The sequence below is a fragment of the Dromaius novaehollandiae genome, chromosome W (assembly GCF_036370855.1).
Source record: "Dromaius novaehollandiae isolate bDroNov1 chromosome W, bDroNov1.hap1, whole genome shotgun sequence".
NCBI lineage: Eukaryota > Metazoa > Chordata > Aves > Casuariiformes > Dromaiidae > Dromaius > Dromaius novaehollandiae.
The window spans coordinates 4,506,195-4,794,552 of NC_088130.1; the positions used below are offsets into that span (position 1 = coordinate 4,506,195).

Consider the following 288,358-nt stretch of genomic DNA (forward strand, 5'->3'; position numbering starts at 1 on the left):
AAGTCTAATTTTCTTGCTTATATTGTTAGTCACTAATAACAGATTACACACAGATTTGTGCATAATTTTCACAAAAAGTGAAATATTTTTCCAAAATGATTCTAAACCTTTTTTCCTACCCAGAATCCAAAATCTCTCTAGCTACTGCTGTGATCTATCCTAATCTTTTTGAAGGACTGTAGCACTGATATAAAGGAAGGAATCATCATTTCACCATAGTAAAAGAATCATTTAGGTTGGCAACATGATAAGGTGTGTATTAACATGCTGGAAGATTTGATTGCTGCAGGTCAGGAGCTGCCAGCTTCAGACTTTGAGATGAAGAAGGAAGGATGGCTTCTGCAGCAGTAAGAGAAGCATTGGTTAGGGGGAAGAATCAAATTTATCCTCTCCCTTCCTTGCAGCCAGCCCCTGGACACTATGCTTCAGGGCCCTGAGTGCCTCAACAGGCTCTGCAACCTCCCCCCCCAGGGGTTTCACTGCCTATGCTTAAGGGCAGCTTTGATATGGCACAGCTATGTAACCTGGGATCAGACTGCTGGGAAAAGAGCTAAGGTGGGAGAAAGAACTGGGAGAAACCTTGGCAGGGGCTTCCCCTCTTCACTCAGGGGCTGCATTTAAGCTCAGGCCTTCGCCTTTGGGCCTTGCCTGAGCTACGCTGTAGGTATGCTGACCCAAACCCACTGACTTGGCTTCCTGGCTTGACCTTGGCCCTGCCTTGTCACTACAGACTTGCCTGGCCATCACTGGACTGTGGCTGACCCTGGTTACTGTCACTGGACCTGCTCTGCTCTTCTTGCTTGGGTGCTGTGGGACTGCGCCCTGTCAGTGAGGGCACTGCCCCTGCCTGCCTCGCTGTCACCCTCAGCTCCTGGCTCCCCTGCCCTTGAGGAGCAGCTGCTCTTGCTGCTCCCTGACACTACGAACCCTGAAATAACATTACCTGTTTTCTTCTGTAAAAGAACCAAAGAAAGTATGTCTTTCTTTGAACTTTTGGATTGTTCCATATATCAGAAAATACTGCTCTTCATGTAGCACGCATCTACTCCATGCATCATTCTCCTCTCTTGTAATGGCAAAGCCATAAATAGTGTCTGATTAGCTTGCTATTATCTACTTTTTTTAGTTCATGTATTAAATCCAGAGGTCCCAGTTTCATTTTTTTCCTGCTACTGATGACACCATTTCCCCCCCCCACACACACACACCCACAGTGACATACATGAGTAGCCTGCACCAAGCTCTCCCTAGTGCCCCTCTGTGAGGTGAATGCATTAGGGCTACAAGCAGAAACAGTTAAACTGTGTGCCCAACTTACTGCATATTTCTTTGGCTGATACAAATTAACAGGAAAACAAAAACACAACCAACCCCCTCCCCAAATCCTATCACAGCTCTCTTATTTTTGTAGTCTGCCATAGAGTTTCTTTTTTATCCACCACACAAAAGTTCTTAGGGAATGGGGCCTCTGGCATGTGCAGAAAAGAGTTGGTCTTTGAAATGTTCTGGATTAGTTCTGCTGATCTTTTCATCCTCTCCCACAACCTTCCACCATCATTTAGATCATACCCCAGTTAGGGAGACAGTACTACTTTATATTTTATTGCTAATGCTACCCTCATTGCCAGTTAGTTATGTAAGCTGACAAAAAACAGAGAAAGCATCCTTGAGTTCTACTATTTAGAGACATTTTCCTTTGAGTTCACCAAGCTCTAAGCTGTTTTGGACCCTAAGTTCTACAGTAAATAGCTCTGCAATTCTTAAAATAAATCTTTCTCAACAGCTTAAATATTAACTTAAAACCCTAGGTATAAGAAGTAAAATTCTTGCAATTTATTATAATGGATCAAAAAATTAGGAATAAGTATTTAGTTTACATTATGTCAAAAGGTTATCAATGTTATGACTTAAAATTCTGTTTAAGGTCTCCTTTCATATCTAAGGAAGTAGAAGGTACAGACTCCTTCCCCCCCCCCCCCCCCCCCGCCCTTCCTTCTCCTCTTAATTCCAGATCACCTTTAAGGTCTCCTGCATGACCTAGCTACTACTGACTAGACTGTTAAACCAGGCTCTTCCTGAATACTGTTATAATAGTAGTTGGCATCTTCCTTGTTCTGTTCTAATTGCTGAGCTGAAACTGATGTTTTTCATTATTCTGATTGTGGGGGGATGCTCCCAGCTTCCCCCCCACCCCCCCAATCTGGTGCCAGTTACAAGCAGTCTGCATTCCTGTGCTTCACACTCCCAAAGGGAGGATGTCAAGGCTTTGAGATAAGGCCTGCTTGGGCACCAGGACCCTGGGAAACAAAGCCTCCTCTCACTGCTGGGGCAGTGTTAATTAGGGGGGGTCTGGACTATCTCCTCCTCATCAGGACCTTGGGAGATAACACCTGCTTTCACTGCTGGGGCAGTGTTAATCTTTGGGGACTGGAATTAACTCCTTCTTACCTGAGCTATGGGATCTCTCCTTGGGACCACCCCTGCAAGAGTAAAGCAGTCATTCACAGTCACTCAAACTCCTTTCTCCAGTGCTGAAGAGTGCGCAAGGCAGCTAGCCTGCCATTGGGGGTGTTCAGCCACCCCTCCCACCCCATGACTGTGGGGGTGATCCTCATAACAAGGACAGAGGAGAGTTGAACCCTGCAGCAGCCAAGAGCTAGGGACTGCGACTGTGCAAAGAGAACTGCAACTGGCCTCGTGACTCCACCTCCACCTTCCCCTGAAGGGTATAAATAGGTTGGCCCCGGAGGCTGTCTTTGGCTCTTTGTGGGTGACAGTGGGTCTGCCAACTTGTGGATCCCCTCGGGACGGGGATGCCCTCCTGCAGTTACTTCCCTGGGATCGAGTGTACGTTGGCCGCTCAGGCAACGCGTGGGTAAGATCAATTAGCATTGGAAAATAAGTATTCTAGTTGAACTAAGTTTCTGTGGATAAGAATTGTTGCTTTGTACTGTTGCAACTTGTGTAGTAAATTTAGATCTTGAAAATAAGTTGTGGAGTCAGGCAGTACATCTCCTTCCTCCCCTCCTCCCCTCCCTCACGCCACACGAAACCCTCACGGTCTGGGACTGTAAAGATAGTCGGTCGTCCCGTGACACTGATATTACAGGAAACTAATGGACATGACAGATAATAGAGGGAGAAGCTGACAGAAGTTACAGGCAATGCCATGGGGGATAGATGGATTGCACAGGTGGTTAGAGGGAGTGATGTGAGAAGCAGCCAGACTTCACAGACACCTGATATATCAGTACAGTACAAGGCCAGGAGTACCTAGGGAATGGTAGCAGAAATACCAAATTTGGGTATGGCCATAGCAAAACTGGGACCAACAGGGAAAATGTAATTAGAGCTGGGTGTTTTATTTGGGAGGGGACTGGGGCAGAGAAAGGGAGGGACAAAGGTAGCAAAAGAGAGGGTCAAGAAATGGGAAAAGGGATAATAAAGTATGCAAGTCATGTGACCCAGGGCTGTCTGGGGTTACCTGGGAGCAGCCCTATGCTTAATCACTACAGCCTAGATCAGGACAATAAACCAAGCCTGTTGTTCTGAACATACCACGTGTCAAACCTTCTTCTGCAGCCAGGAGGATGGGATTCCCTGGCTAACAGGGGAATACCCAGACGGATGGATTGATTATCCTGCTATCACAATGTCAGTGTCCGTTCCAGGCCTAATGGCATGGACATCATCCCATCACTTCCTAACAGAGGCAATGTTACAAAGATAACAATTGACAGATGCAGAAATAAAGAAGATACAGGTAGAGGACATTCAAGCTCAAATGCATCTCCAAGGGACTATTGTATACTAATATACAATACAGAGCTCTTATTTCTTAGATGCTGACTTTTGACATGGTCTTCCACCTGCTAGGACTGAAGTGAATTCTGAGCTTAAAATGTTTTAGTCATCATGACTTTCTCATTTGTTCAATTTATTGCCCAATCAATTCCCATATAATCATATACCATAAAGGCCATATCCTACAACAATGAGAGGATGTCACTTACAGGCCAGGAATAAAACCATGCAGTCATGCAAGATATGACTGTTTGCCTCAGAAGAGAACCCTTCCCAACACATTCACAAAATTAGCAATTGCACAGTATGTATCATTTCTGATTGTGCCTGTCTTAGGGCTGCTGACACATAGAAGAAGCCCTTACAGTGACCAATGGGTACAAAACCTACACACTGAACACATGCATAAGATGTTACAGTCCCTACAGTACTGTTTCAAACAATAGTTTTAATGGTGTCCAAATTGGGAAATACTTGTAAGGTGTGAATTTAATGCATGATCCCTGTTCCTGAATAACTTAAAATATTGACACTTGTTCTGGAGTGTTTCCACATAAGTTATAGGAACCCACCTGCTGAATTTGGTTAAAAATTAACCAGTGGATTCAAAAGTTATTCAAGCAGTGTTAAAGAATAGCGAACTGAAACTGTCTAGAGGTAGCCGCTTAGCACAACCTATATAAAACTTGCTTAGCATGAGTAGCTAAATTTGCTGAAGCCTTAGGCCGCACTCAGATAAAATAATGAACTTTTACCTAGTTCAGTAAGAAAAGGGCCTCAGAGCTGGTTCAAGCTGGGAAGATAAGGAAGCTACAAGCAGTCTGCGTTCCTGCGTCTCACACTCCGAAAGGGAGGATGTCAAGGCTTTGAAATAAGACCAGTGCAGGGCATCAGGACCTTGAGGGACAAAGCCTCCTCTCACTGCTGGGGCAGTGTTAATTGTTGTGGTCTGGAATCACCTCCTCCTCCTCCTCCTCCGGACCTTGAGAGACAATGGTAGGACCCAACAAGAAACGAAGGTACAACCGTCAGCAGAAACCGCAATGGTAAAGATAAGGGAGAAAAACAGCCTGCCTAGGAAAAACGATGAGACCCAATAAGGAGCAGGAGATCCCAGACCTAAAAATTACTATTGGTCTGAACTACTGTGTGAGGGGTGGAGAACTTAGATTGAAAGGTTATAATTGTCCAGGGATTTCTTTGTTCGGAGTCCCTCTTTGGAGGCACCCAGCTTGAGCTGTAATTACTGCATGCGCGCCATTAAAATTTAATTATTTAATTTGCTTGATTTGGCTCTGAACTTTTCTGTGGGAACCTAGGGTCGGACCCTGTTATGGTGGCTGGCGAGCCTAATTTCCATAACAGTTTGGCACCCCAGATGGGACTCTAGGCAACCACTGTCGGGGCCTCTCGTCTCCAAACAATCATCTGGCGTCATCGGGTGAGTTCACCTGGGATCTTTGGCAATGAGAGGCCCCGAAAAGGTGAGTCTTAAATTCCCGCCGAAATTCTAAATTCTGGTCTGGTAACAGTGCACTGTAAGGGGTACGCGGGCTGGCCACCGTAAGACGTACCAGGGGATGGGTGTGAGTCCCATCCCCAGGGTTTGAGTGGCTTGTAAGTCCCATCTCGGTCCATCCGGAAAGGGGAATGCGCAGCCTGATCAGCATAAGGCGCACTGCAAGACTATAAGACAGAAATCTAGAGTCACTGTGACTGGTGTGAGCGTGAACAGTGCTGTGTGTGTGAGTGCGTATAGCCTGGGAACCAGCCGGGGCGCCCGTCGGCTGAGGAGGCCGTCCGCTGCGAAGGGACAGCAGTCCTAGCAGTCAAAGACTCGGGTGGTGTGAGTGCGGTTCCCAGAGAGTGAGAGAAAGAGAGTGTGTGATCACACCAGCCACAGGGGCTGGTGTTACTGGTAAGGAAGTGCGCTGCCTGATCTGCATAAGACGCGCTTTTCAGAAACTCAATATGGGGAATAATTTCGGCATAGAAAAGGGGACGCCCTTAGCCAAAATTCTGCAAAACTGGAGTAAGGTTGATGGTACCAAGAACTTAAGGAAAAAAAGGTTGGTCCAACTATGTCAGGAGGATTGGTCGTTCCTGACAAAGGAGGGAAACCCGGTGGAACGGTGGCCACCGCAAGGGACTTTTGATCAGCAGGAAATAACTCTCTTGTGAAATCATCTAGAAGACAGGTTTCCAAGTCGAATGGATTACTGGTATGTTTGGGATAATTGGGCATGGGCGCGGGAGCATTCCAGCCAGGAGGGAGGGAGGAAAGGAACCCGCCGAAGGTAACACTTGTGCTAACAGATACTAGTACCCCGGACTGTGCTCCAAAAGTTTCTGCTCCCCCTTATATGCCTGATGATCTATCTGTCATTACTTCTCCTTCTCGTCCTCCTTCTCCCTCTACTCTACCGGCTGCCGGACTCTATCCTGTGATCTCCAATGTGCTGACTAACCCTGCCGCTTTACAGCCAGGGGAAAGGGAGGGGCCAGTCCCCCCCTCCTGTGCTGCAGGTATTTACTAATCAACCCTGGGACCCTGGCGATCTTGCCTTATGGGGGGGTAAAATGCCGAGATTAAGAAAAGATGCCAAGTGATGTGTCCAGTTATTTTTTTTTAATATATGCACTGGGCACAACCCAAACTGGAGTGATACCCAAATTCTTTTGAGGGAATCATTTCGACCAAATGAATGGGATAAGATAATTAACAAAGATGCGGAAGTAGCTCAGCAAGCCAGGAGAAATAGAAACCCCTGGCTAGCAAATGATCCAAATTGGGATTGTAATAATGCAGGAGATAGAGCTATGTGTCAAACAGGACTTTGAAATTTAGTAGAAGCAATTAGAGCATGCAGAGAGCTAGGAGTAAATTGGACTAAAGTGCAAGAATGCAGACAGTGATTAGATGAACACCCCCATGACTTTTGGGGACTTTTGCGGTAAGCCCTGCTAAAATATGGAGGAATGACCCCACAAAACTTCAATGATGTTCTCGCAATTAGTGTTTTTATAGATCAAGCAGCTCCTGATACACGAAAGTATTTTAAAGAGCATATGCCAGGCTGGCAAGGGGAGGGGGAGCGGAAGAACCAGGGGAGATAGATGGAATCAAAGTGAACGTGGTGTACAATTAAGAGTTAATGATGTTTGTCATTACTGTGGGGAACAAGGACACTGGAAGCAGGAATGCCCAGTGAGGCCCCGTGTATTTAGGAATAGAGGGACCAGCATGAGGCAATCAAACACTAAGAAGGAGACCAGGCAATTCCCAGTCAATCCACAATGACGGGAGATAGGAGATTCAGAAAATACTGTGGAAATTGAGGTAAATTTATGGGATATAAATTTGGATTTTGAGGGGCAGGTAATGGCAAATATAGAAGGTTTAGAAGTTCCCTTTCTAGTGGATACTGGAGCCACCCTTTCCCTTTTAAATTTTGAGCCTGAAGGATGCAAGTCGTCAGATAAAATAATGATGCAAGGAGTAACAGGAAAAGGCGAACGAATGTTATCTAAGCCCTTATTGCTCACTATTGGAGGTAAAAGAGTGTGGGGACGTTTTATAATTTCCACAGACTCGCCCTCTTGCCTCTTAGGGAGAGATCTCCTGCAAGCCTTGGATACTCAGATCTGTTTACAGCCAGAAGGGATAAAATTAATAATTATGGGCTCATGTGTTCTGGCTAAGACACCAGAACCAGAGTCGACTAATCCGCAAATTCCAACAGGTTTAGAATCAGTTCCTAGAAAGTTATGGAGCTCTTCAGGAATGGATGTTGGACTACTGAAATCAGCTAGTCCAGTCTCGATAAAAACAAAGGGGGGATTGCCTCCCGCAGTTAAGCAATACCCTATCCCAAAGGAAGCAGAGAAGAATATCCAAAAACAAATCAATCATTATTTGAAACTGGGTATCCTTAGAGTCTGTGAATCCCCGTACAACACTCCGATTCTGCCAGTTAGAAAGAATAGGTGTGGAGGACTGGCTTGAGGGCAGAGGTCATGTGAAGATTGAACAACTAAAGGAAGCAGAACTAAGTGCATATCGCACACAGTTGATGTGAGCCAAGTCCCGTATGAGAGTAAAAACAGTTAGAGCCAAGGACACATTGTCCTTGGCTCCAAGGTGTTATCAATGATTAGTCCTGGGAACTTGCGGGTGATGTAATGCAGAAGTTGCTGGGTAAACCAAATTGCTGTTACCAATAAGGAGCTCAGCTTTTGCAATATGTATGAGCCTGATTAGTCCTATACTATATAAAGAAAGACCACACCTAATAAAGTTGAAGTACACTGATCACTCATATTGAGCGTCTGGGTCTTCCCTCCGTCGGCTCCTCCCGTGCAAGTTTCCAACAAATGGCGCCCGAACAGGGACCCTGCCGGTCAGGGACTCGGTGATCAAGAACTCAGGAGTCGACAGAGTGCTAGAGACAGCTGGTCCTGCTGTGCTAAAGGCGACGAGACACAAAAGGGGGTCTACGTGCCAGAGTTACAGAGGAGGTGGAGAGGACACAAACAAAGGGGGTCCGTGCCCAGGACGAGACGGGGTCCTGCCAGAAAGTCTCGCCGCAGGTCTTGCAAAGGTTGCAACGGTAAGTGAGTAACCACGGCGCGACAAGCAGCTTATTATTTATTAAGATGCTTTTTAGAAAAGCGAGGTACTCAAGGAATAGAATGTCATAAGGAACTCCCAGGGCTATTAGCTTACGGAGTGGCTAAGGGGTGTTTTGTTAACCCAGATACCATGTTCGAACAAACTGAATGGAAAAAATTTGGGGACAAGTTGTTTGATGAAGTAATAAGTGACAACAAGACAGTAAAAAAGCTGATGAAGCCGTGGAGGGCAGTTACTAATGCTCTCGCACCTCAAAGAAAAAAAAAAAAAAAAAAAAAGAAAAAAAAAGTAAAAAAAAGAAAAAAAAGAAAAAAAAGTAAAAAAAAAAAAAAAGAAAAAGAAAAAAAAAAGAAAAAGAAAAAAAAAAAAAAGAAAGTAGCTGCCGCCGCCGCGGAGCGTTTGGGAAGCCCCGATGGGTTCAAGGAACCCCCGCATGCAGAGGTGTCCCCTGTGTCCCCATACCCATCGCCCCCCTCGATCCGAACCTTTAATATTGCCCAGGGAGGGTCTGGGAACACAGGCCTGCCAAAAGGAGCAACATTGACCATGCGGCAGATCCCCCCTCCTCCCTCAGCGCCTCCCCCCTCTCTCCCTCCCCCCCCTCCCTCTCTCTCTCCCCCCTCTCTCCTCCCCCCTCTCTCTCCCCCCCCCCTCCCCCCCCTCCCCCCCTCTCTCTCCCCCCCTCTCCCCCCCCCCTTTTTCTCCTCTCCTCCTTCTCCTCTTCCTTTGGCCACAGTTATCTGAGGACACCCATCTCAGGCTATCAATGTGAAATAAGTTTTTCTCTATGATATTAATGGTCAGAAACCACTAATAAAAGCAGTTTGGAAAAAAAAAAAAAAAAAAAAAGAAAAAGAAAAAAAAAAGAAAAAAAAAAAAAAAGAAAAGAAAAATAAAGGGGGTATCCCATCTTATATGGGAATAAAGCAGGGCCGGGAAGAGCCTTTCGGCTTATTTATTGACAGAGTAGCCAATGCTATACAAGCAGCAGGGGTACCAGATTACCTGAAAGGGACTATCTTGAAACAATGTGCAATACAGAATAGTAACCCTTCAACGCGTAGTATTTTAGCCACACTCCCGGGAACATGGACTATTGAGGAGGGGCTAGAAAGAATGGCGCAGGTACTTGTAGGACCGCAAGCTATGCTAGTAGAGGCGGTGAAACAATTAGGAGAGAGCATGAGAGAGCAAGCACAGGCGTTGCGGGATAATATGCAACAGAATCAAAGTCAGGTATTCGCTGCCCTTGCTCCTTTGCAAAATCCCGGCGGAAATATCCCCCCTAATCGACGATCGGCACGCTGCTACCGATGCAGCATTGTTGGTCATCTTCGCAGAGAATGCCAAGCTAGTAGAGTATGGTGTCCCAACTGCAAAAGCAACAAACATGATGGAGCGGCTTGTTGGAAGGCTGGCTCGGGAAACGCCCGGAGAAGCGGGACGAGCCGCCCCGCGACGACACAAAAGGCGGCCTTCACCACAACAACTCAGCAACCCCCGCAGTCAACACAACCACCTCAGCCGGCGCCCAGCTCCACTCCGAACGCCATGAACCCCTTTGTCTTCGACCAGCCACCAGAGGGAGTCTCGGACTGGACTTGGCAACAGCAGTAGACGCCACCTTATTGGATACAAAGCCAACAAGAATCCGGACGAATGTCTATGGACCAGTAACTATTAATCATGAGCCGATAGGTGCCTTACTGATTGGAAGATCGTCCGCTACAATGAAAGGATTACAAGTTTTGACAGGATTGATCGACAAGGACTATTTCGGGGAAATACAAATTGTGGTTTCAGCAATGTTTCCACCTATGCACATACCACAAGGATTGAGAATAGCTCAACTTATTCCGCTTCCCCACCTGACTGAAGGGGTGGCACCAGCGAAAGAGCAACCACGAGGCTATGGTGCTTTTGGTTCCACTGGAAGTGTAGTATTACTGACTGTCGGAATGCATCAAAGGCCCCGACAAACCGTGACTGTAAAGTATAAAGAAGAATCTATACGCACTAATGCCTTATTGGACACTGGAGCGGATGTATCAATAATTAGCACTAAGATTTGGCCCCAGCATTGGCCAACCCGAGAGACCAGCTCCACGGTAGCTGGAGTAGGCGGGGTCACCCTCGCCCGAAAATCATCGACGCTACAATGGACTATAGGGAACAAGGTGGTTAATTGCTCCGTTTCCATTTTACCCCTACCTGAAGGAGTGCAAGCCTTAATAGGGCGCGATATCCTTGCCCAGATGGGTATGGTGCTTACCTCGGAACACCCTTTATAGCACCAGCCATTGCCTGGACTTTCCCAATCCCACTCAGCTGGAGGACTGATCAGCCTGTGTGGGTAGAGCAATGGCCGCTTAAACGGGAAAGTCTCATTCAAGCACATGAATTAGTAAAGGAACAGTACAAACAAGGTCATCTAAGATTATCTACCAGCCCTTGGAATACCCCAATATTTGTGATCAAGAAAAAATCCGGCAAATACAGACTTTTACACGATCTACGTGCTGTAAACAGACAGATGCATGACATGGGTGCTTTACAACTGGGGTTACCCAACCCAGCAATGATCCCAGAAGGCTGGCACCTGCTAATCGTAGATTTAAAGGACTGTTTCTTTACCATAGCCCTCCATGAAGATGATAAACAGCGATTTGCATTTACACTCCCTGCTATCAATAGAGAGGGGCCAGACCAAAGATTTGAATGGACAGTACTACCGCAGGGTATGCGAAACTCACCAACCCTCTGTCAACTCTATGTCGATGCGGCACTTCAACCGTTACGTCAACAGTGGCCAGAGACCATGATATATCACTACATGGACGACATATTGTTGGCACAAAAAAAAACCCTTTTTCTCCTGAACAAAAATTTGATCTAATCACACAATTAAAGAAAAAGGAACTTGTGATGGCCCCGGAAAAGGTACAAGAATCCAGCCCCTGGCAGTATCTAGGTTGGCATATTTCGAATGCCACCATCAGACCACAGAAATTGACAATCAGGACTGACATAAGAACACTCAATGATGCTCAAAAACTATTAGGAGACCTCCAATGGATCCGTCCGGTTGTCGGCATTCCTAATGAACTTTTAAATCTACTACGCCCCCTGCTGAAGGGAACAGACCCAGCGGCTGCCGTCACGCTCACAGAGGAACAGCAACGGGTACTCCAGGAAATTGCATCGCTAATTACTACGCGTGCTACGCACCGATGCCTGGAAAATCAGCCACTTGATCTTACTATTTTATGTGGCCCACAATACCTAATGGGAGCCATTACACAACACAAAATAAAAACGGGGGAAAAAAGAGGGTTGGCGGAACCCATTGTACTAGAATGGATAGCACCACTGTTACAACCAAAACGAACTATTCAAGAAAAAATTTCAACGCTGGCCGAACTCATTAGGACACTCTTCGCCCCTGACTTACATGATCAGCGTTGGTCAAATCTGACTGCAGCAATCAAACATAGAAGAAGTGAGAATCGTCGAGGCAAGCGTGAATTGAAAAAACTAGGTTCAGATTGTGCTGATGATGTAGAATTATGGGGGCCTGCGGAAAGGTTTTTCGCCGCAGCTTTAGCTCCTAACGTTGCAGTTGCGCATGCCATGTCTAATCTAAATAAACTTGCTTGTTGGGCTGTTAAGCAATCAAATGTTACTACACAAATTCTCTCTGAAATGTCACAGGATATGGATAGCCTGAGACATGCAGTGTTGCAAAATAGAGCAGCTATAGACTTTCTGCTTTTAGCACAGGGACGCGGGTGTGAGGATTTTGAAGGAATGTGTTGTTTTAATCTTTCTGATCATGGACAGTCAATCCATGAGCAATTGAAATGGCTAAAGGACCACACCCAGAGAATCACCGTACAGTATAATTGGTTTGATGATCTGTTTAGAAAGATGTTTGGTAATGTGAGTACCTGGATTTTGAGCTTGATCAAAGAAGGGCTACGTATTCTATTCATAATTGTATTAGTTTTAATTGCTGTAAGAGTGATTTTTGGCTGCTTAACACAAAAGCTTGAACAATTAACTAAAAAGGTCTTTCTCGCACAAAATAAAAACGGGGGAATTGTGGAGGACTGGCTTGAGGGCAGAGGTCATGTGAAGATTGAACAACTAAAGGAAGCAGAACTAAGTGCATATCGCACACAGTTGATGTGAGCCAAGTCCCGTATGAGAGTAAAAACAGTTAGAGCCAAGGACACATTGTCCTTGGCTCCAAGGTGTTATCAATGATTAGTCCTGGGAACTTGCGGGTGATGTAATGCAGAAGTTGCTGGGTAAACCAAATTGCTGTTACCAATAAGGAGCTCAGCTTTTGCAATATGTATGAGCCTGATTAGTCCTATACTATATAAAGAAAGACCACACCTAATAAAGTTGAAGTACACTGATCACTCATATTGAGCGTCTGGGTCTTCCCTCCGTCGGCTCCTCCCGTGCAAGTTTCCAACAAATAGGCAAGATTCTGATGGTGATCCGGAGTATCGCTTTGTACAAGACTTAAGGGCTACAAACCAACATGTAGTTGCTCCACACCCAGTAGTTCCCGACCCATCAACCGTATTATTACAGATACCTCATTGAGCAACTTATTTTACTGTGATTGATCTAATGGCAGCCTTTTTAGTATACCGATAGCTGAGAACAGCCAAGATCTCTTTGCTTTCACTTGGAAGGGACAACAATTAACTTGGACGAGGCTGCCACAGGGATTTACTGGGTCTCCGACTATTTTTTCGCGTATACTCAAAAATGATCCCTCAGATATCGAACTTCCAGGACATTCAGTGTTAATACAATATGTGGATGATTTGTTATTGGCAAGTAAAGATTATGAGACATGTTTAAAAACCACTATTTCTCTATGTAATGCTCTTGCAGAAAAAGGGCATCGAGCATCTCTGTCTAAACTTCAGCTGTGTCAACGAGAGGTAAAATATTTGGGTTTTATTTTAAAGGAAGGACACAGGTTAATTGATCCAGAATGAGTAAAGACAATTCTTAATATGCCTCATCCTGTAACAAAAAAGCAATTTAGGGGATTTTTAGGAGCTGTAGGATTTTGCTGACCATGGATTCCTGGGTTAGGAGAACTTACTAAGCCTTTAGTGCAGACAACAAAAAAAAGAGGAGATAGAGCCTTTGGCCTGGGGTCCAGAAAGGAAAAAAGCTTTTACATCTGTAAAAAAGGTGTTGGGTTCAGCCCCTGCTCTAGGGTTACCAGATTATAGCAAACTATTTGAATTATTTGTCCATGAACGACAGGGAGTAGCAAGTGGGGTACTCACCCAAAAACTAGGTCCTCCCCGTAGACCAGTGGCCTATTTACTCCACACAGCTAGATGTGATAGCTAAAGGCAATCCTGGATGCATCAGAGCAATAGCAGCTACTGCAGCTCTTATTGAAAAAACACGACCTGTAGTTTTGGGTCACTCATTAACTGTGTATGTGCCACATGAAGTAGAACTGTTAATGAAACAATACACAACTCAAACACTGTCCCCACAGAGAGCTCACTGCTATGAACTGATAATATTGCATGCAGATAATGTGACTTTAAAAAGATGCAATATCTTAAATCCAGCAAAGCTATTGCCTCTACCTGAGGATGGAGAGCCGCATCATTCCTGTGAGCAGGTGATCGTCAGCTCAAGCAAGCCCCGGGAAGATCTTAAAGATGAACCTTTGGGAAACCCGGACTTAGTTCTGTTTACAGATGGATCATCCTATTATTTGGACGGAAGGCGCCACTCGGGTTATCCTGTCACTAACATCTTTGAGGTACTTGAGGCTAATCTTTTGTCTCCGTCTGTAAGTGCTCAAGGAGCAGAATTAATAGCATTGACCCAAGCAGCAAAAATAGGTAAGAACCTGCAGGTAAGTATCTATACTGATTCTAAATATGCATTTGGAGTGTGTCATGCAACAGGGATGTTATGGAAAGAACAAGGATTTTTTACATCATCAGGAAAGAAAATAGCTAATGTAGAAGAAATACGTAACTTCCTGGAATCAGTCCAACTGCCCAAAAGAAATTGCTGTAATACACTGTCCAGCCCATACTAAAGACACTACAGAAATTAGCAGAGGAAATGCTTTAGCCGACGCCGCTGCGAAGGCTGCAGCCCGACAACCTCTGAGAGAATGTATGGGGGCAGTTCCAAGGATGAACCAAAGTGAGTGGCCAAATTTAATAGACCCCAAAACCATGTATGAAAAGGACTGCTCAGTGGAAAAGAAAAAACAATGGGAATAGTGGGAAGCAAAACAAAATGATGGTGAAATATGCACAGTTGGAGGAAAACCAATTCTACCCCCCCCCAAAAAAATTAATTACTATAGCCAGGTGGTTTCACGATAAAGCTCATGGGGGAGCCGAGGCAATAGCTAACCAGGTACAGAAAGTATGGGCTGCTCCAGGAATTTACGCGGCTGCTAAAAGAATAACGAATAGCTGCCCGACCTGCCAAAAGTTTTCAAGTAGCAAACCAAGCTCAGAGTTAGGGGGATGACCATGGGCCTACTTCCCTTTTCAAAGGCTACAAATAGATTATGCGGATATGCCATCCGCCAATGGGTACAAACACTTGTTAGTGAGAGTAGCTCAGTTATCAGGCTGGGTAGAAGCTTTCCCAACAAGAAAGGCCGACGCAGGGGGAGTAGTAAAAGCCTTACTGAAAGAAATCATACCTAGGTATGGGGTCCCAGAAGCCATTGATTCAGACAGGGGTGCCCATTTTACGGCAAGCATAATCACTCAATTATATAAATCATTAGGAATAAAAAGAAACCTACGTACCCCTTATCACCCACAATCTTCAGGACAAGTAGAAAGAATGAATAGAACATTAAAAGAAAAAATAGCAAGAATATGCACACATGTTAGCCTAAAATGGCCAGAAGCATTAAACTTAGCTCTATGGGATGTTTGAAATGCGCCATGACAACCCGCAGGACTAACACCAGCAGAAATTCTCTTTGGGAGACATTTAGCTATACTAGGGACTTATATTCCAGCTAAGACCAGCCTGTTAGACGGAGATGAACAACTAACCCAGTATGTTCTAAGTATGCAAAAAAAGGTTTGAAAATCTTAAAAAAATAAATGCTCAATGATATCAATCCACACCACCTGAAATACAAGTGCCTGATATACAGCCTGGGGATGAAGTTTTAGTTAAAGTATTTTCACAAAAATCCAAGTTAGAACCTAAATGGGACAGGCCATATACTGTCATACTATGTTCTTATTTTGCTGTTAGAGTTGAACTGTACTTGTATATATTGAAAAAGGATGTGTATGTGTAAGAACACTTTGTAATCTTATATTCATAGATAACATTGTTGTAGATACAAGTAATTAATTACTCAAATATTTGTATTTGTAACTTTACCCAAAATTATGGGATGCGACTTTAATTATTCAGCTCCTATTAGATCTTATCAATTGTTACAATCTAATTATACATTGAGCCAAAATTTACTACCTACTCCCATTGGAATGAATCTCATACTAGTAAAGAAACTACTACAACGTGATGATTTGCGTCGACTGCTAGAACGCACCCGAAACAATGGACAAAAAACTCTAATCACTGTTCATCACGATGCGGAAGAGATACACCACGTCTTGGAAAGGGTAAAGAGGGACAGAGAACATCATGGCTGGCAAATTCTTCTAGGATGGTCACCAACTGCAACAGGGATTTATAATCATGTGTTGTACCCAGTAGTAGTTGTGTTAACTGTGTTATGCCTATTACTTATGATTATATTATACATAAGATTATGGAAAGTGATAGTACGCCTCGAAAAACTTTCAGAACTCTGCTTAAAGTATTAGCAGGGATGCTTCATAAAAACAAAGGGGGGGACTGTTAAAGAATAGCGAACTGAAACTGTCTAGAGGTAGCCGCTTAGCACGACTTCTATAAAACTTGCTTAGCATGAGTAGCTAAATTTGCTGAAGCCTTAGGCCGCACTCAGATAAAATAATGAACTTTTACCTAGTTCAGTAAGAAAAGGGCCTCAGAGCTGGTTCCAGCTGGGAAGATAAGGAAGCTACAAGCAGTCTGCGTTCCTGCGTCTCACACTCCGAAAGGGAGGATGTCAAGGCTTTGAAATAAGACCAGTGCAGGGCATCAGGACCTTGAGGGACAAAGCCTCCTCTCACTGCTGGGGCAGTGTTAATTGTTGTGGTCTGGAATCACCTCCTCCTCCTCCTCCGGACCTTGAGAGACAACAGTAAGACCCAACAAGAAACGAAGGTACAGCCGTCAGCAGAAACCGCAATGGTAAAGATAAGGGAGAAAAACAGCCTGCCTAGGAACAACGATGAGACCCAAAAAGGAGCAGGAGACCCCAGACCTAAAAATTACTATTGGTCTGAACTACCACGTGAGGAGTGGGAAACTTAATTTGAAAAAGTTATAATTGTCCAGGGATTTCTTTGTTCGGGGTCCCTCTTTGGAGGCACTCAGCATGAGCTGTAATTACTGCATGCGCGCCATTAAAATTTAATTATTTAATTTGCTTGATTTGGCTCTGAACTTTTCTGCAGTAACCTAGGGTCGGACCCTGTTATGGTGGCCCGCGAGCCCACTTTCTGTAACAGAGAGGAAGGATGACGTACAATAAACAGATAGATGCAGACACACAATGCAAATACCTAAGCCAGTTCCTTATGAATCTTAAGTCTCATCTGTAAGAGTGAGGCGGGGCACTGCCTGGACTCCCGGCAGGGACGGATACACAAACACAAGGCATACGATGGTCAATATGGAGCATTTATTACCTCTGCGTCTGAACGGGGGTTCCCCGGCGTTTTCCCAATCGAGGCAATAATGGAGCGGGAGATCCCTGGCACCGCTGAGCATTGGTCCAGGGCGAGGAACACCGGGGTAGGGGAGGGGCACTAGATGAAGTTTTTATGTACTATACACATGCACAGTAGGCATGTTGAGCTCATTGTTATTCTCGATTCCAAGCCCAGGTGCAGCGCCACCCTGGCACAGGCTCAACTACGTGACTATGGGTCAACATGCCCTGTTGATGCTCCTTTTCCCACGGAACGGTCTGGCTAGCTTCCATCCTCTATCTCCTCGACATTCTTCCGCACTTTCCCTAACCCTCCACCCCTGCGATGGAAAGCTAGTTACAGGCCGTCCCAGTCTTCAGAAGGGCATGGGGTATGAGGGCAAGGGAGTTTACAAAGTAATGCCATCAAAACATAACATAACACAAAGCAAAAGATAAACACGAGTTCTCCTTGTATGGGGTGGCCCAGCCATCCCATTAGGGAGCCAAACCAATTAGCCAGCCAGGCATCTCCGTGGTTCTGCAGAATATGTTGGATAACGTCTTGTAAGTGGCTGATATCATTATCGATAGATGCCAATTCATCAGTGATGTTGAAACAGCACATCCCGGTGAAGTAATGATGTCCGTGGTTATATCGCAGTAGGAGGCAGTCGATCCCTAGATGGTTTTGCAGTGTTCCTTGCTGCACTGCTCCCAACTCCCTATTTGAAGAGGCAATGGCTCTAGATGTCCAGTTTAAGCTTTGAGCCAAAGCACAGGGAACATGCGCTAACTGTTTACAGTTATGTGCCACCACCCCCGGGATCCCAGCTAGGCTCAACAATAGGCCTAGAGCTTCTACATGAGAAAATAAACCTATATGGCGGTTACAAGTGGCATCTTAGGATAGGCCGTGCGGTCCTTCGCCGCTCCGTCATAAAGGGAGGGATGCTTAAAGTAACACGACCTACAGTGCATGGGCTACCTGTGGCGCTGGCCGGCACATATATATATGCTGTAGTGCCACACAGAAGGAACCATCCTAATGGTAGTATGAGGTGAGCAGATGCATAGGTAATATCCATAGTGTCATTACAAATGAACTGCATATGGGTTACATTCTGCAGAACAGAGGCAGCATTTACAAAGCGAAAGCAAATATCTGCTATAGATATGTTAGCTATATGGAAAGATTAAGCCCAAGGTGTCAGCTTTTGGGAAACAATACCCAAATTGTAGAAATTCATGGAGGTAACAGAAATGTCAACATTTTTTTTAGGAAAGTGTAATTCTGCAATACCACGAGTGGAGCTGGTACACTTATGTAACACTTGGTAAAGGAGTCATGCACTGATCGTCCTCCTGCAATACAGAAAGCAGAGAGGTTAGCTGATCTTGGTGCGAGCCAAATCCATGTATTTACATGGGAAGCTGGATGGTGTTGTAGATCAATGGCATCTGTTGTGGTCAGCAAGAGGCAACATTCCAACAGCAACTTCCAGATGCCGGCGTGATAACCTGTTGATGGGAAGATAGAAAGGCATGGTATCGCCATCAGGAAGGACTAGAGCAGTGGCTCCTGGACCATCTGCTAAAACAGTGCCAGGCTGTTTTTTCTTTTGAGGAGTTAGTACCCACACGCTGGCTAAAGAGCGCACTGAGGGTGTTTGCAGAACTTGAGGCACTCCGGCACTGTGGGTCAGAATTCCTCGCAGTATTGGTGCTCCCTGTGAGACATTCACTGGCGTGGATATGGATACCTGGAAAGATCAATCTTGAGAAGAGCTCAATAGGAGTGGGGCTATTTTAACAGGTATCAAAGGTGTAATCAGCCATACACACTGTGAAGGGCAGTCCAGTCTTAAGTGTAAGATCATAACTCTTTGTTCAGCAATCATAAGTTGCTCAGATGTATAGAATTTTACCTCCCCAGAGGTGAGTACGCGGGGGCAATCCCCCCCCCCTTCCATTACAGATATCCGAGCAGGGATTGCTAAGGTCGGTTTGGCTTGTACTTGCTCAGGAGATAACCTCCCAAAAGGAGGGGCCTCTTGGACAGGCAATGGCTCTATTGGGGGAGCAAAGGCCGGGGGGGGGGGGGGAGCAGCCCCTCTGGCTCAGACAATGGAGGCATGTGCTCAAAAGGTACTTCCCCTAACAAGGTTGCATGCAGGGTAGTCATATTCTTTCTCCCCTCCTTAAACCGGGCTTGTAGATGGTGTTTCCATTTCCACTGAGTTGCAGCTTGGGCCACCCCCCACCTTGGCCCTGACTGTATCATCCATCACCCATGCCTGAATGGGGATGGGGGTGTGTACAGTCACCAATCCCATCCTGTAACTCCTTCGGTATCCTGCAAAGCCCACACCACAGCCAAAAGCTGTTTCTCCAGAGGTGTGTAATTTGCTGGGGTCCCTTGCAGGGAACGGGACCAGAAACCTATAGGTTCCCACCTTGCGTGGGCACATTGCTGCCACAACCCCCAAGACATCGTATCCCCCATAAACGTTACCTCCAGCTCGAAACGTTGTCCCTCGTATGGAGTGACTAGTTCGGAATGTTGGACCATCACCTCCTTGCACAGGTCAAAGGCTTGCGGCTGTTCTTTATTCCATTGTTAGTGGCTACTTTTTTTGGTCAAACACTGTAGTGGCTGCATTAAATATGCTAAGTGGGGTATAAAGGTCCGCCAGAACCCCAAAAGGCCCCCAAAAGCTTGTAGTTGTTTTACAGCAGTGGCAACAGGGTTTTGCTGAATAATACTGTGCACTTTCTCAGGGATAGCTTTTGTCTGCCGCCTCCAGACTATCCCTAAGAATTGCACACTGATGTTCGGCCCCTGTACCTTCTCAGGGTTTACAGCCCACCCCCTTAATAAGTGGGTTTTCATCTGCCGCGTTTTTTCCACAACATCTGGTCCGTCTCCATCTGCTAATCCAGTTGCTACCCCTAGCTGCTGCAACATGTTGATCCCTTCCTCAGAAGTATGCCATGCTCCCACTGTAGTGGCTAATTCACCAGTGGACGGGGAAGCACGTACCACAGCGGTGCACAACCATTGATATAATGTTGGAGCTACAATAGCATTTCCTGCTCCATCCCGTGCAGAAGTTACTTGGGTAAGGTAATACTGTATTTGAGCATCACTTGATAAGGGGCTCATTAAATTCAGCTCCTCTCTTAAAAGAGTACGCGATCCGGCACCTGCATCCCATGCTTTCACTAACCAGGCTAACAAAGACTCCCTGGGCTGCTGCTGGAAAGTAGTTACAAATTCACGCAGTTCCTTTGGGGTATATGTCCTGGATTGCTCCACTGTATTCCCATCTACTTGCCTCTCCTCCTTCAATTGCACAAGAGGTCAGACCTGGGGAGTAGACAGTTCTCCTTCTAATGCAAATTCAACCTCCGAGTCAGAGGAAGTACTCCAAATATTGCCATCCCACTCCTCTGGGTCCCAGGAGGGTCGAGTTATAATTGCCTGCGCCTGAGAAATAGCAGCGGGCACCTTCCTATAACCTCCGCGGCGCTTATTAGCCATCCGCAAAGCTAATCGCTCTACCCTATGGGTTAATCCCTGACTTGTGGCGGTCTGATTCATGGACCGAATTGAGTGGCCATTAGCAGTATTTGCGTGAGGGTTTTACAGTCTTGCAGTGCGCCTTACGCTGATCAGGCTGCGCACTCCCCATTCCGGCCGGACCGAGCTGGGACTTAAAGCCCACTCAAACCCTGGGGATGGGACTCGCACCCATCCCCTGGTACCCCTTACAGTGGCCAGCCCGTGTACCCCTTACAGTGCACTGTTACCAGACCAGAATTTAGAATTTAGGCGGGAATTTAAGACTCACCTTTTCGGTGCCTCTTGTTGCCAAAGATCCCAGGTGAACTCACCCGATGGCGCCAGATGATCGTTTGGAGACGAGAGGCCCCGACAGTGGTCGCCTAGGGTCCCATCAATCTTACGCCAGTTTTCCAAAATTTCAGCTAAGGGCATCCCCTTTTCTATGCCGAAATTATTCCCCATATTGAGTTTCTGAAAAGTGCGTCTTAAGCAAGTCAGGCAGCGCACTTCCTTACCAGTAACACCAGCCCCTGTGGCTGGTGTGATCACACACTCTCTTTCTCTCACTCTCTGGGAACCGCACTCACACCACCCAAGTCTTTGACTGCTAGGACTGCTGCCCCTTCACAGCGGGCGGCTTCCTCAGCCGATGGGCGCTCCGGCTGGTTCCCAGGCTATACGCACTCACACACACAGTACTGTTCACACTCACATCAGTCACAGTGACTCTAGACATGGCCCTGGGTCAAATGGATTGTCTGGGTCGTTTCCTGGGGAGTCCCGTCCACCCACCACCCCCACCACCGTGTCGCTTGACGGAGGTGCTGTGGGGGCTGTGGGTGCCTCCGGTCCCTGTGTTTTCTTCTTGCTATGCTCTTTCAGGGTCTCAAGCATGGTACGCCACGGGGCTAAAAGTCCTGCCGCCGTCTTATCGTTTCTTGTTGCCATGTCCCAGAGCTTAACTCCGATTGAGTCCCACGTACCGAGGCTATAAATCGTGCTGGAATTCATCTCGGGACAGTTCGAACGTGCCCACACTAATAACATTTTGAGATCTTGGGAGGGCATCTCTCTGCCATGCTGTTTCAAAGTCTTTTGCATTATGTTTAGCACGGACCTATCTTGCGGGGAGATTCCGTTTCCATGGCTCCCACGCGTTCCCGGCCGCTTACCTCCGTCCAGCGGTAGGTAACCTGTTGCGCGCGATGCCGCTTCCTTTCAGCGGCTTCTTTGTTCAGCCGGGCTCTGCCACCGGTTTCAGCTACCTGCTGCCTCTACAGCCCTGTTCGAAGTCAGTCTTCGGTCCCTGTTCGGGCGCCATTTGTGGCGGTCTGATTCACGGACTCCGATGTGCTGGATCAGAATCAACTTTATTCAAGCAAGCAAGCCCTATATATAAGCTCTAGCCCGGATAGGTACTTTCCCACAGTGATTTATGGTACTTTCTATTCTCCTTGCAAGCGCCACGTTATACCTTCCCAAAGGTCATGTTCCCATCATCACTCCCTCATTCCGTGCGGTTACTCCCTTATGTTCCCATACTGCTATCTATTCAGCCCATGGCCTTCGGCTCCTTAACTCTATCTTGTCCGATCCCTCGCTGTCTGCCCCTACACTGACTCTTTTCAGTTTGGGTCATAATCAACTCCTGTGCTAACGCCTTCACATCATGCAAATCTCCAGTCTCCTTCTCCAGATCCTTTACTCGCTGCAAAGATGATACCTCATTATATAAGGCTCGAATGCCTGTCAACAGTGCCCACCCTAATCCTCTGGCTAGCTTCCGAGCTGCTCCCAACGCACCGCGGAAGGGCATGACCTGTAAAGCGGATTCAACTGCCTTTGGGGTAACACTTTCCCCCTGTGCCAACTCTGGCCAGTCCTCGGGGACTGCCAGCATGGCAAGCAATGCAGCTGCTGGCCCCCACCACTCAGTCTGGGGCCATCCTGGCAGCCGCAGGTGAGCAGTCCCTTCTTGACTCTCGCCTTCCCCCTTCGCCCTCCTCGGCCACGGCATTGTCGTTTGTGTATCCTGCCGACTACGCCAAGTGTAAGGGTCAGGCGGGGGCACGGCCTGGACTCCCAGCAGGGACGGATACACAAACGCAAGGCATACGATGGTCGATATGGAGCATTCATTACCTCGGTGTAATACCGGGGATAGGGGGGGGCACCAGATGAAGTTTTTATGTACCATACACATGCGTAGTAAGCATGTTGAGCTCATTGTTATTCTCAATTCAAAGCCCAGCTGCAGCGCCACCCTGGCACAGGCTCAACTACGTGACTATGGGTCAACATGCCCTGTTGATGCTCCTTTTCCCACAGAATGGTCTGGCTAGCTTCCATCGCCTATCTCCTCGACATTCTTCCGCCCTTTCCCATACATCATCCAACTGCATTTCTTCTGAACATCTGTTTTAACTCCATACATGCAGAAAACAAACAATTGCTTCCAAATAGGATATTCAGAAGAGCAGGAATAGAGTTATGCAGCATAAATGACTTGTAGTTTGGGAGAATATTTACTTTAGTTCTTTTGATTTCAATGAGGAAAACGTAAGAGAAGAACTGGTCTCTATTTGAAAGACAGAATATAGCCTCACTTTATGTCATTTTTAATATGAAGGTGTGAACTTCTGGAATGTTCCTTCATACTGTGTCACTCCCCTCCTTTTTTAAACCAACTCTAGCTTTTTTATTCCAAAAGGGAGTGTGGGGGGATGCTCCCAGCTTCCCCCTCATCTGGTGCCAGTTACAAGCAGTCTGCATTCCTGTGCTTCACACTCCCAAAGGAGTGCTTGGGCACCAGGACCCTGGGAAACAAAGCCTCCTCTCACTGCTGGGGCAGTGTTAATTAGGGTGGTCTGGACTATCTCCTCAGGACTTTGGGAGATAACACCTGCTTTCACTGCTGGGGCAGTGTTAATCATTGGGGACTGGAATTAACTCCTTCTTACCTGAGCTATGGGATCTCTCCTTGGGACCACCCCTGCAAGACTAAAGCAGTCATTTGCAGTCACTCAAACTCCTTTCTGCAGTGCTGAAGAGTGCGCAAGGCAGCTAGCCTGGCATTGGGGGTGTTCGGCCACCCCTCACCCCCACCCCACGACTGTGGGGGCGATCCTCATAATAAGGACAGAGGAGAGTTGAACCCTGCAGCAGCCAAGAGCTAGGGACTGCGACTGTGCGAAGAGACCTGCAACTGGCCTTGCGACTCCACCTCCACCTTCCCCTGAAGGGGATAAATAGGTTGGCCCCGGAGGCCATCTTTGGCTCTTCATGGCTGACAGCGGGTCTGCCAACTTGCAGATCCCCTCGGGACGGGGACGCTGTGGCGGACAGATGAGTGAAGTTTTGCCTTAAACATTTCTTGGTACATAAGGTGCAAGCAAACCATAACCCCAAACAAGCCATCTGTTCCCGGCGGGAACAGGACTGAGCTGCTGCAACCCCCGAAATGGTCTCCCTGCGACCACCCAGGACACACTGAGCCTGCACTGAACCAGACCACGATCGGGCAGAGACTTTGGGACCTGGACTGTAAATTATTGCCGTTTTTAGCACAACTTCTATAAAACTTGCTTAGCATGAGTAGCTAAATTTGCTGAAGCCTTAGGCCGCACTCCCTAGTTCACTGAGAAAGGGCCCCAGAGCTGGTGCAGGCGGGAATGATAAGGGAGTTACCAGCAATTTACATTCCTGTGCACTGCTGAAACAGTGCTAATTGCTGGAGTTACCACCTCTTTGTCAGGACCTTGAGAGCTAATGGCTGGACCTAAGAATGGAGACACACCTGTCAGCAGAAACGGCAACAGTAAACGGCCTACCTAGGGACAGTGATGAGACCCAATAAGGAGCAGGAGACCCCAGACCCAAATATTATTATTGGTCTGAACTACCACGTGAGGGGTGGGAAACTTAACTTGAAAAAATCTATAATTGCCAAGGGATTTCTTTGTTTGCCCCCCCTCGTCGGAGGCACCCAGCTTGAGCTGTGATTCGAACGGAGTCAGCAGAACATCATCGGCCTCGGAGTGGTGGTACCTAGTTTCTTTTCTCCTTTTCCAACTTTCTCTATCTTTTCCCCTTACCCTTGTTCCCCTCTTCCCTTCGCCTCCCCCCCCCACCTTTTCTCCCCACTCCATTGAAAATAAAGTTAAAAGGTTGTACGATATTTGACCAGTTTTAGCATCTTAATCTCGTCCTTGGGATCGTAACGAAACCTTCCCGATATTGGATCGGGACAGACGCTCTCCCGCAGTTACTTCCCTGGGACTGAGTGTATGTTGGCTGCTCAGTCAATGCGTGGGTAACATCAATTAGCATTGGACAATAAGTATTCTAGTTGAACTAAGTTTCTGTGGATAAGAATTGTTGCTTTGTACTGTTGTAACTTGTGTAGTAAATTTAGATCTTGAAAATAAGTTGTGGTGTCACGCAGTACATCTCCTTCTCCCTCTCCTCCCCTCCCTTGTGCCACACGAAACCCTCATGGTCCGGGACTGTAAAGATAGTCGGTCGTCCTGCGACATTACTGGTACCAGGAGTGGGGTGTGGTTTGACGAGATGGGGACTTTGGAAGGATATTTACCGAGGCATGGCATCCCTAAGAACCCAGAGTTCGACCAGCAGTGGGTCGAGAGTAATTGGGATCAAGAAGAGATCGTGCGTCATTTATAGGCTGCGCGAGGTAAGATGAAAGATGGAAAGGGTAAAGGCATTGTGTGTGAGATGCTTACCTCTTGTTTGCTAGCGGGAGGTGCTGAGAAGAGGTGTTTGCTGAATCATAGATGAGAAAGAAAAGTGCATCAAGGATTTAAAGGCACACCTCACCATGTTGGAGACTCAGTTGCAGTCTCAGAAAAAGACTGCCCAGAATGATGCAGTTAGAATTCAGCAGTTGGAGACTCGGGTCGAGAGTATGTTGACTCGACAGCTAGCGTCTGGGGGAAGAACCCCAGATCCTTTGAAGGTTAGGGCCCTAGTCCGAGCTGGTCCTGAGGATTGGGACGGAGATATTTGGTTTGACTCTGATCCTGATCCGTCCAAACCCTCGGACGATGAGAACTCTGTGAGTGAGACCATTCCAGTGAGACCTGTGCTGAAGTGGGAAACCATGGGTGGGCGAGGGGCTCCACCTCGCACAGTCATGAAGACTACTACTAGCTATGATCCAGAGGCATTGGTTAGGATAGCTGATCGGTATAGCCGTAAGCCTGGGGGAACCCCTCTAGAATACGTGACTTGCGTGTTGGAGGATGGGGGTGATCACATTCTTCTCTTAGGTTCAGAGGCCTCAGGGAACTGGGGGCCAGGGGTGTTTCTGTCTGGCGCCCAGCGGGATCCCGCGTCCATCACCCACCACGAAGCAGTTTGGTGTAGTGGTATGCTTCATTTAGAGAGAGGGGAGGCAGCCCGTCTGCCAGCAGGAACAATAGGAGAATTAACCCCAGGATTTCTAAGAGCTGCTGTGGAGCAGTTGTGTGAGCTTAGAGGATTTGGCTGGGGCCCTTTGGGGAACATTCCCCTGGATTCCCCTATGGAAGCCCATGCTGATCTGGTCCGAACGGGACCCTTAATGAGGGGTGCTACACCTGCTGTAAAGCTTGCACTGATTAGTTTTAAGCATGAGCTTCAGAATGTGCCCTTGAGGTGGGGAGAGGTGAGTCATCAGGCTCTGACCTTAGTTTGGGAAATGGGGGCAGAGAGTGAAGCTCCCCGTGGACCAAAGCCAGTCTGGGCAGTGACTGCCCGCACTGTTAAATCAAAAGAAAAGAATAGAGAAACGCCTCAGTCCCGGAATGCAGAGGCAGTTAAACACAAGAATGATTTGTGGAGGCAGGCCCTTAAGGCAGGTATTCCTAGGCTGGTTATACATGGAATGCCTATTCCACAGCTGCAGGCACTGGTGGAGGCCTTTCTGAAGACAGACTGGGGTCGCCCTGACCCAGGCAGGTTCCTGTCTGCTCCCCCAATAGGGGTGGGCCAGGAGAATCCTTTTTTTCCAGTAGTCCACATAATGAAGTTCATGAGGAATTGCATTAGATAACTGGGGCGGATCTGGGAAACTAGGTCTGCCTGAGCCCTGGACAGTGGTCCCCATCTGGAGGCTGCAGGCATTTCAATGGAATAATAAAGGGGGACCTCATGTAGTACTGCCCACCGGAGTGGTATGTGCTCCAGTGGGATTTTTAATAGATCCAGGGGCTCAAATTTCTCAAGCAGCCCGGGGGTGGAAATATATCTTGGTAGGAGTGGAAGTCTGCTCAGGCCTAATATGTGTACATCCCTGTTCCCATGCCACTGGACGAGAAACCAGTCAAGGCCTAACCCGATGGTTTGCTAGTCTGCCTACACCAGAGACCATACAAAGCGATAATGGCACTCACTTCCGTAATGAGCTAGTCAAAGAATGGGCCAAAATGAACGGAGTGCAATGGGTCTTCCATGCTCCGGGGTACCCTCAGGCCAATGGAATGGTAGAGCGAGCAAATGGATTGCTAAAGCGGCAGCTTCGTTTGCAGAATGCCCGATGGGGCGATAGGCTCTGGACAGCTGTTAGAATCCTGAACCAGTAACTTGGGCCTGCTGGTAGCCCCTTGTCACGGGCTTTTCCACCTGTGACAGAACAGCTCTTTCCCCAAAGAAACTCGTTAGAACTTGCCACCTGCTTAGCACCTGATGCCAAAGTACAAGTCCGACTCCTGACTGTGGGGACTGTTGAAGGTCTTTTAAAGAGACCTAAGGGTCCTCGATCCTGGATGATAGCCCTCGAAGGAGGGAAGGAAATTCATGTTCCACAGGCTTGGGTGCGCCTCCTCAAGGCCTAGTTTCTTTTGTTTTTTTTTCAGGTCTCATGTTCGAGCTGAAGAAGAAAGGTCGCTGGCACCATCTCCTTCACAAATGTGATTAAGACTCCGAATGCTGATGCCAGGATGGGAATGGGTACTACTGGTTGCTCTGGTAATTCCAGCAATGTGTGTGCTGGGCCTCGAATGTTGCTTCTCAAAATGAACGCAGCAATGTGTCTGGCGGCTGTGTTGTCAAACGGAACCAGCCGAGCCAGTGAACCTACCACCCAACATCTTGAAAATAATTTAATCCTACAACAAATTCATAAATTTGGCCAGCTAATTAATGAACCCGCCATAACAGCCTGCCTGCATACACCTGGGTCAGTGGATGAGGCGGCACTGAAAATCCATGCATACCCGCCTTCTGACTGGGGAGAATGCCGCCTCAGCCTCTGGAAGAAGGCTCGCTCATTTATCTTTACTACTTACACAGCTAACAGTAACTATTCCTGGCCTGCACACCGCTGGAATGGCACTGCCATTTGTACTGATGATGATCTTAGTAGCGAGGTTCCTAGACCTTTTTTATCTCTCCCTTGGGGGTTAGCAGCTGACACTAGTGACTGGGACCGAGGAAATCATTCTGTCCTGTGGTCAACAATGCCAGATAGCATACCTGGGTGTATAGAGCGACCTTCCAAGTTCGGCTCGAATTGTGAAAGTGCATGCCATTACCAGTGTAATAATGATACCTACCCTGGAGACCCTCGAACAGTCAACTTCAACAAAAACTGTGGTACTGATTGAACCTGGGGAAATGGGTTTGGATGTGCATTTCGTTCCTGTGCATGGTTCGTCTCTAACAATCCCAGAGGATCTCCGTGGAAACCCCTGACCTCGTGGATATTCCCAGAGGAAACTCGTACCTGGAACTGTTTGGTTAATTTTGACACCCCTTCACCCCAAGACCATTACCTTCTACGTTATCCTCCAGTTCCACGGGCTGTATTCCAAGGTCGATTGTGTTTTAACTATTCAACACTGCATACTCCGTGTCTGTATCACATTGGCAATTACCCTGATTTAGGTAAAACAGATGGTCTCTGGCCCACTACCAATACCCAATTGTAATGTTGCTGATGTCCCTGCCCCGAAAGGCATGGCCTGGGCTTGTAACAATCAACATCTTTATAGCATTCTCCCTGCCTCGTTAGGAGGAGTCCAATGTACCCTAGTAGTACCGCTTTTGTGTCCTGAAAGCTACTATCCAGGGCTACCATCTGCTCCTTTAGTCATGGGAGCTCATTCCAAACGGGCACGTACCCCTCTTTGGCACGACCTCTCTCGGGGACAACAAGTGAAAAAGAAAATAGCATGGGTATTTGAGGGACTTTTTGCTTGGTATTATGGTATTACTAGAAACCGTGTATCGATAGCGGACCTGTCAGACCAACTCGAGCTATTAGCGAATGCTTCCACTCAGGCAGATGAGCTCCTCAACGAACAATTACAAGCCACCACTAAAATGACTATTGCAAATAGATTAGCCTTAGATTCAATGTTATTGCGACATGGTGGATTATGTATGTATACAAACATGTCAGCAGAACAATGCTGCATCTATCTATCCCAAATGTAACTGAACCACTTTCTAACCAAATCAAAATCATGCGTAAGGTTGCAACTGATTCAGCCCGTTCCCCAGGGAAGCCTATATGATTCCTGGTTTGGACGCTTAATGGAATGGATAGGACTAAATTTTCAAGGATGGTTGAATAGCTTACTGCAATTTATATTATCTGTGTCACTATTATCTATTGTAATTTGCATTGCTTTTGGATGTATTCATCGTATTATTGAACGTTCAGTATCACAGATTAAGTATGTCCGCCTAAAATCAACAGGCCACGTACCTGAAACCCTAGAAAGTGACACTGTTACAACTATCTATACCCCTGTGTAAGTGAGAGGTGTTCTCACCACCACTACACAGTATGGAAGGTGTCAATGGAGTCGAGGGGTGGGAATGTGGGGGGATGCTCCCAGCTTCCCCCCCACCCCCCCAATCTGGTGCCAGTTACAAGCAGTCTGCATTCCTGTGCTTCACACTCCCAAAGGGAGGATGTCAAGGCTTTGAGATAAGGCCTGCTTGGGCACCAGGACCCTGGGAAACAAAGCCTCCTCTCACTGCTGGGGCAGTGTTAATTAGGGGGGGTCTGGACTATCTCCTCCTCCTCAGGACCTTGGGAGATAACACCTGCTTTCACTGCTGGGGCAGTGTTAATCATTGGGGACTGGAATTAACTCCTCCTTACCCCAGCTATGGGATCTCTCCTTGGGACCACCCCTGCAAGAGTAAAGCAGTCATTCACAGTCACTCAAACTCCTTTCTCCAGTGCTGAAGAGTGCTCAAAGCATCTAGCCTGCCCTTGGGGGTGTTCGGCCACCCCCACCTCCACCCCATGACTGTGGGTGCAATCCTCATAACAAGGACAGAGGAGAGCTGAACCCTGCAACAGCCAGGAGCTAGGGACTGGGACTGCGCGAAGAGAACTGCAACTGGCCTTGCGACTCCACCTCCACCTTCCCCTGAAGGGTATAAATAGGTTGGCCCTGGAGGCTGTCTTTGGCTCTTTGTGGGTAGATCTTTAAGATAAGTTGTGGAGTCATGCAGTAAATCTTCTCCCTCTCCTCCCCTTCCTCGCACCACATGAAACCCACATGGTCTGGGACTGTAAGGTAGTTGTTTGTCCTGTGACAGGGAGTAAAGCCCAACTTAAAGGCACAATTGAGTCATGTTAAGACAAAGAAGCTATTCTCTTCCAAGGAGGCATCCTTACTGCCTCCATGTTTAGTGTGTGTGAATGAAGAGGACTGATGGGTGAGTAGAGGGATAGGAATGGGTGTAGGTAGATAGATAAATCCAATTCAACATGGAAATGCAATGAGAGTTATGCAATCCAGGTTGGGTTTTTTTGGGGGGAGGGGGGGCATGCACATATGAGGGCCACGAGATGGGGCACATCTGCTTTAAACAAGTTAGCTCACAGTCTAGCTACTGCAGTGTGAAAGGGCTTTGCAGCCTGTTCTGGGCTCCAAATAGCTGGATAAATGTTTGAACAGTTGTACTTCACGCAACCAAAAACTACAACCCTAGTTTAAATATGTCTATATTAAACTAACCACAGCATAAGTCATTAAGTCATCTTTGGAAAGAATAATAACAAGAATAAGCTTTAATGTGTTACATATTTAGGACCAACTTCAACATAAATTGACTTAACATACTGCATTTAAAGGTCAGAACTAGTAGAGGACTCTTGCCTGACTGCTTCACTAGGTGCATAAAATCCAAAAAAGCTGATCCTCAGAACCAGTTTTCAGGTGCTGTCAAACTAGAATTGTACTTATGTCCTCATCAGAAGTGTTTTGTAGGGGTTTAAATGTCTGTTTCTGGGCATCTCGAGATCTAAGTTAGCCTTAATGCTTCATTCAGGCTGAGCAGCTAGGCACAAAACTGCCAAGATCCACAAAGTAGTATTACCTATCTACATTCCCTACAGAACCTGGTCCAGTAGATGTTTTCAGAGATGGCCTCCCATATTAGACTTGTTGCTCAGTTTTCTATCAAGAGACTACAAAGTGATATTTCCTTTTAGAATCACAAGAATTCAGGTTGGAAGGGACCTCAGGAGGTCTCTAGTCCAACCTCCTGCTCAGCACAGGGTCAACACTGAATTCAGACCAGGCTGCTGAGACAAGACAAGAGTGTGCTCCTTCACCTCCTCCAGGTCATTAATAAAGATGTTCAACAGGACAGGTCCCAGGATAGACCCCTACAGTATTCCACTTGTCACAAGTGTCCAGATAGAATGACCTATTAACTACTACCCTCCGAGCCCAATCACCTAACCATTTTTTTAACCTGTCTAGTTATCCACCCATCCAGACTGTAACATCATAACTTGGATACAATGCTGTGGAAGACAGCATTGAAAGCATAATTAAGTTGAGGTAAGTGACATCACTGCTCTCCCCTCATCCACAAGTCCAGTTATTATCACAGAAAGCATGATTTACCCTTGATAAATCCATGATGACTGCTCCCAACCACCTTATTCTCCCTCATATTCCCAGAAACATGTTCTAAAATAACTCACTGCCAGGGAGCATCAAGAATAGGGCTGCTCCACAAGGGAGGATAAGCCAGGAGCTGAGGGTAACCACTGCACAACCAGGGGTAGTGCCCTCACTGACCAAGGTACAGTCCCACAGGATCTGAACAGGGGTGCTAAGGACAGATCCTAGAGAAGCCAAGGTAACAAATCAGGTCCCAGGCCCATCCAGGGATCCCAGTCAGAAGTAACATCAGATGGTGCTAGAGATGAACTATCTACAACATGGGTCCAAAGTCTAGCCAAGAGACAGGTATAGAGACATAGGCCTGAGCTTAAATAGAGCTCCTGGGCCCATGGGTAGAGGGTGTGGGTGGAGGCCCTAGGTGAGGCTGGTCAGGGCTATTAGGGCCCATTAGTGTATTAAGGGCCCTGACATCCCAGCTGATCAGGATTAAAGTTTGCTAGTGGAACATACACACACCCTTACCCCTGATTCACAGACACACTCTCCTTTGCAAGTCCCTTGAACATGGGCATAGACTTTAGGTCCATTCAATATCCATGCCCAGACCCTGGGCCCTTTACCCAGTCACCGGTCATAGGTCTTCCCAGACGTTGGGCTCCTCCTACTCGCCAGCTAGTCTAACTTGAAGTTCACTAGCAGAACATATACATACACTTACACACACAGAGAATAGAGAACATGCTCATACAGAAAAGAGTTAGGAATAGAGTTTAATAAGAAGATAGGACACACTGCAGTGATCGGACGCAGGACTTGCCCGGACAAGCATACTGACCAGCAGCTTGCTTATGTGTGACTAGCTCCTTTTTCCTGACCTTCTCTCCATTTTCCCATGCTTGTTCTTCCTCCATCCACCTTGATCCCTCCCTTTCTCTGCCCCAGTCTCCTCCCAAATAAACAACCTGCCTCTAATTACTTTTTCCCCAGTGGTCCCAGTTTTGCTACATCTGTACCCAAATTTGGTATTTCTGATGCCATTCCCTAGGCACTCTCAGCCTTATGTGCTATTAGGTTCCACTCCCCCAAAGGGCCCCGACGCTCCCTGTCAGGTGTCTGTGAAGTCTGGCCATTTCTCACATCACTCTGCCTTAACCACCTGTGCCACCAGCCACCCCCCACAGTGTTGCCTGTAACTTATGTCAGCTTCTCATACTGTTATCTGTCATGTCCAGCAATTTCTCATGTCACATCCAGTAGTTTTCCATGTCCTGTTCAGTTTGCTGAACCTCAGGCTGGGGCCTAGTCATCTGCCTGCATACCTTAACACTGTTCACTTTATGTACAGTTTCTGCTCATCCCAAACAGAAAGTATGGAAAGAAAGTTTCCCCAAAACAACTCTATCTTCAAAATGCATGCTAAAACCCAGACATTTCAGAGGAACTGCATCAATGTAAAACTGGAGTAAAGAAGTGGTTGATCAGGCCCAATGTTCTCAGAACGTTGTGTCACTGCTGTCTCTGTACTGTCTTGCATACTGTATCGCTGATACTTCAGGCTAAAAAAACACCACCATAAGCTCTGCCATGTTCTGTTGTACTCACCTTCCTTTGAATTGCTTTTGCTCAATTCCAAGTTTTCTTTTTATCCTGTCTCCTGACCTAATGTTTCTTATAGTTCAAATTCCTTTTTTGACAGCATTTACCTAAGAAGATTTGGTTTCTCTATGAGAAATGACTGGTGTCCAAAATAAGTGCTGGTATTGTAGGTAGCCATATGCACCCTAAAATCCTTCCCTATAGGCAGATCTAATTTTTAAAGTGCAAAATTGGGAAATATGCAAGTACTTAGCTATGAAATAGAGGAAACTAGTCTGGAAACAGTAAGACACAGAGGTAATTTTTTTATCCTATTTCCCCTCTTCCCTCTTTCAGAATGAAAACCTGGAACTTTTCTCTCAAGCTCCTTTGGTCTTCTGTCCAAGTACAAGTTTCTCTGTGCAATCCAGCTCTTATTCTATCTCCACATGATGGTGTCTCCCCCACTATATGGGCTTCATCTGTCTGCCCATTCACCAACTAACTCCGCTAGTTCAGGCCTACTCTCTGTGGCTCAATCCCCCAGCCCCATCAGTTTCTTCCAACACAGCCATCTGTAAGTTCTTCAGAATCCCCCTTCATACTCTTTTCCCTCAGACTTAACACCCCTCTTGAGTTGGAAGCCACTTTCTCAAGCTGTGAGCTTTCACATACCTTAACTCTCCAAGGCTCTGCATATATTTCTTCTCTTTATTGACATAATCGTTCAAGCACAGAACTCTTCTTTTTTGACACCACCACCAAATCCCAAACCACAGCTGCCTAAGCCCACTGTTTATTTTTCATTCCAATGTTGCCTGTATTGTTCTAAGGCGCATTTAGTTTTGGTGAAGTATACAGAGATTATCGGGCAAAGGTTGCTATAAGAATACACTTGATTTATTATTATGGAATTTTATATTTTTTCCTGTTACTAGTGAAACTAACTAAAACTCATTTACAATTAACTTTTAGTCTGTAAGCAACAATGAAATTTTACATACTGACAGAAGACTCAAAACCAGTGCATTTTGACTTAGATGAAGGTGGCCATTATGAAATATCAACCAAGGATTCACAATCCCATGAAGGTATGGTTTACTTTTTATATCAAAACCACATCTACTATATAAGTAGCAATATTATAGAAAACTTGTTGAATGTACTCTCCTATGCTGTTTATCAGTCACTAGAGATAACATTTTATTGCACCTTTATGAAATGTTGACAGTGATATAAAAATTATTTTCAGCTTACAGTAGGTATGTTTTATACTTGAAAAGGAGATAAGATATAAGATAAGACTTTATTCCCATTTGAGTTAATGGCATGTCTACATTCTTTGCCTGTAAAGAGAGGGAAAACGAAGTTAAGAAGTAAGAAGAAAGAAATAAAAAGAGAAAGAATTAAGGAATTTGTGGGAGTATTTTATTTATTATGGAGCTCTTCCTCTACCTCAGATGGGCTACTCTAATCTCCACAAAAAATGATACCACAACTAGAATCCCAGAAATAGTTGTTAGAGGGTATATGTTAGACAGAGAAAATGCAAATAATGATGAATGAGCTTAGTCTAGCTATACCTTTTCCAGAAATGTGGAAGTAGGGGGAAAAAGAAAACAAATATTTTTTCTTTAAAATGGAAATGTGGGGAAAAGCGAAAATCTCTAAGATTGTTACTTGCTTATTAAAACTTTATTTTCATATATAAACTATTTTTTTTAGGAATGAGAAAAACATTATATATCCTTTAGATAATACATTAAGGTTTTTTATATATGAACTAAATGAATGTTATTCAAAATTTAATAGAATAAGAATTATGGCAAGTATACTGGACACTAAGGTATTGAAGTATGTTTTTTGCCCTTTGAAGTATTTCTAACATAAGTGAAGAAATAAAATGCAAAAAATAGAAATCATCAGTACTGCTAATTTATCAACAGAAATGAAAGTTGTATTTGTATATAACAGGAGCAGTTTGTGAATAGAAATCTGGTATTATAATACAGACACAGAAGATACTGTTGTTTCTAAAGATTGAAAATGATGTGATATATGCAAACACACAGCCACACATACATATATTAATTATAATATAGTTAAGACAATATCATATTAGGAACCAACAATAAAACTGGACAGCACCTAAGTGGGAAATGTAAGCTGAAGTGGGTAATGCCTTTCTCACATGCTGCCTGACATAATTCAGGCCCTTGTTGTAAGAGCCAGATAACTCAAGCCATTCGCTGTTAGTTTCCAGTCATGTTCACTTTGTATTAGGCTCCCCATATTCGTTGCTTAAAACTCCAGGCTTGTCTTCATAGCACTTAAGGCCTCACATTTCATTACTGACCTCTATGGGTATGCTCTTTTATAAGAGTTTATTAATAAATACATTTATTAGACTCTGAATTCAGATACTAGAGTGTACAGTTAGAGTTGTATATGTCCCCTAATCAAAATTATATTTATTGAGAGACATGCAAGAAATGAAGTCTGACTCCTATTGCTATTACACGGTCTTTCAGAATATGCTTTAAAACAATTTTTTGTCAGGGCCCTGAGTGTACCAATAGGCCTTTATTGTCCTAACTAGCCTCACCTCAGACCTCCACCCACGGGTCCAGGAGCTTCGTTTAAGCTCAGGCCTAGGCTTTCAGTAGGTGTACCTCTGGACGGACCTTGGACATATGCTGTAGTCTCATCTCTAGTCCTGTCTCTGGCCCTGAATCCTTACTGGGCTCCCCAGATGGACCCTGGCCCTGATTCATCATTTCACTTTGTCAGGGACTGTCAATGGAACCTGTTATCAGCACCTTGCTCTGCCCACCCTGCTCAGATGCTGTGGGACTGCATCCTGGTGGATGAGGGCACTGCCTGGGCAGGGCTCGCCCTTGGTTCCTGGCTTGTCCTCCCTCATGGAGCAGCCCTGCTCTTGCTGCTCCCTGACAGTTACTTCAGGTCTTCTTGAGCCCTGAGCTGAGCACTGTGGAGTGTGGCCCTCAGAATGTGCAGGACCTTGCCCCCATGGCTCCTCCTAAGTGGAATGCCATGGACCTTGCCCCATCACCATTCACCCATATCCTATCTGCCAGTGACTCTAGGGCTCCTCAATAGCAGCATGACGCACACCCCCATCCCTCGCCTGGCCTTGGGGGCTCTTTAGTGGTGGTGTGACCCCCACCTGGCCTCCAGGGCCTCATCTTGACTCCATGTCTCTGACCCATCTCCAAGTCACCCATGCCATGTCACTGTCCTGGTTCTATGTCCCTGCCATGGTCATGACCCAGCCCTGGCTCTGTGTCCCCCTAGAATAGCCCTATAACAACCCAGAGCAACCAAATCACCACATAGCAAGTCCCCCTCTGAACCCAGGTCTTTGTAAGGTGTGAAGACACACCTGGATGGGAGGGGCACTACTGTCAGGGCCCTGAGTGCAACAATAGGCCTTAATTGCAGCTAATTACAGCACAGCTAACAGAAGCAGCCAACAGTTGCAGCAGTTTCTGAGCTCTGCTTCTAGATCTCCTGGGAACTTCTTCTGGGATCATCAGAGGATTTCTGGGAACTTTTCTAGGAACTTCAGGGTGCCTGCTGCTGCCAGGAAAGGATAGCTACAGGAGACTTTGACTTCTATCCAACTCTAGCAGCTTCTAAGAAGCTCCATCAGCTATTCCTGATCAAAGGGTGCTTTGACCTTTTGTTTCAGGGAGGGTCAAGCACCCTTTTAGCTACTGCTAGGGGGAAGCCTATATAACTTTCAGGCCCAGACTGCAACCAACAGAAGTAGTTAACATATACAGCTGTTTGTGCAGAAGGGGGTTGGAAATAGTTAAAGGCTCTGTATGGCTGATCAACAATGGTGTTGATGCACCACAGGGCATGGTACCCAGCATCACCTGGAGCAATTACCCCTAGCATTATCAAAGGTCTCTACTTAGTTCAAGGAGGGAGGATGTATCTGTTCAGGTCTTGAGCTACAAGAGGTGCCTGGGGCCTCTTGCTAAGGGAGATAGCGTCCTTGACTGTAGGAGATCTGTGCTGGTTGAACTGTGTTGCTGGGTTGAGGAGCTGTAGGAGAAGGTCAACAGATTGTACAGCATTAGGAATGACAAAAAAATGAAGAACAGGATCTTCTCCAAGACCCTGCAGAAATGAGAGCCTGAACCCCTAACTGCAAGAAAGGAGGAGTAGCCAGAGTCTATGCTCATTGGGGTAGCAAAGGGAGACCCCTAAGATGGGGAAGGCTGGAGGCTTGTGACTACTGGCAATAGGAGGCAGGTTCCTTATCAATGTACAGATTTAGATCTACAGAATAGCTTTGGTGTTCTGGTAGCAGAGCTAGAAGCTCTGTCTGAAAAAATATCAGAGCCAGCTAAGCCTGAGCCATACAGCAGCAGCACCAGGAAGAAGCAGTAACTGATAGTAGTGGGAGACTCCCTCCTGCAGGGGATAGAGGCCTCTGACTGTTGACCTGACTTGCTGTCTAGGGAGCTTTGCTGCTTTCTGGGGGCTTGGATCTGGGATGTTGCGGAGAGACTGCAGAGGCTTGTCCAGCCCTTGGACTATTGCACCCTGCTGCTCATCCACATGGGCACCAATGACACTGCCAGGGGGACCTTGAGCATATCAAGAGTGACTACGTGGCTCTGGGAGCAAGGGTGAAGGGCACGGGGGCCAGGTGGTTTTCTCCTTGATCCTGCTGATGAGGGGGAAAGGCTGGAGGAGGAGTGGATGGATCCTGCAGGTCAACACCTGGTTGCACAGCTGGTGTTGATGATAGGGATTTGGCTTTTACAACCACAGGACCCTCTTTGAGGATCAAAGACTGCTAGGGAAAGACAGGATGCACTTGACCAAGTGGGGCAAAAGCATCTTTGCCAACAGGCTGGCCAACCTGGTGAGGAGAGCTTTAAACTAGGAATGATGGTGGAGGAAGATGATGACCCACGGTCAAGTGAACAAGTGGTGGACATGGGTGGAAAGCATAGGGTGTCAGGTGATGGGTACAAGAGAGACATCAAGAACCATAAAACAGGGTGCAAGGGGGCTGTCCCGATCCAATATCGGGAGGGTTTCGTTACGATCCCAAGGACGAGATTAAGACGCTAAAACCGGTCAAATATCGTACAACCTTTTACCTTTATTTTCCACGAAGTGGGGAGAAAAGGTGTGTGTGGAGGGAAGGCGAAGGGGAGGCGAAGGGAAAAAGGGAACAGAACAAGGGTAAGGGGAAAAGATAGAGAAAAGTTGGAAAAGGAGAGAGGAAGCTAGCTACCACCACTCCGAGGCCGATGATGTTCCGCTGACTCCGCTCGAATCACAGCTCAAGCTGGGTGCCTCCGACGAGGAGCGAGGGCCGAGAGAGGGCGCGGGGGGGGGGGGCAAACAAAGAAATCCCTCGGCAATTATAGCTTTTTCAAATTAAGTTTTCCCACCCCTCACGTGGTAGTTTAGACCAATAGTAATATTTGGGTCTGGGGTCTCCTGCTCCTTATTGGGTCTCATCACTGTCCCTAGGTAGGCCGTTTACTGTTGCCGTTTCTGCTGACAGGTGTGTCTCCATTCTTAGGTCCAGCCATTAGCTCTCAAGGTCCTGACAAAGAAGGTGATAACTCCAGCAATTAGCACTGTTTCAGCAGTGCACAGGAATGCAAATTGCTGGTAACGCCCTTATCGTTCCTGCCTGCAGCAGCTCTGGGCCCTTTCTCAGTGAACTAGGGAGTGCGGCCTAAGGCTTCAGCAAATTTAGCCACTCATGCCAAGCAGGTTTTATAGAAGTTGTGCTAAAAACGGACAATAATTTACAGTCCAGATCCCAAAGTCTCTGCCCGATTGTGGTCTCGTTCAGTGCAGGCTCGGTGTGTCCCGGGTGGTCGTAGGGAGACCATCTCAGGGGTCGCAGCAGCCCAGTCCTGTTTCTGCCAGGGACAGATGGCTTGTTCGGGGTTGTGGCCTGCCTGCACCCCATGCACCAAGAAATGTTTAAGGCAAAAAATTCATTCATCAGTCCGCCACAGGGGCCCACCTCAAGTGTATGTACACAAAAGCATTCAGCCTGGGAAACCAGCAGAATGAACTAGAGCTCTGCATCCAATCACAAATCTACATCATCATTGGAATAACGGAGACATGATGGGACAGCTTGCAAAACTAGAATGCTGCAATGGACATATAAAAGCTCTTCAGGAAAGACCGACAGGGAAGATGAGGAGGGAGGGGTTGCCCACTATGTGAAGGAGCAGCTCAGATGTATGGAGCTCTTCTATGCACCAGATGACAGTCTGGTTGAGAGCTTGGGGGTCAGGATGAGAGGAGAGGCCAGTAAGGGTGACATGGCAGTGCAAGTTCACTACAGACCACCTGAAAGTCTCTGAATCACAGACCCTGGTTCTTGGGGGAGATTTTTAACTTCCCTGACATCTGCTGGAAAGGCAACACAGTGGGACGCAAGGAGTTGAGCAGATTTCTGGAGGGTGCCGGGGATAACTTCTTGAAACAGGGACTAGATGGGCCAACCAGGGCTGATGCACAGCTGGATCTGCTGTTCACTAACAAGGAAGAACTGGTTGGGGATGTGATCATCGATGGTAGCTTTGGCTGTAGTGACCATGAAATAGTAGAGCTCAAGATTTTGAGGGGAGTGAGCAAAGAGTAGCACAGTATAGACCTGGGACTTCAGGAGAGCAGGTTTCAGCTTATTCAGGGAACTGCTTGGTTGGATCCTGTGGGGAGCAGCACTGAAGGGCAAAGGAGCTCAGGAAAGCTAGCGGGTCTTTAAGGACAGCATTTTCCGAGTGCAAAAATGATCCATCCTGGTACTCAGGAAGAGAAGTAGATCCATCCATCAGTTGTTTACACACATTGATAAGACTTCCCCCCTGAGCCTTGTAATGCACCGGTGCAAGTGTTTGTTATGGATCCCAGTAAAAAAGGCACTAAGACTCTGTAAGGTATTGATTAAAATACCATTTATTGGAGCTAACATGACAAGGGAAAGGGGGATAGCATAGATAATCTTACATCCCTTCAGGTGCTGGGAACCCCCAGTTGTACAGCATCGGATGGACCTCTAATCAGCACGTGGCATGCTGCGCACATGCCGCCCATGGTGAGGTTCGCCAGCATTGTAGTCTTCAAAGATTTTATAGAATGTTCTTAGAAGTAAACAACTCTATTCATCATTTTTACTGTCAAGCAAAAGGATGTTATATGAAAACATGCTACTTCACTTCAAGACAAAATATGCAGGTAGCATAATCACCAGATACCAAATGGGAGCTGTGTACAGGCTTCTCTGTTACAATCAGTCAGCTAAGTTCATCTAGCAGTCAAGTGATACGTACAGCACAGGCCTGCACCTATTCAAGTCAACTGTTATGCGGATCACTAACTCCTCAATGTACAATAGTCTTCTGGTTAGGACCACTACAGCCTTCTCTTTTCCACGCTAAACAATCTCAGTTCTCGCAGCCTCTCCTCCTATGTCAGATGCTCCAGTCCCTTAATCATCTTTGTGGCCTTTTGTTGGATTCACTCCAGTATGTCCATGTCTCTCTTGTACTGGGGAGCCCAGAATTGGACACAGTACTCCAGATGGGGTCTCACCAGGGCTGAACAGTGGGGAAGGATCAGCTCCCTCCACCTGCTGGCGACGCCCTTCCTAATGCAGCCCAGGATGCTGTTGGCCACCTGTGCCACAAGGGCGCATTGCTGGCTCATTGTCCACTGGGACCCCCAGGTACTTTTCTGCAGAGCTGCTTTCCAGCAGGTTGGCCCCCAGCCTGTACTGGTGCATAGGGTTATTCCTCCCCAGGTGCAGAACTCTGCACTTCCCTTTATTGAGCTTCATGAGGTTCCTCTCTGCCCATCTCTCCAGCCTGCTGGGGATAAGGGACAGACTAACGTGGGTTATACTGTTGTGGGTGTTTGCTACAGGCCACCTGATCAGGAAGAGGAAGTAGACGAGGCCTTCTACAGACAGCTGGAAGTAGCCTCACATTTACAGGCCCTCGTTCTCATGGGGGACTTGAACCACCCTGATATCTGCTGGAAGAACAACACAGCAAGGCACAAGCAATCCAGGAGGTTCCTGGAGAGCATTGATGATAACTTCCTGACACAGGTGATAGAGGAGCCAACGAGGAGAGGTGCGCTGCTGGACCTTGTACTGACAAACAAGGAAGGGCTGGTTGGAAATGTGAAGGTTGAGGGCAGCCTTGGCTGCAGTGACCATGAGATGGTGGAGTTCAGGATCCTGAGAGGAGGAAGCAGGGCAATAAGTAGGATCGCAACCCTGGACTTGAGGAGAGCAAATTTGGCCTCTTCAGGGACCTGCTTGGAAGAATCCCATGGGATAGGGCCCTAGAAGGAAGAGGGGTCCAAGAGAGCTGGTTGATATTCAAGGATCACCTCCTCCAAGCTCAAGATTGGTGCATCCCAAGGAGCAGGAAGTCGAGCAAAGGGGACAGGAGACCTGCATGGATGAACAAGGAGCTCCTGGCAAAACTCAAACAGAAGAAGAAAGTGTACAGAAGGTGGAAGCAGGGACAGGCCACTTGGGAGGAATATAGGGATGTCATCTGAGTATGCAGGGATGGGGCTAGGAAGGTCAAGGCCCATCTGGAGTTTAATCTGGCAAGGGATGTCAAGAATGCAAGAAGGGCTTCTTTAAATACATCAGTAACAAAAGGAAGACTAGGGAGAATGTGGGCCCGCTGCTGAATGGGGCAGGGGCCCTGGCGACAAAGGATACAGAGAAGGCAGAGATGCTGAATGCCTTCTTTGCTTCAGTCTTTACTGCTAAGGCCAGCCCTCAGGAATCCCAGACCCTGGAGACCAGGGAGAAAGTCTGGAGAAAGGAAGACTTCCCCTTGGTTGAGGAGGATTGGGTTAGAGATTATTTAAGAAAACTTGACATCCACAAGTCCATGAGCCCTGATGGGATGCACCCACGAGTGCTGAGGGAGCTGGCGGACGTCATTGCTAGGCCACTCTCGATCATCTTTGAAAGGACATGGAGAACAGGAGAGGTGCCTGAGGACTCAAAGAAGGCTAATGTCACTCCACTCTTCAAAAAGGGCAGGAAGGAGGACCCAGGGAACTGCAGGCCAGTCAGCCTCACCTCCATCCCTGGAAAGGTGATGGAGCAGCTCATCCTGGACACCATTTCCATGCATGTGAAGGATAAGAAGGTGATCAGTAGTCAGCATGGATTCACCAAAGGGAAATCATGCTTAACCAACCTGATAGCCTTCTACAAGGTAGATGAGGGGTAGATGAGGGGAGAGCAGTGGATGTTGTCTACCTTGACTTCAGGAAGTCTTTTGACACTGTCTCCCATAACATCCTCATGGACAAGCTCAGGAAGTGCGGGCTAGATGAGTGGACAGTGAGGAGGACTGAGAACTGGCTGAATGGCAGAGCTCAGAGGGTTGTGCTCAGTGGCGCAAAGTCTAGCTGGAGGCCTGTAGCTAGCGGTGTCCCCCAGGGGTCAATCCTGGGTCCAGTATTGTTCAACTTATTCATCAGTGGCCTGGCTGAAGGGACAGAGTGCACCCTCAGCAAGTTTGCTGATGATGCAAAACTGGGAGGAGTGGCTGATCCACCAGAGGGCTGTGCTGCCATTCAGAAGGACCTTGACAGGCTGGAGAGATGGGCGGAGAGGAACCTCATGGAGTTCAACAAAGGCAAGTGCAGGGTCCTGCACCTAGGGAGGAATAACCCCATGCACCAGTCCAGGCTGGGGGCTGACCTGCTGGAAAGCAGCTCTGCAGAGAAGGACCTGGGGGTCCTGGTGGACAACAAGTCGAAAATGGACCAGCAATGTGCCCTTGTGGCCAAGGAGGTCAATGGTATCCTGGGGTGCATTAGCCAGAGCATTGCCAGCAGGTGGAGGGAGGTGATCCTCCCCCTCTACTCAGCCCTGGTGAGGCCGCATCTGGAGTGCTGTGTCCAGTTCTAGGCTGCCCAGTACAAGAGAGACATGGAGCTACTGGAGAGAGTCCAGCGAAGGGCTACTAAGATGATTAGGGGACTGGAGCATCTCTCACATGAGGAAAGGCTGAGAGAGCTGGGCCTGTTTAGCCTGGAGAAGAGAAGACTGAGGGGGGATCTTATCAATGTGTATAAGTATCTGAAGGGAGGGTATAGAGAGGATGGGGCCAGACTTTTTTCAGTGGTGCCCAGTGACAGGACAAGAGGCAACAGGCACAAACTGAAACACAGGAAGTTCCATCTGAATATGGGGAAAAACTTCTTTACTGTGAGGGTGACAGAGCACTGGAACAGGTTGCCCAGAGAGGTTGTGGAGTCTCCTTCTCTGGAGATATTCAAAAGCCATCTGGACATGATCCTGGACAGCCTGCTCTAGGTGACCCTGCTTGAACAGAGGGGTTGGACTAGATGATCTCCAGAGGTCCCTTCCAACCTCAACCATTCTGTGATTCTGTGATTTCCCAGGCAAAGGGTGGAGAGCTTTCCCCATAGTGCTGTCCTCTTGGCCCTTTCTTATTTTTGTGCATATATTTGGGGCGGTACCCCTTCAGCCCTGTTTTGTTGACTTTGAGGTCTCTCTTGTCCATATCACTCTGCACCCTTTGCTCGCCAACCCAGTCCACCACTTGTTCACTTGACCGTGGGTCATCATCTTCCTCCACCATCATTCCTAGTTTAAAGCTCTCCTCACCAGGTTGGCCAGCCTGTTGGCAAAGATGCTTTTGCCCCACTTGGTCAAGTGCATCCTGTCTTTCCCTAGCAGTCTTTGATCCTCAAAGAGGGTCCTGTGGTTGTAAAAGCCAAATCCCTATCATCAACACCAGCTGTGCAACCAGGTGTTGACCTGCAGGATCCATCCACTCCTCCTCCAGCCTTTCCCCCTCATCAGCAGGATCAAGGAGAAAACCACCTGGCCCCCGTGCCCTTCACCCTTGCTCCCAGAGCCACGTAGTCACTCTTGATATGCTCAAGGTCCCCCTGGCAGTGTCATTGGTGCCCATGTGGATGAGCAGCAGGGTGCAATAGTCCAAGGGCTGGACAAGCCTCTGCAGTCTCTCCGCAACATCCCAGATCCAAGCCCCCAGAAAGCAGCAAAGCTCCCTAGACAGCAAGTCAGGTCAACAGTCAGAGGCCTCTATCCCCACTACTATCAGTTACTGCTTCCTCTTGTTGATGTGTGGTTCAGGCTTGGCTAGCTTTGATGCTTCCCCAAACATGTCTTTCTCCCCCTCATCTGCTACCAGGGCACTGAACCTATTCATCAGTTATAGATCTGTAGGTGGAGAAGGAGCCCGCTTCCTGTTTCCAGAAGTCACAAGCCTGCAGCCTTCCCCATTTTGGGTGTCCCGTTTGCCACTCAATCAATCACATTCTCTGGCTACTCCTCCTTTCTTGCAGTTAGGGGTTCAGGCTCTTATCTCTGCAGAATCTCAGAGAAGATCCTGTCAATCTCTTTTTCATCATCTCTGGTGCTGTGTAGTCTGCTGACCTCCTCCTGCAGCTCCTTAACTTGGCAACACAGCTCCTCAACCTCAGGGAGAGGTACCAGGTACACCCTGGAGCCAGAGACTTGGAGAGCTGTATCCTCTCTCTGGAGTTTATTTTAAATAACCAATAGAGCATTCCTACTGAATGTTCACTAGCAGGAAATCTCTAGGTCATCTCCTTTCATTTCAACAGTTAGACTCCTGAGATATAAAAGAACCTTACAGCTAGATCTATTACATGAGACATGTATCATGACTATTTTTTGAGCCTTAGTTTTCCAATTGTTTTAAAAGATTACTACAAATCTCCAATTTAGATTAAAGAATGACAGCCTGCAAAACTGAATGGAGCTGATTACTCCAAAAGCTTTTGTACTCTCATTTCTGTTTTTGAAATCTCTTTGGATTCCATTCAATTCTCGTTATAGTCGGTGGAAAAAACTCACCTCACTTTCAACAGCTCTATGCTGAACTGTATTTTAGTCAGGTAGTTGATTAGTTGAAATATGGAAATTTACATCTGCCTTGAGAGTAGATAAAAATAATTTCAATGAGAATTTATTGCAAAATAATAAACCAGGTTAATAATATAAACAGTAAGTTATATGTAACTATCTGGGTATACTGATATCCAACACCAGTCTTATTTCTTAAAAAAGTTTACAAATTTATTTGGTGTGATCTACATTGGATTTTTATGCACAATCACTTTTTTTTTTGACTTAACAGGGGACTCCTGCATTCATAAGGCTTTTTTTTGCACTCCCAATAAAGCAAAGAAAGGTGTACTTTATTTATGAGTTTTGCTGGAATCTTTTAAAGAAGTTGGAAAGAAATCCTTTCAATGGCCATAGTAAACAAAACTGAAGCATGGCAGCACTGTCACTCCTACCCCTCAGGAAGATCATGCTCCCAAAGCTTGAGAGGGAGGTATAGTTATGGCACATAAATCTTTCTTTTTTAATAGAACTATTTTTACACACATTAGGGACTCCATTTATACAAAGCTCTTATGAAATTTGATCTAGAACACTGTTTACCACAGTCAGGAAAGTTTATTTCAACCAGGAACAGGTATAGAAAACAGCTTCTTGTCAGGGAGCAGCAAGAGCAGCTGCTCTGCAAGGGCAGGGGAGCCAGGAGCTGAGGGTGACAGTGAGGCAGGCAGGGGCAGTGCCCTCACTGACAGGGCACAGTCCCACAGCACCCAAGCAAGAAGAGCAGAGCAGGTCCAGTGACAGTAACCAGGGTCAGCCACAGTCCAGTGATGGCCAGGCAAGTCTGTAGTGACAAGGCAGGGCTGAGGTCAAGCCAGGAAGCCAAGTCAGTGGGTTGGGGTCAGTGAGGGACAGGGCCGAGTACAGCATACCTACAGCGTAGCTCAGGTAAGGCCCAAAGGCGAGGGCCTGAGCTTAAATGCAGTCCCTTAGAGAAGGGGGAGCCCCCACCAAAGCTTCTCCCAGTTCTTTCTCTCACCTTAGCTCTTTTCCCAGCAGTCTGATCCCAGATTACATGTCTGCGCCATATCAGAGCTGCCCTTGAGCACAGGTAGCCAAACCTTGCGGGGGGGGGAGAGGAGAGAGGGAGGTTGCCAAGTCTGTTGATGCCCTCAGGGCCTTGACAGATGGAGAATTTTTTTTTACCTTCTACTCTTCTTGTTCTTTGGAAGAGAGATGGGCACATCTGAGTAAAACATGAAGGAAACAACCCTGCAATACACTACGACATCTGCAAATCATCTAGAGGCTCTCAATCCTACAGTATATTTGAAAAATAATCCCTTACAAAGATTTCCTGTTTTTTCCCTCCTGGTTCTCCGCTTCTCTTCTGCAGCTCCTCCTTCAATCTCAGTGACATACATTTCTTTCTTCCACAGCTTCTTTTTGCTTCCTTTGTTTCATATTATGCTTCTAACCCTCCTTTCACATGCCCCATATGTTCTTCTCTTTGTCCTCCAAGCTCACCTCTGGCTTCTTCTTTGTCCCCATGATTTTACCCATGTTGATGATATTCAATAAAAATAAATGGTCTCCTGTTGACAAACTGTAAAATATTTAGGTCTATCTCCTTAATTTTTAAGATTTCAGAAAGAATTTGAAATGCAAAAATAAACAAACCTCCAAATAACTAATTATCTTTATTTATATCCTAGAGCAATCTACCTATGGAAAATTATTCAAATGCCAACAAGTGCAAAAGCCCTGTCTTCCAATAGCTCCCATGCTCCACTCTATATTTTCGAACTACTGACAATTATTATGTAAATCGCCTCAAAGCCAGATGACCTCAAAGCCATATATGAAAATAAAGCAAAAGCACTGGGTCCACTCTCATCAAGACTAATGTTTTACAAAGACACTGCATTCACATACCAAAAATGGCATGCATCATGATTTGCTTTTTGAACATTTAATCTTCAAACTTTTTCTTAAATACCAAATTTCATGTTTATGGTTATGTTATTTTTTCATTCTTCCTCCTTCTGAATTTCTTCTAGTTTTGTCCTAGAAAAACTAGCATAGTCTGCTCCTCAATCTCATTTTAAATTTTGCTTTTATATATGTCTTTATACTTCTTTGTCATTAATTTTTCTTCTCAGACCCAATTAGATCTTATTCTATGCTTTTTCCTCACTACTATTATGTTTTATTATCACTTCTTCCTGGCTCCTTTTCTCTGTTCTGTTCATTCTGTGTTCATTCCGTGTTCATTCCTATTAATTCTCTCATGTTCTGCTAGCCTATCCTTAGTCCCTTTCAATAGTTCTTATTCAATGCTTTTAAAATACTTTCCCCCTTCTTCCAGCAACTCCCAGAATACCAAGAACTGACTGTCTTTCTTATTTCACATTCCATTCATTCTTATACATACCCACAAATCCACTCATTTTTTGCCTCCTCCTAGATCCTCTGGCCTTTCCATCTCATCTGTTCTCTGTTTCAAATCTTATCTTTGCTGCCACCTAACTGCATTATTGCTCAATACATCAAATGGCTCAGCCATCTAATCTGCCCATTCAGTAATTTCTCTGCTAAGAAATTCATCTCTGCTACCCTCATTCCAGTCCATAATGCATACTATGCTGCTCAATTTCTTAGTACATAATTTTTTCAATAGCATTGTGGGGAGATACTCCCAGCTCTCCTCCCCCCCCCTTTGGTGCCAGCATTCTGCATTCCTGTGTTCCACACTCCCAAAGGGAGGATGTTAAGACTTTGAAATGAGGCCTGCTTGGGCACCAGGACCCTGGGAAACAAAGCCTCCTCTCACTGCTGGGGCAGTGTTAATTAGGGGGGGTCTGGACTATCTCCTCCTCCTCAGGACCTTGGGAGATAACACCTGCTTTCACTGCTGGGGCAGTGTTAATCATTGGGGACTGGAATTAACTCCTTCTTACCTGAGCTATGGGATCTCTCCTTGGGACCATCCCTGCAAGAGTAAAGCAGTCATTTGCAGTCACTCAAACTCCTTTCTCCAGTGCTGAAGAGTGCTCAAGGCAGCTAGCCTGCCCTTGGGGGTGTTCAGCCACCTCCCCCACCCCAAGACTGTGGGTGCAATCCTCATAACAACGATGGAGGAGAGTTGTACCCTGCAGCAGCCCAGAGCTAGGGACTGGGACTGCGGGAAGAGAACTGCAACTGGCCTCATGACTCCCCCTCCACCTTCCCCTGAAGGGGATAAATAGGTTGGCCCCGGAGGCTGTCTTTGGCTCTTTGTGGGTGACAGTGGGTCTGCCAACTTGTGGATCCCCTTGGGATGGGGATGCCGTTACTTCCCTGGGATTGAGTGTACCTTGGCTGCTCAGGCAATGCGTGGGTGAGATCAATTGGAATTGGTTTGCCTAGTTCATCCATTTGGGTCATTACAGTTAGTCTAAGTTAGCTAGCTTTGTTTACTAAGTAGTTACTTTTAGCATAGCTTTTAGTGTAATTAGGAAATAAGTATTCTAGTTGAGCTAAGTTTCTGTTAATAACAATTGTTGCTTTGTACTGTTGCAACTTGTGCAGTAAACTTTGATCTTTGAGACAAGTTGTGGAGTTGTGCAGTAAATCTCCTTCTTCCCTCCCCCCCTTCCTTGTGCCATATGAAACCCCCATGGTCTGGGACTGTAGAGCTAGTCAGTCACCCTGTGACAAGCATGACCAATCAGGACATTATTAACTTCTAAGTAACTAGCTCACTTTTCCTCTGACCTCCTCAATAATTGCCCCTTTTCACATCCTCTCACAGACTAGCAATCAAATACCTTTTACATTCTTTTTTTTCCCTTTATATTCTAATTTCTAATTCCATTTTGCATGTTACAAAACAGGCCACCTACAATCACTCCATAACCATGTGATCTTTCTAATCAGTAACCCCTGTGCCAGCAACCTGATATCTGTTTCTTTACAACCCTAACTAGATAATGGATTTCCAGATATGATCTTGTAGCAAGTTGATCCTCTTTCAGTCTGTCTCGCTAGCAAAGTGTTTCCTGTTCCAGAAAGCTGATCTTGTGCTTTCTACATAGGCTCCCACAAAATATTCATCCTATTTCTTCTAACCCAGTAAAACTGATCCCCTTTCAAAGTCCCCTCAGAACTTTTTTCTCCCTACCCTAGAAAAGGGACACATTCTATTGTTAGCAGTAGTGTCAAAAGAGACTGATCTGCAAAACAGAAGACACTGTAAAGGGATTATAATGGGACTGTTCCCTTTACTGTGGTGGTGGAGTAGAACTAGGACAATGCTGAAGACAGCTTGATTTATCTCTTTTTAGTTGACTATTAACCCACATTCCTACTGTATTCCTCTGCATTAATTATCTTTGAATGTTTCAGGGAACCTGAGAAGGCTGGCACCCAAAGATTCAACTAGATCACATGCACTTGAAACTGAGCTTGTAACACCACCAACAAGCTATAAACCAAACTCTGAATTTGTGCATCTCTGACACTCTGGTGTTGTGCTGTAGTAGGTATAGTTACAGGAACGTGTGTGTTATCTCAAGAACAGAGATGGAGATAAAAAGGCAAGGAGCAGATTTCCAGGAGGACTATGCAACTCATTTATTTCAAATGCCTTTGCAAGTGCTTAATACTCATAAATCAGGCCTTAAGTAACTCAGCCAAGGCCACAACAAGAATTATGTCAGACCTGAAATTAAAATACAGGGATCTTTGCTACCATCCTGATACAAAAGTCACAAAATCACGTATCTTATCACCTGGAATTTGTCAGTCTGTCAGTTTGTTAGCTCAATCTCCAAAGTTCTATTACTCAGGCAATGAAACTGCTACAAATTATGCCCAAAAAATGTAGGCTTCAATGTTCCCATGTGTAATAGCATCACAGAAACCTATTTCCATAAGCTGGATCTGACTGGGCACAGCATCACATACATTTTTACAGTACCGTTTTACTGGTATACATGAGAAGTCCAGACTTTTTTGGTGTTGTGGACTAAAATTACTCTACTTGGAGTTTTGAGCAAAAATGTGGCAAGTAAGAACCACGCATCTGATTTGTGGTAAAAAGGAGGCTTGACATTTTAGTCCTGGCCCACATCTGCACTTTTTTGATATGATAGGAACAGACAAATCTATTCTGTATTTATTAGGCAGACCTAAATCTGGCTGAATTGAGGTTTTGACAGCGCTTTTGTACTGGGAAACATTGGGGCTTAGATTTCATCAGTGGATGCGAAGCAGTTTTATTTGCTTTTTATTTATGCCGTAGCAGATCCATGCTTTTGTGTCACTGTGACACCTGACATGCTGGGTCCTGATTCTGTGTCTGAAAGGGAAAGGTGGAAGCCCAGAGTAATTTCCTATGTCGTTGGTATAATTTGGGACCTCCTTCAAGAGATCCAGCAGGACCCCCCTGCCCCCCCAAGAGTACCTTAGGAGGAAATCCAGCTGGCTCCTGACATCACCAGGTCTCATGGTCAGGATAGGCTGCAGGCTCTGCAGGCCTGAGACTAGAGACGCTTTGCCCTGCGAGGGAACAAGTAAAAGACAGTCCTGCTTGGCCCCCATAGAGACAATAACGGCCGCTTCTCTACGTGTGCGCTAACCCATCCCCCCCTCAAGTCCTTGATACAATGACAGAGCAAGAAGCAAAAGCCTCTGGCCAGAGAATACTCAAAGGGCGGGGTTGGGGCGTGACTTTGTATAAAACCGAATACGGAATGAGAGGTGATGATGTTATCTATCCCCTCCCCCTCTCCGCTTTCCGGTGTTGTTGTCTCTTTACGGCTGAGGGCTCTCGCGAGATCAGCGTTGGCGCCGTGACCTCCGTATGAGAGCGGCAGCGACTAGTAAACACTGAGGTTCGGTGATGGCTCCTGATGGTGTTCGTTAAACCTGGCTGTAGTGATTCCTCCCAGACTTTGTCTCCTGTGCTGACTTGGAGATCTCTTGGTCCCGTTTGTGTGATACGGTGGGTACGCTGGGGGAGTGGAGGAAGATCGGATCAGGTCTCCTTTCCTCTCCACGCCCCTCTAAGCGAGGCCTGCGGGCGGGGAGGCTCGCGTCTGTTCCGCGGGATTTAAAAATCCATTGAGCCGAACAAAGAAGCGGGAGAAACGCCTGTCCCCCTTCCCTCCTCGCACACCCGGAGAGTGAGACACTCTTCCCCCCCCCCCCCCCCCCCCCCCCGTGGGTGGCTGAGCTAGTGGAAGGTGCGCACAATGTGGATCCAAGTCCGTACCATAGATGGCACTGAGACTCATACTATTGATGACCTGAGCCGTCTCACCAAGATCGAGTGCCTGCGGGAGAAGATCCAGGAGACCTTTCGTGTGACCCCTGACCGCCAGCGCCTCTTCTACCGGGGCAAGCAGGTGAGGTGGAGATGTCCCTACCTGGTGGATAAGGGTAGGGATGAAGGGGAGCTTCTCTCTTCTATCTCATGCTCCCCTTAAGTTCTGCTCTTTATGTGGCTGGATGTAGAGCTCCTCATCCCCTCCCATATAGGAATCTCTGGCTTTTGTTTTCTTTTCTCTTGCTAAGCCTAGGAGGTGGTGAGGGGCAAGGAGGGGAGCCAAGCTGCCTGGTGTGATGAGAGGCCCTGGGCCTAGCTCCGGTTTCTTTCTCTTCTTTCTTCCCCACTCCCCAATGGTAAGTGGGTACTAGTGAGGCCTCTTTTTGTTTTCTCACCTGTACCGAGGGAGGCACCTCCATCTTATTGCACCTAAGTGACAGAGCAGGCAGTGGGGCATGAGGAGGAGGAAATCCCCTGCATTCTTCTTATGACCAGACAAGAAAATGCAGTTGTTCTCCCTGGATTCCTCCCCTCTGCCTGTCCTCCCGGAGGTGTGTGCGTGTGTGTGTGTTAATACCCACCTGGGTATAAAGAAAACGTTTCCCGCGTGTATACTGCAAGTGGTTTCCAAGGCCTAGGCGCCGCACCACAGATTAACGGTTTTCGGAAACTGTGGACTCTGAACTCCTCCCATCCCCCCGAAGGGGAGGGAGTGAGAGAGACTTATTAGAATCCTTCCTGAAGGTGTGCACGTGACTACGTGGGCGGAAGAAAGGGGTGTGGGGCCTACTGCGGCGGCGGTTTCTTGTCTGCCCTGGCTCTCTTGTGTTGAAGCCGTGTGAGTTTAGCTTGTGCAGGCATGACTTCTGCGTTCTAGTCCTTTTCGGCGTTGTGAATAACCTTTTACAGAGAAGGATGTTAGTTGTATCCGATATCTCAAGAAGTGCTTCATCTAGACCCGGTTCCAACAGTATTGGAGACTACTGATTAAGAGCTTTCTGTGAGTTGATACTTTCTCTCCTCACTAGTGCAGGGTATGTCCTCATTTAAAAAAAGATTGCCTCAGGATGTATTTTTGCTGTTGAAAGGTGTAACATTTTAAACTGTTACATAAATGAGGTATGTACAATGCTTGAGTAGTAGAGTGAGGCATAAATGTTACATGAGGGGAAAAAAGGAGTATCAGATGTGCTGTATTTTAGGGAGCTTGGTTCTTAAGATGGGACTTGTTAGTACAAATAAGCATGGCAATGTTAGCTTAAGCTGAGTGATGTAAGATAGGGCAAGACTTTTGTCCTATGACAGATGAAGCATATACCCGTACAAACAGAAACAACCATGAGAAATAACTTACTATGGCTAAGAGGTGGTCATTAGTGACTAGATTGTGAAGTTGCAATCTGAAATGTACCTCAGACTAAATGTAAACTAATAGATTTCATGTCATGCTAGCTCTGTTCTGAGCAGTCTTGTCACTGCTCCACAAGGAAGATGGGAGCCAGGTTTTGTGAGTGCATATCTAAGCAGGTGGCTGCAGACAAACCCATGCTGCTCTGATATGGCCAAACATGAACACCAGTATTCAAGTTGAATAGTTTGCTTGCTTTTTTTGTTATGTCTGAGTCAACGTACCTCTTCCCTTCAGTACAGATCTTGGTGCATGTTGCAATTTAATATGTGCATGTATGTGTATTAAGGGTATCATCACAGATCACTGATAGGAGTGTTTAGAAGACTGATAAATCAGGTCAGTTTAAAACAAAACTTGACTAGATTGTCTTGTTAATGAAAGTCACTTTCTGCTAATAGCTAGGTTTTACTTACTATTATCACTACATATTCAAAGCAGTTCTTAACAATCAAGTGGGTGACTTACTCCCCAGGTTTTAGTTCTTGTACTTTTGAGATGTTTGAGGTTTCTAGATGACAGTTCTTAGCCTTTGGCCTCCACACCTGGGCTATATGCTGCCCAATGCTTGAGGTGGGGGGAGGGGTGGCTTGGCTGTATGTGTTGTGTTTTTGTGTGGGGGCCTTTGCTTGTATTTTCAAGGCCTTTGTTATGCCATGCTTAAACTGTACATCAGAACAGGAGACACCTGGTACCAAGCTCTGGTTCACACAGCTAGTTATCGTACCAAGCTGATAATATGCCTAACAGGTCAGGCCTGGGGCCTTGCACAATTAGCATAAGGCCCGTGGCCTGTTACTACTGACGGCAATGTTCTCACTGGGCACAAAAATACTATTATGTTGTTTACTGGTTATGTTATATTGTTGTGCTTATGTTTGAGCTTAAAACAAGCTGACTTTGATTTAATCCTGCTTAGTGTGCTTGTGCTTCTACTTCTGTGGGTGTAACAGGCTTCTGCTTTGGCTATTTGTGGAAAACAAAATTTACCTGAGAAGCAGAGAAAATAAGCCTGTTGTGATTCTTTAAGTAGTCTATCAGTGGCCAAACTAATTAGAGCATCTGTATTTTGGCTGTTATATTAGTATGGCTTGTCTTAACTTAAAAAGTAGAATAACAAGATCTTATAGCTGAAGTTGTCTATATGGGTGGTATCTAAAAGGGTTTAGGGCACAGTTGGGATGATCAGTAAAGCTAGAGTTGTAGGATCTTCATTAAAAGTTTCAAAGTTTCACTCATTATGTAACTACTTAAGTACTTCCCCCCCCCCCCCAAAAAAAAAAAAAAATTGTAGTGAGTTCTAAAGCTTCCTTGATTGTTATGGATTGGCTGATCCAGTAGCTGATCTCATAGTACTAGTAACTAGGGAGGAGGATGTCAGAAGGCTTACTCCCATACAAATAAAATCAGATGTAGAGAAATATTAGCAGAGCAATATGTAAACAACTGTCTCAGGGATGTGATAGAGATGCATAGGCCTTCTAATTAAATGGGAGGTGAACAGGAAGTAATATATTGTGCTAAAGGAACAAAGGAAAAACTGAGGGGTTAGTCATGTGATGGACTTAACCTCTCTGTGACAACACAGGTTGGGAAGCACCTGTCTGGGGAGCAGCCTCTACTGAAAAGGCCCTGGGGGGTCCTGGTAGACAGCAAGCTGAATGTGAGCCAGCAGTGTGTCCTGGCAGCAAAGGAGGCCAACAGCATCCTGGGCTGTGTCAATAGAAGTGTAGACAGTAGATTGAGGGAAGTGATTGTTTCCCTTTACTCAGCACTTATTAGATCACATCTGGAATATTATGTCTGGTTTAGGTCCCCCAATGCAAGAAAGATGCTGATAAACTGGAGTTAGCACAGTGGAGGGCCACCAAGATGGCCATCAACTGGGAGGTGATTAGATGCATATACCCATGCTCTATAACTACCAGATGGCAGAGAAATACTGTACTTGGTTACATGTTAGGAGAAGCTGTGCATGTTATTTGTCTCTTCCAACTTCCCTTGGACACAACTTCTTCACTGACTTTAAATTGAACTCTTTTTTCCATATAGCCTGGCTTCTCTTGGTGGGAGTATTAACAGTAATGGAAAGCCTGACTATAAATATGCCAATAGGGCGGCCCTTGGTTTACCTATAAACTTTCTTAGACAAGACCTCTTCAGCTTCTGCTGAAATAGGCTGGTGCATGCATGGCATCAGGAAGCAGCAAGAGCAGGGCTGCTGCTCTACAAGGGAAGAGGAGCTGGGAGTTGAGGATGAATGCAGCACAGGCAGGGACAGTGATCTTGCCAACAGGGCACAGTCTCTCAGCACCCAAGCAAGATAAAAGAGCAGGGTTGATGACAGTTGCAGGTCCTATTGACAGGCCAATGATCACCAGACAAACGTGAGGTGACAAGCTGGATCCAGGGTCAATGCAGGAAGCCCAGTTAGCAAGTTGGGAGCAGTAGGAGACAAGGCCAGGCCCAGGCGTGCCTACAACATGGCTCAGGTAAGCTCCAGACCAGGGAACCCAACCCTTAAATGGAGCTCCCAGGCCCCTGGGCAGAGACTGTGGCTGAGGGTCCCAGGTGAGGCTGATCAGGGATATATGATGTGATTTGGGATTTGTTATACTGAAATGAGCTGCTTGTTATAAAAATAACAATATATATAAAAAATAGTTGTTAATATCAAGTATTAAGGATTATTAGGTTGTGTTAACTTTGTTACTCAAAACACCTGAATGAGCTGAAGGAAAATGCTCAATACACTTGATAGCAATATATGCTTCATGTTGATTTGTAGGTATGGCTTCAATATTAAGAAATTGGAAGACTTGGTAAATATTATTTGTAAGAAATGATGGTGTTCTTTAAGGCTGTATGCTGTGGCCTGTAAGTTTATTTATAAACCCCAATTTAGCACTTATGTAATTTCATTTTTGAAGCTCTTGCAAACTGAATGCTTCTTCTAACAACTTAATTGCAGAACGTACCTAGGGAAACTGCATATCTTATACTAATAACTGGATGATGAGTTTTGCTTGCAGGCAATGAAATATGGTCAAATGTTGGTATCTTCTATATTGATGGACGTTGTATTGAGATGGTTCCCTTTAAAAAAAAAAAAAAATAGATTTACCTTAATTGTCTAACTATGAAATTATACTAAAGCAACTTTGATTAACTTGACTCTTCCCTGTATACCTTAAATTTGTCACTCATTACAGAAGATCAGTTAATAACCAGTTCTTCATTACAGGCATCCTTAAAAGTTGCAGGTAGTCATTTACTCTCCTCAGTGCTGTTGTTGCTGAACTTCAGTTACCTGTCCTATAGAAGTCCAATCTAATAGGCAAAAAGATGGGTGAGACCCTTTTATGCTTTTAAGGGTTCCCATGTGACTTCATGGCATACGCTTTTTGTTGCAGGAGTGTCAGGTAAGCCTCAACATGAGACAGAAAGCAACTTGAATTCCTGTCTTCTAATGGGAAAACTTGCTGGAATAGAAGAAAAGGAACTTTCTACTTTTTCCTTTAGGTTAGGAGTTACTCAGCAAATGTTCCTCTTTGCGCCCCCCCCCCCCCATTTATTTTTTTTCCTCTTATGTTTCTGGGAAAAAGATGTTTTTAAAAAATTCTTAACCACCTTCTTCCCTTATTACTGGATAAGGGTGTTTGAACATTGGAGCAGGTTGCACAGGGAGGTCGTGGAGTCTCCATCCTTGGAGATATTCAGAAACCCAATTTGACATGGTCCTAGGCAACCTGCTCTAGCTGACCCTGCTTGAGCAGGGGGGTTGGACTAGATGATCTCCAGAGGTCCCTTCCAACACCAATGATTGTGAAGAAATAATCTTCAAAACAAACAGTCCTTACTGAAGAATTTAACTCTGAGAAGCTGCAGGCTTAAACCTTGTTGAGCATCTGTCATTGCTGGAGGCTAAGAAATGGCTGCCTTAGCCTTGGTATTCTGATTAAGTCAAGAATTCCTTTCTTGCAGCTCTCGATCACCAGCCCTAAGGACTTGTAGTTAGTCTGAACCAGCACTTATGCATTCTATGAAAACTTCTGCAGCAATAGGGTGTGTGTAGTGTTTTATATAAAAATAAAAAATATAAACAAAGCACTGATAGAACACTGGTTTATTGAGGAGAATTGTTTCAAACTGTAGGTTTCTATATTTTTATGTAGTTATAGAACTTCAGGAAAAGTGTGAGGCTTGGGGGAGGGGGGGGGGGGTGTCTTGGTGTCAAGATTGCTAATGTATTGTCTATCACAGCGTTTGTCCTGAAGTAGGTCTGTAACTTCAGCCAGTGTCAGGATATTGTAATTTCTTAGGCTATGTGGCTTTGTATAGTTTGATAATATTGCATGCCAAACTGTCTTGTGTACAGAGTTGAACAAAGACATTGGATGCACATGATTTGCACTATGACCATAGTGACTGGATGTCACCAATTCAAGAAAAGCTGTTCTTAAGTGTTAGAAGGATCCAGACCCTTCCTTTGTAGGAACAGAGCAAGAGGAGCTCCTTCCAACAAGTATTGAGAGTCACCTAGAAGACTAAGGTACCTACCTAGATCACCACTAGTCAAAGTAAGTGGGCTTAAAGTGGTATTTGTTATCATTGAGCCTTTTGAGTCAAGGATAAATAACTGTTTTATGTGTTGCATAAGTGGTCAAAAGGAGCATGGTCTTCGATCATAAACTGAGTTGTGTACTTGGTATGATTTGGGTGGTATAACTGTCACATCTTCAAGCATATTGGCAGACCACTTCAGAATGTGAGCCTCTTGGCAAGAAGAAAGGCAGAACTGAGACTGATTTAGACTATGTTCTAAAACATTAATTTTCAAAGTTCAAGTGTTGCAATCTATCTTCTGTTTTGGAGGGAATATGGATCCAGAGTCTCTGACAAGTTCCTTGTCAGGATGTCTCAACCCGCTCATGTATTCCATTCTGATTTTGTCACTCTGAAGAGTATTAAGGGAGAGCAAACAAGACAAAGCAGTGTGTGTGTGTGGTTGTGTGGGGTGTGTGGTTTTTTTTGTGTGTGTAATCTTCCTGTGTTGATGAGAAAATTATCCCTTATTTTAAGGGAGTGATCTGTCATCCTGATCTATCCACTATTCTCAACAGCAACCAAAGTCTAAGCTCTTAAGAAATAAAGTTAACTCTCAATCTTTGAGAACATGTAATTGATGGCAGAACTTCAATTTAGAGTTTTGTTAGAAGCATTTCTAGTGCCAAGCAATATAAATGCATGGTTTTAAAGTTTCAGTCCCTTTCTATTTGAACTCTGCTTTCATTGAGGACTCTGTAAATGGTGAAAAGCACTCATGACAGAATGAGAAATACTTCACATTGCTTGTAAGATCAAGGTGGTTTTACCTTGGGAAGGCAAACCTTTGCTATAATTAATTATTTGTAACATCTGTCAGTTTCTTAAAGACATTATTAGAATCTGGTGTGTGGTGGGGGGGTGTGGTTTTTTTTGTGTTTTTTGCTAGAAATCCCAGCCACAGGGAGAACTAGGTGAAAGCAGTCATGAGTGCCAAGTAGAAAACAGTAGGACAAGAGTCTCTTTTGATTGCACAATGGATATATTTATAAACTTGACTTAAGCATTGAGCTAGTCAAGTCCTAATGCAATTTAAAAGACATGTCTTCTGTAGACAAGTGATTAAGATCCCCTAAACTTCCTGGATATGCAGTATATGCTTAAAGATGTTTGGGAACATGTCTGTGGTGATGTTCTGTTATGATGAACTGAGTGGAGTTCCCTTGTGCGAGCCTGAGAATACCTTTATGGCCTCTTGATCACTGATACATCACTTCTGCATGTGCTATAGGCAAGTGAGAAAGCAGGTGGGATGTTATAGAATGATCGAGAGAGTGTGCTTTTTTGATAGAGCAGTCTGTATTGGAATTAGAACATCTGTCATAACTAGCGTTGCTTGAGGATATAGTGGGTCTCCTGGAACTGTGAACACATTAAGACAGCACATCTTAACCACTACAATTCATAGAAAGATGATAATTTCCCTTGTATAGTCAGCCCCTGATTGCCTTTTACTTATCTCAATTCTCACCAAAATAAGAGTTAAGTGTACTTCAGGAAATGTTTCCAGTACAAAGGTGTTTTAAAGACAAACATTGCATGTAGTACTCCAGATATGGTTAGTACTTAGGATTCTAGGAGCTTTAACTATAAAACACTACCTTCATATACTGTATCCTAAGCCTTGATTCCTCCAGTTTTGTCTTATGTGATGTAAAATGCTTTTCAGGTTCCCTTTCAGTGTTCAAAGCACAAGCAAGAACTGCTTAGCTACTTAGCTTGTGGACACTTGTCATGGGCCAATATACAATACAGCCTACCCAAAGGCTTTTGAAGTTTCCTATATCTGTGTGGGCTAGGGGGTTGCTGAATCTGGTAGCCTAAGGGAGACAAGGCTGCTGCAGCTCCATATGCCCAGGTCAAAGCAGTAGTGAGGCTGAGCATGTATTTCCCAGGAGGTGCACACATACAACACTTGTACATACACATGTGGTTGGCTATGCCCATCAGCATGGACAGAAGCACTTGCCATTCACACAAACAGCACTAAGGGACTTATCCTGTTCCCCTCTCTGGCTGAACAGGATGAAAGTCCATCAGTAGAAAATATGTAAAATGTGGATCCTTCCAGTAGCTGGACTTAGACACTTAAGTCTAGCTGGCCCTGGATCCTCAGTCTCCCTCGTTGCTGGCAACTGGACATGTGAGCCCCTGAGGCTGGCAGCACCATTCCAGCTTCTGGTATGCCCGCACGCCCCCCCCTCCCCCCCCCCCCCCCCCCCCCCCCAAACATACACTGACACATATGCTGTGGATCCTTCCAGTAGCTGGGCTTAGACACAGAGTCCATCTAATAGCTGGCCATGGATTCTTGTTCTTCTCTGTTGCCTCACATGCATATAAAAGGGTTTTTCAATCACCCTGACCCTATGGTCTCTAGGGCATTTGGCCTAGACCCCCTGGTCCCTCCAATAGTCGACTCTTCCACATGTCTCAGTCCCAGAGATGTACCTGTATACCTGGCTCCCAGGCCACTTACCCCACTTGCCAGCTAGTCTGGCTTGATGTTTGCTAGTGGTCACACACTGATGTGTACCCTTGTTTACCTGCAGATACAGGCCCCTATGACCTGTAGTCCCACTGTAGTTGCTGGCATTTAGATCACTATACATGCATGTGCACACAGGGTAGAGAGAGACTTCACCCAGGAAAATAGTTAGAAATTGAGTTTATTGAGAAGACAAGACAGACTGCACTGATCAGGTGCAGGGCGTGGCTGGACAAGTATACTGACCAGCCACCTGTTTGCATGCAACTGGCCCCTTTTATTCCTTTATTCCTCTATTTTCCCCATGCTTGTTCCTTCCTAAACCACCTTGATTCCCTCCCTTTGGTTCCTCCCCTAAACATCCCATAATAAATCTTGTGCAGTCCCAAAATGCTCTTTCCATGTATCCACTAATGCATCCCATACCCCCTAGGCAGTAACCCCCACCCCCATAGTCTGTGAGGTGATCCTGTTGACTCATTGTGATGGGTGTCTCCCCCCCCCCCCAAAAAAAAAAAAATGATAACAACAGGGCTGATGCTCTCCTGCGATAGCCCTGGAAAGAGCTGGGGCAGGGGCTCTGTTTTAACTTTCTAAATTGTAAAAACTGCTTAGAGGTATGTTCAAATACATAGCATGGGTGACTAGACCTGTGGTGTTTAAAATGATGTTGGGATCTAGATATTAAGTCTGATTTCTATGCCTGCCCCCCCCCCCTTTTATTGAAGGAGTAAATCTTAGTCCTGTCAAACACTTGCAGTTCTATAGAGCTGGCTGCTCTGCCTCATTTGGAGTGCTCTGTTTATATACTATAGGTGGATACTGACCACCTTTTGATTTTTATTTTCTGGTGGTATTCTTTATTGCAGCTCTGTTACTCTAGGGTTCCTCTGAAGCATCCTTGAAAGGAACAGAAATATAGCTCTTGGCCAGGTAAATGCATTGGCTAAGTGTTATACTTATGTACGAGATAGTTACTTTATGCAACTTTTGACTAGAGCAAAGCCTTCATTGAGGCTTGTTCAACAAGGAACTCTCCTGCTGCGTGCTCAAGGAATCAAAAATCCTGAACTCCTTAACTTCTGGAAAAGGTTAGATGGAAGTGACAATCCCAGCAACCTTCTTGCATTGCAGGAAGAGCAAGTTCTGTATATTAAATCATGAGATTGATTATAATAGAAAGTCTAAAAGCTCCACTGAACTTCATTTATGTGTGCACCCAATGGGGAATTACAGGTTCTGTTAATTTATTTAAAGTAACATTCTTTATGGGTTTAGTGTGGCTAACTTCTGTAAAGGACCCTGAGCCAAAGTTTTCTTATTCAACTTGAAGCTATTTACCCCTATGTTTCTTCTGTTCAAGAGCTCTATTTTAGGGAGCATGTAAAACCTGGACAGATTAAGATTTGCCATCACTTACTCTTCTCAACTTCAAAAACAAACACATGGAAGAGCAGGAGGGGGTAATAGTCTGAGGGCTGGACAAGCCTTGGCAGTCCCTTTGCAACATCCTGGATCCTGGCCCCTGGCAAGCAACAGACCTCCTGAGAGGTCAGATCAGGTCTGCAAATAGGTGCTTCTGTTCCCTGAAGGAGGGAGTCTCCAATGATTATCACTTGCCTCTTTCCCTTTGTGCAGACAAATGTTTGGGCTCAGCTGGCTCTGATGCATATCCTGAAGGGTCTTGTTTGCCCTCACCAGCACCCAGGGCAGTTGCAGGTTTGCAGGAGGAGCCTGTCTTCTATTGTCAGAAGTCATAAGCTTCTAACCTTCTCCATATTGACAGCCACCCTCTGTTTGACCATGGTTTCCAGCTGTCCCTCCTCCCTTGCTTTGTGTGGCTCAGGCTCTTGTCTCTGCAGAGTTTCTGCAAAGATTATGTCAATCTCTTCTTCATTTTCCCTGATGGTGTGCAGCCTGCTCACCTCTTTCTGCAGCTCCTTCACCAGGTGACTCAGTGCCATGACCAGAACACATCTCTCACAGGAGATGTCACCACTGTCTCCAGTCCCAGCAGGAGTCCCCAGGCACTCTGTAGCCCCAGACCTGAGAAGCAGCATCCCCCCCCCCCCCCGAGCTCTCTTTGGGTCAAAGCCTCTGATGGTGTTGTACCAAGGACATTAGCACCAGTTGGTGCTGGAGAATGTGCCCTGTTGCATGTTGAGACCATCCCATGCAGTCTTCAGAAGAAGTGCCTGGCCCCTTCACACTACAGCTGTGCTAACTGCTGTGACAACTATCATGTCTCTATCTGCTGCTGTGAGTCTGATGCTCCCTAATCAGGAGTCAGCCTTTCCCAGCAGTAGCCCAGATCGAAAAATGACAGAAGCAGCTCCCAGCAGAACTGGTAGCAGAGCCTAGAAACTGCTGTGCAAACTGATGCAGCATACCAGGCACTCTGTGCCATGAACTGCCCCTGCTAACAGCTGTGCCCGTTTGCAGCGCTCTTGGTTGCTGTGCTCCCTAGGGAGCAACTAAATAACAGAATCATCTCATGCTTTGTAGAAGCTGGGGAATCTTGATGTGTTTGGAGGATGTAATCTTTTTCTTCTACTTGTAGGTAGATGCTCTGTATACTGAAATAGTGATGATAGATGCACCAGGTGCAACTGTTTATTGGTGGTGCATCAATCAAAAGATGTTAAGGCTCTAAATTTGAGAAGCATGCTAATCATTAACAGGAGGAAAAAATGGAAGTGAAATTAACTACTAAGGTTACTTGACTGTTTTCTGAATTACTGGAGTTAGAAGAGCTAATGAAACAAACAAATCTGTTTAGTTACTCTTGCTTTAGTGCATATTCTAATATCCCTTTAGAGAGTCATTACTGACTTGTATGAAATACAGCTTGACTATCTGATTATTTGCCTGTTGACTTCATAAATATAAATTATGAACTGGTGACAAGTTCTTAAAAATATTATTTAAGATTATTTACCACATGTGTATCTTTTAGTTTAATACATCATCTAGGCACCCTGATTTTGGAGGAGTTGTCTTTGAGAAGTTCAACCCAATCTGCTATATAAACTGTTGTTAGATTGAATATTCAATCAAGCTGATAGGGGGACGTGCTGTTCAACACCCATTCCTCAAAGCTTTGTTTCAGAGATGAATTGCAGTACTTATTTTGATGAGAATCACCATTTTTTTAATGTTGGATACTTAATTTGTCTGAGGGGTTATTTGTGACTCAGTTCAGTAATGCTTTCATGATTTCTGGTGACATAGGAGCTGACTACTGGGAATAAGAATTTTTTTTATAAGTAATACTGTGTTCAGTAAGGATTTAAAGCCTCAGTTGTATTGGTTTCCTTTGGATGTGCACAAATTCTTTTCCTTGTTTGTTCATATTTAGACCTGGGGCTAGATTCTGAATTTTCTGCATCTGACATTGCTTTAGTACATCTTGGAAAGTTGTTCTACTGTGTCTGGCCACTTAGAACAGACCAGGAGGTGTTATTTTAATTGTGGAGGGAAGGGTACGCTGGAGAAAGTGGTGCTATGTGGGTATTGCCGCTTCCTTGCAGTAACTGGCTATGAGAATGTAGCCTTACTGGTTATGAGCTCCTTGTAATGTTAACTTTAATGTAGTATATGTACTTCAAGAAATCACACTTTCTTGTAGCTTTTCTCTCCTTCTATAACAGAGTACCTCAAGTACTGATTGTTTTCCGATTCTTGTTCTTTCAAATCTTAGTGAAGCAACAATGTTGGGTATGGATATACGAATAAGTTACTGTTAAGTCAGGTAGCGTAAGAACTTGAGCATGTCAGTTATTTTCTGGTAAATCTCCTTTATTGTCTGCAAAGATGGGCACTGTTGTAGATTAATTGACTTGCTCTAAGTTTGCACCTTTGCTGATATGCTAGGAACTTGTTTTTGCTCATACCAGAAACAGATATTTTTGCCCTGAGTATCATATTGCTGAATGCTGCATCCTGCTTTATATTTTTTAAGTCTTTAGAGAAGTGTGCTTGCAGCAGTCTTCTCTCTGGTGTTCTAGTTGCAGACTTAAATGTGGCATTAATATTCATAGAATATTCCTGTAAAGAACTGATTTCAAAAAAATTACTTGGACAGAGAATAGAATATTAATTCGTTGTAAACTAATATAGTAAAATAACTGTGATAATCAGCTTAAGAATCTGCTAATCATTGAGTTACTGTTAGTCAAAGGTGAATGTGCCATGTGAAGGAATGGATGACTTGTGTATGGTGGTGGGTGTGTGGGTGATTGGAGAAAGTGTCTTCCTAGTTGAGGCACAGCCTAGATAAGCATGTCTGGCTTTCTGAAAGCATTAAACACAACTATTCCTGGACAGGTGACACCACAACTTGTTAACTTTTCCATGTCATCTTCTTCCTTTGCCTCTTTCCTTTCACTCCCTTAGTAAAGGGGATTCAATTGTGGATTGAGGATATAACTTATTCTACACCGATAGCTGATGTACAGACCACGCTGACTAGTGTTACGGAAGTTAGGCCTGTCGGCCACCATAACAGGGCTCGACCCTAGGTTCCCGCAGAAAAGTTCAGAGTCAAATCAAAACAAATTAGATAATTTTAATCACGCGCGTGCCGTAATTACAGCTCGAGCTGGGTGCCTCCGAAGAGGGACCCTAACATAAACAAATTCTGGGTAATTATAGTCTTTTCGACTTACATTTCCCACCCCTCACGCGATAGTTAGACCAATAATAATTTTTTGGTCTGGGGTCTCCTGCTCCTCATTGGGTCTCATCGTCATTCTGAGGCAAGCTGTTTTTCTCCTTATTCTTGTTTTTTGCAGTCTCTGATGACGGTTGTACCTCTGTTTTTGTTGGGTCTGGTGGTTGTCTCCCAAGGTCTTATTTTTCCCCATTGTTTTGGCATCTTCCCTCTCGGAGTCGGTGACACAGGTGCACAGACTGCGTGTGGCTCCCCTATGTTCCCAGCCTGAACGAGCTCTGAGGCACTATTTTTTATTAAACTAAGTAAAGATTCGTTACTTTTCCCACACTTGGCCTAAGGCTTCAGCAAATCTAGCCACTCATGCTAAGCAAGTTTTATATAAGTTGTGCTAAGCAGCCATTTCTAGACAGTTTCAATTCACTATTCTTTAACACTAGACACAGGACCTTTTTAGCTGAATGATTGTTGATACTGGGCAGTTTGTAAGGAGACTTATAAGCTAGTCATAGCTGGGGACCAGAAGTCTAACCGTTATCCTCAGTAATAGAGGCATTTTGGAATAATTAAATACCTCCTTCCAAATAAGTGTTGTATTGATGGAATCAAGATTATGTCAATTAGATGGTGTTTTTCTGAACAGGTGTATTTACAAACAAAGCTAAGATAATGCTCATGCCCTATAAAGTCATACTATTGTTTTTAAATACATACCTGCTGTTCTTCTAACAACCGAAGACTGAAGATTTAATTTTCTAATGGATTTAATGTTTATTGAATTTTAAGAGGTGACTAGCTTTTACGTAGGTTGAATGGGCATTTCCAAGAACAGGTGATGCAGTGATAAACCACTTGAGTGAGTATGCGCTTTTTTGGTGAACTGCAGTTGAACTGCATTTTAATAACATTATAGTTAAATAACATTTGTGTTCTTCCTTTTATCAATGTAACAGGACTATCTGAGTTATAATTTCACTATTTAGGTATGAAAAAAACTAAAGATATGAAAAGTTCCAAGAGAATTGTTAGTTTATGATAGTCAATATAAGTCACTTTTCTATTGCAATTTGTATTTTAATCTTAAATCTGTATAACTGTTTACCAGGAAAAGTGCTCTAAGAAACATCATGGGTTGGGATTTTATAGATAGGAAAGAAATACCAAGTATTCCTCAGTCCTTGACACCTTTCCACATGAAAAATGCAACTCCTAAATAGACTATAGGAAAATGACTCCATCAGAATGTCAGGTAGCTCACTTCTGGTTATTCCTGTTTGATCATGAGTTAATTTCTTGTTTTCCCCAGTACCAGGACTACTGCTTATTGAGTTCTCCTGATAGCCCAGTTCTATGTATATACTGTAAGAGCTGGTTGCTTCTGGAATATAGTGGGGCCGTGACTTCTAAAGTTATTTGAAGCAATACTGTGCAGTGCCTGCTTCTATGGTTAATTGGCCAGTTAAAGACTACTATTTAAAAGGTTTGCTTGCTAAATAAATCCATATGTTTGATCCTTCTTTAAGTTATTCCAGATTTATCCAACAATGTTTTTGAGTGCTCTAAATTCATGAGAATTCTCTGCAGAAACTTGAAGGTCCAGTACATATTTCTGCTGTAGCACTTCTCTAAATGTAATTGCTCTTGCACAGTACTTTCAGATCTTGTTGTTCTAAAAGTAAATGGTATTATTTGTGTGTGGGTGAGCTTTTTATGTCTAGATATTTTATTTAGGAAATAGTATGTAAAATACTAAGGAAGTATCAAATAGAGTTGCTTCTTAGAGAAGATCAGGAAAGAGCAAGTTACAAAATTACTTAACAATCATTGTGTTGTGTACATTATGTTAATTAAAAAAAAATTCATGTTTACCCATGATTATTCCATAATGGTGTAAGAGGCAATGTAGTTCCTACCTGTGGTCTGAATAGAAAATACCTGCAGTATCTTAAATATCAGTCCATGATTAAAACATCTAGAGTCTGTAAAGATGCGTGTATTTAAGCCTATGAGAGATCTCATTGGGTGGAAATCATGCTCCAGTTAGCTTGATAGGAGTTGCTGTTGAGTTCACTCAAGATACAGGATTTCATAGATTTACCTGAAATACATGGCTTGTATATGACTTCAACTTTGAAGCAAATTTCTGGTCTATGAAATTATCCTCTCTAAGAGGGAGAGCTACATACTTGTATCAAGGTGGAACTTTACCAGTATACTACTTTTTTTTTTTTTTTTTTTTTCTTGACAGCTGGAAGATGGACACACTTTATTTGACTATGATGTTGGACTAAATGACATAGTTCAGCTTTTGATACGTTCTGAATCTGAAACTCCCACTGCTTCTGTGACAAATCAGGGTGGAGAGGTCAATCCCTGTGCTGTTTCCAACTGTAAAAACAAAGTCAAAAGAGCAGCAAGTAGCAGATCACCGAATCAGCCGTCTACATCAGCTCACTCATTTCTTATAGATCCTGGCATTGGATTGTACAAGGTATGTGTAAGTTTTGAAAGCAGGATCCTTATCTTGCACCTATCAGTTTAATTTTATTGCTTATACAGGCACATATCCTCAAGCAGTTTTCTTTTATGATCAACTTCAAATTTAAGTCAGTGGGATTGAGCACAGATTTAAAGGTAGGTATCTCTACAGTTCTTAAAAGCTTCGCTGTCAAATGCACTGCGCAGGTTAAACAAATCTCAAACTGAGTTAACAAATCATTTAGAAGCTACAACTATGGTATATCTAAATGACAAAAAAAAAAATGTTTCGTGTCCTCAAACTACAGCAGGTAAATTTGCTGTGATAGAATTCAGGATTTGTTCATGTCGTCTAAGACCCAGCTCTGTCAAAAAATAAAAGCTTGCTTAAAGCTAGCTATAGTATCATTTTTCAGTTACACATGTTGGATAATCTGATTTTGTAGGAGTAGCTTGGGGGCAGTATCAAAGCAGAACAACTTAACTGGGCTCTATCCAAGTTATCTCCTATAGAATCGCAAAAGTGTCTCTGTACTAGGATCTCCAGTGTTGTGGATTTCAGGATGGGTTCATATACTCGGATACAATGCCAGCAACATTTTGTGTGTTCTCTAAGTTTACTACCAAAACAGAAATGGCTTTCTGTAGAAAAAGATAAAGCCAATTGGAATCTGAAGCTACAGGAAAGTTCTCTAGTTTCACCTTATTTATTTGTTTGCAAGTATGCTGTGTTGTCCATTAGAACAAAATGGAGGAGCAATTATAAAAGTTTCTATTTGCATTCAGTAGGGTAGGTTTCTTAACTCAACATGAGGAAAAGAGAATGTAAAGAAGGTTCCTTAAGTGATATCACAGGGATCATAAATTGTACATTTGAGAACTCTTGGGGGGGGGGGGGGGGGATTAATAGTTACTGATGTGGGTTTTTTGGAGCTAAACAGTCTAAGGAAAATTAGAATACTTTTAATTCTAATGTTTTTCAGTATTGTATTACAACAAGATAAATTGTGGGAATATGTACTTTCTTAAGATTATATGTGATACAAGGATTATAGATTATTTAAGAATTATGTACATCATATTTTCTGCTAGTTTTGTACCTTGCTAGTTTTGTACCTCACTTCTTTTCAATGTTATCACTTAGGTCTGCACCAGAGGATCAAAAATTCAATTTAAATAGAAAATGGGTGTTTTCCAGATTGCTAGCTAATTGACCTCTTAGCAGGATATGCATGTAAGAAATGGTAGCATTTTTCTGCTTTTTCAACTCTTTCTCTGGTAAGAAATCTTCATGATAGTGCTTATTTTGCTGGAAAATGCTTGAAATTATAGAAAAAGAAGAGGCTATGACCACCGTACCTGTACAACTGTTTCAGTTAGAGGAATGTTCTTATTTAGACCTATCCTCCTCTTGACATGAAACTATCTTAGTATGTCATGTAAACTGTTGTTTGAAGTTTTTTTTTAAGGATTAGTAGTATACTTTTTTTGTTATAAATCACTTGCCCTCTCTTCCAGTAGCGTTCTGTACCATTAGCCTTATAGTTCCATCTCTGAGGAAGCAAGGAATCAAAAAGTCAGCAAACTTAATCAAAATGCACCAGCTTGCCTGCTTCCTTTCATACAATAGGGATAAAAGATTGAGTAGGAAAGAAAAAAAAAAAACCCTTCAGTTCTTATACTTTTTTACATATTGATATATGAAACATAAGAGAGGAGGAGGGAGATCACCAAGACGATGGATTGATCAGAGGAGAAGAGCATTAAACTATATATTTTAACAATATTAATAGTGGTATCAGCTTATCTCTTGGCCGCCTTAGGCTTTAAAAAAAGGGGTGGGGGTTTGCAATATTGTCTCATGTACCCTTGAACCCTTTTCATGGAGTCATCTGGAAATTTTGCTCTCTCTAATCAAATTACAGAGAGGGAAGGAGAAGATGCAAAGTCCCTAACATTATTTTCAGCCAGCTGGTGTTTTCAATATGTAGAAAAATATTTTCTGTAGGGGTAGAGGCATTCTGTTCTTTACTGTTTGTAGATGATAATGGGAACACTTTGTTAAAAAGCGATCTCTCCTTATAGAGTCAGGAAGCTTTAAGTATGTATTTCAGCCAAGAAAGTAAGTCAAAAGCAGCGAATTTGTTTAATGTAAACCACTTAAAGTATGAATTAAGCCATGCTAGGTGCCTAAAATTTTATATAAATTTTTGCATTTTGGTCTTTCTCAAACAATAAGAAATTATTTAGGTTCAGGAAATCAGAGTTGCTTGCTTACAGTTTGGGTGTGTTTTTTAAATAGCTGATCCTTGTTTGAGAACATTAGTAAAATTCTGTGCCTCAATGTATCTGGGTCTAGATTCAGCACACTCCTCCCCCCCCCCCCCCCACTTGCTGCTTTGTTTTTGGACCTCAATTATATAAATAATTTTGTTTATTTATATGTGTGTGTGTATGTATATTAAAAAAAAAAACAAACAAAAAAACCCAAACCTGCTGATGGAAATTTTTCTGTCCTTAAAGCAAGCTGTCTCTAAAAGGGCAGTCAGTGTTGAACCTATTTTAAAGAAGTGATAGAGATATTGAAAATTGTAGATCAGTAATGAAATAATCAGTTTTAGTTACCTTGTAATAATTTTAAACAAATTACCTCCTTACGGTCTCTGTATATGTTAAACACTTGTACCCCAGGTTTGGAAATCAGGATGCCTTAGCTAATAATATATTATGATTACATCTGTTGCTTGATGTTCTTATGGGTTGGGTCTGCCCTTCCCCCAAAGGACTGTTAGTGGGTGGAAATCCTAGTCAACTCCAGTTGAGTCTCACTGTCATAGGTAGGAGACTGACCTTGCTAGTGGTATCTGGTTGGAGAACTGCATCATTATAAGCTCTTTATAAATGTTGTTAAAAAATTATGGGTTTTAGTCTCAGATTTGGGGTTTTTATTCCAAGCCAATTAAAAGTCCTAGGCTAAAGTGTTTGGACTACAGCATGAGATTATCTTTTCCAGGAAAAACTATGAAGCCTGCCTCAGAATCTGAAGGGAAAACATGCACGCTTCTTAAAAATAAACTGCTGCACAGAGACTGCTGTTCTTGCAACTGGTTTATTCCCATTCCAGGGCTCTTGGTTCTGTTTTCTTCAGCTCTAGCATATTCAGTGTTAATTCCAACTGCCGTGTCTGTCTACCTATCTTTGATAGTGTCTCCAACACCAGGATCTCTTATGCCATAATTGGAAGCCATTAGTTTGTTCTCGACTCTAGCACCGATGGACTTTGAGTTCACTTTTCATTCAGTTCCAACTGAAATTGTACTGGTGGACTTCACGTACACTGCCTGATGTTTTCAGGTATTTGTACTCCTATGGTGGAGAAGCCAACCTTGTCATAGGTAAAGCAGCTAATTATTACTGCTTCATACCATGGCATCTGCCAAGCCTGTATGGACTAATTTGGCTTCTGTAGAAATTGTTTTAACTAAAACTCCTTCAGCTATGGGGGGGGGGGGGAAATCTACTTGGAACTCTGACTGTTACTGGAATTTATTCCTTGAGAAGAAAACTTTCTTCCACTGCTGGTGTTGGTGCCTAAATGATAGATAAAGCACATAATGAAATTGCAATAGGTCTCAGGGTGGCGAACAGGCTGATTTTTATAATCATAGATATAGGTTCCTCAATCAAGTTAGTCAAACTTTAGAACGGGACCTGGAGAGATTGTGGTATCGCCATCCTTGAAAATATTCAAACCACAACTGCACAAGCAACCTTCTTTAACTTGATTGTGAACATTTTTTTTCCTAAAATCTAATTGGAATATCTTTTATTGCAAATTGTGTTCCTTGCCTCTCATCCTTTCACTGTGCATCTCTAGGAGTCTGGTTCTATTTTTCTCTGTACCCTCCTGTGAGATGGTTGAAGAAAGCAAAAAGATTTTCCACTTAACCTTCTCTTCTGAAGGCTGAACAAACCCTCTTATCTCACCTCTTTTGTCATGTGCTCCAGCCTCCGAATTATCTTGGTGGCCCTCTACTGGGCTCTTTTCAGTATTTTAATATCTTTCTTGTATTGGGGAGCCCAAGATTCAACACAATACTCCAGTTGTGGTCTCACAAGTGCCAAACAGAGGAGAAGGATCACTTTTCTGGAAATGCTGGCTGTACTCTTACTAATACAGCCCAGGATGTGGTTGACCTTTTTTGCTGCAAGGGCACACTGCTGCCTTGCATTCAACTTGATGTCCACTCAGGTCCATTTCTGCAAAGCTGCTTCCTAGACAGTCATCAGCTTGTATTGCTGCATGGGGTTATTCCAGCTGAGGTGCAAGACTTGGCACTTCCCTTTCTTGTACTTAGAGTAGCAGTGGACTCATTCAGTGGGTCAAGACCTGGCTGTGTGGCTGGTGTCACGTGTTGCAAAGGGGCTGCCAAGGCTTGTCCAGCCCTCAGACTATTACCCCTTCCTGCTCTTCCATGTGGGCACCAACAATACTGCTGGGGTAACCTTGAGTGTATCAAGAGTTTCTACAGAGCTCTAGGGGCAAGGGTGAAGGGCATGGGGCCAAGGTAGTGTTCTCAATCCTGCCAGGGAGGGGGAAAGGCTCAGGTAGAAGTAGACTTGTCCAGCAGGTCAACACCTTGCTGTGTGGCTGTCATCACAGGCGGGGCTTTGGCTTCTATGGCCATGGAATGTTCTTTTGAGGAGTGAGAGGTACTGAGGGAGGATGGGGTATATTTGACAAAGTGGGGCAACAGTGTCTTTGGAAACAGGCTTGCTAACTGAGTGAGGAAGGCTTTAAAGTAGGTATCCCAAGGGAGGGTTACCATAACCTGAAGAGAAGTTGAGAGTACAAGGGACAGAGCAGATGTCTGGGGCACAGCATTACAGAGGAGGCTCTAACACTTCCCCTGTGAAAGCAGCACAATTTGGGGCCCAATCTCGAATGCCTGTACAGCATGGGGAACAAGCAGGAGGCATTAGAAGTCCATGCACAGTTGCAGAGCTATGACCTCATGAGGATTACAGAGACATGGTGGGATAGCTCACATAACTGGAGTGCTGCCATGGATGGATACAGGCTCTTCAGGAAAGACAGGTTGGGAGGGTGAGGAGGGGTTGTGCTCTATGCAAAGGAGTGACTTGAATGTATGGAGCTTTACCTTGGGACAGGTGATGAGTCAGTCAAGAGCTTATGTGTAAGGATCAGAGGACAGACCAGCACAGGTGGTGGTGTAGTAGGTGTCTGCTACAGACCTCCTGATCAAGTGGAGGAGGTAGATGAAGCCTTCTTTGGACAGCTGGAGAAAGCCTCACAGTCGCAGGCCCTGATGCTCATGGGGGACTTGAACCACCCCAGTATCTGCTGGAAGGGCAATGGGGCTGGGCACAAGCAATCCACGAAATTTCTGGAGTGTGTTGAAGACACGTTCTCGAGGCAGGTGATCAATGAGCTGACTAGGGGAGATGTTCTGTTGGACCTGTTACTCACAAACAAGGAAGACCTGGTTGGGGATGTGAAGGTCAATGGCAGCCTTGGCTGCAGTGACCATGAGAAGGTGGAGTTTAAGATCCTGAGAGAAGTGAGCAAGAGAAATAGTAGAGTCACAACCCTGGACTTCAGGAGAGCAGGTTTCGGTTTGTTCAAGGATCTGCTTGGCAGGCTCTCATGGGAGACTGCCCTGGAGGGCAAAGGGGCTGAAGAGAGTTGGTTGACCTTCAAGGACAACCTCCTCAAAGCGCAAGAACAGTCTGCTCTGGCACGGAGGAAGTCGAGCAAGTGTGGCAGAAGGCCAGCATGGATGAAGAGGGAACTTCTGACTCAAACCCAAAAAGGAAGTGCAGAGAAAGTGGAAGCAGGGCTACTTGGGAGGGATCCAAAGACATTGCATGCGCAAGTAGGAATGGACTTAGGAAAGCCAAAGCTCAGCTGGAGTTGAAACTGGCAAGAGAGGTGAAGGGCAACAAGAAAGGTTTCTCCAAGTACATTGGTAGCAAAAGGAAGGCCAAGGAGAGTGTGGGCCGATTGCTCATTGGGGCAAGGGACCTAGTAGAAAGCTTTGGGGAAAAGGCTGAGGTACTCTGTGCTGCCTTTGCCTCATTTTTTCACTGGTAAGGTCTGCCTTCAGGCCTCCCAGGTCCCTGAGCCTCCTAGCAGAGTCTGTGGGAGTGAAGCAGTACCCACAGTAGAGGAAGAAAGAGTTAGGGATCACTTAACCCCCTTGGACATACACAAGTCCATGGGACCAGATAGGAGCTGGCTGATGTCATTGTGAGGCCACTGTCTATCTTTGAAAGGTCATGGCAGTTAGGGGAGGTTCCTGATGACTGGAAAAAGGTGTCACACCCATCTTCAAGGAGGGCAAGAAGGAGGATCCAGGGAACTGTAGGCTGGTCAGCCTCACCTCAGTCCCTGGGAAGGTTATGGAGCAAATAGTCTTAGAAGCCATTTCTAAACACATGAAGGTGATTGGGAGCAGCCAAAATGGATTTACCAAGAACAAATCATGCCTGACCAACCTCATTGCCTTTCCATGATGAGGTGACCTGGGACTGTGGACAAGGGGAGGGCAATGCATGTCGTATACCTTGACTGAAGAAAGGCCTTTGATGCACTCTCTTACAGTCTCCTAATCACCGAATTGGTGTGATATGGGCTCGATAAGTGGGTGATAATGTGGGCAGAAAATTGGTAGGCCTGCTGGGCTCAAAAAGGTGTGATCGGAGGTGCAAAGTCCAGCTAGTGGCCAGTAACTGGTGGTATCCCTCAGGGATCAGTACTGTGACCAATACTGTGTAATGTCCTCATTAATGACCTGGATGAGGGGACAGAGTGCACTCAGCAAGCTTGTGGATTACACCAAATTGGGGGGAGCGGTCCATGTGCTGGAGGGCAGGGCTGACTTTCAGAGGGACCTGGAGAAATGGGCTGATGGGAACCTCATGAGGTTCAACAAAAGCAAATGCCAAAGTCCTATACCTGGGCTGGAATAACCCCATGCAACAATGCAGGCTGGGGGCTGACTGTCTAGGAAGCAGCTCTACAGTAAAGGACCTGGGGGTCCTGGTGGACAACAAGTTGACCATGAGCTAGCAGCGTGGCCTTGCAGCGAAGGAGGCCAACAGCATCCAGGGCTGTATTAGTAACAGTGTAGCCAGCAGTTCCAGGGATGTGATCCTTCTCCTCTCTTGGCACTTGTGAGACCATATCTGGAGTACCGTGTCTGGTTTTGGTTTCCCCAATACAAGAAAGACATGGGCATACTGGAGCAAGCCCAGCGGAGGGGGGCACCAAGATGGTCAGGGGGCTGGAGCACATGACATATGAGGAGAGGATTAGAGAACCGGGTTTGTTCAGCCTTCAGAAGAGAAGGCTCTAGGAGACCTTATTGCTGTCTACAACTACCTGAGTGGAGGATAAAGAGAAAATGGAGCCAGACTCTTCTCAAAGGGGCTCAGCGATAGGAGAAGAGGCAATGGACGCAAGTTGGAACATGGGAAATTCTGATTAGATATAAAGTGGTTTGGGTTTTTTTTGGTTGTTTTTTTTGGTTGTTTTTTTTGGTTGTTTTTTTTGGTTGTTTTTTTTGGTTGTTTTTTTTGGTTGTTTTTTTTGGTTGTTTTTTTTGGTTGTTTTTGTTTTTTTAAATCATGAGCTGGACCAGGGCCCAAAGAATTTACGTGATCTTATCCTTGGAGCTATTTGAAACTTGACTGGACAAGGCCCTGAGGAACGTGATCTAATGAGACCTGCTTGGAGCAGGTGGATGGACTAGATAACCTCTGGAGGTCCCTTCTGATTTAATTCAGTCTATGATTTTATGAGGTTCCTGTCTGTCCGTTTCTCTAGCCTGTCCAGGTCCCTCTGAATAGCACCCCTGCTCTCCTGTCTACTAACCGCTCCCCCTAATTTGGTATCATCCCATGAGCTTGTTGAGTGCATGCTCTGTCCCATTGTCCAAGGTATTGACAGAAACGTTAAGTGGTATCAGCTTTTGTATCGATCTCTGAGGGATGCCATTGGTAATTAGGTGCTAGTTGGGCTTTGTGCCGCTGATCATAACTCTTTGAGCCTGACGGGCCAATTTTCATCAACTTTATGTCCTTTTATCCAGTCAGTATGTTACCAGTTTAGTGATAAGGAAACTATGGCAGACTGTCAAAGGCCTTTCTTCAGTCAAGGTATGTATATGACAGTCACTGCCTCTGCCTTCTCCATAGAGCCGGTCATGTCATCATAGAAAGCAGTCAGGTTGATTAGGCATGATTTGCCTTTGGTAAATCCATGGTGGCTGTTCACAATCATCATCGTGTCGTGTGTGAGCGTGCTTGGACATGGCTTCCAGGAGGATTTGCTCCCCACCTTTCCCAGATTCTGAGGGGAGTTTGACCAATCTTTATTTCCTTGGATTTTCCTTGAAGATGGGTGCAATGTTTGCCTTTTTCCAGTCATCAGGAACCCTCAAGTGCATCTTGTCTGGTCCCATGGACTTGTGTATGTCCAGTTGGCTGAAGTGTTCCCTAACTCAGTCTTCCTCTACTGTGAGTAATACTTTCCTGCCCCAGTCTGTCACTAGGCTCAGGGACCTGGGAGGCCTGAGGGCAAATCTTGCCTGTAAAAAACTGGAGCAAGGGAAGGTATTGAGTTCCTTAGCCTTTTTGATGTCTTTAGCTATTAGGTTCCCTGCTCCAGTGAGCAGTGGGCACGTGTTTTCCTTAGCCTTTCTTTTGCTGCCACTGTACTTATAGAAGCCCTTCTTGTTGCCCTTTACATTTCTTTCTGGTTCCAATTCCAGCCAAACTTTGGCTTTCCTAACTAAATCCTTATATGCTTAGGCAGTGCCTCCATATTCCTGCTAGGTAGCCCATCCCTGCTTCCACCTTTTGTGTACTACTTTTTTTTGTGCTTGAGCTCAGTCAGGAGTTCCCTGTTCATCTTTGCTGGCCTTCTGCCATGCTTGCTTGGCTTTCTGCATGTCTGAGTGAATTATTCTTGTACTTTGAGGAGGTTGTCTTTTTGAGGATCAACCAGGTCTCCTGTGTCCTTTGCCCTTTAGGGCAGTCTCTCATAGTATCCTGCCAAGCAGGTCCTTTAACAAGCCAAAATCTGCTCTCCTGAAGTTCAGGGTTGTAATTTTGCTATGCGTCTTGCTTGCTGCTTTCAGGATCTTCAGCTCCACCCTCATTATGGCTGCCATCAACATTTACATCGCCAACCTGTTCTTTGTCTGAGTGACAGGTTCAACATCTTCCCCTAGTTGGCCTGTTATCTGTATCAAGAGCTTATATTCAACATACTCCAGAAAATTCCTGTATTGCTTTTGTCCTTCCATGTTGCCTTTCCAGCAGATGTTGGTGTGGTTGAAGTACCTCGTGAGTACCAGGGCCTGTGATCATGTGGGCTTTTTCCAGTTGTGTAAAGAAGGCTTCCTCTGCTTGCTCTTGATTGAGTAGTCTGTAGCAGACATCTCCCCAGACATCATATGTGTTGGTCTGTTCTCTGATTTGTGCCCACGTGCTCTTGACACGCTCCTCCCCTGCTCTAAGTCAAAGCTCTGCATGTTTAAGCTACTCCTTTGCAAAGAGCACAACCCTTCCCTGCCCCTTGTCCAGCCTGTTCTTTCTAAAGATCTTCATCCATCTATGGCAGCACCTCATTTATGTGAGCAATCCCCCACATCTCTAATCCCAATGAGATCAGAGCTCTGCAACTATGCACAGACTTTTAATTGTTTTTTGTTTTTTTTTTTTTTTTTTTCCTCTATGCTGCATGCAGTTGCGTACAGGCACTTGAGATGGGCTCCCAGTTGTGCTGCTTTCACAGGGAAAGCGGGGGCCTACCTGTCCCCTGGGTACTTCCTCACTGTCCCTATTCCTTTATTTCTTTTCAGGCTTTGGTCACCATCACCTGACAAACCTAGTTCAAAGTCCTCCTCCCCAGGTTGGCAAAGATGCCCCACTTTGTCAGGTGGTTCTTGTCCCTTCTCAGTGGTCCTCTTCACTCAATTAGGATCCTGTGGACACTAGCTGTGCAGCCAGGTGTTAACCTGTAGGATGCATCTGCTCCTACCTGAGCCTTTCCCCTTCACCTGCAGTATTGGGAAGAACATCTGGGCTCCAATGTGCTTCACCCTTCTTCCCAGGGTTCTATTGTCACCCTTGATTTGCTCTAGGTCTCTTTTTTTGCACTGTTATCACTGTCCACGTGAATGAGCAGTAAGGGATAATAGGTCAAAGGGCTGGATGAGCCTTGGTGGTCTCTGTAGTATCCTGGATCTGGGCCTCCAGCAAGCAACAAACCTGTGACAGACCCCCTCCTACAAAAAAACAGAGCCAGGCTCTTTACAGTGGTTCATGGTGGGAGAATGAGAGGCAACGGGCATAAGTTGAAACAAGAGAGGTTCAGACTGGATATAAGGAGAAAGTTTTTCATGATGAAGTCAATCAAGCAGGTTGCCCAGAGGGGTTATGCAGTCTCTGTCTTTGGATGTTTTCAAGACCAGACTGAATAAAGCCCTGGGCAACCTGGTCTGAATTCAGTGTTGGCCCTGCTTTCAGTAGGAGGCTGGACTAAGGCCCTCCTGAGGTCCCTTCCAACCTGAATTATTTTATCATCTTATGTCTGCTCAGCAGATGGGTGCCTCTGTTCCCTGCAGAAGGGAGACTCCAACTGCAGTCACCCAATGTTTCCTCTTAGTGCTAACGTACAGTTCAGGCCCAGCTGGCTGCAAAGCCTCTTTCAGAGCTGATTTCTCCTCTTTGGCTACCAGGGCACTGTACTAATTCTGTAAATTCAGATCTGCAGGCAGAGAGGGAGCCTTTCTCCTGCTGCCAGAAGTCACAAGCTTCCAGCCTCCCCCATATTGGGAGTCTCCATCTACCACTTGTTCAAAAGCGGAACCTCTGGCTGTCCCTCCTTCCTTGCATCATGTGGCTCAGGCTCTTGCCTCTACAGAGTCTCTGTGAAAACCCTGTCTGTCTCCTGCTCATCGTCCCCCATGCTACCCAGCCTGCTCCCCTCCTCCCTTAGCTCCTTCACTTGCTGACTCAGTGCCTCAGCCAGAGCACACCTCCCACAGGTGAGGCCACTGTCACCCCCAGCCCCAGGCACTCCCTGCAGCCCCAGACCTGGGCAGCTGCATCCTCCCTCCAAGGCTCTGTCTAGGTCAAGCTCTCTGACGTGCCAGGGGTACTTGCTCCAGCCAGTGCTGGGGACCGAGCCCTGTGGCACCTCAGCACCATTATCACACAATTTTAAGCAGTCCTACTCTCTCTAGAAGTTTCTGGACCTCCTTTGTGCCCCCTGCTGTGCTAACTACCAAGTCTCAGCTGTGCTCCTGGAACTATGAACTTGCTTAGTGGTTAAATAGATGCTCCCCCGTAGCAGATAGGAGTCTGACCAATTTTCCCACTGTTTTAGCATATCTGTTAGGGAACTGGTTATTTGTCTCTCTTGGTCTTTGTTACTGAATTGGTCCTCCAGGGATACTTTGAGGTGTACTTTGACAGCAAGTTTACTGCTTGACAAAATACATTATATCAGTATCTTTGACATATGTAGTATGAAAATGAAGAAATTTTTCTGATAGTCATGATGGTATGTGTATTGTCATGATTGCTGAATGAAGTGGTGGTACCTTCTGTATCTCCATTAGGTGGTTATACATTAGTCCAATAACTTTCATAGAAAATATTGCATACATTGGAATCCTAGTCTAGACAATCAAGGATTAAGCTCTTGGGTGCTTTTTTCATTCTCCTTGTCACTTGCTATGCCTGTGAATTAAGGAGTATTAGTGCAAATGTTTTTATCAACTATTTTTTCATTAGCAGAAACTAAGGATGTTAAAATATTTGCCTCTTCTTGCATGATTTGAATGTTTACATTCTTGTCTAACCTAGATGTTAGTAATCAAGCAACTTAGGAAGAGAATAAGTACTTCAAAGTATTTCTAAAAAGAAGAAATTAAAAAATGCTAGCTGAAGTTTGAGACTGATAGCTATATTTAGTAGTCTTCCAAAGTATTTTGCTCTGTACCATCTTCCAAATGAACTAGTTGCCACTTGTATGTATGGGTGGTAATGAATAACTATAATGACATGCATGAGGAATTAGCTAAGGTTCTGGGAGAAGTATAGCTGTACTACAGTAGCATTGTTTGTAGGCTTATTAGCACCACTGCCAGATCTAATTAACTGTGCCAAAAACTATGTTGCACTAGTGCAACTATATTGTTCTATTTCCAGCACTAACTTAGGGTGTCTGTACTGTACTCCATTGTGTGGTAGAGATGGGCTATATATTTTTTTATTCTTGCTTGCACCTTATATTTTTCTCCTGTGCAAGGTCTTCCTCAGGTTAGATAGCAGTCTTGCATCATCATTACAACATATGATCTCATATGTTGCTTGCCTTTCTTAGTTTTGTTTTCTATTCTGACATCTTTTAGAGTGTATTGATATTTCTTTAGTTTCTTTTTGTATGGCTCTTTGCACTTTAGTAATATGAGCTACTTAAGTGTATTTGTCATCTTTCCTCTTACCCCTCAGGCCCTTCTAATTTCAAGGTTCTCTTTCCTAAGAAATAAGATGAAGTCTATTGGGTCTCTTTCCTGTACATATGTATGCTGTATACTTGCGCATAATATTTTTCTTTCATTTCTGAATGTATGCTAGTTAATGTATTTAGCGATAATCCATTCTGTATTTTTATCAATGAGTTTGCAGTAGTGGTTTGGGCTGAAAATTTGGAAGCATTTTTGCATATCTCACTTAAGCAAACTTCCATGGTAACTGAATATTATCCTGAACTGCATACAGCTACAGCTTAAGTTTAGGTATTGTTAATGGTTTGTTTCTTATGAAGACTGATAATAAGCTTCTGTTGCAGTGAAAATAAGGGTATAGCTCCTCTAAATGTTTCAAAGGAAAGCAGAGGTAATGTGACAGCAAAATAGCTCATAATGTTTTAAATTATCAAGGACAAACATGGGGTCTTTTTACACTCCAGCTGATGTAATTCTCATGGAGAGCAGAATCTCATACAGTTTTAAAAGGCTTTGTTGTTATACCGGTGATTAACATTCTTCTTCTGAATGCCTTATTTTTTCTTTGAACCCCTCTGCTGGAGTCTATATCTTTAGTTCATTGGCTATAAATAGGGTTGTATATAAAATTACTGTGATATAGTCCTTAAGGGTTTATACTCATAATTATTTGCTTTTACTCTCTACGAGGCTGGGAAGTCTATTGGTGAAGTGTGAGCATCACAGTGTAAAAAGATGCATTTGGGAGCAATGAATACAGGAAACTTAAACTGGCTTCTTTCTGGCTCTAATGATTTTTGGCTTGAATAACATGACTTCTCTGGCATCTTTGTAGCTTGTCTCAAGAAGTAGCTACAGATGGGGAAACCTCAATAATGTCTGTGTCTCAACTGCATTTTCAGGAGGTGGAATTTGAGAAGCACCATAAGCTAGAACTAATTCAAATGCCTAAAGGTTACGTAGGGATGTTTTCCTGAGGTTTACTTACAGAATACCCTCCAGAGTCTGCTCCTTATGTTTAAAATAGGTCAATAGACTGACTTAAAACAAGGTGGTCCTTTTATTTGTTTATTATATGAATTAAATGTTTATATTTTTTTAAAAAGTATACTTTGAATATTGTGGGAGTTGAGAATAAAAATTTAAATTGGATGCTGGGATTGTACATGGGGAAAAAAAGGAAAGGGTTGAATTTTTGGATATATTTTTTCACAGAAGTGTGTGAAAAGTAAGAAAAAATAGACTCAATAGGATATGATATATGCTTTATGTATTACATATTTACCTTTCACTCTCTATCTCTTGGTAAATTTGTTAGCTTAGGAACTGTCTTCATTTGTACTTTCAAATTACCTAATGATTGTTTCAGTTTAAATACTGATAATTAATATCATTGTTTTGTTTATAGTTGCTGGTCTTTGGGTGCGGTAAGAAAAAAAAATAACTGCCACTGTCTTGCTGCTTGATTAAGGCTATAGATTAAACCATACGCATGTCTGTGGCAAAGTAAACTGCCCTCATAAAAAAAAAAAAAATGTAAACACATAATACAGCCCCTGAAGCAATTCAGCCCTATAAATTTATCCCAGAAAAATGAGTTTTACATTTGTTCTATCTGTGTGTCAGTACAGAGCCTGCTTGTTAAACATTTTTCAAATGCACAATTTTCTCATATGTATTACAGTGTGGTAAATCAAGTTTGTTTATGCCCCGAACTTGGCTGCTATGTTAATGTGTTATCTTTTAGTCTCAATTTTTCTGCTTTTTTTTTTTTTTTTAGAAGAGACATTTAGATGATCTTTAGAAGATCTTTATGTATTTAAAAAAATAGAAGAAAAGGATGTTTTGCAAATAATACTATAAATACAGCTGTGAAACATTCCTGTTAAAATATGACTTCTGAAATGAGCTCTGTAGGTAAAAACCAGTTCCTCCAATTTGATTTCACGTTAATTGAACCCATTCTGAGCATTTTTAGAATTTACTTTTAATTTTCATCTTATAGTCCTCTTCCATGTGCTTTATCTTCACTTGGTATTGGCTTCATTGTAGTTCTATTGCAATGTTTTCTTATATTTGGTGTACAGTGTACAAAGGTGTTCCTTAAGTGATTTTTTTATAGACACCGTTTTAATCAAGTTAATATTTCAAAGAAAATAACTTTACACAGTACAGTTTTTAAAAGAATGCCTGTGTAACTGAAGTGCTGTATACCTCAGTGGCTTAATTCTAATCATAGGAAAACCCTTGTGTTGTTGAAGTAATACATATTTAATTAGTTGAAGGCTTGAGAAAATGTGTTAGGATAATGAATGAATGAAACATGCTTTAGAATAGTAGAGTAGCTTCATTACTTAATAGCAGTATTATTGTGAGTACAGAAAGGAGAAGGGTCATGAGAGAGTTCTGTTTCTTACAGTTGAAAGATTTATGGAAGCATCAGTCTTGATTGGTTATGATAGCAGCCTTGTTAGACTTGGAGAGCCCATTTCCCTCCCTCCCCTTCTTTCTCAAACTTTGAAGGATTTAGAAGCAGTGCAGGTCAAAAAGAGTTGGGGTTAAGTAATAATTTCAATTTGGAGGCCCAGTGAAATCTTAAAACCTGGTTGTGGGCTAATATTTTAAACCTCTAGAAGTACATGCGCTTATTTTAGTCATAAGGAACAATTCTATGAAACACGAAAAAGATCAGTAGAAAGACAGATTAAGCTAATTTGTAGGTAAAAAAAAAATAAGCCTCACTTTTTAAAAATAAATTACTTACAAATTATATTCATAACAGATCTTATTAAGAGTAGAGGAATAAAATACCTAAAGCACAACACCTGAATGACTGAATGTTGCTCTAACTTACGCAAGTCCAATCAGTTGAAGTCAATGGTGATGAATTTGTTTCACTGATAGTGAAATAGTTTAGTCAGTTTTCCTTTTTTTTTCTTAACCAGAATTATAGAAAATAAATATTCATTATCAAATTTTCCTTTTAGATAAACGAATTGGTGGATGCCCGTGATGTCAGCATTGGAGCCTGGTTTGAAGCTCATATAGAAAATGTTACTCGAGCAACAAAAGGACATAAGAATGGTAAAGCTCAAGTAAAGAGTGGCAATTCTTACAAAAGAACTAATGGAAACTTAAGTCAAGATCATTCTAGAGAGAATGCAAATAATTTGGACAGTACACCATCCACATCTTACTCAGACTGTATGGACACTGATGAAGAAGCTATTTATCATATCAAGTATGATGAGTAAGTGCTTCTGATATTATTTTGAGGACATCATATGTTATTATTTGATGTGTATAAACCAAGAATTTTGTTGAAGAAACTTGGAATCAAAGAGATCAAGTTCAATATTGCAACCAAGGAAAGAAATATTAAAAAGCCATAATGTCTTTCAGTCAGATGTAACAAATATCCTGGGAGTAATGAGATTTTTTTATTCACAAGTTCCTGTGATGTATTAACTTTGTCTTGACTTTATGAAACTCAAAATCTCTATCTCTAAGGAAAGGAAATTATAAATTGGATTTTTCTGTAGTTGTTTTTCTATGTTTTCTTTAAAAACTGCTCTGCTCATATTCAGTTCCTTTCATTGAAGTCTAAACAAAAGTTTCATGGGAGCAAATTCTGGTGCTTGAATTGTTTAAATTTTGTTTTAAAAGTAATATTTATGCATGAGATTACAGGTCTTCATTTCAGGTAGAGGTTTATTGTAGAGAATCTGGTGACTGGGAGCATGAAATCAGTTCTGAGTTGGAGTGAGGGTGCAAAGGGAATTTTTTTATCTATGGTAAAAACAAATTTCAGAACCTACAATAGATGTTCTCAAGTAGACCCTTTGTACTGTAAACTCAGTGGGATTTGCAGGGATTTCTCATCACTAGACAACTAGTCTTGTTGAGGATAAATTCAATTCACATTTTCAAAATATTTTTTAAAGTATCTATTTCAAGTTTTGTTGTTTTTAATAATTACAGTTTAAACTGGTTTTGCTAGGGAAAAACAAGAATGTTGAAGACATAAACTGAAAATCTTTTAGCTGCTCTTGGTAATTCTAGATATAACTTTTATTTATGTACTTACCTTGGAGGATCATATAGCTTTTGTCTGCATGTGGAGTTCAGATGCAGTTTTATATTTGCAACTGTCAAATTTTATATCTGCAACTATGTTTGTCCTCACAAAAGAAAAAGATAGCTACAGTGTTGAAAGCAAAAGTTTACTTAAAAAATTACTGAAATGCTTAAATTCAGAACTTTCTCACAACTTCAGTCACGCAGCATGGTTATAGTGAAAATACTGTCTCTAAAATGTTAGATGTACGTTATGTTATGCTTTCAAAGACCTGGTTTTAAGATTGGTTAATTTTATAACATTGCAGAAGTATTTAATTGAACAATGGGCAAAAATTTGTGAAAAATAGTGTTTGTAATTGTTAGAGTTAAATTATGTTCCTCTTTTGTAGATACTGTCATTTTAAGTGAGTTAGAGATTTGAGGGGGAAGCCGCCTGTGAAGCAGAAAGTATAGTCAAGCTGATCTGACTTGCATAGGTGTACCCATGCTTACAAAATGTCAATTTTACTTCATGTGTACCTTAAGATCTAGCCGTAGCCAGTAGATGCAGACAATCATCTTAGTCCTCCTATAACATTATCTGTCACAGCTTTGTGTTCTTAGCCAGTTATCATCTTAAGACATTATGTTTTCATGTCTTATCTAATTTTACTTACATCATGGTCATTTACTCGATTGGTCTGAAATGTTAAAAGTTTGAGCTTTTGGGGAGAAAAGTTATTTTAAAACTTTCTAGCAAACAAGATCTATGCATTTATCAGCTAATAGAAACTTAGGTAAAAGTTAATGGCTTACATAAGAAAAAAACAGAAGGCATCATTTGGGACACATGGTATGAATCTTTCAAGGTCCCACTTCTTTGTTCTTTGAGTGGTAGTTAACATGCACATTCACATGGTGGTTGGTTGTGCATATACTCTGTGCATGCACACACTGGCATCAGACATTAGTCTTTTTGCCTTCTTGGTATCTGTAGAGCACATGTATCAAGCATAAGGGAGGAAGGATACATGGATAAGTAGGGTAGTGTGTACTGTGTCCTTCAGTTCTTTTCAGTTCCAGATGTTGTTATCCTATTTGCCATCTCTTTGTGCTTGTTCTTTGAGGTTCATATTCTACTATTAGTTCTTGCTTCTTCTGTGCATGGTTGCTGTTCCTGGATGCTTAGGTTTGGGCTAGGCTGTGTGGCACCAGTCCACCTTGGCAGTCTTTCTTACTTGTCTTTTCTTACTATGTTCTTCATTGAAGTAACTCATTTCTTCTTCCTTCCATCTCCTATAGAAGATGATTTCATCCAGGCTGGAGAGCTTTAAGCTCCTTGCCCACAACAGGAGCATTCCTGCCAAAGATGGAAGCAGTTGTTTATTCCGCTTTGGGAAACTGCATGTCTCTGATGAGCAACCTGCAGATGGAGAATATAAGCCTGGTGCCCATAAAGCCATCAAAATTATATTATGGAGAAGACTATGGGGTTTGCCTCTGACACAGATTGGCAACTGCTCAGGTCCTCACTGAGATTGGCTCAGTATCTAGACTGGTTCTCCTTCACTGTTTGTTTTATCTTCCAGTCTGGAGAAACTGTCCACCAAGAAGGCTACAGCTGAAGGACAAGCCTGTTATAATGCTTTGAGATGGGGTTGGGAAAGTGGAGTAGACCTACGCTTTGCTTCTGAGACTTCATGTTACTGCAAAGATAGTTTGATACCCAGCTGTTGTGGCAGGTCTAGTCTGACAGTACACATGCACGCGCAAACACACACACACACAAAAATCATTTTCTTTTTGTCGATGTCTGGAACTGACTACTTGGTGATGTTTATGCAGGAGATACTAGAAAGCTATTCAACCTTAATCTCAGCACCAAGCCCTCCACTGTCATAGGTCTAGTTCTTGGGACCAAGTTTTCTAGTACAGATCTAGTTTTCCTAGCAGTCTTCAAAACCCAAAGATCTGACAGGTCTCCACTTAAATGGAAGTCTAGAGCTGTTGTTTCATTTTTAGTTGTCCCATTAATATTGACACTGGTTTAATCTTGGATTCAGGAGCAAGTTGAACGTTGTCTGACATCATATATCTTACACCACTGTAGATAAGAACCTAAGTGTTAATTATGTCTAAAGGTGAAGCTTCACCTTGATCATCCTCTCTTGGACTGTGCCTGTCAGGGAAGCTCACCACTGGATATTAATCAGTTTAATTTATACTAGAGCATGATTGCATTTCTCTCTACTTTGGAAATTGGGGGGGAAGATCATGCTAAGAGGTCCTACCAACCAAGTAGTTCTCTGCTGAAAGATCTGCAAAAACTTATCATGAGCTACCCCCCTGCAGTATCAATAAGAGATAATGCTGCCCTAGCCAATGTAGACCTTTTGGCCCTAGCCACCAGCTTCTGATTAGCCAGTTTGGATCCCATTTCTCTTGATGCACACCTACAGGACTGTCTCCGTATTTCAGGCTGCATCCTTGAAAGCAGCCACATCATCGACAGATTTTGGGTCCCCTCTGGCTTTTGTTTTCTATCCAGGGATGTTCAACACTGTCCTCAAGGGAAGAAGTCATCCTATCAATCCCTTCTTTCTCACCATGGTAACTTTTAAATTCTTCCATGATCTCCTAAGAATAGCTGTTCTTAGAGGATGAAGCAGAACTGGAGTACTTGCCCCTTCTTTAAGTGAGGAGGTTGGTCTGGTAGATCTGTTTTACATAAATACTATGTGAAACAAAGGCATTTTCTTGCAGTTAGGTTTGCCAAAATCCACTTTGTTCTAATCTTTTGACTAAGCAGGTTGATGAGAAAGATTATGCCTCCTCTGAAACATTGAATTTTCGATTGTTCCTTCCTTCTTTTTCCTATTTAATTAGTGGTAGTTACAGTAAACGTGAAGGGAGGAAAAATAGCAAAGCTCCTCTAGCAAAGAATGTGATGAAGACAAATTAGACTTTCTGGGTAAGTGCTCAGTTATACTCCAATTGAAGATTGGTAATTACTAATCCCTCATGGCTAAGCATAACTCTTCTCCTGACTGCGACCAGTGCAAACTGACTGCTACTTGCTTTTTCTTTACTTTGTAAGAAACAGAAAGATGCCTGAGTTTCATTGCAATAGCCCTAGAGGCAGTAGATATAGCTACTGTAGTAATGATGAAATGATATGCTATGAGACCCACACACTTTTGCAGAAAGATGTTTCAGCTTGTAGAAAACTTATTGCTATTTGAAGTAACAGAACTTCTCAGTTCCAGAGTAGATAGTTCTTAAAGGCCACGCTGTGCTCTTAAAGAGCGTTGTCCTCAACACTGAGGTAGAGACCAGAGTATCAGTTTTATTATTGCTAAGGTTCTATAAGCCTTTGGGTACTGTCAGGGAGCAGCAGTAGTGGGGCTGCTCCACAAGGGAGGATGAGCCAGGAGCTAAGGGTGACCACAGCACAAGCAGTGCCCTCACCAACCAGAGTGCGGTCCCACAGCATCTGAGCAGGGTAGGCAGAGCAAGGGTTCTGATAACAGACTCTATCAACAGTCCCAGGCAAGGCAAGGTGATGAATCAGATCCAGGGTCCATTCAGGGAGTCCAGTCAGGAGCAGCATGAGACAGGGCCAGAGACAAGACTGGAGATAAGGCTACAACATAGATCTAATGTCCATTCAGGAGACAGGGCTGGAGATAGCTATATCTACAACATAACTTAGGAATGGGCTGAAGGCCCAGGCCTGAGCTTAAATGGAGCTCCTGGGCCCATGGGCAGAGGGTATGGGTGGAGGCCCCAGGTGGAGCTGGTCAGGGCCATTAAGGCCTGTTGGTGCTCTCAGAGCCATGACTTGGCTTCCAGTAGTGGTACGAGTGCTTTTGCACTATAGTCTATCTTGTGCATCCAGCTCCTGAAGGCAGCCTTTTGCCTTGAGGCAGCATGTTTACAGGTGCATTCCTCTTTCTGCCAGTGTCGTCTTCCTCCTTTTCTCCCACTTCTCAGGAACAGATGTTTCCATTTCAGCTTAGCATGTGTTGGTATCACAGTGGAACAGTGGGTACTAAAGACTTTTTAACTCTCAGTGCACTGTAAAGTTTCGTATACTTCTATCTTCCAATTCCTCTATCCTGTCCCTTACCAGGAACCTCTCGCATAAGATGCCGTTTCAATAGGAAGTTACTTCGTTCTGTACATTTTAAAGGCAGTAGAGCAAGTTTCCCTTCATCTCAAGGGAAGGTTAGTTTCCCCTCCCCAGCAAATATCTTAATATCAAAAAAGATAGGAGGATGGGAACCTGTCTTGGGCTTAAGAAAGCTGAAAACTTTTATTTACAAGGACTCATGGTAAATCTGATATGCTTAGTTTCTTGAGTTAATTGAAGTAATGGTAGGTTCAATCTCTGCCATTGCTTGCCAAGCATCAATTCCAGATTAAGCTACTGAAGCTACTCATCATGTGCTCTAGTCACCCAATAAAGACATGTTTCACAATACTGTGTCACAGCAGCCTGCCCTTATCTGTTACCTTATACCATTTTGCATTTACTGTGCATATAACATTGACTGTTTACTTTTAGGGAAACACTTCCCTCAGTATGTGATTGATAGTTTCTTGATGGTTAGGTCTTCCCTGAGGTAGAAGAAAGATTTTTTGATCTACAAACAAATGCTGTTTTTTTTTCCCTGCCTTCTCTGTCCAAGGCATTTGTAATGAAGGTCTCCCATCTATTTAAGGAGGCTCTCACACTGGTGACATGAAGGCTAGTGGTGCCTGTAGCCTGAGAAAAATCAATCTGCTTATCAATACACTGAGAACTCAGTGTGGTTCAAGTGTGTGTAATTGTTTTTTTCAAGGCCATCACATTCTGATGATGATCCTGCTATAAGAAATGGTATGAGATTCAAATTATACCCTTGGGTCATATCATATAATGCAGAGATAAGGTACACCATTCTGTGGTAAAACTTCCTAGGGCTCTAAATACCTTAGCAAAAGGTATCATCTGTTTGCATCATTGTTAGTAGGATTTGTGGGGTGATGTTCTCTGAGCTCTTTCAATACCAGAAGTACTACGAGGTCCACCTCTTCTTTTTTGATTCCAACAAGATATTATAGTCCCTCTGTTGCTTAGTTAGCTTGTGTTAGCTCTGTCAGATATATTCCAGATCCAGTAGTCAAGAAAATATGTACGTCTGATGCTCTAAAGGACCCTTAGAAGCCTAGCTTAGCCCAGTTCACGTAGCCAGATTTTCCATTTCTGTTAGTGAGGATTCCTAAAAGCTTATTTATGTTCATGGATCTATACAGGAAGAAGTTGGGGTTACTACACTATTACAAGCCCCTACACTCTCAGATTTCCTTTTCCCGGGTTCTGGATGTCTCTCCTTGCTAAAATGAATCTGGTCATCCTTTGTGAGAAGCATCCTTATACTTATAAGTAACAGGAAGACTTTAACAGGGCAGATATAAGTAGCCAAACAGATCAGGTTTCCTGTTTGTTGTTCAATCATGTCCCTTGTCTAACAGACTTGTATATCGATATTTTTGATTATCTGATGGCTCTGAAGTATAATCTACCCATTAAGTTGGTCAGAGTTCTTCCTGCCATTTCAGCTCATCTTCCAGTGGTGGTTTCTCACACTTTTCTCATTGGGTCTGGTGAGGATTTTCTTGTTTTTGAAGGATCCTGATCATTTATATTAGAGACAGAAGATTGATGATAGCCTTCAAAGTCTGTGGCAAACTGCATACTAAATCTCTTTAGGAAGTTGGTTTTCTTAATTTCTGCTGCTTCTGTATTGAGAGTAAGGGCTTGTGTGTGTGCACGTGGCATTTTGTGTGCTGTGTGCCCCCCCAACAAGTATTCTCTTGGGATCCAATCTAAATTTGAATCTGATTTTCAATTTGGTTCAGAAAAATAATTTTTCTGTATTCTTCTAAAGCTTTATCTCTCTTCATATGCTGGTAAAAAGTAGGCCTTGTCATGCTTGCACAGGACCCAATCTTTCAGATGGTCCCCCTAGATATTTGTGTCACTAGCTGAAAGATCAAAAGATATAGTAATCTCAAAGACCAGTGAACGGAACATTGGCTATGTTTCAATATATATATCTGTTTCAATACTGCAAAGGCAGAATCACCCTTGGATTTGATCATGCTCTCCATCAGATCTTAAAGTGTGTTGGTAGCTTTTTTTTAAAAGAATGTCTCCATTCCGGAAATCTGTAGAATGGTTGCATGGAGCCCCATTCACAGTCTTACCAAACACTGACCATTACATCTATCTGGAAATGATGCTGTCTTTGGATCTGATTCTACAATTATTGTGCAATGAAGAGCTCAGAAACCCACTTCCAGTTAAACTGTGGATGTGGGGGGCTACTGGCTGTGTATGCAGACTGTAGCATCAAACAGAAATAGGTTACTTATCAGTAACTGGTTTTCCCTGAGATGTGTTGTCCATGTGCATGTTCATCTTCTGTCCTCCTGGGAGCCTGTGTACTCTTTAGGATTTTACAGTTAAGAAGAGCCGAGGGCTGTATTATGCATACAGTCCTGATTAACTGTGTGTTGCGCACAACCTGGCAGGGCAGACATATGATCAAGAAGATCATTTTCCCAGGGTGAGGTTTATCCCTTGCATTCTGGGTGTGCTGACCCCTGCAGTTTCCACAAATATGGGAAACTCAGCTTAATAGTTTGTGGTAGTGGGAGACTGTGTTCACTCACCCTCCTGCTATTAAAAAAGAGGGCAGGGGAATGTGTGCAGACCTATGCCTGTTATGAAGAGACATGATTTGGGGTTTGTTTATAGGGGAAAAAATAAGGATCATAAGAAATTGTGCTTTGGCACTAACATTGCATATTGCACTAGGTGTGTGTGTGTGGGGGGGGTCCCTGACTCTGTAGTTTGGTTCCAGTGTATGAATTTAAAGAGTCATATCTTTCTAGTTCCAGCTGTTCTACTAAGAGCTGGGGGAAGGATTAAAGGATGCATTGAAAATCCTCAATAACCAGAAAAGACTTATATTCTGTGTATATTCTGACATAGGGTTAATATGTTTCTCTATATCACATTTTAGGAATGCTTAAATATTGCCTATAGCCAAGGAATGATGGAATTTTTCTTCTTGGGTAATGGATTGCTAAGAAAGGTTTCCATAGAGATAGGAAATTATATGAAAATTTTGCTATGCTAGTATTAATACTTAAAATTAGAAGGAAGGAAGGAAGGTACAGCCCCACAATAAAGATGAGCTTTCTTATAGGTAGTATTTTTAATGATTATGCTTTCTGAATGTTATATACCAAGTGTATTAAAAAAACATGGGAAAAGTGTGAAAATTTTTGTGGGTTGAATTTTGTGTCAAATCACATTTGAATTGCTCCAGACTTAAAGTGATGCTACTAAGAACAGAATTCAGTCTGTTATATTTACTGAATTATATGAGGTTTGAAATTACTATGAAGCATATAACTTCTCTTGTCTCTTGAGCGTCATCATAGGATTTTAAAAGAAAGTCAATAAATAAGAAAACACCTTTACTAACCATATTTGTGTCTAGCAATATTTTTTTTATTCAGGTTTTACTGGCATGGGTTCTTTAGTGAAGCTGAGAAAACTTTGCAGTATTTTCTTAGTTCTTGAGGCTTTTTATAAGATTATATTTGTTCTCTTGTATTTGTTTGATTTACATAGCCCTACATATTCCCATTTTCTGATACCTTAGTTGCATACTCATCTGGTGTATTTGAGAGTTGTTTATGTTTTAATCTAACATCATGGTCATTTATACAAATAACGTTAAAATATAGGATGAAATTTGACATGGAGTAAGTAGCATTATCTAACTTGAATCTATTTTCTCTGTGCTTGTTTTGGTTTGTTACTTAGGACAAGTGAAAGGGAAGGAGAGAGTCTAGATGGTGGAGGTCATAAGATGGAAAATATACTATTTTTTGTGGAATTACAGTATTAGTTATATTTGAGGTCAGACGTTTACTATAAAAGTACAATTTATTCATTACTTAATGAGGAATAGCGTTATAGTGCTTAATGTATTTAGGTGCGACTCCAAAAGCATGAGTTAGACTCAATCTCAAAGGCTTGTGACAAACGCTCTTCCAGTTATAAACAGGTATCTGAATGTTCAGTCTGTGGTGTTATGTATGGACAAATACGAATGCTAGCTGCTTCTCTCCTGTGTCCCATTGAATATAAATATTGCTGTGCCTTAGCCCATTGAAAGGATTTCTTAGGCCAGGCGTAAGGTGAGTGGTGACAACTGTAAAAGCCTGAGACTTCTTACACGTCAGGCAGAAATTGTGAGCCCTAGAGGGGAAAGATGTATTCAGTTGACACACTTTTTACCCTCATATCTATAAAGTTAGAGCATCCCATTACTAAAAGTTGTAGAATAAATAAAGTGATGGAGAACTCATGTAAATAGTGTGTTTTTTGCAGTACACAAGAACATCCTTGTTTTTTATCCTTGATCAGCTTCTAGGTAACAGAGGTATAAAACAGTTGAATGGCTTGATTCCTCTAATAGACTGGCTTTTTAATTTCATGAGATGAATGGGTTAAAAGGTTACATAATTTTTTTCTAAAAAAAGATATTAAAATTGTACTTTATTCAAGCCATGTCACTTTTTAAATTTTTCCTTTTTTGGAAATCAGGAACTTTTTTCCAAAATTGATACTATTTGAGATCAGATGCCTGTCTGTGCTGATAGAGAGGAAGGTAAAAAAATAGCCGTAATGAACGCTTCTCCCATAATGATTTCAGGACTAACTTGGCATCCAGGGAAAAGCATGCAGTAATAAGGATGAACATTGTTCCTTTACATTTCTCCTGTCATCTGGAAGTTCAGTAGTCAAACACAAATGAGTGAAGTGAAGGGCTCCCAAGCGTGCTTAGTTTTTGTTAAGTTTCTTAATGAACTCCTGGAAGACATGTAGTTCAGGGCTGATGGAAAAGTTTTAAAAACATTTTCACTTTCAAAAGCCTGATTTGTTGGGCAGTTGGTTGTTTCACTCTAGACTTTGCATGATTTCTAGCAAAATTTTCTGTGGCCTGCTGAAAAAGAATTAATTTCAGAAGAAATTCTGTCCCCATAATAGACCTTCAGATATGCACTTGGAAGCAGCATTCATTAGAGAGGCATGTAAAAGGCCTCTTGAAGCATCAAGCATCTTGTGAAAACTCTAAGACAAATCTTTACAACATTCTACATCTGGAACCTGATGCAAAAGAAAATTGGATCCCAAGAGGGAAAGTTTCACCTGTTTTTAAGCTATCTGTTCCTCCAAAGGAAAGTTTCTCAACTTAAGTCTCTGAGCAGGCAGCAACAGAAGAAGCTCAGTGAAAGCTACCTTCTTTTCTTCTTTTCTGGAGAGCAGTTCTTTTCTTTTCTGTCTATAAAATGGGATATTTTGGGTACCTGTTTTTGATACATAACGTTATTCTATTCATGCCTTCCAACAATCTTCTTTCTTTGGATTGTTTTCATTGGATGCTTCTCAGAACAGAGATGGAATAGCTGTTAAGGTTAAAAATGCTAGAAGTGCATCAGTAGTACAGCAGGAAAGATTCTCTTTAGAGTTCTTACTGGGATCAAAAAGATGGCACAGAACTGAATCTGGGACAAAGCAGCTCTTAGTGTTGAGTAACTCTTATGTACCAGAAATGCTATAAATCACACTTGTTTAAATCATGTGCTCGATAATGACATTGGTATCTCCTTAATGTGTATTGGTTATCTTTCTAGCCACACTTGTATATACTGTTTACAGTTAGTCTTCGGTTGATTTTTCTATTGTGTATATAAACTATATTTCTACTTTGTTTTTATTTGTCTTCTTTAGTATCCTGAAGTTTAAGTCCTGTTTCAATTTCAGAGTTAAAGTAAACTGATTCTCTCTCCACTATATGCTACTTTCTCTTTTCCCATGATTCTCCTCATAATTCTATGAAAAGGTTTATTGCAAGATATGAGCTAAGTCCAATCAGTATCTTGAACTCATCTGTTTTCATTTTTGGAAGTCTCTTGGACTATAATGCTATGTCATTATCCAGGCCCTGCAATAAAATAGAAATTATCTTACAGTTGCTTTGTGCATCATTTTTTTGTTACCTGTAGATGAATCTGCTTATTGCTTCTATGCATATTTTAATTTACAGTAATTATTTTGATTAGCACATAGCTGTAGAATAGTTCTGTTTTTTTGAAGGAAAACTGCAAGGCAAAAGGGAAACACAAAAACAAGTAAAAAAAGTTTTTAAAACCATGAAGAGTTATGTCACATGGGACCGTCATTTGTATAGCAGCTCTATCCCAAATACCTCTCTTTGGGTTTAGCTTTGTTATTAAGGATAGATGTGTTTATTATTGGGCCATCAGTTTATATAAAGATGCAGACAATTTTAAACTATCATGGTTCCTGGTGTAGTGTCCCCCCCCCCCATTAAACTTGAATAATACTTCAACAAATTCAAGCCAAATTCTATGTAGCTGTCCAGTAGAAGACGAACAGAACTGGAGACAGAGTATTAGTTCTTATTTTTTTTCCCTAACTTATCTATGGAGTAACAGACCAGGTTGTAAGATTTAATAGAAGATAACTAAAGCCAAAACCCACTCAGTTAAGAGAATGTTGCAATTATTTTCAGTGGACCTTGAATCAACTGTTGAAGAGTAGACATCTGATTTTGAGATAGTTTGTCAGAGCCCTTGTATTTAAGTTGCTAGCAGTAGCAGGAATTTCTTTATGCAGCAATGAAGTAAACTACTACGTTTTCGAAGACCTCTGAATCATGTTGTTCACTACAGATAGGCATGTTGGAAAGTGATTGAGTCATGCTTTCATTAATAAGATTAGAATTTTGCCATCATTGTCTAACAAACTCTGCTAGCAGTTGTCTCCAGGCAGTAGGTGCTTTCTCTTCATCTTTTAAACTTGTGCTGTGACCTTATTGTAAAACATCTAATTTTAAAAACTAATACTAATTTTATGATGGAAGCCTCTTTTTACTGTGCAGCATCAGAAATGAACTTAACCTGTTTTAGTTTAAGAGGTTTTATTTCTACCTTTTTATAACAGTCCAGCTTCCTTTTCCTGCAGTTTTTTTCATGGTGTCCACATTGCATGTTTTTTCCGGAACATAGGGAGGCTATGCAACCTCTACAGTCATTGCAGAATGGCTTTATGCAGAAAACTTAAGGCTATGTTGTTAAACTGAAGTTGGCACCTCCAAAACCTTAAGCACCTCTTTTTTTATTTGTTTTGTGCTCTTTAATTGTAGTACTGTCCAATTCAAATATCCCTACCTTAATTGTTTTAAATGAATGCTTCTCAAAAAGGGAATGGAGCTCGCTAGAAATTATTCACAATGTAGCTGGGGGGTTCATCAGGTTTCTAATTAAAAAAAAAAGCCAAATAAACAAAAATTCCATGTCTTTTAGTGAACTGTCTTCTTTCTTTCTTTCTTTCTTTCTATTTTTATTTCTTATAATGTCGTAACCCTTACTGTATCTTATTAAGAGAAATCCTGAAGTAATGCTTCTCTTGTTTAACATGATAGATTTTTAATTTTAGAACTGAAGAGGGGACCCACTTAAAAAATTTTAGCTGCCATGTCTGTTAGAAAGTCTTAGAAATAGTCCTGTTTTTTGTTTATGGGATTCTGCAGTTAGCCATTTTTTAAAACATTGTTTGGTAAATGGAATTTGGGCTTGTGCTATGTTCATCACCTTATTTTTTATATGTGCTGTGTTTGTAGGGTTAATTTTTTTAAAACGAGCTGGTATTGTCCTAGCTATGTTGCTACTGAAGTTGGTGGAAGTGTAACAAATGTATGAAAGCCAAGTTAAGCTAGAATTGAGCAGTTTTGAAAATTCAAGTTTTAATCTTTGTTGCTTTTTCACTGTTGGCTTAATTGGGACCTTTGACTTTACTGAGATCAAATTTGATCTGTGCCTATGTTGAAACTTGAACTTGAGGGCATTCTTATTTAAAAAAAAAAATCAACTAATGCTCATGGATTTTTTTTTTCTTTGGATTGTTGGAGGCTGTTTTTTTTTCCCTATATGAAATTAGTCAAGTTACTGGCCTGCATTTAGACTAAGATAAAATTTTAAAAAACATACTAAGTCAAATTTTTAAACAGACTTAAGCATTAACACTCCCAAAAGTTATTTTGAAAATTGTGCTTTTGAAAAATATTGTCTTTAACTTACTTCTTACTACTATGAGAGTACTAATTGTCACTGGTTTTGCCTTTCAAGGTATCCAGAGAATGGCATAGTAGAAATGGACATCAATAATCTTCGACCCCGAGCAAGAACCATTCTGAAGTGGAGTGAACTAAAAGTGGGTGATGTGGTGATGGTTAACTACAATGTTGAGACTCCAGAAGAAAGAGGATTTTGGTTTGATGCAGAAATTACCTCTTTGAGAGAAATTTCAAGGACTAACAAAGAGGTTCATGCTAAAATTCTGCTGGGGTAAGATTTTTTGACCAGTTTGGAAAGTCTATTTACATTCTTAAACAAAAACGAAAGCTTTTAGGTTTTGATTACTACTCATCATTAGATTAAAAATTAACATACTGTATTTCCACAGCTGAGTCATGGAATTACACTGTATGATTTTAGAGTATGGAAACTAAGTCATGTAGTTAGAATTTTTTGCTTTTCATAAGATAGCTGAAGCTAGATGTGATTTCATCTATCATCTATGTTTCCAATTGATCAGAGTATACTGATATAGATATATTTAATTGTCAAGGCTAAACCATTTATTTTCAGTAACTTTTTAGTCATTTGGTAATCTGCAGGTCTTACCAGATATTGTTTATCTATCTCTTGCAGTTTGAATAAGTTTCTTAACTGGCTGATTGAATCTTTAAAACAAAAAACCTTCATCAGAAAAATGTAGTTTGTGGTAGACTCTTAATAGAATGTTAGTGAAATGGGGGGAGGGGGGATTTTCATGCAGACAGATCCATTTTTTTTGTTTTGTTTTTATTTTTCCTGTTTATTTTAGGACCTTGGGTATAGTTCTTCAGAAATTGAGTGTGTTTTTGCTGAAATCCGCAGGACAGCTTTAAGTAAGCTGTGAGATTGCTTATCTTCCCCATCTTGGAAAATGCAGTCTTTACAGTCTCCTTGAAAAATTCACTGCTAGCCTTCTCCTCTCTTGCTGGCTTTCTTGGTCCCTTTGGCAGAGTCCTGTTCTCACTATATCATATTCACAAAGGAACTGAAGGCAGTTGGATCCAGTCTGTTGTCTCCATCTCTGTAGGAAGATGAAGACACAAGGATGCATGTGCACCAAGAGTGAAACTGATGTTACAGTGTAACTTGGAGCAAAAATTTCTTTTTATTTAAGAAAAAAATTGATTTAGTGGTGGCACCTCCTAAATTTAACCACAATGAAAATTATTATAATTCTGGAAATATTTTTTTAAAATGAATTCAACTATTCAGGTTTTAGAATGCTTTTAAGTGCAAGAATGGAGGAATGTGGAATCTTTAGGAACATTTCTAATGCGGGACATGATTGATTGGGAGAGACTAGTAGAAGATTTTTATGAGCTACAATTTAATATTTTGCTTATATACCAGAAATAGTTGTATTTTTGAAATGTGAAAGACATTGAGTTGGTAGCTGTTGCAAGCATATGCCAATCTGTTTTGAGTATTGTTTTTAAATTTAGAATAACAGTAGTGATTTAGAGGAAATATTTCGGTGTATTATGGCTCCCTGGTATTCAAATGTAAAGGAGGCATGTGAATTCATTTTGGAGACATACAGTTGTCATTTAAAAAAAAAACACCCTCAAATCTAAAACAAGGACTAGGAAGTTTGAAGTATTAACCACTAACTTAGCAAAGGCAAAGTGTGTTTGTTTTTGTTTTTTAAGCCAATCCAGAGATCGCAAGATCATAGGACAATTCAGGTTGGAAGGAACCTCAGGAGGTCTCTAGTCCAACCTCCTGCTCAAAGCAGGGTCAGCTATGAGGTCAGACCAGGTTACTCAGGGCTTTATCCACTCTGGTCTTGAAAACCTCCAAGGATGGAGACTGTACAACCTCTCTGGGCACCTGCTCCCCTGCTTGACTGACCTCATGGTGAAAAATTTTTCTGTGATATTTATTGTAATGCATTTAATATGTGCATGACATTTGGTGAACTGCAAAAATGGACTTTGTGATCTGCAAAACAAAAGTGTCCAGAGGTTTATTTATATGAACCTCTGATATGAACCTCTGGCTATTTTGATAAGGTTTTAAAACTGCTGTTTATTTTTTTTGTGGCAAGGTATTTTTGGTCTTTTCCCCCTCTATTAAAATGTGATAATCAAAATACGCTTTATATTGGCAAAAACAATTACATATTTCAGGTGGTGCTACATTATTTAAAAATTCTGTTTATGGCAGAAATTTTATGGGGTAACCTTTTTTTTTTTAAACCTAAGTAACCTGATAGTTATGTTGAAAAATCCACAGTGGAGAAATACTGTATTCCAGGATTTATCTGACCAAATTAAGTCCATTTTCCAAGTAGAATATTATTTATTTCAATGAATATTCTTCCTGACTAAGAGTTCAGGCTTCATGTATGTGTTAATAGCTTATATGCGTGGCCAATCTACTAAGACAGTAGGCAGAAAGCAAATTTTTCTGAGTTCTGCCATTTCTTGTGATTCATCAAGGTATAATTCTGAGTCACCTGAGTTACCTTAGTCATTCATCTCAGTTAATGGTAAAAGTATAAGATAAACTTCCTGGAATTGATCAACTTGTGTAAAGAATATGCTGGAACAGGAATTACTTGATTTCAGGTATTTGGGTTTGTGAAATGAATCCTTCAGTGTTAGTATTAGTTATTAATTCCTTTCAATAAAAAAAATGTAATTTATCATGAAAGACTTATTTTTAAGTGATTAATTATTTGTTAACTACTTAAGAAGAAAACTTGGCAGGCAGTAAAGGGAGGCAGAACGCTTTCAGTTCTTCCATTCACTGATTCTTCTCTTTTCAATATTATGTTTAAGAGGCTTTGAATATTTGATTCAAAATAATACAACTTTTTACTTATCTTTGTTGCTTTTGACAAAGGTGTCATGGTGTTGTTGGCACAATGACAGGAAATAACAAGGGCATGTATGTTTACACTGTATGTAGTGATGCTGTAGAGTCAATAGAGCTTGTGATGAGGAAAATATTATTTTTTACTGTATTTTTGATATGCATATCTGTTATGTGGTATTTCTTTACTCATGTCTCAGTCAAACCCTAATGGAAAAGTTCTGAAAATTTTGTCATCATTACTTCATTTTTTGGGAAACAAAGATAAATTAGAGAACATTATCAAAGAGAAGAGTGAAACTGAAGAAAGAACAAAAAAAATTATAACTGTAGATCCAATCATATATTAATAATTCTTGTTTGTGCTGTATCTGCACTGCAATTAAAATTTGTGATTGTAGAGTTTCTAAAGCCTATCCAAACTGGACTTAATGTGGCTTAAATACCAATATCAGCAAAGCTGTGATGCCATAAGCACAGACCATGCAAGTCTGCCCAGGACTGTAGGTCTCTTATGACTCTGAGCACACTTCATTATTTTCAGTTAGGAGTGATCATTCCTGTTTCTCTGGTACCCCTCTGGATTGGTTTACAACTCAGTTTACAGGATGTGCATCCATAACTCTGAACTTCATCTATTCTTCCTTTCTTTGTGAAGTATTTGTTTCACAATGAAAACAGTTATTAGTAATTAGGGTATTATTATTTTTCTTCTATAAACTTTCAAGGAAGCTTATATGTGCCTGTTAGTGGAGGGTAACTGTGAGACGAACCTCTCATATTTTATCCAGACTTTGGTAGCTGTCTGACAATGAAAGTCACAACACATCAAACCAAAGAAGCTCAAATGATGCTTTGTCTTTTTTGTTTGCTAGACTTCAAGGTTGATAAAAATCAACTCTCACTTTTTCTTCAGTCAGTTAATATATTAAGGGCATTTGAAGGTTTGAATTTAGCAAGGGCCTTTCTCAATATCATAAGTTGTCTTATTTTAAATCTTTCGATTAATTCAAGGCTAACAGTAAAATCAGTTCACTGTAAATTCATTATACCTCTTTCACCAAGCAAATATATTATGAATTTGAGGGCTTCATTAGAGTAGCAATAATGGAAGATAGTAGGAAGGATCTTAAAATGTGTCATAGTTTTATACCTTAATCATCTGTTAGTTCTACAGATTCTGTATTGGGCTTTCTGCTCCTAATCAGTGCTTTTCCAAGCATTTTTGCATTTTGTAGTTTGCTGCCTTTATATTGTGTTTTTGCATTTAACCTAATGGATTTTGAGCCTTTCTATCATCCTCATTTAGACACAATTTCTGCTTTTTCTAGGATGCTTTCTTGCTTCTTGTAATTTTAATTTCTCTGTTGTTTAGCCTTGCTTGGATTCCTTTTACTCGCTCTTGAGACTTTGGTAGGTGGTATACATTTGTTCTCAGTGTCCGGTATGTTGTCTAAGTAGTCTTCATGCTGCCTGTACAGACTTTACTCTTAATTGCTTTTTCGAGCAAACTTTTGTATTTCTATTTAGTTTTCCTTTTTGAAATTGAGTGTAATGTTGGCTTTTCTTGCTCCTGTGAAGATACTGAATTCAAGTGCATCATTATAGAGCAATGAACTAACACAATGAACCAGGTATCGAATAGTGGGCCAAGTCACTCAGGACCAAGTCAAGAGTTCTTCAGCTTTTGTGGATTCCTGACTAGCTGCTCCAAGGAACTGTCATAGGCAGTGTCTAAAAATTTAATCTTGATATTGGGTCTATTACCTGATCTGGTACTGTTATGTTTCCTTCCTTCTCAGTATGTCTGATGGCCTTCAACATCTCATAGTTGCTGTTACCATGTTGTTTGGGTGCACAGTAATGCAGTCCTAATACTATATTTTTTCTATTTAGGCCTGGAATTTCAGTTTCTATAGATTCTCTTACTGATGGTTTTACATTCATATGGTATAATTCTGTATCCAAGATAATTTTTTTTTTCATTTAACGCCTTTGGTACTTGCTGCTTGAGCTTTGAAAATATGTTTTTGTTGAGATGCAGAATGTTAACAAGACTTACTTCTGGGTCATTTCTCAGAATAGCTTTCATACTATAGGGGCATGTATTCCAATAATCTGCTGAAATATTCTTGACCAGCTCAAGTTCACTTGTCAAAAAAACCTGTCTGCAGACTTCTTGCATAGACACACACATAGCTTATTTCCCTATAGGTAACAAAGCTTTTTAAAGGGAATCCTTGATTGCTGTGATTTACTGAGCCACTCACCATTGTGATTGTCTCCTGTCCCAGGGTCCTAGCTGAGATACAGTAGCTAAATTCAGCATCTAAGTAATCATAAAACAGCAAGGTCGGAAGGAACTGAAAGAGTTCATCTTAGACCATTCTTTAGGATAAACTATACCTGTTGTTATTTCTGAAAGGTATTTGTCTAACTTGTTATTAAAGACATCCTTTTCTTGCCCCCTCCTTTCCCTTCTTTCCCCCAGCCAAAATTTCCATTTTATTAGCCCTCCCTATGCCCTGGGTAGTTGTGATGGCCAGGTTATGGATGGACCACAGCTGTGACTCCACATATTCCTCCTCCTCTTTCCATTGTCCTACTTAAAAGGAAGAGAGAGAAATTTCAGGAGATTCCATTGTATTGAGAGGATTGGAGGGATTACAGTTTTTAACATTGCGTATCCCATGACAGATTTCTTCCATATAAAATAATCATTATATCTCCTGACACGTCCCCATTCCTGATTCTTAAAAGAGAACATGAAAGGTCATTTCTTTGGCCTACCTGCCACTCCTCTGTACATGGCCTGTTTTCTTAAATTGCAGTATGGAAGAGTTGATATTTGGTCATTAGTGGTTCAGTTTTGCTTCCTAAAATGGAGGGAAAGAAGTCTATATGCTTGTAATTCATATCAAGTGACTTCGATTGTGAATGTGCTGGTTTTTGTCTTGAAACTTAAATATATTGAAGAATTGCAAACCAAATATATCTTATCTCTTGGGTTTAAATTACCCAGTTATGTAAGGGCTCTATTTTACTTCATGGCAAGAGGGAGGGGAAAAAAGCAGGTTTAACTAGTTAAAAAAATAGTAAAGCTTACTGTGAGATTTGATTTTAACTATAATATGCAGTTTAATAATTGCATTTTGTTCTCTTCTGTGTTCAGGAATACCTGAAAGCCGAGATCAGTCGACATAGCTTGTTATGAATTTAGTTTTGTGACTGGCTGCATAGCTGATCATAGTTAGATTGTCTTTTGTATGTATAAATATCTTGGTGAGCAGTGCAACACAATTCAGAAGTCTTAGTGGCTTCTGTGCTGTATACTTTTAAATGTTCCTATGGTTTCTTAAGCTATTCATCAAAAGCATCTAGTATTTAGAGGAAATAAAAGTTTTGTTACTGTTTAGACATTTAAGAAATGAGCAGTGAACCTGCATATATTTATGCTCAGTGGTGGCTCTAATGCTTTTTAGCTGGTGGGGATCCCTCTCCATTGAGGGCTCCTGTGCAGGCACAGTGTAATTTCTGTGCTGGTGTGCTGTGGTGCCAGGCTTGGTGCTGGCATGTGTGCTACTGCTCTGTGCAAGAGGAAAACGACACAGAAAGATTTTACTGAGGTAACCCTTGGTGAAGTTCTGGTGGGGACAGACCACCGCCCCCCTTGTCCACAGCCTAAGAGCCACCCCTGCCTAGAGTCAATTTTTAGATTAGAAAACTTGAAATTTTGCTATTGAATAATAGACAAGTCAGGTAAGTGTTTTAAAGTTCAGACAAAATAGTATTGAATTTCTTAAATCTAAATTGGCAAATAGAGTAGCAAAAATTGACATTTAAAAAAATCTGTCTGTAAAGCTTGTTGAAAATATTTTCAAGTGCATTCAGTGTCTTTGTCACTGAATCATGCATATTGTATAATAGGACTTGCAAACTGAATATCTTGAGTTTATTCTGTAACTGCATACTTTTGGGGCATGGGCTCTCACCTAAATAATCTGGTTCTTCTGAAGTGGTTTCATTCTAGTTCATGAAATACTGTTTACTCACTTCATATAGAATTTGAATCAAGAATAGCTTAATTCTTTTTCTTTCTTTCTAATTCAGGACTTCACAAGTATTTGTCAACACCTGTCAAAGTCAATGGATGAGAGTAGTGCATGCAAATTGGAAGAGAAAATTGGTTTTCTGTGGATTAAGTCCACTACCTTTTCAATTATTTAGTTACTATTCATTAAAACTTGTTAGTTGTTTTGAAGGAAAAGGAAACCCAGTCAAACAGAAGTAGTAAATATTAAAAGCCTCAAATGTTTTGGTTTTAGTTTTCATGCTTATTGTCCATAAGGTAAAAATGTCTCTATGAAGTAAAAAATGGGTTGAGTCTTGAGTTCTTTGCGTTTTTTTTTCCCCTGGTGTGTTTGTGATACTGTCCTTTCTCTAATAAACACACACATAGGTTGAAACAGTCAGCGTTTTCCAGTCTGCTTCTCTGGAGGTGATTTTTTAGGAGCAGTTTGAACTTTAGTTTGATGCCCCCACTCAGAAAAAAAATTGCAAAAGGAAGAGAAAGTACAGAAAAACACAGACTTCAGTACAAAAAGGGTACATGGTGGGCAGCAAAGTAGTAGGAAGAGAAGTATAGAAATAACAAAGAATTAAAAAAAGGACTGGTGTTTAAATAAATGTATGTGCTATTTTATATTACTCTGTTACCTGTTTACTGTTTCAAAAGACTACATTTGTTTAGATTTATTTAAAAATAATACAACCATCACTCAAAACATACACATAAGCACTAGGAAATTAATATTGCTATTATGCACTGGATAGGCACATGGATGGGGCATCTAATATTGTGCATGAGTATAATTGGCCAGCATGGGCATTTGATGTCACTTTTCTAAAGAGAATTAGACAATATAAAGAATAAAAACTCTTCTCAACTAGGAATTACCCTTTAATTAAGACTTACCCATATTAAGACTCCCAGCTCTCTGTATTTTCTGGCTTTCAGGAATGCTTGGCTAGATGCCATTCATGCTTTCATGAGCAGTAATGTCCCTGGATATCGAGCAAGCATTCTCTTAAATTACTAGCTCACGTGTATGTAATATTCATACCATGAGTATTCATGCACCCACTAATTTTTGAGGCTAGAAACTTTTTTTTGTGTGTGTCTTGTCAGCTTCAGTTCTCGTTTGCTTTTGGTTTGATATGGCATGTTCTGGAGGTAATTCCATATGGGAAAAATTCTTTGTCCCTTTTTTGTTGGGGGTACCTTCGTATCACACTCTTCTTTCCCCTTCCTCTTCTTGCTTTTAAAACATCTTTTTTAATATATAAAAATATATATATTTATTTATTGCACAAAGCTTAAACATACCCATGTTTCTATGCTTTAGAGATTCTTCACTTGTTATTCTTTCTTTTCTGGAAGTCTTTTAACTCTTGATAGTACCCCTATTTTATGATTTTTATTACAGAGGGAGCTGGTTCTTTTCCTCATCTTACCTTTTGAACTGAGGTTGTCACTTCTTCCAGTTGAGTTTGAAAAGCATTCAAATATAGAAGGCTTGCAAAATGTAAAAATTGGGAGAAAAATGGGCTATGCAAATGTGCTGAAATTCGACTGTAGCATAATGGAATTTGAAAATATATATAGGGAAAATCTCATTTGTAGCTGCAATGTCTGATTAATGTTAAAATTGTCAGTATAGTTTATTTCTCGGCAAAATTTTAAGTTATTAGTTTAATACAGTATTCTTCAAAATTTAAATAGATACTTACTAATAGCCAACAATTTATTGACTTTTATTTGACTTTTCCATATAGGTCTGCCTAAAGTTTAGGATATATTTATATATCTATATTTTGCATTATACACACACACACGCATATGCAAATATGCACGTATACATATATACTTTCAATTCAAAGTTTCCTGTTATTTAGAAGGAAAATAAGGCATAACTGTGTGTCAGTTTAAGATAAAATCACTGCTGTGGTGTGTATTATATTAGAAGGATTCTTAGAGGAATCAAATTAGACAAAGAAACAATGTCTTGGGATGTTCCTTGTCTATGCCACTAACTAGACTGTACACTGTGTTTTGGTTTTGTTACAAATTATAGCACTGCACTGAAATTTGTTTGTGAATTCAATAAAAACTATTTTATCAGTGATAAAAGAGATGCCAGTTAAATATATTCCTTTGCTTAGGGTTTGTCAATTATAGAAGCTAAGACTGAGAAGCTAAGACTGAGAAACAGAGTTCAATGTACTTTATTATTATTTTTATTTTTCAGAGGCCCAGAAGATGCAATAAATGATTGCAAACTCCTTTTTATAGAGGAAATGTACAAGATTGAAAAGCCAGGAGCTTATCCACTGACATTTGGAGATGGAGATTTCAAAAGTATGCTTTTTTATTATATATTTAAGACTGTTAGTTAAATATTTGAATGGCATTAAAAAATTAAGGGATCAGAGTGCAGACAATTTAATTAAAGATTGTTTTGTGCGTAATAAAAGAATCATTATTAGATTTTTTGTTTTAAAAGTTTTTACTATAATGTAACTTTATTACATGGAATATTCAGAAATACATTCTTGATGTAATATAGCAACACATTAGTGCTATCAGTATAAACTCTCATGAAGATGGCTGGATAGTCTGAGATAAGTTCCTAAGCAGCTATCCAAATCACAAAAGCTGCTATCATAATTTACATCTCATTTGAATTCTTAACAAATGCCAAAGACTGAAAGAGTCAATACTGCTATCACAGAATCACAGAATCACAGAAGGGTTGAGGTTGGAAGGGACCTCTGGAGATCATCTAGTCCAACCCCCCTGCTCAAGCAGGGTCACCTACAGCAGGCTGTCCAGGATCGCATCCAGGCGGGTTTTGAATATCTCCAAGGAAGGAGATGCCACAACCTCTCTGGGCAACTTGTTCCAGTGCTCTGTCACCCTCACAGTAAGGAAGTTTTTCCCCATATTCAGATGGAACTTCCTGTGTTTCAGTTTGTGCCCGTTGCCTCTTGTCCTGTCGCTGGGCACCACTGAAAAGAGTCTGGCCCCATCCTTTAACCCTGACGTTATCTAAGAATGAAAAAGCATTAGCTGTGTAGAGCAAGGAAGTTTGTTTCAAGACTGTTATAACTATGAAAAAACAGATATTTAATCTCTAGATTATTACTTGACCACTTATGTCCTTCAGAACACTAAATACACCATGTACGCTTGTCCCTCCCTTAAAAAAGAGGAGTTTTCTAAAAAGCACTTTAACATTTTATCCTAAATTTTAAAATATTTGGAAGTTAAAAAATAGGAGTGATAAGATGATATTTATACTGGGAGCACTGAGAGGTTGATCTGTGGCATTATTGATAGATATTACTGAATTTAAAAAGAAGCAAATTTGTCACAATTTAGATTCCATTTATAATCTAAGGCTAATATCTGAGTCATTGCATCTAGGTGTCATTAATGCGCAAGAACTAACCTTACTGTTTATTTGCAGTGTACCATTAAAGGAATGATGTCATATTAAAAATCAGTGTTTTTTAAAAAAGCAAATTCCATTTGCAACTGTATTCATAAAAGTAGAAATGTAAATTTCAATGAATTAGGAATTTTAAGCAATTGTTTTTTTCATTATGTATGATTTGTTTTTCTCAGATTAGTCAATGAAAACTAACCATCCATTCCATTTATGTTCTCTTGGTCACTTTAAGGGCTATTCTCCACGTTTTAAAATAATATTTTTGTAATAAACTGAGAGTTTGAGGAATTTTAAAATTTAGAGATAGTGTAAAACCAAGTTATATCTGCTTTGCCTTTATGTACTTAATTACATATTTTGTGAGTATATTTCTAGTTTATAGAACTGCTTTTAGAGGGTATATAAAATTGTCACACTTCATTTAACTACAGACACATGCACACACCTACGTTGCAGTGGAATTAAGTTTAAAAAGTCTGTTTTATGTAAATTAATGATTAATTTATCACTGACTAGATCATGTAAAATTGAGTCTACTGTGAACTTAATTGGATTTGGCTTCAGACCTTATTTATTTCGCATTCTATATTTTCCTGCACTGGCTCCCTGTTTTACTGCATAAGAATCAAGCTCTTCATTTTCACTTACAGTTCCTACTTTCACATCTTATTTCTTTAATTGTCTCCATATTTGTAACCTGTTCTCAGACCTCTCACATAATTGCTATCTTTGTATAAATCTGCATCTATATGTTTTTTTATGCTATTCCTGATCCCCTTTTTATTTCTCTTAAGATTAGTTTTTATTAAGTGTATTAAGTGTAATTAATTGTAGCGCAAAAATATTAACTTACATTTTAACCTCAAAGATTTAATTGTTGATTTACTTCTGGCTATGTAACTTTATTCCTTTGTCTTCATCTACCCCTTTTCCCACAAGTTCAACATCCTCACCACACTGCTCACTTCATTTTCTCTTGCTGTTATTCTGATCTTTTTTTTGTAAGCTGTCCTGAATTTGTTCTGTGAAGCACAATGCACTGCAGTTTTCTTACTGCTTATGGCTCAACTGATTTCTTTATTGCTTCTCTGTACTCACCTCCCTAGTCCTACTCTACATTTAAAAATTTGCCATTTAAATACATACAGCTAACAACTTATTTGTATGCTAAGAAAAGCAGTAGACTGTTTTTCTAATAAAAAGTAGGTAGAATTCAAAGAGAATTAATTGGCCTGAAATGCTCTGTGAGTTTGTTATGGAGAGAATGTGCTGAATATATTTTTGTCTAGACCAAGCCACTCTCTGTGTTAGTAGTTATCTGTTAAGATAACTACTTTGGAAATATTCTTCATCAGATAGACAGTATAGGCTAGTTCTGCTGGGAAATGAATACTTCTTAAATTTGCTAAAATGGCAATAAAATAGATAAATATTGACAAATCATGCACATTTTTTGTGTAGCTATTACATTTAAGAATAAAATTAATTATTAGTTACATTATATTAATTGAAATTTAAATTCTGCAAACCCCTCAATGGTAGGGGTACAACCATGGAAAATTAGGAACTCTCAAAAATGTTTTAGACCTTTTTATGCAAAACAGAAAGAACTAGTCATCAACATGTTACTTTAACTTCCTTCAGAATTAAAATTTGTACTACAAACATTAGATAATAGTCTTTTCCTACAAAAGAAGGAAATATGAAAGAACCTATGAAACTTATTTTTACAGTGGTGGTGGGGTGAACAGGCTGGTCTCCATCTGAGCAATAGTGCAAATATAATCAATGCCATTTGATTTATTAAACCAGTTTAAAACAGAAATGGGGAAAAATGCAAGTCACTATCAGCAAGACAGCTTTATAGAGGTTTGTATATAGCAAAGAAAGTCAAACTTCAGATACTGTTTATTTAAGTGTGCACACACACAATATATGTTGGTATTTGTGCTTATCTGACTAAAAAAAGTTTTTAGTAGTAATCCTTGACATAAGTCTGGTTTTGTAACGGCCTATGTAGTTTACTCTCTGTAGTCCTAGACAATCTATGGAGGTACAGATATACAAAAAATATGCAAAGTCTATGCTTTTTGTTTACTATTCATCTGACTAGATAGACTAATGACTTTCTTTAGGAGTGCTCAGTCATCGGTTTCAAGATTTTTTCATGAGCTAGACCAGCTACTTGGGATTTCTTTTGTCTGACTTGACTTGGAATGATGTAGACATCTTGGATTGTTCACTGAGTACTGTCCAGGCCCACAGAAAATATTAGGTAGATCCATGCACAAATTCTTTCAACAGTAGTCTTAAAATGTCTCTTTTTTTCCAAATGAAACCTGAGAGAGGAGTCTCAGAAGATTACTTCCACTCTCATAGTATGTAGAAAAATCTCTTAGGCTAGCTTTTTCTAGAAGCAATATACTGAGAGAGTCTGGCTTCCTTTCTTTCACTTCAGGTGAGTGACCTTTGACACTTGAGATTTCATTAGATAGCTGGTGTTAGTGGCCTTAACCCTTTGTGCCTAAGATTTTCAGGTCAGCACATTTCACTTAGACCTTCCATTCCTAGCTGGTAGTTTTGCATCTTCAGCAATTCTTTTTTGAGGTCTAGTTTTTGTGATTTTCTCTGAAAAATTTAGACTTCAGTTTTATAGCATCTCTTCCATTTGTTGAGACAGTATTATCTGAGATCCTCTAGATGGACTGTAGGTGCAGCACAATACTCAGCATTCTAGTCTCCTTTTCTTCTATGTCTTTCAGGCAGGAGTTTCTGTCTAAAGAGATTTTACTCTGAAATCTTACCCATGTGGAATAAATTTTCTGTCAAGGGTCTGTCCAGTCAGAGAGGACATATATTCCCTAGAGGGAAAGGGTTGGAGTTTCCCCAAATCTTTATGTCATACCTTTCCTTCTCCATATATCAGAAACTTCTTAGTTAGATTTTCTTATAAGTCCTTATTCAAATTATATTCCAAGTGTTGGTATTCCAGCTAGCTCTGTTTCTGAACTAATAGAATTTATGGATGTGTTTTTTTTCTGGTACAGGCCTCAAAAGGATGTTTTCTTGCCCAGTCCTTCCCCTTCCTTTAATTGAGTTTTCATTGAGATTCCTCTGTTAGAGGACATGAGGAAACTCTTGCAAATTTATTGTTATGAGTAATAAAATGTTTATACATTTATTTTTTCTTGTCTATCTTAAACTTTTTATTGTATCCTTTTACTTTTCTCCTAAAGTAGTAGTAGTAACAGGAGCCAAATGTTATCTGGTAGGCCTCAAGGTATATCACTTCTTCCTTCAAAAGGAAGAAAAGGCTATTCTTAATTTATAGCATTTCTGACAGTCTACAGCTACTTGGCAGCTTCAGAAAACAGTTCTGTTTATCCAAGTGATAATTAAGTATTGCTGTAGGTCCAGAGAACCAGGAGATCAAGTTGTAAATTTCATAGGATGGTTGAAGAAAATGGGATATGGGAAAAAGAGAAGTTAATTTAAACTTTAAGACTTGTACTACTCATTTCTCCATTATTAGCAAAGGTGTCTTGGTTTCCCAGCTTCCTGCTTCCAACCCCAAACTCTCAAACAGTCATTCCGGTTCCTCCTTGTCCTCTGATTCAAGGCCCATTTCTTCACTGAAGAAAGAATAATGTTTCTTCAGCAGTCTAGGAGTACTCTAGTCATCATATTACTTAGTTATTATCATATTCTGTATCACATCATCATAGTTTAGCTTGTCGGATTCACTTCCATAGTCTTTCTTGATGGTTTTCACACAGAAATACACCAAAACTGTTTTCCTTTAATGTTATGGTACTTTGAGCTGTGTTCAGGTACTCTTAAGTCTTCTCTCACTTCTAAACTTCCACTTGTTTCAGACACTTTCTCTGTAATAGTTAATTCTGCTACATGAATTCAATGTAGCTTCTCTCTCATTCATATCCAATGTTAGGCTATTGCATGTTCTCCTTTTTCTTTAAAGGCATTTCTTTCCTTAGCTGAGGAACCAATACCTATGCTGTTACTATATGGAGGAGTCATTGGTCCAAATTCCCAAATGAGCAGAAACAGAATGGTAGTATTAATTCAATTTCTGTACAAAGAAACTCTATGAAAACCGGTGATCTGGGATCATCTGTGGTCCTTGAGTATTAATTCTTATATCCACCTGGATATTAAATTTGGAGAGGGAGGGAGTTTTTCTGAGTTATTCATAGGTCTTAACAGCTATCCAATTGGATTTTTTTTGTATCTATATTTAAGAAGACTCTAGCTGAAGAATGTGCCAAGAGCTGATCTGTAGAAAGAGTGTGCAGGTGGGGTAGTGATGGTGGGAAATCAAAGAAGCTGCTGATTGGTCATTTTCATTGCCGCTTGTACATGTGGCAGAAGAAATTCCACTAGTCCAGGTAGTCAAATACCTCATTATAAAAGCACCATTTTCAAGTAGGGACAGTGCTCATATGTGCAAAGAATTGAGTCCTATTTTATGTAGTAATGCATAAAAACAAATTTCAGTAAACAAACATGATTAAATGTATTCTTTCTTTTGGCTATTTGAAGAGGAAAAAAATGTTTTATTACAAAGATTAAAGATGAAACTTGCCTATTTTTTCAGATGTAAATAAAAGTGATTTTGAATTGACCAAATTAAATAAAGCTGAGTTGTTCTTTATTTATCAACCCTGTGCCTTTTTTTTCCTATTGCAACACTATAAAGGATTGTAAGTTCACAGTTTGGATCTAGTCCTGCCAAGGCAACCTGCAGAATTCTCTCTTCTCTCATGACCTAATCCATCAAATTGAGTATACTCACTCACACTAATAGGTACTACTTTAGTCTTTTAAGACTAAATATAATAATAAATATAATAACTGCCCATAAAATTGGGCAGTTATTATAATGGACTCAATGCAGTCGAGCTGCCAGTGAATTATGTTGCCACTGTTTGAGTGAGTAGAACTCCTTTTTTTTCTTTTTTAAATCATCACCCCCCCATGATAGCCAGGGTAGCAGAGCAACAGGCTAGGTTGCTACCTAAGCTGGAAAATGACAATGACCCTTTCATAAATGTTGGGCTGAAGGACACAAAATGGTATTGTCAGTAGCTCCTTAGTCATGTAGTAATACATAAGTGTTAAATAAGTATAAACTGTTCCCATTGGCTTGATCTTTTAAAACCCAGGCTTCATGGTAATAGCAAAATTACTGCATCCATGACATGTTCATGTGGACACACATATATGTTCTTCTGTCATTATGTTGTATTTATAAATCTGAAATCAGTTTTCTAAGACATGTGGCTTTTTATCTTTTTTGATAGGAAAGAGTGGCCCTGAATGCAAGCACTGCAGGGCTGACCCAGATAAGGAATGTCGCTTTTGCTCCTGTTATTTGTGTGGTGGAAAACAGGATGCTCACATGCAACTCCTTTGTGATGAATGTAATATGGCTTATCATATATACTGCCTGAACCCTCCCTTAAGCAAGATACCAGAAGATGAGGATTGGTAAATATACAAGGATGATTTACTTATCTATATTCCCATTCTACACAAGGTACCTCTTTGTTATTTGCATCTAGAGGAATTACTGAAGAGCTTTTATATTTCTGGTATGTTTTTAATCCTTGCACTGTATGTAAACATATTTACATTTTATGTTAAGATTCTATTTATAAATATCAGTCATAAACTATTAGTAATAAGCGTTATTGATCATTATAGAATTTCAGAAATTAGCTTGTTCAGTGACCCTCTGTGACATTAACTGATGTGATTAGACTTTACCTACAGTGATGATTCCCCAACCTTTTGTTTGTTTTATTCGGGCTTCATTGCTTCTTCTCCTCTAATCCTTTTCTCCTTCAATCTCAGTCCTTGTTGCTGCCTCCTTGCCCTTCCTTTATCCTGTAGCTGCCTCCATTCATGTTTCCTGCTGTGAGAAGACCACCACCTTACTCCTCCCCATTTCCAGTAATTCTGGCACTGCCAGCAAGAAAGCCAAGCTAATAAGCCTTGCTGGACTCAGCTAACCACGTTCTGAGCTGACTCTGCATGGAGCCAGCATCAGCCCATTGAAGCTTATCATCTTGAGCTCCATGCCATGTATCACCTGTATCAGTTATCTACAACTTGTAACCTTTGTATTTATAACCTGTTTTTAACATGTATTGGATGTTAATCTTATAAGTGACTTATAAATAGAACTTGAGAATTAAGTTTTCCATTATGAAGACATCAGTATATGTCTATGGACATGTTTTATAGAAATGCTTTGAACTGTACTTTGTGATAGATTTTAGTGGAACTACACACTTCTAATAATATTTTAAGTACTTTAGAAGTTTTAATATTCTCTGGAAATAAATAACTCTAGTTTACTATAATACAGCAGCTGCCTCATTGAGTAAGTTTGTTTATAGTTCAGTGCCTAATGCTATACCATTTTTCCTGGGCTAATATATTGTGGTTTCTCCAGACTCCAGCTATATTTATACCTATGTGTAGCTTAGATAGATTACTCATATTTGCTCTGCTTGGAGAAACTGCTGACTTTGAACACTATCTAGAAATTTTTTTCAGTATATATTGCAAATATTTATGAGTTGTTGGGACTAAATATAGCACTTATTGTCTGTGTGCTTCCCATTTCTTGTATATGCAAAGTGATTGTGTGCACAGGTATATATAATCTTTATTCAGTAGTGTTTGTTGGGCAGCATGTGAATCCCAGCTATCCCCAGGTTTTCTACTGTTGTGCACAGAAGGCTGATCTGCCCCAACATCCACTCACTTCCTACTAATTGCCTGTGGAAATGAGCTGAGGATCTTAGTGCTTCCAAATCATGTGTTAGAAAGCATTCTCAATGCTATAGTGCTTTAAGAATTGGTCATAGTCCTTAAACAGTGTTCTTTTGTGACTGCACTGGACTTTTGGGTATAACTGATGTTTTTTGACTCCAGTCATCCAGAATATTAAGGGGGCCAAAATATTATTTAGGATCTGTCCTCTGAAAGTACAGATCTTTTTAGTGCATCCATTCTTCTTCAGGTCCCCTTACTCCCAAAAGACTATACTAGTACTCCAGCAACAAAAAGTCATTTTATGTTCCAATATTAATCACAAGGTTACAACAAAGAAAATATACGTGCTCCAAGTTTAATTTAAAAAAAAAACCAACAACCCTCAAAACACCCTTTGCTCTCCTTGGAAGAAAACTTTATTCTGATTTATTCTGCATCACCAAACATAGAGCAGGTTTTTTAGATTTGACAGGAATGCTGATACTACAATCATACCAGTGCAAATGATTTTCAAGATTATGTAAAACAGTTCTTGTCTTTACTGATACCCTTTCTGTTTCAGGAGCACTTCTTATGAGACACTTCTGTGAGTTATCCCACTTTTTTAGCTCTCAAACAGAAAAAGTTCAAAGAATACAAAGTTTGTCAAAGTATTGCAATCACTCTTCAGTTAGGTCTCCTTAGGCACTTCCAATAACATGACCGTAACTGTTTTGTGTAGATCCCCAGGAATGTTTTCCTTCATACAGAAGACTTAGTAGAGGCCCAGATAAGAAGTGAACTGATTGACATTTGGGACTTTGCAAGCCCTCAAGTTGAGGTTAAGTGCATCTACAAAACATTTAGGCCCTTCCACTTGCATTCTTGGCCAAAAGATTATGAATTTCCACACATAATAGAAGCTAAATCCATATAGTTAAAACATCCTGAAGAGCAGTTGTCAAGCTATTTAACTTGGTTTGGTTTGCTGTATAAATATATGAGCTTTAAGATTTAGTCATGTAAGTAGATAGATGGTTCTGTGGATGAAGTCAGTGGGTGGGAGCGATATGGTTATGGGCCTATCTCCTGACAGTTAATTTGGGGATATTTAGTGATGCTAGCCCTATGCAGTCTTAATGCTTGCTAGTCTTAATACATGCTTGTCTGTAAAAGGACTACAATTATTCAACACAATGCAGTCTTCTTTATAGGAGTGCAACAGAAGAGCAGTTCTTTGTTCTCTATTCTCCTTGCATACTAGCTAAGGGTCATGGCACAGTCTGGTCCCTAGTTTCTTACCAGAGTTTTTGTTTGCTTTAAAAATGGAAATTTTTTCATTTAAAACTTTAATAGTGTGTAATGTGGCAACCTCCCCCTAGGGGCCCAGCCTGCAGTTTCTCACATACAGATGAAAATCACTCTATATGCTAAACAATGTTTAATATCCTATACAAAATTCAGTTAAGAAAAATATTAAGAGAGCGTGGTTAAGCAATCATAAAGCAGGAAATGCCAGAGTTAAATTTACCCTCTTATGAGCTTACATTGTGACATGTTGCAGAGAAGACAGAGCCAGACTCTTCTCGGAGGTGCACAGGGATAGGACAAGAGGCAACGGACGCAATTTGGAACACAGGAAATTTCAATTAGATATAAGGAAAAAAAATTTCATCCTGAGGGTGGTCAAACACTGGAACAGGGGTCCAGAGAGGTTGTGGGATCTCCATCCTTGGAGATATTCAAACCTCAACTGGACAAGGCCCTGAGCAACCTGCTCTAGTTGGCCCTGCTTTGAGTCAGGGGTTGGACCAGATGATCTTCAGAGGTTCCTTCCAATCTAAATTACTCTGATTCTAAGAAAGAGTGATCATAGGACTTGGAACTGATTTGAAACTTGAATGTCAATGTCCAAGTGGAGTTTGCCTAGCTGAAAATTATGGAAAATTTCTTCTTTACCTTTAAATTGAACAGGTATGATCTGGAAATGGTTGTTTCAGTCTATTTTTTTTCAATTTTTAGAATATTTTTACATTATTTTTTGTTTTTGGTGTAGAACGATACTTTAAGAGTACCAAGATCCCAAGTGTTAAACTGATTGTGAATTGTGACTGTGTTTTGCAATAAGTATCTATATGAATGCTCTCTCTAGGTTGCAAATAAAAATATAGTTTGAGGTAGCTCCCATCTTCTTGGAGGGTTGAGAGCTTGTATACAGGCAATTATTGTGAAATACCTGATACATGGTGACTTGTTGCCCTATATGGTAACTAGCTCTTCTGTTCATACTCAAAGATTAAAGGTATATAGTAAATGTAAAGTGTTAGTAGTAGTAGTAATCTAAATATATTATCAATATTGTTATAGATCAGACTTCTTCCACTAGTGGCTTTTGGGCCAAACTCAGCCCTTGGAAGCCAGAAGCAATGGCAGTTGCCTTTGCCTTGGCACTCCTGCAGCGGGGAAAAAAGCGCTGTTAGAAGCAATACAAGGATCTGTGTGCTCCCTTCCTCCCTTTGCCTTAGGCACTGCTTCTCACAATCTCCTATCCTTTTTCTACCATAATGGCTTTATGGTGGCTGAAATGGGTCCCAATGCCATATGATGCAAGGGAATATATAGAAATGGAGTTTAGTACTCTTCCCATTTGTTCTGTACTGAGTCTCATTCCAGATGCCTTAGTCATGGTGGGGTAGGATAAGGATGTATGCGTGTTCCATGGTATCCTAGCTCTGTTCCACATCCAGTTGTCTGAAGTGAGATTTGCTGCAGTAAAAGCAGATGATAAGAGTGGGCAGGATGTGGAAATTAACCATGAGCATTAGTCAGAAGTATATTCTCATCTCAGTTCTCCTCTCCCCTATGTGATCTGAACAAGCAAGGAAAGGAAGAGAAAATGAGGGAATATAGGAAACATGGGGACCTCTCATACATCACATGAGAAAAGAAGAGTGAAATGTTTTGCGTCTACCACTCACTCAAAAAAAAAAAAAAAAAAAAGGAATGTCTTGTTTTAGAAGTGGACAGTATTTGTTCTTGTTGGGTTTGTTTTTTCAACCTGAGTCCTCAGCTGTTTAAAAGTGGTGTATATTTGCTAGCTTCAAAATATTCAGTCAAGATGAACAAACTTAACACTATTTTGCCTAGAAGAAATGTATTGCCATTATTGCTAAGTAATTAAGAATTTACTGAAACCTTTTTTTTTTTTTAGGTATTGTCCTTCCTGCAAAAATGATTCTAATGAAGTTGTAAAGGCTGGAGAAAAGCTCAAACAGAGTAAAAAGAAAGCAAAGATGCCATCTGCCAGTACTGAAAGCCAGAGAGACTGGGGCAAGGTAGAGTGCATTTTAAAAATAGCTCACCATTTATGTATGCGTTACATCTATAATTGTGTTTATATATGTACTACACAAAATTCAGTACTAGATTGCACAGACTATAGAGCAATGTTGAATCCTGCCCACTGTCTACTGAAAGTTAAAACATCTGAAAAATTATTAAGGTGACTAGAGGTAAATAAATAAATGAAAATTAAATACACATTACTTAATTAAAACTGCTGTTGACAATTTTTATGTTAATATATTTTTGAAGTATGTGTTTGTTATAATGGTTGGTTTTCTTGGTATCTGCATCAGCTTTTACAAATTATTTTAAATATGATAAAATTCATTCTCTGGTATGTTTTTTAGGGCATGGCTTGTGTTGGTCGCACTAAGGAATGCACTATTGTTCCTTCTAATCACTATGGTCCTATACCTGGTGTTCCTGTTGGAACAACCTGGAAATTCAGAGTTCAGGTATGTTGTTTTTAGAATTGTAGTTGAAATAAATCAGAATAATACATAATTAGAGGAAGTCAAATATTTTCTAAAGTCTACTGCTATGGAACATGAACTAATCCATCCCACTTATGGATAGAGACTACAGACTTCAGGAAATACTTTATTGTATCCAGTGGTGTCTCTAATGCTTATTATCTGGTCGGGTTCCCCATTGAGGGCTACTGTGCAGGTGCAAAATCAATCCTGTTTCAGTGTATACTTCTGTTCCAATGTGTTGTGGTGCCAGGTTTGGTGCTAGCATGCATACCATCCACACTTAGCACAGGAGAGAAATAAGATTTTACTGAGAGCTGTAAAGTTCTGGTGAGGGTGGACCCCACTGTCCCTAAGGTAAGAGCCACCTCTGTATCACTATAAAATGATTATCTGTTCCTTTTGGGTCATGCACAACTGGCATCAGAACCTTCCTTTAGGCTGATGAATATTTTAAAGCTAGTATAAGCCAGTACTGCTACTGAAAGAAGTAGTCCACCTAGCCTTGTCCACTTCTTGCACTGTCCCTTCCATTTTCTCTCACAAATATTTTCTCAGGTCATATGATAAACTAGATTGGAAACTAATCTGGCAGAAAGATAATCCTTTTGTGGGGAGGGTAATTTTCTCAATCCATTTCACCTTGTGGTTATACAAATACTGTGCCAGTACAAAGGCGGCAGGAATGAGCAGTGTAGAGAGGATGGAACTGCATCTTTTGGTGCTAGTGCCAATTTTATGCAATTTTGAAGTACCAGCAAACTACAGCCTTATTTTCTTTTTTTTTCCTCCGTTTTGCCTAATATCGCTGATTTTTTCTACTCAGAGAAGTAGATGCTGCTTTATTTTCAAAATTGGTTAATCCTTTGTCTCTTGCACTCGAGAAAGAACGTAATTAAGGAGCATTCCCACCGTAGCCAGAGGAACAGAAGCAGACATTTTCTTCTCCTTGGGGAGGAGGGACATGGCAAGAACCAAAAACCTTTTCTAATGTGTTTTCTGAACTCTTCATCCCACCCATTGCCTTCGGAGAAGAAAATGGATGTTTTATCTAATTTTCAGGAAAGAGTACTTATCAAAAAAACTTTTTCTTATGGAAAATGACTATCTGAAGAATTTCGGATTTGGAATGACATGCAAGTCTTAAGTCTAAAATGGTCAACAGCAAAGGTTTTATCCCTTAGCAACAGTTTTCAGTTTCTCCTCTTAACAGAATTTACAGTGAGGCAGCTTAATACTAAACTAGTTTTTTGGATCTTGTCTGACTTTGGTGCTAATGTGAGCACTACCACCAATACAGATATTAGAGAATAACGAAGCAAATTAATTTTGTAATGTAAAATTACAGTGTTCATTATCTCATTGATTTTACACACAATTACTTGTTTGAGAAAATAAATTTCTATTTTGATGTTTTTTGTGATATTTTGATTTATCCCTACCATATTTGAAGAACTTTTCTGTGAAGCAAACTAAAATAAATAGTTCAAAACATATTTATATTCTGACAAAGTACCTCTGTAATCATTAATCTTTTAATTGGCTTCCAGGTCAATTATATTCTCATAAATAAAGGAAGCTTTAAAAATCAGTTCTGCAAACTAAAGGTCTCAGAGTCAAATTTTATTCTTACTGGATCAGCTAGTATCAGCAGGAATAAAAGTTATGAGTTCATCTCATTAAGAATTCCATTGGTGACACACAAGCTCAAATAGATTCCAGATCTTTCTAGTGCTGATTGCAAACAGGAATATAAGTAGAGAGGGTTTTTTTTGTCAGAAAATTAAGCAGACAAGACTTATAATGTAAGGAGTAGCTATTAAAAGAAGAGTTATCATTTGTACATAATTATTTAACAATGGCTACATATTAACTACATACTTTAAAAAAATCAACATTTTTTCCACATAAAAAGTTACACTTATTTCTGATTTGACTGCTCTTTTGTATGAAAAATGGGCTCTTTTACAAGAGTTTAGAAGGAAAATGCTGTGAATGCTGTCTCATGGTTTTAGTTTTTTTCATGCAACAAGCTTTCTTAAGAATATTTAAATGTGATGTATTATGTATTATGCATGGTCATGTAGTTCTAAGGCTTACAACTCTCTTTTCCCTAGAAGGAAATTGACTGAGAATTGTTTCTGGATACAGCATCGAAAGGGCAGAAATTAAATTTTTTAAGTAAAATCTTGGATACCTCATGAAAATGAAAGAAGGGAGAGAGGAATGAATGAAATGACATTTAATAGAATGGGAGAGAACAGTGTGCTACTGAGGCCTGTGCTGTTCAACATGTTCATAAATGGTCTAGAAAAGTTGACAAATAACTGACAGTTAAGTGGCAAGGCTAAGTTGTCATGGATAGTAAAGATGAGGCAAAAAAATAAATTTGCATATTCAACGGAGGGCTTTCAGCTAATTATTATCATTTAGGAAGGAGGACTTGTAATAGATAATTTTGTGAATATGCCATCTCAGTGCTTAGTAGTGGTCAAAAAAGTATATCAAGTGTGAGGAATTATTAAGAAAGGAAGAGGAAAAACAAAATATCATTATGAAGAACAAGGATGGTTAAAGGTATGGAATGGCTTTCATACAAGAATTGTATGAAAGATGGTATGGTACAGAGGTCTATTAAAATTGAAGAAGGTGAATAGGGAACAGTTGTATGTTCTTTATTGATGCAAAAGGAGGGGGCATCAAATGAAATGATCAGGTGCCAGATTTAGAATGAACAGAAGCAGTACTAGTTCATACAATATGCAGCAATGCTGTGAACTCTTTACTGTAGGACATTGTGAATGCTAAGAGTTTACAACAGTTCAGAACTCAATTAGATGAATTAATAACCATTGGTTAACTTTTTTTCCATGAAATGCAAAGATTATGCCTTTGGCTCAGGAAATCTGAGCCATACATAGCTGGTAAATGAGAAATTATACAAGGAAGTATCATTGTGCCCTTGCATAGACAGTTTTCATACTGAGCACCAGCTATCTGCTCTTGTTGGTTGTCAGTGACAGGATATTTGGCTAGCTGGACCTTTGGTCTGATGCAGTTTGACCACGGTTATATTCTTATGAGAGTAGAAGTCTGTAGCAAAGGAATGCAAAATCTTATAAAATTACATAAAAGTGTGGGTGGGAAAAAAAAGTACAGGAATTGGGCAGAATTGGTAAAAGAGAAAATGTCTAGATATGAAGGAAGGCTGTAAATGTGATTAGGACGTGATTGCATTTCTCTGAGTTGGTCACAGATTAAGTGTGTTAACTTTGAGCAGTACTCGGCATAATTTTCACAAAAAAAATTTGACTCACTATGATCTTTCTTGCATAATTACTTATACAAATATAAAATGCTACTGAATTAGAATGATAATCTGTATCTGCTTTGGGCTGGTCTAAGTAACCATGAATCTAGTCTTAAATGTTGCTTATGGCAAGAATCATGAAGATTTTTCCTAAGGGGCAAAGTGTACCTGTTCATCTTTGTGTCACCACACATATTGTCCTTTCATTTCATTGGATATCCTTTCTTTTGGCTTTTTTTCCTTAAAAAAACCTACAAAATTCATAAAATTCTTTCCTCTAATGGCAATCTTGTTAACTTACATAAACATACATAAATAATTTTTAAGCAGAAAATTGATTGTTAAAAGTGATTGCAGATGGCTAGTTGTTTCAAAGTTATTTTAAAAATTGTTCTTTTTTTAATACTCAAGGTGAGTGAAGCAGGTGTTCACAGGCCCCATGTTGGTGGAATCCATGGGCGCAGTAACGATGGAGCTTATTCACTTGTACTAGCTGGAGGATTTGAAGATGAAGTGGTATGTCATTTATTCAAATCGCTAATATGTTATTTTAAAGTTTATAACAATGGGAAATTGTGTTTGTTGCTGAATCTAAAATTAGTATTTATGAAAATATGAGTATGCAAAAATTACTACTGCCCAGTATCTAATCTGCTATTTGTTACTATTTTTAGAAGATATATTCAAACAATTTTTTCTTAAAGAATACTATTAGTCTCATATAAAATTCTTCAATTACAGCTGAATTTTAGAATGTTTATGGAAGTCAACTTTCAATATACTTATATCATTTGAATTTATTATCATTTAAGATCTGATACCATAAATCAGTGACTTTTGCAAGTGATGTACTTTAAGTTCTGCCCTGGTCATTGTTTTTACTGTTGTCAAATTAAACAGATAGATGCCTCCTCTTTTGGAGTTGTTATACCTCTAAATTTAAATACATCACATATTTTAATTTTAGTGAGGTCAGGATAAAAGATGCACGTGACTTGATCCTATGAAGTTCTGAAGGTTCTCAACTCCCACTGATGTAATTTACAGATCAGGGCTCTCAGTACTTGATAGGAAAGTCTCAGTATCCTGTATTGTTATTACCCAAGGGAAGATGCTGGAAATTTTTTTACTTTGATGTCAACATCTAAAATAATCAAAGCAGTTATACTGCTAAATGAAATACTAATTTTGTCCAACTTCCTTCCTTCCTTTCGACCAAGATTTGTGTGTGAATAGATTACTGTTTTCTGTAATCATGACAATGTTTACACAGGGTACTTCCCTTCTTGTAGCTTTATTTTATCAGGTGGAATTCTGAATCATGCTTCAGGTGAAGAATAAAGCATTACAAAACCTGTATAAAAACACAGGTAGCTGTTAATTGCAAGGACAAAGGCTTTAGACAATGAAATTAAGTAAACATCCTAAATAGCATCAGTATGTTATGTATTCTCTGCCAACAGCACTTACCTGCTACTGTAGGAGATGATTGGCTCTGAAGGCATCGGTGTCTCACTGTTGGGAAAATCATGTGAGGAGGTATTTAGTGTTGGTACATTAAAACATCGTTGGAGTCAACCCCAACACAAGCTCCAGGGCACACAGCTATTGCCTCCTAAAAAACACCCTGCTGCTCAGTAGTTATAATGGGTAGCTTGGGACGCTGCAGCTTCCATTCTTTTTTGGTAGTGATATTGATGTTAGCCTTATTCCTGCTGCTCTAATGCTTCAATTCTTAGGATAGAATAATCTCATTTGGATCCTTGGCATGTCCTTTCCAATTCAACAAAGTGCTGGTATGATCAGGTGCTTCTGAGGACACTTGAGTAATGTCATAGTCTTGTCAACATATAGTTTGGAAAGAAGCATGGATAGGGAGAAATATTACAGATGTGACTGTGACTTGTGTGTGACTAACTTGTGTGACTGAGATTTTTTGCAGTCCTTTGAGGATGCAAAGGAAACAGCTTGTTTTTTCAGTTGCATCTTTGGTGTTAGTTTTTTTCCATATACCAAAACTCTATTTTCCAGTTTATTTCCATTTTCCAAGGTTGGTTGAAAGAGGTTGAAATTTAATACCTCTAAGAACACACAGGGGAAAATCAAATTTTGCACTTACAAGTATACTAAACACAGTATCCCTTTTCTCCAACAAAACTTTAATAAAAATTCAAGTAAAAACTTCTGATCCCTTCCAACCACTTCCTTTTCTTGCTCTTGTACAATCATGGTGAATTCTACTGGAATCTTAGTAGTATGTTATAGTTGCTAGTTAATAACTATAGTTATAGTTACTAGTTAGTAACTATAGCTAATAGTCTTTATTAACAATCAATATTAACAATTAATAGTTTTTATTAACAATCTAGACAATGGGACAAAGTACACTCTCAGCAAGTTTGTGGATGAAACCAAATTGGGGAGAGTGGTCAATATGCTGGAGGGCAGGACTGTTATTCAGAGGGACCTGGACAGACTGGAGAAATGGGTTGACAGGAACCTCATGACATTCAACAAATGCAAATGCCGAGTCTTGAATCTGGGCTGGAATAACCCCAAGCAACAATACAGTCTGGGGGCTGACTGGCTAGGAAGCAGCTCTGCAGAAAAGGACCTGGGGGTCCTGGTGGACAAGTTGAACGTGAGGCAGCAGCATGCCCTTGCAACAAAGAAGGCTGTGGCGGTCTGATTCACGGACTCCGATGTGCTGGATCAGAATCAACTTTATTCAAGCAAGCAAGCCCTATATATAAGCTCTAGCCCGGATAGGCACTTTCCCACAGTGATTTATGGTACTTTCTATTCTCCTTGCAAGCGCCACGTTATACCTTCCAGAAGGTCATGTTCCCATCATCACTCCCTCATTCTGTGCGGTTACTCCCTATGTTCCCATACTGCTATCTATTCAGCCCATGGCCTTCGGCTCCTTAACTCTATCTTGTCCGATCCCTCGCTGTCTGCCCCTACATCTCCCCCTTTTTTGTTTTGTTAAACTTAACACTGTGCTTACCGACTGTTGTACCATCCGCTGAGTGCATTGCAGAATGCAAGGAACACAGACTAGGATGCATAAAAAGATCAACAAACCTTCTGCTACCCATTTCATTAATTGCTTCATCCAGCCCCCTAAACCCCAGTTACTTAGCAAATTGCCAAACCATCCCCACTCATCATCTTCCCGAAATTGAGCCACCTCATCCCATAATTTCTGAATGCTTGCATGAATGGACTCAGAGTGATCTGAGAGGTTCATGCAACACATACCTTCAAAATCCTGACACCCGTGGCCGCTTGCAAGTAACAGAAAATCTATGGCTACGCGATTTTGCAAAGTGACATGTCTGACAGAATCGACATCTATCAATAAGCTAGACAAGGCTGCAGATGCAGCATTGCTTTGCTTAGCGAGCCAGCACCCTAATTTATTCAACGTGTTAAGAGCTTTAGCAGCTGCAACCCCTGGTGCAAGCATAGAGGCCAGAATGCGTCCACTGACGCTCCAAAATTCAACCTCACTATCGCAACTTTGGTCAAAGGCGTGAGTCGTCCGTCGTGAGCGACGGTGGTGTTTTGTGTAATTCATGATTGTTGTTAAATTTGGGGTCAGCAGTGTAAGCCGTCCCAAACTGCATGGCCCTCCCCTTATGTGCGAGGGGATCCCTCCCCAGGCTCGGTCTCCACAGATAAAGACGACCCCCGGGGGAAGCTGTGTAGGCTTACTTGTGGATACAGACACATTAAGGCAAGTATAGTTGCACCAGATTGTCGCATTCTTATAGATTGCCAGCGAGGAGTTAACATTTTGTGCAAAGGATTGATTTCGGCCGCTGTAATTGAAAAACAAGCAAATGTCCATCACGGTCGAGCCCAAGAGTTCAATCTCCTGCGATTCGTTCGCAAGGAGGGGGGCAGGTACCCGGCCCATCCGTCCCAGTTGTCAACCAGTTTGGGACCGCAGCTGCCGTTGCTGCCGGTGCCTGAGGGTCCTGTGCAGACGAATCTGGTTTGGGTTGTGTTCGGCCATCCGTCCGTCGGGACTCCCACCAGGCACATACTAAAGGGGTTTCCGCCGTTACTCCCACCAGGATGGCAATGATGGTCATAGTGATGGACAGACCCACCTTGCTGGTACCCATCTTGGTCCCGTACCTGTGGAGACACAAGCATACCCTCGACCCCAGGTTATTAACGGGTATGGTCCCTCCCACTGATTAATTGCTAAGTTCTTAACCAAAACCTGTGCCTTCTCCTGCTGAGGCATGGGGCGTAAGCCTTCTGAGAGGGAGTTAAAGTGTTTCAACATTGCTGGTTCCCCTTCTGTCCATCGATTACGTTGAGCACGTATAGTGCCTTTGCTAATCGCTCTGAGGGGGTACTGAGGGCCATTCCCCCTTTTTGTTTTTGTAGCATTTCCTTAAGGGTTCTATGCGCACGCTCGACAATAGCTTGGCCAGTAGGTGAGTGGGGAATACCTGTAACATGAGAGATTCCCCACGCACTAAGGAATTGTGCAGTTTTGCGAGCGGTATAGCCTGGCCCATTATCAGTCTTAACCCCCCGGGGGACGCCCAACCCCGAAAAGGCAGCTATAAAGCGTCGAATGACATCTCTGGCCTTTTCGCCCGTATGGCAGGAGGCAAAAATGCACGCTGAGAAAGTGTCCACGGATACGTGCACATATTTCAGCCTGCCAAACTCCGGTACGTGAGTGACATCTGTTTGCCACAGCTCCAGTGCCGTTAGACCCCTAGGGTTGACACCTACAGGAGGGGCTGGCATGAGCTGCTGGCAATCCGGGCATGAGGCAATGATGTTTTGTGCCTGCTCTCTGGACAGAGAGAACTGCCGAGCCAGTGCTCTGGCATTCTGGTGAAAGAACCCATGTGATAGGCGGGCTTGCTCAAATTTGTTCGGGACTACCACAGGGCCAGCCACCATATCTGCTTGGTTGTTGCCCTCCGTTATCGGGCCTGGGATGTTTGTATGCGAGCGCACATGCATGACAAAGTACTTGCCTGATCGCCCGTTCAACAGGAACAACAATTCCTTCATAAGTGCAAATAACTGAGGGTTGGAGACTTCTTTCGGGTATGCAGACCAAACGGAACACCTTCCAGCCTCCGGTGGGCCTTCCGAGCAGCAAGACGCTCCGCAACAGTCTGTAGTGCCCTTTCGGCATCGGTGGAGAGAGTTCTTTTGGAAGTTAAAGCGGGATCCCCCTTTAGCAAAGTGAGAAGTGGGTGAAGCTCCTCGTTGGTCAGGCCTATCACAGGACGAAGCCAATTGAGGGATCCTAGTAGCTGTTGCAAATCGTGCAAGTTCTATCTATCAATCTATCTTAACGCACAATTTTAGCTCTTGTGGCATAATAGTCTGCTCAGTGATGCGCCACCCTAAATACCTCCAAGGCGGCATCTCTTGCACCTTTTCCGGTGCTACAAGTCCAGCCAGTGTCACTTGATGCATGACGGCTTCCAATACCACCTTCATAGAGTCTATTGTGGGGGCTGCCACAAGGATGTCATCCATATAGTGATATATGATCGCCTGCGGATGCTGCTGCCGGACAGGCACCAGTGCTTTTGCCACGAAAGCTTGGCAGATAGTAGGGCTATTTTTCATTCCCTGCGGCAACACAGTCCAATGGTATCGGCGATGAGGCTCTGCGACATTAAGAGAGGGAACCGAGAAAGCAAACCTGGGAGCATCCTGCGGATGCAAGGGGATCGTAAAAAAACAGTCTTTGAGGTCTATTACTGTTAAGGCCCAGTTTTGTGGGATCGTTGTAGGGGACGGGAGTCCTGGTTGTAGGAACCCCATATCTTCGATTACTGCGTTTATTCGGCGCAAGTCGTGCAACAGGCGCCATTTCCCGCTCCTTTTCCGAATGACAAAAACAGGTGAGTTCCACGGACTAGTGGAGGGGACAACATGGCCTGCAGCTACCTGTTCATTCACTAGGCTCTGTAAATGATGCAGCTTTTCCCTAGATAGGGGCCACTGATCAACCCAAACCGGGTCGTGAGTCAGCCAGGTAAGGGTCAGGGGAAGCTGCGCGTCAGCAGCCCCTATGTGAAATCCGAGTGTAGTTGGAGGCCCCACTGCGCTAGGCAGTCCCTGCCCCAGAGAGTGACTGGGCTAGGAAGGATAAAAGGCTTTACCGTAGCCACCCGGCCCTCTGGTCCCGTGAGCAAGAGATTATGTTGGCTCTGCGCCGGGAAAGTGTCCCCCCCGATGCCCGTGACCGTGGCCGCCGTTTTGGTCGTCGGCCATGAGGGGGGCCAGACGGTCACCAAAATAACGGTAACATCAGCGCCGGTGTCCATGATTCCCTCCAGCTGCATTTCCTGCTGCAAGGTGGAGTGTTTGAGGGTACAACGATAACAGGGGTGTCTCGCAGAGACCCTCTGGGACCACAGGACCTGGGCTGGCCCGGTAGAACCAAAGCCACCGTCTCCTCGCGTTTTTTCCAGATGATGGGGCACCTGACTGCGGAAGGGGATGAGCTGCACTATGCACAAGCCCAAGGGGATCTGACAGGGTGGGGTAGGGGTCCACACCATGATCTGAATTTCCCCGGTGAAATCAGCATCTATAACCCCAGGTAACACAAATAAACCTTGTCGCGTTGCAGAGGAACGACCGAGCAATAAAGCACTCAGCCCATCCCCCAATGGCCCCCTGATGCCCGTGGGGACCAAGGTGATTGCCGGGGTAGAAAGAGTTACTGTTGTGGCGGCGGCCAGGTCCATCCCTGCGCTTCCGCTGGTTCTGGCATACAGGCCGGGGCCGCCAGAGGAGGGGGGACTTGTGTCATCGCGCGGCCCCTCTGCGCGCTGCCTCGGCAGTTTCCCTGCGACTTCAGTGGAAGCGGTTTACCATCTTTGTCAAATCTCTAGTGACACTGCTTAGCGTAGTGTCCTCCCCTCCTGCATCGCAGGCATACACCAGCGCCAGGCCCCTTGCCTTGGGGGTCTCCGAGGGCACTCCCTTTTTGTGTGACCTGCCTTTCCGCAAGAGAAACACTTCTCGGAGCCTGTGTGAAAGGCAGCAAAGGCTTCGGCCAACATCACCATCTGGTGGCAATGTGTGCCCACGTTCTGACACGCCTCAATCATATCCATAAGGCTGGGATTTTTCAGCGGTTTCAACAGCTGCTGACAGTCGGCGTTAGCATTTTCTAGCGCCATCTGCTTCAGCAAGATTTCTTGCGCTGCAGTATTATCAACCTGCTTATCTAGCACATTTTTCAACCTATCTAAAAATTGCATATAGGACTCTTGTGCCCCTTGTCAAATGGTGACAAAGGACTGTTGGGTCTTCCCTGCATCGGGTACTTTCTGGAACGCTTTGAACGCAAAGCTTTTAGATTGGGTGAGAGCCTGCACTGGGAGCGTAGCCTGGGCCACTGGAGCCTGATACAAGCCTTCCCCTAGAAGCGCATCTGTGCCTATAGCGCGCAGGGGATCGCCATCAGGATGATCCATGTTCTCAATGGCTGCCACCTCAGCTAGCTGATGCCACTGACTGGTCCATATCATAAACTGAGTGGCTGTTAGCAAAATAGTTTTACAATCATGCGGGGCGAGAATATGCATCTCAAACACCGTTTGCAAAAATCCCAGCGAATAGGGGGAACCGAGCCCATTTTCAAGAACAGAACGGCGCAGCTCTTTGATCATTGAGAAATTCAAACCCTCCCATCGCGGGCGCCTGTTCCCTTCGTAGATGATGGGGAACGCGCCAACTGCACGGAGAAGGTCTATGTCTCCTTCCTGCGCCGCGGCTTGCCGCACAGGACCCCCATCTATCATGGGGGTCCGGAGGAAACAAGCCTGGCTCTCGCTCAACGTCAATTAGCCCAGGATTGAGTGGATTGTCTGGGTCGCTTTCCGGAGAGTCCCGTCCACCCACTGCTCCCACCACCGTGTCATCCAACGGAGGTGCGGTGGGGGTTGCGGTTGCCTCCGGTCCCTGTGGTTTCTTCTTGCTATGCTCTTTCAGGGTCTCAAGCATGGTATGCCACGGGGCTAAAAGTCCTGCTGCCGTCTTATCGTTTCTTGTTGCCGCGTCCCAGAGCTTAACCCCGATTGAGTCCCACGTACCGAGGCTATAAATTGCACTGGAATTCACCTCGGGACAGTTCGAGCGTGCCCACACTAATAGCATTTTGAGATCTTGGGGGGGCATCTCTCTGCTGTGCTGTTTCAAAGTCTTTTGCATTATGTTTAGCACGGACCTATCTTGCGGGGAGATTCCGTTTCCCATGGCTCCCACGCGTTCCCGGCCGCTTACCTCCATCCAGCAGTAGGTAACCTGTTGCGCGCGATGCCGCTTCCTTTCAGCGGCTCCCCTTCTGCTTCCTTTCAGCAGCTTCTTTTGTTCAGCCGGGCTCCGCCACCGGTTTCAGCTACCTGCTGCTTCTACAGCCCTGTTCGAAGTCAGTCTTCGGTCCCTGTTTGGGCGCCATTTGTGGCGGTCTGATTCACGGGCTCCGATGTGCTGGATCAGCATCAACTTTATTCAAGCAAGCAAGCCCTATATATAAGCTCTAGCCCGGATAGGTACTTTCCCACAGTGATTTATGGTACTTTCTATTCTCCTTGCAAGCGCCACGTTATACCTTCCCAAAGGTCATGTTCCCATCATCACTCCCTCATTCTGTGCGGTTACTCCCTATGTTCCCATACTGCTATCTATTCAGCCCATGGCCTTCGGCTCCTTAACTCTATCTTGTCCGATCCCTCGCTGTCTGCCCCTACAGAAGGCCACCTGCATCTTGGGCTGTATTAGCTAGAGTGTAGCCAGCAGGTCAAGGGAAGGGATTCTTCCCTTCTATTTGGCACTTGTGAGACTGCATCTGGAGTATTGTGTCCAGTTTTGGGCTTCCCAGTAAAAGACAGACATGGACATACAAGACAGACATACTGGAGCAAGTCCAGTGGAAGGCCACCAAGCTGGTCAGGGGGTTGGAGCACATGACATACATGGAGAGAACTGGGTTTGTTCAGCCTTAAGAAGGCTCAGGGGGATCTTATTGCTGTCTTCAGCTACGTAATGGGAGGATGTAGAGAAAACAGAGCCAGACTCTTCTCGGAGGTGCACAGCGGAAGGATGAGAGGCATTGGACGCAAGTGGACTTAGAGACCTCCAGAAGTCCCTTCCAACCTAAGTCATTCTATGATTCTATGAAAGAAGTACATTTTGGAAGACATTTTACTGTATGTTTATAATTTCTTTCAAACTTTTTCTGCTCTCTGCCAACATGCTACCTCTTTAATGTCTTTTTGGCTCTGAATGAACAATTTATCATTGGGGTAAGAGTAGTTTCAAAAATATACTGCAGGAAATAGAATTCACTGTTTGGCTTTCAGCTCTTGTCTTTTTATGATTCACATTTGAAAGCTCATGATCCTGCAAACAGGCTTGTAAGGGACTTTGCTCACCTGAAGTGTTGGAATGCTTGGTAACAAATTGCATCAATACAGGATTGGGCCTCAAAATTGAGAAGGAATAAGGTTGTGCTTTGCAAAATGAGCATTAGGCCAAATAAAGTTTAGCTTCATATGTAAAACATTCTTAATTACATGCATCAAAAATGTTTATATGTTAATTTTTCTCTTGTGAATGTTTAACCTAGGTTTTAGTGACAAGGAGTTCGATTACTTTCATTACCTGTTTTAAGATGCATTAATTATAGTGCTTAGATTTAGTCTTGGATTTGTTAAAATTGCAAATCAGGTGGTCCTGTTCTTGATACTTAATAACCGTAATGGGCATATTAGCTGAAGAAATTTCAAGAATTCTTTCGTGAATTTGAAATCTAACAATTTTTTCAGAATGGATTAACATTTGTAACCCAGATATTAGATACTTTCAGCTACTGTGAAAGGTACAATCACAATCTTCATGGTTAAATGATTTTGAAATATCTGTTCCTTGAGTTGCAAAATTGTCATTCTGATTGTTGTCACTGCTTTTGAGTCAGGGTCAAAAATTATGTTTACTCTCTTTGTAAAAATTTTGAGACCCTTGCTTCTGTTGGATTGGGGTAGTGTAACTAAGATGATAATTAATCTTCCTTCAGTGTTCTTCAGATTAACAAAGTTTGTTTCTTCATTAAGTGGCTTTTGCATATAGGTTCATATGGTGCCTCTTGATATTGAGGTTTAGAATCTCTTGGAGAATAGGATCTGCTGTGATTGCTCACATCCTCTTGCAGAAGTTTCTGAGGGGTATGTGTGTGTGTGTGTGTGCATACATATATATATATAGTAGTTCTAATGACTCAAAAGGGACTCTAAGCTAATATACTTGTTGCTTAGATTCTTTGATTAATCTAGGTCAACCAAATCTAGTGCCTGGAATGTGGCATTAATGAGCTACTTTATGAAACAGTCCACACTCCATTTTGTATGGTCTGTGTATCCACATTAATCTTGTGTTTGGGTAGTCAGTTCCAAAGTGTCAGTATGCTTGTGTTCTACTTGCTTGAAATTGTCCAATTACAGCATAAATGATATTCAGATCTCTAGATTTATCTAGGGCTTATGATGAGGATCCAGCACTTCTGAACCATTGCTTAATGTTCATTGCTCAATGAAAATACTAGATCAGTTCCACCAGTGCCAAAGATGCAGTGCCATGACTGATGAATTGCTTATTGAAATGGTTTTAAATACAAATGAAGTGGCAATAGGAGCTTCAGATTTGGGTCAACACTTGTTATATCCAAAGATCTGGGTAAACTGCTAGTCAAAATGGTATGTATGATCTGTATCTATGCTAGCTAGACACCTATGTCATCTGGATCCAGTGTGAGACTTGTTAACTGATGTGCTAGGTACAAAGGAGCTGTTGTATCACATATAAATGTCTTGAAATATCATGCCCTGCTGACTCTGTTGCTGAGGGTGCAGATCCTTTGTGATTTTCTCATTTCTGTTTATATTGCTGAGGACAGAAGCTCATTACAGTCATTACACTGAGAATCTGTCTAGCATAAGTCATCTGAACTGATTATGGAGCTGAAAACCTGACACTTGCTGTCCATTTCTATAGATGCTGTCATGTTTCCAAGATCTCCTAAGTGCCATGCTGAGTTGGTACCTATTAGTTTGGAACTAGTGTTCCAGTGTGAGACATTTCGAGTGTTCTCTCTACTATGGTAATAGCTACCAAACATCTTCCCGTTCATTCAGATTTGTTATCTGCTCCCTCTTCTCACCTATGATATTAAGGGCATATTTGACATTATTTTGCTGTGCAGTATTTTTAAAATTCATACTTTCTTGTTACTGGTATTTCAGATTCTTAGGCAGACTATTATTTTCTGTCCTACAACAGCCTCCTCTCCACCTTCCTTTATGTATTGTTCCATATTGTTGTTACCTTTCAGTTTATACAAAATGCTAGTACTTAAAATTATCTTTCTTGCATCATTTTGTGAAATCTCTCCCTGTCTCCTGATCTTTAAACCTCTGATTGTCTCCTCCTTTGTACTTGCATTGTGTTCAAGGTTACTTTCACAGCCTGGAAAGCCCTATTATATCCTTTCAAACAAGAGTCCTATATTTAAACCTGGTCTTGGGTTTAATAGCTTCTTTTTTTTAAAAAAAAAAAAGGACTTTTGTTTTTGTGATACTAATGAAACCTTAATCATATTTTATTTATTGATAGATACAGTTTTTGTGTGTACATATGAGACTGAACTTTGAAATCTGAGCATATTACTGAAGATAGATATTAAATGGAAAGAAAATAGATTTGGAACCATCTTCAGATAGCCTAAATTCACATAACTTGTAGTAGCTAATATCCTTGTGAACTGATGCATGACTTCAGAGTTGAGCCTAGCCAATAGGAACACTATGCTCGAGGACATCAGTGGAATTTAAAGTCTTACTCTTTGATTCTCCATTATTTGTTTGTTAGATTCAAAACTGGCTATACAACAGAGGAACCATCATTGACATAGAGAAATGCGATTTAATGTAATCTTACTTTGTGACTATCTATCTTGCATTCTCTATCTTGTATGTTTGAGGCTGAGTAGCTTGTTGAGGCATTCCTTTGAAAAATTAACTCACATCTCTAACATCTCCTAGGTTACTGCTTCTATTGAGATAATAGAAAACTTACGCAGAGCAGTAGCTCATTTGGTCTAAAACACTTTACAAACAGGACAGTTAAGAAATAATTTCATGGAGACAACATAAGGAAAGAGAGAGAAAGACAGAAGGCATTAAGAGAAGAGAGAATACCAAAAAGTCTTGTTAGCTGCTGACGGAAAGTTTTGGTGCGAGGAAGTGGAATCAAGCTTTGGAAAGCAGAAGAGAAATAGGAGAAAATTACCTATCTTAAGGTAGGAAAATTGGGGGGAGGAAGGTAGGAGGAAGGAAGAAAGGAAAGATAAGAATGTGTTCTAGCAACATTTTTTTGGACAATTACATTGTTTTTGAAGAGGGACTTCAGGCCTCTCACAAACAGTTGGAATGCAGATACCACTAACATTCCCTTTGCTGAATGTCACCTTTTTCAATCTTTTCTTTGCCTGTCCAATCCAGATTTTACAGCAGTATCAGTATCTTGAGCTCTGCCCTTTGAGCCTATTAAAATTTAAGCAGCCTTCAACCCTCACCTGTCACATACAGGCTGTTAGTTGAACATTACAGAGGTTGATAGAAAGATCCTGAATTGTCTGTAGGTAGGATCATAACTCAAAGTTATTGAGGAATCATGGCTTAATGAGTCACTACCCATCAGCAGATCCTTAGTAGTTGGCTGTGTGTATATTTCTGGCATACTCCAATTTCAAAGTAAAATGCATTAACTCCTGTGGAGGTAGGTTCTGTATGTCTTCCATTCCTCCTTCCTATTCTGCCAGTATCACTCCTGCGTGCCACAAGCTGTATTTATGCCCATACTTACCTTACTCTAATGACTTTCTTGCCAATCTAGGCTTCTTTCTCTCCCTGCTAGCAATTACATATTCTTCCAGTCTTTCTCCCTCTCCCTATTTTGGGGGTTCCTATTTGTATATCCTATTTCACCTTATATCAGAAGTTCAATGTCCTTTCCATTTCCCCCCTTCCTCCAAATCAGCACCCCTGTTCTTCTTTACTATGATGAGGGCTGTATTTAAGTTGCTCATCAGTCCTGTTTTCTTCCTATTCCAGGAACTGTGTCATCTTTCCCCACAGTTATTGGGGGGGGGGGGGGGATGTTAAATAAGTCAATGCATTGACGTGTAGTTCTTCTGAGAAGATGAGCAGAAATGAGATAAGGGGGTACTGTTATACTGAAAAGTGTTAAGGGATGCCATCCTCTGGTTATTTGCTCTATAACAATATAGCCCAATAGCTTGTGGCTAAAGTATAGCTTTGGCTAAAGAATATCTTCCAGAGTCATCTAGTCTTACTTTGAAGACATTAAAAGTTTGAGAATTCCCTGGTTCCCATGGAAATTTGTTCTAGTGGTTAATTATAAATACAGTTAAATTTGTGCCTTCTTATTTGAATTTGTTTGGCTTAAGCCTCTAGCCATTTGTCCTTGATTTATGTTTGTCTGTTAGTTAAGTCTTTTTGTATTCAGTATTTTCTCTTCATGAAGGTACTTGTACATACTCTTTTTTGCTAAACTAAACAGACTATACCCTTTGTCTCTTGTGAGTTTCTCCAGTCATGTTCATTTGTTTCCTTTTTTTCCCTCCAGTTTTTTGACATCCTTTTAAATATGCTATTCCATGCTTGTTTCAACAGTGCTGTAAAAGAGGTAAAAACACTTTATAGTTTCTGCTTACTTCTCTCCTTATATACATCAGCAGACTGCATTAGCCTTTTTGGCCACACTGCTGCACTGTGAGCACATGTTCAGTTTTCTTATTTGTTATGAAACCCAAATCCTCTTGGATTCACAGTTTTTCAGGATGGGCCTTTCCATTTTGTGGGTTTGGCACATGCTTCTTACTCGATGTTAAAATGCAGTTTGTTCGAATGGGCTCAATTTACCAAGCAAATCCAGTTCAATCCATGTGAGAGCCCTGTTCCTGTTATTACTACTTATTCCAGTCAACTTTCTGTGATCTGCATGGTTTATTGGCAGTGACTTAATATTTATTTACCAATCAGTGAAAAAATTAGACATATAAGAGCTCAGTTCTGTGATATCTCATCATTTTATAAATTTCTATAACTTTTCTCAGTAAACAGTTCTAGTCTTTTCAGTCTGTCTTCAGAAGTTGTTCCATGTTGCCCATGTATGACATCCTTTTATATCTGCTATATCTTACTGGAAGTTCATTGATTAGAAATAAATATAACAATGCTATTGTATAAATCCCGTTATATCCTTTCCTTAAATATTCTATTTTCAGTATTTTTTCCAACACAAGTTTTTACTTTCTAGTGTTTGCTTTTTGTTATATCTAAATAAATCTGAAGGAGAAATACTCTAGTAACTGTTGCTGAATTTGTTAAGATTTTTTCTGCACGGAATAAAGTAAACACCATTTCTATAGTTATTTTATGGCCCTATACAACCAGAATTTCTCTATCATGACATTTCTCTTGTTCTGCTATTGCCAGTCATAAAATAGCTATAATAATCTTGCAGTGGATTTGTATTAGTTCCATGTTGATGTCAAACATTTAATAGTGGTAAGAAATTGAATGAATTTTACTATTACATACCAGTATGTTTAGATTTTTTGCTCTGAAACTGGATATGAAAATTACTAATTTACTAAGTATTCATTTTATAACAGTGCTTCATGTTTTGTAAAAGATTTGCATTTTAAAAGAGAGATATTATTATAAATATATTTGTGCCTTTTCTAAAATATTTTGATTTTTTGAGTTGTACATTTGTGACATTGTCTAAAGAAAAAATATTAATAGTGGCTTCACTTAAGTGCTATGTATATTTTCATTATTTTTAAGGTTTGTGTTAAAAGAAGGTTTAATCAACCTTCATTCAGTTTTGAAAAATTATTTGTTAGGAAATACAGGCTACTACAAAATTATGTTAGTTCATAAAATTGCATCTAAATGAGTCTTCTAAGCTCTTAGTAGTTCAGAACAACTGAAATTGAAGGGGGAATGAACTCTGTAAATGAAAAATAAACCCAAAACCTTAGACACCTCCTTTCTGTTTGTGTTTTTTCCTGAATTTTTTGACTTGATAGTAAATGAGTATAGTGTTATTGAAGTAAAGTACCTGTCTTGTACTTTAGTACAAAGTGCTTTGCCATATTAGAGCTCGATCCCATGCACAAGCGGAAGTGAGGCCTCTGAGTGACGTATTACATATTTTCCAAATGTGATTTTCTTGTAAGCTGTGAAGTCAGAGAGAGAATGAGTAAACACTAACTAGAATACATTCCCTCCATCAGAAATATTTGTGTGACTAAAAGTAATGTTTGAAGAGTTCAAAGAATTTTGTAAGGCAGGTATATTTTTATAATCTTTCTGATGAATATGTTGCATCTGGACCAGTGGTTTTCTGCTGGCACAGTTACTCTGAAAGGAGAATGATGTTGAAACTGAGCACGTTTTTCTTTGCCTCAGGCAATTGTTCTTGTTTGAGTAAATAGAACCAATGAAGGAGCAGGTTTTCAGTTCAAATGCTTTAATTCAGAATGTTAAAATGGAGGATAATCTTCTTACACAGGACCGAGGAGATGAATTCACTTATACTGGGAGTGGAGGTAGAGATCTTTCTGGCAATAAAAGAATTGGAGAACATTCATTTGATCAAACATTAACACACATGAACAGGTAAGTTTTGAAGGTTAAATTAAAAAAAAGTTCCAGACCAAAGAGTTGAGTTATATTCCTTTAATTTAAAAATAATATTTTGCAAAATTTGTTCCCTCTTATACATCTACCGCTACTGTAAACAGTGGTACCTCTTGCTGTTTAGAGGCATTTTGTCAAGCACTGTGTTATGTTGAATTAAAGAAGTATTTGTTACTGATTAAAATATATTGCTGTATTACAGGTGCAACTGGTAGCTATGTCTCTAGTTGAAATTGTCCAACACTTCCTATGAGAAGACTTGGTTTTCAGCTGATTAGAAGTTTGCAAAACTTAAACCTCTTAGGCTGAAATTTTCTGTACTGGGTGTTTGCCTCAGATTGTTCTTATAAAATTTCATCTTAAATGGTTTAACGATTTATGAAAGTTAGGTATGAAGAAAGTATGTTCATTTGCCCATACTAAAAGAAATCTTGCATATTTTTGATAGCCTTTAGTGCCTTCATGCTTTGTATGAAGAACAAGGAATTAGTTTTGCTTTGCCTTTAGGTTGTGTGTTTTGATGTCCCTGATAAAAGTTGGCCTATTTTTTGCCAAGTTGTAGGCAAAAACAATTGACTGAAGAAAAAAATGCCTGAAAAAATAAATTGGACATTTGCTTAAAGTATATTTATGTTCTGTAAATAGCCTGCCTAAACGCTAGGAATTCTACATCCCTTTATATTTCTAAGTGTATACCATCTCCACAAAGCAACTGACCATGTACCAGCTATGGAGTGCTAAGGTTGACTGTGACTTTCTCTGCCAGATCTGCCATTGGATGTGATGTGCTGCTGTCAAGCACCAGAATTGAGTGGGGAGGAATTCTTTCAGACTTTCTGCTGGTACTTAGAGGTGAAAGAGGAAAAGCCTGGCTTGGATGCTGAGGGAGGAAGAGATAGAGGATGAAACAAGAACAAGAGTGTGGAAGGGAGAGACAAAAATAGATTTGGGCAGCAGGTTTATAATGGCTTTTAATCATTAAAACAAACTTTTTATTGGAACCTGGAATAAAACCTAGACTTCCTTGCCATTCCTCTGCTCTCAGCAAACGGTTGTGAAATCCACTGGCAAAGTGTGTGTCTTGTTGCACTGTAGCAGTTGATCTACATGGAGTATAACATGGTGCTACCAGTTATCCATTTTGATTGAATGGTGGTAGTCTTTGCTTTGGGTCTAACGTTCTCAACCCTTGCGATGATTGAAGCAGGAGGTTACTATGGTTCCATGTAATAGAATCAGAACTGTTTTTTTCATTTGTCCAGATTGTTTATTTTATCTTTACAAAAGAAACATTTTAAAAACCTGCATTACTTCACCTTTCCTTACTTTTCTGTATAATATGGGCTGTAGATTTTGCCATATTTTTCTAAGAGCCATTGTTTCTTCTGTGGTCCATGTTGGGTTTGATTCTGATTCCAGAGACTTTTGTTCATCCACACTCAAATCGATATATGGTTATAAAAATATTTTCTGTTAAAACTGTTTAGTCAGGGAGGAAATCATACTATCTTACTCCAAGTGTCTAGAATAGGGCGCCTATATTGTTAGTGGATAAAAGTATTTCAGGAGAGACTCAGAGCAAGCTAGAGCTTATTTCTGCCCATTTATTGTATGAAGCTCCAGATACCTAAAGTTAGATGATATAAATACCATTACTTAATGTTCCTCTACTGTATAAAAAGAAATGCCAGCTTTCTCCCTGAGATTTATTCCCCTGTGTTGCTTTTGGAAGGATAAGTGTTTATCCATAAAGATTTTAACTTCCTGCCCCACCTCATACATATCCATTCTTCTTATTCTCATCCATTTTTAAGGCATTTAACACATAAATGTGGGAGATGCTGCAACTAAACAAGAATAAACTTTACTGTGGTGTTTACTGATATTTATTCTTTTCTGTATCTTTGATGATCCATCTATATTCTTCTAGATGTAGAAAGAAGGGCATTAGGTATAATAAGGGTATCATGTCATTTAACTCCTAATCTTAGGCAGTTTATGAACTAAGAAGAGTAATGTTTGTTACAGATATCTTTTTGGATAGTCACTGTGTACTTTTTTCCATATGTTACTTTTCATAATGTTTATCAATTCATATACACTTAAAAAGCCTAAAAATCTGCAGTAATGTGGAATAGTGAGAGGGAAAATTTGCCATTGTTACAACTTTTAAAATTCCTTCTATGTTATTTGAGAAATAATAATTTTTAAAAATGAAAAACATTAAACCTGAAGGTATTGGTTTGTTTTACTTAACTATATTAGCTGAGTTTTCATTATGAACATTTGGAATTAAATATATTGTATTCCTATTTTTTTCTCACACATGGTAGAGTTGATCTCAGTGTTTCCCTCAGTATTGCAGTCTCTTGAAGAATTCACTGGAAATTCTTCTGCTGCTTGATAAAACATAATTAGACAAGACAGATAAATTTGATCTTGTCACATTGATTCTCAATAGTATGCTGTATGAAGCAATCTATTTTATGAAGATTTTTATGTGTTTTTCAGGGCATTGGCCCTTAACTGTGATGCCCCATTGGATGATAAAAATGGAGCAGAGTCTAAGAATTGGAGAGCTGGCAAGCCAGTCCGAGTAGTGCGCAGTTCAAAAGGACGACGGATCAGCAAATATGCCCCAGAGGAAGGCAACAGATATGATGGCATTTACAAGGTATTGTGATTTCTACTGCATATATAGCATTATATTTTTCTTAAGACTTTTTTTTAAGATTCTTTTGTGTGTTACATAGCAAATTCTTCATTATTGCTTTTGAAAGAATAATTATTTTGTTACTGTGAGGATGGTTTAGCCTACCTCATTCTGTAGTGAAATGAAATGAAAGTATTCAGAGCAGTGATAATAGAACACAATCTATAATAGGATATATCAAGTTGAATATATAAGCTGTTTTTATGTGTGCTTGCTGAGTCATATTCATCCCTGGAAATCAGATTTCTGCACTCCTTCCAACTACCTTTCTGGCTTTTCATACACTTAATGTCTTCTCAGTATCTGGAATAAAGATGTGCATCTTTTAAAACAGTATTGTATTTCTCAAAACTACAAACATTTCCCAAATGAGAGAAGAGATACTTTAAAATAGTAACATATAATTCAAAATTTCTCTCTTTGCTTTGAGCCAATAAAGTATGACTACCTGCATGTGTTTGGTTTGTGGTAAAATAATGACTACCTAGCAGAATGTCTGTTGAATATTTGGACAGATTTTCTTAAATTAGATTTGAGGATCTAGTGTTATAGTTAAAACATAAAATTGTTGCTATTTATCCTTAGGTGGTAAAATATTGGCCAGAAATTGGAAAATGTGGGTTCTTAGTTTGGCGCTATCTTCTGAGAAGAGATGATATTGAACCCGCACCTTGGACTTCAGAAGGGATGGAACGGTCAAAGAAACTGGGGCTGAGTGTACAGGTCAGAATCAGTGTTCACAAAGTTGCTCTGATATTCTGTTCAAGTAAATAGAGTCTTACTTAAATTTTAAAACTAGGAATCTGAATTAAATTTAAGCCCTATTTTCATGTACTTCACTGGGGCAGGGTCTAAGATCAAAAAATATTTTAGATCATCTGTAATTTGAAAAACCCTACGATATTGGCAAATCAGAAAGAATTATAGATGAAGCTTTCTGCCTTAACAGTGAATTACTCTATATATAGATCAGAAAATTATGACTTTGAATCCAGTTTTGTGATCCTTACACTTGATAAGATTTATAAATGTAACTCTTGTAATAGAGTCTCTTCTGAGAACTTAGAAAAAATATAAGTTTTTATATATTTTTCTCTACTTGTAATCTATGATTGAGGAGATAGATAACATATTTCAGGCAGGGAGATAAAACTAACCCGTGGGGACTTCGGCATTGTGAAATTTGTGGAAGATGGGAAGAATCAAAGTAATATTTCTTTTCTCAGCAAACCAATCTTTTCCTTTGGATGAATTGTTTTGCTACATTACATCATCTTCAACTTTAGCTTTCTGGTTTGTGTAGTTGGAGGGATGTAGATATGGATATAAAGTGCCTTTTAATAAAATCCATTCTAGATCAGATTCTTTCACTTAACTACAGTTTTCTAAAAATGGATATTAATTTAAAAGCTTTCTTGTTTATATAGGGTTTTTGAAATTATTTTTATACTGTTCCAATTCCTTTAGAATTTAGTCTTGTCGGTATTTGGGAATTCCCAGATGCCAGTGGATTTTGTTTTAAATCTGTTTTTGGGTTTTTTTTTTTTTTTTAGTATCCAGAAGGTTATTTGGAAGCCATGGCTAGTAAAGAGAAAAAGGATAAGGTTAAGAAGCAAACTGTGAAACAGGAGTCAACCAGCCAGAGTAATGGAAACCAGAAAAGGACAATTGATGATGGTATTTCTTTTTACTTTTTAGCGTTAGAGCTCTGTCCAGTTATGTATATTGAGTCAATAGTATCAAAACACTGAGGAAGCTGGAAGTCATTTGGAATCCAAGTGTAAAGTGTTATGTGCTCAGTAATAAAATGGGAAGCTGGGGATCTTATGGTTCTGTTCAGTATTCTTAAGGTTTCTTTTTCTTAAACTCCATAGAAAAATGAACAGTCTTCTATGTAGTTGTGTGCTATAGTCTAAATAAAGCTGAACAGTTTGGAGCTTCATTGCAGCATTACATAGATGCGATTTATGTTTTAGCCTTCTAGAAACAATTTTGTCTTCCCTTTTTACTAGTTCAGGCTACCACTGTTATTGTATCTTGTCATAATTTTAAACAGGTATAGAGGAACCTACAAATACATCCAAAGCCATGAGAATGGGAGATGGAGGGAAAGGAGAGGCTTTCCAACTGACCCAGCAACAGCAGTGGCTGATTAAAGAAGACTGTATGAACCAGAAACTGTGGGATGAAGTACTTGCTTCTCTTGAGGAAGGACCAGTATGCTTGCAACTTGCTTAAATTCTTCATTTTTAACATTTCTTTATAGAGAGTTAGCAGAAATGAGGCTTTGTTAAAACCTAATTCACTTGTTAAAATTTCCTGAATACATAGTATTTGTTTAGAAACAACTGATGATGGGGCATGTAATTTCCTTCACTTAAGGAGATAGAAGAAATATTTTCATTTGGTATCTAAGTCTCAATATGACAGTATTTTTAACCCAAGTTTAGTTATTCCTCTCACTATAGAGAGAACCTTAAGTAAAAAAAGAAGAAATACTTCCCTCCCCCAAATGTAAAGAAAATAGCAAGAATAGTTCAAGTTTGAAGAGACTTGTGGAATTTTTTTTGGTATTAGTCTCTAAAAAACATTAGTCCCCCAAAACATTAATTAGTTTTATTGATGTTCCAATTCATAATTATTTTAGCTGTTTTGCAGAAGAAAAAGAAATCAAGATATCAAAATGTTTAAGAAACTTGGTAAAGGTTACTATCAAGTCAGTGAAAGACCAAAACATTACATGGAGAATGGATGCCTAAAAATGAATGTACAAAATCACTTTATTTGGGAATTGCCAGGGGCTATCTACTGTGAAAAAAAGCATCTGGTAACTCCTTGTTCTTCCACTTACAGTACTACTATTGCTGTAATGCTACTGCACTTGTATAGAAGCCAATACAGTAAAGTTATAAGCTGTTTATCTGCATGTTGTCCAATGTTTGTAAATAATTAGACTTTCAACTCTTAATTATATGGGACAAATGGCAGTAGATATGCATTTCTAAAGCAACAGAAAACAGTATCTTAAGAGAAATCCAGTTAATGGAAAGTCATTTTCCTAGATTCCTGCCCATAACCATATAGAAATTTCAATCAAAGTTACCACCAAAGGCAATGGGAATCATGCAAATACTATTAGGTAGCTGCAATGAAAATGTAAATCTTGATGCTTGAAACAACAGCCTTTCCACTTTTACTATATAAGTTTTGGGTTGAGATGAATCTGATATTATTAAAATGCTTGCAAAGAACTGTATTTTGAGTAACTTCAGATCGGTTTTTACACTTCTATACCTGAGTGGGTATTCTTGAGACTACTGAAATACCAGAGAATAAGGTCTGTGCAAGAATGCTTGTATGCATAAAATATATGGCACAAAATTTATCCCACATTCCTCAGAGTTGCTCAGAGAAGACCACAAAACAGGAAGGTTCTTTTACCTGTTGCAGAGTATTTCAGAGTGAGGACAAAAGAAACCAATTAAACTAGCCATAATCACTTCAGCAGGTGCAGAGGTGAATTTCTTAGTGAAAGAGGTATAAGATACTTTGCTTCTCCCTTTGCAAAGCAGCAGTGATCATTTATGTCATGGATGTGCAAAATTTTAGCAATAATCACTAAATATAGATATTAGCTTCCAAATTCTCTGATTTGTGCTAAGAATCAGGCTTGATGGGCTTTCTGTTTTGTTTTTAATGATACTCACGTACAACCAAATAATCTTCAAAACCTTAGTTCTCCGACTTGTGGAAAAGTGGGGAAATTAATTGTTCATGGACTTACTTTCTGAATACTTTGTTAGCCATACTGCTTCTCATGGATGTGAAGGATTTAAGATGAGCCTTCCAAAATTTTTTAATGTAGCAATTTATTAAATGTATACTTTGCACTGAACACAATAGAGGTTCACTTCTGAGGAAATAAGAATGAACAAGAAGCTGTGAACAACAATATAACATGGGGAATGAGCAGAAGATAGGTAGAGGTAATAGCAGCAGAGAGTGTGGGAATGCCTTTATGTAAAATGTCCATGAATATAGGAGTAATGCTGGTAAGGAAATCTGTAACTTGGACCGAGACTTGAAGATTGCAGTAGAAAAGTTTCAGTGTAAGCAATCTCCTTGTAATGTCAAGCTGTCATGTAATCACACTGACTATTGGATTTAACAACTTCTAGCACTTGTGTAACATTATTAGACCATGCTAACTGTGAGTTTGGGAAAAGAGTAACAAGGATGTTAAGCAAGTATCTTATAAATGTATCTGTACATTTACCAAATGCTATGAAGGCCAAATTTTTTTCTCAATTTAGGTTTGTGAATTTGGCCCATAAGCTTGTACATAATTTAAATATATGTAATAATTATAGTACTTAGGCAAATTAGTTTTTAAAGAAGTTTAGTAGGTTTAAATAAAAATGCTTTTTTTGGCATATTTTTGAATCTGCCTCTAATAGTTCTACTTTTGTCTTCTTTTGCTCTATACTAGAATTTTCTGAAGAAACTGGAACAATCTTTTATGTGTGTCTGCTGTCAGGAGCTGGTTTACCAGCCGGTGACAACAGAGTGCCTCCACAACGTCTGTAAAGTAAGAATAATCCCTATCTTGCTCTGGGCTGTATTCTTGGCCCTGAGACACCAGTCACCAGAGCCAAAATATATTTTAGGAAGATGATAATTATTGCCTAGCATTCTGAGCAAGAAATGGAACAAGCTTGCTTCCAGTTATGTGGTTGTCATATAATCAATTAATCTTAATTTTATGTAAAAATTAGTGGAAATGTATTTGGTATAATTTCTTATAGACATAATACTTACCATTATTGTCATTCCATTGTAATTAGTGGAGTTATGCTAGGGATTCGTTTGGTTCAGGAGCTAGATGTTGATACAATAACATTAAGTTAATTTTATGTAGTTAAGGAATGAGACTAGAGCAACACTGTTCCTTTAAAGAGCTGCTTGTTACATAGAGGTAAAGTATTATGAAGGGGATTAATATATAGTGGTGGAAATTGAAAAAACATGGAGAACAAAGTTTAATGGCAACAACCTCAAAGCATAGAATCTGAAGCTATCAATGACAAATTAGAAAATAACATCCATTTACAGTTTTAAGGTATAGAATGACAGTCAGACACTGTTGTTGTTTGGGCAAAGATTTGCCCTCATAAATTTTTCATGTTTAACTTATATGCTTGGACTATCTGAGGCCTAGGGGAACCAAAGAAAGGAGGGCAACATTAATAATCATCTGTTAGAGACTGTGTAGGCTAAAATCTATTTTATTCTACTCATGCCTTTGAGGCTTAAACACTGAGTCTTGTCATAAAGATGAAGTAGCTATAGATTGTTAGATAAAATGCTATATACCTGTGTATTCAGCTACATCTTGAAATGGAGCCCTGGAATACTTAAGCAATCTAACAGAAATGCTAGAAAGAAACTGCAGACTCTGATCCACAGGGACACATTAGGGGAAATGAAGTATCTCATTAGTGACACTTTTTTAATTCCCGCCAAACTCACTGCTCTGTATCCTATTCAAAAGCAGCAGAATTCTTTGGTTAAGTCATTTAGTTGTAAAGGCAGAAATATGACAAGAGAACTCAGTAAGAACTTGCTGTTTCTGGAAATGTGGGAAACGGCATCTTTGGTTCCTAGTAATTGCTTCATTCTTGCTAGCTATATTTTCAATATAAAGCAAAAGCTGTAACTTTTACTTCTTTGTCTTTGTATGTCCTAGAGCTGTTTACAACGCTCTTTCCGAGCTGAAGTCTTCACCTGTCCTGCCTGCCGCTATGACCTTGGAAAGGGCTACACCATGGTTCCTAACAAGATATTGCAGACACTACTTGACCAGTTCTTCCCTGGTTACAGTAAAGGACGATGATGTGTTCAAATCCTTTCATACTTCTCCCATTGACTTTATAGACAGTAAAGGAGAATAAACATGGGAAAGTCAACAGTGAACCAGCCAGCTTGATGGGACTATCTATTGTCACATTTTGAAGCAGCTAACCCTCTTCTTCCCCCCCCCCCCCCCATCTTTCTTTATGTAGTGAGAACTCTAATTCTCAGCTGTCTTTAACATCAAAGGTAGTTTTGGTGAGTTGACAAAAAATTTTAAAGGGGGAAAAAAAACCAACAGAAGCTTTAGCTCTAAGTGGTCAGGCCTAGCTGATGCTTAAGTTATGATTTGGGGTTTTTTTGTAACTACCTCAGGACAGAGGAAAATAAATTGTGGGGATGAAAAAAAGTTCATAAAGTTTTAGCTACACACTGCTTCCTTAATATTAGTTGTGCCTAGTCTGTGTGGTTTGATTCAACAACAACAACAAAGGCCAGAAAATCCAAACACCTGAAACAAAACAACAAAAAACAAACAGCACTTAAGCCAGTTGGTTTAAACAACAGCAAATACTGTGGTGTGCATAATCCTTTTTTGTCTTTCTTCCATTATGGTGTATTTTTTTTGCAAGAACAGGCTGATGTTTAGTCTATTTTTGTGAGCTTCATTGTGCTTTTTCTTGTATCTTATGCAAGTTGACTACTAAGGACTAAGGAACAATATGAATGCATTGTTGCTACATTAGTGTAAAGTGATCTGTGGTTTTTTTGCACTTAGAGGATATTCAAGACACTAGTTGTGTAAAAAAATATTTCATATGAAAAAGCCACTTTTGTATTAGTTAAAACTGTATGCTTTTAGTAGGTCTTGTATCAGTGGCAATAAATCTATACAGCATTGAAGGCGGTGCTAGCTTGAAGAGGGTTCAAATTGCTTCATATGGTGATCTGAAATTTTATATACAGTATATTCCCCTGAAATATACATTATTAAATATTTTATGATTCAGAAGAGTTGTTAATTTTGTGGGTTTTTTATTATCTGAATTATGACATTTAAAATGAAGATACTTTTTTCAGACTACAGACTATTTCCTTTAGGTGGGTGGCTTCTTATTCTTCAAATGTGAATCTTTATATTCCTTAATTGATTCATCAAGAAAACAGAAGAATGTTTGCTCAAACTAATTTTTGAGCCCCCCCCCCCCATGCCTTAAGAAAAATCTAACCTGACCTATATTCATGATCTTACACACCAGATATATATTTATCCTGTAGCAGTGCCTGTGCTATAGGTGCAGCTATTCAGGCCTCTAGTTGAGGCAAGTATGGGTAGTCCTAGCTCCATATATCAGAGCAGGAGTCCTGGGACCTGCTGTAGGAGGGAGCCTTTCCTTCCCCTATTAGCATTGTCTAAGGCCAGAGCCAGCTTTAGGCAGTTGCATACTGTGGGATCCCAGCACAGTGATCAGTAAAGGGTTGTCTAAGTAGCCATGGGGTTGTACCAACACTATATAGTCTACAAAGAAGATATGCCAGGATGTATGGGGGGGGCAACTAGGGGACTAGGTATTATTTTTTGTGTCAATTCACAATTGACAATGAAATGCAGTCTCAAACAATATTTTGTATTATATCAATAAGGTATTATCTTTTATTTGTTATTATTTATGTAACATGATAATCCCCTTTTGAGTGCTTGTCTACATGTACATTCATACTGGAGAAGTATGAGCGCATGTTTCTGATGACATTCTCCAATTTAATACCTTGCCTTCACCTCTATAATGAATCAGACATGTTAATTGTTCTTTTTCATTAAGTTAGCTTTAGCTAAAGGATTTCAGTTACACTGTACTAATATATAATGCTTTAATGTTGGTAATATCTCAAATCACATAATATTGAAGACATGCATTGTTGAACAACTTTGAAAGTTAATGCTTCAGCTTTAGATCTTTTTCTATACTTACTAGAAAATGAGGTTTCAGCCACTATGCAATAAGTGTATTTAATATTAAGCATATAGTTTGAAAACTGCAGTTTCCTAAATCCTGTTGAAATTCCCATAAATTTCCCAAATTGTAACCTAATGCTTTTTTTTAAATTGGTGAAAACAGATTTAATTCTACCTTTGTGACCAGCACATCTGTCTGTGCAACATGTACCTACCAAACATCTACAGTATTTTACACCTTTTGATGGACTTTTCAGTATGGTAGCTTGTTAACAATTAATGGGTGAAGTAAGATACTATAAATGCACCATTTTATTAGAGGAGTCTTCTCAAAACTGCTTTGAAAAAGGCAATTTTTAGTCCACATTCCTGAGTCTTAAATTAAGGTTGGTAACATTCATCTAAACACACAAATATCCAGAAAATAAAAATCTGAACTATTCACCTTCTCTGTTAAATGTTTAGCAAGAAATCATTCCAAATATTAACTTATATTTTTCTTATTCAGAAGAGTGACTCGATTACTAGAGAACCTGGCTTTTTCCCTGATCTACATTAATTCAGTGAGTTTACTTTTAATCTGCCATTACTCAAAGTTTAAGGCCAACCATAGGATATTCCTCAATTTTTACATGTTTTTGGATTAACTAATTTTTTCAGACCGTTTTAATGACTTAGGCACAATCATCTGTAATTAACAGAGTAAAGTAGCTTGACAAGACCTTGGATAGTTAGTGGCAACTGAAAACATGTCCACTGCTTTCACCTATATTAAAAATTCAGTTTGCAGTAGTATTTCACAATTTTATAATCTCTCAATGCTATATCAATGTCTGTTAAATGTCTTTTTCAATATTATTGAAGAATTCTAAAATTTTCTAATGCTTAATCTCTGTATACATTATCTTAGGACACTGATGTGAAAAAAACTGCATCAAAATTGATTTCTGGTGCAACCTTCTTTTAATGAAATGCCTTGTCTGTCTCCTGTCACTTTCACATGATGGTGCAGCTTCTGTCAAATTAAATTCCCTTTGGAAGTCACTAAGTAGGTAATGAAGAGTTGCAACTCCAAAACTTTAAATATAAAGGGCACAAAAGTAGAATAGTTAAAATAGCTCTATTAATGCAAGCCTCATTTGTATCACTTCAAAAAAAGCCCCCGGGTATTTGTGTGCCTGTATACCATAAAGTTCTAGTAGTTACTGTTTTGTGGATGATGTAAAATTGTGCAGTTATTTCTCCCCTCTGAATATTACCATAGTAAATACTTCCTGATCTGAAGCACTCCTACTTTATGTAGTGACAAACTAACTCAGCTACAAAGGAACTCGATTGATTGATTGAAATCAAATATCTGCACAGACATGCCAGAAAGGCTCTTGAGTTCCTTTCAAATACACTACATTGGTGTCTTCATCATAAAGTTATCACATGTGAAGTCTGTCTCACCAGCTATAGAGACAGTCTCAGAAGCCAATTTTTTAATATAAACTGACTGATGGGAACAGATTGGAAGATGCTCCTGTTCAAGGTTTCAGCACCAGGACTCTGATCTCAAGTGCTCACTCAACATTGCTGGAGGGCCAGAGCTTAAGTTTTGAAAACAGTTTTAAGCAAGCTATAACCTACATAATGAAGCAAGGCAAGTTAAGCATGCTGTCTAAACCAAAGTCATTATCTAAACTAAGAGGTCTGAAAAAAAAATGCATAGAAAAATATTGTACTTTTTTAAGATAAGGTTTAATTCGGAGTAAGAAGTTCACAATTCAGTATTTGTAGAAAAGCTGTTTCATACTTTGTCTGGATTAAAAGGAGAAGTCTATATAGAACTATAAGGAAAAAATTGATGTGATACTGAAAAAGGTAGGTTTAATGCAATTTCTCAGTAAAATTTGATCATTGTAGTTTGGGGGGGACCCCATAGATCTTGACTATTAAACTCTGCCAGCATTTTACTTTGTGTAGGACCTACTGCTACTGTGGCAGCTCTGACAAAACAAAACTGAACTATATAAAAATAAATAAATAAATAAAAAACCACACCACAAGCCTCAAGATTTTGGAGGCCCCAGGTGAGGCCAGTCAGGGCAATTAAGGCCTATTAGTGCACTCAGGGCCCTGACAGTATAAGTCACCTTAGCTTGTTTAGGGAAGAAAAAAGCTATCTTGATGGACTGAATCAGTTGGGTGAATCCAGACAGCTGGAAGTAGCATTATGAAGATGCTCTCTTCTGTTCAGAAAAGGGAGATTTATGGACTTCCATTGATGGGCAGGTACAAGCCAGATGTTGATCTCCATATTTGTCATCAATGAGTGCAGTTGCAGGCCAAAACTTGCTTTCAGGTTTCACAAATGGCTAAGCACAAAAAGAATTGATTAATTATGTAGTAACCAGTATAACAGACACTCAAAAGAATTAAAATGCCCTATAGGCTTTACAGCATTTGTCAAGAGGAGTCATGCCTCTCAAATCTATTAGGAGTCTTTGAAAGTTAGCAAGTGTGTGGAATAAGGATGATGCAATCAAAACACTAATTTAGGTTTAAAAAAAAATTGTAACTATGTCCTCCAGCAAAGGCTTATAAAGAAACAGTTGTTATGGTATAAAAAGCATGGTCCTCATTAACTGGCTAAAAGATGGGAACCAAGGAGTAGGGGAAAAATGGTTACCAAGTTCTGTGCTGCTCAATATATTTGTATGTTATCTGAAAAAAAGGAAAAATAATGAGGTGCTGAAGTTCACAGATGTGATGAAAATTCTTCTGAAACTCTTTCAAATAGTGATCAGCAATAAAATAAAATGCAATTCAGTGTTAAGTGAGGAAAAACAACTTCATGTGTAATGTTCTAAATTAGCTGTTAAAAGATCTTGGAAGCTATTTGGGATAGTTCTCTGAAGATATCTGACACTTCCAGTCTGTCTAGCTACACTTATATTTAGCTCACATTACTGTGCTTTGCCCTATCCAGCCCTTGTATCTTGTCAGACCCTCAACTGAGTTTTTTGGAGCAGAATTTCTGTACGTAACATGGGGACTTGAATCATTTTGGAGTTTTTGATACAATATGGCAAATTTGAATGAATGGTAATTCTAACTCACTTTCCAACAAGAATGTCAGTTTTAATCTCTAGTATTGAAATGTTGAAATTAAGATATTCTAAACGTGAAGAGCAAACTTCGAGCTCTGACTTGAGAAACAAAACTTAACAGGATTGCTGTAGATTTCACTTTCAGAATAATTGCATAATAATAAAAATGGTTCTAAAGTTAATATTCTTATTAGCATATTACATCTCCAACAGACAAGGAAATCACAGAGCAGAGGGCAAATTTACCTCTTAACAAGTCACCAAGACTCCATCATTTACTTACTAGTGGGAAGGTTGCTATTTCTCTGGAATCCCACTTAGAAGAGGTGATACAGTTCAGACTATGTGGTGACATCTAAAGAAGAAAGATGTAGTTAAAACATGAGATGACTGGATTCAACTAAATGCATCAAATCTGAACTCTTTGAGCCCACAATATTACATGTATATAGCTGAAATTAGTGTCAAGAGGTTCTCTTGAATATAGGGTATCTGAAAAAGAGACTGATTTAAAAGAGGAAATGGGTCAATTGCTATGTATTTTTCAATTTGGTTAAAGATATTATCCAAGAACTAAACATAATTCTGTCTTTTTATTAAAAATCCCCTAGCTATTTAAAAATTCAGTGCAGCATTAGAATAGTTACTGTGAAAATTGACTTAAATAGCAGTTCTATGTGCTATCATTGCTGAAATGATTCTTCCAATTCATGTTTTACAGTTGGTTTTTAAGGCCATCCCAATTCCCTCTTTACACAAGATGAATAAACATCTCTTCTGCATTACTTTGAAAAGACCCATACTTCCTTAAATAACTTTCTCCAGTCTTAATACACTGCCAGTAGAGGTAGGGCTTTTGATTTCAAAAAGTCAGAATTCAAATTTTGGAAAAGTTAATGGGGGTCCCTTAACTGCAATTAAGATTTGTGATAGTCAGCCCAATGATATTCACTCTGGCTTGCACATAGATTAATGTTTTATTCTATTGTTGCACACAGTAATTTTTGTGAGGAGTATTGAAGATGAGGAAGGGGGCCTTTTTTGGTAGCACTGCATAGTAATCTCAAGAATAAGTTACGCCATCTTACCTTAGTGGGTTAATCTGAGGGTCCATCCTGCCTTCTATTTCAGCAGTTTCCTGCCAAATATTGATCATTGCATCATAAAATCTATCCATCTCTGCTTTGTCTTCAGACTCCATTGGTTCAATCATAAGTATCCCTGCCACTGGCCAGGACATGGCTGGAGCATGAAAACCTGATAAAGAATGAATCCAGTCACTGATTACAGGTTATGAGTTAATGTAAGCACTAGCTAGCAGTTGAAAAGCTTACTTTTCGTAAAAGATGAAAGAACAAGTTCTTAGGCTTTTTGTGTAACTCTTTGCAGGACTGAACATAAAGGTAGGCAATATAGTGGAGGGGGCAGATTGCTCAAAGCACCTTAGTTCCTACCCAAGGAGTATTTCATTGTGTTATTGCTAGCAGAGAATAAAGTCACACATGGACTTTATGGAATGATCTTAAAACCTGCACTTTTAGATTCTCCCTGGTTCTCAGGCCAAAGCATAATACTTCTTTCCAAAGTGATTTCTGGCCCCTTCTGCTCAGTTCAATAAAAGTATTTGTCACCTAACCTTATGACAAGCTGAGTGTCAAAATGAGCTAGGTACAGATATGTGCAACTGTGAAACCAGAGGTAAAAGTTGGGCTTCCTCATTCGTTCCTCCTGTGCTACTGCTAATTACTGCCTTGCGGTACTTTTAATTTACAGAGAAAGGGAGATAAAAGGGTGGCAAAAAGGAGGGCAAAGAAACAGGAAAAGGGATAGTAGGGTATGCAAATCATGTAATTGGGTCTGTCTGGCATTACCAGGGGGGCAGCCCTGTGCTTGATCACCACAGCTAGAGCAGGACAATAAACCAAGCTTGTTGTTCTGACCATATCACAAGCTGGCAAGGGAACACTTAGGATGGATGAAGCATCCTGGTGTCACCATGTTAGTGCCCATTCCTGGCCTGACAGCATCAGCAGCAACCCACCATTTCGTAATATCTAGTGTAGTCTGCAGCCTCCTGATCCAAAGGTGTCACACTAGGTATGGTCAGGAACAAAGCTTTGGTTGGAAAGGGAAATGGACCTTGGGGGGAGGGGGGGGGGCACCTCAGTGCTTGGAGTGGGTATGAAAACTAGTTGGGAATGTGACAAATCAATGGCAGCCTTGGCTGCAGTGACCATGAACTAAAGGAGTTAGAGATCCTGAGGGGAATGAGGAAGGGGAGTAGCAGAGTACAGACCCTGGACTTCAGGAGAGCAGATTTTGGCTTATTCAGGAAACTGGTAGGTAGGAGGCAGTGCTGAAGGACAAAGGATCTCAGGAAAGCTAGTAGGTCTTTAAGGACAGCATTCTTCCAGAATAAAAACAGTCCATCCCAATACTCGGGAAGAGAAGTAGCTGTATCAGGAGACCATCTTGGCTAAGCAGGGAAATCATGACAGAGCTCCAATGCAAAAAAAGCAGTATACAGGTAGTGGAAGCAGGGACAGGATACAAAGGAATATAGGAAACACTGCCCAGGCACATAGGGATGGTGTTAGGAAAGCCAAAGTTCAACTGGAACTGAGACTGGCAAGGACCATCAAGGGCAATAAGGAAAGTTTCTACTGCTACATTAATAACAAAAGGCTGAACAAAGAACATATGGGCCCATTGCTGAATGGACCAAGTGATTTAGTGACAGCAGATGCAGATAAGGCTGAGTTACTCAATGCCTTCTTTGCCTGAGTCTTCATGAACAAGGTCTCCCAGGCCTCTGTGCTTAGAGTTCAAGGAGGAGGAGAACTATGCATGGGAGGAAATGTTCTTATGTCCCAGCTGGTTAAGGCAGAGAAAATAGCCAGGGAATATGCTAGAGAAGACCAAACCAAAATATGGCAAACTTTACCTAACATGGAACACGGACTACATTATTTAACCAGCTATGGATTACAGGACCTGGTATGGACTACAAGACCTACTATTTCATCTTATTACTGGAATATAATTGTAGTGGGAGACACTTGTGTATGTTATTACAGGAAATGTGGCATGTGAGGTGGCTGCTATGGCTATGGTGGGGATTTTGCAGTGGTGTATGTGGGGCATGATTCTGGCCAATGGCATGATAAAAGGGCTTACCAGGCTGATCCTCAAGAACCTTTGCCAATGTGATTCCCCAGTACCCTTGAGCAGTAAAAAGGGGGGAGGGGGGAGTGTAAGCAAAGCAAAAAGGAAAAATGGTAAATTTAAGTAAATTTGTACTTTTAATTTTAAGTTTTAATGTATTTGTAGATTTGGTAAATTTAAGGGTCAATTGTGAAATAAAGAGCCCCTGTATTCTGCTGGATACTAACCCATGCATCAATATAATGCAAAACCTTAAAAATTAAGTGCAAGCTAATAGTTGATGGGCTACTCTGATGAAGTAAGCACAGAAAGAGAATGAAGTGCTGGAGTTAACAAATGAGAGAGACAGTGATCACTGATGCATGCTGTCCTGCTGCAGAGGCTAATCGCAAGAATGTGAGAAAGGGATAGTAGCCCTGAAAGCACAGTTACAAAGCAGAAAAGGTCTGTAATATAAAGAGCCAGCACCTTTAATTACCAACACTGTTGCAAAAGCAGAAGGGGCTAGAGATGTCCAGAGATGTGGTTAAAAAACCTTCAAATTATGAAGGGAGGGGAAACCAACAAAGAAAACCATTCAGGCTTCAGTAAAAAATCAATATAAAAATTGAGTAATCCTAGGAGAAGTGGTTCCATTAATCAAAGTTAAAGCTTTGGAAAAGTGCTCCAAATAAATAACCTTGACCTTGGTAGGTCTTTGTTTTGTTTTACAGGATAATCCTCTGAAGGACAAGAACTTGAAGAGAAGCAGCCAGACCTAGTGATAGAATTGCTGATTTCAGTAATGTACTTACACACTTCAAAGAACAGCGAGTGTAACAGAAGGGATCTAGGAAGCATATCAAGAAGGTAAAAGATTTGAAACAGAGAGGAACCTAAGTGCTTCAGTAGTTAAAGGTTGAGAGATTAAGGTTAAGCACATACATACAAAGATTTGAGAGGGGCTAGTGAATAGTAAAATATTATGATTGAACCAGAATAGAAGTAACATGGAAGGAAGATTGTTACAAGACAACCCTGAGAAGCTCAGAAAGAATGTTTGAAATAGGTAGATTTGGATAACTTCTATCTTAGGCAGAATTTGCTTAGCATGAGTAGCCACACACTTGCTTAGCATGAGTAGCCACACACTTGCTTAGCATGAGTAGCTAAATTTGCTGAAGCCTTAGGCCGCACTCCTAGTTCGGTAAGAAAGGGCCTCAGAGCTGGTGCAGGCTGGAAAGATAAGGGAGTTACAAGCAGTCTGCATTCCTGTGCCCCACTCTCCGAAAGGGAGGATGCCAAGGCTGAGAAATAAGGCCTGTTTGGGCGCCAGGACCTTGGGAAGCAAAGCTTCCTCTCACTGTTGAAACAGTGCTGATTAAGGGGTCTGGATTATGTCTTCTTCCTCAGGGCCTTGGGAGATAACACCTACTGACCCAGCTGGGGCAGTGTTAATTGATCAGGACCTTGAGAAGCAGGGGTGGGATCCAGGGAATGAAGAAATCACTAACCAATCAGTGTAAAAGGGAAAGTCGTAAATCTGGCAATTTATGTGTATAAATGCTACTTGGAAAGTTGGGGGGGTGTGCTTGATTTGTGGGAAACCACCGAGCACCCAGGCTTGCGCAACTCTGAAATAAATAAATAAATAAATGTCTCTCCTGAGTGTGTAATTATTGGCTTATTGCACACCGGGCAACGAATCCGCTTTTCGGACAACAGTTTTCTGGCACCCCAGATGGGACTCTCGCTGTAAAGCCTTGCCCGGATCATCTTGCCAGTTCCGGCGGGGAGACACTGCTCATCGGACTCCAGCGCGCACCGACCGTTTTGTTCGGGGACTCCGTGAGCACCCTCCCTGGTCGGAACAGGTAAGCGACTCAAAGGTGCAACGCAGTAATTATTAAGAGACATTGCATAAAGGGTATGATACAAGGGTAATTGGTTGTGGTAACCAAAGGAAAGCTTTGTACACGTTTGGACAGTGACGACTGGAGTGTACGAAAGCGTAATTGGTAAGAACGTTCTTTTAAGGGTAATAATATGGGAACAGGACAATCTGTGGGGGTATCCTCCTGTTCTCCTTTAGGATGCATCCTGAAACATTGGAGTAAGTTTGGTGGGAATCCTTTAACAAGGAGAAAATTAAAGGAATACTGTACTCAGTGGTGGCCAATGTATAAACTGGAGGATGAGGAAAAATGGCCAGAAATGGGAACGCTAAACTATAATACAATCTTGCAACTTATGTTGTTTTGCAGAAGACAGAACAAATGGGATGAGGTCCCATATGTAGATTTGTTCTTCTCTCTGAGAAATGATCATGAAACTAGAAAAAAATGTAAGCTGTTGATCTCTGACTCAAATGTGTTAATGATGATGGGAAACAAAGAGAAAATGTCTCGGTGTTGCTCTGCTTGTAGCATTGGGAAAAGATGTTTAAAAGTGGGTGATGAGGAAGAGGATGTACAATTATTGGTCTTTCCGGAAAGAGATCAAGATAGTGTTAATAGCAGAAATGAGGGAAGTGAGGTATGTAGCCCGATTGCAGGCAGAACTCGGGCTACTCGGGCTCAACATCCCGCGATTCAGGCCCCGCTGCGTCAAGCAGTCGGACCAGACGGGATGCCTGTGTATGTGAAGGTCCCTTTTTCAACTACAGATTTAATGAATTGGAAGGAGTCTGCCGGGTCGTACCGAGAAAATCCAGAAAAGATGTATCAATCCTTTAAAATGATAATTGAAAATCATAATCCAGATTGGCAGGATTTACAGGTGCTTTTAAATACTTTGCTTTCACCTGAGGAGAAAAGAATGGTATTAGACAAAGCTCAAGAGGAGAATGAAAGACAAAATGCCAGAGACGGACCAGACCGTTTTATGCCGACCCGGGAACCGGGTTGGGATCAAAACACAGGGGCAGGCAGGTTAATGACTAAACAGTACCAACAGTTAATATTATATGGGGTAAAGCATGGAGTGCCTAGGCCCAAAAATATTGCAAAACTATATCAAGTCGCACAGGGTAAGAATGAGGATCCCTCGGCATTTTACGAGCGGTTATGTGAAACTGCCCGAAAATGGACAGACTTGGATCCCGAGGACGAAGCAAATAAAATAACTTTTACTACATTATTTGTAGGACAGTCAGCACCAGATATAAGGAGAAAGCTTCAGAAAGTAGATGGTATGTCAGGGATGTCAATATCGCAATTAATAGAAATTGCATATAAGGTGTACAATAACAGGGAAGAAGTAGAGAGAAAGGAAAAACAAAAGGAGAAACTGAAAGATAAGAGGCAAAATGCTGCAATCTTGGCAGCTGCATTTGCCCAAGCACAAACTCCCTCTCAGGGAAGGAGTTTTCCGAAAGGACAAGGACGTGGAAGAGGGTATAGAGTAAGAGGGAATTTGGGAAATAGAATTCCGCTAAGGAGAGATCAGTGTGCAATTTGCAGGGGGAAGGGGCACTGGAAAAATGAGTGCCCGAAGAGACAAACAGATCATTGGAAACCTCAGTCTGCATCTGTTCCAGAGGCAGATTTGCTCATGATTGGTACAGAGGATTCAGACTGACGGGGACCGGGGGTTGAGGAATTGGATTCCCCAGCCGAACCCCTGGTTTCAGTAAAGCTGGGGAACGAAACAGTTAAGTTTTTAGTAGACACTGGAGCAGCATATTCAGTACTAAATAGCTGTAAGGGACCAATGAGTAAATTCTCTATGCCAGTAATTGGGGCCACGGGAAAGCGAGAGGTCAAACCTTTCTGTCAACCAATTAAATGTGAAATAGGAAATAAGGTGTTAACACATGAATTCTTATACATGCCAGAATGCCCATTACCCCTAATGGGGAGGGATTTACTGAATAAACTGGGGGCACAGATAACCTTTGAAAGAAACAAAGTTAAGGTGCACATTCCACAAAGTAACGCCTGGAAGGCACAAGCATATATGTTGCAGAAAGCACTGGATTCCGAACAGGTGGAGGATGGACCAAGCGAAATTCCCTCTGAAGTAATGGACGCAGTAATCCCTTTTGTGTGGGCAACGGAGAAACCTGGAAGAGCCAGATGTGCAGAACCGGTAAAGGTGGAATTAAAACAAGGAGCTAAACCGGTAAGGCGAAAACAGTATCCCATGAAGTTAGAGGCCCGTGTTGGACTGGAGCCTATGATTAATAATTTCTTAAAGTATGGAGTGTTGCGAGAATGTCAATCCGAGTACAATACTCCAATCCTGCCTGTAAAAAAACCACATTCACAAGAATATCGTCTAGTACAGGATTTGCGAGCTATTAACCAGATAGTGACTGATGTGCACCCAGTGGTACCCAATCCATACACTTTGTTAACAACGATAAATGATTCCAATGTCTATTTTACAGTATTGGACTTAAAAGATGCTTTCTTCTGTATCCCTTTGGAGGAACAAAGTCAGCAATTATTCGCCTTTGAGTGGGAAAGTCCTACAACGAAACGCAAAATGCAGTTGTGCTGGACAGTACTCCCTCAAGGATTCAAGAACAGCCCTACAATTTTTGGTAATGTACTTGCAAAAGAATTAGAATTATGGCAAGGTAAGAAAGAGACCACTACCTTATTACAGTATGTGGACGATATCTTACTGGGGGCAGACACTATTGAAGAATGTAGAGAAACAACCATCAGTTTATTAAATTTTTTGGGAACAGCGGGATACAGGGTATCTCGGAAAAAAGTACAGATCATGAAGGAAAGCGTAATTTATCTAGGATTTGAAATATCCCAGGGGGAAAGAAAATTAGGAATCGAAAGAAAAGAAGCGATTTGTCAGATCGCCCCCCCAAAATCAAAAAGAGAACTCAGGGGATTTTTAGGAATGGCTGGGTGGTGTCGCCTGTGGATACCTAATTTTGGATTAATGGCAAAACCTTTATATGAAGCTGTTAAGGGGCCGGGAGACTTGCTGGAGTGGACTCCAGAGTGCCGAAAAGGATTTGATGAAATCAAGATTGCTCTCATGAGTGCCCCTGCATTAGGACTTCCGAACCTAACAAAGCCATTTGAGCTTTATGTACATGAGAGAGGGCACCAGGCTTTGGGAGTGCTTGTACAGACTTTAGGAAATTGGAAAAGACCTGTGGCTTACTTTTCAAGACAGCTGGATAAAGTGAGTGCAGGGTGGCCAGGATGCCTCAGAGCAGTTGCAGCTGCTGTGCTGTTAATACAAGAGGCACGAAAATTGACATTGGGACAAAAAGTGACTGTTTATGTGCCACATGCTGTTGCAGCAGTTTTAGAACAAAAAGGGCATCACTGGTTATCCCCGAGTAGGATGGTGCAGTACCAGGCAGTGATACTTAAGCAAGAAGATGTAACCATGAAGGTGTCTAATACCCTTAATCCGGCATCTCTATTACCACTTCATGAAGAGGGGAGGTTGGCTCATGACTGTCTGCAAACTATTGAGCGAGTATATTCCAGCCGTCCAGATTTGAGAGATATTCCGTTGCAGAATCCAGACTGGGAATTATTTACCGATGGGAGCAGTTTTATAGTAAAGGGAGAAAGAAGGGCTGGATACGCTGTTGTCACTTTGGAAGGAGAAATCGAAGCAAGATCGCTACCAGCAAATACATCCGCCCAGAAAGCAGAACTGATTGCTTTAACCCAGGCTCTGGAATTATCAGAGGGAAAACGGACTAATGTGTTTACAGATTCAAAATACGCCTTTGGGGTTATACATGCCCATGGCGCAATTTGGAAAGAAAGAGGATTGCTATCTTCTCAAGGGAATCCTATAAAATACAGTAAGGAGATTATGGGACTACTCAAAGCAGTTAATAAACCCAAAGAAATAGCAGTAATGCATTGCAAAGCACACCAGTCCGCACAGACTGACATAGTTAAAGGGAACAAAAGGGCCGATGAGGCTGCAAAAAGGGCAGCATTATCCGTGTCGGTGGCAGCGTTAGTTCCAGAAAGAATGTTAAAAATGGAAATTCCAGTATACACTGAAAAAGAAAATAAATTAGCAGAAATACTGAAATGCATAAAAACTCCCGAAGGATGGTGGGTGACATCTACTGGACAATGTGTGGTAACTTTGCCGATAATGAAGAAGCTGATGAAGCAAATACATGACAGCACCCACATGGGAGCTGAGGCATTGGTTGAAACAGTTAAAAGATTTGCTGTGGGAGTCAGTATGCTAATAATTGCAAAGGGTATTACACAAAAATGTGAAATCTGTCTTAGAAATAATCCCAAGATTCAGAAGAAGCCCCCCCCAGGGGAAGTAAAAAGGGGCTTCATGCCCGGGGATTACTGGCAAATTGATTTTTCTGAATTACCAAAATGTAATGGATATAAATATTTGTTGGTGATTGTTGACACCTTTTCAGGATGGCCTGAGGCTTTCCCGTGTCGTACCAATAAAGCCAGGGAAGTAGTAAAAATGTTATTAAAAGAAATTATACCAAGATTTGGGGTACCAGAAGGGTTTTCTTCAGATAGGGGACCTCATTTTATAGCAGAAATAGTACAGCAAATCTCAAAAATACTACAAATTAAATGGGCCTTACATACCCCCTGGAGGCCACAATCCAGTGGAAAAGTGGAAAGAATGAATCAAACAATTAAGAGGCAGGTAGGAAAATTGTGTCAGGAGACTCAGATGAAATGGACTGATGTTTTACCTCTGGCATTATTAAGAATCAGAATAACCCCAAGGGTTAGGGAGAAAGTTAGTCCATTTGAGATTCTGTATGGTAAACCTTACACTGTAAATCTAACTGGAAATGAAATTCAAATGCACGTTAAGGGCGATCAAATTTTAAGTGATTATCTCTTGTCTATGGCAAAGGTTCTTACTTCTCTCCGTAGGTACATCCAGTTAAGATCTCCTGTACTTTTAGATTCACCTGTACATTCATTCCAGCCAGGAGATCAAGTGTATCTTCGGACCTGGAAGGACGAGCCATTGGTAGAAAAGTGGAGAGGACCGTATCTTGTACTGCTAACAACAAATACTGCTGTGAAACTGCAGGGAATTGATTCCTGGATCCACTACACCCGAGTGAAAGCAGTACCTCGAGAGACGTGGAAAGCTGAACAAGTTCAACCTTTAAAGTTAAAAATATATAAAGATATATGAGTTGTACTGGAAGCGAATCGGTTTTAAATTTAGATTGTATTCAGGAAAGAATTGCTTTAATCTGTTTGTTAGGAATAGGGTTAATATTGTTGTTATGGTATCTGTGTAAAAATAATGTTCTCCCAAATAACCAGGGGAGAAATGTGGTGGTTAGCTTTTCTAGGTTGCCTGAGCCAAACAATTAAAGGGAATCAGGAAGGATTTTGGGGTCACAATCTCCATTTGGAAGTAATTACGAAATCTATGAAGATAGTTAACCAGAGGGATTGCTGGGTGTGTACCCACTTCCCTGAACATTCCAACAAGGGCTTCCCCCTAATTGGAGTGCCTCTTAATTTTTCCTTTATGGAATTTATGAGGCAGATAAGAAATGATAGTGATCAAACGAAATATAATGAAACAACCGAACAGGAATGGGAAGTCCAGAGTGTGACAGGAGATTATTATCAATGTATCCGAAGATGTAATAATAGTAATAGATGGTGGGAGAAAACTGTACCCTATGGAAAGCAACCGATCAACTGTACTGGAGCCATTAAGGTAGGAGGTTATAAAAATTGCTCTCATATACCTGAAATAAGTTATAAGTGGCCAAGTAAGGAACTAAATGGGTGGCGTGTTCCGAAAGGTAGTGGATGGTATTGGTTGTGTGGGAACAAGGCACGAAAAGTGCTACCTCCTAATTGGTCAGGGACGTGTACTTTAGGGGCAATAATCCCTGATGTTACTATAAGAAAAGAATTGAGTAATAAATATCAAAAATCCTGGCTAAGAACATTCATGAGGAGACAAAAGAGGGTCAATAATCCTTTAATAGATCAACCTACTAGGTTTCAGTCATTCGTAAGGTGGCTGTTTCCACAATTGGGAGTGAGTGAACTTGAAAAAGCAATAGTAAATATTTCAGCAGTTATTGAAAAAAATAGGGAATAAAACCTCTGATGCCATTGCAGCTTTACAAGAGGAGGTTTCAGAAATTGCTAAAATAAGTACCCAAAACAGGATGGCTCTAGATATGTTATTGGCATCTCAGGGAGGAGTATGTACAGTAATAAATACTAGTTGCTGTGTATATGTGGATCAAAGCAGGAGAATTTCTACCGATCTAAATGAAATCTGGAAGCAGACTGAAATCTTACATGAGGTTCAGAAAGATGATACTTCTTTCGGATTTGAAGAAACATGGAAATGGTTGACTTCCTGGTTCCCTGATGTGAGCTCATGGGTTAAAAAATGTTTAACAATTCTAGGATTGGTGCTAGTAGTTTTTGTATGCGTTTATGTAGTGATTCAATGCATTTCTAAGTGTTTTAGAAAATTAATATGGGAAAGATTTTTAAAAGAGTGAGACTAATATGAAAATGATCATATAAGTCTCAAAGGGGGGAATTGTTACAAGACAACCCTGGGAAGCTCAGAAAGAATGTTTGAAATAGGTAGATTTGGATAACTTCTATCTTAGGCAGAATTTGCTTAGCATGAGTAGCCACACACTTGCTTAGCATGAGTAGCCACACACTTGCTTAGCATGAGTAGCTAAATTTGCTGAAGCCTTAGGCCGCGCTCCTAGTGCGGTAAGAAAGGGCCTCAGAGCTGGTGCAGGCTGGAAAGATAAGGGAGTTACAAGCAGTCTGCATTCCTGTGCCCCACTCTCCGAAAGGGAGGATGCCAAGGCTGAGAAATAAGGCCTGTTTGGGCGCCAGGACCTTGGGAAGCAAAGCTTCCTCTCACTGTTGAAACAGTGCTGATTAAGGGGTCTGGATTATGTCCTCTTCCTCAGGGCCTTGGGAGATAACACCTACTGACCCAGCTGGGGCAGTGTTAATTGACCAGGACCTTGAGAAGCAGGGGTGGGATCCAGGGAATGAAGAAATCACTAACCAATCAGTGTAAAAGGGAAAGTCGTAAATCTGGCAATTTATGTGTATAAATGCTACTTGGAAAGTTGGGGGGGTGTGCTTGATTTGTGGGAAACCACCGAGCACCCAGGCTTGCGCAACTCTGAAATAAATAAATAAATAAATAAATAAATAAATGTCTCTCCTGAGTGTGTAATTATTGGCTTATTGCACACTGGGCAACGAATCCGCTTTTCGGACAACAAGATGATATAGATTATTAGAGGATACTCATACCTGTCTAATAACCAAAACTTAACTGCTATATTTAATTTTCTCCACAAAGTTAATCTTATAATGCCTGATTGTGATGTGTTAACACCTTTCCTTTAAAGGAAAAGAAAGAAGATGGTAAAAATCTATGCATAAATGTAGCAACTGTTAATTTAAGTTATAAAGCTTTTCTGTAGAAAATAGAGAAGAGATGAAACCAACAGATAAACACTGACAGATAACAAATAGAGGATTTGTTAACAGTTGTTTAAGAATAATAGCCAATGAATTGGATAAAATAGGGAAACAAAATGCTATGAGTAGACCATTAAGTCATGAGAAGTCAAATATTGATGGGAAAAAAATAATGATGTATTACTAGCAACACTGGGAACTGGAATAACTAACTCTCAATAACTTTAAGGCAATCTGATCTGCCAGAACCATCTCAGCCAACATGTCTTGCCCTGAAGTTCTATGCCCAGGTACAAGACTCTCTTAATGCACACCTCTCACAGCTTATGAGATCTAAAGGAAAAATCATTGGCCATTGGCTAAAGGAGCACAGTCTACCTAGAGTGCTTTAAGACAGGTGGCTGTTTAAGAGCACCTGGAACCCCCAATGGGAAGGTTGAAAGAGAGGAGTCTGCCAATTTTGAATGGAGGAGGGGGGAATACTGGATCAATGCACAACTCCTACATCCAGATAGGAAGCATCAGAGAGCAGCAAGGGCCAGCTGCTCCCTAAGGGATGGAGAACCAGAAGCTGAGCACAATAACACAGCTGGTAGGGCAAGGGCCTCGCCAGATAGGGCCTAGTCCCACAGTACCCAAGCAAGGTGAGCAGGGCAGACCCAAAGATGGTAGCCAGGCTCAACTAAGGGTCCAGATGATCAGGCAAGTTCACGGTGATGACACAGGTGCAAGGTCAAGCTAGGAAGTCAATCTACAGGTCAGAGTCAGGTCCAGCAATGGTAACCAGGGTCAGACATAGTCTAGTAATCATCAGGCAGTACCATAGTGACAAGACAGGTCTGAGGTCAAGCCAGGAAGTCAGTGCACAGATGAAGGTCCAGATCAACAGGGTCCACAGGTGTGACTGTGGCTGAGATGGAAACCACTACTCCTACAACATAGCTCAGGCAGGAACTGAAGGCCCAGGCCTGAGCTGAAATGGGGCTCCTGGGCCCCTGGGCAGAGGGTGTGGGTGGAGACCCCAGGTGAGGTTGGTCAGGGCCATTAAGGCCTATTAGTGCACTCAGGGCCCTGACATAAGGGGAAGGTGGATGTGGGCTTGGATAATACATCAGGAAATTTGGGCAGTACATACTCATCTTGGATCCTGGTTTCTGGTTGACAACACTTTGAATAAGGAGAAGGGAGTTTGGGTTGGACTGGGAAACATGGGAAGGGTGGCCACAACAACACCCTGAACTTTAATGTATAACCCTGATAAAGCCTGGACAATGGTCCACTGTAAGTGAATTGGGTGTGTTGGAAGGGTAGTACCAACCTCAAATGGCAAGGACTGACAGGAATGTGGGGGGATGCTCCCAGCTTCCCCTCCCCTCCCAATCCAGTGCCAGTTACAAGCAGTCTGCATTACTGTGCTTCACACTCCCAAAGGGAGGATGTCAAGGCTTTGAGATAAGGCCTGCTTGGGCACCAGGACCCTGGGAAACAAAGCCTCCTCTCACTGCTGGGGCAGTGTTAATTAGGGTGGTCTGGAATTATCTCCTCCTCATCAGGACCTTGGGAGATAACACCTGCTTTCACTGCTGGGGCAGTGTTAATCATTGGGGACTGGAATTAACTCCTTCTTACCTGAGCTATGGGATCTCTCCTTGGGACCACCCCTGCAAGAGTAAAGCAGTCATTTGCAGTCACTCAAACTCCTTTCTCCAGTGCTGAAGAGTGCGCAAGGCAGCTTGCCTGCCCTTGGGGGTGTTCGACCATCCCCCCCCCACCCCAAGACTGTGGGTGCGATCGTCATAACAACGATGGAGGAGAGCTGAACCCTGCAGCAGCCAAGAGCTAGGGACTGGGACTGGCCTAGCGACTCCACCTCCACCTTCCCCTGAAGGGGATAAATAGGTTGGCCCCAGAGGCTGTCTTTGGCTCTTTGTGGGTGACAGTGGGTCTGCCAATTTATGGATCCCCTCAGGACAGGAATGCCCTCCCGCAGTTACTTCCCTAGGATTGAGTGTATGTTGGCTGCTCAGGCAACGGGTAGGTGAGATCCATTAGAATTGGTTTGCCTAGTTCATTCATTTGGGTCGTTAAAGTTAGTATAAATTAGCTAGCTTTGTCTGTTGACTGAGTAGTTGTCGTTAGTATAACTTTTAGTGTAATTAGAAAGTAAGTATTCTAGTTGAGCTTTTTTTTGTTAATAAGAATTTTTGCTTTGTACTGTTGTAACTTGTGCAGTAAATTTTGATCTTTGAGACAAGTTGTGGAGTCATGCAGTAAATCTCCTTTTCTCTCTGTGTGGCAGACAGATGAGTGAACTTTTGCCTTAAACATTTCTTGGTACATAAGGTGCAAGACTGAGCTGTTGCGACCCCCGAAATGGTCTCCCTGCGGCCACCCGGGACACACCGAGCCTGCGCCGAACCAGACCACGATCGGGCAGAGACTTTGGGACCTGGACTGTAAATTACTGCTGCTTAGCACAACTTCTATAAAACTTGCTTAGCATGAGTAGCTAAATTTGCTGAAGCCTTAGGCCGCACTTAGATAAAATAATGAGCTTTTACCTAGTTCAGTAAGAAAAGGGGCCTGAGAGCTGGTTCAAACTGGAATGATAAGGGAGTTGCAAGCAGTTTGCATTGCTGTGCTTCACACTCCGGGAGGAAGGATGTCAAGGCTTTGAAGTGAGGCCTGCTTGGGTGCCGGGACCCTGGGGAGCAGGGCCTCCCCTCACTGTTGAAACAGTGTTGATTGGGGGGGGGGGGTCTGGACTATCTCGGGGTCTGGATTATATCCCCCTTTGTCAGGACCTTGGGAGATAACACCTACTGTCACTGCTGGGGCAGGGCTAATTGCTGGAACAACACCTCTTTGTCAGGGCCTTGAGAGATAAGGGCAGGACCCGAAGCATGAAGACACATCTGTCAGCAGAAACCGCAACAGTAAAGATAAACAGCCTACCTAGGGACAGTGATGAGACCCAATAAGGAGCAGAAGACCCCAGACCTAAATATTACTATTGGTCCAAACTACTGCATGAAGGGTGGAGAGCTTAGATTGGAAAGTATAATTGCCCAGGGATTTCTTTGTTCGGGGTCCCTCTTCGGAGGCACCCAGCTCGAGCTGTAACTACTGCACGCGTGTCATTACAATTTATTTATTTAATTTGCCTTGATTTGGCTCCGAACTTTTCAGCGGGAACCTAGGGTCGGACCCTGCTCGAGTTGTAATTACTGCACGCGCTTCACTAAAATTTGCCACCCAGGGTGAAGAGGACCAACGGGACGCCGCTGGATCCACGGGTGGTGATATCTCTCTCTCTCTCTTTCTCTCTCTCCCCCCCCTCCCTCTTTCTCTCTCCTCCCCTTCGCCTTTCCCCACCTTTTCTCCCCACTCCATGGAAAATAAAGCTAAAAGGTTGTACGATATTTGACTGGTTTTAGCGCCTTAATCTTGTCCTTGGGATCGTAACGAAACCCTCCCGATATTGGATCGGGACAAGGGCGTCCCCGTCCCAAGGGGATCCGCAAGTTGGCAGACCCACTGTCACCTGCAAAGAGCCAAAGACAGCCTCTGGGGCCAACCTATTTATACCCTTCAGAGGAAGGGGGAGGTGGAGTCGCAAGGCCAGTTGCAGTTCTCTTCGCGCAGTCGCAGTCCCTAGCTCTTGGCTGTTGCAGGGTTCAGCTCTCCTCTGCTCTTGTTATGGCGATCGCACCCACAATCATGGAGTGTGTTTGTGTGTGTGTGGGGTGGCTGAAAACCCCCAAGGGCAGGCTAGCTGCCTCCAGCACTGCAGAAAGGAGTTTGAGTGACTGTGAATGACTGCTTTACTCTTGCAGGGGTGGTCCCAAGGAGAGATCCCATAGCTTGGGTAAGGAGGAGTTAATTCCAGTCCCCAATGATTAACACTGCCCCAGCAGTGAAAGCAGGTGTTATCTCCCAAGGTCCTGAGGAGGAGGAGGAGATAGTCCAGACCACCCTAATTAACACTGCCCCAGCAGTGAGAGGAGGCTTTGTTTCCCAGGGTCCTGGTGCCCAAGCAGGCCTTATTTCAAAGCCTTGACATCCTCCCTTTGGGAGTGTGAAGCACAGTAATGCAGACTGCTTGTAACTGGCACCAGATGGCGGGGGAAGCCGGGAACATCCCCCCACATTCCCACCCCTCGACTCCATTGACACCTTCCATACTGTGTAGTGGTGGTGAGAACACCTCTCACTTACACAGGGGTATAGATAGTTGTAACAGTGTCACTTTCTAGGGTTTCAGGTACGTGGCCTGTTGATTTTAGGCACACACATTTAATTTGTAATACTGAACGTTCAATAATACGACGAATACATCCAAAAGCAATGCAAATTGCAATAGATAGTAGCAACACAGATAATATAAATTGCAGTAAGCTATTCAACCATCCTTGAAAATTTAGTCCTATCCATTCCATTAAGCATCCAAACCAGGAATCATATAGGCTTACCCATGATTTTGATTTGGTTAGAAAGTGGTTCGGTTACATTTGGGATAGATAGATGCAGCATTGTTCTGCTGACATGTTTATATACATGCATACTCCACCATGTCACAATAACATTGAATCTAAGGCTAATCTATTTGCAATAGTCATTTTAGTGGTGGCTTGTAATTGTTCGTTGAGGAGCTCATCTGCCTGAGTGGAAGCATTCGCTAAGAGCTCGAGTTGGTCTGACAGCTCCGCTATCGATACACGGTTTCTAGTAATACCATAATACCAAGCAAAAAGTCCCTCAAATACCCATGCTATTTTCTTTTTCACTTGTTCTCCCCAAGAGAGGTCGTGCCAAAGAGGGGTACGTGCCCGTTTGGAATGAACTCCCATAACTAAAGGAGCAGATGGTAGCCCTGGATAGTAGCTTTCAGAACACAAAAGCGGTACTACTAGGGTACATTGGACTCCTCCTAACGAGGCAGGGAGAGTGTTATAAAGATGTTGATTGTTACAAGCCCAGGCCACGGGAATGGCATGCACTTTCACAATTTGAGCCGAACTTGGAAGGTCGCTCTATACACCAAGGTATGCTATCTGGCATTGTTGACCACAGGACAGAATGATCTCCTCGGTCCCAATCACTAGTGTCAGCTGCTAACCCCCAAGGGAGAGATAAAAAAGGTCTAGAAACCTCGCTACTAAGATAATCATCAGTACAAAGGGCAGTGTCATTCCAGCGGTGTGCAGGCCAGGAATAGTTACTGTTAGCTGTGTAAGTAGTAAAGATAAATGAGCGAGCCTTCTTCCAGAGGCTGAGGAGGCATTCTCCCCAGTCAGAAGGCGGGTATGCATGGATTTTCAGTGCCACCTCATCCACTGACCCAGGTGTATGCAGGCAGGCTGTTATGGCGGGTTCATTAATTAGCTGGCCAAATTTATGAATTTGTTGTAGGATTAAATTATTTTCAAGATGTTGGGTGGTAGGTTCACTGGCTCGGCTGGTTCCGTTTGACAACACAGCCGCCAGACACATTGCTGCGTTCATTTTGAGAAGCAACATTCGAGGCCCAGCACACACACTGCTGGAATTACCAGAGCAACCAGTAGTACCCATTCCCATCCTGGCATCAGCATTCGGAGTCCTAATCACATTTGTGAAGGGGATGGTGCCAGCGACCTTTCTTCTTCAGCTCGAACATGAGACCTGAAAAACAAAAGAAACTAGGTCTTGGGGAGGCGCACCCAAGCCTGTGGAACATGAATTTCCTTCCCTCCTTCGAGGGCTATCATCCAGGATCGAGGACCCTTAGGTCTCTTTAAAAGACCTTCAACAGTCCCCACAGTCAGGAGTCGGACTTGTACTTTGGCATCAGGTGCTAAGCAGGTGGCAAGCTCTAACGAGTTTCTTTGGGGAAAGAGCTGTTCTGTCACAGGTGGAAAAGCCCATGACAAGGGGCTACCAGCAGGCCCAAGTCACTGGTTCAGGATTCTAACAGCTGTCCAGAGCCTATCGCCCCATCGGGCATTCTGCAAACGAAGCTGCCACTTTAGCAATCTGTTTGCTCGCTCTACCATTCCATTGGCCTGAGGGTACCCCAGAGCATGGAAGACCCATTGCACTCCATTCATTTTGGCCCATTCTTTGACTAGCTCATTACGGAAGTGAGTGCCATTATCGCTTTGTATGGTCTCTGGTGTAGGCAGACTAGCAAGCCAACGGGTTAGGCCTTGACTGGTTTCTCGTCCAGTGGCATGGGAACAGGGATGTACACATATTGGGCCTGAGCAGACTTCCACTCCTACCAAGATATAGTTCCACCCCTGGACTGTCCGAGGGAGAGGTCCGATGTAATCTACCTGCCAGGTAGACCATAACCTTTTTCTGTCCTTAAGCTTTAGTGGCTGAGCAAGCAAGTTAATATGATCTTGAGTTCTAACTTCGCATTCTGGGCACCTGGCTACAATATCCCATGCTGCCAACTTACTTAAAGGCCATCCTCGAGCAGTTGCTGCTCGCCAGAGGTCTTCTGCCCCAGAGTGTCCCCTCTTATTATGGAGCCACTCGCCGAGTCTCCGGAATTCTGTATCCATTGTTCTGATTTGAGCTAAACGATCAGCTTTGGCATTCCATCTAATAGTGGGAGTCTCACCTGACTGATGTGCTGGAAGGTGACCTAGCTGAAGGGGTCTCTGATGTGCAGTTTTAAGTAATTCCTCCCCGCCTGATTTTCTCCACACTTCTCGTCCCCCAATTATCCAATTCTGATGTTCCCATTGCCCTAGCCATTGGGTGGCTCCTGCCCACACAGAGAAGGAGTCGGTATAGATGATGTCAGCCCCTTCCTTTGCAGCTAAGAGGACGGCACGGTGCTCGGCAGCTTGGGCACTTCCTGCCCCTTCTTCCGTTGCCTCTTTGCCATCGCTAGTCCGGACAGCGGCAGCTCTAAAATGCCAATCTGTCCCCTTACGTTTAGCAGACCCATCCGTGAACCAGCAATTGGGTCGCCCTTCTTGGAAATCAGGGGCATCTGTGATGGGGGAATGGCTGAATGTGAGAAAGGGGGCTGGGAAGATCTACTGGGATAGGGGTTTGAAGTGGTGTTACTTTTATTGATCCTTCTTTCAGGTTACCTGATTCTCCACGGAAATGAATATACATGGCCCACTTTTGCACTGTGGCTCTCTATGCCACACCTCAGGGGACCGGTTTACCTTCTAAGAGAAGCTTCAGGAAAGGAAAAGGTCCCCGGATGTTAATAGGGCGATCTTCAGTTAGCGCGTGGGTATGTTTTAGGGCTTGGTACACCGAAAGGCAAGCTTTTTCCCAGACTGAGTAGCAGGACTCTGAACCATTGAAGCCAGATGCTCCAAAGGTGATAGGTCTGTCCAGTCCCAAAGGTCCCTTCTGATGTAACCCAAAATGGGTACCTGAATCGCTGAATCCCCAGTATAACACAAAGGGGTCAGAGGGATGCACTGGTCCCAAAGCTTGATCTGTTCCTAGTTCCTCTAGCAGAGTTCGATATGCTGCTTCTTCAGCTAATCCCCGCTCCCACTTATGACCTTTCTTCAGCAAATTATATAAGGGTCGAGCAATGGAAGTAAACCCAGGAATGTGATGTCTCCAGAATCCTACAGTTCCTAGCCATTGCCTTAACTCTTTTACGGACTCAGGAACGGGCGTATTGACGGTACGTTCCCAAGACCCTGACAGAATAACTTTCCGTCCTGATGTCCATCGAATGCCTAGAAAGGTAACTTCATGGGCTGGACCCTGACATTTTTTGGATGGAACTTCTATATCCTCCTGAGCAAGAGCATCCCAGATATCATGGGCAGCCTGACGAACCTCATCAGGGTCATCTCCAGCTATTAAAACATCATTGATATACTGGAATAACGTAACTGATGAAGGAGTGGGGCTTGCTTTCAGCAGGGCAGCTCATGCTGCATGGGCAATGGTAGGCGAATGCTTGAATCCTTGGGGCAATCTGGTAAAGGTATACTGTTGCCCATTCCACGTAAAAGCAAAACGGGGTTGATCTTCTGGTTGTAGGGGCACCCTAAAGAACATCTCTTTAACATCTAAAACTGCCATCCAGGTGGAAGGACATGAATGCAAATGCTGAGCAATGAAGGAGGGATCAGGCACTGCAGCAGTCTGAAGGGCCGTGGAAGCATTTGACTTATGATAATCTACGGTGACTCTCCACTGACCATCAGGTTTCCTGACAGGCCAAACTGGTGAATTATATGGTGAATGAGTTTGGACAATAATACCCCTCTGCTCTAAATCTTTTATTGCTTCGGTTATGGCTGCTTGTGCTATGGGGGCGATGGGTTATTGCCTCACCTTAACTACTTTGCTAGGAGGGAGAAGGGGTACCTTCCTCAGGAGCCGAATGTTGCTTGCCATAGGTGAGGCGTTATTCTGGGGGCTGCTGGTGTCCCCAAATGCCCACACATGTCCCTGAGGGGTTGCCCATCTGTGCCCAACTCAAATGTCTATTCCTAACAAATTTTCTTCTCCTACTTCCATAACATACTGTCTGGATCTTTTCTCACCGGGAAGGGTGAGATGGATTTGCACTAATAGAATTCAACAGGGTTTCCCTCTGATACCCTGAATCCAAACTGCTTAATTATGTAATTTCCGTCCTCCAACCTGAGGCCACACATCAGCTGTGATTAAAGAAATTTGAGCCCCTGTAGCTATTAAAAATCGCACTGGAGCACACATCACTCCGGTGGGCAGTACTACATGAGGCCCCCTCCTTTATTATCCCACTGAAATGCCTGGAGGCTCCGGACAGGGACCGTTGTCCGAGATTCAGGCAGACCTAATTTCCTGAATCCACCCCAGTTATCCGACGCAATTCCTCCCGAACTTCATTATGCGGACTACCGGAAAAACAATTCTGCTGGTCCACCCCTATTGGGGGGAGCAGACGGGGACCCACCTGGGTCAGGGCAACCCAGTTCTGTCTTCAGAAAGGCCTCCACCAGTGCCTGCAGCTGTGGAGTAGGCATGCCATGTATAACCAGCCTAGGAATACCTGCCTTAAGGGCCTGCCTCCACAAATCATTCCTGTGTTTAACTGCCTCTGCATTCCGGGACTGAGGCGTTTCTCTATTCTTGTCTTTTGATTTAACAGTGCGGGCAGTCACTGCCCAGACTGGCTTTGGTCCACGGGGAGCTTCACTCTCTGCCCCCATTTCCCGAACTAAGGTCAGAGCCCCATGACTCACCTCTCCCCACCTCAAGGGCACATTCTGAAGCTCATTCTTAACATTAATCAGTGCAAGCTTTACAGCGGGTGTAGCACCCCTCATTAAGGGTCCCATTCGGACCAGATCGGCATGGGCTTCCATAGGGGAATCCAGGGGAACGTTCCCCAAAGGGCCCCAGCCAAATCCTCTAAGCTCACACAGCTGCTCCATGGCAGCTCTTAGAAATCCTGGGGTTAATTCCCCTATTGTTCCTGCTGGCAGACGGGCTGCCTCGCCTCTCTCTAAACGATGCACGCCACTACACCAAACTGCTTCGTGGTGGGTGATGGATGCGGGATCCCGCTGGGCGCCAGACAGAAACACCCCTGGCCCCCAGTTCCCTGAGGCCTCTGAACCTAAGAGAAGAATGTGATCACCCCCATCCTCCGACACGTGAGTTGTATATTCCAGAGGGGTGTAGAGAACCGGTACTAAATGCGGCTTTGTCTCGACATTGCTGCCGCACCGCCATTTCTCAGCATTGAACATCCCACAGTTTAGAGGTAAACAACCTCATGCGCCTGCGCAGGGACCAAAGGCGCGAAAAGAGCAGAAGGCGGCTTCTAGGGAGGGGCAGCACGTCTGACACGAACCACACGTACACATTTGCGATCTGCGCATGAGCGAGAGACCTCGAGAAGCCCCTAGACGTTTCTGGAAGGTTCCAGGAGGGTGGACTGCGCATGACAGCTCATTTGCTTGAGAAGCCAGGAAGCGCCCTCCCGGAGGCAGGACAAGAGCCTATAAAATCCACAGACTCCGTAAAGCGCCGGGTGACAATTGGAGATCTCGAACGAAGTCAGCGGAACATCATTGGAGTTGGAGTGGTGGTAGCTAGACTCTTCTCTCCTTTTCCAACTTTCTCTATCTTTTCCCCTTACCCTTTCCCCCCCCCCCACCCTTCACCTCCCCTTCGCTTTTCCCCACCTTTTCTCCCCACTTTGTGGAAAATTAAGTTAAAAGGTTGTACGATATTTGACTGGTTTTAGGGGCTTAATCTCGTCCTTGGGATCGTAACGAAACCCTCCCGATATTGGATCGGGACATCTAATTGGCGTCACGGACAGGATCCCTTGAGACGAGAGTGTCGTACAACCTTATAGTGTGCTGAGCGATTGTGTGTGTGAACAAGACGTACGAACAAGTACGAAGCGAGTGCGGAGTTCCGATCCGTGGTTCCGCTCTCCCGCGAGGGAAGCAGCCAGAGACGAACGAAGCGTACGAAAGGAGTGAATGTTGAGATCTTTTTATTAGATACAAGTATACTAGCTTGTGGTTTGGCCTCCTGAGCTGATACTGAAAGAGGAGCTAAGAAACCAGCTCCTGAGGGAGGCAGACACCCTCACCGAAACTGAGGTGGTGCTCGAGGGAAAAGGGGTACACCAAATGTACCCCCAAAGGGACCTAAAAAGACTAAAGGAGGCCGTAGACGGCCCCCCCGATATGTGCCCACTAGTCAAAACGGAATATATATACGAGGAAGACAGCGACAACCGTCCCCAGGTTGTTACCAAAGAAATCCCTTTCACAGCTACCGAATTGGCCAAGCTGCGAAAAGATTTTGCTAGAACGGCTAGGGAATCCGAAACCGAATACGTGTGGAGGGTATCCCTGTCGGGGACGGGGGGACGGAATCCTGCTATCGGAAAAGGAGGCAGAGGGACATTGGGGCCCAGGCGTGTTCCTGACGACGGGCGATCGCCGAGCCCCGTGGTCCCTGATTCAGAGGGCCGCATATTGGGCGGGGGGGCTGGACCCTCTGGAAAGGGGGGATCCCCTAGCTATAACAGGTTCCATCAATCAATTGCTGGAAAATGTACAAAAGGCAGCTTGTCTGCAAATGATGTATGATCGGGAACTGAAGCCGAACCTGAGCTCTCCGATGTTATTGCTGGTAGATCCCGAGCGGATGATGCCCCTAATACGGGGACTTCCTGATTCCCTGAAACCTATTGGGATCCAATTGCAGGGGAGAATCGCGGCTGCCCTGGAGGGGATGGTAATCCCCGAGCATCGGCAGCTGGGGAAAAAGGTGTGGACCTGGGGGGAGATAGCCCAGGAATTGATTAATTATGGGAGGAAAGACGGGCCAGTCGACTGGACTTACCAAAGGGTGGAAACTAGGGCCGTGCGGGCGGCAGAGCCAGCATACAAGCCGCTGGCATTTTTCTGGGAGGGGATCCAGTCTTAGCCAGAAGAGAAAGATCCCTGGCCCGGCAGGGACTATGGCAATTGGGGCTGCAAAAAGGCGTGCCCCGAGACTTGATGGACGGGGCTCCCGACCAAAAAACTAGAGCTCCTGGTACGGAGGTGGTCCGGACAGGAACCCCCGCCCAGACCGAAACAACCCCCCGCGCCGGCGTTAAACGTTGGGGAGGAGTTCAAGGAGGACGAAAGGGTGGCGGGAAAACTAGCTCCTCGGCCCCCTCAGGGTGAGCGGGGAGGCGGAGGGTGGTCACCTCCAACGTCCGTTTAAGGTGACCAAAGCGGTCCTGGCAGGGACCCCGCCCCCTGACGGGGTGGCTCAGAGAGCCTCCCTACGAAAATGGTACGCACAAATAGAACATTATTGCGAAATTTTTTCCATAATGGAAGGAGCCGCTAAAGTATTAAGTATACAAGATGAGGCAGACTTGAATAAAGAAACCCCCCGACTTCCCCCTGTAATTCAAGTAGCTCCCCCATTTTCCGATCAGATCCTAAATGCATGGTTCACAGATGCTTCCTCAAAGCAGGAAGGGAAAACCTGGAGATACCGGGCTGTGGCGCTCCAAGTGGGGACTAAGGAGCAGATCATTACAGAGGGAGAGGGCAGTGCGCAGGTGGGAGAGCTGGTTGCAGCGTGGAGTGTATTCCAACACGAAAGCCAGGCTACTTCCCCTGTACACATCTACATGGACTCATATGCGGTGTTCAAAGGCTGCCCGGAATGGCTTCCTTTTTGGGAGCAAAACGCCTGGGAGGTCAATAGAATACCAATCTGGCAGAAGGAGAGGTGGCGAGATATCCTTGCAATTGCAAGATGGGGGGAATTTGCGGTGGCATGGGTGGCTTCCCACCAACAAGACAATACCTCGGCGGACCGGTGGAATGCTGAAGTAGACGAATTAGCTCGGTTAGCTCCGTTACAAAGTGCCCAGGTACAAGAAAACTGGGAGTACTTACTAGAGTGGCTGCACGTAAAAAGGAGGCACTCGGGGATCAACGATCTCTTCCGCGAGGCACAAGCTCGGGGATGGCCGGTCACTAGAGAGGAGTGCAAAACTTGCATATCCTCTTGCGAGCAATGCTGTGTCTGTTTGGACAGGCCCCCCGCCTAGAAAACGAGCCCCTGCACCTCAGGGAAGGAAAAGGCTTGTGGGAGGCCTGGCAGGTCGACTCCATCGGGCCGTTCCGAAAAACAGCAGGGAAATGTTATGTGCTGGTGGGAGTCGAAATAGTATCTGGCCTTGCACAAGCCTGGGCCTGCACCAAGGCGACCGGGGAGAACACGGTGAGGGCCCTCAAGGAATGGTTCAGAACCTTTCCCAAACCACAGGCTATTCAGTCTGATAACAGCTCGCATTTCACTGTGAAAATAGTCCAGGAGTGGGCGGCTTGGGAAGGAATTTCGTGGGTGTTCCACACCCCATACTACCCGCAAGCGAACGGGATTGTGGAGTGAACCAATGGGTTGCTCAAGCGCTTTTTAAAACCACACAAACCAGGATGGGCTGAGCGGGTGGAGGAGGCAGTGACCAGCATCAATAGCCGCTGGGGAGCGAATGGATGCCCCAAAATTGCAGCATTTTGTCCACAAGCCCCAACAATCGTACCCGCCTCCCAGAGCTCCGATCCCCCTGATATCCCATCCCATTCCCCCGGCCAACCTGTTTTGGTGGAACTTCCCACCGTGGGAGCCGTACCGCTCGTATTAGACACCCCAATAAATAAATATACTTGGAGAGCAAAAGATGCTAGTGGGAAAACCCACTAGATTCACACAAAATGGATTATTCCCTCCTCCTGACCCAAGGAGCGAGTTTGTTCTTATTTCTGTTTTCAAGGGTGGCGATCTGACCAAGATGCACCTACTGCTCTGGACCATCCTGATTCAAGGATGCATCCATGAAGGCGACGAACGACCACTCCCCCTACCTTCCCCCCAACCCATTTAATGCCTTCGAGAACAACGAGTTCGTGTTGCTGGCGAAAGCAGTAAGCCAAACTGTCAATTTAAGCCACTGCTGGGTTTGCGGAGGACCGCTAGGGTTGTCAAGCTGGCCGTGGACGTCCACACCCCTCACCCCAGACCAGATCGTAAGCAATTACAGCGAAACCGTGGACGACGTGGGACGACAGTGGGACCTGGCCAATTCAGTTTCCAGCCATGGGGCAATATTGTTTAAACCGTACCCAGGAGGGAGGGATCAAAGTGGGGGAAAGTAAACGTCGATGGACACTCATTCGTAAGCCGCTTGATAAGGATGGGAATCTCCACCTATGGATGTGGCTTGATGAAATGGGGCGCAATCGGGGACTTGAGGGATACTGGTCAAACAAAAATGAAGCTTTAACTCGCCAACGACCCAATCATCCCCCTTACAAAGAAACCTGCAAATGGTTCCTACCACCTCACCCGACGGCATAAAGAAAATCCATGCCATCCATCGGCCACGGCCAACCACAGTACCCATCATTTAAACCCATTCCCAGTTTATCCTGAAGGAGGAAATTGCATATTGACATCCACAACGCGTTTGCCAGCTGTTTTATACCTGTTGTAACAATCACTTACCTCGTTAACTCAGTTTTGATGCTTGTTCTGTGAAGTTAAAAAGCTATTAAAGTTGTTAAAGAATGAGCTTGCATTGAGCAACACCTCTGTTTAATCACTGTTAAGCACTTTATTTTTTACCTGAACCCATATCGTTCCTTTTACTCTTCCCGTGACTTCCCCCTGCCCCTAATTCTCTCTCCCTTCCTTGCTTTCTTTCTCTCTCTGTCTCTCTCTCCTGCCACCAAGCTGCAATGTCGAGCCATGGGGTGGTGTAGAGAACCGGTACTAAATGCGGTTTTGTCTCGACATTGCCGCCGCACCGCCATTTCCTGGCATTGAACATCCTGCCTCGAAAAAGAAAAAAACCATCTTCTCCACAGTTTAGAGGTAAACAACCTCATGCGCCTGCGCAGGGACCAAAGGCGCGAAAAGAGCAGAAGGCGGCTTCTAGGGAGGGGCAGCACGTCTGGCACGAACTGCACATAAACATTTGCGATCTGCGCATGAGCGAGAGACCCCGAGAAGCCCCTAGACGTTTCTGGAAGGTTCCCGGAGGGCGGACTGCGCATGACAGCTCATTTGCTTGAGAAGCCAGGAAGCGCCCTCCCGGAGGCGGGGCAAGAGCCTATAAAAACCACAGACTCCATAAAGCGCCGGGCGACACTTGGAGATCTTGAATGAAGTCAGCGGAACATCATTGGAGTTGGAGTGGTGGTAGCTAGTCTCTTCTCTCCTTTTCCAACTTTCTCTATATTTTCCCCTTACCCTTTTTCCCCCCCTCTCTCCTTCACCTCCCCTTTGCCTTTCCCCACCTTTTCTCCCCACTTTGTGGAAAATTAAGTTAAAAGGTTGTACGATATTTGACTGGTTTTAGCGTCTTAATCTCGTCCTTGGGATAGTAACGAAACCCTCCCGATATTGGATCGGGACAAGGGGTTTCACCAGGCTTACGGCTATACCGATCAGCTATCCTAACCAATGCCTCCGGATCATAGCTAGTAGTCTTCATGACTGTGCGAGGTGGAGCCCCTCGCCCACCTGTGGTTTCCCACTTCACCACAGGTCTCACTGGAATGGTCTCATTCACAGAGTTCTCATCGTCCGAGGGTTCGGACGGATCAGAGTCAAACCAAATATCTCCGTCCCAATCCTCGGGACCAGCTCGGACTAGAGCCCTAAATTTTAAAGGATCTGGGGTTCTTCCCCCAGACGCTAGCTGTCGAGTCAACATACTCTTGACCCAAGTCTCCAAATGCTGAATTCTAACTGCATCATTCTGGGCAGTCTTTTTCTGAGACTGCAACTGAGTCTCCAACATGGTGAGGTGTGCCTTTAAATCCTTGATGCACTTTTCTTTCTCATCTAACTGATTTAACACCTCTTCTCAGCACCTCCCGCTAGCAAACAAGAGGTAAGCATCTTACGCACAATGCCTTTACCCTTTCCATCTTTCACCTTACCTCGTGCGGCCTCTAAATGACGCACGATCTCTTCTTCTTGATCCCAATTACTCTCGACTGTGGCCGACAGATGAGTGAACTTTTGCCTTAAACATTTGTTGGTACATAAGGTGCAAGCAAACCATAACCCCCAACAAGCCATCTGTTCCCGGCGGGAACAGGACTGAGCTGCTGCGACCCCCGAAATGGTCTCCCTGCAACCATTCAGGACACACCAAGCCTGCGCTGAACCAGACCACGATCGGGCAGAGACTTTGGGACCTGGACTGTAAATTACTGCTGCTTAGCACAACTTCTATAAAGCTTGCTTAGCATGAGTAGCTAAATTTGCTGAAGCCTTAGGCCGCACTCCCTAGTTCAGTGAGAAAGGGCCCCAGAGCTGGTGCAGGCTGGAAAGACAAGGGGGTTACCAGCAGTTTGCATTTCCATGCTTCACGCTCCGGGAGGAAGGATGTCAAGGCATTGAAGTGAGGCCTGCTTGGGCACCGGGACCCTGGGGAGCAGGGCCTCCTCTCGCTGTGGAAACAATGCTGATTGGGGGGTCTGGGCTATCTCAGGGTCCAGATCATATTCCCTTTGTCTGGACCTTGGGAAATAACACCTACCGTCACTGCTGGGGAAGTAATAAATTGTCAGGGCTTTGAGAGATAAGGGCAGGACCCGAAGAATGAAAACGCATCTGTCAGCAGAAACCACAACAGTAAACAACCTACCTAGGGATCCAATAAGGAGCAGGAGACCCCAGACCTAAATATTACTATTGGTCCAAACTACTGCGTGAAGGGTGGAGAGCTTAGATTGGAAAGTATAATTGCCCAGGGATTTCTTTGTTCGGGGTCCCTCTTCGGAGGCACCCAACTCGAGCTGTAACTACTGCACGCGTGTCATTACAATTTATTTATTTAATTTGCCTTGATTTGGCTCCGAACTTTTCAGCGGGAACCTAGGGTCGGACCCTGCTCGAGTTGTAATTACTGCACGCGCTTCACTAAAATTTACACCCAGGGTGAAGAGGACCAACAGGACGCCGCTGGATCCACGGGTGGTGATATCCCTTTCTCTCTCCCTCTCTCTCTCTTTTTTCTCTCTCCTCCCCTTTGCCTTTCCCCACCTTTTCTCCCCACTCCGTGGAAAATAAAGTTAAAAGGTTGTACGATATTTGACTGGTTTTAGCGTCTTAATCTCGTCCTTGGGATCGTAACGAACCCCCCCCGATATTGGATCGGGACATCGACCCACTGCTGGTCGAACTCTGGGTTCTTAGGGATGCCATGCCTTGGTAAATATCCTTCCAAAGTCCCCATCTCGTCAAACCACACCCCACTCCTGGTACCAGTAATGTCGCAGGACGACCGACTATCTTTACAGTCCCGGACCATGAGGGTTTCGTGTGGCACGAGGGAGGGGAGGAGGGGAGGAAGGAGATGTACTGCGTGACTCCACAAGTTATTTTCAAGATCTAAATTTACTACACAAGTTACAACAGTACAAAGCAACAATTCTTATCCACAGAAACTTAGTTCAACTAGAATACTTATTTTCCAATTCTAACTGATCTTACCCACGCGTTGCCTGAGCAGCCAAGGTACACTCAGTCCCAGGGAAGTAACTGCAGGAGGGCGTCCCCGTCCCAAGGGGATCTGCAAGTTGGCAGACCCGCTGTCACCCGCGAAGAGCCAAAGACGGCCTCCGGGGCCAACCTATTTATCCCCTTCAGGGGAAGGTGGAGGTGGAGTCGCAAGGCCAGTTGCAGGTCTCTTTGTGCAGTCCCAGTCCCTAGCTCTTGGCTGCTGCAGGGTCCAACTCTCCTCTGTCGTTGTTATGATGATCGCCCTCACAGTCATGGGGTGGGGGGGGAAGCTGAACACCCCCAAGGGCAGGCTAGCTGCCTTGAGCACTCTTCAGCACTGGAGAAAGGAGTTTGAGTGACTGCGAATGACTGCTTTACTCTTGCAGGGGTGGTCCCAAGGAGAGATCCCATAGCTCGGGTAAGGAGGAGATAATTCCAGTCCACAATGATTAACACTGCCCCAGCAATGAGAGGAGGCTTTGTTTCTCAAGGTCCTGGTGCCCAAGCAGGCCTTATCTCAAAGCCTTGACATCCCCTTTCGGAGTGTGAAACACAGGAATGCAGACTGCTTGTAACTGGCACCAGATGGGGGGATGCCCATAGGAGGCAAACCAATTAGCCAGCCCGGCATCTCTGTCATTCTGCCGGATATGTTGGATAACGTCTTGTAAGCAGCTGATATCATTTTCAATAGATGCCGATTCATCAGTGATGTTGAAACAGCACATCTCGGCAAAGTCATGATGTCTGTGGTTATCTCGCAGTAGGGATCAGTCGATCCCTAGATGATTTTGCAGTGTTCCTTGCCGTACTGCGCCCAACTCCCTATTTAAAGAGGCAATGGCTCTAGATGTCCAATTTAAGCTGTGAGCCAAAGCACAGGGAACATGCTCTGTTTACAGTTATGCACCACCACCCCCGGGATCCCAGCTAGGCTCAAGAAGAGGCCTAGAGCTTCTGCATGAGAAAATAAACTTATATGGGGGTTACAAGTGGCATCTAGGATATGCCGCAGGGTCCTTTGCCAATCCGTCATAAAGGGAGGGATGCTTAAAGTAACACGACCTACAGTGCATAGGCCACCTGTGGCATTGGCCGGCACATATGTATATGCTGTAGGGCCACACAGAAGGAACCACCCTAATGGTAGTATAAGGTGAGCAGATGCATAGGTAATATCCATAGTGTCATTACAAATTAACTGTGTAGCGGTTACATTCTGCAGAACAGAGGCAGCATTTACAAAGCGAAATCAAGTATCTGCTTTAGATATGTTAGCTATATGGAAAGAGTAAGCCCAAGGTGTCAGCTTTTGGGAAACAATACCCAAATCGTGGAAATTCATGGGAGTAACAGAAATGTCAGCATTTTTTAGGAAAGTGTAACTCTGCAATACCTCGAGCGGAGCTGGTACACCTATGTAACACGTAGTTAAGGCATCATCTACTGATCGTCCTCCTGCAATACAGAAAGCAGAGAGGTTAGCTGATCTTTGTGCAAGTCAAATCCATGTATTTACGTGGGAAGCTGGGGGCAACATTCCAACAGCAACTTACGGATGCTGGCGTGATAACTTGTTGATGCGAAGATAGAAAGGCATGGTATCGCCATCAGGAAGGACTAGAGCAGTGGCTCCTGGACCATCTGCCAAAACAGTGCCAGGCTGTTTTTCCTTTTGAGGCGTCAGTATCCACACACTGGCTAAAGAGTGCACTGAGGGTGTTTGCTGAACTTGAGGCACTCTGGCACTGTGGATCAGAATTCCTCGCAGTATTGGTGCTCCCTGTGGAATATTTACTGGCACAGGTGCGGATACCTGGAATGACAAATCTTGAGAGGAAGTTAATAGAAGTGGGGTAATTTGAATGGATATCAAAGGTGTGAATAGCCATACATGCTGCGATGGACAATCGAGCTGCAAGTGTAGGTTTATATTTTTCTGCTTGGCAATTAGCAACGGTTTGGGTGCATAGAATTCTGCCTCTCCTGAGGCAAGCACGCAGGGGGCAACCCCTCCTTCCATAAGTGATATTCAGGCAGGGGGTGCCAACGTTGGTTTAATTTGCACTCGTTCATCGGGAGTGAGTACCCCCCACACGCCTGCTGTTAAGCATGAATAGTGCCTGGGTCAATACACTTGCCCATCCCTTTAATGTCTGCGTTGGGGTGAGCTTTCTAACTTGCTCTTTCAACAGACCATTCATTCTTTCTATTAGTCCACTAGCTTAGGGATGGCGCAGGATGTGTAAAATCCAGGTGATCCCCAAATCCTTTGCCCATTCCTGCACTACATGTCCTGCAAAGTGGGTACCTTGATCACTCTGTATTTTTTTAGGTATATCATAGGTATACATCAGCTGTTCCAAACCTCGTAGAGTGGTGGACTGATTTGCATGAGAGGCGGGATATGTATACATAAGACTCGTGTAGGTGTCTACAGCAGTTAGAATATACTTTCGTCCCTGTGAAGGGGGCAATGGGCCTGTATAATCTATTTGCCAGGTAGTAAATGGCTGTTCACCTCATTTAATATGGCCGTATGTACTAGCTAGAGGTACTCTCACTACCTTCGTACAGGTGGAACGATTAGCACGTGCAGTCTTATACCAGTGTAGTGCTAGCATGGGGTGGCCTCGCGACAAGTCCCAAGCTTGAGCAGTGACAGGGCCCCGATGCCCTGACCATTCGTGCGCTTGTCGGGCTTGTTTTAACTCTGAGGGGGTTGCCATCTGGTCAGCCGCTGAATTATATTGTGTCTCAAGAGTCTCTTGCTTTTGATGGGCATCAACGTGTCGTACTGAAAATAACTTTTGTCTGCACAAGACTCCAAATTTTTTCCCACAAGGAGCTTCCCCAAAGTTCCCTATCATGTATTTTCCATTGTGCAGCAGTCCATGTTGGCAGCCAAGCCCGCAAGCCTTTGTACACTACCCAACTATCTGTGTAGAGACAGCGTGCATCTCCTTCATCTAAAGCTATAGCTGCGGCTTTTAGCTCAGCCCATTGACTGGAGTATCCTGTGCTGGAGGCAAATACGCATTCTCCTGCCCAGGAATACACTGCACTGCCATCGGAGAACCAAGCCCACTCCCGCTGTCCGGGAGATAACATCTCAAAGGGAGGAGCTTCCTGTACCGGTGACACTTCTGCCGGGGGCGGGACAGGAAGAGGTAGACCCTCCGGTTCAGATAGCAATGGCATGTGCTCAAACTACTTCCCCTAACAAGGTTGCATGCACGGTACTTGTGCTCTTTCTCCCCTCCTTAAACCAGGCTTGTAGATAGTGTTTCCATTTCCACTGCAGCTTGGGCCACCTCCATGCAGGCCTGTCCCGATCCAATATCGGGAGGGTTTCGTTACGTTCCCAAGGACGAGATTAAGACGCTAAAACCGGTCAAATATCGTACAACCTTTTAGCTTTATTTTCCATGAAGTGGGGGGGAAAAGGTGGGGAAAGGTGAAGGAGAGGAGAGGGGAAAGAGGATAGGGGAAAAGATAGAGAAAGTGGGAAAAGAAGAGAAGAAACTAGCTACCACCACTCCGAATCCGATGATGTTCTGCTGACTCCGTTCAAATTACAGCTCAAGCTTGGTGCCTCCAAAGAGGGACCCTGAACAAAGAAATCCCTGGGCAATTGTAGATTTTCAAATTAAGTTTCCCACCCCTCACGCGGTAGTTCAGACCGATAGTAAACTTTAGGTCTGGGGTCTCCTGCTCCTTATTGGGTCTCATCGTTGTTCCTAGGCAGGCTGTTTTTCACCCTTATGTTTACTGTTGCGGTTTCTGCTGACAGATGTGTTTTGATTCCTCGGGTTCTGCCCTTCTCTCTCAAGGCCCCGACAAAGAGGTGTTGTTCCAGCAATTAGCACTGCCCCAGCAGTGACAGTAGGTGTTATCTCCCAAGGTCCTGACGAAGAGGATATAATCCAGACCCGACCCCCCCTAATTAACACTGTTTCAGCAGTGAGGGGAGGCTTTGTTTCCAAGGGTCCTGGCACCCAAGCAGGCCTCACTTCAAAGCCTTGACATCCTCCCTCCCGGAGTGTGAAGCATGGGAATGCAGACTGCTTGTAACTCCCTTATCTTTCCAGTCTGCACCAGCTCTGGAGCCCTTTCTCACTGAACTAGGGAGTGCGGCCTAAGGCTTCAGCAAATTTAGCTACTCATGCTAAGCAAGTTTTATAGAAGTTGTGCTAAGCAGCAGTAATTTATAGTCCAGGTCCCAAAGTCTCTGCCCGATCGTGGTGTGGTTCAGCGCAAGCTCGGTGTGTCCTGGGTGGTCGCAGGAAGACCATTTCGGGGGTCGCAGCGGCTCAGTCCTGTTCCCGCCGGGAACAGATGGCTTGTTTGGGGTTATGGTTTGCTTGCACCTTATGTACCAAGAAATATTTAAGGCAAAAGTTCACTCATCTGTCCGCCACACCACCCCGTGACTTAAACATTGATTGTTACGTCTCCTTCCTGAAGTCTTCATAGCCTTCGTCCACAGTGGTGATATGAGATAGAGAGAGATCAGAAGGAAGTATAGAAAAGGTAGAAGCGCGCACGGTAGTTATGAACAATTTTTTAACAAGTCGCGGGAAGAGTAAAAGGAGAAAAAAAAAGGGTGCTTAACAGTGATTAAACAGAGGTGTTGCTCAATGCAAGCTCATTCTTTAACAACTTTAACAACATTTAACTTCACAGAACACGTATCAAAACTGAGTTAACGAGGTAAGTGATTGTTACAACAGGTATAAAACAGCTGGCAAACGCGTTGTGGATGTTAATATGCAATTTCCTCCTTCAGGAGAAACTGGGAATGGGTTTAAATGATGGGTACTGTGGTTGGCTGTGGCCGATGGATGGCATGGATTTTCTTTATGCCTTCGGGTGAGGTGGTAGGAACAAATTGCATATTTGACACAACATGTCGGATTAATTGAACAAAGCAAGGAATTATACAAGGTAAGAACATTAAAGCGGCGACCGCACATAACAAATAGAATATTAACTGTTTCACCCACGGTACCCCTGGTAACCAGGACCACAAATTGCCACTCCAGCCGTTCCAGGTTTGGACGGGGACATGGGCTATTTTTCTGATATCTTTGGTTAACTGGAGAACTACTTCGCCTACATCATCTATTCTATCTCTAGATAACAGTTGGAAATATTTAATTTTCCACACACCCCTCCCTCTTCAGCTCACAGGTAGTCTAAAACCATGCGGTGCTGAAGGATTGCCGTGCGCATGTGTTGGGACTGCCAAGTTAAAAGATCTATTGCATCCGCGGTTTTGTTGGTAATAATTTCCAGAGCCGCTTGTAGTCTGATTATTCGGTTTATGTTATAAATGGGTTCTCTCGCCCCCGATATTGGCTCATTAGGGTTCCAGGTTGCAGGCCCGTAATGCTGAATTATTCGTTCAGGAGGCCACTCATTGTTTCCCCATTTTTGCGTCCCACCCAAATCTACCTTAATGCATTGTGTCTTACGGGCAACACTTCTGTCTCTGAGGTTATCATATACCTTTACGCCTAACCGAGGTCAACCTGTTTCTGGTAAAAGGAAAAACAAAGGTCTGATAATCCCTATATAACAGATTCCCGACCACCCCGCGGGTAAAAATTTATATGCTGTGTGTCCGCAGATCCAGTAATGCCCCTTCTTAGCTCCGATGCCCTGAGCAAATGGCCCGTCTATCCCTGGTGGGAACTGAAAGTAAGTTGCATCTCTGTCGCCCAGAGGGCTGAAAAATGTGGTTGCCCCATCACCTATTCGGCCGGTACAATACCAAGCCCCAGAAGTGTCTTTCCATTTGCAGGTTCGCTTGTAAGGGGGATGATTGGGTCGTTGGAGAGTTACAGTTTCGTTTTTGTTTGACCAGTATCCCTCAAATCCCCGATTGCGCCCCATTTCATCGAGCCACGTCCATAGGTGGAGATTCCTGTCTTTATCGAGTGTCTTACAAGTGAGTGTCCATCGACATTTACTTTCCCCCACTTTGATCCCTCCCTCCTGGGTACGGTTTAAACAATATTGCCCCATGGCTGGAAACTGAATTGGCCAGGGCCCACTGTCGTCCCACATGTCGTCCGCGGTTTCGCCGTAATTGCTTACGATCTGGTCTGTGGTGAGGGGTGTGGACGTCCACGGCCAGCTTGATAACCCTAGCGGTCCTCCGCAAACCCAGCAGTGGCTTAAATTGACAGTTTGGCTTACTGCTTTCGCCAGCAACACGAACTCGTTGTTCTCGAAGGCATTAAATGGGTTGGGGGAAGGTAGGGGGAGTGGTCGTTCGTTGCCCTCGTGGATGCATCCTTGAATCAGGATGGTCCAGAGCAGTAGGTGCATCTTGGTCAGATCGCCACCCCTGAAAACAGAAATAAGAACAAACTCGCTCCTTGGGTCAGGAGGAGGGAATAATCCATTTTGTGTGAATCTAGTGGGTTTTCCCACTAGCATCTTTTGCTCTCCAAGTATATTTATTTATTGGGGTGTCTAATACGAGCGGTACGGCTCCCACGGTGGGAAGTTCCACCAAAACAGGTTGGCCGGGGGAATGGGATGGGATATCAGGGGGATCGGAGCTCTGGGAGGCGGGTACGATTGTTGGGGCTTGTGGGCAAAATGCTGCAATTTTGGGGCATCCATTCGCTCCCCAGCGGCTATTGACGCTGGTCACTGCCTCCTCCACCCGCTCAGCCCATCCTGGTTTGTGTGGTTTTAAAAAGCGCTTGAGCAACCCATTGGTTCACTCCACAATCCCGTTCGCTTGCGGGTAGTATGGGGTGTGGAACACCCACGAAATTCCTTCCCAAGCCGCCCACTCCTGGACTATTTTCACAGTGAAATGCGAGCCGTTATCAGACTGAATAGCCTGTGGTTTGGGAAAGGTTCTGAACCATTCCTTGAGGGCCCTCACGGTGTTCTCCCCGGTCGCCTTGGTGCAGGCCCAGGCTTGTGCAAGGCCAGATACTATTTCGACTCCCACCAGCACATAACATTTCCCTGCTGTTTTTCGGAACGGCCCGATGGAGTCGACCTGCCAGGCCTCCCACAAGCCTTTTCCTTCCCTGAGGTGCAGGGGCTCGTTTTCTAGGCGGGGGGCCTGTCCAAACGGACACAGCATTGCTCGCAAGAAGATATGCAAGTTTTGCACTCCTCTCTAGTGACCGGCCATCCCCGAGCTTGTGCCTCGCGGAAGAGATCGTTGATCCCCGAGTGCCTCCTTTTTACGTGCAGCCACTCTAGTAAGTACTCCCAGTTTTCTTGTACCTGGGCACTTTGTAACGGAGCTAACCAAGCTAATTCGTCTACTTCAGCATTCCACCGGTCCGCCAAGGTATGGTCTTGTTGGTGGGAAGCCACCCATGCCACCGCAAATTCCCCCCATCTTGCAATTGCAAGGATATCTCGCCACCTCTCCTTCTGCCAGATTGGTATTCTATTGACCTCCCAGGCGTTTTGCTCCCAAAAAGGAAGCCATTCCGGGCAGCCTTTGAACACCGCATATGAGTCCGTGTAGATGTGTACAGGGGAAGTAGCCTGGCTTTCGTGTTGGAATACACTCCACGCTGCAACCAGCTCTCCCACCTGCGCACTGCCCTCTCCCTCTGTAATGATCTGCTCCTTAGTCCCCACTTGGAGCGCCACAGCCCGGTATCTCCAGGTTTTCCCTTCCTGCTTTGAGGAAGCATCTGTGAACCATGCATTTAGGATCTGATCGGAAAATGGGGGAGCTACTTGAATTACAGGGGGAAGTCGGGGGGTTTCTTTATTCAAGTCTGCCTCATCTTGTATACTTAATACTTTAGCGGCTCCTTCCATTATGGAAAAAATTTCGCAATAATGCTCTATTTGTGCATACCATTTTCGTACGGAGGCTCTCTGAGCCACCCCGTCAGGGGGCGGGGTCCCTGCCAGGACCACTTTGGTCACCTTAAACGGACGTTGGAGAACTATGGGTTGCTTTTGAATAGCTCGTTCAGCCTCCCTTAGAGCGAGGCTGACTACAAACAGCCCCTTCTCCCACAGTGTACCGCTTTTCAGCGTCTTTGAAGCTGCGTGAATAAAACCCAATGGGCTGTGCAGGCCCCTCTGGCCCCTTCTGCCACAGGTGGATAGAGAGCCCGGTCCGGGCAACCCCCCATTCGATCTGGATAGGGTCGGTGGGGTGGATTGGCCCCAAAGCTTGGTAGGCATTTGCCTCAAAAGCCAGCAGCTGCAATGCCTCATCGTGGACTGAGGTCCACTCCCAGTGAGCCCTTTTCCGTAGTAAGTCGTATAATGGCCTGGCAAAAATTGAAAAATCAGGAATGTGCTTCCTCCAAAATATGAGCAGCCCTAGAGCGTGTTGCAGGTCCTTTTTGGACTCCAGCATTTTAATTGAGTCCAACGAGGACAGGGTATCCGGGGGGATGCAGGTCATCCCCCTCCTCCACCAGATTCCCAAAAATTTTACTTCGCTGGAGGGAGTTTGGATCTTTTCGGGCGGAATTGTCAGCCCTATCTGCTCTAGGTGGGCAATAATGTCGCGCTGCGTTTTCTCAACGTCCTCTACCTGGCTCCCTCCCACGAGCACATCGTCTATGTATTGATAAATTTTGACTCCTGCCTGTATGGGGACAGTTTCGAGCTCTTGTGCTAGCGCATGATGGGCTAGCGTAGGGGAATGCTTGTACCCCTGAGGTAGTCGAGTGAACGTGTATTGCTGTCCCTCCCACGTGAAGGCAAAACATTCTTGGTCCTCAGGCTGCAAAGGGACCATAAAAAACATGTCTTTGACATCGATTGTTGCCATCACAGGGTGGGACTGCTCCTGGATAGTCGCTATTAATTCAGCATTGTTTGGCACAGCTGCAATCAATGGGCCTGTATTGTTATTTAGTCGCCGATAGTCTACGGTGAGTCTCCACTTACCCTTTGGTTTTTGAACTGGCCATACAGGGGAATTGAAGGGGGACTGTGCCGGGATCACAACTCCCTGTTTTTTCAGGTCCTCCAATACTGGGGCAATACCTTCTCTGGCTCCCAAATGTAACAGATAGGGTTTTACATTAGTCAGCCGGGAAGTGGGGAGAGGAGGCGCTGCTTGCAGCAAGCGCACTGCCACACCGAAATCTCCGGTTAGTCTTCTGACCTGAGGAACACCGAAAGACCGCGAATTCCCCTGGGTATCCCGCCACTGTTTCCCCCTCAGGACGTCTATGCCTAAGAGGTTCATTTGAAAAGGCCCCACAGCCACCATGGTGTCCACAGGACTCTCTTCCCCTGGTAACCACAATGTTACCGGGGTCATGGGCACAGTCTGGGTCTCCCCCAGAGCATTTAAAACTATTAGGTGTTTGGAGGGGACCGAGATGCCACACCGTTCCGCCTCACTCCGTGTTAGCGCTGTAATTTGGGCCCCCGTATCAATTAAAAAGGTTACGGGCCTTCTCTTCGGCCCCACCGCTACGGTGATTAACAAGTCTCCTTTGTTATTGCAGGTGAGTTGTCTTATAAACATCCACCCTCCGCCTCCCCCCTCACCCTGAGGGGCCCGAGGAGCTAGTTTTCCCACTGCCCTTTCATCCCCCTCAAACCCCTCCCCCACGTTTAACGCTGGCACGGAAGGTGGGTTCGGTCTGGGCGGGGGTCCCTGTCCGGACCACCGCTGTACCAGGAGCTCTAGTTTTTTGGTCGGGAGCCCGTCCATCAAGTCTCGGGGCACGCCTTTTTGCAGCCCCAATTGCCATAGTCCCTGCCGGGTCAGGGATCCTTCTCTTCTGGCTAAGTCTGGGCTCCTCCCAGAAAATGCCAGCGGCTTGTTTGCTGGCTCTGCCGCCCACACGGCCCTAGTTTCCACCCTTTGGTAAGTCCAGTCGACTGGCCCGTCTTTCCTCCCATAATTAATCAATTCCTGGGCTACCTCCCCCCAGGTCCACACCTTTTTCCCTAGCCGCCCATGCTCGGGGGTTACCATCCCCTGCAGGGCAGCCGCGATTCTCTCCTCGCGGGGCACATCTTGGATTCTCCCCTGCAATTGGATCCCAATAGGTTTCAGGGAATCAGGAAGTCCCCGTATTAGGGGCGTCATTTGCTCGGGATCTACCGGCAATAACATCGGAGAGCTCAGGTTCGGCTTGAGTTCCCAATCGTACATCATTTGCAGACAAGCTGCCTTTTGTACACTTTCCAGCAATTGATGGATGGAACCTGTTATAGCTAGGGGATCCTCCCTTTCCAAAGGGTTCAGCCCCCCCCGCCCAATATGCAGCCCTCTGAGTCAGGGACCACGGGGCTCGGCGATCGCCCGTCGTCAGGAACACGCCTGGGCCCCAATGTCCCTCTGCCTCCTTTTCCGATAGCAGGATTCCGTCCCCCCGTCCCCGACAGGGATACCCTCCACACGTATTCGGTTTCGGATTCCCTAGCCGTTCTAGCAAAATCTTTTCGCAGCTTGGCCAATTCGGTAGCTGTGAAAGGGATTTCTTTGGTAACAACCTGGGGGCGGTTGTCGCTGTCGTCCTCGTATATATATTCCGTTTTGACTAGTGGGCACATATGGGGGGGGCCTGTCTACGGCCTCCTTTAGTCTTTGTTAGGTCCCTTTGGGGGTACATTTGGTGTACCCCTTTTCCCTCGAGCAGCACCTCAGTTTCGGCGAGGGTGTCTGCCTCCCTCAGGAGCTGGTTTCTTAGCTCCTCTTTCAGTATCAGATTTTGGTGTTTCTCCTCCTCCAGCGCCTGCTTGGTTTCCCGTAATTGTTCTTGCAGGGTCGTTACCGCCGCTTGCAGTGCGGCAACCACAGCCTCCGCCTGACAAGGTGCCCGCTTCCTGTCCTCCACCGCAGCTGCTAGGCACGCCCGTAGCACGGCGCAAACAATAGCTTTTCCTTTTCCTCTCTTAACTTTAGCTTCTTTTTGCAAGACCGCTATTCGGTCCACTACACTTTGCAACTGGAACCAATGGTCCCGTGCGCAGTCTCGTCCCGGGGGCAAGGGACGAGAACGGTGTACTTCCAAAAGGTCATACAATTTCTCAATTTCCTCACAAAAATCGCCTGCCTTCTGGGCGGCCATATCCTACAAAGGGGATTTCGTCCCGGGAGGACCAAACCTTAAAGGAGTCCAAGTTTCCCCTATACGCTCCCAGGAGGACAAGCCGTAAGCTACTACAAAAATGTCCTACAAAGGGGATTTCGTCCTGAGTGGGTCACACCTTAAAATCCAAGTTTCCCCTATCCACCCTCAGGAGGCCAAACCGTAAACTAGTATACTAAAGATCTCAGCATTCACTCCTTCCTTACTCTTCTTTCGTCTCCGGCCGCTTCCCTCGCGGGAGAGCGGAACCGTGGATCGGAACTCCGCACTCGCTTCGTACTTGTTCGTAGGTCTCGTTCACACACAATCACTCAGCACACCACAAGGTTGTACGACGCTCGTCTCAAGGGATCCTGTCTGTGACGCCAATTAGATGTCCCAATCCAATATCGGGAGGGTTTCGTTACGATCCCAAGGACGAGATTAAGACTGTAAAACCGGTCAAATATCGTACAACCTTTTAGCTTTATTTTCCACAAAGTTGTGGGGGGGAAAGGTGAAGGGAAGGAGAGGGGAAATAGGATAAGGGGAAAAGATAGAGAAAGTGGGAAAAGAAGAGAAGAAACTAGCTACCACCACTCCAAATCCGATGATGTTCTGCTGACAGAAGGCTTGTTCGGGGTTATGGTTTGCTTGCACCTTATGTACCAAGAAATGTTTAAGGCAAAAGATCACTCATCTGTCCGCCACAGGGCCCTGACTCTATCATCCTTCAGCGGCTCTCCTTCTGCTTCCTTTCAGCAGCTCTTTTGTTCAGCCGGGCTCCACCAGCGGTTCAGCTTACCGCTGCCTCTACAGCCCTGGACAAAGTCAGTCTTCGGTCCCTGTTCGGGCGCCATTTGTGGCGGTCTGATTCACGGACTCCGATGTGCTGGATCAGAATCAACTTTATTCAAGCAAGCAAGCCCTTTATATAAACTCTAGCCTGGATCGGTACTTTCCCGAAGGTCCTGTTCCCATCATCACGCCTTCTCATTCCGTGCGGCTACTACCTTATCTACATACTGCTATTTATTCCTCCCAAGGCTTTCGGCTCCTTAACTCTATCTTGTCCAATCCCTCGCTGTCTGCCCCTACACTCGTGCTCTTTCTCCCCTCCTTAAACCAGGCTTGTAGATAGTGTTTCTATTTCCACTGCAGCTTGGGCCACCTCCACGTGGGCCCTGACTGTATCATCTATCACCCATGCCTGAATGGGGAGGGGGTGTGTGTACAGTCACTGGGTCATGTCCTGTAACTCGTTCAGTATCCTGCAAAGCCCACACCACAGCCAAAAGCCAAAAGCTGTTTTGCCAGAGGCATATAATTTGCTGTGGCCCCTTGCAGGGAACAGGACCAGAAACCTATAGGTTGCCGCCTTGCGTGGGCACATTGCTGCCACAACCCCCAAGACATCGTTTCCCCCATAACCGTAACTTCTAATTCAAAGGGTTGACCTTTATAGAGTGTAAATAATTCAGAGTGTTGGACCACTGCTTCCTTGCACAAAATGAAAGACTGCTGGTGCTCTTTGGTCCATTGCCACTGGCTACTTTTTCGGTCAAATGCTGTAGTGGCTGCATTAAATATGCTAAGTGGGGTATAAAGGTCCGCCAGAACCCCAAAAGGCCCCCAAAATCTTTCAGTTGTTTTACAGCAGTGGGAACAGGGCATTGTTGAATAGTATTGCGCACTTTCTCAGGGACAGCTTTCGTCTGCCGCCTCCAGACTATCCCTAAGAATTGCACACTGATGTCCGGCCCCTGTACCTTCTCAGGGTTTACAGCCCACCCCCGCTCCTGTAGGGTCTGTACTAGCAATGATAGCTGCTCACGTACTCATTCTTTAGAAGGTCCCATTATCAAAATATCATCAATGTAATGATGGATGGTATACTCTGTAAGGGGGGGAAGGGAGACCAGCTGAGATCATCTGGTGGCAAATGGTGGGGCTATGTTTATAGCCCTGAGGAAGGAATTGAAACATATATTGCTTATTATCCCACGTAAACGCGAATCGATCTTGCGATTGCGGTGATATAGCGATGGAGAAGAACGCATTCGCCAAATCAATGACAGCTTTCCACTCCTGCAGGCGTTTCCCCACTCCTTCTAGCAGAGTTACCATGTCAGGTACTATGGCCACTAATGGCGGGGCAATTTTATTTAGCTCCCTATAATCCACAGTCATACGCCATGAACCATCAGGCTTCCGAACAGGCCCAATAGACTATTGAAAGTCGACAGGGCAGGGCGTATTATTTGAGCATGCGATAAAGCATCTATAGTTTCCTGAATCTCCTTTTCCCCACCAGGAATTCTATACTGCTTCACTTGCACCACAGTTGGGGGAAAGGGTAAATCCACTGGGTCCCATTTTGAACACCCTCTAATCAAAGTAATGGATCTCACCTGCAGTAATGCAGGTCTTTTTCCAAAGGAAAACAATCCTTGCAGGGCCTGAATATCTCTGCCCAGTAACACGTCGATCCCCAGGAGGTACTCACAAATTGGTGCTAATAAAACCGGGGTAGAAAATGGTTTTTTTTTTTTTTTTTTCGACAATTGTTAACGAAACTACAGCCTGTACCGCTGGGGTGGCCGATCCTTCCAACCCACATATACGGATAGTGGCCTTCCCCAGAGCTACCGCACTATGTAGTACGGTAACTTCTGCCCCAGTATCTACTAAAGCAAGCACAGCAATTTCTCCTCCAGAGCGCCAGCGAATTCGCAGGGGTACATAAGGGCTTCGGTCCCCTGGATGCTAAGCTGCAATGGACGCTCATATTGCAGGGGACCCGCCTCCCCGTCATTGTCTTTTGGCTGGCAATTTCCACACTGTGGCTGGAGCAGGTGGGGTGGTAGGCTGTGTCTGTCCATGCCAATCTTATCGCCTTGAAATTCCGAACTGCTCTCACTTGCGTAGTATCCGGTTCACCAGCAAGTGCCAAATCCCTTATATTGTTTACCAAAGCCCCCACTGTCCCAGTTGCAGGCATTACTGTGCCAAGTAGTGACGGCTTTAAGGCACTGGAAGTCCCCCCTTAATAATTGCGTTTTCATTTGCTGCATTTTTTCCACACCATGCGGTCCGCCTCCATCTGCTAATCCAAATCCTACCCCTAGCTGCTGCAACACGTTGATCCTTTCCTCAGAAATATGCCACGCTCCCACTGTAGCAGCTAACTCACCAGTGGACGGGTAAGCACCTACCACAGCGGCACACAACCATTGATATAGTGTTGGAGCTACAATAACATTTCCTGCCCCATCCCATGCAGAAGTTAATTGGGTAAGATAATACTGTATTTGAGCATCGGTTGATAAGGGGCTCATTAAATTCAGCTCCTCTCTTAAGAGAGTAAGCGATCCGGCACCTGCATCCCATGCTCTCACTAACCAGGCTAACAAAGACTCCCTGGGCTGCTGCTGGAAAGTAGTTAAAAACTCATGCAACTCTTTTGGCGTATAAATCCTTGACTGCTCTACAGTATCCCTATCTATTTGTCTCTCCCCCTTCAATTGCACAAGAGGTCAGACCTGGGGAGTAGTCGGTTCTCCTTCTCAGGCAAATTCAACCTCCAAGTCAGAGGAAGTACTCCAAATATTGCCATCCCACTCCTCTGGGTATCAGGAGGGTCAAGTTATAATCACCCACACCTGAGAAACAGTAGCGGGCACCTTCCCATAACACCCGCAGTGCTTATTAGCTATCCGCAAAGCTAATTGCTCTACCCTATGGGTTAATTCTTGACTCTTTTCAGCTTGGGTCATAATCAACTCCTGCGCTACCGCCCTCGCATCATGGAAATCTCCAGTCTCCTTCTCCAGTTCCTCTACTACTTGCTGCAAAGACAGTACCTCGTTATCTAAGGCTCGAATGCCTGTCAACAGTGCCCACCCTAATCGTCCGGCCAGCTTCCGAGCTGCTCCCGAAGCGGCATGGAAGGGCATGACCTATAAAGTGGATTAAACTGCCTTTGGGTTAACACTTTCCCCCTGTGCCAACTCTGGCCAGTCCTCGGGGACTGCCAGCGTGGCAAGCAATGCAGCTACTAGCCCACACCACTCAGTCTGGGGACATCCTGGCAGCTGCAGGCGAGCAGTCCCTTCTTGACTCTCGCCTTCCCCCTTCGCTCTCCTCGGCCACAGCACTGTGGTTTGTGTATCCTGCCGACTACGCCAAGTGTAAGGGTGAGGCGGGGGCACGGCCTGGACTCCCAGCAGGGACGGATACACAAAGACAAGGCATATGATGGTCGATATGGAGCATTTATTACCTCTGCGTCTGAACGCGGGTTCCCCGACGTTTTCCCAATGGAGGCAATAATGGAGCAGGGGATCCCTGGCACCGCTGAGTGTCAGTCCAGGGTGAGGAACACGGAGAGGGGACACTAGATGAAGTTTTTATGTACCATACACATGCGCAGTAAGCATGTTGAGCTCATTGTTATTCTCGATTCAAAGCCCAGGTGCAGCGCCACCCTGGCACAGGCTCAACCACGTGACTATGGGTCAACATGCCCTGTTGATGCTCCTTTTCCCACAGAACGGTCTGGCTAGCTTCCATCGCCTATCTCCTCGACATTCTTCCGCGCTTTCCCATACACACGCCCATCCCCATTCAGGCATGGGTGATGGATGATACAGTCAGGGCCAAGGTGGGGGTGGCCCAAGCTGCAACTCGGTGGAAATGGAAACACCATCTACAAGCCCGGTTTAAGGGAGGGAGAAAGAACATGAGTACCCCACATGCAACCTTGTTAGGGGAAGTACGTTTTGAGCAAATGCCTCTATTGTCTGTGCCAGAGGGGCTGACCTCCCCCTCTTTGCTCCCCCAATAGAGCCATTGCCTGTCCAAGAGGCCCCTCCTTTTGGGAGGTTATCTCCTGAGCAAGTACAAGCCAAACCAACCCTAGCAATCCCTGCTCGGATATCTGTAATGGAGGTGGGGGGGATTGCCCCCCGCGTACTCGCCTCTGGGCAGGTAGCATTCTATCCATCTGAGCAACTTATGATTGCTGAACGAAGAATTATAAGCTTACATTTAAGACTGGACTGCCCTTCACAGTGTGTATGGCTGATTACACCTTTGATACCCGTTAAAATAGCCCCACTCTTATTGACCTCTTCTCAAGATTGAACTTTCCAGGTATCCGTATCCACGCCAGTGAATGTCTCACAGGGAGCACCAATACTGCGAGGAATTCTGACCCACAGTGCCGGAGTGCCTCAAGTTCAGCAAACACCCTCAGTGCACTCTTTAGCTAGTGTTTGGATACTAACTCCTCAAAAGGAAAAACAGCCTGGCACTATTTTAGCAGATGGTCCAGGAGCCACTGCTCTTGTTCTTCCTGATGGCGATACCATGCCTTTCTATCTTCCCATCAACAGGTTATCACGCCAGCATCTGGAAGTTGCCATTGGAATGTTGCCTCTTGCTGACCACGACAGATGCCATTGATCTACAAGACCATCCAGCTTCCCATGTAAATACATGGATTTGGCTTGCACAAAGATCAGCTAACCTCTCTGCTTTCTGTATTGCAGGAGGACGATCAGTGGATGATGTCTTAACTACATGTTACATAGGTGTACCAGCTCCACTCAAGGTATTGCAGAGTTATACTTTTTTTTTTTAAAAAAAAAGATATTTCTGTTACCTCCATGAATTTCTACGATTTGGGTATTGTTTCCCAAAAGCTGACACCTTGGGCTTACTCTTTTCATAGAGCTAACATATCTAAAGCAGATACTTGCTTTTGCTTTTGTGGCGGACAGATGAGTGAACTTTTGCCTTAAATATTTCTTGGTACATAAGGTGCAAGCAAACCATAACCCCAAACAAGCCATCTGTTCCCGGCGGGTACAGAACTGAGCTGCTGCGACCCCCGAAATGGTCTCCCTGCAACCATTCAGGACACACCAAGCCTGCGCTGAACCAGACCACGATCGGGCAGAGACTTTGGGACCTGGACTGTAAATTACCGCTGCTTAGCACAACTTCTATAAAACTTGCTTAGCATGAGTAGCTAAATTTGCTGAAGCCTTAGGCCGCACTCCCTAGTTCAGTGAGAAAGGGCCCCAGAGCTGGTGCAGGCAGGAAAGACAAGGGGGTTACCAGCAGTTTGCATTCCCATGCTTCACGCTCCGGGAGGAAGGATGTCAAGGCATTGAAGTGAGGCCTGCTTGGGCACCGGGACCCTGGGGAGCAGGGCCTCCTCTCGCTGTGGAAACACTGCTGATTGGGGGGTCTGGGCTATCTCGGGGTCCAGATCATATTCCCTTTGTCTGGACCTTGGGAAATAACACCTACCGTCACTGCTGGGGAAGTAATAAATTGTCAGGGCTTTGAGAGATAAGGGCAAGACCCGAAGAATGAAAACGCATCTGTCAGCAGGAACCACAACAGTAAACAACCTACCTAGGGACCCAATAAGGAGCAGGAGACCCCAGACCTAAATATTACTATTGGTCCAAACTACTGCGTGAAGGGTGGAGAGCTTAGATTGGAAAGTATAATTGCCCAGGGATTTCTTTGTTCGGGGTCCCTCTTCGGAGGCACCCAACTCGAGCTGTAACTACTGCACGCGTGTCATTACAATTTATTTATTTAATTTGCCTTGATTTGGCTCCGAACTTTTCAGCGGGAACCCAGGGTCGGACCCTGCTCGAGTTGTAATTACTGCATGCTCTTCGCTAAAATTTACACCCAGGGTGAAGAGGACCAACAGGACGCCGCTGGATCCACGGGTGGTGATATCCCTTTCTCTCTCCCTCTCTCTCTCTTTTTTCTCTCTCTCCTCCCCTTTGCCTTTCCCCACCTTTTCTCCCCACTCCGTGGAAAATAAAGTTAAAAGGTTGTACGATATTTGACTGGTTTTAGCGTCTTAATCTTGTCCTTGGGATCGTAACGAAACCCTCCCGATATTGGATCGGGACAGCTTTGTAAATGCTGCATCTGTGCCTGCTGACGCCACAGGTGGCCCATGCACTGTAGGTCGTGTTACTTTAAGCATTCCTCCCTTTATGACGGAGTGGCAAAGGACCCTGCGGCATATCCTAGATGCCACTTGTAACTGCCATATAAGTTTATTTTCTCATGCAGAAGCTCTAGGCCTATTGTTGAGCTTAGCTGGGATCCCGGGAGTTGTGGCACATAATTGTAAAAAGGGCATGGTGCCTGTGCTTTGGCTCAAAGCTTAATTTGGACATCTAGAGCCATTGCCTCTTCAAATAGGGAGTTGGGAGCAGTATGGCAAGGAACACTGCAAAACCACCTAGGGATTGACTGCCTCCTACTGCGAGATAACCACAGACATCATGACTTTGCCGAGATGTGCTGTTTTAACATCACCGATGAATCGGCATCTCTTGAGAATATCAGCCACCTCATACAAGGAGGACTCTTGTTTATCTCTTCCTTTGTATTATGTTATGTTTTGATTTCATTACTTTTTAAGCTCACTTGCCCTCATATATATACACATATACACTGAAAACACACACAATGAAAACATACTGAATGCACGCAAACACACTCTGAAAACACACACACAGAAAAACATACTGAAAACATTGAAAACAGATAAACTGCAAACGCACACACCTACTGAAAACAGAAACACACACACTGAAAAAAACCAGGCTCACTGAGAAAACAAAAACTGAAAATCACACACACACTCAAAACACAGAGACTGAAAACACACACTGAAAACAAACACACAGACCCTGAAAACACGCGCGTGCACACACACACACACACACACACTGTAGAGAACCGGTACTAAATGCGGTTTTGTCTCGACATTGTTGCCGGCGAGCTGCGCCGGGCAATGCCGTGCGGCACCCGTGGGAGCTGTCCGCGAGGTAAACAACCTCATGCGCCTGCACAGGGAAAAAAGGCCCGAAAGGGGCAGAAGAAGGCTTCTAGGGGAACAGCGTGTCTGGCACGAACCGCATGTACACATTTGCGATCTGCGCATGAGCAGGAGACCCCCCCCCCCCCAGAAGCCCCTAGCCCGTTTCTGGAAGGTTCCGAGAGGGCAGACTGCGCATGACAGCTAATCTGCATGGGAAGTGAGGAAGCACCTCCCAGAGGCGGGGCAAGAACCTATAAAAACTGCAGACTGTGTGAAAAAAAAGACCCCCCCCCGCACACTGAGAAAAAGCGCGCGCGCACACACACACACACACACACACACAGAAAAAAACTGTACACACACACACACACACTCACACACACTGGAAAAACCACAAACACACACACACAGTGGAAAAAACCACACACACAGTGGAAAAAAACCACACAAACACACACACAGAGTAACCCCCCCCACAAACAGAAAACACACACACACACACACACACAGGAAAAAAACACACACTCAAACCACCACCACCACCACCCCACGGGAAAAAAACACACATACGCACACGGGAAAACACACACACACATGCACAAAGAAAAAAAAAACCCACACACATACACACACATGGAAAAAAAATACACACTCTCAAACCACACACAGAAAAGCACACACACAAAGAAACACCCCCTCCACGCACACACACTGCAAAAACCACACACAAAACTGGAATAAAACCCCACACACACTGAAAAACACACACACACACACACACACACGCACAGAGGTAAAAAAACCACACACATTGGAAAAAACACACAGACACTGGAAAAAACAGAAACACACAAACTGGTAAAAAAACCCACAGATGCGCACACACACACACACACACACAGGAAAACACACACAAACACACACACACACGCTCTGAAAAAAACCCCACACACTGAAAAAAACTGTACAGTGAGAAAAACACCACACTGAGAAATACACACACTCTGTGTGTGTGTGTTTTTAGTCTGTGGGTTTTTTTTTTCAGTGTGTATGTGTGTGCTTTCTCTGTGTGTGCTTTGTGTGTGTGTGTGTGTGTGTGTGGAGGGGGTGTTTCTTTGTGTGTGTGGTTTTCTGTATGTGGTTTGAGTGTGCAGTTTTTTTCCAGTGTGTTGATTTTTCAGTGCGTATGCTGTTTTCAGTGTGTTTGTGTGTTTTTTTCCTCTGTGTGTGTGTGTGGGGGGGCGGTTTCCTGTGTGTGTGTGTGGGTGTGTGTGTGTGTGTGTGTGTGTTGTCCGAAAAGCGGATTCGTTGCCCGGTGTGCAATAAGCCAATAATTACACACTCAGGAGAGACATTTATTTATTTATTTCAGAGTTGCGCAAGCCTGGGTGCTCGGTGGTCTCCCACAAATCAAGCACACCCCCCCCCAATTTTTCAGGTAGCATTTATACAATCAAATTTGCCATATTTGTGACTTCCTTCCTCTTATTTGCCATATTTGTGACTTCCTTCCTCTTTTACACTGATTGGTTAATGATTTCTTCACATTTCCCTGGGTCCCACCCCTGCTTCTCAAGGTCCTGGTCAATTAATTAACACTGCCCCAGCTGGGTCAGTAGGTGTTATCTTCTAAGGCCCTGAGGAAGAAGACATAATCCAGACCCCTTAATCATCACTGTTTTAACAGTGAGAGGAAGCTTTTTGCTTCCCAAGGTCTTGACGCCCAAACAGGCCTTATTTCTCAGCCTTGTCATCCTCCCTTTCGGAGAGTGGGGCACAGGAATGCAGACTGCTTGTAACTCCCTTATCTTTCCAGCCTGCACCAGCTCTGAGGCCTTTTCTTAACGAACTAGGAGCGCGGCCTAAGGCTTCAGCAAATTCAGCTACTTATGCTAAGCAAGTGTGCGGCTACTCATGCTAAGCAAATTCTGCCTAAGATAGAAGTTATCCAAATCTACCTATTTCAAACATTCTTTCTGAGCTTCTCAGGGTTGTCTTGTAACAATTCCCCCCTTTGAGACTTATATGATCATTTTCATATTAGTCTCACTCCCTTAAAATCTTTCCCATATTAGTTTCATATAACACTTAGAAATACATTGAATCACTACATAAACGCATACAAAAACTACTAGCACCAATCCTAGAATTGTTAAACATTTTTTAACCCATGAGCTCACATCAGGGAACCAGGAAGTCAACCATTTCCATGTTTCTTCAAATCCGAAAGAAGTATCATCTTTCTGAACCTCATGTAAGATTTCAGTCTGCTTCCAGATTTCATTTAGATTGGTAGAAATTCTCCCGCTTTGATCCACATATACACAGCAACTAGTGTTTATTACTGTACATACTCCTCCCTGAGATGCCAATAACATATCTAGAGCCATCCTGTTTTGGGTACTTATTTTAGCAATTTCTGAAACCTCCTCTTGTAAAGCTGCAATGGCATCAGAGGTTTTGTTCCCTATTTTTTCAATAACTGCTGAAATATTTACTATTGCTTTTTCAAGTTCACTCACTCCCAATTGTGGAAACAGCCACCTCACGAATGACTGAAACCTAGTAGGTCGATCTATTAAAGGATTATTGACCCTCTTTTGTCTCCTCATGAATGTTCTTAGCCAGGATTTTTGATATTTATTACTCAATTCTTTTCTTATAGTAACATTAGGGATTATTGCCCCTAAAGTACACGTCCCTGACCAATTAGGAGGTAGCACTTTTCGTGCCTTGTTTCCACACAACCAGTACCATCCACTACCTTTGGGAACACGCCACCCATTTAGTTCCTTACTTGGCCACTTATAACCTATTTCAGGTATATGAGAGCAATTTTTATAACCTCCCACCTTAATGGCTCCAGTACAGTTGATTGGTTGCTTTCCATAGGGTACAGTTTTTTTCCCCACCATCTATTACTATTATTACATCTTCGGATACATTGATAATAATCTCCTGTCACACTCTGGACTTCCCATTCCTGTTCGGTTGTTTCATCATATTTCGTTTGATCACTATCATTTCTTATCTGCCTCATAAATTCCATAAAGGAAAAATTAAGAGGCACTCCAATTAGGGGGAAGCCCTTGTTGGAATGTTCAGGGAAGTGGGTACACACCCAGCAATCCTTCTGGTTAATTATCTTCATAGATTTCGTAATTACTTCCAAATGGAGATTATGGCTCCAAAATCCTTCCTGATTCCCTTTAATTGTTTGGCTCAGGCAACCTAGAAAAGGTAACCACCACATTTCTCCCCTGGTTATTAAGGAGAACATTATTTTTACACAGATACCATAACAACAATATTAACCCTATTCCTAACAAACAGATTAAAGCAATTCTTCCCTGCGTACAATCTAAATTTAAGACCGATTCGCTTCCAGTACAACTCATATATCTTTATATATTTTCAACTTTAAAGGTTGAACTTGTTCAGCTTTCCACGTCTCTCGAGGCACTGCTTTCACTCGGGTGTAGTGGATCCAGGAATCAATTCCCTGCAGTTTCACAGCAGTATTTGTTGTTAGCAGTACAAGATACGGTCCCCTCCACTTTTCTACCAATGGCTCGTCCTTCCAGGTCCGAAGATACACTTGATCTCCCGGCTGGAATGAATGTACAGGTGAATCTAAAAGTACAGGAGATCTTAACTGGATGTACCTACGGAGAGAAGTAAGAACCTTTGCCATAGACAAGAGATAATCACTTAAAATTTGATCGCCCTTAACGTGCATTTGAACTTCATTTCCAGTTAGATTTACAGTGTAAGGTTTACCATACAGAATCTCAAATGGACTAACTTTCTCCCTAACCCTTGGGGTTATTCTGATTCTTAATAATGCCAGAGGTAAAACATCAGTCCATTTCATCTGAGTCTCCTGACACAATTTTCCTACCTGCCTCTTAATTGTTTGATTCATTCTTTCCACTTTTCCACTGGATTGTGGCCTCCAGGGGGTATGTAAGGCCCATTTAATTTGTAGTATTTTTGAGATTTGCTGTACTATTTCTGCTATAAAATGAGGTCCCCTATCTGAAGAAAACCCTTCTGGTACCCCAAATCTTGGTATAATTTCTTTTAATAACATTTTTACTACCTCCCTGGCTTTATTGGTACGACACGGGAAAGCTTCAGGCCATCCTGAAAAGGTGTCAACAATCACCAACAAATATTTATATCCATTACATTTTGGTAATTCAGAAAAATCAATTTGCCAGTAATCCCCGGGCATGAAGCCCCTTCTTGCTTCCCCTGGGGGGGCTTCTTCTGAATCTTGGGATTATTTCTAAGACAGATTTCACATTTTTGTGTAATACCCTTTGTAATTATTAGCATACTGACTCCCACAGCAAATCTTTTAACTGTTTCAACCAGTGACTCGGCTCCCATGTGGTTGCTATCATGTATTTGCTTCATCAGCTTCTTCATTATCGGCAAAGTTACCACACATTGTCCAGTAGATGTCACCCACCATCCTTCGGGAGTTTTTATGCATTTCAGTATTTCTGCTAATTTATTTTCTTTTTCAGTGTATACCGGAATTTCCATTTTTAACATTCTTTCTGGAACTGAGGCTGCCACCGACACGGATAATGCTGCCCTTTTTGCAGCCTCATCGGCCCTTTTGTTCCCTTTAACTATGTCAGTCTGTGCGGACTGGTGCGCTTTGCAATGCATTACTGCTATTTCTTTGGGTTTATTAACTGCTTTGAGTAGTCTCATAATCTCCTTACTGTATTTTATAGGATTCCCTTGAGAAGATAGCAATCCTCTTTCTTTCCAAATTGCGCCATGGGCATGTATAACCCCAAAGGCGTATTTTGAATCTGTAAACACATTAGTCCGTTTTCCCTCTGATAATTCCAGAGCCCGGGTTAAAGCAATCAGTTCTGCTTTCTGGGCGGATGTATTTGCTGGTAGCGATCTTGCTTCGATTTCTCCTTCCAAAGTGACAACAGCGTATCCAGCCCTTCTTTCTCCCTTTATTATAAAACTGCTCCCATCGGTAAATAATTCCCAGTCTGGATTCTGCAACGGAATATCTCTTAAATCTGGACGGCTGGAATATACTCGCTCAATAGTTTGCAGACAGTCATGAGCCAACCTCCCCTCTTCATGAAGTGGTAATAAAGATGCGCCTTACCGGTTTAGCTCCTTGTTTTAATTCCACCTTTACCGGTTCTGCACATCTGGCTCTTCCAGGTTTCTCCGTTGCCCACACAAAAGGGATTACTGCGTCCATTACTTCAGAGGGAATTTCGCTTGGTCCATCCTCCACCTGTTCGGAATCCAGTGCTTTCTGCAACATATATGCTTGTGCCTTCCAGGCGTTACTTTGTGGAATGTGCACCTTAACTTTGTTTTGATCAAAGGTTATCTGTGCCCCCAGTTTATTCAGTAAATCCCTCCCCATTAGGGGTAATGGGCATTCTGGCATGTGTAAGAATTCATGTGTTAACACCTTATTTCCTATTTCACATTTAATTGGTTGACAAAAAGGTTTGACCTCTCGCTTTCCCGTGGCCCCAATTACTGGCATAGAGAATTTACTCATTGGTCCCTTACAGCTATTTAGTACTGAGTATGCTGCTCCGGTGTCTACTAAAAACTTAACTGTTTCGTTCCCCAGCTTTACTGAAACCAGGGGTTCGGCTGGGGAATCCAATTCCTCAACCCCCGGTCCCTGTCAGTCTGAATCCTCTGTACCAATCATGAGCAAATCTGCCTCTGGAACAGATGCAGACTGAGGTTTCCAATGATCTGTTTGTCTCTTCGGGCACTCATTTTTCCAGTGCCCCTTCCCCCTGCAAATTGCACACTGATCTCTCCTTAGCGGAATTCTGTCTCCCAAATTCCCTCTTACTCTATACCCTCTTCCACGTCCTTGTCCTTTCGGAAAACTCCTTCCCTGAGAGGGAGTTTGTGCTTGGGCAAATGCAGCTGCCAAGATTGCAGCATTTTGCCTCTTATCTTTCAGTTTCTCCTTTTGTTTTTCCTTTCTCTCTACTTCTTCCCTGTTATTGTACACCTTATATGCAATTTCTATTAATTGCGATATTGACATCCCCGACATACCATCTACTTTCTGAAGCTTTCTCCTTATATCTGGTGCTGATTGTCCTACAAATAATGTAGTAAAAGTTATTTTATTTGCTTCGTCCTCGGGATCCAAGTCTGTCCATTTTCGGGCAGTTTCACATAACCGCTCGTAAAATGCCGAGGGATCCTCATTCTTACCCTGTGCGACTTGATATAGTTTTGCAATATTTTTGGGCCTAGGCACTCCATGCTTTACCCCATATAATATTAACTGTTGGTACTGTTTAGTCATTAACCTGCCTGCCCCTGTGTTTTGATCCCAACCCGGTTCCCGGGTCGGCATAAAACGGTCTGGTCCGTCTCTGGCATTTTGTCTTTCATTCTCCTCTTGAGCTTTGTCTAATACCATTCTTTTCTCCTCCGGTGAAAGCAAAGTATTTAAAAGCACCTGTAAATCCTGCCAATCTGGATTATGATTTTCAATTATCATTTTAAAGGATTGATACATCTTTTCTGGATTTTCTCGGTACGACCCGGCAGACTCCTTCCAATTCATTAAATCTGTAGTTGAAAAAGGGACCTTCACATACACAGGCATCCCGTCTGGTCCGACTGCTTGACGCAGCGGGGCCTGAATCGCGGGATGTTGAGCCCGAGTAGCCCGAGTTCTGCCTGCAATCGGGCTACATACCTCACTTCCCTCATTTCTGCTATCGACACTATCTTGATCTCTTTCCGGAAAGACCAATAATTGTACATCCTCTTCCTCATCACCCACTTTTAAACATCTTTTCCCAATGCTACAAGCAGAGCAACACCAAGGCATTTTCTCTTTGTTTCCCATCATCATTAACACATTTGAGTCAGAGATCAACAGCTTACATTTTTTTCTAGTTTCATGATCATTTCTCAGAGAGAAGAACAAATCTACATATGGGACCTCATCCCATTTGTTCTGTCTTCTGCAAAACAACATAAGTTGCAAGATTGTATTATAGTTTAGCGTTCCCATTTCTGGCCATTTTTCCTCATCCTCCAGTTTATACATTGGCCACCACTGAGTACAGTATTCCTTTAATTTTCTCCTTGTTAAAGGATTCCCACCAAACTTCCTCCAATGTTTCAGGATGCATCCTAAAGGAGAACAGGAGGATACCCCCACAGATTGTCCTGTTCCCATATTACCACCCTTAAAAGAACGTTCTTACCAATTACGCTTTCGTACACTCCAGTCGTCACTGTCCAAACATGTACAAAGCTTTCCTTTGGTTACCACAACCAATTACCCTTGTATCATACCCTTTATGCAATGTCTCTTAATAATAACTGCGTTGCACCTTTGAGTCGCTTACCTATTCCGACCAGGGAGGGTGCTCACGGAGTCCCCGAACAAAACGGTCGGTGCGCGCTGGAGTCCGATGAGCAGTGTCTCCCCGCCGGAACTGGCAAGACGATCCAGGCAAGGCTTTACAGCGAGAGTCCCACCTGGGTCGCCAGAAAACTGTTGTCCGAAAAGCGGATTCGTTGCCCGGTGTGCAATAAGCCAATAATTACACACTCAGGAGAGACATTTATTTATTTATCTATTTCAGAGTTGCGCAAGCCTGGGTGCCCGGTGGTTTCCCACAAATCGAGCACCCCCCCCCCCCCCCCCCCCAAACTTTTCAGGTAGCATTTACACAATCAAATTTGCCATATTTGTGACTTCCTTCCTCTTATTTGCCATATTTGTGACTTCCTTCCTCTTTTACACTGATTGGTTAATGATTTCTTCACATTTCCCTGGGTCCCACCCCTGCTTCTCAAGGTCCTGGTCAATTAATTAACACTGCCCCAGCTGGGTCAGTAGGTGTTATCTTCTAAGGTCCTGAGGAAGAAGACATAATCCAGACCCCTTAATCATCACTGTTTTAACAGTGAGAGGAAGCTTTTTGCTTCCCAAGGTCTTGACGCCCAAACAGGCCTTATTTCTCAGCCTTGTCATCCTCCCTTTCGGAGAGTGGGGCACAGGAATGCAGACTGCTTGTAACTCCCTTATCTTTCCAGCCTGCACCAGCTCTGAGGCCTTTTCTTAACGAACTAGGAGCGCGGCCTAAGGCTTCAGCAAATTTAGCTACTTATGCTAAGCAAGTGTGCGGCTACTCATGCTAAGCAAATTCTGCCTAAGATAGAAGTTATCCAAATCTACCTACTTCAAACATTCTTTCTGAGCTTCTCAGGGTTGTCTTGTAACATGTGTGTGTGTGTGTGTGTGTGTGTGTGTGTGTGTGCGCGCGCGTGCGTGCGTGCATGTGCGTGCGCAGCTTTTTTCGGGGTGTGCGTATGGTTTTTCTCAGTGTGTGTGGGGGGGTCTTTATTTAAATGTGTTTTTGGGGTGGTCGGTGTGGTTGTGGGTGTTTTCAGTGTGCATGTGTGCTTTTTCTCAGTGTGTGTTGTTCTTCTCAGTATAGGGTTTCTTTCTGTGTGTGTGTGTGCGTGCGCACGCGCGCTGTTTTCTGTGTGTGTGGTTTTTCCAGTGTATGTGTTTCATCCTGTGTGTGTGTGTGGGGGGGGGGGGGTGGGGTGTGCTCAGTGTGTGTGGGTGGGTTTTCTTCAGTGTGTGGGTGTGTGTAGAGAACCGGTACCAAATGCAGTTCTGTCTCAACATTGCTACTGCTACTGCAGAGCCGCCACTGCCAAGGTGTGTTGGGCAATGCTGCGCTGGCACCCCCGGGAGCCGTCCGCGAGGTAAACAACCTCATGCACCTGCACAGGGAAAAAGGGCGCGAAAAGGGCAGAAGGTCGCCTCTAGGGGAACAGCACGTCTGGCACGAACCGCACATCCACATTTGCCATCTGCACATGAGCAGGAGACCCCCAGATGCCCCCAGCCTGTTTCTGGAAGGTTCTGAGAGGGCGGACTGCGCATGACAGCTAATCTGCATGGAAAGGGAGGAAGCACCTCCCAGAGGCGGGGCAAGAACCTATAAAAACCGCAGACTGCGTGAATAGCAGGGGGGCTTGTTTGCGATGACTGAAGATCTCGAGCGGAGTCAGCGGAACATCATCGGACTCGGAGTGGCGGTAGCTAGTTTCTTTTCTCCTTTTCCAACTTTCTCTGTCTTTTCCCCTTGCCCTTGTTCCCCTCTCCCCTTTGCCTTTCCCCACCTTTTCTCCCCACTCCATTGAAAATAAAGGTAAAAGGTTGTACGATATTTGACCGGTTTTAGGGTCTTAATTTCGTCCTTGGGATCGTAACGAAACCCTCCCGATATTGGATCGGGACATCTAATTGGCGTCACGGACAGGATCCCTTGAGATGAGTGTCGTACAACCTTATGGTGTGCTGAGCAATTAGTGAATGTTGAGATCTTTAGTATGCTAGTTTGTGGTTTGGCCTCCTGAGGGTGGATAGGGGAAACTTGGATTTTAAGGTGTTACCCCCTCAGGACGACATCCCCTTTGTAGGACATTTTGTAGTATGTTACGGTTTGTCCTCCTGGGAGTGTATAGGGGAAACTTGGACTCCTTTAAGGTTTGGCCCTCCCAGGACGAAATCCCCTTTGTAGGATATGGCTGCCCAGAAGGCAGGCGATTTTTGTGAGGAAATTGGGAAATTGTATGATCTTTTGGAAGTACACCATTCTCGTCCCTCACCCCCGGGACGAGATTGGGCACGGGACCGTGGACTGAATAGCGGTCTTGCAAAAAGACGCCAAAGTTAAGAGAGGAAAAGGAAAAGCTATTGTTTGCACTGTGCTAGGGGCGTGCCTAGCAGCTGCAGTGGAGGACAGGCAGCGGGCACCTGGTCAGGCGGAGGCTGTGGTTGCCGCGCTGCAAGCGGTGGTAACACCCCTGCAAGAACAATTACGGGAAACCAAGCAGGCGCTGGAGGAGGAGAAACACCAAAATCTGATACTGAAAGAGGAGCTAAGAAACCAGCTCCTGAGGGAGGCAGACACCCTCACCGAAACTGAGGTGCTGCTCGAGGGAAAAGGGGTATGCCAAATGTACCCCCAAAGGGACCTAAAAAGACTAAAGGAGGCCGTAGACGGCCCCCCCGATATGTGCCCACTAGTCAAAACGGAATATATATATACGAGGACGACAGCGACAACCGCCCCCAGGTTGTTACCAAAGAAATCCCTTTCACAGCTACCGAATTGGCCAAGCTGCGAAAAGATTTTGCTAGAACGGCTAGGGAATCCGAAACCGAATACGTGTGGAGGGTATCCCTGTCGGGGGGGACGGGGGGGACGGAATCCTGCTATCGGAAAAGGAGGCAGAGGGATATTGGGGCCCAGGCATGTTCCTGATGACCGGCGATCGCTGAGCCCTGTGGTCCCTGACTCAGAGGGCCGCACATTGGGCGGGGGGGCTGAACCCTTTGGAGAGGGGGGAATCCTCTAGCTATAACAGGTTCCGTCGATCAATTGCTGGAAAGCGTACAAAAGGCAGCTTGTCTGCAAATGATGTACGATTGGGAACTCAAGCCGAACCTGAGCTCTCCGATGTTATTGCCGGTAGAGCCCGGGCGGATGACTCCCCTAATACGGGGACTTCCTGATTCCCTGAAACTTATTGGGATTCCCAGACTTAGCCAGAAGAGAAAGATCCCTGACCCAGCAGGGACTATGGCAATTGGGGCTGCAAAAAGGCGTGCCCCGAGACTTGATGGATGGGCTCCCGACCAAAAAACTAGAGCTCCTGGTACAGCGGTGGTCCGGACAGGGACCCCCGCCCAGACCGAACCCACCTTCCGTGCCAGCGTTAAACGTGGGGGAGGGGTTTGAGGGGGATGAAAGGGCGGTGGGAAAACTAGCTCCTCGGCCCCCTCAGGGTGAGGGGGGAGGTGGAGGGTGGATGTTTATAAGACAACTCACCTGCAATAACAAAGGAGACTTGTTAATCACCGTAGCGGTGGGGCCGAAGAGAAGGCCCATAACCTTTTTAATTGATACGGGGGCCCAAATTACAGCGCTAACACGGAGTGAGGCGGAACGGTGTGGCATCTCGGTCCCGTCCAAACACCTAATAGTTTTAAATGCTCTGGGGGAGACCCAGACTGTGCCCATGACCCCGGTAACATTGTGGTTACCAGGGGAAGAGAGTCCTGTGGACACCATGGTGGCTGTGGGGCTTTTCAAATGAACCTCTTAGGCATAGACGTCCTGAGGGGGAAACAGTGGCAGGATACCCAGGGGAGCTCGTGTGTGGAGGACTGGCTTGAGGGCAGAGGTCATGTGAAGATTGGACAAATAAAGGAAGCAGAACTAAGTACATATCGCACACAGTTGATGTGAGCCAAGTCCCGTACGAGAGTAAAAACAGCTAGAGCCAAGGACACATTGTCCTTGGCTCCAAGGTGTTATCAATGATTAGTCCTGGGAACTTGCGGGTGATGTAATGCAGAAGTTGCTGGGTAAACCAAATTGCTGTTACCAATAAGGAGCTCAGCTTTTGCAATATGTATGAGCCTGATTAGTCCTATACTATATAAAGAAAGACCACGCCTAATAAAGTTGAAGTATGCTGATCACTCATATTGAGCGTCTGGGTCTTCCCTCCGTCGGCTCCTCCCGTGCAAGTTTCCAACAAATGGCGCCCGAACAGGGACCCTGCCGGTCAGGGACTCGGTGATTAAAAACTCAGGAGTCGACAGAGTGCTAGAGACAGCTGGTCCTGCTGTGCTAAAGGCGACGAGACACAAAAGGGGGTCTACGTGCCAGAGTTACAGAGGAGGTGGAGAGGACACAAACAAAGGGGGTCCGTGCCCAGGACGAGACGGGGTCCTGCCAGAAAGTCTCGCCGCAGGTCTTGCAAAGGTTGCAACGGTAAGTGAGTAACCACGGAGCGACAAGCGGCTTATTATTTATTAAGATGCTTTTTAGAAAAGCGAGGTACTCAAGGAATAGAATGTCATAAGGAACTCCCAGGGCTATTAGCTTACGGAGTGGCTAAGGGGTGTTTTGTTAACCCAGATACCATGTTCGAACAAACTGAATGGAAAAAATTTGAGGACAAGTTGTTTGATGAAGTAATAAGTGACAACAAGACAGCAAAAAAGCTGATGAAGCCGTGGAGGGCAGTTACTAATGCTCTCGCACCTCATAAAAGAAAAAAAAAAGAAAAAAAAAAAAAAGAAAGAAAAAAAAAAGAAAGAAAAAAAAAAAAAAAAAGGTAGCTGCCGCCGCCGCGGAGCGTTTGGGAAGCCCCGATGGGTTCAAGGAACCCCCGCATGCAGAGGTGTCCCTATACCCATCGCCCCCCCTCGATCCGAACCTTTACTATTGCCCAGGGAGGGTCTGGGAACACAGGCCTGCCAAAAGGAGCAACATTGACCATGCGGCAGATCCCCCCTCCTCCCTCAGCGCCTCCCCCCCCCTCTCTCTCTCCCCCCCCCTCTCTCTCCCCCCCCCTCTCTCTCCCCCCCCTCTCTCTCCCCCCCCTCTCTCTCCCCCCCCCTCTCTCTCCCCCCCTCTCTCTCCCCCCCCTCTCTCTCCCCCCCTCTCTCTCTCCCCCCCTCTCTCTCTCCCCCCCTCTCTCTCTCCCCCCCTCTCTCTCTCCCCCCCTCTCTCTCTCCCCCCCTCTCTCTCTCCCCCCCTCTCTCTCTCCCCCCCTCTCTCTCTCCCCCCCTCTCTCTCTCCCCCCCTCTCTCTCTCCCCCCCTCTCTCTCTCCCCCCCTCTCTCTCTCCCCCCCTCTCTCTCTCCCCCCCTCTCTCTCTCCCCCCCTCTCTCTCTCCCCCCCTCTCTCTCTCTCCCCCCTCTCTCTCCCCCCCCCCCCTTTTTCTCCTCTCCTCCTTCTCCTCTTCCTTTGGCCACAGTTATCTGAGGACACCCATCTCAGGCTATCAATGTGAAATAAGTTTTTCTCTATGATATTAATGGTCAGAAACCACTAATAAAAGCAGTTTGAAAAAAAAAAAAAAATTCGGGAATAAAGGGGGAACCAACCCGACAGATGTTGGATTATATTTGGGGAACAAATATATTGTTGCCGGGGGACATACGCAGCATAATGAAGTTAATACTAACACAGCATCAGCAGCTGCTGTTTAACGCGCATTGGCACGCAGTATGCCAGGAAGCGGTAGCTGTTATAAGGGCTCCAGGGGACCCGTTGTATGGAGTAACGTTAGATGAGTTGATGGGGATAGGCGCGTATTTCCGCTTAGAAGCGCAGGCCCTGCTGGGACCAGATAAAGCTAAAGAATCAATGAAACTAGCAAGGCGGGCGCTTGATCAATTAAAGGAGCCAGGGGGTATCCCATCTTATATGGGAATAAAGCAGGGCCGGGAAGAGCCTTTCGGCTTGTTTATTGACAGAGTAGCCAATGCTATACAAGCAGCAGGGGTACCAGATTATCTGAAAGGGACTATCTTGAAACAATGTGCAATACAGAATAGTAACCCTTCAACGCGTAGTATTTTAGCCACACTCCCGGGAACATGGACTATTGAGGAGGGGCTAGAAAGAATGGCGCAGGTACCTGTAGGACCGCAAGCTATGCTAGTAGAGGCGGTGAAACAATTAGGAGAGAGCATGAGAGAGCAAGCACAGGCGTTGCGGGATAATATGCAACAGAATCAAAGACAGGTATTCGCTGCCCTTGCTCCTTTGCAAAATCCCGGCGGAAATATCCCCCCTAATCGACGATCGGCACGCTGCTACCGATGCGGCATTGTTGGTCATCTTCGCAGAGAATGCCAAGCTAGTAGAGTATGGTGTCCCAACTGCAAAAGCAACAAACATGATGGAGCGGCTTGCTGGAAGGCTGGTTCGGGAAACGCCCAAAGAAGCGGGACGAGCCGCCCCGCGACGACACAAAAGGCGGCCTTCACCACAACAACTCAGCAACCCCCGCAGTTAACACAACCACCTCAGCCGGTGCCCAGCTCCACTCCGAACGGCATGAACCCCTTTGTCTTCGACCAGCCACCAGAGGGAGTCTCGGACTGGACTTGGCAACAGCAGTAGACGCCACCTTATTGGATACAAAGCCAACAAGAATCCGGACGAATGTCTACGGACCAGTAATTATTAATCATGAGCCTATAGGTGCCTTACTGATTGGAAGATCGTCCGCTACAATGAAAGGATTACAAGTTTTGACAGGATTGATCGACAAGGACTATTTCGGGGAAGTACAAATTGTGGTTTCAGCAATGTTTCCACCTATGCACATACCACAAGGATCGAGAATAGCCCAGCTTATTCCGCTTCCCCACCTGACTGTAGGGGTGGCACCAGCGAAGGAGCAACCACGAGGCTATGGTGCTTTTGGTTCCACTGGAAGTGTAGTATTACTGACTGTCGGAATGCATCAAAGGCCCCGACAAACCGTGACTGTAAAGTATAAAGAAGAATCTATACGCACTAATGCCTTATTGGACACTGGAGCGGATGTATCAATAATTAGCACTAAGATCTGGCCCCAGCATTGGCCAACCCGAGAGACCAGCTCTACGGTAGCTGGAGTAGGCGGGGTCACCCTCGCCCGGAAATCATCGACGCTACAATGGACTATAGGGAACAAGGTGGTTAATTGCTCTGTTTCCATTTTACCCCTACCTGAAGGAGTGCAAGCATTAATAGGGCGCGATATCCTTGCCCAGATGGGTATGGTGCTTACCTCGGAACACCCTTTATAGCACCGGCCATTGCCTGGACTTTCCCAATCCCACTCAGCTGGAGGACTGATCAGCCTGTGTGGGTAGAGCAATGGCCGCTTAAACGGGAAAGTCTCATTCAAGCACATGAATTAGTAAAGGAACAGTACAAACAAGGTCATCTAAGACTATCTACCAGCCCTTGGAATACCCCAATATTTGTGATCAAGAAAAAATCCGGCAAATACAGACTTTTACACGATCTACGTGCTGTAAACAGACAGATGCATGACATGGGTGCTTTACAACCGGGGTTACCCAACCCAGCAATGATCCCAGAAGGCTGGCACCTGCTAATCGTAGATTTAAAGGACTGTTTCTTTACTATAGCCCTCCATGAAGATGATAAACAGCGATTTGCATTTACACTCCCTGCTATCAATAGAGAGGGGCCAGACCAAAGATTTGAATGGACAGTACTACCGCAGGGTATGCGAAACTCACCAACCCTCTGTCAACTCTATGTCGATGCGGCACTTCAACCGTTACGTCAACAGTGGCCAGAGACCATGATATATCACTACATGGACGACATATTGTTGGCACAAAAAACCCCTTTTCTCCTGAACAAAAATTTGATCTAATCACACAATTAAAGAAAAAGGAACTTGTGGTGGCCCCGGAAAAGGTACAGGAATCCAGCCCCTGGCAGTATCTAGGTTGGCATATTTCGAATGCCACCATCAGACCACAGAAATTGACAATCAGGACTGACATAAGAACACTCAATGATGCTCAAAAACTATTAGGAGACCTCCAATGGATCCGTCCGGTTGTCGGCATTCCTAATGAACTCTTAAATCTGCTACGCCCCTTGCTGAAGGGAACAGACCCAGCGGCTGCCGTCACGCTCACAGAGGAACAGCAACGGGTACTCCAGGAAATTGCATCGCTAATTACTACGCGTGCTACGCACCGACGCCTGGAAAATCAGCCACTTGATCTTACTATTTTATGTGGCCCACAATACCTAATGGGAGCCATTACACAACACAAAATAAAAACGGGGGAAAAAAGAGGGTTGGCGGAACCCATTGTACTAGAATGGATAGCACCACCGTTACAACCAAAACGAACTATTCAAGGAAAAAATTGATAAGACCCTATTCGTACTAAACTATTTGTGTGTATTCGGGGACGACAAAGAACCACCAGTAATCAAACATAGAAGAAGTGAGAATCGTCGAGGCAAGCGTGAATTGAAAAAACTAGGTTCAGATTGTGCTGATGATGTAGAATTATGGGGGCCTGCGGAAAGGTTTTTCGCCGCAGCTTTAGCTCCTAACGTTGCAGTTGCGCATGCCATGTCTAATCTAAATAAACTTGCTTGTTGGGCTGTTAGGCAATCAAATGTTACTACACAAATTCTCTCTGAAATGTCACAGGATATGGATAGCCTGAGACATGCAGTGTTGCAAAATAGAGCAGCTATAGACTTTCTGCTTTTGGCACAGGGACGCGGGTGTGAGGATTTTGAAGGAATGTGTTGTTTTAATCTTTCTGATCATGGACAGTCAATCCATGAGCAATTGAAATGGCTAAAGGACCACACCCAGAGAATCACCGTACAGTATAATTGGTTTGATGATCTGTTTAGAAAGATGTTTGGCAATGTGAGTACCTGGATTTTGAGCTTGATCAAAGAAGGGCTACGTATTCTATTCATAATTGTATTAATTTTAATTGCTGTAAGAGTGATTTTTGGCTGCTTAACACAAAAGTTTGAACAATTAACTAAAAAAGTCTTTCTCGCACAAAATAAAAACGGGGGAATTGTGGAGGACTGGCTTGAGGGCAGAGGTCATGTGAAGATTGGACAAATAAAGGAAGCAGAACTAAGTACATATCGCACACAGTTGATGTGAGCCAAGTCCCGTATGAGAGTAAAAACAGCTAGAGCCAAGGACACATTGTCCTTGGCTCCAATGTGTTATCAATGATTAGTCCTGGGAACTTGCGGGTGATGTAATGCAGAAGTTGCTGGGTAAACCAAATTGCTGTTACCAATAAGGAGCTCAGCTTTTGCAATATGTATGAGCCTGATTAGTCCTATACTATATAAAGAAAGACCACGCCTAATAAAGTTGAAGTACGCTGATCACTCATATTGAGCGTCTGGGTCTTCCCTCCGTCGGCTCCTCCCGTGCAAGTTTCCAACACTCGTGGTCTTTCGGTGTTCCTCAGGTCAGAAGACTAACCGGAGATTTTGGTGTGGCAGTGCGCTTGCTGCAAGCGGCGCCTCCTCTCCCCACTTCCCAGCTGACTAATGTAAAACCCTATCTGTTACCTTTGGGAGCCAGAGAGGGCATTACCCCAGTATTGGAGGACCTGAGAAAACAGGGAGTTGTGATCCCGGCACAGTCCCCCTTCAATTCCCCTGTATGGCCAGTTCGAAAACCAAAGGGTAAGTGGAGACTCACCGTAGACTATCGGCGACTAAATAACAATACAGGCCCATTGATGGCAGCTGTGCCAAACAATGCTGAATTAATAGCGACTATCCAGGAGCAGTCCCACCCTGTGATGGCAACAATCGATGTCAGAGACATGTTTTTTATTGTCCCTTTGCAGCCTGAGGACCAACAGCGTTTTGCCTTCACGTGGGAGGGACAGCAATACACGTTCACTCGACTGCCTCAGGGGTACAAGCATTCCCCTGTGCTAGCCCATCATGCGCTAGCACAAGAGCTCGAAACTGTCCCCATACAGGCAGGAGTCAAAATTTATCAATACATAGACGATGTGCTCGTGGGAGGGAGCCAGGTAGAGGATGTTGAGAAAACGCAGCGCGACATTATTGCTCACCTAGAGCAGATAGGGCTGACAACTCCGCCCGAAAAGATCCAAGCTCCCTCCAGCGAAGTAAAATTTTTGGGAATCTGGTGGAGGAGGGGGATGACCTGCATCCCCCCGGATACCCTGTCCTCATTGGACTCGGTTAAGATGCCGGAATCCAAAAAGGATTTGCAACATGCTCTAGGGCTGCTTGTGTTTTGGAGGAAGCACATTCCTGATTTTTCAGTTGTTGCCAGGCCATTATATGACTTACTACAGAAAAGGGCTCACTGGGAGTGGACCTCAGTCCATGATGAGGCATTGCGGCTGCTGGCTTTTGAGGCGAACGCCTACCAAGCTTTGGGGCCAATCCACCCCACTGACCCTATCCAGACCGAATTGGGGTTTGCCCGGACCGGGATTTTCATCCACCTGTGGGAGAAGGGGCTGTTTGTAGTCAGCCTTGCTCTAAGGGAGGCTGAAGGAACTATTCGAAAGCAACCCATAGTTCTCCGAGGTCCATTTAAGGTGACCAAAGCAGTCCTGGCAGGGACCCCGCCCCCTGACGGGGTGGCTCAGAGAGCCTCCGTACGAAAATGGTATGCACAAATAGAGCATTATTGCGAAATTTTTTCCATAATGGAAGGAGCCGCTAAAGTATTAAATATACAAGATGAGGCAGACTTGAATAAAGAAACCCCCCGACTTCCCCCTGTAATTCAAGTAGCTCCCCCATTTTTCGATCAGATCCTAAATGCATGGTTCACAGACACTTCCTCAAAGTGGGAAGGGAAAACCTGGAGGTACCGGGCTGTGGCGCTCCAAGTGGGGACTAAGGAGCAGATCATTACAGAGGGAGAGGGCAGTGCGCAGGTGGGAGAGCTGGTTGCAGCGTGGAGTGTATTCCAACATGAAAGCCAGGCTACTTCCCCTGTACACATCTACACGGACTCATATGCGGTGTTCAAAGGCTGCCCGGAATGGCTTCCTTTTTGGGAGCAAAATGCCTGGGAGGTTAATAGAATAATAAATATACTTGGAGAGCAAAAGATGCTAGTGGGAAAACTCGCAAGATTCACACAAAATGGATTATTCCCTCCTCCTGACCCGAGGAGCGAGTTTGTTCTTATTTCTGTTTTCAAGGGCGGCGGTCTGACCAACATGCACCTACTGCTCTGGACCATCCTGATTCAAGGATGCATCCACGAGGGCGACGAACGACCACTCCCCCTACCTTCCCCCAACCCATTTAATGCCTTCGAGAACGAGTTCGTGTTGCTGGCGAAAGCAGTAAGCCAAACTGTCAATTTAAGCCACTGCTGGGTTTGCGGAGGACCGCTAGGGTCATCAAGCTGGCCGTGGACGTCCACACCCCTCACCACAGACCAGATCGTAAGCAATTACAGCGAAACCGCGGACGACACGTGGGACGACAGTGGGACCTGGCCAATCCAATTTCCAGCCATGGGGCAATATTGTTTAAACCGTACCCAGGAGGGAGGGATCAAAGTGGGGGAAAGTAAATGTCGATGGACACTCACTCATAAGCTACTCAATAAAGACAGGAATCTCCACCTATGGACGTGGCTTGATGAAACGGGGCGCAATCGGGGATTTGAGGGATACTGGTCAAACAAAAACGAAACTTTCACTTTCCAACGACACAATCATCCCCCTTACAAGCGAACCTGCAAATGGAAAGGCACTTCTGGGGCTTGGTATTGTACCGGCCGAATAGGTGATGGGGCAACCACATTTGTCAGCCCTCTGGGCGGCAGAGATGCAACTTACTTTCAATTCCCACCAGGGATAGACGGGCCATTTGCTCAGGGCATCGGAGCTAAGAAGGGGCATTATTGGATCTGCGGACACACAGCATATAAAATTTTACCTGCGGGGTGGTCGGGAATCTATTATATAGGGATTATCAGACCTTTGTTTTCCCTTTTACCAGAAACAGGCAGACCTCGGCTAGGCGTAAAGGTATATGATAACCTCAGAGACAGAAGTGTTGCCCGTAAGACGCGATCCATTAAGGTAGATATGAGTGGGACGCAAAAATGGGGGAATAATGAGTGGCCTCCTGAACGAATAATTCAACATTACGGGCCTGCAACCTGGAACCCTAATGAGCCAATATCGGGGGCGAGAGAACCCATTTATAACCTAAATTGAATAATCAGACTACAAGTGGCTCTGGACTATCTGTTAGCTGAAGAGGGAGGGGTGTGTGGAAAATTGAATATTTCCAACTGTTGTTTAGAAATAGATGATGTAGGTGAAGTAGTTCTCCAGGTAACCAAAGATATCAGAAAAATAGCCCACGTCACCGTCCAAACCTGGAACGGCTGGAGTGGCAATTTGTGGTCCTGGTTACCGGGGGCACTGTGGGTGAAACAGTTAATATTCTATTTGTCATGTGTGGTTGCCGCCTTAATGTTCTTACCTTGTATAATTCCTTGCTTTGTTCAATTAATCCAACATGTTGTGTCAAATATGCAATTTGTTCCTACCTCTCTGCCGGGAGTCCAAGCGGTGCCCCTGCCTCACCCTTACACTTGGCGTAGTCGACAGGATACACAAACGACAATGCCGTGGCTGAGGAGAGCGAAGGGGGAAGGCGAGAGTCAGGAAGAGACTGCTCGCCTGCGGCTGCCAGGATGGCCCCAGACTGAGCCATGGGGGCTGGTAGCTGCATTGCTTGCCACGCTGGCAGTCCCCGAGGACTGGCCAGAGTTGGCACAGGGGGAAAGTGTTACCCCAAAGGCGGTTGAAACTGCTTTAGAGGTCATGTCCTTCCGTGCCATTTCAGAAGCAGCTCGGAAGCTGGCTGGACGATTAGGGTGGTCACTGCTGACAGGCATTCGATCCTTAGATAATGAGGTATCGTCTTTGCAGCAACAAGTAAAGGATCTGGAGAAGGAGTTGGGGATTTTGTGTGATGCGAAGGCGGTAGCACAGGTGCTGACCGAAACTGAAGAGAGTCAGGAATTAACCCACAAGATGGAGCAGCTAGCTTTGTGGATGGCTAATAGGCACTGTGGGCATTATGGGAAGGAGCCTGCTACTGTTTCTCAGGTGCAGGCGATTATAACTCAACCCTCCTGGGACCCAGAGGAGTGGAATGGTAATATCTGTAGTACCTCATCTGACTCATAAATTGAGTTTCATATCGAGCAAGAACCGCTAACGCTCAGGTGCAGCTGCTTGTTCAGATGTGTAACTCTGCAATACCTCGAGTGAAGCTGGTACACCTATGTAACATGTAGTTAAGACATCATCCACTGATCGTCCTCCTGCAATACAGAAAGCAGAGAGGTTAGCTGATCTTTGTGCAAGCCAAATCCATGTATTTACATGGAAAGCTGGATGGTCTTGTAGATCAATGGCATCTGTCGTGGTCAGCAAGGGGCAACATTCCAATGGCAACTTCCAGATGCTGGCGTGATAACCTGTTGATGGGAAGATAGAAAGGCATGGTATCGCTATCAGGAAGGACTAGAGCAGTGGCTCCTGGACCATCTGCTAGAACAGTGCCAGGCCGTTTTTCCTTTTGAGGAGTTAGTACCCACACACTGGCTAAAGGGTGTATTGAGGGTGTTTGCTGAACTTGAGGCACTCCGGCACCGTGGATCAGAATTCCTCGCAGTATTGGTGCTCCCTGTGAGACATTCACTGGCGTGGATACGGATACCTGGAAAGATCAATCTTGAGAAGAGGTCAATAAGAGTGGGGCTATTTTAACGGGTATCAAAGGTGTAAACAGCCATACACACTGTGAAGGGCAGTCCAGTCTTAAATGTAAGCTTATGACTCTTTGTTCAGCAATCATAAGTTGCTCAGATGGATAGAATTCTACCTGCCCAGAGGCGAGTACGCAGGGGGCAATCCCCCCCTTCCATTACAGATATCCGAGCAGGGATTGCTAGGGTTGGTTTGGCTTATACTTGCTCAGGAGATAACCTCCCAAAAGGAGGGGCCTCTTGGACAGGCAATGGCTCTATTGGGGGAGCAAGGGGCGGGGGCAGCCGCTCTGGCTCAGACAATGGAGGCATTTGCTCAAAACGTACTTCCCCTAACAAGGTTGCATGCGGGCTGCTCATACACTTTCTCCCTCCCTTAAACTAGGCTTGTAGATGGTGTTTCCATTTCCACTGAGTTGCAGCTTGGGCCACCCCGACATGGGCCCTGACTGTATCATCCATCACCCATGCCTGAATGGGGAGGGGTGTGTGTACAGTCACTGGGTCACGTCCTGTAACTCGTTCAATATCCTGCGAAGCCCACACCACAGCCAAAAGCTGTTTCTCCAGAGGTGTGTAATTTGCTGGGGTCCCTTGCAGGGAACAGGACCAGAAACCTATAGGGTCCCACCTTGCGTGGGCACATTGCTGCCACAGCCCCCAAGACATCGTATCCCCCATAACTGTTACCTCCAGGTCGAAAGGTTGTCCCTCATATGGAGCGAATAGCTTGGAATGTTGGTCCACCGCCTCCTTGCACAGGTCAAAGGCTTGCTGCTGCTCTTTAGTCCATTGCCACTGGCTCTTTTTTTTTTTGGTCGAACACTGTAGTGGCCGCATTAAATATGCTAAGTGCGGTATAAAGGTCCGCCAGAACCCCAAAAGGCTCCAAAAAGCTTGTAGTTGTTTTACAGCAGTGGCAACAGGGTATTGCTGAATAGTACTGCGCACTTTCTCAGGGATAGCTTTCGTCTGCTGCCTCCAGACTATCCCTAAGAATTGCACACTGGCGTCCAGCCCTTGTACCTTCTCAGGGTTTACAGCACTATGCAACACTGTAACCTCTGCTCCTGTATCTACTAAAGCAAGCACAGCTACTTCCCCTCCCAAGCGCCACCTAATTCGCAGGGGTATGTATGGACGTCGGTCCCCCATATGATACGCTGCAACGGACGCTCGGATTTTGGGGGACCCGCCTCCCCTTCATTGTTTCTTAGCAGGCAGCTTCCAGGGAGCACTGGGTGCAGGTGGGGCGGTGGGTTTAACTCGGTTCTGTTGATTGGCAGGCAAACGCTGCCAGCGCTTGAAGAAATCAGCAGTGGACAACCCATCGATCTCATCCCACGATACCCCCGCCTGCCGCAAGTCAGCCCACATCTGCTTTCGTGTGACTTTTCCACTCACTTTAGTCACCCCTCCCTGTCTCTTTGCTCTAACTTTCTGAGCCACCCGTACCTGTTTAGAATCTGGTCCACCCAGCAGAGCTAGGGCTCGCAAATTATTCACCAGCGCCCCCACTGTACCAGTAGCGGGCATCACCGTCCCTAACAGGAGCGGTTTCAAGGCACTTGGGGCCCCTCTCAATAGCTGTGTTTTCCTTTGCCGAGTTATCTCTACACCATCTGGACCGTTACTGTCTGCTAATCCGAAGGCTACCCCCAGCTGTCGCAGCATGTTTATGGCCTCTTCCATGGTACGCCATGCCCCCACCGTGGCGGCCAGCTTGCCCGTAGATGGGTAAGCCCCTACCACTGTGGCACATAACCACTGGTACAGCAAAGGAGCAACTACAGGGTTACCGGAGCTATCTTGCGCAGACATAAGCTGGGAGAGAGAGACTACTGCACTTGAGCATCTGTGGACAACGGGCTCATTAAATTCAGCTCCTCTCTTAACAACGTTAATGATCCAGCCCCATTATCCCAGGCTCTCACCATCCACACTAGTAATGACTCCCCCGGTTGCTGCTGGAACGCGGTCAAAAACTCACCTAACTCCTTTGGTGTATTGACATTCTTCTGCACTTTCCCATACAAACACCTACTGAAAGTCACTCACTCACACACACACACACACACACACGAGACTGAAAACACACTGAGACAGTGAAAAAAAACACACTGAAATCACAGACTAAAAAAATACACACCCTGAAGCCTCACACACCCTGAAGCCAAACACACCAGCACACAGTTTACACACACACACTGACATCAGAAACACAATAAAACCACACACACTGGAAACACACACTGAGAACAGACACACTGTGAAATCACAGAGTACGACCACACACACTGAAAGAACACACACTGAAAGAACACACACTGAAAGAACACTGAAAACACAAACACTGAAAACACACAAGAAAACATACACACACACACAGAAAAACACACTGATAATGAAGACACTGAAAGCACACACACACACACACACACACACACAGATATCACACAGACTAAAACCACACCCACCCAGAAAAACACACCCACCCAGAAAAACACACCCAGACTAAAATCACCCATACTCTGAAAAACACACACACAGAAAACACTGAAAAACACACACAGGCTTAAAAACACACGGATGCTGAAAGACACTGTACACATGCGCGCACACACACACACACACACACACACACACTGAAAAATCATGCACAAGCACTGAAAACACCGAAAAACACACACTCGGGAGACACACTGAAATGACAGACGAAAAACACACACACACACACACACAGAGAAAAACACACACTGAAAGCACACACCAATTGAAAACAAACTCCCACACACTGAAAAACACACAACGAACGCACAGACTAAGAACACTCTGAACACACACACCGAACACACACACCGAACACACACACACACCCCCCCCCCCACACACACACCCCCACACCCCCCATGAAACCACAAATAGTTGGTGAAAACACCAACACAGACACACTGAAAAACGCACACTATGAAAACAGAAACACAGACTAAATACACAGAGTGAAACACACGCACACCCACTGAAATAACAGACTTAAAACACACACTTAAAGAGAGACACACACTGAAAGTAAACACAAACTGAAAACAGACTGAAAAACACAGACAGGCTGAAAAACACACTGATAATGAAGACACTGGAAACACACTGAAGAGACTGAAAACACAAACACACAGAAAGAAAACACAAACACAAAGAAACACATGGATAAGGAAAACATTGGAAACACAGGCACCCACTGAAAACACACGCACGGAAAAACACTGTACGCGCACGCACACACTGAAAAATCATGCACAAGCACTGAAAACACACTGAAAAACACACACTCAGGAAGCACACACATACTCTGAAATGACAGACTAAAAACACACAAACACACACAGAAAAACACACTGAAACCACCGACACACCCGCACACTGAAAAACACCCACACACTCTGAAATCACAGACTAAAAAAACACACACACTTAAAAAGAGACACACACTGAAAAATGAACATACTGAAAGCAAACGCAGACCGAAAATGCAGACCGAAAATGCAGACCGAAAACGCAAAAATGCACACAGAAAACGCAGACCGAAAGAGGCAAACAGACCGAAAGACGCAAACACGCACACAGAAAACGCAGACCGAAAGACGCAAACAGACCGAAAGACGCAAACACGCACACAGAAAACACAGACCGAAAGACGCAAACAGACCGAAAGACGCAAACACGCACACAGAAAACGCAGACCGAAAGACGCAAACAGACCGAAAGACGCAAACACGCACACAGAAAACGCAGACCGAAAGACGCAGAGCGAAAGACGCAAACATGCACACAGAAAACGCAGACCGAAAGACGCAAACAGAGCGAAAGACGCAAACACGCACACAGAAAACACAGACCGAAAGAGGCAAGCAGACCGAAAGAGGCAAGCAGACCGAAAGACGCAAACACGCACACAGAAAACGCAGACCGAAAGACACAAACAGACCGAAAGGCGCAAACACACACACAGACAACGCAGACCGAAAGATGCAAACAGACCGAAAGACGCAAACACGCACACAGAAAACGCAGACCGAAAGACGCAAACACAAACCGAAAGACGCAAACACGCACACAGAAAACGCAGACCGAAAGACGCAAACAGACCGGAAGACGCAAACACGCACACAGAAAACGCAGACCGAAAGACGCAAACAGAGCGAAAGACGCAAGCACGCACACAGAAAACGCAGACCGAAAGACACAAACAGACCGAAAGACGCAAACACGCACACAAAAAACGCAGACCGAAAGGCGCAAACAGACCGAAAGGCGCAAACACGCACACAGACAACGCAGACCGAAAGACGCAAGCAGACCGAAAGACGCAAACACGCACACAAAAAACGCAGACCGAAAGACGCAAACAGACCGAAAGACGCAAACACGCACACAGACAACGCAGACCAAAAGACGCACACAGACCGAAAGACGCAAACACGCACACAGAAAACGCAGACCGAAAGACGCAAACAGACCGAAAGACGCAAACACGCACACAGAAAACGCAGACCGAAAGACGCAAACAGAGCGAAAGACACAAACACGCACACAGAAAACGCAGACCGAAAGACGCAAACAGACCGAAAGACGCAAACACGCACACAGAGAACCCAGACCGAAAGACGCAAACAGACCGAAAGACGCAAACACGCACACAGAAAACACAGACTGAAAGACGCAAACAGACCGAAAGACGCAAACACGCACACAGAAAACGCAGACCGAAAGGCGCAAACAGACCGAAAGACGCAAACACGCACACAGAAAACGCAGACCGAAAGGCGCAAACAGACCGAAAGACACAAGCACGCACACAGAAAATGCAGACCGAAAGACGCAAACAGACCGAAAGACGCAAACACGCACACAGAAAACGCAGACGAAAAGACGCAAACAGACCGAAAGACGCAAACACGCACACAGAAAACGCAGACCGAAAGACGCAAACACGCACACAGAAAACGCAGACCGAAAGACGCAAACAGAGCGAAAGACGCAAACACGCACACAGAAAACACAGACCGAAAGACGCAAGCAGACCGAAAGACGCAAACACGCACACAGAAAACGCAGACCGAAAGACGCAAACAGACCGAAAGACGCAAACACGCACACAGAAAACGCAGACCGAAAGACGCAAGCAGACCGAAAGACGCAAACACGCACACAGAAAACGGAGACCGAAAGACGCGAGCAGACCGAAAGATGCAAACGCGCACACAGAAAACGCAGACCGAAAGACGCAAACACGCACACAGAAAACGCAGACCGAAAGACGCACACAGACCGAAAGACGCAAACACGCACACAGAAAACGCAGACCGAAAGACGCACACAGAGCGAAAGACGCAAACACGCACACAGACAACGCAGACCGAAAGACGCAGAGACCGAAAGACGCAAACACGCACACAGAAAATGCAGACCGAAAGGCGCAAACAGACCGAAAGACGCAAACACGCACACAGAAAACGCAGACCGAAAGACGCAGACAAACCGAAAGACGCAAACAGACTGAAAGACGCAAACACGCACACAGAAAACGCAGACCGAAAGACGCAAACAGACCGAAAGACGCAAGCAGACCGAAAGATGCAAACACGCACACAGAAAACGCAGACCGAAAGACGCAAACAGACCGAAAGACGCAAACACGCACTCAGAAAACGCAGACCGAAAGACGCAAACAGACCGAAAGACGCAAACAGACCGAAAGACGCAAACACGCACACAGAAAACTGTCCCGATCCAATATCGGGGGGGGGTTTCGTTACGATCCCAAGGACGAGATTAAGACGCTAAAACCAGTCACATATCGTACAACCTTTTAACTTTATTTTCCACGGAGTCGGGAGAAAAGGTGGGGAAAGGCAAAGGGGAGGAGAGAGAGAAAAAGAGAGAGAGAGAGAGAGAGAGAGCGAGAGAGAGAGAGAGAGAGAGAAAGGGATATCACCACCCGTGGATCCAGCGGCGTCCTGTTGGTCCTCTTCACCCTGGGTATAAATTTTAGTGAAGCGCGTGCAGTAATTACAACTCGAGCAGGGTCCGACCCTGGGTTCCCGCTGAAAAGTTCGGAGCCAAATCAAGGCAAATTAAATAAATAAATTGTAATGACATGCGTGCAGTAGTTACAGCTCGAGCTGGGTGCCTCCGAAGAGGGACCCCGAACAAAGAAATCCCTGGGCAATTATACTTTCCAATCTTAAGCTCTCCGCCCTTCATGCAGTAGTTTGGACCAATAGTAATATTTCTAGGGGGTGCCTGTCCAAACGGACACGGCATTGCTCGCAAGAAGATATGCAAGTTTTGCACTCTTCTCTAGTGACCGGCCATCCCCGAGCTTGTGCCTCGCGGAAGAGATCGTTGATCCCTGAGTGCCTCCTTTTTACGTGCAGCCACTCTAGTAAGTACTCCCAGTTTTCTTGTACCTGGGCACTTTGTAACGGAGCTAACCAAGCTAATTCGTCTACTTCAGCATTCCACCGGCCTGCTGGGGTATGGTCTTGTTGGTGGGAAGCCACCCATGCCACCGCAAATTCCCCCCATCTTGCAATTGCAAGGATATCTTGCCACCTCTCCTTCTGCCAGTTTGGTATTCTATTAACCTCCCAGCCGTTTTGCTCCCAAAAAGGAAGCCATTCCGGGCAGCCTTTGAACACCGCATATGAGTCCGTGTAGATGTGTACAGGGGAAGTAGCCTGGCTTTCATGTTGGAATACGCTCCACACTGCAACCAGCTCTCCCACCTGCGCACTGCCCTCTCCCTCTGTAATGATCTGCTCCTTAGTCCCCACTTGGAGCGCCACAGCCCGGTATCTCCAGGTTTTCCCTTCCCGCTTTGAGGAAGCATCTGTGAACCATGCATTTAGGATCTGATCGGAAAATGGGGGAGCTACTTGAATTACAGGGGGAAGTCGGGGGGTTTCTTTATCCAAGTCTGCTTCGTCTTGTATGTTTAATACTTTAGCGGCTCCTTCCGTTATGGAAAAGGTTTCGCAATAATGTTCTATTTGTGCGTACCATTTTCGTACGGAGGCTCTCTGAGCCACCCCGTCAGGGGGCGGGGTCCCTGCCAGGACTGCTTTGGTCACTTTAAACGGACCTCGGAGAACTATGGGTTGCTTTCAAATGGTCCGTTCAGCCTCCCTTAGAGCAAGGCTGACTACAAACAGCCCCTTCTCCCACGTGGTGTACCGCTTTTCAGCGTCTTTGAAGCTGCGTGAATAAAACCCAATGGGCCGTGTAGGCCCCTCTGGCCCCTTCTGCCACAGGTGGATAGAGAGACCGGTCTGGGCAAACCCCCATTCGATCTGGATAGGGTCGGTGGGGTGGATTGGCCCCAAAGCTTGGTAGGCATTTGCCTCAAAAACCAGCAGCTGCAATGCCTCATCGTGGACTGAGGTCCACTCCCAGTGAGCCCTTTTCCGTAGTAAGTCATATAATGGCCTGGCAATAATTGAAAAATCGGGAATGTGCTTCCTCCAAAATACAAGCAGCCCTAGAGCATGTTGCAAGTCCTTTTTGGACTCCGGCATTTTAACTGAGTCCAATGAGGACAGGGTATCCGGGGGGATGCAGGTCATCCCCCCTCTCCACCAGATTCCCAGAAATTTTACTTCGCTGGAGGGAGCTTGGATCTTTTCAGGTGGAATTGTCAGCCCTATCTGCTCTAGGTGGGCAATAATGTCGCGCTGCGTTTTCTCAACATCCTCTACCTGGCTCCCTCCCACGAGCACATCATCTATGTATTGATAAATTTTGACTCCCGCCTGTATGGGGACAGTTTCGAGCTCTTGTGCTAGCGCATGATGGGCTAGTGTAGGGGAGTGCTTGTACCCCTGAGGTAGCCGAGTGAACGTGTATTGCTGTCCCTCCCACGTGAAGGCAAAATGCTCTTGGTCCTCAGGCTGCAAAGGGACCATAAAAAACATGTCTCTGACATCGATTGTTGCCATCACAGGGTGGGACTGCTCCTGGATAGTCGCTATTAATTCAGCAATGTTTGGCACAGCTGCCATCAATGGGCCTGTATTGTTATTTAGTCGCCGATAGTCTACGGTGAGTCTCCACTTACCCTTTGGTTTTCGAACTGGCCATACAGGGGAATTGAAGGGGGACTGTGCCAGGATCACAACTCCCTGTTTTCTCAGGTCCTCCAATACTGGGGTAATGCCCTCTCTGGCTCCCAAAGGTAATGGATAGGGTTTTACATTAGTCAGCCGGGAAGTGGGGAGGGGAGGCGCCGCTTGCAGCAAGCGCACTGCCGCACCGAAATCTCCGGTTAGTCTTCTGACCTTAGGAACGCCAAAAGACCACGAATTCCCCTGGGAATCCCGCCACTGTTTCCCCTTCAGGACGTCTATGCCTAAGAGGTTCATTTGAAAAGGCCCCACAGCCACCATGGTGTCCACAGGACTCTCTTCCCCTGGTAACCACAATGTTACTGGGGTCATGGGCACAGTCTGGGTCTTCCCCAGAGCATTTAAAACTATTAGGTGTTTGGAGGGGACCGAGATGCCACACCGTTCCGCCTCACTTTGTGTTAGCGCTGTAATTTGTGCCCCCGTATCGATTAAAAAGGTTACGGGCCTTCTCTTCAGCCCCACTGCTGCAGTGATTAACAAGTCTCCTTTGTTATTGCAGGCGAGTTGTCTTATAAACATCCACCCTCCGCCTCCCCCCTCACCCTGAGGGGACGGAGGAGCTAGTTTTCCCGCTGCCCTTTCATCCCCCTCAAACTCCTCCCCCACCTTTAACACCGGTGCGGAAGGTGGTTTCAGTCTGAGGGGAGGGTCCCTGTCCGGACCACCTCCGGACCAGGAGCTCTAGTTTTTTGATCGGGAGCCCGTCCATCAAGTCTCGGGGCACGCCTTTTTGTAGCCCCAGTTGCCATAGTCCCTGCCGGGTCAGGGATCTTTCTCTTCTGGCTAAGTCTGGGCTCCTCCCAGAAAATGCCAGCGGCTTGTTTGCTGGTTCTGCCGCACGCACAGCCCTAGTTTCCACCCTTTGGTAAGTCCGGCCGACTGGCCCGTCTTTCCTCCCATAATTGATCAATTCCTGGGCTACCTCCCCCCAGGTCCACACCTTTTTCCCTAGCCGCCCATGCTCGGGGGTTACCATCCCCTCCAGGGCAGCCGCGATTCTTTCCTCGTGGGGCATATTTTGGATTCTCCCCTGCAATTGGATCCCAATAGGTTTCAGGGAATCAGGAAGTCCCCGTATTAGGGGCGTCATCCGCTCGGGATCTACCGGCAGTAACATCGGAGAGCTCAGGCTCGGCTTGAGTTCCCGATCGTACATCATTTGCAGACAAGCTGCCTTTTGTACGCTTTCCAGCAATTGATCGATGGAACCTGTTATAGCTAGGGGATCCCCCCTTTCCAAAGGGTTCAGCCCCCCCACCCAATATGCAGCCCTCTGAGTCAGGGACCACGGGGCTCGGCGATTGCCGGTCGTCAGGAACACGCCTGGGCCCCAATATCCCTCTGCCTCCTTTTCCGATAGCAGGATTCCGTCCCCCCCAGACAGGGATACCCGCCACACATATTCAGTTTCGGATTCCCTAGCCGTTCTGGCAAAATCTTTTCGCAGCTTGGCCAATTCGGTAGCTGTGAAAGGGATTTCTTTGGTAACAACCTGAGGGCGGTTGTCGCTGTCATCCTCGTATATATATTCCGTTTTGATTAGTGGGCACATATCGGGGGGGGGCGTCTACGGCCTCCTTTAATCTTTTTAGGTCTCTTTGGGGGTAAATTTGGCATACCCCTTTCTCCTTGAGCAGCATCTCAGTTTCGGTGAGGGTGTCTGCCTCCCTCAGGAGCTGGTTTCTTAGCTCCTCTTTCAGTATCAGATTTTGGTGTTTCTCCTCCTCCAGCGCCTGCTTGGTTTCCCATAATTGTTCTTGCAGCGGCGCTAGTGCCGCTTGCAGCGCGGCAGCCACAGCCTCCGCCTGACAAGGTGCCTGCTTCCTGTCCTCCACCGCAGCTGCTAGGCACGCTCCTAGCACAGCACAAACAATAGCTTTTCCTTTTCCTCTCTTAACTTTAGCAAGACCGCTATTCGGTCCACTACACTTTGCAATTGGAACCAATGGTCCCGTGCCCAGTCTCGTCCCGGGGGTGAGGGACGAGAACGGTGTGCTTCCAAAAGGTCATACAATTTCTCGATTTCCTCACAAAAATCGCCTGCCTTCTGAGCAGCCATATCCTACAAAGGGGATTTCGTCCTGGGAGGGCCAAACCTTAAAGGAGTCCAAGTTTCCCCTATACGCTCCCAGGAGGCCAAACCGTAAACTACTACAAAAAGTGTCCTACAAAGGGGATTTCATCCTGAGGGGGTCACACCTTAAAATCCAAGTTTCCCCTATACACCCTCAGGAGGCCAAACCGTAAACTACTACAAAAAGTGTCCTACAAAGGGGATTTCATCCTGAGGGGGTCACACCTTAAAATCCAAGTTTCCCCTATACACCCTCAGGAGGCCAAACCGTAAACTACTACAAAAAGTGTCCTACAAAGGGGATTTCATCCAGAGGGGGTCACACCTTAAAATCCAAGTTTCCCCTATACACCCTAAGGAGGACAAACCGTAAACTAGTATACTAAAGATCTCACCATTCACTCCTTCCTCACGCTTCGTTCGTCTCCGGCCGCTTCCCTCGCGGGAGAGCGGAACCGCGGATCGGAACTCCGCACTCGCTTCGTACTTGTTCGTACGTCTCGTTCACACACAATCGCTCAGCACACCATACGGTTGTACGATACTCTCGTCTCAAGGGATCCTGTCCGTGACGCCAATTGGATGTCCCGATCCAATATCGGGGGGGTTTCGTTACGATCCCAAGGATGAGATTAAGACGCTAAAACCAGTCAAATATCGTACAACCGTTTAACTTTATTTTCCACAAAGTGGGGAGAAAAGGTGGGGAAAGGCGAAGGGGAGACGAAGGGAAGAGGGGAACAAGGGTAAGGGGAAAGATAAAGTTGGAAAAGGAGAGGAGAAGCTAGCTACCACCACTCCGAGTCTGATGATGTTCTGCCGACTCCATTCGAATTACAGCTCAGGCTGGGTACCTCCGAAGAGGGACCCCGAACAAAGAAATCCCTGGGCAATTATACTTTCCAATCTAAGCTCTCCGCCCTTCACGCAGTAGTTTGGACCAATAGTAATATTTAGGTCTGGGGTCTCCTGCTCCTTATTGGATCCCTAGGTAGGTTGTTTACTGTTGTGGTTTCTGCTGACAGATGCGTTTTCATTCTTCGGGTCTTGCCCTTATCTCTCAAAGCCCTGACAATTTATTACTTCCCCAGCAGTGACGGTAGGTGTTATTTCCCAAGGTCCAGACAAAGGGAATATGATCTGGACCCCGAGATAGCCCAGACCCCCCAATCAGCAGTGTTTCCACAGCGAGAGGAGGCCCTGCTCCCCAGGGTCCCGGTGCCCAAGCAGGCCTCACTTCAATGCCTTGACATCCTTCCTCCCGGAGCGTGAAGCATGGAAATGCAAACTGCTGGTAACCCCCTTGTCTTTCCTGCCTGCACCAGCTCTGGGGCCCTTTCTCACTGAACTAGGGAGTGCGGCCTAAGGCTTCAGCAAATTTAGCTACTCATGCTAAGCAAGCTTTATAGAAGTTGTGCTAAGCAGCAGTAATTTATAGTCCAGGTCCCAAAGTCTCTGCCCAATCGTGGTCTGGTTCAGCGCAGGCTCGGTGTGTCCCGGGTGGTCGCAGGGAGACCATTTCGGGGGTCGCAGCAGCTCAGTCCTGTTCCCGCCGGGAACAGATGGCTTGTTTGGGGTTATGGTTTGCTTGCACCTTATGTACCAAGAAATGTTCAAGGCAAAAGTTCATTCATCTGTCCGCCACAGATACAGATGCGGAGTATGTGGCATTGAATAGTTAAAACACAATCGACCTTGGAATACAGCCCGTGCAATTGGAGGATAACGTAGAAGGTAATGGTCTTGGGGTGAAGGGGTGTCAAAATTAATTAAACAGTTCCAGGTATGACTTTCCTCTGGGAATATCCACGAGGTCAGGGGTTTCCACGGAGATCCTTTGGGATTGTTAGAGACGAACCATGCACAGGAACGAAATGCACATCGAAACCCATTTCCCCAGGTGCAATCGGTACCACAGTTTTTGTTGAAGTTCACTGTTCGAGGGTCTCCAGGGTAGGTATCATTATCACACTGGTAATGGCATGCACTTTCACAATTTGAGCAGAACTTGGAAGGTCGCTCTATACACCAAGGTATGCTATCTGGCATTGTTGACCACAGGACAGAATGATCCCCTCGGTCCCAGTCACTAGTGTCAGCTGCTAACCCCCAAGGAAGGGAAGAACAAGGTCTAGAAACCTTGCTACTAAGATAATCATCAGTACAAATGGTGGTGTCATTCCAGCGGTGTGCAGGCCAGGAATAGTTACTGTTAGCTGTGTAAGTAGTAAAGATAAATGAGCGAGCCTTCTTCCAGAGGCTGAGGCGGCATTCTCCCCAGTCAGAAGGCGGGTATGCATGGATTTTCAGTGCCACCTCATCCACTGACCCAGGTGTATGCAGGCAGGCTGTTATGGCGGGTTCATTAATTAGCTGGCCAAATTTATGAATTTGTTGTAGGATTAAATTATTTTCAAGATGTTGGGTGGTAGGTTCACTGGCTCGGCTGGTTCCGTTTGACAACACAGCCGCCAGACACATTGCTGCGTTCATTTTGAGAAGCAATATTCGAGGCCCAGCACACACATTGCTGGAATTACCAGAGCAACCAGTAGTACCCATTCCCATCCTGGCATCAGCATTCGGAGTCCTAATCACGTTTGTGAAGGGGATGGTGCCAGCGACCTTTCTTCTTCAGCTCAAACATGAGACCTGAAAAACAAAAGAAACTAGGTCTTGGGGAGGCGCACCCAAGCCTGTGGAACATGAATTTCCTTCCCTCCTTCGAGGGCTATCATCCAGGATCGAGGACCCTTAGGTCTCTTTAAAAGACCTTCAACAGTCCCCACAGTCAGGAGTCGGACTTGTACTTTGGCATCAGGTGCTAAGCAGGTGGCAAGCTCTAACGAGTTTCTTTGGGGAAAGAGCTGTTCTGTCACAGGTGGAAAAGCCCGTGACAAGGGGCTACCAGCAGGCCCAAGTCACTGGTTCAGGATTCTAACAGCTGTCCAGAGCCTATCTCCCCATCGGGCATTCTGCAAACGAAGCTGCCGCTTTAGCAATCCGTTTGCTCGCTCTACCATTCCATTGGCCTGAGGGTACCCCGGAGCATGGAAGACCCATTGCACTCCATTCATTTTGGCCCATTCTTTGAGTAGCTCATTACGGAAGTGAGTGCCATTATCACTTTGTATGGTCTCTGGTGTAGGCAGACTAGCAAACCATCGGGTTAGGCCTTGACTGGTTTCTCGTCCAGTGGCATGGGAACAGGGATGTACACATATTAGGCCTGAGCAGACTTCCACTCCTACTAAATGTGGCGGATGGATTCACGGACTCCGATGTGCTGGATCAGAATCAACTTTATTCAAGCAAGCAAGCCCTATATATAAGCTCTAGCCCGGATCGGTACTTTCCCGAAGGTCAAGTTCCCATCATCACTCCTTCTCATCCCATGCGGCTACTACCTTATCTACATACTGCTATTTATTCCTCCCAAGGCTTTCAGTTCCTTAACTCTATCTTGTCCAATCCCTCGCTGTCTGCCCCTACATCTCCCCCTTTTTTATTTTCTAAACTAAATATTGCCAGTGCACTGTGTATTTGTACAGCAAGTACTTGATGCAAAGCCCTTCGAGTCATTCTCTGCATAAGGCTTATTAAGCAGGGGAGATGGATAGCAAGGGCTAGAAATCTTAGCAAGATTACCAATCCACACGCCACCCTTCTTAACCCACGACCCCAAACCTAACGTCCAGTCCTATCCCTCAAAAGGGTTCCACTCTGATTCTATCTACATCTTATTAGTGAGGTCGTGTAGTTGCCGTAAGCTTTTATGAATAGATATTGACCCTGCACGAGGCAGGCAGATATTGCCAGAAAATGTCCCGACATGGGCTCATCTTAACTGGCTCTCAGTCCTCATTTGGTGTTTCGAGGGATGCGTCAACCATCTTAACTGGCTCTCAGTCCTCGTTTGGTGTTTCGAGGGATGCGTCAACAGGTCGAATCAGCCGTGCAGGCATCCAACGAGGCCCATTACCTGTAGAGAGAAGCACAACCTTTCCCCCACATTATTAAGTCTACTGGTTCACTCCATTGACCCGTTTCCAGGTTCTTGTAGTGAACCCGAGGCTGTTCTCGCCACGTAGGGCATGAGAAATGCTTATTAACTGCACTTTGGTCCGTATAACGGTCTAAGAGGTTGAGAACATATAAGGCTTTCCATAACTGCTCTTGTGGGGAGGCACCGGGGCTATTCCCCCTTTTTTGTTCTTCAAGCATGTCTTATAGAGTACGATGGGTACGTTCCACTATTGCCTGGCCAGTTGGGGAATAGGGAATTCCGGTCACATGAGCGACCCCCCAGGTTTGAAGAAATGCCCGCGTTCGTTGTGCAGTGTATGCGGGACTGTTGTCAGTTTTAATTAGAGTGGGAACCCCCATTGTGGCGAAACAGGCAAGCCAGTGACGACATACATCACGGCTTTTTTTTTTTTTTTTTTTTTTCCCCAGCATAGGCAGTAGTGACAACGTAATGGGAAAAGGTATCTACAGAGACATGGACATATTTCAATTTTCCGAATAAGGGATAATGGGTAGCGTCTGCCAGACATTGCAGGGTTGCAGGCCTTGAGAGTTGGTGCCTAAGTAGGGTGGTAATGGGGATACATTCTGGCAATGGGGGCAACTTCGAATAATGTTTTGGGCCTGGTCTCTTGTGATAAGTTTTTTGTAGTGCTTTTGCATTTTGGTGAAAAAAAAGAAATCATGGGACAATTTAGCCTGCTGATCAAAAGCCCCTTGCTGGGTTCCGCTGGGTTTTCCTCCTTTGTCAGGAATGGGCAATCCTCCTGACATAGTTGGACCAACTTTTTTTTTTTTTTTTTTAATCACACACGCTCTTTCTCTCACTCTCTGGGAACCGCACTCACACCACCCGAGTCTTTAACTGCTAGGACTGCTGTCCCTTCGCAGCGGACGGCTTCCTTGGCCGACGGGCGCCCCGGTCGGTTCCCAGGCTATATGCATTCGCACACAGAGTACTGTTCACACTCACACCAGTCACAGTGACTCTAGATTTCTGTCTTATAGTTTTGCAGTGCGCCTTATGCTGATCAGGCTGCACACTCCCCTTTCCGGCCGGACCGAGCTGGAACTTAAAACCCACTCAAGCCCTGGGGATGGGACTCGCACCCATCCCCTGGTACGCCTTATGGTGGCCAGCCCGCGTACCCCTTACAGTGCACTGTTACCAGACCAGAATTTAGAATTTCGGCGGGAATTTAAGACTCACCTTTTCGGTGCCTCTCGTTGCCAAAGATCCCAGGTGAACTCACCCGATGGCACCAGATGATCATTTGGAGATGAGAGGCCCCGACAGTGGTCACCTAGGGTCCCACCTGGCTCGCCAAACTGTTATGGAAATTAGGCTTGTTGGCCACCATAACAGGGCCTGACCCTAGGTTCCCGCAGAAAAGTTCAGAGCCAAATCAAAGCAAATTAAATAATTAAATTTTAATGACATGCGTGCAGTAATCACAGCTCGAGCCGGGTGCCTCCGAAGAGGGACTTACTGATTTAGACATTACAGAAGAATCTGTCTTTGTTGCAGTTGTAGATACAATTTCATTTCTATGTCATAAGGCGTATCATTTTCCGTTGGTAGCTCAAACACACGCCTAAGTTTCGAATGCATGAGTTCTTCTGGTTTTGCTTCTTTCCATACTGCTTCCATATCTGAAGTATCAGCTGGAGCAAGCATAGAGTGTTGGTTGGTGGGGTTTTTTGGTTGTTGTTTTTCTTTTTTAATTTTTGCCATAAACTTGTGTTTACTTTACTCATTAGGATCATAGTCCAAAGGCTGTAGCATCACAGAAACATTAATTGATGTTCCTGCATCGATAATTGCACTGTTAGGTCTTACACAGTATCTACGTGGTGCTGTGGTCTTAACTTTGAAGCACACATTTCTGTCTGTAGGATTGCCGAGCTTCAGGTTTGTGGTGACAACATCTGTGAAAGGCTCTTTGAATTTGAGCTCGTGCTGCGGTTCCAGGCTGAGGCCCTGCTCTGCTTTCGCCATGTTCCTCCTCCTGCTGCTCGGCGGTGGTGGCACCAGGCGGAGGCGGCACCAGGCGGAGAGAGGAAGGGCCGGGCGGGAGGGGAAGGAAGGCAGGAAGGAAAGGAAGGAGGGAGGGAGGAAGGTGGGGGGTGTGCCCGGGTGGTGTAGTCATGCCCCGCTGAGCGGCCCTGGGGCGATGGATTCTTCCCAGAAGGCCGGGTCAGTGTGGGGGGGTTGTGGGCAGTCCGCACTCGCGGGCGGCCCCGTCTCTTGAGGGGGCGGTGGTTCCGAAGGGGCCGTAAGATGGACACAGCAAGGCACATTAAGAGGCAGATAGAGGTCTGGCTCCTGTTCCGGATCGATTGGCCCTGGGTCAAATGGATTGTCTGGGTCGTTTCCTGGGGAGTCCCGTCCACCCACCGCCCCCACCACCGTGTCGCTTGACGGAGGTGCTGTGGGGGCTGCGGGTGCCTCCGGTCCCTGTGTTTTCTTCTTGCTATGCTCTTTCAGGGTCTCAAGCATGGTACGCCATGGGGCTAAAAGTCCTGCCGCCATCTTATCGTTTCTTGTTGCCGTGTCCCAGAGCTTAACCCCAATCGAGTCCCGTGTACCGAGGCTATAAATCGTACTGGAATTCACCTCGGGACAGTTCGAGCGTGCCCACATCAATAACATTTTGAGATCTTGGAGGGGTATATCTCTGCCGTGCTGTTTCAAAGTCTTTTGCATTACATTTAGCACGGACCTATCCTGCGGGGAGATTCCGTTTCCCATGGCTCCCACACGTTCCCGGCCGCTTACCTCAATCCAGCAGTAGGCAAAAAGTCACGCAACGCCGCTTCCTTTCAGCGGCCTTGGTCCTGCTTCCTTTCAGCAGTGTCTGCAGAAGAGCTGCTCCCCTTTTAGCAGCCCCACGTCCGGCCGGGCTCCGCCACCGGTTCAGCTATCTACAGCCCTGGATGAAGTCAGTCTTCAGGTCCCTGTTCAGGCGCCATTTGTGGTGGATGGATTCACAAACTCCAATGTGCTGGATCAGAATCAACTTTACTGAAGCAAGCAAGCCCTTTATATAAGCTCTAGCCCGGATCGGTACTTTCCCGAAGGTCATGTTCCCATCATCACTCCTTCTCATTCTGTGCAGCTACTACCTTATCTACATACTGCTATTTATTCCTCCCAAGGCTTTCGGTTCCTTAACTCTATCTTGTCCAATCCCTCGCTGTCTGCCCCTACAACTAAAATGTATTTCCACCCCTGGACTGTTCGAAGGAGAGGTCCGATGTAATCTACCTGCCAGGTAGACCATAACCTTTTTCTGTCCTTAAGCTTTAGTGGCTGAGCAAACAAGTTAATATGATCTTGAGTTCTAACTTCGCATTCTGGGCAACTGGCTACAATATCCCATGCTGCTAACTTACTTAAAGGCCATCCTCGAGCAGTTGCTGCTCGCCAGAGGTCTTCTGCCCCAGAGTGTCCCCTCTTATTATGGAGCCACTCGCTGAGTCTCCAGAATTCTGTATCTATTGTTCTGATTTGAGCTCCAAACTGGTGAATTATATGGTGAATGAGTTTGGACTATAATACCCCTCTGCTCTAAATCTTTTATTGCTTTGGTTACGGCTGCTCGTGCTATGGGGGCGATGGGGTATTGCCTCACATTAACTACTTTGCTAGGAGGGAGAAGGGGTACCTTCCTCAGGAGCCGAATGTTGCTTGCCATAGGTGAGGCGTTATTCTGGGGGCTGCTGGTGTCCCCAAATGCCCACACATGTCCCTGAGGGGTTGCCCATCTGTGCCCAACTCAAATGTCTATTCCTAACAAATTTTCTTCTCCTACTCCCATAACATACTGTCTGGCTCTTTTCTCACCGGGAAGGGTGAGATGGATTTGCACTAATAGAATTCAACAGGGTTTCCCTCTGATACCCTGAATCCAAACTGCTTAATTATGTAATTTCCGTCCTCCAACCTGAGGCCACACATCAGCTGTGATTAAAGAAATTTGAGCCCCTGTAGCTATTAAAAATCGCACTGGAGCACACATCACTCCGGTGGGCAGTACTACATGAGGCCCCCTCCTTTATTATCCCACTGAAATGCCTGGAGGCTCCGGACAGGGACCGTTGTCCGAGATTCAGGCAGACCTAATTTCCTGAATCCACCCCAGTTATCCAACGCAATTCCTCACGAACTTCATTATGCGGACTACCGGAAAAACAATTCTGCTGGTCCACCCCTATTGGGGGGAGCAGACGGGGACCCACCTGGGTCGGGGCAACCCAGTTCTGTCTTCAGAAAGGCCTCCACCAGTGCCTGCAGCTGTGGAGTAGGCATGCCATGTATAACCAGCCTAGGAATACCTGCCTTAAGGGCCTGCCTCCACAAATCATTCCTGTGTTTAACTGCCTCTGCATTCCGGGACTGAGGCGTTTCTCTATTCTTGTCTTTTGATTTAACAGTGCGGGCAGTCACTGCCCAGACTGGCTTTGGTCCACGGGGAGCTTCACTCTCTGCCCCCATTTCCCGAACTAAGGTCAGAGCCCCATGACTCACCTCTCCCCACCTCAAGGGCACATTCTGAAGCTCATTCTTAACATTAATCAATGCAAGCTTTACAGCAGGTGTAGCACCCCTCATTAAGGGTCCCATTCGGACCAGATCGGCATGGGCTTCCATAGGGGAATCCAGGGGAACGTTCCCCAAAGGGCCCCAGCCAAATCCTCTAAGCTCACACAGCTGCTCCACAGCAGCTCTTAGAAATCCTGGGGTTAATTCTCCTACTGTTCCTGCTGGCAGACGGGCTGCCTCGCCTCTCTCTAAACGATGCACGCCGCTACACCAAACTGCTTCGTGGTGGGTGAGGGATGCAGGATCCCGCTGGGCGCCAGACAGAAACACCCCTGGCCCCCAGTTCCCTGAGGCCTCCGAACCCAAGAGAAGAATGTGATCACCCCCATCCTCCGACACGCGAGCCACGTATTCTAGAGGGGTTTCCCCAGGCTTACGGCTATACCGATCCGCTATCCTAACCAATGCCTCCGGATCATAGCTAGTAGTCTTCATGACTGTGCGAGGTGGAGCCCCTCGCCCACCTGTGGTTTCCCACTTCACCACAGGTCTCACTGGAATGGTCTCACTCACAGAGTTCTCATCGTCCGAGGGTTCGGACGGATCAGAGTCAAACCAAATATCTCCGTCCCAATCCTCGGGACCAGCTCAGACTAGAGCCCTAACCTTCAAAGGATCTGGGGTTCTTCCCCCAGACGCTAGCTGTCGAGTCAACATACTCTCGACCCGAGTCTCCAACTGCTGAATTTGAACTGCATCATTCTGCGCAGTCTTTTTCTGAGACTGCAACTGAGTCTCCAACATGGTGAGGTGTGCCTTTAAATCCTTGATGCACTTTTCTTTCTCATCTAACTGATTTAACAAACACCTCTTCTCAGCACCTCCCGCTAGCAAACAAGAGGTAAGCATCTTACACACAATGCCTTTACCCTTTCCATCTTTCATCTTACCTCGTGCAGCCTCTAAATGACGCACGATCTCTTCTTCTTGATCCCAATTACTCTCGACCCACTGCTGGTCGAACTCTGGGTTCTTAGGGATGCCATGCCTCGGTAAATATGCTTCCAAAGTCCCCATCTCGTCAAACCACACCCCACTCCTGGTACCAGTAATGTCGCGGGACGACCGACTATCTTTACAGTCCCGGACCGTGAGGGTTTCATGTGGCGCAAGGGAGGGGAGGAAGGAGATGTACTGCATGACTCCACAACTTATTTTCAAGATCTAAATTTACTACACAAGTTACAACAGTACAAAGCAACAATTCTTATCCACAGAAACTTAGTTCAACTAGAATACTTATTGTCCAATGCTAATTGCTCTTACCCACACGTTGCCTGAGCAGCCAAGGTACACTCAGTCCCAGGGAAGTAACTGCGGGAGGGCATCCCTGTCCCGAGGGGATCTGCAAATTGGCAGACCCACTGCCACCCGCAAAGAGCCAAAGACAGCCTCCGGGGCCAACCTATTTATACCCTTCAGGGGAAGGGGGAGGTGGAGTCGCAAGGCCAGTTGCAGGTCTCTTTGCACAGTCCCAGTCCCTAGCTCTTGGCTGCTGCAGGGTCCAACTCTCCTCCGTCGTTGTTATGACGATCGCCCCCACAGTCATGGGCTGGGGGGTGGCCGAACACCCCCAAGGGCAGGCCAGCTGCCTTGCGCACTCTTCAGCACTGGAGAAAGGAGTTTGAGTGACTGCGAATGACTGCTTTACTCTTGCAGGGGTGGTCCCAAGGAGAGATCCCATAGCTTGGGTGAGGAGTTAATTCCAGTCCGCAATGATTAACACTGCCCCAGCAGTGAAGGTAGGTGTTATCTCCCAAGGTCCTGAGGAGGAGAAGATAGTCCAGACCACCCTAATTAACACTGCCCCAGCAGTGAGAGGAGGCTTTGTTTCCCAGGGTCCTGGTGCCCAATCAGGCCTTATCTCAAAGCCTTGACACCCTCCCTTTCAGAGAGTGAAGCACAGGAATGCAGACTGCTTGTAAATGGCACCAGATTTGGTGGGGGGGAAGCTGGGAGCATCCCCCACACAGAGATATTTGGTTTGACTCTGATCCATCCGAACCCTCAGACGATGAGAACTCTGTGAGTGAGACCATTCCGGTGAGACCTGTGGTGAAGTGGGAAACCACGAGTGGGCGAGGGGCTCCACCTCGCACAGTCATGAAGACTACTAGCTATGATCCAGAGGCTTTGGTTAGGATAGCTGATTCTCCCTCACTTTCCCATACACACACACAGACTGATAACACACACAGTGAAAGCACACAAACTTAAAAACACACACACTGAAAACACACAAACACTGAAACACACACACACACACTTTGAAAAACACAGACTGAAAACACACACACTGAAAACACCCGCACAGTGATACCACATACACTGAAAACATACACACTGAAAACCCAAACACACACACACTGATAAGCACACACATTGAAAACACACACGCACACTGAAAACACACACACAAAACACACTGAAAACACTGAAAAAACACTGAAAAAGACACACACTGAAAACATGCTAAAAACATGCACTGAAAATACACACACATAAAAAACACACTGAAAAACACACACACCCCAAAAAACATTCACACCAAATGCACACACTGAAAAACACACACGCACATTGAATTTACACACATACTCTGAAATCACAAACAGAATAAAAATATACACACTGCAAACACATACACAAAAAAAACTCACTGAAACACACATGTGGAAAACACGGAAAAACACACACCAAATGCACACAGTGAAAACACACACGCACACTGAAAGACACACACACTGAAATCACACACACACACACACACACACAATCACAAACAGACAAAACATACACACACTGAAAACACACAGAAAAAACACACAGCGAAAGCCCACACACTGAAAAACCCATGCACTGAAAGCCCACACACTGAAAAACACACACTGAAAACAAGAACACACTGCAAACGCACACACACTGAAAACACAAACACACTGAAATGGCAAACTCACTAAAAAACACACACTCAGAATACACACACACACTGAAAACACACACACTGAAAACACACTGAGAACACAAAAACTGAAAACACACAAAAAACTCTGAAAATACACACAGGCACTGAAAAACACACACACTCAGAAAACAAAAACACACTGAAAACACAAACACCGACTAAAAGCGCACACACTGAAAAACACAAGCTGAAAACACACTCACATTCTGAAATCACAGACTAAAAGCACACACACACTGAAAAACACAGAGAGTGAAAAACAAACACACTGATAACACACAGACACACTGAAAGCACAATGAAAACACCAAAATATGCACTGAAAAACACACACTGAAAAAAACATGGTGAAAAAAACACACACTTAAAACACACACTGAAAACCACACACACACTGAAACCACGCACACAGATACTGAAACACACACACAGAAGAAACACACACTGAAAATGAAGACACTGAAAACACACACCAACCCCCTCCACACACACACTGAAAAAAAGGCCAACACACACACACTCTGAACCCCTCCGCACACACACTCAATGAAACCCGCACACACACACACTGAAGAAAACCCACCCACCCCCCCACACATATATACACACACTGAACACCCCCCCCACACACACACACACCCTTGGTAAAACACATACACTGGTAAAACCACACACACAGAAAACCGCGCACACACACACACACACACACAGAGAAAGAAACCATATACTGAGAAAAACAGCACACACTGAGAAAAAGCACACACGCACACTGAAAACACCCACAACCACGCCGACCCCCCAAAAAACACATTTAAAAAAAGACCCCCCCACACACACAGAGGAAAAACCACAAACACACACACACTGGAAAACACACACACACACACACACACACACACACACATACAGAGGCAAAAACCACACAAACACACTGAAAACAGCACATGCACTGGAAAAAACAACACACGCACACACACACACAGGAAAACACACACACAAAAACACCTCCGCCACACACACAAACACACACACACACACACAGAGCACACACAGAGAAAGCACACACATACACACTGGAAAAAAAACCACACACACTAAAAACACGCACACACATGCACACACACAGAGTGTGTGTATTTCTCAGTGTGTGGTGTTTTTCTCACTGTACATTTTTTTCAGTGTGTGTGTTTTTTTTCCAGTGTGGGGTGTTTTTTTTTTTCAGAGCGTGTGTGTGTGTGTGTGTTTTCCTGTGTGTGTGTGTGTGTGTGTGTGTGTGAGTTTGAGTGACTGCGAATGACTGCTTTACTCTTGCAGGGGTGGTCCCAAAGAGAGATTCCCATAGCTTGGGTAAGGAGGAGTTAATTCCAGTCTGCACTGATTAACACTGCCCCAGCAGTGAAAGCAGGTGTTATCTCCCAAGGTCCTGATGAGGAGGAGGAGATAGTCCAGACCACCCTAATTAACACTGCCCCAGCAGTGAGAGGAGGCTTTGTTTCCCAGGGTCCTGGTGCCCAAGCAGGCCTTATTTCAAAGCCTTGACATCCTCCCTTTGGGAGTGTGAAGCCCAGGAATGCAGACTGCTTGTAACTGGCACTGGATTGGCAGGGGGCGGGTGGGGAGCTGGGAGCATCTCCTCACATTGTTTTTTTTCAGTGTGCATGCTTTTTCTGTGTGTGCGAGAGATAGATGTTTTCAGTGTGTGTGCATGTATGTTTGTTTTTTCTCAGTGTGTGTGTGTGGGGGGGTGGTATTTTTTTGGTGTGCTTGTTGGGGGGGGGTCGGGGTGTGTGTGTGGGGGCGGTTTCTATGTGTGTGTGTTTTTTGAGTATGTGTGGTTTTTCCTGTGTGTGTGTGTGTTTTTTACAATGTGTGTCTTCACTGGGTGTGTTTTTCAGTGTGTGTGTGGTTTTATTGTGTTTGTTTTTTCAGGGTGTCTGTGTGCTTTTCAGGGTATGTGTTTACAGTGTGTGTTTTTACTCTGTGTTTCTGTTTTCAGTGTGCATGTGTGTTTTCAGTGTGTGTTTGGTTTTTCTGTGTGTGTGTGTTTTCAGTCTGTATGTTTTCAGTGTGTTTTCATTGTGTGTGTGCTTTCAGGGTGTGTGGCTTTCAGTCCGTGCTTGTGATTTCAGAGACTGTGTGTGTTTTCAGTGTGCGTGTATGGTGTTTTCAGTGTGTTTCTTCAGTGTGTATGTTTTTCAGTATGTGTGTGTTTTTAGTCTGTTTGTGATTTCAGTGTGTGTGCGCCTGTTTTTCAGTGCGCCTGTTTTTCAGTGCGTGCGTTTGCAGTGTTTTTCAGCGTGTTTCAAGTGTGTGTGTTTTGTGCGTGTGTGTTTTCTGTGATTGCAGTGTGTGTGTTTTGGGGGGGGTGCGTGTTTTTACTCTGTGCCTGTGTTTTCAGTGTGTGTGTGTGCCTGTGTTTTCAGTGTGTGTGTGTTTTTACTCTGTATTTCTGTTTTCAGGGTCTGCGTGTTTTCCGTGTGTGTTATTCAGGGTGTGTGTGTTTTCATTTTTTTTAGTGTGTGTTCTTTCAGTGTGTGTTTCTGTTTTCAGTATGTGTGCACTTGCAGTTTGTCTGTTTTTGGTGTTGTTTCTGTCTGCATTTTTTCTGAGTGTGTCTGTTTTCACTGGGTGGGTGTGTTTTCAGTGGGTGTGTCTTAGTGTGTATGTTTTTGTTTTCAGGCTGCTTGCAGTGTACTGTGTGTGTTTCAGTGTTTTCACTGTGTGTGTTTTCAGTGGGTGTGCTTGTGTTTTCAGTAGTGTGGGTGTGTATTGTAAGGGTGTGTTCGTGTGTGTGGTTTTCAGTAGTGTGTGTTTTTTGTCTGCGATTTCAGTGTGGTTTTTTTCACTGTGTGTTTTCAGTGTGTGATTTCAGTCTGTTTTGAGTGTCTGTGTGATTTTCTGTGTGTGATTTCCAGTGTGTCCATATGTTTTTCAGTGTGTGTGTGCATTTGCAGTTTGTCTGTTTTCAGTGTGTGTTTTCAGTGTTTCTTTTCTCTGTGTGTGTTTTCAGAGTGTGTGTGTGTGTGTGTGTGTGTTTTCAGAGTGTGTGTGTGTGTGTTTTCAGAGTGTGTGTGTGTGTGTTTTCAGAGTGTGTGTGTGTGTGTGTTTTCAGAGTGTGTGTGTGTGTGTGTTTTCAGAGTGTGTGTGTGTGTGTGTGTGTGTTTTCAGAGTGTTTTTCGCTCGGCGCCCGCTTTTTCGCTCGGCGGTTGGCGCCCAGCGGTCGGCGCCCGGCGCCCGCTTTTTCGGTCCGCGGCCGGCGGTCGGCGCCCGGCGCCCGCTTTTTCGGTCGGCGCCCGCTTTTTCGGTCGGCGCCCCGCGCGTGTTTTTTCGGTCGGCGGTCGGCGCCCGCTTTTTTCGGTCGGCGCCCGCTTTTTTCGGTCGGTTTTGGGTGCGTGTTCTTTCGGTCGGTTTTGGGTGCGTGTTTGTTTCTTCGGTCGGTGATCGGTGCATTTTTTTTCGGTCGGTGCGTGTTTTATCGGTCGGTGGGCGGTGCGTGTTTTATCGGTCGGTGGGCGGTGCGTGTTTCTTCGGGCGGTGGGCGGTGCGTGTTTCTTCGGGCGGTGCGTGTTTTATCGGGCGGTGGGCGGTGCGTGTTTCTTCGGGCGGTGCGTGTTTTATCGGGCGGTGGGCGGTGCGTGTTTCTTCGGGCGGTGCGTGATTTTCGGTCGGTGGTCGGTGCGTGTATTGTCGGTGGGTGCGTGTTTTTTCGGTCGGTGGTGGGTGCGTGTTTCTTCGGTCGGTGCGTTGTTTCTTCGGTCGGTGGTCGGTGCGTTGTTTCTTCGGTCGGTGGTCGGTGCGTTGTTTCTTCGGTCGGTGGTCGGTGCGTTGTTTCTGTGGTCGGTGCGTTGTTTCTGTGGTCGGTGCGTTGTTTCTGTGGTCGGTGGTCGGTGCGTTGTTTCTGTGGTCGGTGCGTTGTTTCTGTGGTCGGTGCGTTGTTTCTGTGGTCGGTGGTCGGTGCGTGTTTTTTCGGTCGGTGCGTGTTTTTTCGGTCGGTGCGTGGTTTTTTCGGTCGGTGCGTGGTTTTTCGGTCGGTGCGTGATTTTCGGTCGGTGGTCGGTGCGTGATTTTCGGTCGGTGGTCGGTGCGTGGTTTTTCGGTCGGTGCGTGTTTTTTCGGTCGGTGGTGGGTGCGTGTTTTTTCGGTCGGTGGTGGGTGCGTGTTTTTTCGGTCGGTGGTGGGTGCGTGTTTTTTCGGTCGGTGGTGGGTGCGTGTTTTTTCGGTCGGTGGTGGGTGCGTGTTTTTTCGGTCGGTGGTGGGTGCGTGTTTTTTCGGTCGGTGGTGGGTGCGTGTTTTTTCGGTCGGTGGTGGGTGCGTGTTTTTTCGGTCGGTGGGTGGTTTTTTCGGTCGGTGGTCGGTGCGTTGTTTCTTCGGTCGGTGCGTTGTTTCTTCGGTCGGTGCGTTGTTTCTTCGGTCGGTGCGTTGTTTCTTCGGTCGGTGGTCGGTGCGTGTTTTTTCGGTCGGTGCGTGGTTTTTTCGGTCGGTGGTCGGTGCGTTGTTTCTTCGGTCGGTGCGTGGTTTTTTCGGTCGGTGGTGGGTGCGTGGTTTTTTCGGTCGGTGGTGGGTGCGTGGTTTTTTCGGTCGGTGGTGGGTGCGTGGTTTTTTCGGTCGGTGGTGGGTGCGTGGTTTTTTCGGTCGGTGGTGGGTGGGTGGTTTTTCGGTCGGTGGTCGGTGCGTGGTTTTTCGGTCGGTGCGTGGTTTTTCGGTCGGTGGTCGGTGCGTGGTTTTTCGGTCGGTGGCGGGTGCGTTGTTTCTTCGGTCGGTGCGTGTTTTTTCTGTTGGTGGTCGGTGCGTGGTTTTTTCGGTCGGTGGGTGGTTTTTCGGTCGGTGGTGGGTGGGTGGTTTTTCGGTCGGTGCGTGGTTTTTCGGTCGGTGCGTGGTTTTTCGGTCGGTGCGTGGTTTTTCGGTCGGTGCGTGGTTCTTCGGTCGGTGCGTGGTTCTTCGGTCGGTGGCGGGTGCGTGGTTCTTCGGTCGGTGGCGGGTGCGTGGTTCTTCGGTCGGTGGCGGGTGCGTGGTTCTTCGGTCGGTGCGTGTTTGTTCGGTCGGTGGTCGGTGCGTGTTTTTTCGGTCGGTGCGTGTTTTTCGGTCGGTGGTCGGTGCGTGTTTTTTCGGTCTGTGCGTGTTTTTTCTGTTGGTGGTCGGTGCGTGGTTTTATCGGTCGGTTTTGGGTGCATGGTTTTATCGGTCGGTGCGTGTTTTATCGGTCGGTTTTGGGTGCGTGTTTTATCGGTCGGTTTTGGGTGCGTGGTTTTTCGGTCGGTTTTGGGTGCGTGGTTTTTCGGTCGGTGCGTGGTTTTATCGGTCGGTTTTGGGTGCGTGGTTTTATCGGTCGGTTTTGGGTGCGTGGTTTTTCGGTCGGTTTTGGGTGCGTGGTTTTTCGGTCGGTGCGTGGTTTTATCGGCCGGTTTTGGGTGCGTGGTTTTTTCGGCCGGTTTTGGGTGCGTGTTTTTTCGGCCGGTTTTGGGTGCGTGTTTTTTTCGGTCGGTTTTGGGTGCGTGGTTTTATCGGTCGGTTTTGGGTGCGTGGTTTTATCGGTCGGTTTTGGGTGCGTGGTTTTATCGGTCGGTTTTGGGTGCGTGGTTTTATCGGTCGGTTTTGGGTGCGTGGTTTTATCGGTCGGTTTTGGGTGCGTGGTTTTATCGGTCGGTTTTGGGTGCGTGGTTTTATCGGTCGGTTTTGGGTGCGTGGTTTTTCGGTCGGTTTTGGGTGCGTGGTTTTTCGGTCGGTTTTGGGTGCGTGGTTTTTCGGTCGGTTTTGGGTGCGTGGTTTTATCGGTCGGTTTTGGGTGCGTGGTTTTATCGGTCGGTTTTGGGTGCGTGGTTTTTCGGTCGGTTTTGGGTGCGTGGTTTTTCGGTCGGTTTTGGGTGCGTGGTTTTTTCGGTCGGTGCGTGTTTTATCGGTCGGTGCGTGTTTCTTCGGTCGGTGGTCGGTGCGTGTTTTTTTTGGTCGGTGCTTGTTTTTTTACTCGGTGCGTGTTTTTTCGGTCGGTGGTCTTTAGTATACTAGTTTACGGTTTGGCCTCCTGAGGATGTGCAGGGTAAACTTGGATTTTAAGGTGTGACCCCCTCCGGATGAAATCCCCTTTGTAGGACACTTTTTGTAGTAGTTTACGGTTTGGCCTCCTGGGAGCGTATAGGGGAAACTTGGACTCCTTTAAGGTTTGGCCCTCCCAGGACGAAATCCCCTTTGTAGGATATGGCTGCTCAGAAGGCAGGCGATTTTTGTGAGGAAATCGAGAAATTATATGACCTTTTGGAAGCACACCGTTCTTGTCCCTCACCCCCGGGACGAGACTGGGCACGGGACCATTGGTTCCAATTGCAAAGTGTAGTGGACCGAATAGCGGTCTTGCAAAAAGAAGCCAAAGTTAAGAGAGGAAAAGGAAAAGCTATTGTTTGTGCTGTGCTAGGAGCGTGCCTAGCAGCTGCGGTGGAGGACAGGAAGCAGGCACCTTGTCAGGCGGAGGCTGTGGCTGCCGCGCTGCAAGCGGCACTAGCGCCGCTGCAAGAACAATTACGGGAAACCAAGCAGGCGCTGGAGGAGGAGAAGCGCCAAAAATCTGATACTGAAAGAGGAGCTAAGAAACCAGCTCCTGAGGGAGGCAGACACCCTCACCGAAACTGAGATGCTGCTCAAGGAGAAAGGGGTATGCCAAATTTACCCCCAAAGAGACCTAAAAAGATTAAAGGAGGCCGTAGACGCCCCCCCCCCCATATGTGCCCACTAATCAAAACGGAATATATATACGAGGACGACAGCGACAACCGCCCTCAGGTTGTTACCAAAGAAATCCCTTTCACAGCTACCGAATTGGCCAAGCTGCGAAAAGATTTTGCCAGAACGGCTAGGGAATCCGAAACTGAATATGTGTGGAGGGTATCCCTGTCTGGGGGGGTCGGAATCCTGCTATCGGAAAAGGAGGCAGAGGGATATTGGGGCCCAGGCGTGTTCCTGACGACCGGCAATCGCCGAGCCCCGTGGTCCCTGACTCAGAGGGCTGCATATTGGGTGGGGGGGCTGAACCCTTTGGAAAGGGGGGATCCCCTAGCTATAACAGGTTCCATCGATCAATTGCTGGAAAGCGTACAAAAGGCAGCTTGTCTGCAAATGATGTATGATCGGGAACTCAAGCCGAGCCTGAGCTCTACAATGTTATTGCCGGTAGATCCCGAGCGGATGACGCCCCTAATACGGTGACTTCCTGATTCCCTGAAACCTATTGGGATCCAATTGCAGGGGAGAATCCAAGATGTGCCCCGCGAGGAGAGAATCGCGGCTGCCCTGGAGGGGATGGTAACCCCCGAGCATCGGTGGCTGGGGAAAAAGGTGTGGACCTGGGGGGAGGTAGCCCAGGAATTGATTAATTATGGGAGGAAATACGGGCCAGTCAGCCGGACTTACCAAAAAGTGGAAACTAGGGCCGTGCGGGCGGCAGAGCCAGCAAACAAGCCGCTGGCATTTTCTGGGAGGAGCCCAGACTTAGCCAGAAGAGAAAGATCCCTGACCCGGCAGGGACTATGGCAACTGGGGCTACAAAAAGGCGTGCCCCGAGACTTGATGGACAGGCTCCCGATCAAAAAACTAGAGCTCCTGGTACGGAGGTGGTCCAGACAGGGACCCCCGCCCAGACCGAACCCACCTTCCGTGGCAGCGTTAAACGTGGGGGAGGGGTTTGAGGGGGATGAAAGGGAGGCGGAAAACTAGCTCCTCGGCCCCCTCAGGGTGAGGGGGGAGGCGGAGGGTGGATGTTTATAAGACAACTCGCCTGCAATAACAAAGGAGATTTATTAATCACTGTAGCAGTGGGGCTGAAGAAAAGGCCCGTAAACTTTTTAATCAATACAGGGACCTCGCCCCCTGACGGGGTGGCTCAGAGACCCTCCGTACTTCTGTAACGGAAGGAGCCGCTAAAGTATCAAATATACTTGGAGAGCAAAAGATGCTAGTGGGAAAACCCACTAGATTCACATAAAATGGATTATCTCCTCCTTCTGACCCGAGGAGCGAGTTTGTTCTTATTTCTGTTTTCAAGGGCAGCGATCTGACCAAGATGCACCTACTGCTCTGGACCATCCTGATTCAAGGACGCATCCACGAGGGTCATGAATGACCACTTCCCCTACCTTCCCTCAACCCATTTAATCCCTTCTAGAACAACAAATTTGTGTTGCTGGTGAAAGCAGTAAGCCAAACTTTCAATTTAAGCCACTGCTGGGTTTGCAGAGGACCGCTAGGATTATCAAGCTGGCCGTGGACATCCACATCCCTCACCCCAGACCAGACCGGATGGATGGGCCATTTGCTCAGGGCATCAGAGCTAAGAAGGGGCATTATTGGATCTGCGGACATACAGCATATAAATTTTTACCCGCGGGGTGGTCGGGAATTTGTTATATAGGGATTATCAGACCTTTGTTTTTCCTTTTACCAGAAACAGGTGGACCTCGGCTAGGGGTAAAGGTATATGACAACCTCGGTGACAGAAGGGTTGCCCGTAAAATGCAATCCATTAAGGTAGATTTGGGTGGGACGCAAAGATGGGAGAATAACGAGTGGCCTGCTGACATACCCCCTGGAGGCCACAATCCAGTGGAAAAGTGGAAAGAATGAATCAAACAATTAAGAGACAGGTAGGACAATCAGCACCAGATATAAGGAGAAAGCTTCAGAAAGTAGATGGTATGTTGGGGATGTTAATATAAGGTGTACAATAACAGGGAAGAAGTAGAGAGAAAGGAAAAACAAAAGGAGAAACTGAAAGATAAGGGGCAAAATGCTGCAGTCTTGGCAGCTGCATTTGTCCAGGCACAAACTCCCTCTCAGGGAAGGGGTTTTCCGAAAGGACAAGGACGTGGAAGAAGGCATAGAGTAGGAGGGAATTTGGGAAATAGAATTCCACTGAGGAGAGATCAATGTGCAATTTGCAGGGGGAAGGGGCACTGGAAAAATGAGCGCCCGAAGAGACAATCAGATCATTGGAAACCTCAGTCTGCATCTGTTCCAGAGGCAGATTTGCTCATGATTGGTACAGAAGATTCAGACTGATGGGGACCGGGGGTTGAGAAATTGGATTAGTGATCTTTTAACTCTACAGTCCCAACAGATGCGCACGGCAATCCTTCAGCACCGCATGGTTTTAGACTACCTGTGAGCTGAAGAGGGAGGGGTGTGTGGAAAATTGAATATTTCCAACTGTTGTTTAGAGATAGATGATGTAGGCGAAGTAGTTCTCCAGTTAACCAAAGATATCAGAAAAAGAGCCCACGTCCCTGTCCAAACCTGGAACGGCTGGCGTGGCGATTTGTGGTCCTGGTTACCGGGGGCACTGTGGGTGAAACAGTTAATATTCTATTTGTTATGTGTGGTTGCCGCTTTAATGTTCTTACCTTGTATAATTCCTTGCTTTGTTCAATTAATCCGACACGTTGTGTCAAATATGCAATTTGTTCCTACCACCTCACCCGATGGCATAAAGAAAATCCGTGCCATCCATCAGCCACAGCCACACACAGTACCCATCATTTAAACCCATTCCCAGTTTATCCTGAAGGAGGAAATTGCATATTAACATCCACAACGCGTTTGCCAGCTGTTTTATACCTGTTGTAACAATCACTTACCTTGTTAACTCAGTTTTGATGTTTGTTCTGTGAAGTTAAATGTTGTTAAAGTTGTTAAAGAATAAGCTTGCATTGAGCAAGACCTCTGTTTAATCATTGTTAAGCACCTCCTTTTCTTTTTTTTTCCCTTTTATTCTTCCCGCAACTTGTTAAAAAATTGTTCATAACTACCGTGCGCGCTTCTACCTTTTCTATACTTCCTTCTGATCTCTCTCTATCTCCTATCACCACTGTGGACGAAGGCTATGAAGACTTCAGGAAGGAGACGTACCAATCAATGTTTAAGTCACGGGGTGGTGTGGCGGACAGATGAGTGAACTTTTGCCTTAAATATTTCTTGGTACATAAGGTGCAAGCAAACCATAACCCCAAACAAGCCATCTGTTCCCGGCGGAAACAGGACTGAGCTGCTGCGACCCCCGAAATGGTCTCCCTGCGACCACCCGGGACACACCGAGCCTGCGCTGAACCAGACCACGATCGGGCAGAGACTTTGGGACCTGGACTATAAGTTACTGCTGCTTAGCACAACTTCTATAAAGCTTGCTTAGCATGAGTAGCTAAATTTGCTGAAGCCTTAGGCCGCACTCCCTAGTTCAGTGAGAAAGGGCCCCAGAGCTGGTGCAGGCAGGAAAGACAAGGGGGTTACCAGCAGTTTGCATTCCCATGCTTCACGCTCCGGGAGGAAGGATGTCAAGGCATTGAAGTGAGGCCTGCTTGGGCACCGGGACCCTGGGGAGCAGGGCCTCCTCTTGCTGCGGAAACAATGCTGATTGGGGGGTCTGGGCTATCTTGGAGTCCAGATCATATTCCCTTTGTCTGGACCTTGGGAAATAACACCTACCGTCACTGCTGGGGAAGTAATAAATTGTCAGGGCTTTGAGAGATAAGGGCAGGACCCGAAGAATGAAAACGCATCTGTCAGCAGAAACCACAACGGTAAACAACCTACCTAGGGATCCAATAAGGAGCAGGAGACCCCAGACCTAAATATTACTATTGGTCCAAACTACTGCGTGAAGGGTGGAGAGCTTAAGATTGGAAAGTATAATTGCCCAGGGATTTCTTTGTTCGGGGTCCCTCTTCGGAGGCACCCAACTCGAGCTGTAACTACTGCACGCGTGTCATTGCAATTTATTTATTTAATTTGCCTTGATTTGGCTCCGAACTTTTCAGCGGGAACCCAGGGTCGGACCCTGCTCGAGTTGTAGTTACTGCACGCGCTTCACCAAAATTTACACCCAGGGTGAAGAGGACCAACAGGACGCCGCTGGATCCACGGGTGGTGATATCCCTTTCTCTCTCTCTCTCTCTCTCTCGCTCTCTCTCTCTCTCTCTCTCTCTCTCTCTCTCTCTCTCTTTTTCTCTCTCTCCTCCCCTTCGCCTTTCCCCACCTTTTCTCCCCACTTTGTGGAAAATAAAGTTAAAAGGTTGTACGATATGTAACTGGTTTTAGTGTCTTAATCTCGTCCTTGGGATCGTAACGAAACCCCCCCCGATATTGGATCGGGACAGCCTGTTTTTTCGGTCGGTGCGTGTTTTTTCGGTCGGTGGTCGGCGCGTGTTTTCTCGGTCGGTGCGTGTTTTTTCGGTCGGCGGTCGCTGTGTGTTTTTTCGGTCGGTGGGTGTTTTTTCGGTTGGTGGTTCGTGCGTGTTTTTTCACTCGGTGCGTGTTTTTTCACTCGGTGCGTGTTTTTCGGTTGGTGGTCGGTGCGTGTTTTTTCGGTCGGTGCGTGTTTTTCGGTTGGTGGTCGGTGCGTGTTTTTTCGGTCGGTGCGTGTTTTTTCGGTCGGTAGTCGGTGCATGTTTTTTCGGTCGGTGCGTGTTTTTTCGGTCGGTGCGTGTTTTTTCGGTCGGTGGGTGTTTTTTCGGTCGGTGGTCGGTGGGTGTTTTTTCGGTCGGTGGTCGGTGCGTGTTTTTTCGGTCGGTGCGTGTTTTTCGGCCGGTGGTCGGTGCGTGTTTTTCGGCCGGTGGTCGGTGCGTGTTTTTTTCGGTCGGTGGTCGGTGCGTGTTTTTTCGGTCGGTGCGTGTTTTTTCGGTCGGTGGTCGGTGTGTGTTTTTTCACTCGGTGCGTGTTTTTTCGGTCGGTGGTCGGTGCGTGTTTTTTCGGTCGGTGCGTGTTTGTTCGGTCGGTGGTCGGTGCGTGTTTTTTCGGTCGGTGCGTGTTTTTTCGGTCGGTGGTCGGTGCGTGTTTCTTCCGTCGGTGGTCAGTGCGTGTTTTTTCGGTCGGTGCGTGTTTTTTCGGTCGGTGGTCGGTGCGTGTTTTTTCGGTCGGTGGTCGGTGCGTGTTTTTTCACTCGGTGGGTGTTTTTTCGGTCGGTGGTCGGTGCGTGCTTTTTCGGTCGGTGCGTGTTTTTTCACTCGGTGCGTGTTTTTTCGGTCGGTGGTCGGTGCGTGTTTTTTCGGCCGGTGCGTGATTTTCGGTCGGTGGTCGGTGCGTGATTTTCTGTCGGTGGTCGGTGCGTGTTTTTTCAGTCGGTGGTCGGTGCGTGATTTTCGGCCGGTGGTCGGTGCGTGTTTTTTTCGGTCGGTGGTCGGTGCGTGTTTTTTCGGTCGGTGCGTGTTTTTTCGGTCGGTGGTCGGTGCGTGTTTTTTCGGTCGGTGCATGTTTTTCGGTCGGTGGTCGGTGCGTGATTTTCTGTCGGTGGTCGGTGCGTGTTTTTTCAGGTGGTGGTCGGTGCGTGATTTTCTGTCGGTGGTCGGTGCGTGTTTTTTCAGTCGGTGGTCGGTGCGTGTTTTTTTCGGTCGGTGCGTGTTTTTTCGGTCGGTGGTCGGTGCGTGTTTTTTCGGTCGGTGCGTGTTTTTTCGGTCGGTGGTCAGTGTGTGTTTTTTCGGTCGGTGCGTGATTTTCTGTCGGTGGTCGGTGCGTGTTTTTTCAGTCGGTGGTCGGTGCGTGTTTTTTCGGTCGGTGCGTGTTTTTTCGGTCGGTGGTCGGTGCGTGTTTTTTCGGTCGGTGCGTGTTTTTTCCGTCGGTGGTCGGTGCGTGTTTTTTCAGTCGGTGGTCGGTGCGTGATTTTCGGTCGGTGGTCGGTGCGTGTTTTTTCAGTCGGTGGTCGGTGCGTGTTTTTTCGGTCGGTGCGTGTTTTTTTGGTCGGTGGTCGGTGCGTTTTTTTTCGGTCGGTGGTCCGTGTGTGTTTTTTCGGTCGGTGCGAGTTTTTTCGGTCGGTGGTCGGTGCGTGTTTTTTCGGTCGGTGCGAGTTTTTTCGGTCAGTGGTCGGTGCGTGTTTTTTCACTCGGTGCGTGTTTTTTCGGTCGGTGCGTGTTTTTTCGGTCGGTGGTCGGTGCGTGTTTTTTTACTCGGTGCGTGTTTTTTCGGTCGGTGGTCTTTAGTATACTAATTTACGGTTTGGCCTCCTGAGGGTGTATAGGGGAAACTTGGATTTTAAGGTGTGACCCCCTCAGGATGTAATCCCCTTTGTAGGACACTTTTTTGTAGTAGTTTGCGGTTTGGCCTCCTGAGGGTGCATCGGGGAAACTTGGATTTTAAGGTGTGACCCCCTCAGGATGAAATCCCCTTTGTAGGATATGGCTGCTCAGAAGGCAGGCGATTTTTATGAGGAAATCGAGAAATTGTATGACCTTTTGGAAGCACACCGTTCTCGTCCCTCACCCCCGGGACGAGACTGGGCACGGGACCATTGGTTCCAATTGCAAAGTGTAGTGGACCGAATAGCGGTCTTGCAAAAAGAAGCTAAAGTTAAGAGAGGAAAAGGAAAAGCTATTGTTTGTGCTGTGCTAGGAGCGTGCCTAGCAGCTGCGGTGGAGGACAGGAAGCAGGCACCTTGTCAGGCGGAGGCTGTGGCTGCCGCGCTGCAAGCGGCACTAGCGCCGCTGCAAGAACAATTACGGGAAACCAAGCAGGCGCTGGAGGAGGAGAAGCCCCAAAAATCTGATACTGAAAGAGGAGCTAAGAAACCAGCTCCTGAGGGAGGCAGACACCCTCACCGAAACTGAGATGCTGCTCAAGGAGAAAGGGGTATGCCAAATTTACCCCCAAAGAGACCTAAAAAGATTAAAGGAGGCCGTAGACGCCCCCCCCCCATATGTGCCCACTAATCAAAACGGAATATATATACGAGGACGACAGCGACAACCGCCCTCAGGTTGTTACCAAAGAAATCCCTTTCACAGCTACCGAATTGGCCAAGCTGCGAAAAGATTTTGCCAGAACGGCTAGGGAATCCGAAACTGAATATGTGTGGAGGGTATCCCTGTCGGGGGGGGGACGGAATCCTGCTATCGGAAAAGGAGGCAGAGGGATATTGGGGCCCAGGTGTGTTCCTGACAACCGGCGATCGCCGAGCCCCGTGGTCCCTGACTCAGAGGGCTGCATATTGGGCGGGGGGGCTGAACCCTTTGGAAAGGGGGGATCCCCTAGCTATAACAGGTTCCATCGATCAATTGCTGGAAAGTGTACAAAAGGCAGCTTGTCTGCAAATGATGTACGATCGGGAACTCAAGCCGAGCCTGAGCTCTACAATGTTATTGCCGGTAGATCCCGAGCGGATGACGCCCCTAATACGGGGACTTCCTGATTCCCTGAAACCTATTGGGATCCAATTGCAGGGGAGAATCCAAGATGTGCCCCGCGAGGAGAGAATCGCGGCTGCCCTGGAGGGGATGGTAACCCCCGAGCATCGGTGGCTGGGGAAAAAGGTGTGGACCTGGGGGGAGGTAGCCCAGGAATTGATTAATTATGGGAGGAAATACGGGCCAGTCGGCCGGACTTACCAAAAAGTGGAAACTAGGGCTGTGCGGGTGGCAGAACCAGCAAACAAGTCTGGCATTTTCTGGGAGGAGCCCAGACTTAGCCAGAAGAGAAAGATCCCTGACCCGGCAGGGACTATGGCAACTGGGGCTACAAAAAGGCGTACCCCGAGACTTGATGGACAGGCTCCCGATCAAAAAACTAGAGCTCCTGGTACGGAGGTGGTCCGGACAGGGACCCCCCCTCAGACTGAAACCACCTTCCGCACCGGTGTTAAAGGTGGGGGAGGGGTTTGAGGGGGACGAAAGGGAGGCGGAAAACTAGCTCCTCCGCCCCCTCAGGGTGAGGGGGGAGGCGGAGGGTGGATGTTTATAAGACAACTCGCCTGCAATAACAAAGGAGACTTGTTAATCACTGCAGCAGTGGGGCCGAAGAGAAGGCCCGTAACCTTTTTAATCGATACGGGGGCACAAATTACAGCGCTAACACAAAGTGAGGCGGAACGGTGTGGCATCTCGGTCCCGTCCAAACACCTAATAGTTTTAAATGCTCTGGGGAAGACCCAGACTGTGCCCATGACCCCAGTAACATTGTGGTTACCAGGGGAAGAGAGTCCTGTGAACACCATGGTGGCTGTGGGGCCTTTTCAAATGAACCTCTTAGGCATAGACGTCCTGAAGGGGAAACAGTGGCGGGATTCCCAGGGGAATTCGTGGTCTTTTGGCGTTCCTAAGGTCAGAAGACTAACCGGAGATTTCGGTGCGGCAGTGCGCTTGCTGCAAGCGGCGCCTCCCCTCCCCACTTCCCGGCTGACTAATGTAAAACCCTATCCATTACCTTTGGGAGCCAGAGAGGGTATTGCCCCAGTATTGGAGGACCTGAAAAAACAGGGAGTTGTGATCCCGGCACAGTCCCCCTTCAATTCCCCTGTATGGCCAGTTCAAAAACCAAAGGGTAAGTGGAGACTCACCGTAGACTATCGGCGATTAAATAACAATACAGGCCCATTGACGGCAGCTGTGCCAAACATTGCTGAATTAATAGCGACTATCCAGGAGCAGTCCCACCCTGTGATGGCAACAATTGATGTCAAAGACATGTTTTTTATGGTCCCTTTGCAGCCTGAGGACCAAGAGCGTTTTGCCTTCACGTGGGAGGGACAGCAATACACGTTCACTCGGCTACCTCAGGGGTACAAGCACTCCCCTACACTAGCCCATCATGCGCTAGCACAAGAGCTCGAAACTGTCCCCATACAGGCAGGAGTCAAAATTTATCAATACATAGATGATGTGCTCGTGGGAGGGAGCCAGGTAGAGGATGTTGAGAAAACGCAGCGCGACATTATTGCCCACCTAGAGCAGATAGGGCTGACAATTCCACCTGAAAAGATCCAAGCTCCCTCCAGCGAAGTAAAATTTCTGGGAATCTGGTGGAGAGGGGGGATGACCTGCATCCCCCCGGATACCCTGTCCTCATTGGACTCAGTTAAGATGCCGGAATCCAAAAAGGATTTGCAACATGCTCTAGGGCTGCTTGTATTTTGGAGGAAGCACATTCCCGATTTTTCAATTATTGCCAGGCCGTTATATGACTTACTACGGAAAAGGGCTCACTGGGAGTGGACCTCAGTCCACGATGAGGCATTGCAGCTGCTGGTTTTTGAGGCAAATGCCTACCAAGCTTTGGGGCCAATCCACCCCACCGACCCTATCCAGATCGAATGGGGGTTTGCCCAGACCGGTCTCTCTATCCACCTGTGGCAGAAGGGGCCAGAGGGGCCTACACGGCCCATTGGGTTTTATTCACGCAGCTTCAAAGACGCTGAAAAGCGGTACACCACGTGGGAGAAGGGGCTGTTTGTAGTCAGCCTTGCTCTAAGGGAGGCTGAACGTGTTACAAGACAACCCTGAGAAGCTCAGAAAGAATGCTTAAAGTAGGTAGATTTGGATAACTTCTATCTTAGATAGAATTTGCTTAGCATGAGCAGCCACACACTTGCTTAGCATAAGTAGCTGAATTTGCTGAAGCCTTAGGCCGCGCTCCTAGTTCGTTAAGAAAAGGCCTCAGAGCTGGTGCAGGCTGGAAAGATAAGGGAGTTACAAGCAGTCTGCATTCCTGTGCCCCACTCTCCAGAAGGGAGGATGCCAAGGCTGAGAAATAAGGCCTGTTTGGACGCCAGGACCTTGGGAAGCAAAAAGCTTCCTCTCACTGTTAAAACAGTGATGATTAAGGGGTCTGGATTATGTCTTCTTCCTCAGGGCCTTGGAAGATAACACCTACTGACCCAGCTGGGGCAGTGTTAATTAATTGATCAGGACCTTGAGAAGCAGGGGTGGGACCCAGGGAAATGTGAAGAAATCATTAACCAATCAGTGTGAAAGAGGAAGGAAGTCACAAATATGGCAATAAGAGGAAGGAAGTCACAAATATGGCAAATTTGATTGTATAAATGCTACCTGAAAAATTGGGGGGGGGCGGGGGGGTGTGTGCTCGATTTGTGGGAGACCACCGAGCACCCAGGCTTGCGCAACTCTGAAATAAATAAATAAATGTCTCTCCTGAGTGTGTAATTATTGGCTCATTGCACACCGGGCAACGAATCCGCTTTTCGGACAACAGTTTTCTGGCGACCCAGGTGGGACTCTCGCTGTAAAGCCTTGCCTGGATCGTCTTGCCAGTTCCGGCGGGGAGACACTGCTCATCGGACTCCAGCGCGCACCGACCGTTTTGTTCGGGGACTCCGTGAGCACCCTCCCTAGTCGGAACAGGTAAGCGACTCAAAGGTGCAACGCAGTAATTATTAAGAGACATTGCATAAAGGGTATGATACAAGGGTAATTGGTTGTGGTAACCAAAGGAAAGCTTTGTACACGTTTGGACAGTGACGACTGGAGTGTACGAAAGCGTAATTGGTAAGAATGTTCTTTTAAGGGTGGTAATATGGGAACAGGACAATCTGTGGGGGTATCCTCCTGTTCTCCTTTAGGATGCATCCTGAAACATTGGAGGAAGTTTGGTGGGAATCCTTTAACAAGGAGAAAATGAAAGGAATACTGTACTCAGTGGTGGCCAATGTATAAACTGGAGGATGAGGAAAAATGGCCAGAAATGGGAACGCTAAACTATAATACAATCTTGCAACTTATGTTGTTTTGCAGAAGACAGAACAAATGGGATGAGGTCCCATATGTAGATTTGTTCTTCTCTCTGAGAAATGATCATGAAACTAGAAAAAAATGTAAGCTGTTGATTTCTGATTCAAATGTGTTAATGATGATGGGAAACAAAGAGAAAATGCCTTGGTGTTGCTCTGCTTGTAGCATTGGGAAAAGATGTTTAAAAGCGGGTGATGAGGAAGAGGATGTACAATTATTGGTCTCTCCTGAAAGAGATCAAGATAGTGTTAATAGCAGAAATAAGGGAAGTGAGGCATGTAGCCCGATTGCAGGCAGAACTCGGGCCACTCGGGCTCAACAAAATCCCGTGATTCAGGCCCCGCTGCGTCAAGCAGTCGGACCAGACGGGATGCCTGTGTATGTGAAGGTCCCTTTTTCAACTACAGATTTAATGAATTGGAAGGAGTCTGCCGGGTCGTACCGAGAAAATCCAGAAAAGATGTATCAATCCTTTAAAATGATAATTGAAAATCATAATCCAGATTGGCAGGATTTACAGGTGCTTTTAAATACTTTGCTTTCACCGGAGGAGAAAAGAATGGTATTAGATAAAGCTCAAGAGGAGAATGAAAGACAAAATGCCAGAGACGGACCAGACCGTTTTATGCCGACCCGGGAACCGGGTTGGGATCAAAACACAGGGGCAGGCAGGTTAATGACTAAACAGTACCAACAGTTAATATTATATGGGGTAAAGCATGGAGTGCCTAGGCCCAAAAATATTGCAAAACTATATCAAGTCGCACGGGGTAAGAATGAGGATCCCTCGGCATTTTACGAGCGGTTATGTGAAACTGCCCGAAAATGGACAGACTTGGATCCCGAGGACGAAGCAAATAAAATAACTTTTACTACATTATTTGTAGGACAATCAGCACCAGATATAAGGAGAAAGCTTCAGAAAGTAGATGGTATGTCGGGGATGTCAATATCGCAATTAATAGAAATTGCATATAAGGTGTACAATAACAGGGAAGAAGTAGAGAGAAAGGAAAAACAAAAGGAGAAACTGAAAGATAAGAGGCAAAATGCTGCAATCTTGGCAGCTGCATTTGCCCAAGCACAAACTCCCTCTCAGGGAAGGAGTTTTCCGAAAGGACAAGGACGTGGAAGAGGGTATAGAGTAAGAGGGAATTTGGGAAATAGAATTCCGCTAAGGAGAGATCAGTGTGCAATTTGCAGGGGGAAGGGGCACTGGAAAAATGAGTGCCCGAAGAGACAATCAGATCATTGGAAACCTCAGTCTGCATCTGTTCCAGAGGCAGATTTGCTCATGATTGGTACAGAGGATTCAGACTGACGGGGACCGGGGGTTGAGGAATTGGATTCCCCAGCCGAACCCCTGGTTTCAGTAAAGCTGGGGAACGAAACAGTTAAATTTTTAGTAGACACCGGAGCAGCATATTCAGTACTAAATAGCTGTAAGGGACCAATGGGTAAATTCTCTATGCCAGTAATTGGGGCCACGGGAAAGCGAGAGGTCAAACCTTTCTGTCAACCAATTAAATGTGAAATAGGAAATAAGGTGTTAACACATGAATTCTTATACATGCCAGAATGCCCATTACCCCTAATGGGGAGGGATTTACTGAATAAACTGGGGGCACAGATAACCTTTGATCAAAACAAAGTTAAGGTGCACATTCCACAAAGTAACGCCTGGAAGGCACAAGCATATATGTTGCAGAAAGCACTGGATTCCGAACAGGTGGAGGATGGACCAAGCGAAATTCCCTCTGAAGTAATGGACGCAGTAATCCCTTTTGTGTGGGCAATGGAGAAACCTGGAAGAGCCAGATGTGCAGAACCGGTAAAGGTGGAATTAAAACAAGGAGCTAAACCGGTAAGGCGAAAACAGTATCCCATGAAGTTAGAGGCCCGTGTTGGACTGGAGCCTATGATTAATAATTTCTTAAAGTATGGACTGTTGCGAGAATGTCAATCCGAGTACAATACTCCAATCCTGCCTGTAAGAAAACCACATTCACAAGAATATCGTCTAGTACAGGATTTGCGAGCTATTAACCAGATAGTGACTGATGTGCACCCGGTGGTACCCAATCCATACACTTTGTTAATGACGATAAATGATTCCAATGTCTATTTTACAGTATTGGACTTAAAAGATGCTTTCTTCTGCATCCCTTTGGAGGAACAAAGTCAGCAATTATTCGCCTTTGAGTGGGAAAGTCCTACAACGAAACGCAAAATGCAGTTGTGCTGGACAGTACTCCCTCAAGGATTCAAGAACAGTCCTACAATTTTTGGTAATGTACTTGCAAAAGAATTAGAATTATGGCAAGGTAAGAAAGAGACCACTACCTTATTACAGTATGTGGACGATATCTTACTGGGGGCAGACACTATTGAAGAATGTAGAGAAACAACCATCAGTTTATTAAATTTTTTGGGAACAGCGGGATACAGGGTATCTCGGAAAAAAGTACAGATCATGAAGGAAAGCGTAATCTATCTAGGATTTGAAATATCCCAGGGGGAGAGAAAATTAGGAATCGAAAGAAAAGAAGCGATTTGTCAGATCGCCCCCCCAAAATCAAAAAGAGAACTCAGGGGATTTTTAGGAATGGCTGGGTGGTGTCGCCTGTGGATACCTAATTTTGGATTAATGGCAAAGCCTTTATATGAAGCTGTTAAGGGGCCGGGAGACTTGCTGGAGTGGACTCCAGAGTGCCGAAAAGGATTTGATGAAATCAAGATTGCTCTCATGAGTGCCCCTGCATTAGGACTTCCGAACCTAACAAAGCCATTTGAGCTTTATGTACATGAGAGAGGGCACCAGGCTTTGGGAGTACTTGTACAGACTTTAGGAAATTGGAAAAGACCTGTGGCTTATTTTTCAAGACAGCTGGATAAAGTGAGTGCAGGGTGGCCAGGATGCCTCAGAGCAGTTGCAGCTGCTGTGCTGTTAATACAAGAGGCACGAAAATTGACATTGGGACAAAAAGTGACTGTTTATGTGCCACATGCTGTTGCAGCAGTTTTAGAACAAAAAGGGCATCACTGGTTATCCCCAAGTAGGATGGTGCAGTACCAGGCAGTGATACTTGAGCAAGAAGATGTAACCATGAAGGTGTCTAATACCCTTAATCCGGCATCTCTATTACCACTCCATGAAGAGGGGAGGTTGGCTCATGACTGTCTGCAAACTATTGAGCGAGTATATTCCAGCCGTCCAGATTTGAGAGATATTCCGTTGCAGAATCCAGACTGGGAATTATTTACCGATGGGAGCAGTTTTATAGTAAAGGGAGAAAGAAGGGCTGGATACGCTGTTGTCACTTTGGAAGGAGAAATCGAAGCGAGATCCCTACCAGCAAATACATCTGCCCAGAAAGCAGAACTGATTGCTTTGACCTGGGCTCTGGAATTATCAGAGGGAAAACGAACTAATGTGTTTACAGATTCAAAATACGCCTTTGGGGTTATACATGCCCATGGCGCAATTTGGAAAGAAAGAGGATTGCTATCTTCTCAAGGGAATCCTATAAAATACAGTAAGGAGATTATGGGACTACTCAAAGCAGTTAATAAACCCAAAGAAAGAGCAGTAATGCATTGCAAAGCGCACCAGTCCGGACAGACTGACATAGTTAAAGGGAACAAAAGGGCCGATGAGGCTGCAAAAAGGGCAGCATTATCCGTGTCGGTGGCAGCGTTAGTTCCAGAAAGAATGTTAAAAATGGAAATTCCAGTATACACTGAAAAAGAAAATAAATTAGCAGAAATACTGAAATGCATAAAAACTCCCGAAGGATGGTGGGTGACATCTACTGGACAATGTGTGGTAACTTTGCCGATAATGAAGAAGCTGATGAAGCAAATACATGATAGCACCCACATGGGAGCCGAGTCACTGGTTGAAACAGTTAAAAGATTTGCTGTGGGAGTCAGTATGCTAATAATTGCAAAAGGTATTACACAAAAATGTGAAATCTGTCTTAGAAATAATCCCAAGATTCAGAAGAAGCCCCCCCCAGGGGAAGTAAAAAGGGGCTTCATGCCCGGGGATTACTGGCAAATTGATTTTTCTGAATTACCAAAATGTAATGGATATAAATATTTGTTGGTAATTGTTGACACCTTTTCAGGATGGCCTGAAGCTTTCCCGTGTCGTACCAATAAAGCCAGGGAGGTGGTAAAAATGTTATTAAAAGAAATTATACCAAGATTTGGGGTACCAGAAGGGTTTTCTTCAGATAGGGGACCTCATTTTATAGCAGAAATAGTACAGCAAATCTCAAAAATACTACAAATTAAATGGGCCTTACATACCCCCTGGAGGCCACAATCCAGTGGAAAAGTGGAAAGAATGAATCAAACAATTAAGAGACAGGTAGGAAAATTGTGTCAGGAGACTCAGATGAAATGGACTGATGTTTTACCTCTGGCATTATTAAGAATCAGAATAACCCCAAGGGTTAGGGAGAAAGTTAGTCCATTTGAGATTCTGTATGGTAAACCTTACACTGTAAATTTAACTGGAAATGAAGTTCAAATGCACATTAAGGGCGATCAAATTTTAAGTGATTATCTCTTGTCTATGGCAAAGGTTCTTACTTCTCTCCGTAGGTACATCCAGTTAAGATCTCCTGTACTTTTAGATTCACCTGTACATTCATTCCAGCCGGGAGATCAAGTGTATCTTCGGACCTGGAAGGACGAGCCATTGGTAGAAAAGTGGAGGGGACCGTATCTTGTACTGCTAACAACAAATACTGCTGTGAAACTGCAGGGAATTGATTCCTGGATCCACTACACCCGAGTGAAAGCAGTACCTCGAGAGACGTGGAAAGCTGAACAAGTTCAACCTTTAAAGTTAAAAATATATAAAGATATATGAGTTGTATTGAAAGCGAATCGGTTTTAAATTTAGATTGTATTCAGGAAAGAATTGCTTTAATCTGTTTGTTAGGAATAGGGTTAATATTGTTGTTATGGTATCTATGGTATCTGTGTAAAAATGATGTTCTCCCAAATAACCAGGGGAGAAATGTGGTGGTTAGTTTTTCTAAGTTACCTGAGCCAAACAATTAAAGGGAACCAGGAAGGATTTTGGAGCCATAATCTCCATTTGGAAGTAATTACAAAATCTATGAAGATAATTAACCAGAAGGATTGCTGGGTGTGTACCCACTTCCCTGAACATTCCAACAAGGGCTTCCCCCTAATTGGAGTGCCTCTTAATTTTTCCTTTATGGAATTTATGAAACAGATAAGAAATGATAGTGATCAAACGAAATATAATGAAACAACCGAACAGGAATGGGAAGTCCAGAGTGTGACAGGAGATTATTATCAATGTGTCCGAAGATGTAATAATAGTAATAGATGGTGGGAAAAAAACTGTACCCTATGGAAAGCAACCGATCAACTGTACTGGAGCCATTAAGGTGGGAGGTTATAAAAATTGCTCTCATATACCTGAAATAGGTTATAAATGGCCAAGTAAGGAACTAAATGGGTGGCGTGTTCCCAAAGGTAGTGGATGGTATTGGTTGTGTGGGAACAAGGCACGAAAAGTGCTACCTCCTAATTGGTCAGGGACGTGTACTTTAGGGGCAATAATCCCTAATGTTACTATAAGAAAAGAATTGAGTAATAAATATCAAAAATCCTGGCTAAGAACATTCATGAGGAGACAAAAGAGGGTCAATAATCCTTTAATAGATCGACCTACTAGGTTTCAGTCATTCGTAAGGTGGCTGTTTCCACAATTGGGAGTGAGTGAACTTGAAAAAGCAATAGTAAATATTTCAGCAGTTATTGAAAAAATAGGGAATAAAACCTCTGATGCCATTGCAGCTTTACAAGAGGAGGTTTCAGAAATTGCTAAAATAAGCACCCAAAACAGGATGGCTCTAGATATGTTATTGGCATCTCAGGGAGGAGTATGTACAGTAATAAATACTAGTTGCTGTGTATATGTGGATCAAAGCGGGAGAATTTCTACCGATCTAAATGAAATCTGGAAGCAGACTGAAATCTTACATGGGGTTCAGAAAGATGATACTTCTTTCGGATTTGAAGAAACATGGAAATGGTTGACTTCCTGGTTCCCTGATGTGAGCTCATGGGTTAAAAAATGTTTAACAATTCTAGGATTGGTGCTAGTAATTTTTGTATGCGTTTATGTAGTGATTCAATGTATTTCTAAGTGTTATATGAAACTAATATGGGAAAGATTTTAAAAGAGTGAGACTAATATGAAAATGATCATATAAGTCTCAAAGGGGGGAATTGTTACAAGACAACCCTGAGAAGCTCAGAAAGAATGTTTAAAGTAGGTAGATTTGGATAACTTCTATCTTAGATAGAATTTGCTTAGCATAAGTAGCCGCACACTTGCTTAGCATAAGTAGCTGAATTTGCTGAAGCCTTAGGCCGCGCTCCTAGTTCGTTAAGAAAAGGCCTCAGAGCTGGTGCAGGCTGGAAAGATAAGGGAGTTACAAGCAGTCTGCATTCCTGTGCCCCACTCTCCAGAAGGGAGGATGCCAAGGCTGAGAAATAAGGCCTGTTTGGACGCCAGGACCTTGGGAAGCAAAAAGCTTCCTCTCACTGTTAAAACAGTGATGATTAAGGGGTCTGGATTATGTCTTCTTCCTCAGGGCCTTGGAAGATAACACCTACTGACCCAGCTGGGGCAGTGTTAATTAATTGATCAGGACCTTGAGAAGCAGGGGTGGGACCCAGGGAAATGTGAAGAAATCATTAACCAATCAGTGTGAAAAAGGAAGGAAGTCACAAATATGGCAAATTTGATTGTATAAATGCTACCTGAAAAGTTGGGGGGCGTGAGCTCGATTTGTGGGAGACCACCGAGCACCCAGGCTTGCGCAACTCTGAAATAAATAAATAAATGTCTCTCCTGAGTGTGTAATTATTGGCTCATTGCACACCGGGCAACGAATCCGCTTTTCGGACAACAAACGGACTATTTGAAAGCAACCCATAGTTCTCCGAGGTCCGTTTAAAGTGACCAAAGCGGTCCTGGCAGGGACTCCGCCCCCTGACGGGGTGGCTCAGAGAGCCTCCATACGAAAATGGTACGCACAAATAGAACATTATTGCGAAACCTTTTCCATAACGGAAGGAGCCGCTAAAGTATTAAACATACAAGACGAAGCAGACTTGGATAAAGAAACCCCCCAACTTCCCCCTGTGATTCAAGTAGCTCCCCCATTTTCCAATCAGATCCTAAATGCATGGTTCACAGATGCTTCCTCAAAGCGGGAAGGGAAAACCTGGAGATACCGGGCTGTGGCGCTCCAAGTGGGGACTAAGGAGCAGATCATTACAGAGGGAGAGGGCAGTGCACAGGTGGGAGAGCTGGTTGCAGTGTGGAGCGTATTCCAACATGAAAGCCAGGCTACTTCCCCTGTACACATCTACACGGACTCATATGCGGTGTTCAAAGGCTGCACGGAATGGCTTCCTTTTTGGGAGCAAAACGGCTGGGAGGTTAACAGAATACCAGTCTGGCAGAAGGAGAGGTGGCAAGATATCCTTGCAATTGCAAGATGGGGGGAATTTGCGGTGGCATGGGTGGCTTCCCACCAACAAGACCATACCCCAGCAGGCCGGTGGAATGCTGAAGTAGACGAATTAGCTCGGTTAGCTCTGTTACAAAGTGCCCAGGTACAAGAAAACTGGGAGTACTTATGTCCCGATCCAATATCGGGGGGGGGGTTTCGTTACGATCCCAAGGACGAGATTAAGACGCTAAAACCAGTCACATATCGTACAACCTTTTAACTTTATTTTCCACGGAGTCGGGAGAAAAGGTGGGGAAAGGCGAAGGGGAGGAGAGAGAGAAAAAGAGAGAGAGAGAGAGAGAGAGAGAGAGAGAGAGAGGGAGAGAGAAAGGGATATCACCACCCGTGGATCCAGCGGCGTCCTGTTGGTCTGCTTCACCCTGGGTGTAAATTTTAGTGAAGCGCGTGCAGTAATTACAACTCGAGCAGGGTCCGACCCTGGGTTCCCGCTGAAAAGTTCGGAGCCAAATCAAGGCAAATTAAATAAATAAATTGTAATGACATGCATGCAGTAGTTACAGCTCGAGTTGGGTGCCTCCAAAGAGGGACCCCGAACAAAGAAATCCCTGGGCAATTATACTTTCCAATCTAAGCTCTCCGCCCTTCACGCAGTAGTTTGGACCAATAGTAATATTTAGGTCTGGGGTCTCCTGCTCCTTATTGGGTCCCTAGGTAGGTTGTTTACCGTTGTGGTTTCTGCTGACAGATGCGTTTTCATTCTTCGGGTCTTGCCCTTATCTCTCAAAGCCCTGACAATTTATTACTTCCCCAGCAGTGACGGTAGGTGTTATTTCCCAAGGTCCAGACAAAGGGAATATGATCTGGACCCCGAGATAGCCCAGACCCCCCAATCAGCAGTGTTTCCGCAGCAAGAGGAGGCCCTGCTCCCCAGGGTCCCGGTGCCCAAGCAGGCCTCACTTCAATGCCTTGACATCCTTCCTCCCGGAGCGTGAAGCATGGAAATGCAAACTGCTGGTAACCCCCTTGTCTTTCCAGCCTGCACCAGCTCTGGGGCCCTTTCTCACTGAACTAGGGAGTGCGGCCTAAGGCTTCAGCAAATTTAGCTACTCATGCTAAGCAAGCTTTATAAAAGTTGTGCTAAGCAGCAGTAACTTATAGTCCAGGTCCCAAAGTCTCTGCCCGATCGTGGTCTGGTTCAGCGCAGGCTCGGTGTGTCCTGAATGGTTGCAGGGAGACCATTTTGGGCGTCGCAGCAGCTCAGTCCTGTTCCCGCCGGGAACAGATGACTTGTTTGGGGTTATGGTTTGCTTGCACCTTATGTACCAAGAAATGTTTAAGGCAAAAGTTCACTCATCTGTCCGCCACACCACCCCGTGACTTAAACATTGATTGGTACGTCTCCTTCCTGAAGTCTTCATAGCCTTCGTCCACAGTGGTGATAGGAGATAGAAAGAGAGATCAGAAGGAAGTATAGAAAAGGTAGAAGCGCTCACGGTAGTTATGAACAGTTTTTTAACAAGTCGCGGGAAGAATAAAAGGGGAAAAAAAAAAAAGGAGGTGCTTAACAATGATTAAACAGAGGTCTTGCTCAATGCAAGCTTATTCTTTAACAACTTTAACAACATTTAACTTCACAGAACAAACATCAAAACTGAGTTAACAAGGTAAGTGATTGTTACAACAGGTATAAAACAGCTGGCAAACGCATTGTGGATGTTAATATGCAATTTCCTCCTTCAGGATAAACTGGGAATGGGTTTAAATGATGGGTACTGTGTGTGGCTGTGGCTGATGGATGGCACGGATTTTCTTTATGCCATCGGGTGAGGTGGTAGGAACAAATTGCATATTTGACACAACGTGTCGGATTAATTGAACAAAGCAAGGAATTATACAAGGTAAGAACATTAAAGCGGCAACCACACATAACAAATAGAATATTAACTGTTTCACCCACAGTGCCCCCGGTAACCAGTACCACAAATCGCCACTCCAGCTGTTCCAGGTTTGGACGGGGACGTGGGCTATTTTTCTGATATCTTTGGTTAACTGGAGAACTACTTCGCCTACATCATCTATCTCTAAACAACAGTTGGAAATATTCAATTTTCCACACACCCCTCCCTCTTCAGCTAACAGATAGTCTAAAACCATGTGGTGCTGAAGGATTGCCTTGCGCATCTGTTGGGACTGTTGAGTTAAAAGATCACTAATCCAATTTCTCAACCCCCGGTCCCCATCAGTCTGAATCTTCTGTACCAATCATGAGCAAATCTGCCTCTGGAACAGATGCAGACTGAGGTTTCCAATGATCTGATTGTCTCTTCGGGCGCTCATTTTTCCAGTGCCCCTTCCCCCTGCAAATTGCACATTGATCTCTCCTCAGTGGAATTCTATTTCCCAAATTCCCTCCTACTCTATGCCTTCTTCCACGTCCTTGTCCTTTCGGAAAACCCCTTCCCTGAGAGGGAGTTTGTGCCTGGACAAATGCAGCTGCCAAGACTGCAGCATTTTGCCCCTTATCTTTCAGTTTCTCCTTTTGTTTTTCCTTTCTCTCTACTTCTTCCCTGTTATTGTACACCTTATATTAACATCCCCGACATACCATCTACTTTCTGAAGCTTTCTCCTTATATCTGGTGCTGATTGTCCTACCTGTCTCTTAATTGTTTGATTCATTCTTTCCACTTTTCCACTGGATTGTGGCCTCCAGGGGGTATGTCAGCAGGCCACTCGTTATTCTCCCATTTTTGCGTCCCACTCAAATCTGCCTTAATGGATCGCGTCATACGGGCAACCCTTCTATCTCCGAGGTTGTCATATACCTTTACGCCTAACTGAGGTCCGCCTGTTTCTGGTAAAAGGAAAAACAAAGGTCTGATAATCCCTATATAACAAATTCCCGACCACCCCGCGGGTAAAGATTTACATGCTGTGTGTCTGCAGATCCAATAATGCCCTTTCTTAGCTCCAACGCCCTGAGCAAATGGCCCATCCATCCGGTCTGGTCTGGGGTGAGGGATGTGGATGTCCACGGCCAGCTTGATAATCCTAGCGGTCCTCTGCAAACCCAGCAGTGGCTTAAATTGAAAGTTTGGCTTACTGCTTTCGCCAGCAACACAAATTTGTTGTTCTCGAAGGGATTAAATGGGTTGGGGGAAGGTAGGGGAAGTGGTCGTTCATCACCCTCGTGGATGCGTCCTTGAATCAGGATGGTCCAGAGCAGTAGGTGCATCTTGGTCAGATCGCTGCCCTTGAAAACAGAAATAAGAACAAACTCGCTCCTCGGGTCAGAAGGAGGAGATAATCCATTTTATGTGAATCTAGTGGGTTTTCCCACTAGCATCTTTTGCTCTCCAAGTATATTTGATACTTTAGCGGCTCCTTCCGTTACGGAAGTACGGAGGGTCTCTGAGCCACCCCGTCAGGGGGCGAGGTCCCTGTATTGATTAAAAAGGTTACGGGCCTTTTCTTCAGCCCCACTGCTACAGTGATTAATAAATCTCCTTTGTTATTGCAGGCGAGTTGTCTTATAAACATCCACCCTCCGCCTCCCCCCTCACCCTGAGGGGACGGAGGAGCTAGTTTTCCGCCTCCCTTTCGTCCCCCTCAAACCCCTCCCCCACCTTTAACACCGCTGCGGAAGGTGGTTTCAGTCTGGTGGGGGGGTCCCTGTCCAGACCACCTCCGTACCAGGAGCTCTAGTTTTTTGATCGGGAGCCCGTCCATCAAGTCTCGGGGCACGCCTTTTTGTAGCCCCAGTTGCCATAGTCCCTGCCGGGTCAGGGATCTTTCTCTTCTGGCTAAGTCTGGGCTCCTCCCAGAAAATGCCAGTGGCTTGTTTGCTGGTTCTGCCACCCGCACAGCCCTAGTTTCCACTTTTTGGTAAGTCCGGCTGACTGGCCCGTCTTTCCTCCCATAATTGATCAATTCCTGGGCTACCTCCCCCCAGGTCCACACCTTTTTCCCTAGCCGCCCATGCTCGGGGGTTACCATCCCCTCCAGGGCAGCCGCGATTCTTTCCTCGCGGGGCACATCTTGGATTCTCCCCTGCAATTGGATCCCAATAGGTTTCAGGGAATCAGGAAGTCCCCGTATTAGGGGCGTCATCCGCTCGGGATCTACTGGCAATAACATCGGAGAGCTCAGGCTCGGCTTGAGTTCCCAATCGTACATCATTTGCAGACAAGCTGCCTTTTGTACGCTTTCCAGCAATTGATGGATGGAACCTGTTATAGCTAGGGGATCCCCCCTTTCCAGAGGGTTCAGCCCCCCCGCCCAATATGCAGCCCTCTGAGTCAGGGACCACGGGGCTCGGCGATTGCCGGTCGTCAGGAACACGCCTGGGCCCCAATATCCCTCTGCCTCCTTTTCCGATAGCAGGATTCCGTCCCCCCGACAGGGATACCCTCCACACATATTCAGTTTCGGATTCCCTAGCCGTTCTGGCAAAATCTTTTCGCAGCTTGGCCAATTCGGTAGCTGTGAAAGGGATTTCTTTGGTAACAACCTGAGGGCGGTTGTCGCTGTCGTCCTCGTATATATATTCCGTTTTGATTAGTGGGCACATATCGGGGGGGGGGCGTCTACGGCCTCCTTTAATCTTTTTAGGTCTCTTTGGGGGTAAATTTGGCATACCCCTTTCTCCTTGAGCAGCATCTCAGTTTCGGTGAGGGTGTCTGCCTCCCTCAGGAGCTGGTTTCTTAGCTCCTCTTTCAGTATCAGATTTTGGTGTTTCTCCTCCTCCAGCGCCTGCTTGGTTTCCCATAATTGTTCTTGCAGCGGCGCTAGTGCCGCTTGCAGCGCGGCAGCCACAGCCTCCGCCTGACAAGGTGCCTGCTTCCTGTCCTCCACCGCAGCTGCTAGGCACGCTCCTAGCACAGCACAAACAATAGCTTTTCCTTTTCCTCTCTTAACTTTAGCAAGACCGCTATTCGGTCCACTACACTTTGCAATTGGAACCAATGGTCCCGTGCCCAGTCTCGTCCCGGGGGTGAGGGACGAGAACGGTGTGCTTCCAAAAGGTCATACAATTTCTCGATTTCCTCACAAAAATCGCCTGCCTTCTGAGCAGCCATATCCTACAAAGGGGATTTCGTCCTGAGAGGGCCAAACCTTAAAGGAGTCCAAGTTTCCCCTATACGCTCCCAGGAGGCCAAACCGTAAACTACTACAAAAAGTGTCCTACAAAGGGGATTTCATCCAGAGGGGGTCACACCTTAAAATCCAAGTTTCCCCTATACACCCTCAGGAGGCCAAACCGTAAACTAGTATACTAAAGATCTCACCATTCACTCCTTCCTCACGCTTCGTTTGTCTCCGGCCGCTTCCCTCGCGGGAGAGCGGAACCGCGGATCGGAACTCCGCACTCGCTTCGTACTTGCTCGTACGTCTCGTTCACACACAATCGCTCAGCACACCATACGGTTGTACGATACTCTCATCTCAAGGGATCCTGTCCGTGACGCCAATTAGATGTCCCGATCCAATATCGGGGGGGGTTTCGTTACGATCCCAAGGACGAGATTAAGACGCTAAAACCAGTCACATATCGTACAACCTTTTAACTTTATTTTCCACGGAGTCGGGAGAAAAGGTGGGGAAAGGCGAAGGGGAGGAGAGAGAGAAAAAGAGAGAGAGAGAGAGAGAGAGAGAGAGAGAGAGAGAGGGAGAGAGAAAGGGATATCACCACCCGTGGATCCAGCGGCGTCCTGTTGGTCTGCTTCACCCTGGGTGTAAATTTTAGTGAAGCGCGTGCAGTAATTACAACTCGAGCAGGGTCCGACCCTGGGTTCCCGCTGAAAAGTTCGGAGCCAAATCAAGGCAAATTAAATAAATAAATTGTAATGACATGCATGCAGTAGTTACAGCTCGAGTTGGGTGCCTCCAAAGAGGGACCCCGAACAAAGAAATCCCTGGGCAATTATACTTTCCAATCTAAGCTCTCCGCCCTTCACGCAGTAGTTTGGACCAATAGTAATATTTAGGTCTGGGGTCTCCTGCTCCTTATTGGGTCCCTAGGTAGGTTGTTTACCGTTGTGGTTTCTGCTGACAGATGCGTTTTCATTCTTCGGGTCTTGCCCTTATCTCTCAAAGCCCTGACAATTTATTACTTCCCCAGCAGTGATGGTAGGTGTTATTTCCCAAGGTCCAGACAAAGGGAATATGATCTGGACCCCGAGATAGCCCAGACCCCCCAATCAGCAGTGTTTCCGCAGCAAGAGGAGGCCCTGCTCCCCAGGGTCCCGGTGCCCAAGCAGGCCTCACTTCAATGCCTTGACATCCTTCCTCCCGGAGCGTGAAGCATGGGAATGCAAACTGCTGGTAACCCCCTTGTCTTTCCTGCCTGCACCAGCTCTGGGGCCCTTTCTCACTGAACTAGGGAGTGCGGCCTAAGGCTTCAGCAAATTTAGCTACTCATGCTAAGCAAGCTTTATAAAAGTTGTGCTAAGCAGCAGTAATTTATAGTCCAGGTCCCAAAGTCTCTGCCTGATCGTGGTCTGGTTCAGCGCAGGCTCGGTGTGTCCCGGGTGGTCGCAGGGAGACCATTTCGGGCGTCGCAGCAGCTCAGTCCTGTTTCCGCTGGGAACAGATGGCTTGTTTGGGGTTATGGTTTGCTTGCACCTTATGTACCAAGAAATATTTAAGGCAAAAGTTCACTCATCTGTCCGCCACAACTTACTAGAGTGGCTGCACGTAAAAAGGAGGCACTCGGGGATCAACGATCTCTTCCGCGAGGCACAAGCTCGGGGATGGCCGGTCACTAGAGAGGAGTGCAAAACTTGCATATCTTCTTGCGAGCAATGCCGTGTCCGTTTGGACAGGCACCCCCTAGAAAACGAGCCCCTGCACCTCAGGGAAGGAAAAGGCTTATGGGAGGCCTGGCAGGTCGACTACATCGGGCCTTTCCGAAAATCAGCAGGGAAATGTTATGTGCTGGTGGGAGTCGAAATAGTATCCGGACTTGTGCAAGCCCGGGCCTGCACCAAGGCGACCGGGGAGAACACGGTGAGGGCCCTCAAGGAATGGTTCGGAACCTTTCCCAAACCACAGGCTATTCAGTCTGATAATGGCTCACATTTCACTGTGAAAATAGTCCAGGAGTGGGCGGCTCGGGAAGGGATTTCGTGGGTGTTCCACACCCCATACTACCCGCAAGCGAACGGGATTGTGGAGCGAACCAACGGGTTGCTCAAGCGCTTTTTAAAACCGCACAAACCAGGATGGGCTGAGCGGGTGGGGGAGGCAGTGACCGGTGTCAATAGCCGCTGGGGGACAAATGGATGTCCCAAAATTGCAGCATTTTGTCCACAAGCCCCAACAACCATACCTGCCTCCCAGAGCTCCGATCCCTCTGATATTCCATCCCATTCCCCCGGCCAACCTGTTTTGGTCGAACTTCCCACCGTGGGAGCTGTACCGCTTACATTAGACACCCCGATAAATAAATATACTTGGAGAGCAAAAGATGCTAGTGGAAAGACCCACAAGATTCACACAAAATGGATTATCCCCTCCTTCTGACCCGAGGAGCGAGTTTGTTCTTATTTCTGTTTTCAAGGGCGGCGATCTGACCAAGATGCACCTACTGCTCTGGACCATCCTGATTCAAGGATGCATCCACGAAGGCGACGAACGACCACTCCCTCAACCTTCCCCCAACCCATTTAATCCCTTCGAGAACAACGAATTTGTGTTGCTGGCGAAAGCAGTAAGCCAAACTGTCAATTTAAGCCACTGCTGGGTTTGCGGAGGACCGCTAGGATTATCAAGCTGGCCGTGGACATCCACATCCCTCACCCCAGACCAGATCGTAAGCAATTATAGCCAAACCGCGAACGACACGTGGGACGACAGTGGGACCTGGCCAATCCAATTTCCAGCAATGGGGCAATATTGTTTAAATTGTACCCAGGAGGGAGGGATTAAAGTGGGGGAAAGTAAATGTCGATGGACACTCACTCGTAAGCCTCTCGATAAAAACAGGAATCTTTACCTATGGATGTGGCTAGATGAAACGGGGCGCAATCGGGGACTTGAGGGATACTGGTCAAATAAAAATGAAACTGTAATTCACCGACAACCCAATTATCCCCCTTACAAGTGAACCTGCGAATGGAAAGACACTTCTGGGGCTTGGTATTGTACCGGCCGAATAGGTGATGAGGCAGTCACATTTGTCAGCCCTCTGGGTGACAGAGACACAACTTACTTTCAATTCCCAACAGGGATAGATGGGCCATTTGCTCAGGGTGTCGGAGCTAAGAAGGGGCATTATTGGATCTGTGGACACACAGCATATAAATCTTTACCCGCGGGGTGGTCGGGAATCTGTTATATAGGGATTATCAGACCTTTGTTTTTCCTTTTACCAGAAACAGGCCGACCTCAGTTAGGCGTAAAGGTATATGACAACCTCGGAGACAGAAGGGTTGCCCGTAAGACGCGATCCATTAAGGTAGATTTGGGTGGGACGCAAAAATGGGGGAATAATGAGTGGCCTCCTGAACGAATAATTCAACATTACGGGCCTGCAACCTGGAACCCCAATGAACCAATATCGGGGGCGAGAGAACCAATTTATAACCTAAATCGAATAATCAGACTACAAGCGGCTTTGGAAATTATTACCAACAAAACTGCGGATGCAATAGATCTTTTAACTTGGCAGTCCCAACAGATGCGCACGGCAATCCTTCAGCACCACATGGTTTTAGACTATCTGTTAGCTGAAGAGGGAGGGGTGTGTGGAAAATTGAATATTTCCAACTGTTGTTTAGAGATAGATGATGTAGGCGAAGTAGTTCTCCAATTAACCAAAGATATCAGAAAAAGAGCCCACGTCCCCGTCCAAACCTGGAACGGCTGGAGTGGCGATTTGTGGTCCTGGTTACCGGGGGCACTGTGGGTGAAACAGTTAATATTCTATTTGTTATGTGTGGTTGCCGCTTTAATGTTCTTACCTTGTATAATTCCTTGCTTTGTTCAATTAATCCGACACGTTGTGTCAAATATGCAATTTGTTCCTACCACCTCACCCGAAGGCATAAAGAAAATCCATGCCATCCATCGGCCACAGCCAACCACAGTACCCATCATTTAAACCCATTCCCAGTTTCTCCTGAAGGAGGAAATTGCATATTAACATCCACAACGCGTTTGCCAGCTGTTTTATACCTGTTGTAACAATCACTTACCTCGTTAACTCAGTTTTGATACGTGTTCTGTGAAGTTAAATGTTGTTAAAGTTGTTAAAGAATGAGCTTGCATTGAGCAAGACCTCTGTTTAATCATTGTTAAGCACCTCCTTTTTTTTTTCCCCTTTTATTCTTGTTAAAAAATTGTTCACAACTACCGTGAGCGCTTCTACCTTTTCTATACTTCCTTCTGATCTCTCTCTCTCTCTATCTCCTATCACCACTGTGGACGAAGGCTATGAAGACTTCAGGAAGGAGACGTACCAATCAATGTTTAAGTCACGGGGTGGTGTGGCGGACAGATGAGTGAACTTTTGCCTTAAATATTTCTTGGTACATAAGGTGCAAGCAAACCATAACGCCAAACAAGCCATCTGTTCCCGGCGGGAACAGGACTGAGCTGCTGCGACTCCCGAAATGGTCTCCCTGCGACCACCCGGGACACACCGAGCCTGCGCTGAACCAGACCACGATCGGGCAGAGACTTTGGGACCTGGACTGTAAATTACTGCTGCTTAGCACAACTTTTATAAAGCTTGCTTAGCATGAGTAGCTAAATTTGCTGAAGCCTTAGGCCACACTCCCTAGTTCAGTGAGAAAGGGCCCCAGAGCTGGTGCAGGCAGGAAAGACAAGGGGGTTACCAGCAGTTTGCATTTCCATGCTTCACGCTCCGGGAGGAAGGATGTCAAGGCATTGAAGTGAGGCCTGCTTGGGCACCGGGACCCTGGGGAGCAGGGCCTCCTCTTGCTGCGGAAACACTGCTGATTGGGGGGTCTGGGCTATCTTGGAGTCCAGATCATATTCCCTTTGTCTGGACCTTGGGAAATAACACCTACCGTCACTGCTGGGGAAGTAATAAATTGTCAGGGCTTTGAGAGATAAGGGCAAGACCCGAAGAATGAAAACGCATCTGTCAGCAGAAACCACAACGGTAAACAACCTACCTAGGGACCCAATAAGGAGCAGGAGACCCCAGACCTAAATATTACTATTGGTCCAAACTACTGCGTGAAGGGCGGAGAGCTTAGATTGGAAAGTATAATTGCCCGGGGATTTCTTTGTTCGGGGTCCCTCTTCGGAGGCACTCAGCCTGAGCTGTAATTCGAATGGAGTCAGCAGAACATCATCAGACTCGGAGTGGTGGTAGCTAGCTTCTCCTCTCCTTTTCCAACTTTATCTTTCCCCTTACCCTTGTTCCCCTCTTCCCTTCGTCTCCCCTTCGCCTTTCCCCACCTTTTCTCCCCACTTTGTGGAAAATAAAGTTAAAAGGTTGTACGATATTTGACTGGTTTTAGCGTCTTAATCTCATCCTTGGGATCGTAACAAAACCCCCCCGATATTGGATCGGGACAGTATCGCATTGGTGATTACCCTGATTTAGGTAAAAAAGATGGTCTCTGGCCCACTACCAATACCCAATTGTAATGTTGCTGATGTCCCTGCCCCAAAAGGCATGGCCTGGGCTTGTAACAATCAACATCTTTATAGCACTCTCCCTGCCTCGTTAGGAGGAGTCCAATGTACCCTAGTAGTACGGCTTTTGTGTCCTGAAAGCTACTATCCAGGGCTACCATCTGCTCCTTTAGTCATGAGAGTTCATTCCAAATGGGCACGTACCCCTCTTTGGCGCGACCTCTCTCGGGGACAACAAGTAAAAAGAAAATAGCATGGGTATTTGAGGGACTTTTTGCTTGGGATGTCAAGGCTTTGAGATAAGGCCTGCTTGGGCACCAGGACCCTGGGAAACAAAGCCTCCTCTCACTGCTGGGGCAGTGTTTATTAGGGTGGTCTGGACTATCTCCTCCTCCACAGGACCTTGGGAGATAACACCTACTCTCACTGCTGGGGCAGTGTTAATCAGTGCAGACTGGAATTAACTCCTTCTTACCCGAGCTACCCTTGGGACCACCCCTGCAAGAGTAAAGCAGTCATTCGCAGTCACTCAAACTCCTTTCTCCAGTGCTGAAGAGTGCTCGAGGCAGCTAGCCTGCAGTTAGGGGGTGTTCAACTGCTTGTAACTGGCACCAGATGGGGGGATGCCCACAGGAGGCAAACCAATTAGCCAGCCAGGCATCTCTGTCATTCTGCCGGATATGTTGGATAACATCTTGTGGGTGGCTGATATCATTTTCAATAGATGTCGATTCATCAGTGATGTTGAAACAGCACATCCCGGCAAAGTCATGATGTCTGTGGTTATCTTGCGGTAGGAGACAGTCGATCCCTAGGTGGTTTTACAGTGTTCCTTGCTACACTGCGCCCAACTCCCTATTTAAAGAGGCAATGGCTCTAGATGTCCAATTTAAGCTTTGAGCCAAAGCACAGGGAACATGCTCTAACTGTTTACAGTTATGCACCACCACCCCCGGGATCCCAGCTAAGCTCAACAAGAGGCCTAGAGCTTCTACATGAGAAAATAAACTTATATGGGGGTTACAAGTGGCATCTAGGATATGCCGCAGGGTCCTTTGCCACTCCATCATAAAGGGAGGGATGCTTAAAGTAACACGACCTACAGTGCATAGGTCACCTGTGGCATTGGCCAGCACATATGTATATGCTGTAGTGCCACACAGAAGGAACCATCCTAATGGTAGGATAAGGTGAGCAGATGCATAGGTAATATCCATAGTGTCATTACAAATTAACTGTGTATCGGTTACATTCTGCAGAACAGAGGCAGCATTTACAAAGCGAAAGCAAGCTTCTGCTTTAGATATGTTAGCCATATGAAAAGAGTAAGCCCAAGGTGTCAGCTTTTGGGAAACAATACCCAAATCGTGGAAATTCATGGGAGTAACAGAAATGTCAGCATTTTTTAGGAAAGTGTAACTCTGCAATACCTCGAGCGGAGCTGGTACACCTATGTAACACATAGTTAAGGATGTAACACGTAGTTAAGGCATCATGCACTGATCGTCCTCCTGCAATACAGAAAGCAGAGAGGTTAGCTGATCTTTGTGCGAGCCAAATCCATGTATTTACATGGAAAGCTGGATGGTCTTGTAGATCAATGGCATCTGTCGTGGTCAGCAAGGGGCAACATTCCAACAGCAACTTCCAGATGCTGGCGTGATAACCTGTTGATGGGAAGATAGAAAGGCATGGTATCGCCATCAGGAAGGACTAGAGCAGTGGCTCCTGGACCATCTGCTAGAACAGTGCCAGGCTGTTTTTCCTTTTGAGGCGTCAGTATCCACACACTGGCTAAAGAGTGTATTGAGGGTGTTTGCTGAACTTGAGGCACTCCGGCACTGTGGATCAGAATTCCTCGCAGTATTGGTGCTCCCTGTGGAATATTTACTGGCACAGGTGCGGATACCTGGAATGACAAATCTTGAGAGGAAGTTAATAGAAGTGGGGTTATTTGAATGGATATCAAAGGTGTGAATAGCCATACATGCTGCGATGGACAATCGAGCTGCAAGTGTAGGTTTATATTTTTCTGCTTGGCAATTAGCAACGGTTCGGGTGCATAGAATTCTGCCTCTCCTGAGGCAAGCACGCAGGGGGCAACCCCTCCTTCCATAAGTGATATTCAGGCAGGGGGTGCCAACGTTGGTTTAATTTGCACTCGTTCATCGGGAGTGAGTACCCCCCACACGCCTGCTGTTAAGCATGAATAGTGCCTGGGTCAATACACTTGCCCATCCCTTTAATGTCTGCGTTGGGGTGAGCTTTCTAACTTGCTCTTTCAACAGACCATTCATTCTTTCTATTAGTCCACTAGCTTAGGGATCATTCATTCTTTCTATTAGTCCACTAGCTTAGGGATGGCGCAGGATGTGTAAAATCCAGGTGATCCCCAAATCCTTTGCCCATTCCTGCACTACATGTCCTGCAAAGTGGGTTCCTTGATCACTCTGTATTTTTTTAGGTATATCATAGGTATACATCAGCTGTTCCAAACCTCGTAGAGTGGTGGACTGATTTGCATGAGAGGCGGGATATGTATACATAAGACTCGTGTAGGTGTCTACAGCAGTTAGAATATACTTTCGTCCCTGTGAAGGGGGCAATGGGCCTGTATAATCTATTTGCCAGGTAGTAAATGGCTGTTCACCTCATTTAATATGGCCGTATGTACTAGCTAGAGGTACTCTCACTACCTTCGTACAGGTGGAACGATTAGCACGTGCAGTCTTATACCAGTGTAGTGCTAGCATGGGGTGGCCTCGCGACAAGTCCCAAGCTTGAGCAGTGACAGGGCCCCGATGCCCTGACCATTCGTGCGCTTGTCGGGCTTGTTTTAACTCTGAGGGGGTTGCCATCTGGTCAGCCGCTGAATTATATTGTGTCTCAAGAGTCTCTTGCTTTTGATGGGCATCAACGTGTCGTACTGAAAATAACTTTTGTCTGCACAAGACTCCAAATTTTTTCCCACAAGGAGCTTCCCCAAAGTTCCCTATCATGTATTTTCCATTGTGCAGCAGTCCATGTTGGCAGCCAAGCCCGCAAGCCTTTGTACACTACCCAACTATCTGTGTAGAGACAGCGTGCATCTCCTTCATCTAAAGCTATAGCTGCGGCTTTTAGCTCAGCCCATTGACTGGAGTATCCTGTGCTGGAGGCAAATACGCATTCTCCTGCCCAGGAATACACTGCACTGCCATCGGAGAACCAAGCCCACTCCCGCTGTCCGGGAGATAACATCTCAAAGGGAGGAGCTTCCTGTACCGGTGACACTTCTGCCGGGGGCGGGGCAGGAAGAGGTAGACCCTCCGGTTCAGATAGCAATGGCATGTGCTCAAACTACTTCCCCTAACAAGGTTGCATGCAGGGTATTCGTGTGTGGCGGTCTGATTCACGGACTCCGATGTGCTGGATCAGAATCAACTTTATTCAAGCAAGCAAGCCCTATATATAAGCTCTAGCCCGGATCGGTACTTTCCCGAAGGTCAAGTTCCCATCATCACTCCTTCTCATCCCATGCGGCTACTACCTTATCTACATACTGCTATTTATTCCTCCCAAGGCTTTCAGTTCCTTAACTCTATCTTGTCCAATCCCTCGCTGTCTGCCCCTACATCTCCCCCTTTTTTATTTTCTAAACTAAATATTGCCAGTGCACTGTGTATTTGTACAGCAAGTACTTGATGCAAAGCCCTTCGAGTCATTCTCTGCATAAGGCTTATTAAGCAGGGGAGATGGATAGCAAGGGCTAGAAATCTTAGCAAGATTACCAATCCACACGCCGGTGCCTTCTTAACCCACGACCCCAAACCTAACATCCAGTCCTATCCCTCAAAAGGGTTCCACTCTGATTCTATCTACATCTTATTAGTGAGGTCGTGTAGTTGCCGTAAGCTTTTATGAATAGATATTGACCCTGCACGAGGCAGGCAGATATTGCCAGAAAATGTCCCGACATGGGCTCATCTTAACTGGCTCTCAGTCCTCGTTTGGTGTTTCGAGGGATGCGTCAACAGGTCGAATCAGCCGTGCAGGCATCCAACGAGGCCCGTTACCTGTAGAGAGACAAGCATAACCTTTCCCGCACATTATTAAGTCTACTGGTTCACTCCATTGACCCGTTTCCAGGTTCTTGTAGTGAACCCGAGGCTGTTCTCGCCATGTAGGGCATGAGAAATGCTTATTAACTGCACTTTGGTCCGTATAACGGTCTAAGAGGTTGAGAACATATAAGGCTTTCCATAACTGCTCTTGTGGGGAGGCACCGGGGCTATTCCCCCTTTTTTGTTCTTCAAGCATGTCTTATAGAGTACGATGGGTACGTTCCACTATTGCCTGGCCAGTTGGGGAATAGGGAATTCCGGTCACATGAGCGACCCCCCAGGTTTGAAGAAATGCCCGCGTTCGTTGTGCAGTGTATGCGGGACTGTTGTCAGTTTTAATTAGAGTGGGAACCCCCATTGTGGCGAAACAGGCAAGCCAGTGACGACATACATCACGGCTTTTTTTTTTTTTTTTTTCCCCAGCATAGGCAGTAGTGACAATGTAATGGGAAAAGGTATCTACAGAGACATGGACATATTTCAATTTTCCGAATAAGGGATAATGGGTAGCGTCTGCCAGACATTGCAGGGTTGCAGGCCTTGAGAGTTGGTGCCTAAGTAGGGTGGTAATGGGGATACATTCTGGCAATGGGGGCAACTTCGAATAATGTTTTGGGCCTGGTCTCTTGTGATAAGTTTTTTGTAGTGCTTTTGCATTTTGGTGAAAAAAAAGAAATCATGGGACAATTTAGCCTGCTGATCAAAAGCCCCTTGCTGGGTTCCGCTGGGTTTTCCTCCTTTGTCAGGAATGGGCAATCCTCCTGACATAGTTGGACCAACTTTTTTTTTTTTTTTTTTAATCACACACGCTCTTTCTCTCACTCTCTGGGAACCGCACTCACACCACCCGAGTCTTTAACTGCTAGGACTGCTGTCCCTTCGCAGCGGACGGCTTCCTTGGCCGACGGGCGCCCCGGTCGGTTCCCAGGCTATATGCATTCGCACACAGAGTACTGTTCACACTCACACCAGTCACAGTGACTCTAGACTTCTGTCTTACAGTCTTGCAGTGCGCCTTATGCTGATCAGGCTGCACACTCCCCATTCCGGACGGACCGAGCTGGAACTTAAAACCCACTCAAGCCCTGGGGATGGGACTTGCACCCATCCCCTGGTATGCCTTATGGTGGCCAGCCCGCGTACCCCTTACAGTGCACTGTTACCAGACCAGAATTTAGAATTTAGGCGGGAGTTTAAGACTCACCTTTTCGGTGCCTCTCATTGCCAAAAGATCCCAGGTGAACTCACCTGATGGCGCCAAATGATCATTTGGAGACGAGAGGCCCCGACAGTGGTCGCCTAGGGTCCCACCTGGGTCGCCAAACTGTTATGGAAATTAGGCTTGTCGGCCACCGTAACAGAGCCCTAGGTTCCCGCAGAAAAGTTCAGAGCCAAATCAAAGCAAATTAAATAATTAAATTTTAATGACATGCGTGCAGTAATTACAGCTCGAGCCGGGTGCCTCCGAAGAGGGACTTATTGATTTAGACATTACAGAAGAATTTGTCTTTGTTGCAGTTGTAGATACAATCTCATTTCTATGTCATAAGGCGTATCATTTTCCGTTGGTAGCTCAAACACACGCCTAAGTTTCGAATGCATGAGTTCTTCTGGTTTTGCCTCTTTCCATACTGCTTCCATATCTGAAGTATCAGCTGGAGCAAGCATAAACTGTTTCTCTCTTTTTTTTCTTTTTTTTTCTTTTTTTTTTTTAACCATAAACTTGTGTTTACTTTTCTCATTAGGATCATAGTCAAAAGGCTGTAGCATCACAGAAACATTAATTGATGTTCCTGCATCGATAATTGCACTGTTAGGTCTTACACAGTATCTACGTGGTGCTGTGGTCTTAACTTTGAAGCACACATTTCTGTCTGTAGGATTGCCGAGCTTCAGGTTTGTGGTGACAACATCTGTGAAAGGCCCTTTGAATTTGAGCTCGTGCTGCGGTTCCAGGCTGAGGCCCTGCTCTGCTTTCGCCATGTTCCTCCTGCTGCTCAGCGGTGGCGGCACCAGGCGGAGGCGGCACCAGGCGGAGGCGGCACCAGGCGGAGAGAGGAAGGGCTGGGCAGGAGGGGAAGGAAGGCAGGAAGGAAAGGAGGGAAGGAAGGAGGCAGGCGGTGGGCGTGCCCAGCTGGTGTAGTCATGCCCCGCCGGGCGGCCCTGGGGCGATGGATCCTTCCCAGAAGGCCGGGTCAGTGTGGGGGGGTTGTGGGCAGTCCGCACTCGCGGGCGGCCCTGTCTCTTGAGGGGGCGGTGGTTCCGAAGGGGCCGTAAGATGGACACAGCAAGGCATATTAAGAGGTGGATAGAGGTCCGGCTCCTGTTCCGGATCGATTGGCCCTGGATCAAATGGATTGTCTGGGTCGTTTCCTGGGGAGTCCCATCCACCCACCGCCCCCACCACCGTGTCGCTTGACGGAGGTGCTGTGGGGGCTGCGGGTGCCTCCGGTCCCTGTGTTTTCTTCTTGCTATGCTCTTTCAGGGTCTCAAGCATGGTACGCCACGGGGCTAAAAGTCCTGCCGCCATCTTATCGTTTCTTGTTGCCGCGTCCCAGAGCTTAACCCCAATCGAGTCCCACGTACCGAGGCTATAAATTGTGGTGGAATTCACCTCGGGACACTTCAAACATGCCCACATCAATAACATTTGGAGATCTTGGGGGGGGGGGGGGCATCTCTCTGCTGTGCTGTTTCAAAGTCTTTTGCATTACGTTTATCACGGACCTATCTTGCGGGGAGATTCCGTTTCCCACGCGTTCCCGGCCGCTTACCTCCATCCAGCGGTAGTTAACCTGTTGCGCGCAATGCCGCTTCCTTTCAGCGGCTCTCCTTCTGCTTCCTTTCAGCAGCTCTTTTGTTCAGCCGGGCTCCACCAGCGGTTCAGCTTACCGCTGCCTCTACAGCCCTGGACAAAGTCAGTCTTCGGTCCCTGTTCGGGCGCCATTTGTGGCGGTCTGATTCACGGACTCCGATGTGCTGGATCAGAATCAACTTTATTCAAGCAAGCAAGCCCTTTATATAAACTCTAGCCTGGATCGGTACTTTCCCGAAGGTCCTGTTCCCATCATCACGCCTTCTCATTCCGTGCGGCTACTACCTTATCTACATACTGCTATTTATTCCTCCCAAGGCTTTCGGCTCCTTAACTCTATCTTGTCCAATCCCTCGCTGTCTGCCCCTACACTCGTGCTCTTTCTCCCCTCCTTAAACCAGGCTTGTAGATAGTGTTTCTATTTCCACTGCAGCTTGGGCCACCTCCACGTGGGCCCTGACTGTATCATCTATCACCCATGCCTGAATGGGGAGGGGGTGTGTGTACAGTCACTGGGTCATGTCCTGTAACTCGTTCAGTATCCTGCAAAGCCCACACCACAGCCAAAAGCCAAAAGCTGTTTTGCCAGAGGCATATAATTTGCTGTGGCCCCTTGCAGGGAACAGGACCAGAAACCTATAGGTTGCCGCCTTGCGTGGGCACATTGCTGCCACAACCCCCAAGATATCGTTTCCCCCATAACCGTAACTTCTAATTCAAAGGGTTGACCTTTATAGAGTGTAAATAACTCAGAGTGTTGGACCACTGCTTCCTTGCACAAAATGAAAGACTGCTGGTGCTCTTTGGTCCATTGCCACTGGCTACTTTTTCGGTCAAATGCTGTAGTGGCTGCATTAAATATGCTAAGTGGGGTATAAAGGTCCGCCAGAACCCCAAAAGGCCCCCAAAATCTTTCAGTTGTTTTACAGCAGTGGGAACAGGGCATTGTTGAATAGTATTGCGCACTTTCTCAGGGACAGCTTTCGTCTGCCGCCTCCAGACTATCCCTAAGAATTGCACACTGATGTCCGGCCCCTGTACCTTCTCAGGGTTTACAGCCCACCCCCGCTCCTGTAGGGTCTGTACTAGCAATGGTAGCTGCTCACGTACTCATTCTTTAGAAGGTCCCATTATCAAAATATCATCAATGTAATGATGGATGGTATACTCTGTAAGGGGGGGAAGGGAGACCAGCTGAGATCATCTGGTGGCAAATGGTGGGGCTATGTTTATAGCCCTGAGGAAGGACTTGAAACATATATTGCTTATTATCCCACGTAAACACGAATCGATCTTGCGATTGCGGTGATATAGAGATGGAGAAGAACGCATTTGCCAAATCAATGACAGCACCTGCATCCCATGCTCTCACTAACCAGGCTAATGAAGACTCCCTGGGCTGCTGCTGGAAAGTAGTTAAAAACTCACGTAATTCTTCTGGCGTATAAATCCTTGACTGCTCTACAGTATCCCGATCTGTTTGTCTCTCCCCCTTCAGTTGCACAAGAGGTCAGACCAGGGGAGTAGTCAGTTCTCCTTCCAATGCAAAGTCAACCTCCGAGTCAGAGGAAGTACTCCAAATATTGCCATCCCACTCCTCTGGGTCCCAGGCGGGTCAAGCTATAATTGCCCGCACCTGAGAAACAGTAGCAGGCACCTTCCCATAACACCCACAGCGCTTATTAGCCATCCGCAAAGCCAATCGCTCTACCCTATGGGTTAATTCCTGACTCTTTTCAGTTTGGGTCATAATCAACTCCTGTGCTACCACCTTCGCATCACGCAAATCCCCAGTCTCTTTCTCCAGATCCTTTACTTGTTGCTCGACATTCTTCCGCACTTTCTTTTTTCACTGTGTGTCTGTTTTCAGTGTTTTTCAGTTTGTGTGTATTTTTAGTCTGTCTGTGACTACAGCGTCTGTGTGATATCAGTGTGTGCGTTTCAGTGTGGGTGTGTTTTCCGAGTGTGTGTGTGGGTGTGTTTTCAGTGTGTGGGTGTGTTTTCACTGTGTATGTTTTCACTGTGTGTTTCCAATGTGTGTTTTTCAGTGTGTGGTTTTTTTCTGTCTCTGTGTGTTTTCAGTGTTTTCACCGTGTTTTCAGTGTGTACTTTTCTTTTCAGTCTGGGTGTTTTCAGTGTTTGTTTTTCAGTGTGTGTTTGTTTTTAGTGTGTTTTCACACCGTGTGTGTTTTTCAGTGTGTGTGTGTTTTCAGTGTCTGTGTTTTCTGTGTGTGTGTGTGTGTGTATGGGAAAGTGTGGAAGAATGTCAAGGAGATAGATGATGGAAGCTAGCCAGACTGTTCCGTGGGAAAAGGAGCATCAACAGGGCATGTTGACCCATAGTCACGTGGTTGAGCCTGTGCCAGGGTGGTGCTGCACCTGGGCTTTGAGTCGAGAATAACAAGGAGCTCAACATGCTTACTGCGCATGTGTATGGTACATAAAAACTTCATCTAGTGCCCCCGACCCTGGTGTTCCTCACCCTGGACCGACGCTCAGCGGTGCCAGGGATCCCCCGCTCCATTATTGCCTCGATCGGGAAAACGTCGAGGACTCCCCATTCAGATGCAGAGGTAATAAATGCTCCATATCGACCATCGTATGCCTTGTGTTTGTGTATCCGTCCCTGCTGGGACTCCAGGCGGTGCCCCCACCTCTCCCTTACACAGACTGAAAGCACACACACACAGAGAAAACACACAATGAAAACACACACACTGAAAATGCACACACTGAAAAACACACTATGAAAACAGAAGCACAGACTAAAAACACACTGAAAACACACATGCACTGAAACCACAGACACTGAAAACACCAACACACACACACTGAAAAACAAACACACTGAAGAACACACGCACTATGAAAACAGAAACACAGACTAAAAACACACACACACTCTGAAAACACACACTGAAAAACACACACACAGACTGAAAACACACCCAGACACAGTGAAAACACACACACTGTAAAAAACCTGAAAACACACACACTGAAAATGCACACTGTAAATGCAAAAACACACACTGAAAACTCACCCACGCACACTGAAAAACACACACTGAAAAAGAGACACACTGAAAAATGAACAAACTGAAAGGAAACACACACACTGAAAACAGACACACAGTGAAGACAGTAAAAAATACACACACTGAAAACACACTGAAAACGCATGCACACTGAAAAACACACACTGAAAAACACACACACAGACTGAAAACACGCCATACACACTGAAAAGCTCTCACACTGAAAAACATACACTGAAAACGCACACACACACACTGAAAACTCACCCACGCACACTGAAAAACAGACACACACTGAAAAATGAACACACCAAAAGCACACAGACTGAAAACAAACACACAGACTGAGAACACACACTCAAAACACACAGGCACGCTGAAAACACATGCGACACACAAAGTGAAAACAGTAATAAGCACACTGAAAACATACACAGACTGAAAAACACACACACTGCACTGAAAACACAAAATACACTCTGAAAACACACACAGTGAAAAAGCACATACACCCCCTGAAAACACAGACACCCCCTGAAAACACATGCTGAAAAGACACACTGACAATACACACACAGATTTAAAACACGCATGCTGAAAAACATACACTGAAAACACACACACACAGAAAACATGCTGAAAATATAGACACACACTGGAAATGCACACACTGCAAACGCACACACACTGAAAACACACATTGAAAACATGCACACACACATTGAAAACACACTGAAACCACTGAAAAGGCACACAGACTGAAAACACACACAATGAAAACAGACACACAGAAAAAACACTGAAAACACTGAAAACAGATAAACTACAAATGCACAAACATACTGTAAACAGAAACACACACACACACACTGAAAACACTGAAAAAGAAACACTGAAAAAAACAGACACACTGAAAACACACTGAAAACAAACACACACACCCTGAAAAGATGCATGTGGAGGATTTTCTAGAGGAAAACGGACATGTGAGCAATCCAGCCCTAATGCTAATAGCAAGAGTGTGAAAGTAGGTTTTGCAGCCTACCGGTAAGGTTACTAGAGGGCATGCAATATGGTGAGAAACTGTCCTTGGAACGAGAAAAACAACTCCCAGGAAAAACAACTCCCAGATGTTCAGTGAGAAACTTACGGGCTTAGGTAATTTCTTTGCCTCCTCGGAGACAGTAAATGCTATCCAATCATATACTGTTTAGATGTGCATGCTAAATGAACATGTACCAATCACTGTATAGTTTGATTCACGGGATCACTGTTAAGGCATATAAAAGATGCTATTCGGGCTTAATAAAGTGTCAGCATTTAATCATATTGATTGGCGTGCTGTCCGTTTATCTCCCGCAGATGCACACCCTGAAAACACGCACACACACTCACTGAAAACACACACACTGAAACACACAAAATGAAAACAAGCACACACTGTAAATGCACACACACTGAAGACACACAAACACTGAAAAC

The 288,358-nt window shown here is 44.7% G+C and overlaps 2 protein-coding genes, 1 non-coding gene and 6 pseudogenes across 4 annotated transcripts; 6 read left to right on the forward strand and 3 right to left on the reverse strand.

Annotated features, from left to right (window-relative positions):
• The first annotated feature begins 3,681 nt into the window (after positions 1 to 3,681).
• On the forward strand, positions 3,682 to 12,868 carry LOC135324358 (uncharacterized). The gene is given in 3 exon segments (XM_064500413.1): positions 3,682 to 3,763; positions 10,657 to 11,297; positions 11,300 to 12,868. Coding segments are annotated over 3 exon segments (2,052 nt in total). The 3' UTR covers positions 12,629 to 12,868.
• A 38,143-nt stretch (positions 12,869 to 51,011) lies between these two features.
• LOC135324510 (E3 ubiquitin-protein ligase UHRF2-like) lies at positions 51,012 to 145,659 on the forward strand. 2 transcript variants are annotated; one of them, XM_064501059.1, is made up of 17 exons: positions 51,012 to 51,602; positions 66,945 to 67,187; positions 82,707 to 82,969; positions 96,058 to 96,276; positions 105,174 to 105,283; positions 111,698 to 111,817; positions 111,934 to 111,988; positions 116,371 to 116,494; positions 116,852 to 116,959; positions 120,699 to 120,803; positions 135,957 to 136,063; positions 138,596 to 138,758; positions 139,383 to 139,520; positions 140,351 to 140,474; positions 140,854 to 141,014; positions 143,287 to 143,385; positions 144,544 to 145,659. In XM_064501059.1, exons 1-17 carry the CDS (start codon positions 51,450 to 51,452, stop codon positions 144,688 to 144,690), a joined length of 2,439 nt encoding a protein of 812 aa, XP_064357129.1. In that variant the 5' UTR covers positions 51,012 to 51,449; the 3' UTR covers positions 144,691 to 145,659. The 2 variants fall into 2 exon arrangements, with proteins under 2 accessions (XP_064357129.1, XP_064357128.1); XM_064501058.1 differs by lacking the exon at positions 111,934 to 111,988 and having other exon boundaries at positions 111,698 to 111,884.
• Positions 90,346 to 90,505, forward strand: LOC135324512 (U1 spliceosomal RNA). The gene has a single exon (XR_010385884.1). It is a non-coding gene; the product is annotated as a U1 spliceosomal RNA (small nuclear RNA).
• A 27,246-nt stretch (positions 145,660 to 172,905) lies between the features above and the next one.
• On the forward strand, positions 172,906 to 175,183 carry LOC135324359 (uncharacterized; annotated as a pseudogene).
• Positions 175,184 to 186,044: 10,861 nt separating this feature from the next.
• On the reverse strand, positions 186,045 to 190,305 carry LOC135324360 (uncharacterized; annotated as a pseudogene).
• A 37,213-nt stretch (positions 190,306 to 227,518) lies between these two features.
• LOC135324381 (uncharacterized) lies at positions 227,519 to 230,523 on the reverse strand (annotated as a pseudogene).
• Positions 230,524 to 247,852: 17,329 nt separating this feature from the next.
• LOC135324361 (uncharacterized) lies at positions 247,853 to 248,993 on the forward strand (annotated as a pseudogene).
• A 5,139-nt stretch (positions 248,994 to 254,132) lies between these two features.
• Positions 254,133 to 255,941, forward strand: LOC135324362 (uncharacterized; annotated as a pseudogene).
• A 13,977-nt stretch (positions 255,942 to 269,918) lies between these two features.
• Positions 269,919 to 272,748, reverse strand: LOC135324363 (uncharacterized; annotated as a pseudogene).
• Between the last annotated feature and the right edge of the window lie 15,610 nt (positions 272,749 to 288,358).

Bases quoted from the DNA above. Each gene is read 5' to 3' on its own strand.
- LOC135324510 (XM_064501058.1), top strand. From the start codon at position 51,450: ATGTGGATCCAAGTCCGTACCATAGATGGCACTGAGACTCATACTATT. The intron at 67,188-82,706 runs GTATGTGTAAGT...TTTTCCTTTTAG, and splicing joins CTGGCATTGGATTGTACAAG to ATAAACGAATTGGTGGATGC. The intron at 141,015-143,286 runs GTATGCTTGCAA...GCTCTATACTAG, and splicing joins CTTCTCTTGAGGAAGGACCA to AATTTTCTGAAGAAACTGGA.